We start from the raw sequence: 280,045 nt of genomic DNA on the forward strand, positions 1-280,045 counted from the left end.
TTCGGTGAGTGGAGAACGGGATAGGAGACGGAGGTAATAATTGTGATAATAATAATAGTAGTGAAATATCTGCTCACTGTGTTTGTCTGTATAGTCCGTTTTGTTTGTCTTTTTGTTTTGGCGACGAGTGCCGTGTCCTGTGTTTTTGTTTGTGCAAAACCTTTTATTTACCATCTGTTCATTCATTAAATGCTGAGCGAGACCATTCGCGCATCTCCACCAAACTCCACCTCTCTCTCTCTGTTTATTTCCTGGTTCCTATTTCTGGTCTGACGTCCCCCACTCTGGCCGTCTTTGTGACAGGGCATCACATTGGCTCTGACGCATTGGCCCAATCTTCGAAAGGTTTGTGTACCGTGCAGAGGGGTATGTGTGTCGCAAATGGCTGTTGTGCCGAAATTGTGCCAAGTTGCCATATTCTAAACGTCCTTTTGCGCATCACAATCCATTCTACTGGAAATGTCTGCATCGCGCAATATGGGGGGAGTGGACGACAATATGCGTGTTCCTGGTATATTCGAAGGTATGCGCCAAGCACAAAACTAGGTTTGTGACACGCAGAATAAGGATTGTAAAAGGATATATATATATATATATATATATATATATATATATATATATATATATACACACACACTGAGTGTACAAAACATTAGGAACACCTGCTCTTTCCATGAAATAAACTGACGAGGTGAATCCAGGTGAAAGCTATGATCCCTTATTGATGTAACCTGTTAAATCCACCTCAATCAGTGTAGTTGAAGGGGAGACAGGTTAAAGAAGGATTTTTAAGCCTTGACACAATTGAGACATAAGAACATAAGAACATAAGAAAGTTTACAAACGAGAGGAGGCCATTCGGCCCATCTTGCTCGTTTGGTTTTTAGTAGCTTATTGATCCCAGAATCTCATCAAGCAGCTTCTTGAAGGATCCCAGGGTGTCAGCTTCAACAACATTACTGGGGAGTTGATTCCAGACCCTCACAATTCTCTGTGTAAAAAAGTGCCTCCTATTTTCTGTTCTGAATGCCCCTTTGTCTAATCTCCATTTATGACCCCTGGTCCTTGTTTCTTTTTTCAGGCTGAAAAAGTCCTTTGGGTCGACACTGTCCATACCTTTTAGAATTTTGAATGCTTGAATTAGGTCGCCACATAGTCTTCTTTGTTCAAGACTGAACAGATTCAATTATTTTAGCCTGTCTGCATATGACATGCCTTTTAAGCCCGGAATAATTCTGGTCGATCTTCTTTGCACTCTTTCTAGAGTAGCAATATCTTTTTTATAGCGAGGTGACCAGAACTGCACACAATATTCAAGATGAGGTCTTACTAGTGCATTGTACAGTTTTAACATTACTTCCCTTGATTTAAATTCAACACTTTTCACAATGTATCCGAGCATCTTGTTAGCCTTTTTTATAGCTTCCCCACATTGTCTAGATGAAGACATTTCTGAGTCAACAAAAACTCTAGGTCTTTTTCATAGATTCCTTCTCCAATTTCAGTATCTCCCATATGATATTTATAATGTACATTTTTATTTCCTGCGTGCAGTACCTTACACTTTTCTCTATTAAATGTCATTTGCCATGTGTCTGCCCAGTTCTGAATCTTGTCTAGATCATTTTGAATGACCTTTGCTGCTACAACAGTGTTTGCCACTCCTCCTACTTTTGTGTCGTCTGCAAATTTAACAAGTTTGCTTACTATACCAGAATCTAAATCATTAATGTAGATTAGGAATAGCAGAGGACCTAATACTGATCCCTGTGGTACATCACTGGTTACCACACTCCATTCTGAGGTTTTTCCTCTAATCAGTACTTTCTTACTACTTCCACATGTTAACCACTCCCTAATCCATGTACATGTGTTTCCTTGAATGCCAACTGCGTTCAGTTTGAGAATTCATCTTTTGTGCGCGACTTTGTCAAAAGCTTTCTGGAAATCTAAATAAACCATGTCATATGCTTTGTAATTATCCATTATCGATGTTGCATCCTCAAAAAAATCAAGCAAGTTAGTTAGACACGATCTCCCTTTCCTAAAACCATGTTGACTGTCTCCCAGGACCCTGTTACCATATAGGTAATTTTCCATTTTGGATCTTATTATAGTTTCCATAAGTTTGCATATAATAGAAGTCAGGCTTACTGGTCTGTAGTTACCTGGTTCAGTTTTGTTTCCCTTTTTGTGGATCGGTATTACGTTTGCAATTTTCCAGTCTGTCGGTACCACCCCTGTGTCAAGAGACTGCTGCATGATCTTGGTTAGCGGTTTGTAAATTACTTCTTTCATTTCTTTGATTGTGTATGTGTTCCATTCAGAGGGTAAATGGGCAAGACAAAAGATTTAAGTGCCTTTAAACAGGGTATGGTAGTAGGTGCCCGGCGACATCGGTTTGAGTGTCAAGAACTGCAACGCTGCTGGGTTTTTCACGCTCAGCAGTTTCCCATGTGTATCAACGATGGTCCACCACTTAAAGAACATCCAGCCAACGGCAGGCCAGTGGTCAAAAATGGCTCATTGATGAAAGAGGCCAAAGGAGGCTGACAAGAATTCTGCAGAGTAACAGACAGGCTACAGTTAGTCAACTGACAGTCCAGTATAACATTGGTGCTGAAAGACCCATAAAAGAATGCACAACTCATCGTACCTAGACACAAATGGAGTATGGCAACCGACGACCTAACAGAGTTCCACTTCTTTCAGCAAAACACAAGAAACTGCGGTTGCAGTGGGTTAAGGAATGAAAACACTGGACACTGAAGGATTGGAAAAACATTGCCTGGTCTGATGAATCCTGGTTCCTGCTGTTTCACACTGATGGGAAGACTAGGGTATGGAGAAAACCACATGAGTACATGCATCCATCATGCCGCATGTCAACATTGCAGGCTGGCGGTGGTGTTTTCATGGCACACATTTGGCCCCTTGATAAAAGTGTAGCAACGTTTGAATGCCACATGATATCTGAACATCATTGCCAATGGTGCATCCCTTCATGACAGCAGTGTATCCATCTGCTAGGATTGTGTGGGGGCTGAATACTTATGCAAGCAAGATATTTCAGTTTTTTATTTTTCTTAAAAATATTTCCCAACATAAAACCAATGTTACCTGGCAAGAAAGAAGCCATTATTCAAAAAGCCTCATCTTAAAGCATGCATTATCTACATGCGAAAAAGCATGTAGATGATACTGCAGACATGTGGAAAAAGGTTTTGTAGTCAGTCGAGACAAAAATTGAACTTTTCGGGTCTAAATTCCAAGTGTTATGTCTGGCGCATCCCCAACATTGCACATCACCCAGTCAGCACCATCCCAACTGTCAAACATGGTGGTGGCAGCATCATGTTATGGGGATGCTTCTTGTCAGCATCCCCATTGTCAGGATAGAGGGGAGAATGGATGGTGCAAAGTACAGGCGAATCCTTGAGGAAAACCTGTTTGAGTCAGCTAAGACTCCGAAACTGGGGAGGAAATTCACTTTTCAGCAGGACAATGACCCAAAGCACAAAGCCAAAGCCACACTGGAGTGGTTGAACAAGAAGAGAGTAAATGCTCTTGAGCGGCCCAGTCAAAGTCCTGTCTTGAACCCAATTGAAAATCTATGGTAAGACTTGAAGATTGCAGTCCATCGGCGACCCCAGCAAACTTATCAGAACTGGAGCAATTTTCTCCATGAAGAATGGGCAAATATTTCACCATTCTACCGTGCAACGCCAGTAGAGACCAACCCAACATGACTCGCAGCAGTATTTGCAGTAGCAGTACTTGCTGCAAAGGTGCTTCCTCTAAGTGCTGACTTAAGGGGCTGAATACTTATGCAACCAGCAAATTTCATTTTGTACATTTTCTTTGCAAGTTTTGCTGACATTTAACCTCCTTCTCATATAACAGTGTTCAGTTTAACCACTACAGCTTTGAATAAAAACAAGTTTGTTTGAAAAACTGTGCACACATTATTTACAATTCAAGAAAATGTGACATTATTGGTAGGGGGTGAATACTTCTGCAAACCACTGTATATATTTTACAATTTCCTTTACACTGTGAAATGACTGTATCATGAGTGTTATATATTACAGATACAATGATACTGAACTACCTCCGTGTTATTAATTGAAGCTATAAAATGTTTAAATAAATAAATAAAAACTATATGTGTTTGGTACTGATTATTAACAGATTCACAGCCCAAATACATTATTTATTTAGAACCCAGGTTACTTTATTATAGTGATCCATAATTCTGAGTAAAACTTGTGTCCCTATCAACTGGTAAAGTTAGAGTTACATGTTCATATACGCCATAGTGTGTTAATTTAAAATAAAAGCTATTTGACAATGAAATGTTACTGACAGCTACCGTTTCTCCCATCATAGTATGTTAACTCTACTTGTAGGCAATCCATTAAGTATTAACTAAAGTGTAAAGCTTCACCATGTTTTGATCGTTTTTTTTTTTAATAACTAATTTTAGCTAATAAAAAATACAGCTTAATTTTACATCCAACAGTATAAAACAAATAAATAAATTTAAAAAAAAAAAAACAACATACCTAATAATGGGAGTGGAGCTTGCATAGATGAACACAAATGCTTCCACTGGGAATATGATACGAAGTTTACAAAAACAATCATTGCAAGGGTAAGTAGATTTTACTTATCTCTACTATGAATCGCGTGCAATGTATCGAACTGTGTGACTGATACCTGTGTTAAGACTAAGATTGATACATCAGGTCTGTGGGATCAGTAATATCTCACTATATTATCACAAGTGTGTTCTGAACTTACATATAAGCTTAAAAATAAGGCTTTATTTGGTACTGGGTGTGCACGCCACAGGTGCACATTGCCTGTTTGTGTTGGTAATTGTTATTGAATGATTTACAAAAAAATATGCTGGAAATAATCATAGAAAATACTCCTGTAAAATCTGAAATGGCGCCTCAGATACTAGTAAAACGTAAGTACAAAGCTTCCTTAAATTATATATATATATATGTGTGTGTGTGTGTGTGTGTGTGTGTGTGTGTGTAATTAAACAATGTTTCCTTCAAATTTACAATGATTTGCTATCTGCAAACACGTAACTTAAGCTTAAAAAGGAAATACAAATGTAACGGTATAGGAGAACAGCAAAATTCGTTTTAATATTTTCAAAGGTCTAACAGTCAGTCATATCGTATTGGGTAAAAAAAAAAAAAAAAACATTCCCAAAGTGAGGGTTTTTTTTCTTTTGCGCGGCGCGGTGGGCGGAGTAAATGGAATTGTGTCGATGGCTGTCGTCACTTCTGCTCGGCGTCTCCAGGAAGGGGCTGAGTACAAGAAACTGGAGGCAGACAGTGGGGTAGATATACAGCAATGCACTAAAACACGAACAGTATTATTTAATAACATATGCTGTTTACTTAATGCAATTGTAATACAAAATACCAACCATTAGAGAGGGGAACCTGCAGATCGACATACAGAGAGAACACACGGTACGATTATTGTTATTTTTGCGAACTGTAACCGTTAAGTGCAGTGCTGGTACTGATTTTGTATTAATATGAAATTAAATAAAAAAAGCTCTTGGTTATAAATTAAAATGGTGGTAGTTTTAGTGAATGCATTTCAGAATGCAAACCGCGTGAGATCAGGAGAAGTGGTGTGGATTAATAAAAATGTTCATTCATCTATGCGTTGCGAATATATATATATATATATATATATATATATATATATATATATCTATATTATATATATGGTGATACATTATTGTATATATACTACAATGTACAATAAGTACATGTACTATATGGTCAATTTAAATAAGTCGTTACGTATGCTATTACAGGCTTCATGATAAGCATCATCGTTCTTCTCATTCAACAATGCATATTGTTTATTCGTGGTGTTTTGCACCTGCTCCCTCCAAGCCACTTCAGAATTGTGAGACTTGCAGCAACACTGCTAAAGCCTAGATTTGTGAGCCATACATTTGTTACCTCAAGGTGTTTTCCTGATTTCATTTTGCATCTTTATTATACCTGATCTTACTGTGTATGTATCATAAATCATGAATTTTGGAAAAGGATGTGACATACTAGGGGTGTGCATGTGGTATTTACCCCAAATCACATTTTACATGTTGCGTGGAAATACTATTCTGGTAACCCTAAGAGGCTTGTGTTCCAATTTACAGATATTCTCTCTGTGTCAAATGTTGTTTTTTTTTTTTTTTTTTTTTTTTATAAAAAACAACAAACATATTTCTTCATTAACAGTTTCAACATTCTTGAAAAACGTAATACGGAAGTTAAAGTTGTAACTGGTATTTGTTATGTAAACGGTTTATCCAATGGGTTTGGTAGTGTGGGTTTCGTTAAGGCCCTACAGGTACATATGGCTAGAGCTGCTAGTATATAAGAAGCGATATGTATTTCGGGAAATAACGGGCCTTGCCAATTTTGATTCGTTAGAACATCAATAATATTTTTACAGTTTAAGTCGTTTTTTTCGTGTGCTAGTATTAAATGTTTTACAGAAAAGACTTTCACTTATTTTGTCACGGAGAAATGATGGTGTTGAAGGAGCGCAATGGGATCACCTCCGTGAACTAGTACTAAGAATAAACACACTTTGCTTATTATACAGTGGCTTTGTTATCTTGTTGCTCCTTGCCCCTGAAATCCCCTCTCACCCGGAGTTCCTAGTTTGAGACCTCTCTAGTATATGGAGCCTAATTATGATGACGTGGCGTTTGGTTTTTTGCCAGCTGTGTCCAGTCCTGGAATTCTCTTAACTAGATGGCTCTGTCAACACGTTGTTGTTAAAGTGTGTCGAGTTTTATAGACCCTTCAGTTTAAGCCCTTTTAATATACTATTGTAACGACCCTGGCGATAGCAGCATCCTGGACGTTGTGTTTGTCTTGTTTGTTACGTCCTGTTAAGGTTCAGTGTATGGCGAGGGTACGGGGCACGCCGTTAGTGTGTGTGTGCGCGGTGGGCGGTTCCCCCGGAGGCTATAAGTAGGAGGGGGCAGCCGCGAGTGGGAGTGCGTGTGTGAATGTCTGACGGGAGAGAGACGGCGAGAGACGGAGAACTGACACAGAGTGTGTTTATCGGTGAAGCAGGGAGTGACCGCCAGTGAGTCTGCGGTGTAGAAGAGAGAGAGAGACAGCTATTTATTATTTTGGCGTGGACCTCGGCCCAAACAGGGTTTCGTTGTGTTATTAAAATAAAAGTACGTGGAACCTCATCTGGTCTCCCCCGAGTCTGTCTCACCCCCATAGCACAGAACGCTACACTATGTTGTTATTAAATGATACTCCACTAGTATGGTAACATTGTGCCACTTTACTGCAGTGTAGGGAACATACTGTGTAGGTGTTCATATTATTCTTCTCTCTGAACCAGATCATCACTCCTAAATTATGGTTGGTGATGGGTCTTCTCTATGTTTTAGTTGGTGCTGCGTTTATGAGTTTCAAAGAGAGGTAAAGCTTGGATGCCTGTTGAATATATGCATCTTTGCATGGGATTTAAATTAATAATAAAAAAAACAAAACACCTTTAAATAATGTATTGAAACCCTTTTTTATTTTCTCCAATACTATTTTAACAGCATTCCTTATCAATGTTTAGTACTCTTTAATTGTCGTTACACTGATGTTAACTTTAAAACATGCTGTTTACTGCTGGTTGGCAATATACAAATCACTCAAACCAAACGGTAAAACCAGCAAATACTGTTCAAATGTGTGCCTGAGAGAAAAAAATGGTATTTTCATTTTTTTCTTCAGAGGAATATAGCTATTTGTCAACCTGTTCTCTGGCCCAGCTGGATTTTGTTGGAGCATTTAATAGCTGTGGAGAATCAATCACCCTGGATTTTCGACCAGCAGTTTTTAGGGGGAATCTAGTCATAATTATATATCTGTGGTTCTTTAACCATTAAAACCTTCAATACTTGGTTCCAATCGCCACTAACAATATCTGTACACTCAGAATGCCGTGCTTTAAATTGTTTGATAAAATGTGTATTTGAGTTATCATTAAATGTAAGATATTTATATTCAAAATAAGAATATTTTATAAACGACTCCCCGTTTGAGTTCACACTTTTCATTAATTGTAATCCAGTGTTTTTTTAATTAACTCCAGCGTGTAATCCAGCATTATAAATCTTATCATATATGTTTTTAAAAGATATGGAACTAAAGCAAAATAAATAATAATCAATAAGAATTAGCTTTCATTTTCCAAACAGCTTGTTGTGGTTGTAACCTTATAATTTATAAGGTCGTACAATGCAGGATTCAACGGTAATGTGGCACGCATTACTTCTTTTTAATCGTTGTCTTTATAGGTGTGTGATTGGTTAGTTACTGAAATCTCAGTGAATAACTGAAGACATAAGAGGATAATTTCATACCACTTAATTTGCTCGCATAAAACATAACCTGGTTAACCGTACTGATGGCATATCAAATGCTTAGATGACAGATATGGTTGCATTCTTGTAGAACAAAATACATTTCGACAAGGCGTTAGTTCCATTACTTAGGTGAGCACAAGGTGTTTGTTTTAAATATAGGCCTGCTATGTGATAGTATGGGTTATTCAGTCTGTTAAACAGTAGGTGGGTGTTTATTTTGTTTTAATTCTTTTTATATAGAATTATTAGTTGAATAAACTGCTACCGAGTAAGACCATTTTGCTCCCTACTTTCCAGGCAGGTAGCAAATCTCTGTTTTTAAAAAGTTAACTTCTAGCCCTGATTATATTTTTTTTGTTACGTGGCATGTAATAAACAAGAAGCAAAACTATTAGTTTTTTTCACCTTTGTTTTACAATGCCGTTTCCACGTTTTGTTTTATTTGAAGTGTTTAAAATTTTAATTTGCAGTTTTCGTTTGCTTGTTCAGCTACAAAAAGTCACAATAAACCTCATGTTATTACTTTATGAAAACGTGTCTGTGGCCACTGTTGAGAAGAAACGGCAAGGAATGAAAAAAAAAAATGCGATATCAACCTCATGTATTATTTATTTCTGTAATAAACAAAACAACGTTTAACTTGGTGCTGTTTGGCATCCTTTGTTTTGTAGTTAATTCACTGGGGTAAAGTAAGTATGACCCAACTTAGTCTTTACTCCTGGGATGTTTTTATATTTTAATGTGTAACCGGGTCTCTCATTTAGATTTTTTTACTGGCCCCTTGGGCCACTGAGGTAGTGTTTTTACAGGCCCGTATACAATTTTAACTGGCCCAATAATAAGTACAAAACTGTATCACCCTGCTCGGCAAGTTAATAGCAGAGTAATGTATTCGGTTGTGTGTTAGCACCATTCAAAAATAAAACTATCTTCTGGATTATTTGTTTAACCATTCCGATTGTGTTGAGAGTATATGTTTAAATGATACTGGTCTGGTTTTTAAATCTGGCTTTTTGTGCATGTTTTGACTAGGTGACAATATAACAATAAAATGAGTTATCTGGAATAAATTCACCTGATGTTTAACTTTTAAACTGTTATTGTGTTCTTTTATATACTGTTTTTTAGCTAAGAGTTTAGCCAGAGTTGCTATGGCATCAGTAAATTAAAGAAGAAATAAAAAAGTTTTTCACCTTGGAAATCTGGTAATCATAAACTACATGGACAGTGCGAGAAACTGAAGTTCTGGTAGAAATGTTGGTCAGACACCAAAATCTTGCCCAACTTGACAAAACTCACAAAATAGTAAAATATATTCAATATTTCCTAAAATTACTTTGTTTAATGCCGACAGCATTAAATCTGAAAAGTGCTCCCCAGTGCTTTCTTCCACAGCAATATGTTATAATCTAAAACATGCTATATTAAAAAATTCTTGAAAGAGAATGACAACCATTACCGAATGGGAAAGAGCCTCTCTGACAGTCAGTCACTGAGCATATATAAAAAAGCTGTCCTATCAGGGCCCTGCTGTGAGGGGGAAGTCCCTCCCACCTCCTGTTGAAGAGGGATATATATATATATATATATATATATATATATATATATATATATATATATATATTCGTATGAGCTTAACATGCAGAAGTTACATAGTTATATTGTCACAGTCAGGTGCCTCAGCCAGTCGCGGCTGGCATCATCCGAATCGGTGAAGTTGCTGGGGCACCTGAAGCGAGGGCAGGAGTATAGAATGTGGTCGGCCTTCTGCTCCTTGCCGTCGCCGCATTCGCAAAATGGGTCATCGGTGAGACCCCACTTGTGTAGGGTAGCCCGGAAACAGCCATGTCCAGTTCTTAGTCGGTCCAGCTTGACCCAGGCTTGTCTGGGTAGGTCATTTCCAGCGGGTTTGTTAGATACTATGTCGATAAACTGTTTCAATCTGTGGTTGTTATTATTCCACACGTCTTGCCACTTTTTGTTAGCCCAATTGGTGCCATTGTCATTGTTTGCTTCTTTCATAAGGTGCCTCATTGTGTTAGAAGGTGGGTGCCGGTTTTCTAGGCGGAGGATCGTGGTGTTCCCGTTGCAGATGGCATCGTGCAGCAGGTGGTTGGAGTCATCCGAGGCTTTCAGTGCAAGGTTGATGCAACTTGCTTCTCTGCGAAGATTTGGTAGAGAGATGCCGCTGAGAATCGGTAGCAGTTCAGTGGGCGTAGAGCTAATGCACCCGGTGATAATGCGCATGCTGTTGTTCAGGGCTGTGTCTACCATCTTCGTGTGGCTGCTGTTGTGCCAGGCAGGAGAGCAGTACTCAGCTACCGAGAAGGCTAGAGAAAGCACAGAGGTGTGTATTACTGTGAAATTTGCACCCCAGCTAATGCCAGCTAGTCTTCACAGGAGGTTGTTCCTTGCTTGGATTTTTGCTGCTGTTTGTTCGAGATGTTGCGTGAAGGTCAGTGAGCGGTCAAGTACAACTCCTAGATATTTCGGGCTTTTCTCAAACGGAATAGTTTTGTCTTCGCACTTGATGTTGATTGTTATGTTAGCAAGGCGATTTCCGAGGTTGAAAATGCTGCTCACTGTCTTGATGATGCTAAGTTTTAACCTCCAGTCTTTGAAGTAGCAGTTCAGCTTGTTCAGGTCAACCAGACCAGGTCTCCAGACCTTCCCCAAGATCTCCGGCAGCGAAACTGCTGCGGACAAAGGTGGTCTCCTGACCTCTCCCCCGTTTTTCATAGCCGGCAGCTCTCTCTGGTGGGGCTCCGGCCACACTGACCCCTGCGGCCGAGCAGAGCTGACGGTGACCCCTGGCGAAGCAGTTCCAGCGACCCCAGGCGATGCGGAGTGGCAGGCAGCCCCAGGTGATGCAAATGTGACATCATTGGGCGGTGCGAGGCAGGCATCTTTGGGCGGAACCAGCAGGAATAAATCATCCTCTGCTGGTGGAGGTGGGAGCTGCAAGCAGTCCTCCCACGGCAGTGGAGGCGGAACCAGCAGGAATTGATCCTCTGCTGGTGGAGGTGAGAACTGCAGCAGTCCTCCCATTGCGGTGGAGGTGGAATCAGCAGGAATTCATCCTCTGCTGGTGGAGGTGGGAGCGGCGTGTAGTCTCCTGGTGACGGAGGTGGGAGCAGCGTGTAGTCTCCCCCTGTTGCAGGGGACTTGTGCGGCTCTCTGTCACTTGCAGGGGACTGGTGCGACTCTCTCTCACTTGCAGAGGACTGATGCGGCTCTCCCTCTGGTGCTGGAGACAGCAGCGATGGCTCCTCTCCCTCTAGCTCTGGAGATGGAAGCGGCTGGGCTTTTCCTGATAAAGTGGGAGATAACGGGAACCCTGCCATATCTGCAGCCTGGTCGCGGATTACCATCTCCACAATGTCTGGGAGGGACACTGGGCGGTGTTGCTTTTAAGAACATAAGAACATAAGAACATAAGAAAGTTTACAAACGAGAGGAGGCCATTCGGCCCATCTTGCTCGTTTGGTTGTTAGTAGCTTATTGATCCCAAAATCTCATCAAGCAGCTTCTTGAAGGATCCCAGGGTGTCAGCTTCAACAACATTACTGGGGAGTTGATTCCAGACCCTCACAATTCTCTGTGTAAAAAAGTGTCTCCTATTTTCTGTTCTGAATGCCCCTTTGTCTAAACTCCATTTGTGACCCCTGGTCCTTGTTTCTTTTTTCAGGCTGAAAAAGTCCCTTGGGTCGACACTGTCAATACCTTTTAGAATTTTGAATGCTTGAGTTAGGTCGCCACGTAGTCTTCTTTGTTCAAGACTGAACAGATTCAATTCTTTTAGCCTGTCTGCATATGACATGCCTTTTAAGCCCGGAATAATTCTGGTCGCTCTTCTTTGCACTCTTTCTAGAGCAGCAATATCTTTTTTATAGCGAGGTGACCAGAACTGAACACAATATTCAAGATGAGGTCTTACTAGTGCATTGTACAGTTTTAACATTACTTCCCTTGATTTAAATTCAACACTTTTCACAATGTATCCGAGCATCTTGTTAGCCTTTTTTATAGCTTCCCCACATTGTCTAGATGAAGACATTTCTGAGTCAACAAAAACTCCTAGGTCTTTTTCATAGATTCCTTCTCCAATTTCAATATCTCCCATATGATATTTATAATGTACATTTTTATTTCCTGCGTGCAGTACCTTACACTTTTCTCTATTAAATGTCATTTGCCATGTGTCTGCCCAGTTCTGAATCTTGTCTAGATCATTTTGAATGACCTTTGCTGCTACAACAGTGTTTGCCACTCCTACTTTTGTGTCGTCTGCAAATTTAACAAGTTTGCTTACTATACCAGAATCTAAATCATTAATGTAGATTAGGAATAGCAGAGGACCTAATACTGATCCCTGTGGTACACCGCTGGTTACCACACTCCATTCTGAGGTTTTTCCTCTAATCAGTACTTTCTGTTTTCTACATGTTAACCACTCCCTAATCCATGTACATGTGTTTCCTTCAATCCCAACTGCGTTCAGTTTGAGAATTAATCTTTTGTGCGGGACTTTGTCAAAAGCTTTCTGGAAATCTAAATAAACCATGTCATATGCTTTGTAATTATCCATTATTGATGTTGCATCCTCAAAAAAATCAAGCAAGTTAGTTAGACACAATCTCCCTTTCCTAAAACCATGTTGACTGTCTCCCAGGACCCTGTCTCCCAGGACCCTGTTACCATATAGGTAATTTTCCATTTTGGATTTTATTATAGTTTCCATAAGTTTGCATATAATAGAAGTCAGGCTTACTGGTCTGTAGTTACCTGATTCAGTTTTGTTTCCCTTTTTGTGTATTACGTTTGCAATTTTCCAGTCTTGTCAGTACAACCCCTGTGTTAAGAGACTGTTGCATGATCTTGGTTAGCGGTTTGTAAATTACTTCTTTCATTTCTTTGAGTACTGTTGGGAGGATCTCATCTGGCTCAGGGGATTTGTTTATTTTAAGAGCTCCTAGTCCCTTTAACACTTCTGCCTCGGTTATGCTAAAGTTATTTCAAACTGGATAGGAACTGGTTGATGTGTGGGGCATGTTGTCCGTATCTTCCTTTGTAAAAACTTGTGAAAAGTAATTATTTAATATATTTGTTATTTTTTTTTTCATCTATGATTTTGCCATTTGTATCTTTAAACATTTAATCTCCTCTTTGAATGTTCGCTTGCTGTTGTAATATTGGAAAAACATTTTGGAATTGGTTTTAGGTCATTTCTATTTCTCTCTTAGCCTTTCTAACTTCCTTTTTGACTTACATTTGCAGTTCTGTGTACTCTTTCTATGTACTTTGTTTTTGGTCCCTTTTTAACGCTCTGTAGTGCGCGTGCCTTTTTTCGCTGAATATTTTTTTTAATTGATCTATTAAACCATTTTGGCAATTTAGTTTTACATTTAGATTTGTCTACTTTAGGGATGTAATTGTTTTGCATCTCTAGTACTACATTTTTGAAGAACAGCCATCCTTTTTCTGTTTATGTTTTCTCTATTTTACTCCAATCTACTTCTGTTAGTCTCTGTTTCATACCTTCATAGTTTGCATTTCTAAAATTGTAAACCTTAACTTTAGTCATTACTTTTGGGGTTTTAGAAATCACTCGAATGAGACCATGTTGTGGTCTGAGTTTGCCAGTGGTTCTCTGACCTCTGTTTTAGTTATTCTGTCTTCGTTATTTGAAAAGATTAAATCAAGGCATGCCTCCCCTCTAGTCGATGCTTTGACAAATTGCGTTAGGAAGCAGTCATTTGTCATTTCCACCATTTTCAGTTTCGTCCGTCGTGCTACCAACCAGGTTTTCCCATTTTATATGGAGGAAGTTGAAATCCCCCATTAGTATGGCTTCTCCTTTGCTATACGCATTTGTAATGTAATTCTATAACAGATTATTTTGTTCACCGTCTGAATCTGGCGGTCTATAACATGCTCCTATTATTATGCCCTTTGAATTATTTTTCGTTATTCTGACCCATATTGATTCGGCTTTATTTTCTTTGTCCAGGTTTAACACCTGGGCTTCAAGACTGTTTCTTATGTATAACGATACCCCACAACCTCCTCTGCCCTGCCTGTCTTTCCTATACAGTGTATACCCACAAATATTATATTCGTCCCCATCACTCTCAGACAACCAAGTTTCTGTAACACCTATCACACGCATGAAAACCATCCCTAAAAGCTCCATTAACAATATGCAGACCATAGCTCCTGCTGTTTAACAATGCTGTATCAGATTTGGTTTTTAATTTATTTTGAAGCAAATCAAAAAACTTCCAGTTTACATTTGGACCATCCGTTGACAACTGAAGGTTGTTGCGTAGATTTATTTTTTCAACACTCTCACTCTGCGTTCCTGCTAAGCTTTTTAGATACTGAGAAACTTACCGTTTTGACTGAGAGGGTAAATTATCAATGAGAAACCTTCGGCAATGCGTTCATCCTTTAATATATTTTTGTTGCATTATACAATTTTGAAACAATATTCCAACACAAGTACCTCAACAATTTTACAAATTACTTTACGTTTAAACAAGACATTTATTGTGGCTCTGCCTCTGATTTTGAATCATCATGTTGGCTGTTACCGTAGATATAGACTGCATGCCTAATTTGTGGCCTGCATAAAATTGCTTTATATTACTGCATAAAACACTGGCATTTGCACTGCCTTCAATAGTAACCATCTCTAGGGCTACTAATTGTTCCATTTTTGGGAATACCAAATTATGTTTTTTAAAAATGGCCAATTCCATCTGTTCCCACTTTCTATCAACATATTAATTAAATATGACATTTGAACATAAATATAATGTTGGTAGTTAAAATAAGTACATTTAATAATTTTTTTTTTTCAATTCAACTTGTTGCTTTAATCAATCAATCTAGTTTATATAGCCCCTTTCATAGAAGAACACCATCACAAAGCGGTTTACAAGACGCAGTAAATGCAAGAAAGTTAATTATACTTCAAATACAAAGAAATGCATAATACAAGATACACAGTGTGTAAAAAAAAAAAAAAAAAAAAAAAAAAAAAAAAAGCATAATACAGTGGAAAGTACAACATACATGTAGTAGTACATTAAATACAGTGGAAGGTGCATTATACATGATAGTAACATAATACATGAAATAGCAGCAGCTAATAGCAAATATCAGGAGCATGGAAAGCAAGAGAGAACAGGTGGGTCTTGAGAGTTGATTTAAAGTGAGTGACTGTGGGAGCATCACGCACCAAAGCTGGGATCGAGTTCCAAAGAGTCGGAGCCATGAAGCTAAATGAGCGTTGTCCAAGTGTGGTGCTCTTTTGCTTGGGGATAACAAGCAGGCCAGAGTCGGAAGACCTCGGGTTGCTGGCAGGGACATAGCGATTCAGCAGGTTGAGGAGGTACTCGGCACCTGTGTGATGAAGGGCATTGTGGTGAGCAGGAGAGTTCTGAACATAATCCTGAACTTTTACAGGTAGCCAGTTGCACTGGCTAAGAGAGCGGGGGTTGTAAGATGGCAGAAGAAGATCTGACCACAGAGGAGATGTGGGCATCAAAGGAGAGGTTGTTGTCAAGAAGTACATCAAGGCTTCATACTGTGGGGGAAGGCAGCAGCAGACCAGGGCCGGTAGAGATCGCATTTTGGCCTGTAGTTATGAAGCACCACAGGCCCGACTTGGCCGGTTACATTTTTTAACTAATATATAAGTATAGTGGACATGGCTTCCGTTTCAATGGACCACTGCAAAAACTAATTTATAAACCATTCCCTCACCCCTTCCGATAACAACATAATTGAACTAAGCCGAATTTTCCCACTGCATGTCATGTTTGTTCTACCGTCAGAATCTGAGACTGCTTACCAAAGTGCTGTGTTCCCGCTACGGACAATCCTTACAAATCGGGTTTTCTACAACTAAGCAGCCAATAAGCCAAAAGGAAAACGCTGAAATCAGTAATCACAACGAAAGCAATTATGAAAAAAATGAAGACGAACGTTTAGAGTGGAGACTTCATCTGGCTCATTATGACAGTGGAAAAAAAAGTAATGTTCTGCCACGTTTCCCAGACTTGCAGATAAAACAGGAGTTTATTTGTCAAAAATGCAACATTTTGTTTACATCATATCTAGTCTCACAGTATTAGTTCAAGATAGCAAGTGTTTGTCTGCTGTGACTTCACAATCTTTCCAGGACTCGTTGGTATCACTCAGCAAGATTAGCGCTGATTTGGGAGAGTCTACACAAGCAACAACGCTCTGAGAAGGATAGTGATTATTTTGTATTATGAATATTGTTTTAATAGTGTTTATTATTAGGATTAGGAATGGAAATTTAGAATAGTTTCCTATTAGAATGCACAGGGTGCAACATTTTCACGTATTCGATTACCCAAACTAGTCCCTGCTCTTACGCTCCCAATAATTAAAGGCAGTGTGTTTGTGTATTACAAGCAGACAGCATAACAGTGTAAGCTGGTAAAGTTTAGTCGGGTTCACAAAGTTCAGACAATGTCTAAGACGATATTTCTTTCTTCAATACTCTATTTCCTTCCGCACAGGTTTTTCCTTTTATTTACTGAATTACAATGCAGAACTCAATGAGCAGCAACATCACATCTCTTCCAATTAAAGCAACAGTAGCATAATATTGTGCAAACCACCAAGTAATAATTTTTACTAAAGTGTATTCAGAATAAAATAACACCTATCATATAGCAACCTAAATATTTTACATCTGTTTAATTCTAACAAATAATAACATTTATAAAATAATCTTAATAGTGTAAATATTGTAACCTGGCCAAAACAATAGAAAATACATTCCAACATTACAATAGCATAGCATTTCTAACAATTACAACTAGCCATCAAGTACTGACCTCAGATGAATCCAAGTCAAGTTCTTTTGTTTATTCAATAACCTGTAAGTAATTCAAAACAAGGTACATTCCTGGTTGTACTTTTTAATGGTCAGTGCAAATGTTGACAGTGGACATTTTATATTGAGAACTGCAGTCCAGAGTTACAAAAAAGAAATAAATAACCAGCTCCCAAGTATCTTGCTTTTTCTTATTAGTCCCTGCGTTGTTCTGCTTAACATTTAGTATGTCTTTTATATTCATCATAACGTTAAATTACCTTTTCTAATTTCAATGTTTCCCAAGTTTGACATCCTTCTTTTAGCACTTGCTATAAGCATTTATTTTATTTCAGTTCAGTCATTTTTGTGTGTACTCGAATATGTAATATGCTATTCGAATTTTTTATTATTTTTTTGCATATTTGACTACACTGACCCATCCCCAATGAGGATTATTATAATTCAGTTTTAGCATTGCTGTGACCATATGGTAACTGCTCGGTTACGGGGTTGCTTGTGAACAAGTTAGTATCGTTTGATAAACGATAAATCCCCAAAAGAAATGACTAAAGCTAAGGTTTACAATTTTAGAAAAGCAAACTATGAAGGTATGAAACAGAGACTAACAGAAGTAGATTGGAGTAAAATAGAGAAAACACCCACAGAAGAAGGATGGTTGTTCTTCAAAAATGTAGTACTAGAGGCACAAAACAATTACATCCCTAAAGTAGACAAATCTAAATGTAAAACTAAATTGCCAAAATGGTTTAATAGATCAATTAAAAAAAATATTCAGCGAAAAAAGTCACTTTACAGAGCATTAAAAAAGGACCAAAAAGAAAGTACGCAGAAAGAGTACACAGAACTGCAAACGCAAGTCAAAAAGGAAGTTAGAAAGGCCAAGAGAGAAATAGAAATAAACATTGCTAAGGGAGCTAAAACCAATTCCAAAATGTTTTTCCAATATTACAACAGCAAGAGAACATTCAAAGAGGAGATTAAATGTTTAAGAGATACAAATGGCAAAATCGTAGATGAAGAAAAAAAAATAGCAAATATGTTAACTGATTACTTTTCACAAGTTTTTACAAAGGAAGATACTGACAACATGCCCCACATGTCATCCAGTTCCTGTCCAGTTTTAAATAACTTTAGCATAACTGAGGCAGAAGTGTTAAAGGGACTAGGAGCTCTTAAAATAAACAAATCCCCTGAGCCGGATGAGATCCTCCCAGTAGTACTCAAAGAAATGAAAGAAGTAATTTACAAACCGCTAACCAAGATCATGCAGCAGTCTCTTGACACAGGGGTGGTACCGACAGACTGGAAAATTGCAAACGTAATACCGATCCACAAAAAGGGAAACAAAACTGAACCAGGTAACTACAGACCAGTAAGCCTGACTTCTATTATATGCAAACTTATGGAAACTATAATAAGATCCAAAATGGAAAATTACCTATATGGTAACAGGGTACTGGGAGACAGTCAACATGGTTTTAGGAAAGGGAGATCGTGCCTAACTAACTTGCTTGATTTTTTTGAGGATGCAACATCCATAATGGATAATTGCAAAGCATATGACATGGTTTATTTAGATTTCCAGAAAGCTTTTGACAAAGTCCCGCACAAAAGATTAATTCTCAAACTGAACGCAGTTGGGATTCAAGGAAACACATGTACATGGATTAGGGAGTGGTTAACATGTAGAAAACAGAAAGTACTGATTAGAGGAAAAACCTCAGAATGGAGTGTGGTAACCAGCGGTGTACCACAGGGATCAGTATTAGGTCCTCTGCTATTCCTAATCTACATTAATGATTTAGATTCTGGTATAGTAAGCAAACTTGTTAAATTTGCAGACGACACAAAAATAGGAGGAGTGGCAAACACTGTTGCAGCAGCAAAGGTCATTCAAAATGATCTAGACAAGATTCAGAACTGGGCAGACACATGGCAAATGACATTTAATAGAGAAAAGTGTAAGGTACTGCACGCAGGAAATAAAAATGTACATTATAAATATCATATGGGAGATATTGAAATTGAAGAAGGAATCTATGAAAAAGACCTAGGAGTTTTTGTTGACTCAGAAATGTCTTCATCTAGACAATGTGGGGAAGCTATAAAAAAGGCTAACAAGATGCTCGGATACATTGTGAAAAGTGTTGAATTTAAATCAAGGGAAGTAATGTTAAAACTGTACAATGCACTAGTAAGACCTCATCTTGAATATTGTGTTCAGTTCTGGTCACCTCGCTATAAAAAAGATATTGCTGCTCTAGAAAGAGTGCAAAGAAGAGCGACCAGAATTATTCCGGGCTTAAAAGGCATGTCATATGCAGACAGGCTAAAAGAATTGAATCTGTTCAGTCTTGAACAAAGAAGACTATGTGGCGACCTAATTCAAGCATTCAAAATTCTAAAAGGTATTGACAGTGTCGACCCAAGGGACTTTTTCAGCCTGAAAAAAGAAACAAGGACCAGGGGTCACAAATGGAGTTTAGAAAAAGGGGCATTCAGAACAGAAAATAGGAGACACTTTTTTACACAGATAATTGTGAGGGTCTGGAATCAACTCCCCAGTAATGTTGTTGAAGCTGACACCCTGGGATCCTTCAAGAAGCTGCTTGATGAGATTTTGGGATCAATAAGCTACTAACAACCAAACGAGCAAGATGGGCCGAATGGCCTCCTCTCGTTTGTAAACTTTCTTATGTTCTTATGTTCTTATGAACGCTTACAATTTTAAATGTTAACAGTATTTTCATTTTCTGATCAGCAGACAGATGTGTGTATGTTAAATGGCTGAAGTGACGTATAAGGCTTTGCTTAACCACTTTCTTTTTCTTTGGAGAGACGTGGGCTATCTTCGGTTACCCTACACAGATAGAAACACAGTGAAGCCATCATGACAAAAAAATCTATAAATAATATATATTGGGCCAGATAAAATTGATCCGGGCCAGAAAAACACAAGCTCAGGGGCCCAAGGGACCAGTAGTTAAAAATCTAAATGTAGAGCCCTGATCCCCGGAAGCTGCTAGGGCTGACTGAGGAAACACCTGGGTGGATGTAATGGGATTGTTTAAGGGGTTTGTAATTAGGGTGAGGAACATGGTGGGTGAAAGGGAAAGAAAAAAAAGAATATAAAAAAAAATTAGCTACGTGTGTTGGAAGCACCAGCACGGTACTTGTTTTAGAGTATCGGTTATTTTGTGTTGAAAGATCTGTTTTTCTATGCACTTTTTTATTTTGCTGTGTGATCGTTGTTTTTCTTTAATAATTTTATTTTTGACTAAAAACACACCCGCAAGCAGTTCTGTGTGCCTCCCTGTCCGCTTCCTGTTCTGGGGACACCACCTCTCAGTCACCCTATTATTACATTAGAGATCTATCCACAGTACCGATTTACAAGTATAAAGAAAAATATAAACCATTCATAGTCTCCTCCTACTTGCATTACATTGTGACATGTACAGCTGTGGCCAAAAGTTTTGCACCAGCTAGAATTTTAGGATATATATATATATATATATATATATATATATATATATATATATATATATATATATATATATATATATATATATATATAATATATATAAATATAAAATGAACAGAATGTATTTAACATTTGTGTAATCAAAAAAACTACAAAATAATATTGCAAGTGTCTACCGGAAGCTGTAATAGTAGTATAGTATAGTACGTTAGATTTCGAAATGTCATTTTTTAATGGTCAGTTTTTCGTTGTGTATGGAAAATGACAAAGTATATGTAATTCAATATGTTAACAAAACTTTATTGTGCAGGTTTCAGTCGACCTTTATGAAGCAAAATCCTTTAATTCTGTAGGGTGATGCAAAACTTTTGGCCACACTAAACCCTCCCCCTCCCTCCCCCCCCAAAAAAAAAACCTCTGCAGGTGACCTGGGAATGTGGCTGTGGTAGTGGGTGACAGCTGCAGCACCATTCAGGCTATGTATGAAGTTTCATGCAGTTTAATGATGGAACACCGTAGTTACATAGCTAAGAACGGACGCAAAGTGCTAAATCAGCACAATTGGAATGGTACGCGGGGGGGGGTTATTTTTATTGAAATAAACACCACTGAAACACATCCACTTTCAGTTTCTATAATAGATTGCATTTCCTTTTCACTAATACATATTAGGTAGTTGTCAAAATCTCAAAGGATGAGGGTAACACTGAAGCGACAACGACACATTAGCTTGTTGCATTGTGTCCTGTGTGTAGAGGCCTTAAGTCTGTGATTTTTAAACCTTTTGTTGTTCTAAGTGTGAAAAATACTGTTTGAAGCTCGGCACATCAGTTCTGATAAAAATCAGCATTTATTTAGAGGTTGTTCAAACTAGCCATGTGTTTTAGTTGGTGTTTTCACCAGACTAATCTAAGTCAATTCTTCCAGAAAGTGTCATTTTCCTCAAAGAATGGGTCTGGAGTCTGGGGGTTGTGAAGACTACAAACCCAGACTGCAGTATAGAAATTGAGTTACAGACCGAAATATAATAAAGGAAAAATAATTATATTAATAATTAACTTTTTTCTCCACAAAGGCACTTAAGTTTCAACCGTGAAGACTGAAAAGAAAAATACTCAGTGCTGCAAAGATAACAACACTCGAAATGGCAGACTAATTAAATGTATAATATATACTATTTTTTTTCCTCAAGGCACAGAAGTTTATTAATTAGTTGTTATGAGATAGTATTTCTGTTACAGTGCTTAGTGCTAAAAGATACTCAAATATATAATTCTGTACTTTAAGGAAATGTTGTGTTCTGTGATAGCTCTTAATATTGACGCCTTTGCTGTGAAAGCACTTTGACGTTGTCGGAATATGTTTTAGGCTGATGCTATGACGCGACGAATCTTTGCTGTACAGAGATTTTATACTCGCACACAAGTTTTATATAAAGTAACCTCATAACAAAATAGCTATGTATTTTTCCCGGCTCCAGGCTTTTATTTACATCAGTGTAGTGGCCTTACCATAGAGACATATGTATTATTGTAACAGGCTACAATAAAGGAGCATCCTAAGGAGAACTTTGCATACATTGTTGGGGATCTGGTGTCGGGCCTGTGTTCTAGCTTTAGTTTTTTGCTGACATAAATCTAGGTGCCATTTCAAATTCAAAGTGTTTCGTCATCAGACCTGTAGCTCTACTTTTTGTATCCTTGAATTCTTAAAATTGATAGTGTGCAGTTAAATAGTCTAAAATAAGAGTGACACCTACTTTGTTATTTTTTGTTGACATTCTTAAATATTCTTTGTGTATCAAAGTTCCTACTGCTGTAATCTCACTGGTGTCTTTTCCGTGTCTGCAGAACCACATGATGACAGACAGCATAATGAGTAAGGCAGCTACGATGGAGATCCCTATAAACAGTAATGGAGACACGGGGACCCTACCCGAGGACGATAGTCTGGAACAGGTGTGTGTTAGAACATGTTTTCTATTGGAGCTTGTCTGGTACACGTACCCTAAAATGTGATAACTTATTTGTAAAAGGGAAATATGAAAATCTCAACACAGTCTGCATGTTTTAGATTCTTTGTAATCGTATTTAAAGCCTTAGGATTAAAGATTATTCTGCAGAATATAAATGGCAAGGATAATTTTATATTAGAAATTGGGCATGTTCTGTAGCTCCCAGTCTTGTCATGGTATTGTGTTTTGCTCGGAAATAATTGTAAGTATATAATACTTTTGGCTACAAAAACATTAAATAGATATGAAATAGTACAATTTCCAGTTCCAGTGTTCAGCTCAGGATTTAGTTCTAATTATTGCATGTTAGATGTTGGGAACTCCAACACAGAAGGAAAGGGAAGGGTCCCATCGTTCCCACTCCGCCCCTGTGTCGTATTTGTGTTTGTATTATGATTTATTTATTGCATTTATTACGGCGTGCCGTGCGTTTTTGTTTGTTATTGTTTTGTTTCTGGCAGAAGCGAGATTAGGCAGCTTGTCCTCTGCCAGGGGTAATTAAAAACCTCGTGCAGAAGGTGGCCATCTCCCGAATTAAGTGATTCATTTGTTGCTAATCGGGAGATGGTCACCTGCATAAATACCTGCAGCTCTCTGCACTCTGGAGGGGTGTTCGAAGGAGGAATGAGAGAGAGGAGGGTAAAAATCAAACATAAAAAATAAGTAGATCAGTGAAGGGTACTGCCCAGTCTGATCGTGTTGATTTTGTGATTTAGTTTTTGTTTAAACTTCTATTCGGTCTGTGAGCAGTGTTTTTGTTTAAATATTTATTTTATTTGTGTTTTAAATAAACACAGTGCCGCTGCTCCTTTGCTTTGCAGTACTGCCTGCTTGTCTGTTGTTATTCCTGCATCTGGCCTGATGTCACCACCAAGCCATTCCTGTCACATGTGGTGTCCATTGTGGGATTCACCAGCGCCTCCTAGACTCAGGCCAGAGAGAAGGTACTGCAGTTTTAATTTTTTATTTTATTTTGATTCTTACTTGTGGAGGAAAATGGTAGAGGATGGGAGGAAAGAAGATGAATGGAAGGAGACAACTGTAGCAGCAGCAAAAACAGAAGCTGCAGCAGCAACAGCAAGCACAGGAGGAGATCAGCTGGGAAGCCCTCCTCCACAGCATGGGCGAGACCTACTAGTGCTGCATTTGTGGGGAGTGGGGGCATTTCCCAGTTAACTGCCCCCTCCCCGAAGAAGAGTAGTATTATAGCTGCTGGAGAGTAGACATGGACCCAAAGGGAGAGGAGTCGGTATGTCCACAGCCCAAGAGTGAGGAGACGGTGTGTCCACAGCCTAAGAGGGAGGAGCAGGTGTGTCCACAGCCCAAAAGGGGGGAGGGCGAACGTCCACAGTCCACGTCTCCACCAGCAGAGGAGGAATACCTGCTGTTCCCGCCTTCGCTGCCAGAAGGGGAGGAGCCTCTGCCGCCTTCGCCTGCCAGAAGAATATAAATGGCAGGGATAATTTATATTAGAAATTGGGCGTGTTCTGTAGCTCCCAGTCTTGTCATGGTATTGTGTTTTGCTCGGAAATGGTTGCAAGTATACAATACTTTTGGCTACAGAAGGGGAGGAGCCCCTGCCGACTTCGCTGCTAGATGGGGAGGAGCCCCTGCCCCTGCCAGGAGCAGAGAAGCAGGAGCTGCCTCTGTCTCCACCACCGCCAGAGGGAGAGAAGCAGGAGCTGCCTTTCCCTGCAGCCATAGAAGGATAGGAACAGGATGCTGGTGTTACTCAGCAGCCCCTGGACAGGTTGCTGAGGGGAGCATGGGGGAAAACCGCCCGGCTGCAGTGGCTGCCGCCTTCGCAGCCAGAAGGGGAGGGGCCCCTGCCGCCTTCGCAGCCAGAAAGGGAGGAGCATCGCCTGGCTCTGCCTGCTGCGCCGCTTTGCCTGGGAGAGCTGCGTATTTTATTTCTCCTAGGGTCTGAGTTGGTTCTGCTTCGGCTGGGGTCACTGCCGGTCCTGCATGGCCGCAGAAAGTACTGTGGCTGGAGCGCCGCAGACGGGAGCTGTCGGCCATGAAGAAGGAGGGGGGGGGGGTCAGGAGACCAGCTCCCCCTGCAGCAGTTTCGCTGCAGGAGATCGTGTTGCTGAAGCCCTGGAAGAGGGAGCTGTCAGCCATGAAGAAGTGGGGGGTGAAGGACCCAAGGACCAACCATGGCCGGCACCATGACACCTTGCTTCCCCTCTTCCAGGACTTTGAGACTGAGTGGGGAGGTGGCCGTTGGGGCCATGTGTGCTTTGTACAAGGGGGAGGGATATGTAACAGGGCTAGGAGCCCTGTACATTTATTTATTTATTTTTAGAACGGAGTCTCCCTCCCGCCCATGTTTATGTTTGTATTATGAATTATTTATTGTATTTATGACTGCGTAATTGTGCATTTTTATTTGTTATTGTTTTGTTTCTGGCAGAGGTGAAATTAGGCAGCTTGTCCTCTGCCAGGGGTAATTAAAAACCTCATGCAGAAGGTGCAAATTAAGTGATTCATTTGTTGCTAATCGGGAGATGGTCATCTGCATAAAAACCTGCAGCTCTCTGTACTCTGGGTCGGTGTTCGGAGGAGGAATGAGAGAGAAAGAGAATGGTAAAAATCAAAGATAACAAATAAGTAGATCAGTGAAGGGTACTGCCCAGCCTGATCGTATTATTTTGTGTTTGTGATTTTGTTTTTGTTTAAACTTTTGTTTTCGTTCTGTGAGCTGGTGCTGCCGCACCTTTTGCCCTGCAGTACTACCTGCTTGTCTGTTGTTCTTCCTGCATCTGGCCTGACGTCACCATGATGCTGTGGAATACACATTAAAGTGTTCATCTATCACCAGTACAGCAATACCCAGACCCGGATGTGGACGATTCCTGTAGCATCATTGATGCAAATTGATAAGAAAGCCTCTAAAGGGTTCCCCTTCCCCTGTCTGGTTAATGAACAAAATATACCTCAGCTGCCTGGTTCATGGAGTTTAAATACGTACGGCTGCACAGCTACCAACAACGACTACCCTTGAAAATACAGGATGAATAGCCAACACGTTCAGAGCCGTGTTAACACCAGTGACGGATGTTCTGCACACTGAGACCTGGTTACGCCACAGAGTGTTTTTTTTTTTTGTTTGTTTTTTTTTACTAAAAGAGTCAGTCCACGCTGTATGCCATAGAACACTTTCTCTTGTCCGTACAGGGAGTCCATTTCGAGGAATCTGTATTCTTAAAAGGAAAAACGGTAAATTCATACTTTTACTATACCTTTGGTCTGAATGTTTACATCTGTCCAAAGCAGTCCAGCCAGGAGACTGATCAAATTCCAACAGGTCTGTAGGAAAAAAAATACTGAAGTATTGATGCAATTTTTTGGACGTAGTTATTCTGCAGTATTTTAATAGTACTGCAGTATAACTGCGTCCAAAATGTTGCATCAATACTGCAGTACTACTGCAGTATTTTTTCTACTTCATTACTGCAGTATTTTTGCCATATACCCTGCAGTATGAATGCAGTGCCGTTGTAGTTCTTCTACTGCAGTATGAACGCAGTGCCATTGCAGTTTCTCTAACGCAGTACCATTGCAGTTTCTCTACAGCAGTATGAATGCAGTATCATTGCAATTTCTCTACAGCAGTTTGAACGCAGTACCATTGCAGTTTCTCTAACGCAGTACCATTGCAGTTTTTCTACAGCAGTATGATTGCAGTACCATTGCAGTTTCTCTACAGCAGTATGAATGCAGTACCACTGCAGTTTCTCTACTGCAGTATGAATGCAGTATCATTGCAATTTCTCTACAGCAGTTTGAATGCAGTACCATTGCAGTTTCTCTACTGCAGTAGAATTAAATTGCAGTTTCTCTACTGCAGTGCAATTGATGTTTCTCTACTGCAGCATGAATTTACCATTGCAGTTTTTTGTACTGCAGCATGTATGCAGTTTGAATGCAGGACCAGTACATGTTCTTTACTGAAGGATGATTGCAGTACCTTTCTCTATTACATCTGTTACTCTACTGCAGTATGAATACATTACCACTGAAGTATGTGTACTTCAGTATTTTTGTAATACCTATGTATGTCAACAGTAATAACACATTTTTCCCCCCAGTTACTGCATTTATTTGTAAATTGTAGAACATGTTCACATATAATAAAACGGGGTTTATGAAACTTGAATTATTAAAAAACATGGTATAATTACAAAGAATACTTAACATTAATAATAACTTTATTAAGTAAGGTGTGTGTTTTGTTTTTATTTACATTTGTTCGACATCCTGTCCACTTTTGTGCACTATTAAATTGCAGTCCACTGTGCTTTCTAAGGTGGCTTCTCATGTATCCTTCAGAAGAACTTCAGAACTACATTTCCCATCACCCTCATCATACATGCATGAGCATGAGGGTGATGGGAAGTGTACGGTGGTTCTGAGGTTCTTCTCAACGGTACACGTGAAGCCACCTTGGAAACCGAGCACAGTGGACTGCAATTTATAAGTATAAAAAAGAGGTCAGGATATCAAAAGAAAAATAATAAAAACAACACACACACCTTACTTAAACAGTTGTAGCAACATATGGCAACATGTAACACCCACACCCACACACACAAAATAACTGGAGTTACCCCCTTAATACTTATACATGTATGCATGAATGTGTTCCTCTGTCATTTATTCTTGATTTTCTTTGGGAGCTGTAGAATGAAATGGTGAAACTGTGTTAGATTATCTAGATTATGAAAACAAACAAATCCATCGTTTTACCACAACATTTTAAAACCAAATCTAATCAGCTTTAAGGCTGTTTTTATTTCCGCTGCATATGAAAAAGATAATCTCTAAAAATGAACCATTTATATTTCTACAATACCTTTCATTACATGAATTTGAAAGAACACATTGCACCTTCATAACATTAACAAGTTTCTGCAAAGCATCTCCTGTAACATATGTGAAGCATATTCATAAGCATGCATGTGAATTTGAATGTGAAGGTGTGAATGTATTTGCTATTTTTAAACTGGATTAATACTGCGTTCACCTGCCATGTTTTTTTACTTGGCTTCATCGCATATAAAATTAAACAAATTCATTTATCAATTTTTAGAAATATGTACACGGTATGTGTGTGCTCTGGTTCTTACTTTTTTTTTTTAATATCATACCTTATTCAATAAATTACTTCCTCTTTTTCCAAAGTTTGTCTTCGTTGTTTAATTTAGTTCTTATCACAGCTTTAATTGCGCTATTCTCCACATTAAATTTCTGTCTGATGTGCTCTATAGGAATAATAAAAAATAATATTATATTTAAAGCCATAGAATGATAATGGTTAATAAACAGGGTATTTTAATATATATATATATATATATATATAATACATATATATAATGGATATAAGGGTAGTATATATATATATATATATATATATATATATATATATATATATATATATATATATATAATTGTGTGTGTGTGTGTGTGTGTGTGTGTGTGTGTGTGTGAATGTATAATCAATATATAATATATATATTATTACAATTCCTATAATTAGTGAGAAGTGTCATTTTTATATAGAAACCTTCATAGCCTTTATTGCACAAATACTTTACATTTTCAAGTTTTAAATATCTATCAACCTTTTTTTTATGACATTATGAATGAATTCTTACCAGCTTTGTGGGCTTGCCAAATATGTAGCCCTTAATATCTCATGCACAGGGGTGTCAGTAGTAAAACAGGGAATGTTAGTATGGCCTAGGTTGGGACCAAATGAAAATGGATAGATTTCTGAGGGAAACACTGTTTTTACTATTATTCTCAAATTAAAACCGCCATTACCATTTAGCATAAAAAGATGTTAGCTTGCGCAACACTGAAAAATGTGACCTGCGAGGGCAGAGATACACTGTTCGCTTATTCCCGCCCAGGGATACATACTGAGGTAATTAACTAATCCATGTTTCTATTTATTATTATTATTATTATTATTATTATTATTATTATTATTATTATTATTATTATATTTCTGCCATTGTACTACACTGCACTCCGGTGTATTGTATTGTAATAATACAGAACAGATAATGTAAACATTTCATATTTCCATTACAGCATATATTTCACATTACGCAAAATAACATTACTGCAATAATATTGCAATAAGTTGTTAAACTGCATATGTACTCCATGTCTACTGCAGTTGTTCTCTAGTAGGAAATCCATAACTGCAGTACTACTGCATTGTAAAAATAAATAACTGCAGTACAACTGCATTGTACTACAGTTAACTGCAGTATAACTGCTTTAGTACTGCAGTTTATTTTTGTAAGGGACGGCTACTCCATCTCCATTTATACAAGGACCACAGTAATACCTCTGTTACGTACCTTGTTTAGACGTTGAGTAATGATTAATTTATAATCCCTCAATTGAAATCTCTTGCAGAGATCTTTTAGCATGACATTCAAAATCATTTTCATTAGTATAGATTCTTTTCATTGTTAATAATTGCCTGTAAGGTCAAATTACACTTTAAAGTCAGTACATGATAACTTGTACAATCGAGTCAATTATTTTTCTGTTTTTTTTCTATACACAGATGTATTTAAACTTGTTTATATTATTGATGTATACTCCAAATTCTTCTAGTTCTAATGATTTACCTGTCCAAATAAAAAAACAGTCTATGTATCTATACCATTTTTTCATGATCTATAGGGATTGTTGTATATACATAATTAAACTCAAATCTACTCATAATTAAAGCTGTGTAGTTACGTGCAAAAGACGAACACATCTCAGTTATTTCAATAATATACTGTAAATAATATACCTCCTCAAATTTAAAATAATTGTTTATTAATACTGTTTCTGCTAATTCTATTAGATATTGAGGTAATCCCTCCCTCCTGTCCAGAAAATATTACAGTCTCCGACCCATCACTATGAGGAGTACGAGTATACAAGCTTGTTACATCCATAGAGCAAAATAAATCTTAGGGTGACTGTGATGGAAATATGAGTTGTGTTTGATAATCTCCCTCCCGACCTGTGAGGGCACGAAGAAGCGAAAGGGAAAGTCTTTGGGCAGGCTGGCCGGACAGTTAATTTCCAGGGTCGGGAAGTCGGTCAGCCTGGAAGAAGGTGGGACTCCGTTGTAGGAACGTATTGACCTGGAGGGTAAACGAGATAGCAATTGCAAGCAATAAAAGTAGCTGCAGTCGTTTACCAAGGGGTCATGTATGATAGCATAAAGGGGCTGGAGAATTGTTAATCTTTGTCTTCACTTGGGTTTGTGGTTATAAATTGGAAGTACCGTGTGAGACGTAGAGAAAAGCGTACTTGAAATATTTGTGAGTGTTTTGTTTGTTTGTTCATGTTTGTTTAAGTAACTGTCTGTGTTTGCATATCACTAGACGGCTAAGCACGTGTCCGGAGCTGTCACTAAACCAGATCAACATTGCACGCCACTCACTGTTTAAAATTGTTATCGCCCCCCACGAGTACTACAGCATGCACCCGGACTGGTGACCGTGGATTGTATTATTGTGGGGCGGATAACGTGCGTTATTATTTTGGTTTGCAAAACCATTTACGTTATTTAGCTCCGTGCTTTACACGTTGATGTGCATTGCAGGGGGCTTTCTTGTTTGGTCGCAAGACTGGGAATACAAAATAAAGCACCTTTTCTAAACTGGATTAAAATTGTCTGCCTGTGATTATTCCTTCACTGCATCACCTCTGCACCTGTTCATATCAGCAGCCATTTTGCCACAGGGACACATTATCAGTAGTCATGATTTTATTCAGAAACTCTGTAGTATATTTAATATAGGTAAACAATCAAACTAATCTTTATTTATTCACTTATTTTCCAAACCTTTTAGTGAGAGCTCTGATTTCTTTCTGGTGTATTTATGGAAATGCCATGTGGATTGTGTTACGTGTGTAAAACAAAGAGAATTAGACTTTGTGAACACAAAAATAGCACAGTAGCGAGACATTTTGGCAACACTTTGTTTTAGAGATCAGATTATTAACAATCTCTAAACACGTTTATAACCACTTAGCAGATCCTTAAACTAAAGTGTTACCACATTTGAACCTAATGGGACATGACCTCTGCTCCCTTAGATTCTTTGGTATTGAATTGGTTAAGAGCCCAAGGAGGGGTGGTGGTCGTGATAAAATACTGTTACAAAAAGAAGCGAAATGGAAACTTAGGCTTAAAACTGAATCTCCAGGAGAGTTAAATGAGGAGCTTTCATTGGTTCCATTTCTGTAATTGTATTGTTGCAAAGTAATTTAATTGTAAAAACAAGTTATTGAGAAACAACTGTTGTGTACTGTTTCATTGTAATGTTGAATATTTCCCTTTTAAGAATTAATAAATTAACTAATTATAATAATCACCATTAACAATTGTTATTAATTTTGTTTGACTACACACTGAGGAAGGCATCTAGCCGCAACTCGTCTATGCTAGCATATCTGCGGTTTAAAAAAAAAAAAAAAAAATTAAAACAAAGACATGAATACAGTAATCTTTTTTTTAATATGTAGCGCAGGGGTCTCCAACCCTGGTCCTGGAGAGCTACTGTGGCTGCTGGTTTTTGTTTCAACAAATCTCTGTTACTTAATTGAACCAGTTATTGGCTTAATTAGTCAAGATTAACAGGTGTTCCAGATCTTTAGCCATTGACGATGAAAAGACACCGATAAAACATGCTGGACAGGGGCTCTCCAGGACCAGGCTTGGAGACCTCTGATGTATGATATGCAGTTTCACGATGTAGCATATGAGATTTTAGTTTGTAGCGTATGAGGTGTTAGTTTGAATTATGTCCCTAACGGCGCCTCAAAACAGTATGTAGCGTGAGTTTTGTATTAAAGCACTGTTAGCTGTTGCAGGGAAAATTTAAGTTTGTTTCTCAAACTGACCATTTTAATGTGAAATTACGGTTATACTGCAGCTTACTTGATTTGCAGTAAAAACAAAAAAAATGTAGCTATCAGATTGTGCAAATGAAAAAAAAAATGAGTGTGCTTGCTGTGATGTATTTAATATTGTAAATAGCAGAACAAATTCATTGCAATACACAATTACTATACACAATTAAAAGGTGCGGTCACCAATTCCACACACATTTTCAGCCAGTCTTGTGTTGCTGGGGCCTTGATGCTCAATGTCCATTCTTCTTCTTGTTGATCTCGTCTTGCTGTGAGCAGTGCTGGAATAAAGCTCCTTCACTGCACTAATGGAGTACTTTGTCAGACACCACAAGCAGACCACTACTAGTCTAGCACATGCTTAAACCAGGCACAAATGCACCATTTTCATCCCTTCTTTCCAAAAATTTCCCAGTGGGAGAGGGGACACCCTCTCCCTATCACAGCTGTTTTGCACCTGGATTAGAGCATTGCCCCTTACTACCTTGTAAGTGCCACATACTTTTAAATATTGTAAAAACTATGCTTCACTGACAGTGAAAATAGCCTGAATAAGAGTTATGCTGTTAAACCAGTGTATCTTTACCTAACTTTGTCAGCGCTTTGCAGTGCTTCTTTTTTCTGTTTTTTCTTCATACATTTATGATATGTGAGTTATAGTGTGAGACTAGGAGAAAAAGCTAAGTAGTACTTGAGACTTGTTTTGTACTGGATGTTGAATTAAAAACACGAACAATCATGATATCTGCACTGCAGCATAACACAAACTGCATTAGCACTGTAAAGTACCTTAACAACGGTAAACTGCAAAACTGGTATAAAGACTTGCCCTTAAGCAGGTGTACAGGACAGAACAGTTTCTGAAAAAAAAAAAAAACACGTCATTGAACTTGAGGTTTTGTGTTTTGAGGATGTAAGATATCATGAAAGAGATCCCCCCTTCCTTTCTAGTTTTATCTTGAAAAGGACTTCACAAAATAATAAGTGTGTGATAATAGGCAAAAAAAAAATCATGCAACATGTAGCTTAAACCTTGCCAAAGTTTCATTTTCAAATGGAGCACCAATTATCCTAAATTATAGATTTGTTTGATTTATCAAAAAGTCTTCCCTAAAGTACAGTATCCACCATAATCCTTACATTAGGATGAACTCCACTATAAATTACTTTTAAAATAAAAGCATCTCCCTTTTATTCCTCTTGAAAAACAAAAAAGGTAAATGCTGCAGAAAAGCTAAATTAGCAGTTTGTCAATAATACCACCTTTATGAACCTTACTATAGATTTCTGAAGTAAATCCATCTTGGGCAATTTTGTACCGATATTTTGTATCTGGTTTAAAATCTTACTTTAAAGTTAAAACCTTAGTTTAGAGTAACTTGAAGAAATTAGCATTGTAATTGGAGGTGAGATTTTTTATTTATTTGCTATTTGGTAATCACAGCTCGTCTACTGAGACGATAAAAATCTATACATTAACATTCATCTAAAGAATATAACATTTAATTCCTGCATTTATTATTTGAGATCAAATATGTCATCCCCTTTTTTTCTTTTTCTTTTTCTTTTTTTTTTTTATACAGGCGACACAGATTCAGTGGAGCTTAGATGAAAAGGTAGGGATATCCAGGGTTAGGGAGGTGGGGTTGGGGAGCAGTGATCAGAGTTTGTTGGGTTACTGCAAAGGTGCCGAGATGCTCTGGTTAATATTTCTTTGGGGGTTCCTCTGACTTGCTTAATTAACACCCAAAATTCCAAATGTACACGGTACAAAGTAAATGGCATCCAGCAACAGAAGCCTGCAAGCAAGACAGGAGCCAGTTAGATCCAGCTGAGCAATAGAGAAAAATAAGTCGACATATCTCAGTATTCGAGCAACAGAATAGAATCATTAAGAATGATGATCGTAAAAAAGGTTAAAGAGGGTTAAAGAATTAAAAAAAAAAAAAATGCATTTGTAGCTATAACTGAATGATTTAGTGATTTAGTCCTTGTACTAAATAAGGCTGTCAATCAACTTTAAATAGATTAAACTGTTAAGTGTTTAATGTAAACGGTCGATTGATCTTTGAAAAAGCACAGGATCCTTAACAGTACATTTCCAGTTAAATATTAGATTTTAATTTACCGTTTTTAAACCTTTACAGCCTTAGTATTGAAATTAACAGAAGAAAGGCTTCCCAGATGTATTCCTTATGCACCTATATTTACCGAGCTTCCTGGGACATAAAAATAGCATTTGCACAACTGTATTAAGTTGATTGGGAAGAGTTCACTTGTCCTTTTGTGAAACACTTCTACTTAGAGTAAGTTGCGGGGTTCCGAAAAAATATAGCGTTGCATGTCCCCACTCGTTGCTGCAACTGTTTAAATAATGTACGTGTAATTTTATCTTTTTGTTGTTAACATCCTGACAACTTTTACACTTATAACTTTAAAGTCTGTTTCAAAGCTGTTTTCAAAATGTCCGCTCTAGTGCACTGATAGTGTAAGGATTATTGCCCACATTGTCAAACAGGTAACAGCAGTAACGTCCGTGATCCATGAGAAAAGTTATGTTTTTTTGTTTAGTTTTTTAGTGCTTTTCCTGCAGTGATTTAGAGAAGAGGACAGATCTCAAACCCCAGTGCACTAGAGTGGACATTTTGATAAGTGATTTGAAACAGACTAAGTGTAAAAAGATTTTAACGATGAAAAGAAACATGACAGGTCCATTATTTAAACATTGGGGGTGTGGATATGTGTTTTGGAACCCCGCTACTTTTTAACCCCTAGTTGTTTAAGTGAGCTTTATGATCACCTTGTCATTCCTTATTGCTTTGTGTCTAACACTGTTTTGTAGAAGTTGCACAGTGTGGTGTTTTGTGAAGCTGTGTTTGCTGTGATGGAGTCTCTCTTATCCACTGTTTTGAGCAGGTTTTTTTTTTCATTATCCACAGGACCTGCAGCAAGTAATGGTGTCAGGGCCCAACCTGAATGAGACCAGCATTGTATCGGGAGGATACGGAGGCACGGGTGAGGGGATCATTCCCACTAGCTCTATCAAAGGTACAGAAAGCCGCAACCGATTAGTTGATTGCTATTTTTTTGTTGGCATACCCACCATATTAACGAAAAAAGATTGTTTTAGAAACGGTGGATGTTACTTCTAGATTCTGGGGAAATTTAAAAAAAAAAAAAATGTAATTGAAATTAAAAAAAAAAAGAAATTGTAATTGAAGTAATTTTTATACCAGTGTGTTGGTGCAAGATCACAGAACAAATGACCGCAAACCTCTTTATATCCAAATTGCAAATTGAGTGCCTACTATAAGCCCTCTGTCACAGTTTGTCATATCTAATTGTTTCACATTTTATTTGCATTAGTTTTCCAGTAGATTATGCCTACATGTGGTTAGCTTTACAGAAACACCTGATTTTATAATGTCAGTGGCATGTAAGGCTGATCATTCCTGACCCTGATAAGCAACTGGGAGATGCAACTTTGATATATTATGAAAGAAATGTCAGTGGGGCCATATTGAAAGCTATTACAAGAAGACCGCTTAAAAGAATAACTTCACTCAACAGAATATCTATATATTGCGCCACCAGGAGGACAAGTATTTCTGTTTTACTTATTTTTAAAAGTCAAGTAAGTCTGTGAGCTTTTTACTTGTGTAAATTTATATTTACAGTACCGTGAAAAAGTATTTGTCCCGTTTGATTTTCTGCATTTTTGCATATTTTTGACACTGAATTTTATCAGATCTTCAACCAAAATCTAATATTAGATAAAAGGGACCCTGAGTGAACAAATAACACAAAATGTATTTATTTATTCAAGAAAGTTATACAACACCCAATGCCCCTATGTGAAAAAGTAACACTATGTAACACAATTTTTGTTCCTGGGTGGTAAGTGTTATTTCCTAATTGCTTATGCCTCAAAAGTATAGAAAATGGCTATTATTCCCCACAAACTTTGCTTTTGTGACCAGGACAGTGATATTTCAAAATATCACTATTTCCAATGGGAAAACGGGCAAATGTGTGTCTTTTTGTTCACGTAAAGTCTGAAAAACAACATATGAATCCAAATTAACATGTATTTATACTAAAGTAATACAAAAATGACTACAAAAGATTTAGAAGTGAGTAGTTTTTTGAGATTTATGATTATACTGTAAATACAATATAATCGTAAATCTCGAAAAAATAATCACTTCTAAATCTTTTGTAGTCATGTTTGTATTACTTTAGTATAAATACATGTTTGAAATATTACTTTCCAACGCGGTGGAGGAATTTTGGCCCACTCCTTCATGCAGAACTGCTTCAACTCAGTGACATTTGTGGGTTTTCGAGCATAATCTGCTCATTTCAGGTCCTGCCACAACATCTCAATGGGGTTTAGGTCTGGACTTTGACTAGGCCATTCCAAAACTTTAAATTTGTTCTTCTTCAACCATTCTGATGTAGACTTGCTTGTGTGTTTCGTATCATTGTCTTGCTGCATGACCCAGCTGCGCTTCAGCTTTAGCTCATGGAATTCTCAGTAGAATTCTCTGATACAGAGCAGAATTCATGGTTCCTTCAATGATGGCAAGTTGTCCAGGTCCCGATGCAGCAAAGCATCCCCAAATCATGACACTACCACCACCATGCTTGACTGTTGGTATGAGGTTCTTACTGTGGAATGTAGTGATTGGTTTTCGCCAGACATAACTGGGCCCATGTTGCCCAAAAAGTTCCACTTTTGACTCATCTGTCCATAGAACATTGTTCCAGAACTCTTGAGGATCATCCAGGAGCTTTTTGGCAAACTTGAGACGAGCATTCATGTTCTTCTTAGTGAGCAGTGGTTTCCGCCTTGCTACTCTGCCATGAATCTCATTTTTGCCCAGTGTCTTTCTGATGGTGGAGTAATGAACTGACCTTAGCCAAGGTGAGAGAGGCCTGCAGATCCTTGGATGTTGTTCTAGGGTTCTTTGTAACTTCCTGGAAGTTTTTACGTCTTGCTCTTGGAAGGATTCTGGCAGGATGGCGACTCCTGGGAAGATTCACTACTGTCCCAAACTTTCTCCATTTGGACAATATGGCTCTGACTGTGGCTGATGGAGCCCCAGAGCCTTAGAAATGGCTTTGTAACCCTTTCCAGACTGATAGGCATCAACAACTTTTTTCCGGAGGTCTTCACGAATTTCTTTTGATCGTGGCATGATGTGCACCCTGTGTGCTGACAACTTCACTCTGATGGTAAGGGCCAAAGTTAGCCAGATTTATATTGGGCAGGGCTGGCCCAAATCAGGCCTGATTGTTAACCAAAATATTCGAACAGCTGACCCTAATTATCCCTTTAATTGTGTTGGGTCAACTAGGGGGGCAATAACTTTTTCACACCTGAAGATTGCATGTTTGATTGCACACCTAACAGATGAAAGAAGCACCAAACTCTGTGTGTGTGTGTGTGTGTGTGTGTGTGTGTATAATATTTTATAAGGTAGAAAAAAAATTCAAGTTACGAAATGAAAAATAAACTGCCTTACTGAAATACAATAACTGGCATTGTTTTATTTCTAGTTTTGTAACCTTCAGGTTTTTTATCTCCTTTTGAAAAATGCAATATACTCTTCGGAGTAAAATCAGCCCCGTTATCTGAAGAGACATGCAGGTGACGCATAGAAGTAACGTAATGTGGACGATTATTGTCATTTTTGGTTACTGTTGATGAATATGTTGAAAATAATGCATTTGTACAGGCCGTTATTTTAAGACTTTTTACAGATACAGATGATATTAATTCTGGAGGAGCTTCATGCACTTTCTATGTCCTATGTCTTATCCGCAGAAATTTGTGCCTGATCGCCTTTGATCTTTCTCTTTCTATGTCCTATCCGCAGACATTTGTGTCTGATCATCTCTGATCTTCCTCTTTCTGTGTCCTATCTGCAGACATTTGTGCTTGATCGATTCTGATTTTTCTTTTTTCTTTGTCCTATCCGCACACGTGTCAGATCGCCTCTGATTTTTCTGCAGGGCACCATATCACATATTACACAGTTATGTGGCTTGGTAAGATTTTCAGCATTGGTGTTTATTGGTGTTGACTGTGTTCTATGTACATCAATGATTTTAAATTGATTTTTAATTTGTCAACATTCACCTGAAATTTATGTTCGTTTTTTACCACAAGAAACTCCAATTTTACATAGTGCTTCTTTGGCCTGAGCCATGCAAGAACTCTTTATAACATGACATAAGTAAGCTTACAGTGGATAAACAGACAAATACAGATTCAATAAAGCTGGGAATTAATTACAATTAAAGTGTAGCCTAAAAATCAAGCTGCAGTAAGAAAAAGAAAAAAAGCAACTGAAAGCTATTTTGTAAAAATAAGTTTGTTTTTAATTGTGTTGCTGAGTTACAATCTAGTGGGAAGGTATGTCCTGTTTTACCAAATATATATGATCATTCCTAAATACTGGGGATGCAGAATTTTAGCTATTACCTTTTAATTGTTTTGTAAAATGTTGTGTGATGCTGATAGTATTCTGTTAATTACCTATTTTAAGCACTGTTTTGTAAATAGGTCTTTGAGTGCTAATGTCCGCGAATGATACCGTGTTGAATGAATAAGCTGAGGCAGCAAACGCATGGCTTGTCCATAGTTAATTATTTGATATGCAAATATGTGCTTTTATTGCATCATTGTGCCCTACACGGCTTGTTCCAAAACTCAGCACTGTGCATTGGCTATATAAGCCATAGCATGTGGAAATACAAGCAACTACATGTATTGTTTTTATATTTCCTTAGCACAAGGTCTAGCACACAATTAATAATCCTTGTTCAACAACCGTTTTTATTCAGGACACAGTGTGTGCTGAGGATATTTAACTTGACTGAAGATCAGATTAGTGATCGTTGTTAACCCATCCCTTTGTCTTTTGTTGTCACCACTTTGTTCACCAATGCTGTGTTTATGGTGCGTTCAGGTTTTCTAACATCAATGTGAGTTGTACTTTCTGACAGTTGTTTTTATTTGTACATTTAACTTTGTTATTTTTAAGGTCTGCCCCCTTCATTAAGCTAAAAAAATAAGACGGTGATTCACTTTATCACTTCTGCTATAAATAGCCAAATTAGTAAATATAAACACATTCTTTTTAGGACCTGGGATCTGCTACAACCCATCCATTCTGGGCAGACACATCCACCTGCAGGGACAAGGTAGCAAACTATCCTCTGTTAACTCTCTCTTATTAACTCCTTGCTGCTGAGTGCTTACATTTCAGAGAACGGTATGCCTTTTCTCTTTAATATGTTATTCTTCTTACGAGGGGACTGGTAAAATTAATCTCAACAGCTAGTTTAACGCACTAGTCCACAGCCACACAATACCATAAGATTTCATATATCCACTGGCAGAGGACGAGCTGCCTAATCTCTCCTCTGCCAGAAACAAAACAATAACAATAACAAGGTTTGCTGTAGAGCGATGAGGAGAAACAGTTCCTTCTGGTTTTACCTCCCTAACGCAAGGGAGCACCTGAGCAAATGCAGTGCTCCCTTCGGAGTCCCCAGTGAAGACCGGCCTACTTCACAAAGCCAGGACGTGAACAGTGCCTGGGTTTTTCAGTCCCTATTGCGCATTGTTTAGCTTGGACTTTTTTGTATAATTTTTTCATAGCACATTTAGGGGTACATGTACTAAGTTGGGCCATCACAGCGCAAACATACCGCTATTTGCAAATTGTCATAACAAACAGTTGAAAATGCAAAGTGCACATTTTGTTATGTTTACTAAGAAAAAATATGTTAATGAAGAGAGCAGCAGTATACTCATTTAAAATGTTATTTGTGTCATCTTAGTGAGATCTCTAGCGAGAGTTGTGCAACATTTTTTCAAATAAAATGGTTTGTTGCAGCAGAGAGTGCCCGAAGGATAACATCTACACGTGCAAGTTCAAGAATCAAAATAACATTGTTTTTGTTAAAATGTAAACGTCATCTGTACATTGCATTGTTCTGTCTTCATTTTGCCTATTTTAATACTGTTTATATATATATATATATATATATATATATATATATATATATATATATATATATATATATGCATATATAATAAATAAAAACAGCCAGTCAAATTTAGGGATAGTCTCAGGTATCACCCCCTGGTTGGAAGTCCGGGGATTTTTGAAATATTAATATATCCATCGGGGTCCAGTGAGATGGCTGTACAAACAAGACTGTATTCCTCCCACAGTCAAATTTTTGGCATGTTATTTTAGCGTGTTTGGTAAATGTCAAGAGTTACTCCAAAATTTATACTTAGCGCTGACGCGACTTTATGTGTTTTCACAAAAACCCATGTGACGTTGTAATGCAACAGTAGGGTTTATATTTAGACATGTCATCCGAGATGTCATATGTCCATGTCACCTACCACAGTGGGTAGGGGCACACTTTCTTTTTACTGTTTAAAACATGCTTTCAGAAGTTCTTAACAAATTGATATTTTTGTGAATTTCTGCAGGAATGACCAGAATTACATATTAATTTAAGGCTAAAGCACAAATTAGAACTGTGGCTGCAAGGCATTCGTTAAAATGATGCTAACGTTGCATTTGTTTAGTACATTTCACGCTACACTTGGTTTGCATGTGGTTTGCAACGATTGCGACAGACGCAACACTTTAGTACATCTACCCCTTATTGTTTTTGTGTACCATCTTTTATAATATCACCCACTTCTTAGGATATCTTGAAACAAAACTCCCTCTCTACAGCAGCTACTGCATAGTGTAATATTTCTTAATACTTGTCGTTTTAAGGTTTAGCTTAAGTGTTCTATTAGAGTGCATGACTGAGTGATACATGCAGAGGGTACCCAGCTTTCAGTATTTTCAGCTTCCTTGTTTATGGTGAATTGGTTATAACTAAGGCTTCTGTTTTTTGGTTTTTATTCATTTAATTTCAGTCCTTTTAAAGATTTTAAACTTAAATTGTCCCCCCCTGTTTCTACTTTGTTCCAGGCTAAATAGATTCAGTTATTTCAGCCTTACTTTGTAGCGTAGTCCTTTTAAGACCAGGGTTTAGCCTGGTTGGTCTTTGTTGGACTCTCAAAGTCCAGGCGGAGAGAGGGTGGTGGCCTATTACAGCCAGTCCCTCAACAAGACAGAGTTACGGTACTGCGTGACCCGGAGGAAACTAGCAGTGGTCATGCCGGTCTGGCATTTCCGGAACTACCTGTATGGCCTTCCCTTCACCATCCGGACAATCCGCACTGCAGTGGCTCCTGACCTTCAAGGAGCCGGAGGTGCAGGCCTCCCGCTGGATTAAGCCACTCCAGCCCTTCCACTAGAAGATCCAGCACCGGGCTGAGGCTCGCCACGCCAATGTGGACACCCTGCCCAGCAACCATTGCCCTAAGAGAGTGGCCCGGGAGAGATAGAAGAGGGCCATGACCGGGAACCGAGCCAGGAAGCATCGGTGAGTGGTGCCAGGTTAGTCGCTTGCTGGGATATGACCACTGAAGAGTGGAGGTGGCAGCAGGGAGAGGATCCTGACCTTTTCCCGGCCTACAGTGGCAAGTGATCCAGCAGTGGTGGACCAGCAGCGGTTCCCCAGCCATGAAGGGCCAATGGAAGGAGCCAGATACAGGAGAGGTGAGAGAGCAGGTGGTGGTCCCTCAGGTAATATGTGATGACATGCTGAAGGCCCATCCTGGCACTGGGCACTTTGGGGTCACTAAAACCCTGCACAGAGTTTGACAGGGGTTTTAATTGGGACAGCCCGAAAAGGACCACTCGGTTGCACGCCCCCCTCCAGCAGTTTCCTGTCGGCGGACCCATGGAGAGGGTTGGGATCGACATCTTGGGTCTCTTCCTCTGCTCAGACAAGCGGAACCGATATGTCCTGGTAGCCCTCGACTACCTACAAAATGGCCTGAAGCCTATGTGCTGCCTGACCAAGAGGCGGAAACGGTGGCTGAAGCACTGCTGGAGGGGTTTTTCAGACGATTCGAGGTCCCCCAAGATTCCATAGTGATCAGGGATGGGACTTTGAGTTGAGGGTATTCGAAGAGATGTTCTGATGGCTGGGTATGTGCAAGACGTGGACGACCCCTCTTCACCCATAGTGATGGATTGGTTGCGCGGTGTAACTGGAACACCCAACTGCTCCTCGTCCTCCTGGCCTGCCGCTCTGCAGAACAGGACTCCCCCTCCTGCACCCCCGCGCTCTTGATGTTGGGCTGGGAACCCCTGCTGAGATGGTGTTTGGCCAGCCACCGGACCAGAGTATGCCAGGCTGTTGCAGGACTGTCTGGAGTTGGCCCACAGCTTCACCTCAAACCAATTACAGGCTACAGGTTGCCAGCAGAAAAGAAACTACCACACCAGGGCACAAGGGAGGCAGCTCACAGAGTGGGAGTTGGTCTGGATATACAGCCCCCAACGGAAGTGGACAGCAACTGGTTAGGACCTTGCCAGGTCTTGGAGCACATCATGGAGGTTGTATGCCAGATTCAGCTGTCACCCAGAGGACAGAAAATACATAGCAAATATTTTGCTTTCAACAATCAGTGTTGTTCAAGAAACAATATGCTTTTTGTTAGTACTTTGTCAGGATTTTTAATGGTAAGACTGTAGTGAAAAAGAGGGCTACATAAATTAATTGCAGTCACTCACTTTGCTAAAATCGTTAATGCATAACAATCGACAATAACATGGTTACACACCATATTCATTTCTGAGTAAAGGGGCTAACATGGGAGAAACCTCGGCCTTGTTTGTATTCACTACTGACAATGGAAGTTTTACACATGTTTGTTGTTCAATATGATTGTGAATACGATTTGTTTAAAATTTAAGTTACACTAAAGCTTTCCTGCCATCTGGCTGCTTCACGTATATTGGAACCAAATTGCCTTCATAACCTAGCTAATTATTAAACTATCCAGTTTCTCTAAACAGCGGTTTTCAAACTAGGGTACGTGTACCCCTGGGGGTACCCGAGCGCTCCTCAGGGGATACGCGAGAAAAATCCTGTAATGGCAGACAACAGATATTTTTTTTTTTTTTTTACCACAGTGTAGTACTTTGCGACTTAGCAATCTAATTAACAATGCTGAATCAACTTTCAAATAAAACCACAACCGTACTGGTGTACGTTTCATTTCTGTTGGACGAGGTTAATTACAAACACCCAACCGGCTGCTGACAGTGAGTGAGTGTTGAGCGCACACAAGGCTAAATTACATTTTTAAATAGAAATCCGTTTAATCTGTGTGTTTTTTTTTTTTTTTTTTTTTTTTTATAATTTTATGTTTTTTTGAATAACAGTATTATTGAGTTTAGCAGGCAGCTCTAAGCCACCCTACTTAGACAGAGAAATCACTGTGCTGGAGCTAGAGTGTACACGACTATGTTATCTTTACTTGCAATGCTTTATGGGCCTGATCTTTGTGCAATCCCCTCACTAAATTTGTGCCTCGCAAAAAAATAGTGCTTTGGCATGAGAGAGATTCCAAAACGGCACAAAGCATTTGCGAGACATTGGAATATAGCAGTTTTTTGAGCAATTCACAAATATGTTTGTGCCTCACAAAACCATCTGCGCATTCACTACCAATATAGCAACTGTACACAACAGCCAAGCGAGAATGCAGAATGATGGACAGTCACCATTAGTAATGCGACAAGCTGCTATCATTGGTGTTGCCACAGTATGTACCTATATGACAGCAGAAGAGACCACACAATATATCATGCACACATACATACGGACCATTCAAATACACAACTGACTCCATAGCTAGGCACCAAGTTTTCAAATTAATGAACTGATAACGCCACTGTTTTATTCATGGACAGTTTTATTGACTGTGGACTTTAAAGGCCAGCTGATCTGACATAGCTCTTTTTTTGAAGTAAAATAAAAAAAAAAAAAGGCTTTGAATACTGTCTTTTTTTTCTGAATGATTTATTTTTTATATGTCGTGCCGTGACAGTTTACTGCGGTAGCACACTCGTAACATTTGTAAATATAATGAGTTCATTCACCTGCAAAGTAAACGTCAATCAAGCATTTTTATATACACTATACACAGAAATGTGTTATGTTTTTCATTCTAGTCACCCATTTGGACATCATGAATCAGCTCAGTTTGTAAGGTTGAGTGTCGCTGGAATGGATTTTTTTCGGTATGCCATTGTTTTATTAAAGAATAATAATTAATTCTAAATGCTCTCCTAAAATGTTAATTGTAGCCTACTATGATTTCTCAATAAATGAATAGTGTCTGTACAATTAGCAACATCGACATTCAGCAGACTGGACAGCTGCATAAAAATGGCCACAAGATGGGTGTATGACGTATTTGTACAACTAATTTACAAATGTGTGGCAACACACAGCAAAGATAACAGGCAGGACCCCCCTCCCCTCTTCATCCTTCTCTGTCTTATTTTCCATACTTTGATGGTACACGTTGGATGCCGATATGCCTGTGGAGCAGTGAAGAACACATATAACTGTATATGTAATTACGCTACTGCTGTCCATCATATCAATACAGTGATAAAACACATAACTGATCTGCCCATCCGGTGTGTGTGGATGGGGGGATCGGGGTTCTGACCTACCGTTTGTACTATTGTACCCAACTCCAGAGTGGACTGTTACTCCGACACTATTTGAGCCAGCGGTGCACAGTTATTGGAACTAGCGCATCGCAGTTATCGCGCAGATATTGGTATATTCAGACGAATTAGGGCTTTCTAATTGTTTCTATTTATCGATGCATTACCATATGCTAATAGGACCGCATTAAAAGGAACAAAAGGAAGGCAGTGTGCTGGACAGAGGTGAGTACATGTTTCCACACTCAACTATTGGGCATGGGAATACTCTATAAATGTCACTATGATATTAACATGTTATATATGTTATGGAAACCAAAAAAAAGAAGCTTATTGCTTGTATGTTTTTGCCGCAAATTGGCTATGGTGATGCAATTTATAGGTTTGCATCACCATCAACTTTAGGTAAACTGGACTTGCTATATCATGCATATTTGACGTACATTACAAATACAAGATTTAATACTCATCATTGTATATTATACGATTTGGTAGGCTGGACTTTGGCTTTATGCAGGTTGAAGCTGATATATTCTGGTATATAAGGCTATTCAATGTAAATTATATGAATGTACTTATTTAAATGAATACCTTATATCGTCCCATAGTAACCACAGCCTCAGATCTCATTCTTTTAAAATACCAAATGTGCGTACTGAGGCTAGTAAAGGATCCTTTGCTTATTATGCCCCAAGGTCCTGGAATGAGTTCCAGTCCAAACTAAAGCTGCAGACCCAGACATCTTTATTGCAATTTAAGAGTAAACTGCATGATTTTGTATCAGTTTAATGTCTCATTGTACTCCCTGAAATGAAAGCATAGAACAAATAAACAATTGGAGATAAAAAAGAAATCATGGAATCGTTTTGTTTAACAAAATGTAATCTAAATTTTTGACTCATCAAAGTAGCCATCTTTTGCAGATATAACAGCCGAACACACTCGTGGCATTCTTTCTACAATGGAAATCAAATATTGTTTGGAAAGTTCTTCCCCACACTGTTGCAGAATTTCCCACAAATGTGTTGCACTTGTAGGTTGCTTTGCTTTCACCCTTCTGTCCAGTTCATCCCAAACCAGCTCGATGGGGTTTAAGTCTGGAGACTGTGCTGGCCATTCCATGATTTGAAGCCTACCGTCTTGTTCTTTTCTTCTAAGGTAGTTCTGACATAGCCTGGAGGTGTGTTTTGGGTCATTATCTTGCTGTAGGATGAACCCCTGACCAACTAGACGTATACCAGGGGGTATTGCATGGCTCTGCAAAATGCTGTGGTAGCCGTTTTGATTCAGGGTGCCACTCACTCTGTGCAAGTCACCGACTCTGGATCCAGCAAAAGAGCCCCAGACCATCACGCTTCCTCCTCCATGTTTGACAGTTGGTGTCACACACCGAGAAACCATCCTTTCGCCTACTGGACGGCGTACAAAAACCCTGCGTGATGAACCGAAGATTTCAAATTTTGATTCATTGGTCCATAAGACCTTCTTCCGGTCTTTAGTAGTCCACTGGTGGTGCTTCATGGCCCAGGCAAGCCTCTTTTTCTTATTTTGCCATCTTAGCAATGGCTTTCTTACTGCCACTCGACATGTCAAACCTGCAGCTCAAAGTCTTCTCTTCACAGTTGAAACTGAGACTTGCTTACTTCGACCAGTGTTAAGCTGTGCTTGAAGCTGTTGTCCTGTGAGCCGCCTATCACGCAAGCTGTTGACTCTCAGAAACTTGTCTTCTGATTCTGTTGTGGCTTTGGGTCTGCCAGACCTCTTCCTATCAGAGCTTCCTCCAGTTTCCAAGTGCCTTTTGATGGTGTAGGAAACTACTCACCGACACCTTGGCTTCCTTTGCAATTTCTCTAAAGGAAAGACCTACACTTTTAAGGGTTGTGATGGTCTGTCTGTCTTCCTTTGTTAATTGCCTTTTTTGTACTCCATTATGTTAGCAATATACTACTTCCTGCATTACAATACTGTCCAAATAATGCTTGAGGTTGTAGTAACAGTCTGTTCCAACACAGCAGAACAGCTGTAAGTTGTTAACCCATTACTTGTTCCCTGAAAAAGGCCTTTTTGTATAACTCTGAAATGTACATTATTTTTCAGTTTTTGGTAACTTAAACTTTCTTTTTTTTTTTTTTTTTTAACAGTAAGCAGTTTACCGCTTACCTTTGTACCATTTCAGGTTATTCACTGGACTTGAACTGCTTAAATTTCAATATAAACTGGAAAAATGGGGGTGTTCTAAAACTTTTGACCGTGTGTGTGTGTGTGTGTGTGTGTGTGTGTGTGTGTGTGTGTGTGTGTGTGTGTGTGTATATATGTGTATATATATATATATATATATATATATATATATATATATATAGTGTGGAAGGGTGGTGGGTAATTCACTGACACAGGAGACAGACAGGTGGATTTGGCAACAACGCACAGGTGCCCAGTTTTATTTTGGGGTGCTCTTTTTCTTTTAGCCCGCAGAGGACGCTGTTAGTCCGTGGTCTGCTTACCAACGATGGTAAACAGAACCACGGGAATACCAAGCGATGGTACACAATACCAGCACACTTTAAGGTGCTTCGAAACAATAATTCAAAACAGAAGGCACAAAGAAACAGGGAAAATAAAACAGTAACAAAACTACAAAGAAAAGGTGCTGCACTTGACAGCTATATCCCGGCTGCCGTTATCCGTGTGATACGGATCACCGGCTAACTAGCCTGCTCCGTTACAATACTCTGGGGTCTGCCCAAGGGTTCCCCGCTCTCACTGTCTCGCTGTGAAACTCTGTTTTCTCCCGGCTGATTCTCGGTCCTGGACCAGAGCTTCCGCACTCTCGGCGCATCTAAATGGGCAGACCTGAGGAAACAGCAGAGCGTTAACTTATAGGGCTACAATCTCCAAGACTTGCCTCTCAGCCATTCAGAGAGGGGGAAAAGTCCACACACCCACTTTCCCACCTCCCCGTGTCACTGCCATGACTCACAGGCGGTTGTTGGACGACTGCCACCCTCTTCCTGCAGCACTGTGAATGCGTCAGCAGAGTCAGCACAGATCTCCCCCTGCTACACTACATATATATATATATATATATATATATATATATATATATATATATATATATATATATATATACACACACACACATATACACACACACATATATACACACACACATACACACAGTACCAGTCAAAAGTTTCAGTACACTTGCTTTTCATAATTGACAGTGTTTTACGTCGTATACTGTACGTTTCTGTAAATACTTGAAAATGAAAACACATGTTACAATATGCAAAACAAAACATAAGGAGTATCAAAGCAATGTTCAAGAAAATTGAAAATTGTCTCAAATCTTGGATTCCTCAAAATAGCCACCCTTTGCCTTAATAATAGCCTCACAAACACGAGGCATTCGGTTAACAAGTTTCAACAGGAAATCACCCGACATGTCTTCCCAGCTCTTCTTCAGCAGTTCCCAGAGATGTAGGGCACTTATGGGTAGCTTTGCATTGACTCTTCTGTCCAGTTTGTCCCATACAAGTTCTTTAGGATTGAGGTCTCAAGACTGGGCAGGCCAGGTCATTAGCTTGAGTTGTCCTTCACATTCCTTCTTCACCAGATAGTTCTTGCACAACTTTGATGTGTGTTTCGGGTCATTATCTTGCTGTAGAATGAAGGACTGTCCAACTAGCCGTAATCCTGATGGAATGGCATGCCTCTGAAGTATTCTATGATAGCCATGCTGGTTGAGCTTACCATGGACTTGGTAAAGATCACCAACTCTGTCACCAGCAAAGCAACCCCAGACCATGACACTGCCTCCTTCATGTTTGACAGTGTGAACCACACATGCAGAACTCATGCGCTCACCCTCTTTGCATCTTACAAATACTCGTCGGTTGGACCCAAATATTTTAAATTTTGACTCATCGGTCCCTAAGACCAACTTCCACTCCTCAAACGTCCAGTTTCTGTGTTTTTTGGCCCAGGCTAGTCTCTTCCTCTTATTCTGCACTCTTAACAATGGTTTCTTTGCAGTAATTCTTCCAGTTAGGTCAGCTTCATGTAATCTCCTCTGAACAGCTGATGTTGAAACATCTGTACTTCTAGTAGCATTTAGCTGAGCTTGTGTTTCAGGGGCAGTTAATCGCCGGTTTCGCAGACTTGTGACTCGAATGAACTTGTTCTCTGATTCTGAGGTCACGTTTGGCCTGCCTGACCTTGTTCAGTCCTCATGAGTGCCAGTTTCTTCAAATCGTTTGGTCTTGGCCACAGCAGTTACAGACACTTGCAAAGTTCTTGCGATTTGTCTTAAAGATTGACCTTCCTTGCTTAAAATAATTACACAGACTTTTTTTCTTTGCTTAACTGAGCGTATTTTGCCATTTTCTGACAAACTTGTGCCTATGCTACCTATATATATATATAGTAACCATGCAGCCTCACCTGTTAACAATAATTGGTGACAAAGGGTTATTTAAGGAAACATGCTAGTTAACTTAGAGAACATCTAACAAAGACACTTTTATACTTAGGCCAGTGTTCTAACAATGTGTTATACACATTTCAGACTTTTAACTGACTTGGGCTTCAGACTGAAATCCCCTGTACGCCGGTATTCTAATTATTAGGCTAAATCGCAGATTTAAAAAATAAATAAATATTAATAGTCAATCCCTAACTCTTGGATTAGGAAGTGTCTGAAATTGGATTCCCTACTCCAGACCTATTGAGTGTGTTCATATCATATAGCGAGTGCCCCTCAACAAGCTGTCTGGCAGCTGATTAACATGAACAGACAACTGCACTAAACACTAACATGTAAGCATTTTGCTAAAAGTAATTTTTGACTGCATGATATAAATGTCATCTTTCTACTTTAATCAAATTTAGTTTTTGGAAATATTCACTTCAAAACAATGTGCTTTTTCTGTCTGGATTTGATTCTGCACAAGACACACATAGCATTTTAAATGTCCAGCTCAAGTGTTAAACCATAGCATTTGAGTTACAAATGAGGAACTCCTTTGTCGAAAATTGCACTGTTTTCTCTTTACACTTCTGCATTTGTTGGAAGAAATGCATGACATTTGTTGAGAATTGCTTTCTGATTTTGTTTTAAATTAGTTTTGTTTTCAAAAGCATAACCTGTTTTTGGACTTGTTTTTGGGCACTTATTGGTCTGGATTTTGAAATAATTTTACGTACCTCCTCCTTCCCTGTGCCTTCTGAGCCAGCAAATCGAGTCCTGTTTTATTTATTTATTTTAATGACCCACTTAAATTTTTTTTGTAACTTGAAGTCCTGTTTGTTCATTTTAAAATATAGTTATATTGTTTAAGTACTTAAGCCTAGTAATTAGAAAATACTTTTTTCTGTTTTCATAGGTATATTATGACCCTATCTGAGATGGGGGTACGCGGTAGACTAGATTTTTTGTGGAAAGGGGTACGGGGCCTAAAATGTTTGAAAACCACTGCTCTAAAGTATATGTTTATCCAGCATTCCCTTTTTAAAAAAAAATATTTAAAACAATGCTCTCCTTTTTCCTTCATAAACATAACACTTTCTGTATCTCTGTCTTTTTCCTAAAACTTAAACTAAAACTAGATAAAACTTCAAAAGAATTGAAGTGTTATTTCTAAGCAGTTGCATAGTTTCAAAGCCATCATTTATCATCCCCAACTGAATTTTCTGTCTACGCCACCAACAAAACAGAACTAGGTAATAATTACCACTATCCCCATAATTGCCAGAAATATCCAGTCCCAAAGTGTGTTAGCCACTTCACCAGACCATCCATGCATCTTCAGGACTTTGCTTCTGAGCCAAGCTCACCTACATTTTGGCTTTGAGAGCTTTGATTTGCTCTCTGCCAGGGTTTTCTTCACCTGAGTGGATGTCTGTGAATACACCAGATTCGGAAGCAAGGTAGTTATCATAACGGTGCGAGTTGGTACAAAACAGAAACCAGGGGGGGACTTACACCAAATATTACTACTATAAAAATAGTGTGGTTTCTGAGAATACACTATTGATACTGACCTACCTGCATTGTCCTTTCTACCTGTTGTAGCGGGTACACTTCCATTTCAGTGGTCAAATTAGTATTAATAGAGACCACCGACTCACGTCTGCATACCATTTGAGTATTTGTCTCATACAACAGCTCTTATGTAGCATACCACTCCAATTCAATTTCTGAACTTTTCCAAGTTGCTTTTTCCCCATACAATTAGTGTCATTGTTATACACTACTCCAGTAGGCCTAGCCTTAACTGCTAATCTATATTGATTATCAGATGTAGTGTTCGGACTGACATATAAAAATCAATATGCCCTGGTGGCTCTCTACCATTTTCCCTGGGCCATACCATTACTGCTCTGCATTATGAAGTTGTAGCCTCCATCTCAACACACTTTGTGCCTTCAGGGGGACAGCACTTAATCGTATGTCCATGATTTTCTCTTTCATTATTCCCAGATGGTCATTGGCATAATGTCTGCAACTCTGTTCACTACTATGATTTATATAGTGCTTGTTCAGTCCCTTCAATTAGTTCTGATATAGCCACTCCTTGCAGCTTTATGCTTTGGCTGGCGTACATCTGTCCATTTCCTATTCCTTCTATTCCTTTCCCTGTGCCTGTTGAGCTTTTGATAATTGATACACGTCCCATGTTTACAACTGAGTTACCTGCACCAATCCATCCTGCATTGTCATCTATTAACCTTCTTTATGTGTTAGTACGGTATTAACACCATTTAAAACAATTTCATTTTCTGGTCCAAAAATGATACCCTCTCTTGTCATGGGGTACAGTTGGGGACATTTTTCTGGTTCTAATTTGAATTAAGTTAAAGTGTTCTGAATAGATTTATATGTGACTCCAGAGTGTGAGGTTATTCACACCTGTACCTGTCCCATTTTCACAATTGTTTTAATTTTCCCATGTCCTAGGAGGTGGACATTGTACAGTATATTCTCATATGTACCTGTATGTTGTTCTAACTATCCTAGACCAGATCTCTGCCCGGTGCCGTCCACATAATTCTTTCAACCACTTGTCTTCCAGCACACCCTCGTTATTTTTAACTTGTATATGTTCTGCCCATGTTCCCCCCATAGTTTCATGTGTAAAATGTTACAAGGTTAGGCTACAGTTCTTTGGTTCAAACCAAAGCTTTCCAGGGTAATATGTTAATAAGTGCTCTGTTACTACTTTCTGCTGGTTGTTCTGACCCTCAGTCCAACTAGCTACTTTCCCAGTTACTTTTTGATTGTTGTAGTGTGTCCATTCACATGCTTTTATTGTCAGATTGAATTGTTCTATTCTTGGGCATTGCAGAGTCATTTTACCCTCCTCAGTCATATAAGGGCATGTAACAGGGTGACGTGTTACATGCGTGGGTAGTCACTGGAAAATACAGACACAGAGCATTGGTGTTGATACGCTGCACAGATGCGCAGATTTAATTTGAACACCAAACTGACACTAGGGTACCAGCGATGGTAGCCCTAGTGTCACATTGAATAAAGAAATAAAAACAAAAGCTAAAAATAAAAGGTTGCCACACAAAGTGACGAGCGCTAGTCCCACTACAAGGAACGTCCCGCTCCAGGAACCTACTACTCTACGGTAACCCTCTTTGTACTGTTTTGGGATCCACGTCCCCTAAGCTGACCTACTTCTGTTCTGTTGCTTCCGAAGGCCCAGCCTCCCAGCGACTCTGGGCTCTTCCAACGGTCCTGGCTGGGTAGAGCCTTCACAGGCACTGTCTTGCAGTTTAAAGGTTCCCGTGGTAGCAGTTCCTGCAGAGCAGAAGCTCCCCGCTTCGATGTAAACAAACACAGCGCCCGTCTGTATGTCAGTGGCGTTGCAATCGCCCAGAGTTGTAGCGCAGCCTCTTTTTGAGCTCTGCGCAGCATCCCCAGGCACGCCCCTCAGCCAATCCAGACCTCACGATCATCTTGGCTCAAGGCCAGTCTGCCACTCAGCTGGTTGCTTAGCAACGCATCTCCGGCTGCGCGTCGCAGCTGATTTAAATCACAGGCACACACACACACTTGTGCAGGAACCAGTGAACCCGTTCCCTGTCACAGGGCAATACCCCAATTTTGATCCGGTCCATATGTTTTTCCATCGTTTGCCATGTGCAGATGGCATCCTAATGGCAAATCAAACTGCAGGTGGATATTGTGTTTGTATGACGCATTGTGTTTTATTTACAATTGTGATGGGAGGATCCCATCCAGTGCTGACTCCCAACCACAGTCCACTCCACACTAGCAAAATCAATGTCCTCTTCATCCTGAGGTGTTTACTGAGAGAAAAACCAAGTGTGAGTGTGTATTCTTATGCACTTTTTATTCTTTATTTACATTACCATGGGCATCTAACTCTTTGTTATACAACTTACACTGAACACCATGAAACCAGAAATACTGTATAGGTCGACCCTGTTTCTGTATGACTAGCTTTAGATTGGTCTCTCCAAATTTGTCTAGAATTTCATACGATACTATCCAGTTCACATCCCAGCCCCACCCCCTTTTTTAAAAGCATCACTTGTCCCTAATTTTTAAATGAATCCTGTGCATGAGGGTATAGGCATTCGCTGAGTAATTATGTGCTGCTCCCATTCTGTTGGCAGCATTCAAGAGGTTGTCCTGGAGTGCAAATTGAACCTGTTGGAGGAATTTATCGAGAGTGACCCTATTGGTAATAGGTACTGGTACCCCTGTCCGGTGGTGCATTGGTGTGGCTTCCCTTCGTATGCTAACATGCTAGCCAGCTGGTAAAAGGCTGTGTCTAACTGTGATGTTTCTACAAGATAGCTCGGTGACCCACCTCCCCCATCTCTGTGTTGACACTCACTTAACCTGTCCTCTAATCAGGAGAGCTTCGGGGGCGAGTGATGTGTGCAAAATCAAATGTTCATATGTACTTGGTGTGTGTTACTATCCATCCAATATCAGCTAACCAATCCTTGAACTGCCCACAGTCCCGTCCCAGATCTACTGGTACTGGCAATAGAGGACACAACTCTATTTGTATGTCACCTGCTGGTCATTTGTTATATTTATACTAATCTTGGGATAAGAACGTACATCCCTATAAATACATTTAATATGCAACCGTCCCAATATTTGTTTATGCCCCGGTGAGATTAGGCTACACTGTATTAGGGACTGACCACACCCTGAATCCAAGAGAGCCTGGGTTTTTGTACCGTTCACTGTCACAGGAATAACAAAACCCATCTTCTGAAGTGAGGTAATTGAACATGCTTACCTGGTTGGCTGAGATCACAATCCATCATGGGGCAAGCCCGAGCGATGTGGCCCACCTCCCTGCACATGCAACACCTCAGTGGACTAGTTTCTCGCCCCGGAGCCTCAGCAAGAGGTGGAAATACAGGAGTCATTAAATAGGCTCGACAATAAGGTGACTGCTGGAGACCCGGGTCTGACACCGCAGCAGCCCGTGGGTGACCCCACCCTGCCCCGGTTCCCGGGCCGAGAGCTCCCGTCGCCGTCCCCCATCCAAAAACCTGTCTACACCTTCCCCCCCCAGTCCCTTCGCCCTATTCAGGGCCAGTAGATGGGGTGATCCGGTAGTACTTCTCCCAGGCAACCTAGCTGACGTTGGTTCTGCTGCCTGGTACTGCTCTGCCAATGCAGCCGTCCGATCCAGAGTGGGAGGAGCCAAGCACTCTAGAAATCGTTCAACCATGATGACCTCTACCAGCTTGGCTTTGGTGATTGCATTCGGGTTCAGCCACCCCATGGCGTACTTATTCAGGCAATGGTTCTGGGGTGCTCCTCCGACGAGAAGCGCTCTTCCAAAAACTTTCGGCGATATCCCTCTGGTGTGGCCCCCACGCAATTAAGGATGGCTGCTTTCAGCATGGTGTAGATCCATCATCCGTATGGGAGCCAGCGTCCTCGCCACGGCTTGCACCCCCCGTTAGCTGGGGTAAGAGATAACTAGCTCATTGGGCTGGGGCCCAACCGACAGAGGTCACCAGTGCCTCAAACACCTCTGGTTAAGCTTCGGGTCGATCCTCTGCTGTCATTTTGGTTGGCCTCTGCAACCTGGGATCTGTTCCCGCCAGCCTAGCAGCTCCTTGCACCGCAGCAGTCAGGGTCTGGCGCAGGAGAGCCATCCTCTCCGCATCCATTTATGCTCCTTCCTTCTGGTGTACTGCTTGAAATGCCCAGTGCCAGTGAATCCCCCTTCTGACACCACGGGAGACAGAAAAGTATATTTGCAAACACTGCACAGGTGCCCAGTTTTATTTAATTTATTTATTTTTTCCAAGTGATTTATTTTAGCCCGTAGTAGTCTGTGGCCTGAATACCAGCGATGGTAGACAGGTCCACAGAGATACCCACAGGTAAACAGGCATGCTGAAGCATTCACAGGTGCTTGAAATAATAGTAACAAAAAGAGAAAATAAAACACAGTAGTCAAAAACTACAAAGAAAAGGTGCTGCACTCAGCAGCGTTACCCTGACCATCGCTACCCGCATGGCCCGGGTCCCCGTCCAACACTCCTCAGCTTGCTTCCTATGTGTTCATGAGGTCTGCCCAATGTATCCCTCCTATCACTATTTTTATTTTCTCTTTGGGTTTCTTCTGTTTCTTTTTCCGGCCGCTTTTGTTCCTGGAGCAGAGCTTCCACTAGCTTGTTGTTTCGTCTTACAGGGGAAGGACCAGCAGTCCCCCCCAAGGCCTGCCTCTCAGCCACTGAGAGAGCGGGAAAGCCCACACACCCTCTCTCCCACATCTCTGTGTGACTGCCATGATTGACATGTGGCTATTGTAAGGCTGCTGCCCTCTTCCTGCAGCACTATGATCGCACCAGAAGAGTCAGCACAGATCTCCCCCATTACACACTCAGATGCATGCAAGCATCCCTTCTGCTACTTTCCAGTGTCCTTTTAACTAAAATACTATACCGTCTATTTTCTATGCATTATTCATGATTCATAAGTGTTTAAATCCACCTAAGTCTTAAACTCACACACAAACAAATAAACATTTATTCACGAAAATATTTTTGATAAAATGTTCCCGGGTGCATATCTTAGTTTTGCTCAGTTTCCTTATTGTTATCCCTATTTCTACCAGTACTACTTTCCCTGTGTTTTTTCTTCACTTCCCTCAGTTCCTTCACTATCTGTCTCTTTCTTCTGTCCTGATGCTTTCCATAATTCTTGATAGGCTGTCTGAGGCTTTTTCAAAATGCTCTCTACTTTGACTGTTTTTAGCTGTGTCCTGCAGCTGCCTTGATTGTGCTGCATTCTCTTTGCTCAAGTCCATTTGCTGGGTTGCTGTCAGCTGTCTGTCTGCCATAGAAGCGTTTGCTGTTCCTTACACTTACTTTCCTGTTCTTGGAACCAGCCTCATAGTTAACTTATTACACATAGACTTAACTAATTCTTGAATTCAGCTGTCTCTAACAGCCTTAACTTAATTGTGAGTTAAGCAGACTTCCCTTTCGTCTGAACTCAAACTTGAATTGAGCGCTCAAGTCGCGAGAGAGTATCTCACTTGAGTGAGAAACTCAAGCGCGAGAGAGTACATAGACTTAACTAATTCTTGAATTCAGCTGTCTCTACAATGGCCCCTCTCTTGGTACTTGTAGGAACCCAAATCTGTGTAACTAGTATAGCGATGTCCATACCCCAGGTACCACTGTCACGTTATAACATTACACAATTTTAAAAAAACTGCATGTTCATAAAAACAAAACTGTACTTACTCATAAATGTAGGTGTTTTATGTTGTAGTACTGTAGTTTTCCTTTTTAGTCCCAAATAGGCAATGGCTTAGAAGCGGTCTCTGTCTGTCTATTGGATCCTGTCCTGTTGACTGGATTCAGGACCTTTGGTCACTTTTCACTGCAGTCTGGAATTGACCTCACACATTTATGTTGAAAAGTAATGTGAGTAAAAGTAAAGTAGATGGTAAAATAAATCATAAATAAATGAAATGTCGCTTTTTGATTGGTTAAGAAGTACTTCAGTTAAAATACTGAAATACTGCATTTCAGTTTTATTCACACATATATACAGTACTGTATACAACACATTGCTAGATATGTACCACCAGCAGCTAAATGAACTGCAGTAAATATGGCCAGGTACAATATCTAGTTAATCGTATCAAAACATCACCACGAATCAGACACCATGCAGGCATCACCACGAAGTTAAAGTGCAAACCATTACAGCGACTGCCCATAACAGCACTAAGACATCACCACAACGGACATTACAGTACAGACCATTAGAGCGACTGCACAAACAGCGCTACGACATTACCACAACGGACATTACAGTACAGACCATTAGAGCGACTGCACAAACAGCGCTACGACATTACCACAACAGACACTACAGCACAGACCATTAGAGCAACTGCACAAACAACGCTACGACATTACCACAACAGACACTACAGCACAGACCATTAGAGCGACTGCCCATAACAACGCTACGACATTACCACAACAGACACTACAGCACAGACCATTAGAGCGACTGCCCATAACAACGCTACAACATTACGACAACAGACACTACAGCACAGACCATTAGAGCGACTGCCCATAACAACGCTACAACATTACCACAACAGACACTACAGCACAGACCATTAGAGCAACTGCACAAACAGCGCTACGACATTACCACAACAGACACTACAGCACAGACCATTAGAGCGACTGCACATAACAACGCTACGACATTACCACAACAGACACTACAGCACAGACCATTAGAGCGACTGCCCATAACAACGCTACGACATTACCACAACAGACACTACAGCACAGACCATTAGAGCGACTGCCCATAACAACGCTACAACATTACCACAACAGACACTACAGCACAGACCATTAGAGCGACTGCACAAACAGCGCTACGACATTACCACAACAGACACTACAGCACAGACCATTAGAGCAACTGCACAAACAACGCTACGACATTACCACAACAGACACTACAGCACAGACCATTAGAGCGACTGCCCATAACAACGCTACAACATTACGACAACAGACACTACAGCACAGACCATTAGAGCAACTGCACAAATAACGCTACGACATTACCACAACAGACACTACAGCACAGACCATTAGAGTGACTGCACAAACAGCGCTACGACATTACCACAACAGACACTACAGAAAAAACTGAAATATGCTGATTGCATTAGTATTCAGCCCGTCAGCTCACTATTTGATGGAAGCACCTTTTGCAGCAATTACAGCCACAAGTCTTTGGGTAAGTCTACCAACTGTGCACACTGGCTTAGTGCAATTTGTGCCCATTCTTCTTGGCAGATTTGCTCAAGCTCTCTCAAGTTGCTTGGGGATTGCTTATGGACAACAGTTTTCAAGTGTTTCCACAGATTCTCAGTAGGATTCAACTTAGGACTTTGACTGCACCACTCAAGGACATTCACTTTCTTATTCTTAAGCCACTCCAATGTAGCTTTGGCCTTGTGCTTTGGATCATTTTCCTGCTGAAAGGAGAATTTTCTCCCCAGTTTTAAGTCTTTAGCAGACTGAAACAGGTTTTCCCCTGTACTTCATCCATTTTTCCTTTAATCCTAACAAGCTTTCCAGTCCCTTCTGAGGAGAAGCATCCCCATAGCATGATGCTGCCACCACCATGCTTAACCTTAGGGATGGTGTTGACTGGGAGATGTGCTGTGTTGGGTCTGTGCCAAACGTAACGCTTGGCATTTAGACCAAAAAGTTCCAATTTGGTCTTGTCTAACCACAACACCTTATGCCACATTTTTTTGGTCACTCAAGTGCTTTGTTGCAAACTCCATGCAGGCTTTGAGATGGCTTATTTTTAGTAATGGCTTCCTTCTTTCCACCCTACCATGCAGGCTACTTTTGTGAAGTGTTCTGGATATTGTTGACTGATCTCACCCATCTCTGTAGCTCTTTCAAAGTTGTCGTTGGCCTCACAGTGGCATCCCTCACCAGTTTTCTCCTTGCCCGGCTGCTCAGTTTGGAGGGATGGCCTGATTTAGGCAGTGTCTGGGTGGTACAATGTACCTTCCATTTCTTGGTGATTGAGTAGGCTGTGCTCACAGGGATATTCAGAGACTTCGATATTGTATTTTCTGGATGACTTCATTCATTTCCATTGTGGATCGGGTGAGATTGCGCTATTTACTTTTTGCGAGATCTCCTGTTTTAGTTTTTTTTCTTCTGTTTTGAGATGCATTGAAACTCTTTGGGACAGTGAAGTTTAAGCTTCAGCTTCTGTGTTTTTTATTTTTTTACTTGGAGGACTTGTGCTTTGTTTCATGAGCAAAATACATGGACTTTATCTATGTTATTGATCTGGATTGCGATGTAATTATTACAATTATAACTGAAAACCTAAGAACAATTAAAATATTAGGTTTATGTACTGTATTGCTAGCTGCATTCTAATTATTACTGTTCTGGTGTTTTTTGTTTTTTTGGGGGGTTAGCCTACATTTATCAGTTTATATTAGTCTAACTGCAGGGCTGCGTACTATTTATGTACATTAAAGCCCCTTTCACTAAATTGCATTGCCTTTTATGTTTTACGCAGTTCTGTGCATGGATAAATTTTGCTGTTAGGTTGTTAATGGGAAATTTGTCATACTGCTACAATATTGTGATTAAAGAGAGAAAGAATTGATGCTGTAAATCTCCCGATCGAAAAGGACGCCGGGTAAGGTTGGTAGCACACTAACCCATAGATGGGTCCACTTGACGGTTGGCTGAAACTGGAAGTTGGCCATTTTGGGGAAGGTGTTGTAACTGCAAGTACTCTAAAGAACTCCATTGCAATTGGATACGGGCCAGGCAGCGATTGGCTAAACCATGGCAACGAGCTGATTGCTGGGAGGAGTTTGGTGGTACAAAGGGGATGCACTTGTGTGAGTACGGCACCCTTGCGCTGAAACGTAACAGACAGCTGGAGGCAGTGTATGTTTGTTTTTTGTGTGTCACAGAGGAGGACAAAGCCAGCCCAACCAACTGAGCACTACCCTCACGTCACCACATAAGCACGCACCACCACCCCGCTGAAAGCAAGAGCACATGTTCGTGCACAGGACTGTGGAGCGGATTGCTGTTATTGTTACTGTTTTGTTTTGGCCTGCAAACCAGCCATGTTCCCCCAACACCATTGCTAGTAGAAGGGTAGTTCTTTTTGTTTGTATTAAATAAACAGACATTTTAAGAGTTTACTAATGTTTGGACTTTGCCTTTGCCACTATACCACACCTGACGACAAATGCGCAAAGGATTTAAAAGTATACTGTGTTGCAATTAACGTGTTGTCTCTTTAGTTTTGGCAGGGGATATTTTCAGAATCATATAGTTCTGAATTAAAATACTTAATCTGTTGAAAATATAGTACTGTACCAACAAAACCTATACAGTACATCTAAAGAGAAGCCTACTTATTTTAAAACACAGTCCTTTCGAGCTATGTATTTTTGGTGTTGTATTTTTTTTTTGTGTTCCCTGAAAAACAGACTAGGGAAATAACTGGCCAAAATGAAATAATCAGACATGCGTCACACGCGTTTAACTGTCACTGAAGTCAAAATTTTATAGGGTTGGATATGTAAGTGCTGACTGTAAGTAATAACTTTGTACATTGTGGAATCTATGCTTAATTAAAGTACCGACTTCTGCAGCTTTACTGTGTTGAAATTTAATGGGGAGGCAGGAGGGGCTTTAACTGTCACACTTTCAGCAATACTAAAACCTTTTCATAATTACATAGACAGTGCCGAGAAAAAGTTTGTGAACCCCTTAGGATTTTCACATATTTCAAACCTAAAATGTTATTAGATCTTCATCTAAGTCCTAATAATAGATAAAGACGGATGGCTTGACACTCTCCTGTAGAGTCTTCTGATACAATGCAGAATTCATGGTTGTGTCAATGATGGCAAGCCGTCAAGGTCCTGAGGCAGCTAAGCAGCCCCAAACCATCACACTCCCACCATCATGCTTGACGGTTGGGATGAGGTTCTTCTGTTCAAATGCAGTGTTTGGTTTTCGCCAAACATAACATTTCTCATTGAGGCCAAAAAGTTCTACCTTTGACACGTCTGTCCAGAGAACATTGTTCCAGAAGTCTTGTGGATCATCTGTGTGCTCTTTTTGGTGAACTTCAGACTGGCAGCAATGTTCTTTTTAGAGAGCAGTGTTTACCTCCCGGCTATCCTTCCATGAACACCATTCTTGTTCAGTCTTTTTCTGATAGTTGAGTTAGCCAAGGCGAGAGTGGCCTGCAAATCCTTGGATGTTACTCTGGGGTTCTTTGTGACTTCCTTGACGATTTTCCGGTTTGTTCTTGGAGAGATTTTGGTAGGGCGATCGCTCCTGGGTAGAGTGACTGTGGTCTTGAACTTTCTCCATTTGTAGACTATCTGTCTGACAGTGGATAAATCCTTAGAAATTGTTTTGTAACCCTTTCTAGGCTGATGAGCATCAATAACTGTTTTTCAGAGGTCTTCAGGGATTTCTTTTGATTGTGGCATGATGTGTTTCCATACATCTGTATGGTGAAGACCAGACAAAGTTTCTGATCTTTACATAGGGTGGGGCCTTCAGCCCTGAAGATCTACCTAATTATTTAAACACCTGATTCTAATTATCCCCTTAATTGAGCTGATAAAACCAGTGGTTTTATTTAACAATTGGTTAATATAAACCCTATTGGATATTTAAGAAAAGACTGGTTTTGATTTAAGAAGGGTATTATCATATTATTGTCATTGGGGTTCACAAACTTCTTATTGGCACTGTAGTATTTATGATAAATTAGGACCAACCATATTCCTCACGTGTACAAAAAAAGGTAAAGAACTAAAAACAAAATAATGGACGCACCTATTTTAACATTTTGCACTTAACATTTTACCTTTTTTCATTAAAAAATCAACAAACAAGAATGGAAAGCCTTGGGTCAGTATACTGCTGGTTCATTATTCTATCCTGGGGAGTGGGTGAAAGCCGGACCCTTACACAACTGCCTGGATAGGGTACGTTTACTGTTTATATAAGTTTACCAACTAAAGCATCACCATTTTCTGTCAAATATTTATGATTTAAGATTGTCAGCAGTGTTGTCAGCAGCAGATTGTAGGCAGTGTTTTAAACTGCAAACGTGGAACACTACTGTGGGAGGAGTTCTCTGGAGGACCGCAAATGATATCACACAAGCTTGAAAAGGAGTCGCCGCCCAGCAGCTGGGGCTTTGTTTTTATTAATACAACGGCCGCAATGGCCACAGGGATTTCAAAACAAACACAAAAAAACCCCGCCGCTACCAGCAAAGGTAGGGACGGGTTACACAGAAGCAAAAATTTGACAACTAAAATCAAAAAGAAAGCACCGACAATACCATCAATGTTATGGTCGCGTGGCGAAAACAAAAAGGTAAACAAAGGGATAATAACCAAAGGAAATGCTCTTCCAAACTGCACAGCCCTACTCTGTTTCCCTTCTCATGGTCGACTGGCGTGCTCAGTGTCCTAGGCAGTCGGTTGTCATGGTTTAATTCCACAGGTAATCCACAAACAAGGGGAAGGGGTAAGGCAGCCATCTCAGGGTTCTGGAACAATAACAAGCAGTTATAGTGCACTCGCTCTCAACAGCATGTCACCTCGCTGGCACTACTCCAGGACAGAGAGACCGAATGCAGAAACAGCGCAGCCTAAATACCGCCCAGCCCTGCCCCTGCAATCAGCCCCCGCCCCCGCCACAGCTAATATGTGGATGCAGCAGAGCTGATTGCTGAAATTGGGCTTGGCGACTGGACACCTCCACGTCAGGGCGAGACAGCCGATCCCACCGGAAGTTCTGGTCCAATCGCCCTCTGACCTTTCCCCCCCCTACCTTGGTGCGCTCTACACAGCACCACCGGTGATCGGGAGGGCAAACTACAGCTTGGAACCATCACACTCCTGTCACAACTACATATACTGTATGACTGAATTTTCCTATTCCCCGATTTTTGTATAGCAAGTTATGACCCATCTTCATACTATTTAAACTGTTGTGCTTTCGATTATCCTTTGACTTCAGTTTATTATTAAGTTCAACACTTGCCACATTTCTTACATGTATTAACAAATACAAAATTATTATATTTGGAAATGTACAAGAATTTATTAATGGAAATAAAATATTTGCATTAATAAAGACACTGAAGATAATTTCAGATTCTTGCTAGATTGATCATCTCCTGTGCACATAAAGGCGAGTTTTATACTTTTAAACACTTTTTATACAGTCTGTGCTATTGATTTTAATACAATAACTGTAAGTCCTCTCGTTTGAACGAGCGTGAACAATCAGTTGACATTGGAGCATAACTTCAAACCATGTGCAATTTGACAAAATGCACAATTGTCTTTAAAGCTAAGCCCAAGTTCACATCACTCCCTGCTGTTTTGTTTAATGCTTTCTTTTGCCACCTGGTGGCAGGACTAATGAAATGTAGCTGATTCAAAGCTGGTCTGAAAAAACACGATTGCAAAGCTATGACATTTTTGCTTTATCACACTGCGACAGTCTTTCGACCAGGTAAATGGCTGGCCGTGGCTACCGTTGTAGTTCTTCCACTGTTGACTGCTAGTTGCAATTAAATGTTTTTAGTTTTTTTTTTTTTTTGTGGGCATCAACACAAACATTTTTTGGTCACATGTTTTATGTATAAACTAGTAGGGCTGTGAGTTGCAATCTATGGTTTAGTAATACAAATTACATTTTTTTTTTTCCAATCATTTATGACACTGCATATATACATATGTATCCAGTAATTATTTTAATTTAGAACTACTATTAAATTCAGTTATTTGACAAATGGATCAATTATTTTCTGTCGAGTATAAACATCACTTTATTATCTTACAAATTCTGTGAAATTCTCTCTGCTATAAAATTGTCTCCGATATAGCTCCTGTCAGGACGCTCATTAATCTTTTTTGCTAAACTGTAATTACTTATTAGTTCCTGTGTTGTGTGCTTATACCATGATCTGTGCCATTTACGTGTTACCTACATTGTGTTAAACTCATCAGTGTTCCATCTGTGTTTTTTCTTAATCTTGAACTACTCAATCCCACCATCTCCCCATCCCTCCCTTTCTTGCTGTCACTCTACCATTTCCACTGTCTACCTATCTTTCTCTCCTGTCCTTGCACCAAAACCCAACCCTTCATTCCAAACCCCTTTTTATCTGTTGTAACTGCCATGTATGACATGATCTGGTCACCCGATGGCCCATAATGTGTTCCACGGATTTGGTCACAATATCCCTTTCTAAATGGCTACCTGGCTCATGTCTTCTTTCTGTGTGGGCCACCCTACCCCTTCCCGACCTACCTGCCCATTTTAGGCCTGCGTTTGTCCAGGGGATCCCACATCTGCCCTAGCGAATCGGCAGCCAGCCAGATAGCCAACCAGGGAGAGCCCTGCACAGGTACAGGGGGCCTGCACTCTTCCTTCCACTCATTTCCTTATTCTCACTTTCTGTATTCATTCATTTTCCACTTGCTTATACAGCTCAGTCTTATATGTGAGGGATGAAGTTTGGATTTAATTTTATAATTTTTTTGCAACCAAACTTTTTTCTTCAGTAAGGTGCTAAACATTTTTTAGCTATTTGATTATACTGAATAAGTGAAAAGTGTGTTTTTCATTGTCACTGTGAGGATTTACTCTGTAAGGTCAAAAACTATGTTTAGATAAGTACTGTCAAGTATCTGTGAAGTATTTCTCAGTCCTATGAAATGTTTTGCTATATTTTTCAATTGAGTTAATTGATGTTTCCCTTAGGGGGCTGATGTTTCTTCTTGGAGCTGGTGAAGAATATGGGGTGTTCTTGATGATAAGGAGACTAAATAAGTTTTGTATTTTGTTCCCTCTGGACTGGAAATATGTTCCATATTTGAATAGAAAGCGAACACAGATACATCTGGTTTCTCTGACTAGGTAGTCCAAAATTAGTGCTGTTTGAGGTCTTTGAAAGTAGCTGTTTCTCATACCTTTCACATTCTTGTCAAAAGAAACATTGAGTTTCCGTTTAAAAATATAGTAACAGATTTGTTCTTTTCTTTTACTGTTCTGCTGTGAGCTCTTTAATAGTTTGAGTGGATTTACTGCCCCTATTCTTTTACAGGTTCCAGCATGCACCAGTCACACAGCAGCTCAGCCGTCACAGCTGAAGAAGCATCACGGGGTGTTGCTGTGGAGAAACTTGACATTGTCAAGAAATGGGGCATCAACACCTACAAGGTAGGAGAAGTGTGGCAGATAATTCTTTTTTGAGGGCAGGTTGTTTTGCAGGACACACTACTACAACAATCAGATACAGAAATTAAAACTTTGTTTAGTTATTACTTATGTATCTGCTTCTGCATGGTGTAGAACCCCAAGTCACGTGGTTAACTATGAGTTAAAAGAATCTAATGATCTGTTACCCAACAGGAGTCACCCCATAGAGTTCCAATTTTGGACACACACACACACACACACAAAAAAAGCTACAAAACCAAATAAAAATAAAAACTAACACCTAATTAATTTCCAACGCTTTGTATTTGAGTTTTTCTCATCAAAACGTTGGGGTCAGTTCTCCATTTTTCTATAAGTCGCTTGAATAAAGGCGTCTGCTAAATGAATAAATAATAGTAATAAAACAAGCACAAAAAAATACTTTATACCCATATTTGTGAATGCAAAGAAGGATGGTTAGTGGAAACTCGATGGTTAGTGGAAACTCTACTTTAAACCAAACGATACATAAATGGGTGTGTGTAATGTGATTTTACACAAACCCAAGGTGTGAGATATAAACCCCAACAGCGATAGCTTGAGGGTTTCATTATTATTATTATTATTATTATTATTATTTTATTTAGAATTTATGCAAGGTGACTTACAGGTGTTACAGGGCAGTAAAGGGTTACAATGCAGTTTAATATTTAAATAATGTAGTTTACAGTAAATGAAAAATAACTACCGTGCAACAAGTTAAGGTTACAAGAAGTTATATCTCCAGTGACATAGTGCAATAGTGCAAGGACAGTGTGTTAGCTGAGGATCCAGTAACATGGTCAGGTAAGTCCAGTGCAGAGCAAGAGCCCAGTCCAGCAGTAGAGCAAGAGGCAGTCTAAACAGATGTGACTTGAGGAGGCGGCGGAAGGTAGTGAGAGAAGGAGCAGACCTGAAGTTCTCCGATAGCTGATTCCACCACAGAGGGGCTAGGGAAGAGAAGGAGAGGGCATGGGAGGATGGAAAGTGGAGGGAAGGCACGACCATACAGCCAGTAGAGGAGAAGTGGAGAAGGGGTATAGGGAGACACAAGGGATTGGAGGTAGGAGGGGGCGCTATGGTAAAGAGAGCGGTAGGCATGAACAGGGGACTTAAATTGAATGGGAGCAGAGATAGGTAGCCAGGGAGGATGCAAAGCAGGAGAGTAGCATGAGAGTAGCGAGGTTGGGAGAATACAGACAAGCAGCAGAATTTTTAATGAGCTGAAGGGTGGCGGATAGCTGAAACAGGGAGACCAGCAAGGAGAGAGTTACAGTAGTCCAGTATGGAGACTACAAGACCTTGTACCAGGAGTTGGGTGGAATAAGTAGAGAGAAAAGGACAGATTCGGTAGATGTTACTAAAAAATAAGCGGCACGTGCATGTCAGGAAAGATGTGTTGAGAGAACTACAGGTAGGGATCAAGAATAAAACCTAGGTTTTTAGCAGAAAACCTAGGTGTGATGGTCAAGAGAGACTGAGATGGAGAGGTCAAAGGAGGGAGAGGAAGCAGAAGGTAAGTTAGTGGAGGTTAGATTGCAAGGTGATGCAAGCAGTTTTGAAGGCTGAGGGAAAGGAGCCAGAGAGCAGAGAGGTGTTAACGAGGGAAGAGACTAAAGGAAGAAGAGTAGGGGCAATGGATTGGAAGAAGCGAGTAGGAAGTAGTGGGCTTGGAATCTAGGAGCAAGGTGGAAAGGTCCGGGTCAGATAGAGGTATGAAAGTTGAGAATGAAGGGGGGGTGGAGGTGCAGGGGGACGGGATGTACTCAGGTGGGGAAGGAGAAGTTGGACTGGAGAATAGCTTCTGAATGTCATAGTGGATAGAGTGGACTAACTGGCAGTTAGAAAGCAACCAAGGGGCTCTTGAGTGGCAGTCCAGTAAAGGCGCTCCGCGTAGAGTGCAGCATGCGCCCTATAGCCTAAAGATTGCAAGTTCAAACACAGGCTATGCTATTGCTGACCGGGAGTTCCTAGGCGGCGGTGCACAATTGGCTGAGCGCTGCCTAGGTAGGAAGGGCTTAGGTCGGCAGGGCAATCCACGGTTCACTGCGCACCAGCGACTCCTGTGGCTGATAGGGTGCCTGCGGGTCTGCTGTGGAGCCACTCAGATCTGTGTTGTCCTCCGGCACTATAGGTCTGATGGCTTCGCTGTGAATCCGCAGTGCGAAAAAAGACGGCTAGGCAAGGACACGTTTTGGAGGACGCGTGTGTCAGCCACCATTTCCCAAGTCGCCAGGGGGTTGCAGCGGTGAACTTGGATTAATAATAAATACATTGCTAATTCCAAATTGGGGAGAAAACTGGGGTAAAATAATTGGCAATGACTAAAATTAAAAAAAAAAAAAAAAAAAACCCACAAAAAAAAAAATGTTAACAGCCGAGGCAGGGAGCAGTACAGACAGCAGTGCACGAGGCAGAAAAGACAGAGTATGGGTAGGAAAGTCCCTGCGTTTTGGGATGAGCACAACAGCTCCGCTGTGTACTGAAGCAGTATAAATAGGCAGTGTGAACACAGTAGCAATTCTCACAGGTTTAAGTTGCACTTGGGACAATCCTAAGTCATCTCACACTAAGGGTGTATTTAATTAATTAATTAATTAAAAGACACAAGTCCGGTATTGAATGTAACTGTTGTATTTAATAATAAAAACCAAAATGCGTTAATAAAAATACTATTAACTAAAAGGCTCAAAACAACAGATTGTGCGTGTCCCTTGTTGGTAGCTGCCAGAATGTTTTTCATTCAACAGATTGCTTCAATTTTCGTGATAGTTTTTATAGATTCAGAGTTCGGTCGAATCTTTTAAGATGGATTCGGTATTCGGCCCTAGTTATTTCTGCGCAACGATTTGTACATTTAAAATACCTTGAGCCCTATAAATGTATGTGTATGCGATTTTATTGTATTTTTTTTTTAAAACCAATGCCTCCTTATGTTGGACAAACATGTCCGGTTTAGTGAGGTGCTACTGTACGATTATGAAAAGCTTTTTGATAGAAACACATTTTTTATTTGGGGGTGAAGGTGGGTGCCCCACTATAGAATTTGATGGAATTAAACTACCTTTCATTATTCAAAAACATAACTCGCAATGCTGGAGATCTCACTAAGAGAACGCAACAAATATTTTTAAAATATTAGTATATTGTGACTCTCTTCATTAACACATTTTCTCTTAGTACATATGACAAAATGCATTCTTTTCGAATTGTCACAACAAAAATGCAAATTGTTGCTGTCATACACACTGTCGCTTTATCTCATTTCCACCCTCTTCTTACTCTTACCACCAGCCTTCTATCATTCTGACTCTCATTCTTTCTCTTGATGTCTAGTGTACAAAGCAGATGATTTCTGAGAGGTTTGGCCGTGGATTACGGACTGTGGACCTCGAATTAGAGGCTCAGATTGATGTACTGCGGGACACCAAGCGCAAATATGAGAACATCCTGCGGCTGGCAAGGGCGCTCACCAACCACTTCTACAGCATGGTGCAGACGCAGCGTGCGCTAGGGGACACCTTCTCTGATCTGAGCCAGAAATCACCTGAATTACAGGTAACTCTGTCAATATATCATATCACATACACCTGAACTTCGGATATCTACCGCTATTGCCAAAAGTTTTGCATCACCCTAGAATTATCTATTGCTCCATAAAGTCCAATAGCATTAACATATAAAATTGCCATATATTTCATGGAAAACTGACAAATTTAAAAATGTGACATTTTGAAATCTAATATGAAAACAGATGATTTCCGAAAAGACATAACACATGTTGACATGTGTTAGCCATTTAGAAGTAATCAAATTGACAACTAGAAGTGGTAATGAGTAGATTTAAGCTTCAAAGGCATGATTTTTACATAGATGTTTTATCTTCAGAGCAAGCCATACCTCCTCAGGAGCATGCTCTGCCATCATTGCACTTCATAAGGAAAGTTTTAGCAGTCATCTGCTAGCCAACAGAGGTTATGCCAGACAAAGCACAGTATCTAGAATCATCCAGAAATATAAGAAGACCGGAAGCTGTAAAGCTGCCCTCAGGTCTGTGTGGCCCAAGTCATCACTGCTTGTCAGGATCAACACCTACTGTATGTCCAAGTTTGAGAGATAGGAAGGCCAGTATTGTCCACTTACTGCGGCAATGGAAAGGAGCCAGAGTGAAGGCATCTCTTCAGGCTTGCTAAGAAGCACCTTCTGAGCAAAAAAAAAAAAATCTAATCGCTTGAACTTTTGTCGCACATAAAAAACTAAGCCAAAGTAATTTTCTCTGAGTCCCCCATCAGTTGATTTGGAAACAGAGGTGGATTAAGAGTTCAAAGGCTCAAAGGAGAAAGAAACAAGCCAGAGTGTAGTGTCCCAGCGACGAAGCATCTGGAAACCTGTCCATATCTGGGGATGCTTTTCTGCCAAATGCACAGGATCCCTCCATGTTTTACCCATAGCGACAGCTATGAACACAGAATAGTACCTTAAACATAAGAACATAAGAAAGTTTACAAACAAGAGGGGGCCATTCTGCCCATTTTGCTCATTTGGTTGTTAGTAGCTGATTGATCCCAGAGTCTCATCAAGCAGCTTCTTGAAGGATCCCAGGGTGTCAGCTTCAACAACATTACTGGGGAGTTGGTTCTAGATTCCCACGATTCTGTGTAAAAAAAAAAAAGTGTCTCCTATTTTCTGTTCTGAATCTTTATCTACTCTCCATTTGCGACCCCTGGTCCTTGTTTCTTTATTCAGGTTGAAAAAGCCCCTTGGGTCAACATTGTCAATACCTTTTAGGATTTTGAATGCTTGAATCAGTTCGTCGTGTAGTGTTCTTTGTTCAAGACTGAATAGATTCAATTATTTTAGTCTGACATGCCTTTTAAACATGGAATAATTCTGGTTGCTCTTTACACTCTTTCTAGAGCAGCAATATCCTGTAGCGAGGTGACCAGAACTGAACACAGTATTCTAGATTGGGTCTTACTAATGCATTGTACAGTATTAACATTATGTCCCTTGATTTAAATTCAACACTTTTCATTATATATCAGAGCATCTTGTTGGCCTTTTTTATAGCTTCCCCATTGTCTAGATGAAGACATTTCTGAGTCAACATAAACTCTTAGGTATTTTTCATAGATTCCTTCTTCAATTTCAGCATCTCCCACATGGTATTTATAATGCACATTTTTATTTCCTGCGTGCAGTACCATACACTTTTCTCTATTAAATGTCATTTCCCATGTGTGCCCAGTTCTGAGTGCTGTCTAGATCATTTTGGATGGCCTTTGCTGCTGCATCAATGTTTGCCACTCCTCCTATTTTTGTGTTGTCTGCAAATTTAACAAGTTTGCTTACTATACCAGAATCTAAATCATTAATGTAGATTAGGAATAGCAGAGGACCTACTATTGATCCCTGTGGTACTCCACTGTTTATACTCCAAGACCACCTCATCCCTACGGCTCAAACATTTTCCCACCGGGGATTTCAACTTCCAAAATCCCGGAGCCCCTTGCAATCTAGCCAAACCAGTGAAATGGTTAGAAGTGGTATCGCGCCACTTCAATTTTGGCCTTGAAATTGACTGGATCTCAGTCATTGAGAATGTTTGTTTGGGGTCTGATAGGACAGGAAATTGGGAAAAGTCAACCATGCAAACGAAACTAGCTGGAATCAAGTGCAAAGGTTGCATGGAGGAATCTAAAGGATAACTCAGCCCTTCAGTGCCTCATTGAGTCTGAAAATATGAATTACTACTATTATGGCTTCCAGTAGACTTTTGCAGTATAATTTTGTAGTTTCTTTGATTTTACTTGATGTTAAATGAAAGATTAAATTATGTTCATATATACAGTGGTTTGCAGAAGTATTCACCCCCTGCAAAGTTTTCACATTTTGTTGAATTAAAATAATTTATGTACAGTTTTTCAAACAAACTTTTTTATTCAAAGCTGTGGTGGTTAAACTGAACACTGTTATATGAGGAGGAGGTTAAATGTCAGCAAAACTTGCAAAGAAAATGTACACAATTTAAATTTACTGGTTGCTTAAGTATTCAGCACCTTAAGTCAGTACTTGGTAGAAGCACCTTTTGCAGCAATTACTGATATGAGTCTTTTTGGATAGTTCTCTACTAGCTTTGTACAGTAGGATGGTGAAATTTTTGCAAATTCTTTACAGGAAAATTGCTCCAGTTCTGATAAGTTTGTTGGGGATGGTCCACTGCAATCTTCAAGTCTCACCATAAGGACTTTGACTGGTCCACTGAAGAACATTTAATTTTTGTAATGTTTAAGCGCTCCAGTGTGGCTTTGGCTTTGTGCTTCGGGTCATTGTCCTGCTGACTGATTCAAACAGGTTTTCCTCAATGATTCGCCTATACTTTGCACTATCCATTCTCCCCTCTGTCCTGACAAGCTTCCCAGTCCCTGCTGAAGAGAAGTATCCCCATAACATGATGCTGCCACCACCATGCTTGACAGTAGGGATGGAGTTGACTGGGTGATGTGCAGTGTTGGGCTTACGCCAGACGTAAGGCTTGGAATTTAGACTGAAGAGTTAGCTTTGTCTCGTCTGACCACAAAACCTTTTTCCACATGGCTGCAGTGTCATCTACAACGGCTGTCAAAAGCAGTCACCCTCCCTTGGACTTTTCCACATTTTATTGTGTTACAACATGGAATCAAAATGGATTTAATTAGAAGTTTCTGCCACTGATCAACACAAAAAGTCCATAACGTTAAAGTGAAAAATAAAATCTACAAATTGTTCTAAATTAATTACAAATATGAAACAGAAAATAATGGATTGCATAAGTATTTGGTAGAGGCACCTTTGGCAGCAATTACAGCCATGAGTCTATTTGGATAAGTCTCTACCAGCTTTACACATCTGGACACTGCAATTTTTGCCCATTTTTCTTTGCAAAATTGCTCAAACTCCATCAAGTTGGATGGGGACCTTTGATGAACAGCAATTTTCAACTCTTTCCACATATTCTCAATTGGATTGAGGTCCAGGCTTTGACTGGGCCACTCCAGGACATTGACCTTTTTGTTTTTAAACCACTCCAGTGTGACATTGGCTGTATGTTTGGGGTCATTGTCCTGCTGGATGATGAATCTTCTCCCAAGTCCCAGGTTTCTTGCAGACTTCAGCAGGTTTTCCTCCAGGATTTCTCTGTACTTTGCTGCATCCATTTTGCCCTGTATCTTCACAAGCTTTCCAGGCCCTGACGAAGAGAATCATCCCCATAGCATGATTTTACCACCACCATGCTTCACGGTAGGGATGGTGTTCTCAGTATGATGTGCGGTGTTAGGCTTGCGCCAAACATAGCACTTAGCATTGAGGCCAAAAAGCTCTATTTTGGTCTCATCAGCCCATAGAATCTTCTTCGACTTGGTCTCAGAGTCTCCCACATGCCTTCTGGCAAACTCTAGCTGAGATTTGATGTGAGTTTTTTTCAACAATGGCTTTCTTTTTGCCACTCTCCCATAAAGGCCAGTTTTGTGAAGCACCTGGGCTATTGTTGCTGTATGCACAGTGTCTCCCAGCTCAGCAGCGGAAGACTGTAACTCCTTTAGAGTTGTCATAGGCCTCTTGGTGGCCTCCCTGACTAGTGTCCTTCTAGCCCAGATACGTTTTTGAGGACGGCCTGTTCTAGACAGGTTCACAGTTGTGCCATATTCTCTCCATTTCTTAGTAATGGACTTTACTATGCTCCTGGGGATATTCAATGCCCTGGAAATGTTCTTATATCCTACCTATAATTGGTGCTTTTGAACAACCTTATTCCGGATTTGCTTTGAATGTTCCTTCGTCTTCCTGATGTAGTTTGTGTTAGGAAATCATGTGAAACACCTTAATTGCACACAGATGGACTCTATTCAACTAATTATGTGACTTCAAAAGACAATTGGTTGCACCAGAGCTTATTTAGGTGTGTCATAGCAAAGGGGGTGAATACTTATGCAATCAATTATTTCCTGTTTTATATTTGTAATTAATTTAGAAAAAATTGTAGATTTCATTTTTCACTTGACATTATGGACTTTTTTTGTGTTGATCAGTGGCAAAAACTCCTAATTAAATCCATTTTGATTCCATGTTGTAACACAATAAAATGTGGAAAAGTCCAAGAGGGGTTGAATACTTTTGAGAGCCACTGTACATTCTTTTTCGCAAACTCCTTGCATGCTTCAAGATGAAGCTTTTTTAGTAATGGCTTTTTCTTGCCACCCGTCCATACAGGCCAATTTTGTGTAGGGACCGGCTTATTGCTGATGTGTGAACACTGACTCCCATCTCAGACACAGAACTTTGCAGATCTCTCAAGGTCATTGTTGGCTTCAGAGTGGCATCCCAAACCAGTTTCCTGCTTGCCGGCTGCTCAGTTTGGGAGGGCAACCTGATCTGGGTAGTGACTGTGTGGTATGATGCATCTTCCACTTCTTAAAGATGGACTGAGCTGAGCTGAGAGGGATAATCAGCGCCTTTTGAAAAGTTCTTGCACCCTTCTCCTGCTCTGTGTCCCCTTATCCCTGACTTGTTTCGAAAGCTCCTTGGTCTTCACGGTTGCTTTGTTGGATCACTGTGTGAGTTGCTGTTTGAAAGTCTTTATGTACCCGAAGGAAATTACCTAGAAGTTAAACCACTTTGAGTACACACATGCTGAAACCAAAATAATTTGCACCTGAGCTGATTTAGGGCTGCAGTAGCAAAGGGGTTGAATACTTATGCAACTGAGATTTAACGTTTTTCTCTGTAAATCTTACTTATTTATATTCTATATGCATTTTTAACTTTATCAATGTGGAGTAGTTTGTGTAGAGTCTACATGTAAAGATTAACTTGAAAGCGTGGCGTATGCTCAGGTGCCAACAAAATGTGAAAACTTTGCAGGGGGGTGAATACTTCTGCAAACCACTTTATACTCTGTATTATATATATATATATATATATATATATATATATATATATATATATATATATATATATATATATATATATATATTGTGAACCCCTTAGGATTTTCACATATTTCAAACCTAAAATGTTATTATGTTATCTAAGTCCTAATAATAGATAAAGATAACCTGATTAAACAAATGACACAAAAACATGATACTTTTTCAACATTTGTTTATCCACAAATGATTCAACATCCATGTGTGAAAAAGTATGCAAACCTTTAGATTCGGTAACTAGTGGCACCCCCTTGAGCAGCAATGACTTCAACTAAGCTTTTCCTGTAACTGTTGGTCAGTCTTTCACATCGGTTTTGAGGAATTTTGGCCCATTCCTCCTTACAGAACTGCTTCAACTCTGTGACATTTGAGGGCTTTCTTGCATGAACAGCTCGCTTCAGGTCCTGCCACAACATTTTGATGGGGTTTAGAATTTCTTCTTCTGTAGCCATTCTTTTGTAGATCTGCTTGTATATTAAGTGTCATTGTCTTGCTGCATGACCCACTTTCAATTCAGCTTCAGCTCACGGACAGATGGCCTGACATTCCCCTCTGTAATCTTCTGATACAGTGCAGAATTCATGGTTGTGTCAATGATGGTAAGCCGTCCAGGTCCTGAGGCAGGAAAGCATCCCCAGACCATCACACTTCCACCACCATGCTTGATGGTTGGGATGAGGTTATTCTGTTTAAATGCAGTGTTCAAACAACGTTTCTCACTGAGGCCAAAAAGTTCTACCTTGGACTCGTATGTCCAGAGAACATTGTTCGAAAAGTCTTCTTCTATGTGCTCTTTGGTGAACTTCAGACGGGCAGCAATGTTTTTTTTTTAGAGAGCAGCAGTTTCCTCCTTGTCATGCATATTTAAATTGTATATCTAGGGTTTATGTCACAACTGTGTCCTCGCCAATTACCATTAAAAAAATACCCATTATAGCTTATAATGTTATTAGCCATAATAAACACAATACCTCAATAAGGACTAACGATTCTGGTTTAATTATCCCTAGATTCATGATGAAAAGAGATTAACAATTAATATTATGTATGTTTAAGTATTTCAAATCATCATCAATGTGTATTTGTTATAAGACAAAAAGAAACCTAACAATCCAAATTATTATTACATTTATTCTCATATTCTCAAAGGAAGAAGAATAAAGGTTAGGCTTCATATTTACATATGTATAAAGAAGAAACAAAATAAAACATTCAACGAAAAGTAATGCATTTTTAAATGTTCATAATAAATCCCTGATGTGCTTTCTGGTCATAGAGTTCTGCATTAGTGAAGCAGTCTTTAGTAGTTCATCACACATTGTTTGGTTGAGTCACGCATTACATATACATGCGCTAGCTTCCAAGTGGCTAAGTACGCATGTACAATGTTCCAGCATCTAGCTGAATAGACACACATTACGTATTGTGATGATTTCAATAGCATGGCTTCAGTTCAGTTACTTGTAACCATACAATATAAGTTTGATACTTATTCTGTTGGTGTGATGTTTAAAACAAGGTCTTCTTAACACAGCCGTCCTCTCTGTAGAAGTTAGCTGTGCAGCAGCGCAGTGCAGTATCTCTGTGAAGGCTGTAGGCAAAAGCCTTCGTCGTTCCGGAGGGAGCCCATTTTCTCTGGGACAGCTTTGAAGATTACATCATTGCGCCTTCATTGAAGAACTTTGGAGTTTGATGAGTTGAGAGTGATGAGATTGAAGAGAGAAAAAGCGAATCCAGAGAGATGTATAGGTGTTCCCTTGTACTGTCCTTGTTGGTCCTTCCATTGGTTCACAGTATTTGATAGGGTGTGTTAGAAACGGAATGTATCCATCAATTTTTCATTATCAAAGGATTTTACATTTATGATTTAAATATCATTTACATCATAATACAATCAAAGGATAATATTAAAAAATAGATATTAGTTTATAATATTCATTTAAAACACAATAAACAAACTTTCTTAAAATAACTATTATACTTGTGTACACAATTTTTGTAATTAAAAATGATTCTTAAAGAATTTAAACTAAACTTTAACACAGGTAATGGTACCACTACAGTGTCACTGTAGCTTGGCTTGGTAATTTTTATGACACCTTAGGAGACCAGACAATCATATAGCATTTTGGAAGGCGAGCTTCAAAGATTTAACACAGTTTGTGGCCTGTGCCTTGGTCTAATCAACAAGCTTTGAAGTAGATCTGGTTAAGAATGTTCTGGAATCGATGTTAATAACCCAATCACACAGCAACAGTCTGAATTAAATATCTGGGAAATGCTTATATTAAAATGAATTTAACCATGAATTTCATTGACATCCTGGCTATCCTTCCTTTTTATGATAGCTGAGTCATGAACACTCACATTAGCCAAGGCAAGAGTGGTCCTTGGATGTGTGACTTCCTTGATGATTTTCCAGTTTGTTCTTGCAGAGATTTTGGTAGGACGACCACTCCGGGGTAGAGTGACTGTGGTTTTGAACTTTCTCCATTTGCAGACTATCTATCTGACAGTGGATTGGTGGAGCCCCAAATCCTTAGAAGTGGTTTTGTAACCCTTTCTAGACTGATGAGCATCAATAATTGTTTTTCTGAGGTCCTCAGATATTTCTTTTGATCGTGGCATGACGTGTTTCCACACACCTGTATGGTGAAGACCAAACTCACAAAGTTTCTGATCTTTATATAGGCTGGGGCCTCCCACACTCACCCATGAAGATCTATCTAATTATTTAAAGACCTGATTCTAATTATCCCCTTAATTGAGTTGATAAAACCAGGGGTTTGCTTACTTTTTCACATACCCTGAATCTTAGTTACTCATTGTCTAATTCATACATCATTTTGTTTCAAAAGACATGGAATTGGTTAATATAAACCCCACTGGATATATAAGAAAAGTTTTGATTCAAGAAGGCTATCATGGTAAAACTGTGGCATTTCCGTAATTATCAAACTTTTTCTTGGCACTGTGTGTGTGTGTAATTTTTTTTTTTTTTTTTTTTTTTTTTTCTCAATCCTAAAATTCTAGGTTGATACAAACCTTTTGGCTATAGCAGTAGATCCTCCAAAACCCATTGATTTTAGTTATGTTCTCAAACCACTTCCAAAGATTGTAAATATAGTGTATATTTGTGTGTATTACATCCTTTTAAGGACAGTCCTGTAGGACCTAATCAACTTCCAGTGGCAGTGCTGGAATTAAAATCTGTTTAGATTGAGAATCATTATATTGTAGAAGATCAATATGATATGAGACTATAAACACATAATAAAATATAGTGACAATAAGAATATTTAAAGTAAACAAATAAATAAGCAATAGTATTGACTGAAGACCTCCAGTTGTAAACTCAATATAGCTTAAATCAGAAGATTGCATGCTCAGGCATGACAAATGTTTAACATTTTCTTCATAACATATTGTTTTAACCAATTTCTGTTTAAAAATAAATAAACATAGCAAACCTGTGAGTTAAAATATTGCTGCACAGAGGGATTCAGCTATAAATAACCTGAGGTTTACAATTTTACAATCAAGGGTTTCCAGATCAAATGTCTTTCTGATGTGCAGGACGAGTTTGGATACAATGCTGAGACACAGAAACTGCTGTGTAAGAATGGGGAAACCCTTCTGGGAGCAATCAATTTCTTCGTTTCCAGCATAAACACACTGGTCAACAAAACCATGGAGGACACGCTGATGACTGTCAAACTCTATGAGAATGCAAGGTAACTACCACAGGCAAAATCACACTTGCTTTTCTCTGTTCTTCTGGAATGTGTCAGCTCATTAAATATTCAGATATGCACACATTTAAATCGTGAGTAATCAAATCAATTTCTGACTGTTTTTCAATTGTTTTACAAAAGTTGACCTGGACTTTTGTCATGAACTGGACTTGAATGTATCAGCCTTGAATACACCTGTAAATCTCATACCTAAACAGTGATACAGTTCCTGTCTCCTCCCCCAGGCTGGAATTTGATGCCTACCGAGCAGACTTGGAGGAGTTAAATATGGGTCCTCGGGATGCTGTCACCCTTTCCCGCATTGACACAGCACAGCAGCAGTTTCAGATACACAAGGAAAAGTATGAGAGGCTGAGAAGTGACGTCACCGTCAAACTCAAGTTTCTGGAGGAGAACAAGGTATACAGGGAGTACAGAGGGCGACTCATTTGTTATTGTTCAAGGTAGAGTGGAATGGGTCCCACATGTGCTTTATGTGTCTTCAATGTGAGATTAAAGGTTGGAGAGAGACTAATTACAGTTAAACACCTGCACAAGTCTCCTGCTGACTGGCTGATTGTAATGCGCTCGTTGAGTTAATTCCTGCGGTTAACCAGTTCCATTGAGTTTGGTGGGATTTTATTTTTATTTTTTTAAAGGAAAAAGAGAAATGACATAATTGTATTAAATGTATGTAGTATTTGGGCTTCCAAGTGGTGCATCCGGTAAAGGTACTCTGCACTGAGAGCAGGATGTGCCCCCTGGAGGTCGCTGGTTAAAGTCCAGGCAATTCCACTGCCGACCGTAGATGGGAGTTACCAGGTGGCGGTGCACAATTAGCCAAGAGTTGCCGGGGGTGGGGGGCTTAAGTCGGTCAGGGTGTCCTCAGCTCACTGCACACCAGAAACCCCTCTAGACTGGCCGGGTGCCTGCGGACCTGCCTGTAAGTTGCCCAGAACTGCGTGATCCTATGAAGCTGAGCTGACTGCATGGAGGGCCTGCAGAGTAAAAAGAAGCGGACAGCTAACGGCACACGTTTCAGAGGACGTGTGTGTCCATCTTCGTCCCTCCCCAGTAGCACTGCTGAGCTGGGTTGAAATAAACAATAATTGGGCTTACAAAATTGGGAGGAAAATAAGAAAAATAATTGGCGATTCCAAATTTAAAAAAAAAAAAAAAAATGTGTGTAGGATTGAATATTATAATGCTGTTGAATTGATTTTAATGTTAACAGATCATCTTCAACAGCAGAAATTAAATCAACCAGCACATCACAAAGCAATTGTCAGCAAGGAAGCTTGCACAGGTATTGAAGGTGAGACTAATAGTCAAATAAGCATCGCTCTAACTTTGATGAGACTAAAAGCCCTTGTTCAGTACTGAACTATGGCCAGTTGAAATGGACTTCTCTGCTAGGCTTGTGGCTATGAAATTAAATATTTAAAAATTATAAGTTGAAGTGATGAAAAACAGAAACCAGCCAAGAAGTGGAAGGTAAATAACCTCAGATCATCTTAGCCAATGAAGTTCCAAGTAGAGTAGCCTTTTCCTTTTGTACAGTAGATTCCCACTGAACTTTAGCCAAACATCAGTTTAGTGAAAAAAAAAAGCAAAGTGCCAAATGATTTGTGTTTCGAAACAAATTTTGCATGTAAAAGTTGTTCACACTTCTGCAGTCTTAGCAGTAATTTTATATTTGCATTTTAATAGTTAAGCATTTTACAAACACATTTTTATAAGCAATTTATAAACAAAAATGAAAACACTGGCAGCACTTGATTTAAACCCCAAAAACAGTAGAATGAAGCACCTCTGATAGTTGTAGTGGTGAAATAAGAATAGTAGAATTCAATGGTAAACTGTGCCTTTATGCTTGGATATATTTGGCAGACAGAGGTGAAATAATGTGAGGAATCCATTCTTGTTAAATGGCAGTGATACACTAGGGTGAGAGCAAGTGCTTGCTTGTTGTCAATATCCCAGACAGTAAATATGAACAGTACAGTATCAGAGTACTTCAGTTACCTCTAGTCCATTTCCGGATATTCTGGGTTGTAATCCACTCATTCGTGTCCTGTTGCTTGATATTTCAGGTGAAGGTGATGCACAAGCAACTGCTCCTGTTCCACAACGCAATCTCAGCCTACTTTGCAGGGAACCAGCAGCAGCTTGAACTGACCCTCAAGCAATTCAACGTCAAGCTAAAGCCCCCTGGTGCAGACAAACCATCGTGGCTGGAGGAGCAATGAGATCTCACTTTCCAAGGAGCACACCGAATGACCAACAAACAAAGACAGCCAGTGAGAGCAGGACCAGGGGAGGCCTGTAAAACAGCAGTGGTGGAGAAGTGGACTGTCCCCTCTCCTCTTTTAGAAATAATAACTTTCCATCCTTCATAAAAAAAAAAATGTGTTTTTCAAATGCCATGGCAGTTAACAGTTTTAAATAATATATATTTATGATAAGGTTTGTAATATTTGATTGAAAGTAATAGTTGGGTAACAGTTGCCATCCTTGTGACTGTGCAGCCAGCAGGGCAGCTTGGTGGCTATATCTGTCTGTTCTGTGAGCTTCAGTCACTAGCTAACCCTGCTGATACCCAGAAAATCCAGCGTCTGGTAGTGGTCTTTGTAATGACTTGTTTGCTTCTAATGGGATATTGTGACCCCACAGCCTGTGTAACAATCCAAGCCAGGTTCACAAGGTTTACCAGAACCTCTAGAATTTGCTTGAAATGCATATAATGGTACTGATACTTGAATTTGCCTGCAGTTCCAGATCAAATGCAATAATGATATTGAAATGGCTTTTTTATGACACCCTATAGGGGACAAATAATTACCATTCAGTCATTAACATAATAGAAAAAATAACAGCTTGAAACATCAGATAAAACGAAACAAACACTGACATGTTGTTTACAAAGACAAATAATAAGCAACACTGTGGTGGAATTTATAGGAAATTAAAAGTGATGCGCCATCCAGGTATTTGGTCTGAAACACTGCATGGTGAATTCTGTGGTTCCCTCTCCATTATCGATTGGTTTGCTGGGGGGGGGGGGGGGGGGGGGGTTGGCGCTATACAGAGGTATATCCCAATCAATAATGGATAATATTTCTATTTCAGGGAATGATGTATAATCTAATGTTAATGTCTTTCATATTCCATCTAGGAATTAAATATGCTCCTGCAGGATGTTGGGGATAGATCTGTTGATGAGTATTTGGTAAGAATACAGGCAATATTTATGTATGTAAACCAAACCAATGGCAATGTTTTTAAGAATCAATTAAGCGTTCGGTGGAGCTGACAATGCAGCAGACATTTCAGTGGTACCACGAGGGGCCCGGGCTGCTTCATTCTGACCACAAAGGATTCTCTACATTATGTATTTGTCATACAAACCACAGCACATCTTTTGCTGCACAAAGTTCCTGATTACCAATCTGACAAATTTTCATAGCGCAAATAAGCTATACAATCATTGCTCCCCATAATTACCACATTAAATATGTATTCTACTGTTCCAACAGACAGATATTAATACTATAAATCCCTACATTACAAGAAAAACCCCAATTGAAATTGTTAGTGACATTTGCATATCTTGTAAAAAAGCAGTCGAGAGAACCCCCCTCCCCCAACACCAAAGTGTTGGGGATAAGGAGCCACCTCAGATCCGTATCTGTGACTTTACTGAGGCCCATTAAGAAGAGCTAGGAGACTTGGAGACAACATGGGCCAGTGGTAAGCACCCATCTCTTAAGCTGGAATGCTGTGAAGCAGTGATACCTGTTTTACAATACAACCACATTAACACTACCAATATGCACTACTCATTTTTTATTTACAAAGAAAAAACTGTTTTTTCTCTAATCTTGCACAGGATAGGGGTAGGCAACATGATCCAGGGCAGATTAAAACAAAAATAATACTTGAAGCCACTGTACTTAAGGTTATCCTACCTGGACTGTAACCAGATGAGACCAGTCCCATGAGCATACCAAGCCCCATAGTTGACCCAAATAAAGGGGTGCTTCTGGACCATGTTTTTTGTCTTTTAACTATTTCTAGTGATAGTGTTCAGGCACTCCATAGGTAGTTTTAATTATTAGAAAAATGAAAGGTTTATATTATTTGCGTACAATCAATATTTTTTTCAGGCTACTCTGTGCTATTGTAGTGTATGAATGATTTGTATATATGTAATGTTATTTAAAATTTAAAAAAATTACAAGTTTCTATGGAATTTCATCACTCGTCCTTGCACTCCTCATTAGTGACGCAGGTTTAAAAAAAAAAAAAAAAAATCAGCAAAATAATAAAAAATTAGACAAAGCCTTTTGCAGAATCAAGTGTCTGGATATGTGTGGCAAAGTGCCCTGCCCCTGGGCTATTGTGTTGTATGTTACATGTAGTGTGTTAATGTTGGTGTATAGTCATTGGTATATGGGATATAAGTGGGTCTGTGGAACACGAGTTGTTTAAAGTGTATATTTGTATTTAGGCACGAGGATTGCACAGCACTTCACGTGCAGGTAAAATGTAATAATATGTGAGCTCTGGGAATTGCACTTTATTAATTCACATGCATTTGTACCGAGACTCCAGTTGAATGATTGATTAGCAATCGAGTCTCGGTACAGCTGCATAAAAGCAGCATGTTTTCACTCACTCGGGGTTGTGTGTTCAGTGAGTGGAGAATGAGATTGAAGACGGAGGTAATAATCATAGTAATAGTTAAAATATCAGCTCACTGTGTTTGTCTGTGTAGTCAGTTTTGTTTGTCTCTTTATTTTGGTGAAAGTGCCGTGTCCTGTGTCTTGTTTGTCTTTACAACCTTTTATTTTCTGTCTGTTCATTATTAAATGCTGAGCGAAACCAATCGCTCAGCTTCACCAAACTCCACCTCTCTGTTGTTTATTGTTGGTTCCTGGTTCTGGTCTGACGTAACCCACTACAGCCATCTTTGTGACACGTGGTGTCATTGGGATTACCAGTGCCTCCTTGACGCAGACCAAAGCATAAACCGCAGTTTTTGGGGGAAAAAAAAGGACTGCTGTTTTTTTTTTTTTTTTTTGTGAGTGGGAAACATCCACGGCGATATAACAAGCCATCACTAGGGTGACCCCTCTGCGTCCAGGACCGTCTGTTCGCCAACTGTCCCTTCCGCCACTATGAGCAGGAGGAGGAACCGGCCCAAGAGAGGAAGGTGGGGAGAAGGAGCAGGAAGAGAAGGGGGAGAGGAGGTCGGGGATGATGGCTTGAAGGCCTTTTTCCGGTACCTCGTGGCGGAGTTGTGCCCCAGCTGTGGGGTTTATGGGCACACGTTGGTCCTATGCTCCATGCAATGCACAGAGGGAAACTAATGCCCAAGTGGAGGAGCCAGTGCATCCATCGCCCAGACGGGGGGACCGTGAGCGTCCAGCGCCCAGACGGGGGGACAGCTTTTTCCACCTCCACCAGCAAAGGAAGAATGCCTGCTATTTCCACCTCCACCAGCAGAGGAAGAATGTCTGCTGTCCCCATCTACACCAGCAGGGGAAGAATGCCTGCTGGTTTCGCCCCCAGAGCGAGAGGGAGAACTGCACCTGTCCCTTGCAAGTGAGGAAGAGCCGCACAAGTCCCCTGCAAGTGAGAGAGATCTGCACCAGTCCCCTATAACAAGAGTAGATTACACGCCGCTCCCACCTCCGTCGCCAGGAGGTTACACGCCGCTCCCACCTCCATTGCCAGGAGGCTACACACTGCTCTCTCCTCCGCCATCTCCACTGGCAGCAGCAGAGCAGCAGGAGCTGCCTCTGCCTCTGCCACCTCCACCAGCAGGAGCAGAGCAGCAGGAGCTGACTCTGCCTCCACCATCTCCACTGGCAGGAGTCCTGTGTTTTGTTTGTCTTTACAACCTTTTATTTTCTGTCTGTTCATTATTAAATGCTGAGCGAAACCAATCACTCAGCTTCACCAAACTCCACCTCTCTGTTTATTTGTTGGTTCCTGGTTCTGGTCTGACATCACCCACTACAGCCATTTTCGTGACAGTATGTTATTTGGAGAAGGTTGTTTTATCTTGGAAGTTTTTAAAATTTAGATTTTTGGTTAATAAAGCAAGTTTCAAGTTGCAATGTGCAATTTCCTCTTCTGGCTTTAAAGACGATACCCAGCAGCTGAGTCTTTGCTATTGTTTCTCTTAATTGCTTGTTGTGTCCCAGGACTGTTTATCTCAACACTTTGGGTTAAGTTCAGTGGATTTAAGCTTTTACAATTTCAACACAGTCACTAGTTTATGTACAACTGTAGACTTTACAATTATTCCAAATTTTGCATTCTCGATTTTAAGATTGACTCTCTTGAGGTGTTGGGGCAGTGGGTTATTAGCAGCAATAAAACATGTAAGTGTTTACAGTAAATTCATTTAAAAATAGAACCTCTGTTAAGCTTAATAGCACACTTCCCCAGCTGCAACCTAAGTAGCAGGTCTGTACTTGAACATGTTAAAGCAGTCCCTATCCAGCTCACACACTGACATGTTCTGTTTCTGAGAGCTCAATGATTTATAATTTGTTTGTCAAGAAAACTAATGTACTCTCTTAATTGCATATTTTCATTAGGTTTACATTATCATTAACAAAAACAAAGAACATGTACAATAAATATCTATTAAGCACAAAAAAAATAGACATCAATAAATTAATATGAGTTCAAACAGAGAGATTGTTAATCAAAGCTGCTTCTGGAGGAAGTAGACCCTTAGTTAAACCTGCTTATATTAACCACGGAGGGAATTTATATCCAGGTCATTTAACACTGAAAATGTATAGTGTAAGCATAAGGGGTCACTATAGACTTAGACATTCATCTCTATAGGTTTGACTATTTGTAGAAAAGTGTAAGCTGTTACATAATTAGTCATGCAATTGGATATCACAAGGGTAAAAAAAAAAAGTTTAAAATCAAACCATTGTGAGCAAACTTTAATAAATGTTTTAACAAAGACCTGCTGTTAGAATCTGGCCAATTCAACTTATCCCTGAATTCTAGGGGCCTGAATTAAATCAAACTAACGGTGACGTGACAGAGATTGAATGACGCTTGGTGTTAGATCTCCCTCCCTCCCTGAGAGGGTACTAGATAAAGGGAGCAGAGTACCCTGGACTAAAAGGCATGACACTTTATTCCTGTGGGTAGGTGGAAGTCGGTCGGCTAGAAAAGGTCAAAAACAAAACAAAAAAAAAACAAAAACATAACAAAATTCAACAAATTATATGCAAAACTATAAACTTCAGCCAGAACAACAAATTATTTTCCAAAAGTTTTTATATACGTTTTCTTTTTGAATTTGTATATAAGTTGTTTAATACATTTTTCTCGAGAAGTAAAAACAAATATGGTTCATTTATTTTTATTTATTGTAAATGTGGTACTCTTCATTTGTTTATGTATTACCTCTTTCAATTTTTTATTTATTTATTTTTTTAAATCATTCCATTAGGAGTTTGGCCAGGGAAGTGAAAACCAAGTTCCATGTCTCCACTGTCCCTGGTCTCGCTGCATTCAGTCTAGCTGTAGCCTGCTCCAGGTTAACTATATATCTAAACACAACCAACCAATAGTCAACCAAAGCAGTTATTTAAGAATAACCTTTTTTGCAGCTGTTAAACCCGCCAGTATAATTTTACACTGCATAGAATTAAGGCTAATCCTTGAATCGTCATTAAGCAGAAACAAACGAGGTTCAGGCACCAGCTGAAAACCTAGTAATATAGAAAGCATATTGGCAACATGTTTCCAAAATGTTGCAATACTGGGCAGTCTCAGAACATGTGAAGCACAGTACCAGGTGTACCAAGGTTACAAATATTACACGAGGAATCAGGGATAAGTTTCATGCAGAAACGTCTATAGGGAGTGGAATACCCTCTATGAATAAATTTGTAATGTATCAATTGATGGGCAGGGTTTTTTGAGGCTGCAAAGGTGTTTGACTATACCTTGCCCCAATTAAGGGGACAACCCAAACTTCCTAATTCCCGATCCCAGATTTTAACAACCACCAAGGAGCTGTAAGATTTTTGTAAAAGATTATTCAAATATTAGAAACAACCCCTCGGATTGATTTGGATGGATCAATCCAGTCTGCAACTGGATGAGATGGCAGAGCTGCATCCCATGGTACACCATAAGCAAGTATAGCTGACTGTGACGGAAAAATGAGTTCTGGTGATGAATCTTCCTCCCAACCTGTGAGGGCGCTAAAGAACGAGAGGAGAAGTATCTGGAAGGGCTGGCCTGACAGTTCGTTTCCGGGTCAGTGAAGTGGGTCAGCCTGGAGGGAAGCGCGACTCTGTTGTAAGACCGTATTGATTTGAAAGGTAAACGAAGGCAGCTGCAAGTAATAAGGCAGCTGCAACCGTTTATCTCGATATCATGCGGGATTACATATAGGGGCCAGGGTAACGCTGATCTTCTCCTTCGTTTGGGTTAAACGAGTGGAGAGAGAGAAGGACTGAGAGAGGAGCTCTCAGAGTGGATTGTGTTAGTGTTTTGTATTGTTGTGTCTGTCCGTGTAACTGTCTGTTTTTGTATTCAGCACTAGACAGTTAACGCACATCTCCGGAGCTGTCGAAAGGAGAGCACTATCCGGAGCATCACTGCACTGAGCACCTGCACGTTTTCGATCACCCAGGACTGGTGACCGTACCGTTGTTTTTGTTCAGGACTGTGCCCTTGTTTTCATTATCCCCGTGCTTTACACATTGTTGTGTATTGCCGGGGATTTATTATTTTTGACGGTCGCCAGACCTGGAAAAGAGCAATAAAGCACTTATTCACTGAATCACTGTTGTCTGTTCATCACTCCTGCACCGCATCACCGCGACATCTGTTCCCCTTACCAACCACTTTGCCACACTGACGTAAGTGTTAAATACATGAAATAAGAGAAACTGGGAAGGGAATATGCCTCCTTGATGTCTTGGAACGTACGGAGACCACCACCATCAAATATATCCTTAAAAGAGGCAATACCTCTCACTGACCAGGCTGGATAAAGGGTTGGTTTCCTGTCAGGAGGAAGTAGTTATTCCAGATTGGAGAAAATGTATTCAATTTGTAAGAACCCCCCAAATATTTTTCAATGCTTTTCCAAGTTCTTAGTGTATTAGCTATAATAGGACCAAATTTCCAATTGATATTTCTAGAGCTAATACTAGAAAAGGGCAGGTCTTGCAGTCTGTGAGGTGTGAGCGCCAGGAAACATGAGAGTTGTGTTCCATCCAAGTTCTCAAAACTTTAATTTGAAAAGTCCAGTAATAATATTTAAAATTAGGAACAGCCAGTCCACCTGCCAGTCTAGCTCGCTGGAGAGTAAATAACCTTACACGTGAACATCTGCCCCTCCAGATACATTTTTATAACATTGAGTGGGCTTCTTCAAAATATTTTGGAGGAGGGGCTAGAGGTATCATAGAAAAAAGAAAATTAATAAGTGGTAAAACATTAATTTTTATTGTAGCTATCCTACCTTGCAATGAGACCTGCAAAGCAGAACACCGTACCAAATCTGCCCTGACCTGATCAATGAATTATAATTATTCATAGAGATGTGATGTAAAGAGGGGTAGACTTGTATGCCTAAATAAGTAAAACTTTTATCTACAGGTATATTGGGAAGTAATATGGCAGCAGAATTCAAAGAAAACAAAGTAGACTTGGTCCAGTTAATCTTGTAACCTGACATCCTTCCAAAGATCTCAAACAATGTTAAAATATGAGGTATAGATTCCAAAATGTTGGAGATGTATAAAAAGACATCATTGTCATAGAGATATATGACATTTTTTGAACCTTTAATTCCAATGGGAGTAATAAGAATGCTTTTGTCTAATGGCTTGTGCTAAAGGTTCGAGAGACAATGCAAATAGAAGGGGCGACAAAGGACATCCTTGCTGAGTTCCCCTTTCCAAAGAGAAAGGACTAGAATGAGTGCCGCTTGTGGAAACTGAGGCCAAATGGGTGTTATATAAGGTTTTCACCATATTAATAAAGCCAGAGCCAAACCCCAAATGCTGTAGAACCAGCCAGAGACACTCCCATTCCACACGATCAAAGGCCTTTTCGGCATCAAGGGAGAGAACTGCGTAATTGGTAGGATGAGGATCAGACAAATGAATTACCTGAAGCATACATCAAACATTCAGAAGCTAATCATCCTTTTGTAAACCCAGTTTGATCAAAATGTATATACAATCCTATATACAGCTCAAGTCTGATGACAAGCACTTGAGCATATAATTTAAGATCACTGCAAATAAGGTATACATGTCTATAACTTGAGCATAAGAGAGGATATTTGTCTTTATTTAATAACAAGGATATCAAGGCAGTTTTTTGATCTCTATGAAATGATCCATTTTTAATTGCAAAATTTATGGAGTCCAGGATCAGAGGGCCAACTATGTCCCAAATTTCTATCAATAGTTCAAGGGGATCCCATCTAGCCCTGGGGCCTTACCTTTTTTCATTGATTTAATAGCAATTTTAAGTTCATCCAGTGTTATTGGGGCATCAAGCTCTCTGCTATCTTCAGCTTCTACTTTAGGGAGATCCAAATTGTTTTAAAATGTTTTACAATTATCATGATCAATCTGTATTTCAGATTCATAAAGGTTATGATGTAATGTTCGAAATGCAGCATTTAACTCCTTTGGCTTAGAAACTAAGACATCTTTGTTTTTATTGCATTAATAGAGGTGACAGATTCGTTATGTCTTAGCCTCAATGCCAACAACCTGCTCGGTCTCTAGTACGACGCACAATAAATTCAGCCCTGGACAAAGGTAATGCCCTAAACTGCCCCTTTAATACTTTCAGAGTTTTAGATCTGTCTTCCATAAAATGTTTTTTCTGTGTCTTCTCCCAATCCAATAATTGTCTTTCTATGTCATTGAGACGTTTATTCTGAGATGAATTGAGATATGAAGAGAAAGAAATGCAATTGCCTCTCAATAATTCTTTAGTAACCTTCCAAAGTGTCTGTGGGTTTTCTACAGAATCAGTATTAAGCTGTAAAAACTAAATTTTTTGTTAAGCTGTGTTAAAAATTCTGAGTTCTGTAACAGGGAGGTATTAAAGCACCATCTACTGGCTTGCGAGGCTTTATTGTTACAATCGAGAACGTACAGTAAAGGAAAATGATCCGATAGTGAGATTGGAAGGATGTCAGTTTCAAACACAGAATTAATTAATTCTGGGGAAACAAAAATGTAATCAATTCAGGAGTATGATTTATGTCTGGAAATAAAAAAAAAAGTAAAATCTTTCGCATTAATATTCATCCTACGCCACACGGTCTTAAATCGTCCACAAAATTGCATAAGGCCTGTGAAGAAAGAGTCGTAACAGGATCAGAAATAGATTGATCTAATTTGGAGTTGATCATAGTGTTGAAGTCCCCTCCTATTGCATATGAATACTCTGAGAAACCAAGTATCACATCAGCAATCCCAGGGAAAAAATCAGCAGCACATTTGTTGGGAGCATAGACTGAACAAAAAGCTATTTTAACATTATTTTAAGTGACAAGGGAATCTATAAAACGGCCCTCATCATCACCTCCAGTTCCATCAACAGACAGCCATATTTTCCTATTTATAAGGATAAGTACACCTAGTTTTATTTGAAGCACAAGAGTATGCAGCAGTTTTATAACATTTATTTATTTATTTATTCATTTAAATCTAGGTATATCACAGGATTTTAGGAGTGTTTCTTGTAATAAGGCTATATCTATTTGTTTACGATGCAGAAAGTGAAGGCATCTTGCACGTTTAATAGGTGAGTTCAGACCCCGCACGTTCCAAGACCAAACCTTAATACCATCCATTTTGACTGTAAAACGGAATTGTAGGAGATCCCTTCCCCGTAAGGATAATACAAAAAGAAAGATGCAAAAAGCATTTAGTTGTGGGCTAAACAAAAAATAAATTATGTGTACATCATTAATCTCTACATCCAAAGTGGTATGAGCTCTAAAACAGACAACATAACTAGAACTATAAACATAAAAAAGAACAGCAGGAAGCATGTGAAACCAGCTGCCCTGGTTCTTAAGTAATTAAAACACCTTGGGACCGTGGTCTTATAACTGCAACTTACTATGCTCAAGCCAAGCCCCTTCATATACACTTCAGCCAGTCAACATTTGTAGAGTTTAGACCTAAAAAAATTTGCACTGCAAATTTCCCCAGGTTATTTAAATTAAATTCAAATGGTTTTCTATCAGTACCATCAGAAAAAATTCAGTACCCTTACAAAGCATAATGTAACATTATAATGAGAGGGAGAAAGAAATAAAAGGGAAATTAATAGTAATAATAATAGGACTAGTTAAACAATAAGCACTGTAATACAGAGCACACCGTAATAATAATAAATAAATGATTAAATAATTATCTGCAAATCCTTAGTGAGGCCAAAATAAGCTGAAAACCACAAAAAAAAGGAAGGGTAGTTCAGTCCAATCGTCCAACACCACACCGTCAGAACAAACTTCAGCGCAGCGGCTCAGCACAGCACTCAGCCCATCTCTTCTTGAAGTTCAGTGGGATGTTCAGAAGATGAAAAGTCCCCTTGGAATTCATCAATCTTCAGTGCAGGTGTTTAATGGTAGTGTCGGCCCAAGCCAATAGGAAGTCCTCAGCTGCTTTAGGAGATTTAGGAGAACGTGTTGGCCAGACAACTTTCAGAGTAGCAGGATAGATACAGCGGCTCTCAACAGTATTCACCCCTCTTGGACTTTTCCACATTTTATTGTGTTATAACATGGAATCAAAATGGATTTAATTAGAAGTTTTTGCCACTGATCAACACAAAAAAGTCCATAATGTCAAAGTGAAAAATAAAATCGACAAATTGTTCTAAATTAATTACAAATACAAAACAGAAAATAATTGATTAAGTTTAATCTTCTATATAAAGCTGCTGCAACAGTGTTTGCCACTCCTCCTATTTTTGTGTCGTCTGCAAATTTAACATGTTTGCTTACTATACCAGAATCTAAATCATTAATGTAGATTAGGAATAGCAGAAGACCTAATACTGATCCCTGTGGTACACCACTGGTTACTGCACTCCATTCTGAGGTTTTTCCTCTAATCAGTACTTTCTGTTTTCTACATGTTAACCACTCCCTAATCCATGTACATGCGTTTCCTTGAATCCCAACTGCGTTCAGTTTGAGAATGAATCTTTTGTGCGGGACTTTGTCAAAAGCTTTCTGGAAATCTAAATAAACCATGTCATATGCTTTGCAATTATCCATTATCGATGTTGCATCCTCAAACAAATCAAGCAAGTTAGTTAGACACAATCTCCCTTTCCTAAAACCATGTTGATTGTCTCCCAGTACCCTGTTACCATATAGGTAATTTTCCATTTTGGATCTTATTATAGTTTCCATAAGTTTGCATATAATAGAAGTCAGGCTTACTGGTCTGTAGTTACCTGGTTCAGTTTTGTTTCCCTTTTTGTGGATCGGTATTACGTTTGCAATTTTCCAGTCTGTTGGTACCACCCCTGTGTCAAGAGACTGCTGCATGATCTTGGTTAGTGGTTTGTAAATAACTTCTTTCATTTCTTTGAGTACTATTGGGAGGATCTCATCCGGCCCAGGGGATTTGTTTATTTTAAGAGCTCCTAGTCCCTTTAACACTTCTGCCTCGGTTATGCTAAGGTTATTTAAAACTGGATAGGAACTGGATCACATGTGGGGCATGTTGTCCGTATCTTCCTTTGTAAAAACTTGTGAAAAGTAATTATTTAATATATTTGCTTTTTTTTTTTTTTTCATCTACGATTTTGCCATTTGTATCTCTTAAACATTTAATCTCCTCTTTGAATGTTCGCTTGCTGTTGTAATATTGGAAAAACATTTTGGAATTGGTTTTAGCCTCCTTAGTAATGTTCATATCTAACTGGTCTTTCTAACTTCCTTTTTGACTTGCATTTTCAGTTCCGTGTACTCTTTCTGTGTACTTTCTTTTTGGTCCTTTTTTAATGCTCTGTAAAGTGCCTTTTTTCACTGCATATTTTTTTTAATTGATCTATTGAACCATTTTGGCAATTTAGTTTTACATTTAGATTTGTCTACTTTAGGGATGTAATTGTTTTACACCTCTAGTACTACATTTTTGAAAAACAACCATCCTTTTTCTTTGGGTGTTTTCTCTATTTTACTCCAATCTACTTCTGTTAGTCTCTGTTTCATACCTTCATAGTTTGCTTTTCTAAAATTGTAAACCTTAGCTTTAGTCTTTACTTTTGGGGTTTTAAAAAACACTTCAAATGAGACCATGTTGTGGTCTGAATTTGCCAGTGGTTCTCTGACCTCTGTTTTAGTGATTCTGTCTTTGTTATTTGAAAAGACTAAATCAAGGCATGCCTCCCCTCTAGTCGGTGCCTTGACAAATTGTGCTAGGAAGCAGTCATTTGTCATTTCCACCATTTCTATTTCATCCTTCGTGCTACCCATCGGGTTTTCCCATTTTATATGGGGGAAGTTGAAATCCCCCATTAGTATGGCTTCTCCTTTGCTACATGCATTTCTAATGTCGTTGTATAACAGATTATTGTGCTCACCGTCTGAATCTGGCGGTCTATAGCATGCTCCTGTTATGCCCTTTGAATTTTTGTCCGTTATTCTGACCCATATTGATTTGTCTGCACCGTAGACTGCAGGCTGTCAAATCTGGAGTATAGCTTCTGTAGTGATTTGGTATGCACGTCGAAATCTTCCTTAAACATTTTAATAGTATCATTTGTGGCTTGTAGTGTGGTTATTAAAGAGCTTATCTGTGGAGAAAACATATCTTCCAGAACTTCACACACTGCTATCCCAGGATACTGTTACCATATAGGTAATTTTCCATTTTGGATCTTATTATAGTTTCCATAAATTTGCATATAATAGAAGTCAGGCTTACTGGTCTGTAGTTACCTGTTTCAGTTTTGTTTCCCTTTTTGTGGATCGGTATTACGTTTGCAATTTTCCAGTCTGTTGGTACAACCCCTGTGTCAGGAGACTGTGCATGATCTTGGTTAGAGGTTTGTAGATAACTCCTTGGTCCTGCCTACCAAGGGAATAAACCTGTCACGCAGGGAAGGATCAACCTCTTTTCGTTTCTCAAGTTGGTAACGTAAGACCATCTGTGTTGCACTGAGCCCTTTTTATTACTTAAAAAACACGCGTTGAGGTTGCTGCTGGTTCGCTTGCACTTTGTGCTGGAAGCTGGCTTGCTGCTTTTACGGAATCAGTAGCTCCTAAATCGTGGCTCTTTTTTATCTTTCTAATATTGCCTTCAGCACCTACTCAGTTGTGTTGCAGGCTGTCTTGTCTTTACTGTTTGTCGTCTATGAGTCAACTGCCTGTTTTAAAGGCGTGAGCGTGTGTCTTTCACCCTTTTTTACTTGGGAGAGCGCTGTTACTCCACCGGGACTAGGCTTACCTTGTCCCCGTTGTCGAGTTAGCCCACCAACCACCTTTGGGCCTCCAGTCGGGGCCTTGTTGTTTTGATTGTGCTGCGCATCCTCGCGCTGGAGTTGCGCAGAGGATTGGCTGCAGCTGCTTACAGCCTGAACCAGCCGTGTATTCCTCACCGGGGCCAGCCCTGTTGCTAAATTGAAAATCTCCTGCCGGCTGCGCTGGCCCACTACCACGTGTGTTGGGTCTTACAATCAAACAGACAGTGTGATCTCCCCATCTGTACTGTACTATATTATTGTATTGTGTATTTTGCTGTATTGCTGTCAATCATCAACTGCGGCTTCGGCACTTGTTTCCCCCTGTTGTATGCTACGCACTGCCCAGGTGTGTGACCACGCAGTTAGGGTAGGCACCATTGCATAGCTGGCCCCAGTTTTTTTTACTTTGGTACCACGGTGAGCACGGTGCTCATTGACACACCCAATGTCACACCGAATACAGGCAATGCGCCCATGCTGATGTACTGGGTGCTGCATAGCACTAGGTGCACGTGGTGCACACGGTACCTGGTGCCCCATGCTTAGTGCACTCGGTGCACGCAGTGCGCACGGTCACGCACGACGCTTGGGTCACACGGTGCTTGGCCACTGCTTCAGACCTAGCGCAACTGGGCCTCGTTGCCCTCTGCCTCTGGACGGTAATCCACTGCTCTGTAGGCTACGCGCTGCCCCGTTCGTGTGATTGCACGTAGTCCAGGCTAAACAACCTTGCCTAGCTACTACGCTGTGTTTTTTCTGTGTAAGAGCCTACCTCGCTTTGCGATTGCAGTCTGTTTAAAACCTTAGTGCTCGCTGTTTTGTGTTTTCCTCTGCTATTGCAGTTTAAAAAGAAAAAGAGACGCATGGTCCTCCACCGGACCCCTGCTCTGCTGTGCCCCGCTGTGGAGTTGACTCTGCTGGACTGCCTCAGCCTGCCCTCTCGGTGCGCTTAAAAATTCCAGTTCACCCGTGTTGCCGTGGTGTCTGTTGTATTACCCTCACAGTTTGCTGTTGTGTATGTGTGATTTTATTTCACTGCTTTGCAGTTTTAGAAATAAGAATAATACAAGCATGATTCTTCCACCGGGACCTAGCTCTGCTGTCTCCGCTTTTGAGACTTGTTTCAGCCCGCGTACTCGGCGCGCTGTTTAAAAAAAACAAAAACAAACAAACCAAAAAAAAAAAAAAAAAACAGTTACACACGCTGCCGTGGTGACGGCTATTTTATCCTCATAACATTGCTATTGTATGTGTGTATATGTGTTTTTCTTTACTGCCTTGCAGTTTAGAAAGAGAATGTAGTATGATTTCCACCGGGACCCAGCTCTGCTGCGCGCCTCTGTTGTGTTGCATACGCCAGCTTGTTTCAGCCCGCTTACTCGGTGGGCTGGGAAAACAAAACAAAATCAGTTACCCGCTTTGCCATGATGACTGTTATATTTTACCCACACAGCTTGCTGTGGTGTGTGTGTGTGTGTGTATATTCATTTCTTTACTGCTTTGCAATTAGAAACAAGTAAATAATATGAGTGATTCCTCCACGGGAAACCAGCTCTGCTGTGTCCCGCTGTTGTTGAATCTGCCAACTTGTTTCAGCCCGCCTTCTCGGCGCGCTGTTTATTAAAAAAAAAAAAAAAAAAAAAAACAACAGTCGCACACGCTGCCGTGGTAACTGCTATTTTACCCTCACAATTTGCTGTTGTGTGTGTGTGTGTATGTGTTTTTCTTTAATGCCTTGCAGTTTAAAAAGAAAAAGTAATAGCAGCGTGATTCCTCTACCGGGACCCAGCTCAACAGTGTCCAGCTGTTGAGTTCAATCAGCAGGCCTACTTGGCGCGCTTGGTCACCCGCCTGACATGGTGAATGTGTTTCTCCCATAGCTGCATGGCTGTGTGCATAAGCCTGTATATTTTCCTATTATTACCTCTGCCATAAAAAAAAAAAAAAAAAAAAAAGCAGTACTTTTATTCCTGCCTAACATGGCGCAGCTCCTTGAGCCTGTGCTCCACTCTGGCATACGTTATGCGCTACCACGTTGTATGACTGCACTCGGTCCAGCACCAGGTTATCAGCGCTCTGCACCATGGCGCAGCACCGTGCGCTCCCCTGTACTGCTCTCCTGATTGCCTACCGCAGGCACTCGAGCCTGTGTATCCACCCCGGTATATGCTACGCACTACCCCGGGTTGTGTTGACTTCACACAGTTAAGGCTGGGCGCCTCTCAGTGCTTCGGCTCCCTCGGTGTTTAGATGCTCCATGCCTCAATGCTTAGCGCCACAGCATGCCAATAACACCTGCACTCAGTGTCCCTGATGCTTCGGTGCACCAGTAGTGTATTCTACCTCACTCAGTGTCCTCGGTGGGTCTACACCCTTGGTGCCTGAGTGCTTCAATACACGGCTGAGCCGTATGCGGCATTGGCCCCTACCTCCCCCATTACCTTGGACCAGTGGTTGAGGAATTGTCGCAGCACTCCTACTGAGAACTAAAGGCTCCTCAGCAGGTAGAGAACAAGACACTGGCATCTACTGTATTCGCCAGGCTGTCCGACCCGGCGAAAGGTTTATCACATTGGACCGAAAGAATGTGTATTCCAGTAAGTACAGGAAGTATCACCGCTCTGCCTTACAGGGGAGCATCCTGAGTTGTGCCAGAAACTACTGGGACTGATGGCCGCAGCAATATCAGCCATTGAGCTGGGCTTACTGCGCATGCGCCCGCTGCAAGCATGGCTCAATGAGTTTCACCTGCTGCATGGTTCGGGAAGGCGCAGGTCAATCTCTTCACCTTGGCGGAGACGACACATTGGCCCCTGTGGTACTCCCTCCACCGCTTCGATGGTCCACTCAGCGTTGACGCCCTAGCCTACGTATGGCCAGATCTCTTCAGTTGCCTGGATCTCCTCAGTCAGACGAGAGGCATGCTTTGGCACCCGGGCAGGCTCCAGCTGTGGGACTGGCCCCTGAAAGGGACCGCTGGTCAGCCTTAGGGCTGTTGGATGCGGTTGTGGGTACTTTGCAGAATGCTAGGGCGTATTCGACTAGGTTATTGTACGCCTATAAGTGGAAATATTTCCAGAATTGGTGCTGGACTAACGGTCATGACCTAATCTCTTGTCCCATACCTACTATCTTACAGTCTCTGCAAGATCTGCTTGAGGCTGGTAGATTACCTTCCACACTGAAAGTATACCTAGCGGCTTTTTCCGCTTGCCGTGTCCCCGTTAACTCAGTCTCCCTGGGCGCCCATTTTCTGGCTAACGGTTTCTCCGAGGCGCTTGGCGGTTGTGTCCTCCTAGGAGGGCTACTCTCCACGAATGGAGCCTGAGGTTGTACTGGAGGCTCTCAGGCAGGCCCTGTTTGAGCCTATATACTCCATTGAGTTGAAGTATATGTCTATGAAGACAGCCTTCCTCTTCTGATGTGGCTAGCTGGGTTACGCCGCATACTTTTTCTAGGTTATATTGCCTTAATGTGACAGATCCCTCATTGCCTTCAATGGGCACAAAGGCAAGGTCCTTGAGGTTGCACACTCGCACTGCTGACCTTTGGTCAGACAGGGCTAAGGCATCCCTCGTGTGCTGCCGTTCTTCCCTCCCTCATGACGGCTCCGGTATTTGTTTTCCCATAAACGATGTTTGGTGGCCAGCTTTGAATTGAAAGGGAACGTTAGTTTACGTACCATAAACCTGGTTCCCTGAAAAAGAAGGCGGCCACTAACCGTAAGATCGTGTCGGTGGTCATCACAGTTTCGTCGCAAAAAGAGGTCGATCCTTCCCTGCTTGACGGGTTTATTCCCTCGGTAGGCGGGACCGAGGAGGTCATCGAGGGAAGGGAGGACTATGGGCAGCTTTGATAATAAGAGCTCAGTGACACCTACCAATAAGCAACAGTATATCCCATAAACAATGTTTGGTGGCCATCTTCTCTTTCAGGGAACCAGGTTTACAGTAGGTAAAACAATGTTATTCTGTCTTTGTTATTTGAAAAGATTAAATCATGACATGCCTCCCCTCTAGACGGTGTCTTGACAAATTGCGATAGGAAGCAGTCATTTGTTATTTCCACCATTTCAATTTCGTCTGATTTGCTCCTCACTGGGTTTTCCCATTTTATATGGGGGAAGTTGAAATCCCCCATTAGTATGGCTTCTCCTTTAATACACACATTTCTAATGTCATTGTATAACAGATTATTTTCCTCTGCATCTGAATTTGGCAGTCTGTAGCATGTATATTATTATTTAGAATTTTTGTCCATAATTCTGACCCATATTGATTCGGCACTGTATCACTCCAGCATTTATTATTTACAGGTGTTTTCCTTAGACTGTGGACATTTGTTATTATTATCAATAAACACCCTGCACTTCAATGTAATTGTCTGTGCGTTTTTTACCTGCACTACACTGCACTCACCACTTTGCCACATGGCGCCATAATCTTTACTTTAGGCCTTGGCTGCTTTTGTAAAATGTTTTCAACACATATCACTTTGTTAAAAGCTGTAATAAAAGTGATGCAAATGAAACACTAAGTCTACCAGGATATAATTTTCTCAGGGTGTTATATTTATTTATACAACAACCATACACTGCTCTACCATTGTTTTCTATGGATGTCAGCTGTTCTTAATCAATAACGGAATGGTAAATAAAGCACAGCTGAGGAGATGGCACTAATTAATGACATCTATTTTAAAACCACTGTTTGTGATGAAACACTTCACATGAACTCTTGAGCCCTGCACTCTAAAAATTAACTGCAATGATTTATTTTAGACAAATAAATACATCATTTAAAAGATGGTAGTATAATGGTGATAATGATGTTGCTGTGGTGTGTTCCTCTAATAATGGAACCCTCGGCCTCCGCTTCAGGCTTTATTGACTCTGAGTTCTATTATTACCTTGTAAAATGCCACCGCATCATCTAGAAATTATAAAATTTCCATTGGGGTATATAAACTTTTGAGTACAACTGTACATAGATCTCTATAAATATGCACACACACACACACACACACACACACACACACACATATATATATATATATATATATATATATATATATATATATATATATAATATTCTTATTGTAGCAGTCCCACCCCCCAATAAGCAACATGAGTGAAGGGCTGACCTGGGGAACCTCCATGAACTGGGGGAAGAGAAATAATTATTTCTTACATGAGTAGGACCCCAGTGATGTCTGGGTGTTGCTGAGTAATTCAGCCAAACTATGTGACATTTAGTCAGAAGTAAAAAAGTGTCTAACTAGGGCGGGTTCGAGTGGTTCTCTTCCAAAAGCTATCCTTGTAGGAGACCTTGGCAAGGCTCTGTCCCAGCTTTTCTGCTTGTTCTAGAAAAGAAGAAAAAATACATCAGACATTATAACCAGTAACAAATATATATTTCACACAGTTAAATAAGCCCTGTTTCATTTTATTTGTGCAGGAAGAGGTCTGCACTGTTTTTGCCTGCCTGACAGAGCACTGTGTGGATCAGGCAGCCCCTGGTCTCTGAGGCCTGGAAATCCTCCACCTGAAATCATCAGCAGCTCCATCCCAGGCAGTAGGAAAGCTTTGAGCTCTCTGAGGCCTGCAACTGGTTTACCTGACGATCCCAGGACATTAAAGTAATTTACTGCTTGTTTTTATTTTACTATAGCCTTTACTGCACTGTAAAAAACATTGAATGTGAAATGCATGCTATGGCCTGCTATTCCTGTGAAATCTTTTTAGTAGTTAATGCTTCTTGCTTTAAGATGACTACCTGTCAGAAGTGTATTTCTATCCAGACTTTAACAGAAAAAAAAATCGCCTCTCCAAAAACAAATTGACACACTTAGAAGTATAAATATAAATGATAGGTTTACTGACAAATAGCTTCAATGCTTGGTTTGTCATGGACTCAATAGGTTAACTTTCTAAATACATCCGCTCAAAGTCATGTTATCCACAAATCTGACACAAGAGGAGGCCGGCCTTCTTCACACAGGGTGAGAGGAGGATCCTGAAAGTAAGCAACTGCAAGAGAACTGTGTGACTGCTAGGAACAACAGGAAGGGAAGGGCAAATCAAAAGGGTACTGCAGTTTGTCAAATAGATTTTGTGTTTCGAGTAATGATGACAGTGAATTCGAAGAGAGTAAGCAAGAGATGTGCTTTGTAGACAGGGATTTTTGTCACACAGACCCTCTTAACAGGACCATTACTTGTCTCCCTGGTGCCAAAGTCAAGGATATCGAACTGAATTGATAAACTTGTACGTAACTATAGAAAATGACCCTGTGATTACTCTGCATGTTGATGTACATGCCATTGGAGATAAATAAAATCAAGGAAAGTGTGGCAGGCTGGCGAGTGGAAAGAGGCCCAGAGACAGACTGCAGTTCAAAAAAATAACTATTTTATTATAAATAAACACAAAAATGAAAGGGCACAAGGGCCAAAACAAAGCAATTTAAACACAAAGAAAGACAAAAAGCAAAACTTACAAAAATAACAATTTCCAGGCTGGGCAATGCCTTCACTGGATTCAAACTTTCCAAACAACCAAAAAAAAAAAAACCCCCAACCTGCTTCCTCAGCTCCCTCTCTCCAAATGAGAAGCAGAGGCCTCCTTTTATATCAGGTGGCTGGGCGCGATTGATCGTTAATCAACCTAATCAACTAATCAACCCCAGCCACCTGAACATAATAAACCCAGGCAGGTAGGGGAAGTTAACCCCATCCTTGCCAATTTAAAGGGCAGAGCTTTGCTCTGCCACAGAAAGGAACATTTTAAATCTCTAACCAAGAAAATGAAAAAACTAAGGGGAAAAATGTCTGTCAGGTTTACTACCAGTTTTTGGCAGACGGGATGAAACTTTTAGTAGAATATGAACAATAAACAACTGGTAAGCTGGCTGGTGTGAGCAAGGTATGGACTTCAAAAACAACTGAGATGGCCTGCACCTGAATAAGCTGGGGGCGGGCTTGACAAAAACACCCTGAACACAGCGATTGATAGGTGAGGCTGTTAGAGTACATGTTAATAAATAATATTATATAATGATCAGTTTAGTAATAATAATTAATACTAACAATACTATGATGACTGACAATACTAGTATACTATAGAGGAAAGGATTTTTATATAGCGCCTTTCATAGTGGACCACCATCACAAAGTGCTTTAAAGACACAAGACTAGGGTGTGTGAACTATGCATCTGCTGCAGTCACATTCAACGTCTCACCCCAAAAACGGCGCACGAGGAGATGAAGTGTCTTGCTCAGAGTCACACAATGAGTGGCTGAGCTGGGATTTGAACTGGGTACCTCCTGGTTACAAGCCCATTTAACCACTGGACTGCACAGCCTCTTATATCCGCTGCCGTGCTGAATTTTTTGCTCAGGAACACAAATTGAATGATGTTAACATTCAGATTACACCTGAAATTAGAAAGTATAGCAAATAAATTAACCTCAACTGCTGGTTTCACAAACCCAGAGATGCCAATACTTGAGAATGAAAAAAACAGCACCTGCCAAGCCAAATTAGGAAATGTGTACACTTAAAATTGTTCTTGTTAATTTCTGTTTTTGTGGCACCTTCCTTTACCTCCTGTTTTGTGAGCTTTAATAATAGCAATAATAAATAAATAAATAAATAATGATAATAAACATTGAACCTACAAAAGAAGGCACATAAAATACTTGCAGTGTGGGCAAACAGGCAAGAGCTCTTGAACTTGTTTGGGTTTACATGCAATACTAAGCATTTAATACTGTAAATGTTTATTTTAAGCACAAAGTTGACATTTATGGAGTTTCCAGCTGTGATTTTTTTAGCTCAAGACATTTGCTCGAAAAAAATGACTCATGTAAAATGCTTTTTTTCATTTTACTTGAGTAAACCATACTTTTCAGCTGACGTCATGCAAATGAATGGGAAAGGTTGGGGTTGATATGTAAATTAGCTTTGCGTAAAGTACTCATGCTGTTTTTGTAGATTACTAGTGAAATTCTTGAAATTGTGGTTTCCTTGCACAGAAAACTGGTACACCAGTGAATCGAAGCTGCTGTAAAAAAGCAAAATACCTTGTGCCTGGTTGGTTAATAATGTGTTTTACTGCTCTTGCCCAAATTGTTTTTCAAATGTCATTAATGGGGTGTTATGGCGTTAGTAGTGAATACTGTTTCAACTAATCTATCTTAAGACTTATAAATTAAAAATGAACTCGAGGTATAAAATTAAACTGAACAACAGGTATTGCAGAGCAACATGGCTGAAAACGTTAGGCTACTTACCGTAACCCTGGCTTCCTGAAAGAGAAGATGGCCACCAATGACATTACATATGGGACATGCCTGCCCATTGGATAGGTATTGCTGAGCTCTCTATACCAGAACCAACTATCATCCAAAGGAAGCCGTTTCTCTTTTTCCTTCAAACCCGTGAGGACGAACGATGCGACCTTGCGGTTGGTGGTCGTCTTGTCTTTCAGGGAACCAGAGTTTTGATAAGTAACCTAACGTTACCTTTCAATTCAAAGCCCACCACCAATGACATTATGTATGGGATAATGTATACCAGAGCCATCGCGAGGGAGAAGGAACAGCAGCATATGAGGGATGTACAAGCACTGTCTGACCCAGAGGTTAGGGGTGTGAACTTACACCCTCAAGGAGCCTTGTGCCTACAGAAGGAAAACAGGGTCTACCACATTAATACGGTAGAACACGGAGAAGGTATGCCGCGTAGCCCAGCTAGCCGCAGTACAAATATCAGACATCGAGGCACCTCTGAAGAAGGCCAAAGATGTCGCCAACCCTCTAGTGTAGTGTGCGGCTACCCTACCATGTCTACCAGTCGAGACTGTATCCACAATCCAATGTGACAGACGCTATTTAGAGAGGGGCTATCCTAGGGTCCGTGACAGATGAAGAGCTGGTCAGATTACGCAGAGCTTCTCAAACGAGCCTCTTTCACCCGGTGCTGGAATGCCTCGTAGATGCTACAGGCCACGTCCCTCTCGACGGCCAAGCTGGCATGTTGAATGCCCAAGCACCGCGCACAGAGGGTATGCTCTTCCTCTTGTGTTAATTGGCGTTGCAGGCCATGCAGGGATGGAACCCTGACTTGCCTTACATGGGCCTAATGTTGTGCATGGGCCTTGCACTAGACCCCACTTGCACTGCGCTCAAGCACTGGCTAAGTGCGAACGTCGTTTGCTCACCCACTAGCGCTGTAGCAGAGGGTACCTAACACCAAGCATCGTGCACTGAGCACCGAGTGCATCTTGTGCACCACGTAACAAAAAACAATAATAAAAAAGCCGCCTGCATAATCATTGAGGTGAACTACACCACTGCTAACCATAAAATCGCTCATCAGCCACTACTTTCTGCTGTCTTGGAATCCACAATAACAACTGACCAGCTCCCTTCCAATATTTATAGTTAAGAATAAACGCGCTCATTAACATTTACACATGAAATACGAGTTTCCATGTCAAACTGGGCGTGGATTTTCTCGCGTGTTTCGTCATTTACACGAGTAGATGAATTTTCCCCTATGCCTCTCTGGCCCTTTTTTTCGGTCACAAACCTGACTTGCACAAATAATTCTCCTAAACGTGCAGGCGCATCTAAATTGACCCGCATGGAAACCCCATGTTTGTAGCTTGCATTGGTCACAGTTATGTAATCAATGTCACACAGTCTAATCCCTAGTAATCATGCTGTCAGGACCTTGCCCTATTCTTGTATTTTTTTGAGCATAAAAACAATGTGTTTCATAAATCACGTTATGATTGGCTATATTTATGCACTGTACAGCTGAAGACTTGTAGCCAATTTAATGTGACACAATGCTACTTTGTATCACATAATGCAGCTGAACTTATGTGCCCCACTCCTTTAAGAATAACTTTGGATTTAGATGTACTGGTAAAGAAAGTGTCTTGTGCTCCAGCTGTAATAATACTGGAAAGCTTAAAACGTTAAATAAATAAAATAGACGTTAATACACGTTAAAAAATTATCTTATTATGAGAGAAAACTTTATTTTGTTACCAGGTCTGTAGTTCAACTGCACCAAAGGCCATAGTATTGTCACCTTATCTGCTTGTTTCACAGACCGTTAGCACTAATTTTATTACTTTTAGAATAGTAGTCCAGGATTTGCGAATTGGGCTGTAAAACCAGCCATGTTGAGGTCAATGAATGTAAGTAAAATGTACGGCAGGCTTGCGTTAGATAGTGGTACCATAATTTGGTCGATATATTGGTTAAATAAGGTAGCAGAAGCACCCACACATAATCAAGATAGCATTGTGCGGATTTTAACATAGCTATGTGAAATGCATTTTTAAAAAGTTCGAGGCCGTAGACCACAGGTAGAGAACAAGAACCAGCGCGTTGAGGGTTAAACCTGGGCGTGTACGTAATGAAAAGGTGTGCTTAATTGGGGCGGTGCTTTACAACTCAGTGCAACAGAGTTTATAGGAAAAGTTACAAGATCGTGGAGCTTCTGATAACGGTGGATTTAAAAAAAGCGAAGATATCAAAACTAACCCACTAGCGTTCACTCTGATATGGTTTGGTATGTACACCACTTTTCTTTCCCTCTAATTCTGGGTGTTTGTTGGTACTGGTAGTGCAATTGCTTGCTTCATTAAATTAAAATTTTGTGCAGTAGGTAGATACTGTCTAATTTTATTATTGACCATACATGTATTTCTACACATTACAAACAGCTAAGTGATGACAGACATTCTCAGAACGTGAACCTGAAAGACATTTGATACAATTTCATGTTATATTCTCATTAAGCAAGTTAGGTTGTTGCTCTTTATCAATGTTCTCGAATAACTTGTGTATTTTCCTATTTGCCGAGTTAATTTATCTAATTAGCAGCTGGGGGCACTAGGTTAAATGTCAAAACAAACGGAACTCGGCTTCTAAGTTTCAAACTCCTACGTCGTCACGCAATATCTGTTGTGGGCTTCGGGAGTATAGAACACAATTTTTCCACAGATGTTATGGTTTTATATATTTGAAAAAACTGCTGAAGTAAGCTGGAAACATTTTTAAAATACGATTATTTAATAATAAACGTACGTTATTTTAGACCTTCTAGTATACAGTACTTAAAACTTGAAATGGCTGTGTGTGTATGTGTTTATATATTTCTGTATCATACTGCATTGGAATACAATGGATCAGCTTTTTAAGTCGATATCGTTCTGTACTCCTGTCCTGCCTGATATAGAAGAATGGAATAAAGATTTTAAGAGTATCTGGATTTTGGGGATGATGGTGGGGGTTAGTTTTTATGTGGGCTATTGTAAATATTGTAAACTTTACTAATTTGAGTATCAGAATTATGGAGCTTGTGCAAAAGACGTCTGCGAGGCAGTAACATAATGACAGCGTGCCACTGTGGAGGGAACATCACCTTGTGCGCTGCTATATCCCAAGATGAGGTCATTTCTCTCCCTCAGGTGATTGGCCAGCATAATATTGAGCGGCTCCTAGTATTTCTTGATACACGTCATGCTCAGCTTGTCCAGCCCCACATAGACAACCAGGGAAGCAGTAAAGGAGAAGAGCCCACAATATTTGTCATTGTATGAGACAATGTCAGCTTTCATCGTGCACTGCCAGTGCAACAGTGGTTTGACGCACACGATAATTTCGCGTTAGTCTTTATTCCTCCCTACTCCCCCTTGCTCAACCCTTTTGAGGAGTTTTTCTCTTGTTGTGGAAACGATACTGAATGATGTCATTGTAAACTAGATTTACTTAATTGCTAATAAGTTCTTTCACATTACTGCCTTTTATTGTTCTTATATGTAATTGCACTAACAAATAAAGGGAAAAATCTGGTTTTAATTCAAAATAATAAAATGACTGAAAGTTTTCAAATACTGTTTAATATTAATTCATATGTTTTGTTTTAACTAAAATATTTGTTTTACAAGGTGTGATAAGTTTTGAAAATGTAGAGTGGATTGGTATTTGAGTTAAATGTTTTGGTAATTGTTTTAGGAGTATCCACAATTGTGCTTTAGCAATTGAGAGAAAATGTAATATGGGATTAGCATGTCAGATGGAACATAGTGATTCAAAAACCAACTCTGTTTTGAATATAGGTGTTATACAGAATTCCATGGTTAGGTATTGTGGTTTGATGAAGATAACTCTAAATATGGAGGAAAAAAAACAAAACATTGAAGCCAGTTTTAATAGAAACTGTTTGTTTTCCTTATATGAAAATCAGTCCTTTTTTTGCACAGCAGAACACCGAGTGTCAGGTTGTGTTGAAGTTTTTTTTGCATATTTACAAATACCCTTCAGCTTCTGAGTAAACCTGCCCAGCAAGCTCAAGTGTGCTGCTTGCACTGTTAACATATTTACTTTACACACTAATCAGTTATATTATGATCCTATTTTAAATGGCTGACAATAACCCCACTTCCAACATTTTTAAAAATGTTGGATTATCCACAACCGGAGATTGATATTCCTGTTAATAAAATACCTGCCGATGGGAATACCTAGACCCACTGAATCTTGGTCAGGTTCACCTACCTGTGCATTGGCTCTGGCCTCTGCCCGTTTCTTTGTCAGAATGCTGTTGTGGACAGTATATTTGAAGGGTGAAGGGAAGGTTACTGTATGTTCCAAGTGGGGAATATGTGAGGCCTCAGAATGACAGTCAGATTTCAAAAGAAAAGGTGCAATCACTTATATTTACAGACACAAACATGCACAAAACAAAAAGCACACCTATTTACAAATTGACAGGTCCTGAGAGGAGAGCCCCATACTTGGCCAGTCCTTGACAACTAAAAGGCAGGAAACAACTCTGACAAAGAAACACACAGAAAGGTTAAGGCTTTTATCCAGCTGCTGCACGCTCTCCCTCCTCTGTCCCAACTAACACTGTAGTTCAGTCTACAAGTGAAGGTGTTTTGAAAATACCTGTATCTTATTGCTGGCATTTACAATAACAATAAAAAATATGAAACAGTTTAGTAACAGTCCAGCAATGTCATATGACAGCAATCCTATGTACGGTCCAGCAATGTCATGTGAGAGCAATCCTATGTACGGTCCAGCAATGTCATGTGAGAGCAATCCTATGTACAGTCCAGCAATGTCATGTGAGAGCAATCCTATGTACAGTACATCACAAATTAAGATTTACTGGCATTACAATAACTAGGATAAAATATGAAACTCTGGTTAAAAAAAACAAAAAGGCACACTGTTGACTGACTCCATTGCTCTGCATCGGTTCAGTGCTGTGTATCACCCAATTTGTAATTCTTAATAGCGCCCCTTTTAATGTAAATGCGTAATTAATCCTCTCAATTGTTTCTTTGTTGATTCTGCCTTGTTAAAGTTAGCAAATATCAAGAGGCATGTCTCCGGACAGAATGTCTTTATGAAACAAATGGTGTGTAGTGACTATATCTCTTACACAATAAAGAGGTACATTTCTATTCCTATGTAAATAACTTTAGCATAACTGAAGAAGTGTTTGAGCTTGTTTCTTCAAACAAATCCCCTGGGCCGGATGAGATCCTCCCATGTACTCAAAGAAATGAAAGAAGTAATTTACAAACCGCTTTGCAGCATCTCTTGACATTGCTAAGACTGGAAAATTGCAAACGTAATTAAAAAAGGGAAACAGGGTAACTACAGACCAGTAAGCCTGACTTCTATTATATGCAAACTTATGGAAACTAAAGAGCCAAAATGGAAAATTACCTATATGGTAACAGATACTGGGAGACAGTCAACATGGTTTTAGGAAAGGGAGATAGTGCCTAACAAACAAGACGTAATACCGATCCACAAACCGCTAAGGCAGCAAACAAAACTGAACAAGTAAGCCTGACTTAATGAAACTGGAAACTATAATTTAGAAAATGGAAAATTACCTAGGTAATTTGGCAGTCAACATGCTTAACTTCAGGAAAGCCCTCAAACTGAACGTCTGGGATTCAAGGAACATGTAGAGTTACAGAAAACATGTAGAAAACAGAAAGTACTGATTAGAGGAAAAAAAATGGAGTGTGGTAAAGCGGTGTACCACAGGGATCAGATTAGGTCCTCTGCTATTCCTAATCTACATTAATGATTTAGATTCTGGTATAGTAAGCAAACTTGTTAAATTTGCAGACGACACAAAAGTAGGAGGAGTGGCAAACAGTTGCAGCAGCAAAGGTCATTCAAAATGATCTAGACAAGATTCAGAACTGGGCAGACACATGGCAAATGTCATTTAATAGAGAAAAGTGTAAGGTACTGCACGCAGGAAATAAAAATGTACATTATAAATATCATATGGGAGATATTGAAATTGGAGAAGGAATCTATGAAAAAGACCTAGGAGTTTTTGTTGACTCAGAAATGTCTTCATCTAGGCAATGTGGGGAAGCTATAAAAAAGGCTAAAAGATACTCGGATACATTGTGAAAAGTGTTGAATTTAAATCAAGGGAAGTAATGTTAAAACTGTACAATGCACTTGTAAGACCTCATCTTGAATATTGTGTTTTCTGGTCACCTCGCTATAAAAAAGATATTGCTCTAGAAAGAGTGCAAAGAAGAGCGACCAGAATTATTCCGGGTTTAAAAGGCATGTCATATGCAGACAGGCTAAAAGAATTGAATCTGTTCAGTCTTGAACAAAGAAGACTACGTGGCGACCTAATTCAAGCATTCAAAATTCTAAAAGGTATTGACAGTGTCGACCCAAGGGACTTTTTCAGCCTGAAAAAAGAAACAAGGACCAGGGGTCACAAATGGAGTTTAGAAAAAGGGGCATTCAGAACAGAAAATAGGAGACACTTTTTTACACAGAGAATTGTGAGGGTCTGGAATAAACTCCCCAAATGTGAAGCTGAAAAAAAGAAAAAAAAAAAAAACGAGCAAGATGCAATGGCCTCCTCTCGTTTGTAAACTTTCTTATGTTCTTATGTTCTTATGTTCCTATATGATAGATTTAAATGTCTTACTGAAACATTGCATTTTTTGTTCTTTGTTGGTGCAGCTGCCATGTTTTTAGACACTTTTTTGAAGTTACCACCATAATATTTTTATTACTTTTTTTTACCACCATTTTTTTTTGTTACCCTATTTACCTGGCTTGGAACCAGGTGTACCTCATTCCCCTCCACCAGCCTCCTAGCAGGCCGACTCCTACAGAATGTTAACCCCCTTGTCGCCAGCGCCTGCTGGATGGACAGGTTTCCCTTGCTGGTAGGAGGTGACCTTTTCAGTACGTGGAATTCATCTATCCTGTCACATGGGATATAAACAAATCTTGGTTGTGATGAAGTAGAGCACAGATAATATTGCAAACCCCCTTTATAAGCTTATAAGCAAACTAGGGCTGCAAGAGAGGGTATATTTTTACTGTTGAAGGTTCAAACCTTCGATTGTACCAATTTGCCTAATTTACCAATTGCATATTTGACCAATTTGCATAATTTACTGGTGACGTCACCATCTATTGTTTGTTTATAGGCAATTCATGTCTATGGAATGAAACGTTCACATGTAGTTAAATACATTATATAGAACAGTAATCATGTTTTTATAATGTCAATAACAATCTGTTTTTTATTTACTCTTAATTGCTGCTGCTTACGCTATATACAGTAAGCTTGCATAGCAGCAGCAGCACCAACTGCAGCAGCAAAACAAGGCTTTATTTAAGTCACCATTCCAAGCAGGATATCAGTCACATTTAACTACTACTAAAAAATATTAATATGAATTTAAGCTTGTCAAGTGACCCCGGAGATTGGATGTGGCTCCATGATACACCAGCAGTCACTTGCACAGTTTGCATTCAACTTTTTTTTTTTTTTGGTAGTCTAGGCATTAAACAAAAAATCCCAAGGAGCAGAGGGGTTTGGAGATATTTCTTTCAATACAGCTCACGCTATAAAACGTTTTGCTGTCGAGATGGTGAATGAAGAAATTAATGGTTTGCCTCTGGAGCTGGAAGGGGGAATAGCGGGCGGTTAATGTGTGATTTTGTAGTATTCACACATTGTTAAATGGTTTCTGTTCACAGAGAAAAGGGTTAAAACTGCCTTCAAATTCCTGACTAGCGAATGAAAATTCCAACACATCCCTAAGCAAACTATAGCCAAATCTGTTGAGGGGTTCAGAACATCTTTGGAAAGCTTATGTTATGGCATTTCTAATGCAACATGGAACATGTTATGACAGATTCAGAGGTATAAAACAATAAAAACACTACTTGGTAAAGCAATTCAAGGAAACACACATTTCTGCTGGTTCTGATGAAGTAAGACATTGATAAGTCACTCCTGTCTGACTGTATTTTGAGTCATCCCCCCATGCTTGGGTGGGCTTGTTTTACAGGATCAAATTCCTAACTAACAGATTCTGCAAAATACATGTGGCATTGTTGATCGGCTTGTTTGATGTCATTTCTTTTTTGTAGAATATTTCTTATTTGAATCTTTTTCTTTTGTGATATTCCAATAAATCTTGTGTTTTTGTCTTTTGCAGGTTTTGACCTTTTTGACGTTTTCACCTTGGCTCCAGGAATTTTAATCTTGGGGTGGCGCGTAGCCGTCCATCAAAAGGTTTCTCCCCCCACCCTATGACACTTTTTTTTTTTTTTTTTTTTGAGGGTAACCTAAAATAAAATTAAAGTAATACAAATCTTCCAGACTGGCTTGAAGGCCATAACCTTTTTTTAACAGGTCACAACCAATACCGATTTTCCTTCAGTTACAATCCGATGGATGGAGAGGTTATCATGGTCATCACAGAATACTCTAAGTTGCCCAATTCAGGACAACCACCTCCCCCTGCCCCTCCTCTACCTTCAGGCATAGGACCACCTCCCCCTGCCCCTCCCCTACCTTCAGGCATAGGACCACCACCCCCTGCCCCTCCCCTACCTTCAGGCATAGGACCCCCTCCACCGCCTCCGCCATTAAACGGTATGGAGCCCTCTCGTCTGGGTACCGGGTTATTCAAAGGAAGTTCTCACCGTCGTTCCAAACTGCGCAACTTTAACTGGGACACCATTCCACACCAACGCGTGGTAGGGAAACTGAATATCTGGACAGAGGAGAAGAAAATGGATGACTACGAGTTAGATACTCAGAGAATGGAGGAGCTCTTCAGTCAGAGCGAAGTGGGATTACAGAAAGGCAGAAGCAGCATAAGGAAGAGCTTCAGGGGTAACCCTGTCTCTGGCACTGGAACCGACGTGAGTAGTTTGTTTGAAGTTTTATTAATGATTTTTATTTTAATAAATTATTGAAATGAGTGAAAAGGCATAATACACAAAGGGGATATAGTAATGACGGTTGCAAAAGCGCCTAACTGTTTCGTGTGTGGGGGGACAGGGACAGGGGACCTGAAGGACTTGTTTTTTCATTTTTCGTAATTGTTAGGGGTGCTAGATTCCATTTAATTTATTGAACATTTAAGCTTCAACAAAACAATGGTTTAAACGTTACAATTAAACAAACATTATGAGAAAGTGCCTTTGTAATTATTTCAAATAGGGTGCATGAGTTAGGGCAAAGTTTGTCTAATAAAATAACTTTAAACAATAATGTAACTGCTGCTACTGCAGACAAGTCATTTCTTGCTATTTTTAAAATTTGTATATTTTTTTACTTTAAATATTGGGGCACATTTTGCACTTGCACTTATTATTTTATATCTTTAACAAGTGCTGAACATTGGTGAGAGTAAAAAAGTATGTGCCTCTGTGACAGAGATCTAATGATGCTTGGTGTTATATCTCGCTCGCGACCCGTGAGGGCGCTGTGTAAAGGGAACAGAGTGCCCTGGACTAAATGGTATGACAGTTTATTCCCTTGAGTAAGTGGAAGTCAGCCATCTAGGGGCAGAGCTATGGTACCCAAACTCAGTGACCCGAACGGATTGAGGAGCGGATGCGCTCGTTAACCAAGGGGTCACGAGGGAGGGTATAAATGGGGATCGTAGTGCAAGTGATCTTTTCCTTTGTAAATGGTTAGAAACAACCTAGAAGGAGACCCTGTGTAACGAGACACATGATTGTTGTGTTTGTTTTTTAGATCTAGTAAAAACTGTTTGTTATTTATACTACTAACATGATCCAGAGGTGTAGCCGAAGGCCAACATCAAACCCGGATACCAGAACTTCCCTTTGTTTCACGGAGAACTGTCTTTTCACCACGAGCACTAATGCACTCACTGGAGTGCCTGTGTCTGTTTTTTGTGTTACATGTCGGTAAAAAAGAACAAGACTTTTGGTTACAGGTCAAACCTGGGGATTACAAACAAAGTGATACACGCTGCTGTATCACTTTATAACATTTATTATTTACAAGTGTTCGCCATAAGGCTCTGGACATTGCTAATTAATTCAATAAACACCCTTGCACCTGTATATCGTAGTCTGTCTGTTCCTTTTACACTGCTGCATTGCCTTCACCTGCACTCGCTTACCCGCTTTGCCACAGCCTCTTAAATTTCAAATGACACTGGCTATGAAAGGATTGTGACCATATATATATATATATATATATATATATATATATATATATATATATATATATATATATAATATATATATATATATATATATATATATATATATATATATATATAATTTTTTTTATATAATATACATACATTCATACGTTCTCGCCTGGAATTGGCGAAAGAATCAGAGGTCTTTGCAACCCCCTGCAGGTGAGGCAGGAAGTCGCTTTGTGGCAGTAGTTGTCGCCGTAATATTCTATATCTATGGTTGTCAGTAGGTAGATGCAGAGGCTGCGTCATAGGGTAACGTACTCCCTAGCAACGCATGGACGCCATTCCACGGAGGGGAAACTAGATTTATGTCGATATAATTGGTGCTGTTTTTATTCTTCTTTAACAAATAGCATAAATATTAAGTTTTCTAAACTGTCATTTATTTTTTTCTTCAATCTGCATAGTAGTAGTTTCTGCATGCGAGTTGTATTTGTAATTTAAATAATATAGGCTACTTACTGATTACTAAAAAAAGCTATACTAATAATGTGCATCATCTCACATTTTAAATATTCTAATACACTTTACTGTGATCATGTGATTGTGGAGTTTTGCTTTTGTTGTCGTTGTTCCAATATATATGGTTGTTGCACCATTAAAAGATGTAACTTACACTTGATCACACAAGTGCTTGCAAGAATAAGTGGAAAACCCATTTGTTACTGTTGTTCCATAATTAAGGAATATACAACATAACCATTTTTTCCACTTATCGTAAGTAAAACTTGTGGCTCAACTATTTTTCACCAAAGGTCAACATGGTGGCGAAGGCTTTGAAAAATGTACTTGTGTAAGACTGCCAGCACATTCAGCATGTGCTGGTAGATGAATCAATACAGACTGCTTTAGATTGATTTCATTTTGCCCAGATGAAAGCTCTTTACCTTGATCACATAACATATGCATGCCACAAATTTTGTGTTTGGCGGGAGGACTGAGGCTCAGATTAGAAACAGTCAGCTGACAGCACTGCTTGTAGAAAAACAAAAACAAACACATGGCATCCAAACGGAAACAAATGTTATAAAACAAATTAGAAAACAATTCATTACCGTCAGCCAATCAGCTTCCAGCTCTAGCGGGCACAGTTGGAATGCACCAACTGTGAATCAAATCTAAAATCAATCCACGCAAGTGCTGGCTTTCTTTTTGATTTTTTTTGTATCGTTTAAGCGTATCTAACATCTATTGGACAGTAAATACTAAACAAAGACACAATTTGTCCAAATAAGTCCTGTAAGTTACCTGCAACTGCTGAGATCCAGTCGCAGACTGTCGGCTCGACTGGCGTCACAGACTCGGCATCTTTCAACAGCAACAAAGCGAGACGCGGAGAGTTTAGTAATATTGCTCCATTTTTATATGTTTCACCCGTACATTCATATTGTACTGTTCTCATATACTCATATACACAAAGCTAATGAAATATCTACTTGCTGAAGCGGTTTTTAAAGCAATGCACTAGCAAAAGTCACAGGGCATTGATGTCAGCTCCCTAGCAACAAGTCTCCTATGTTGTGTATGGAGTCTTTCAGTGTAGTGGTTGGGCATTTGAGAAAGGAGAGGAAGATTCATGAAATTAATTGGAGACTGAAGTTGATGAGAAGCAATTACCTTTTGCTGTAGAATTAACACAGTGTATTGCTTTTTATATGAAAAATGACAAAAAACAGGTTGCATAGAGGATTTATACGGGACCCTGACGCCCCCGATTTAAAACGAGGGAGTGGTTGTACAGTATGTGTTAGCCTATTTATTTTTCTATTAGTCTCTCGCTATATCGCGGCCCTCAATATATAGAGAATTTGTATTGAACCCTGATACCCACGATATATCTTTTGTGTGTATATGTGTGTGAGTGAGATTATATATATATATATATAGTGAAGGATTGGTTAGGAAACAAACTAAATGTGAAAGGGGAATGTAAACTAACTGGAGTGTAAACAAAGAAATTAAATAATGTAATGTCTTTGAGATTAAAACTAAAGATGGGGTTAATTGATTAACTACGAATTGATAATGGTGTGTTAAATAACAGACTAAAAGTAATTAAGACTGGTTTAAATAAACACTTCTTGTTTGGATGAGACCATACCTGGAGGCATTACGACCCAGTAGTGGTTACTGGAGTCAGGACCAACTCCAGGTTTAGTCAGTAGGCTAATTAGGGGATTAATTAGTTATGTTTAAAAGGGTGTGAGTGTGTGTTTCGTGTGGGTGATAGTAGGAGTTTTGGTTCAGAGAGTTGGAGAATAAGTGGAGTATTGTGAAAATGGAAAACTGGAAAACAAACTATTGGAAAAGGTATTTGGATTACGATTTTGTTTGAGATTTGGTTTTGGTGACGAGGTAACAGGCTTAGTCTGCCTTGTTAGTAGTTAGGAACATCAACTGTTTAGATAGGGCCCGAGTTCTGGCCACGTCTATTAAGCCAATTGTGTGTCCAAATGGATCTTCTCCAAGTTTTTTTCTGTGCAAAACAAGACACAGACAACAGCGATCGCCACCTTGCATAGTCCACGATTCTCCTGAATGATGTCTACGATTCTGCAATGAAAATAGGCAAGATATCTCGTGTAGTGTGTGTAGCTTGCAATCCCTGATCTACAGTGAGAAATCGTAGCTCAGTCGGTAAGTATGAGTGGCGCTGCCTCTCCCGATCGCAAAAATTGTGCAGTGTGAGCCCGGCTTTATAGACTTGTACTCTTTATTTAGTGGTAGTAAAGAGCAAATGGAAGCAGATACGTTTGGTTGAAGCTTCAAAAAGAACAAGAATTGCTCTTCTGATGATCCAGAATGTCAGAGAGAAAAAAAACAGTAAAAGTACCAAACCGTCTGTTTCTGCCAAATACTTTGGCGTCATGTAATGCTAGTCCTGCACCGTACAACTGCATGATTTGAATTCTGCTGCTCTTCCAGGACTGAGCACATTTTAAAGTTTCATTTGTATTTAAATTTTCAGTGTCTTGTATTAAAATTAATAATACATGTCCCTAATCATTAACACCATAATTGCCATGTTCTGATTATTGATATCGATCGATAATATTAATAATAATTTCCATATCGCAATATCGTGGGATTAAAAAAAAATTAATGTATGCTTGCAGAGACATACTTTCTAATACTTTTACAAACGCAGTATAATCAAGATACAACAAACCTTATGCATACCAATCATTGTCAGTCTTCTAGGCAAATGCCGCACAAAGTATTATTTAATCATTTTATTCCATTGGTTGGTTTAGGTACGAAATGCTATTTGCATTCTGCATTAAGCACCATTGGACATCCGTTTTGTATTAATTTGAGAGATGCACATGCGTCAGTGGTTCATTACTTGAGCTATTGTTAATGTATTTTTAGAATGTAAAGAATGCCAGCCCTGCCCAGTATAAATCTGACTAACTTTACCATCAGAGTGAAGTTGTCAGCACACAGATTCTAGAGGCACATCATGACATGATCAAAAGAAATTCTTGAAGACCTCCGGAAAAAAGTTGTTGATGCCTATCAGTCTAGAAATGGTTACAAAGCCATTCCTCAGGCTCTCGGGCTCCACCAAACCACAGTCGGAGCCATATTGTCCAAATGGAGAAGGTTTGGGGCAGTAGTGAATCTTCTCGGGGGTGGCGGTCCTGCCAAAATCTCTCCAAGAGCAAGGCGTAAAATCATCCAGGAAGTCGCAAAGAACCCTAGAACAACATCCAGGGATCTGCAGGCCTTTCTCGTCTCGGCTAAGGTCAGTGTTCATGACTCCACTGTCAGAAAGACACTGGGCAAAAATGGGATTCATGGCAGAGTAGCAAGGCGGAAACCACTGCTCACTAAGAAGAACATGAATGCTCGTCTCAAGCTTTCCAGAAAGCACCTGAATGTTCCTCAAGAGTTCTGGAACAATGCTCTATGGACAGATGAGTCAAAACTGGAACTTTTTGGCTAAGATGGGCCCAGTTATGTCTGGCTAAAACCAAATACTGCATTCCACAGTAAGAACCATACCAACAGTCAAGCATGGTGGTGGTAGTGTCATGATTTGGGGATGCTTTGCTGCATCGGGACCTGGACGACTTGCCATCATTGAAGGAACCATGAATTCTGCTCTGTATCAGAGAATTCTACTGAGAATTCCGTGAGCTGAAGCTGAAGTGCAGCTGGGTCATGCAGCAAGGCAATGATCCGAAACACACAAGCAAGTCTACATCAGAATGGATGAAGAACAAGAAATTTAAAGTTTTGGAATGGCCTAGTCAAAGTCCAGACCTAAACCCCACTGAGATGTTGTGGCAGGACCTGAAATGAGCAGTTTATGCTCGAAAACCCACAACTGTCATTGAGTTGAAGCAGTTCTGCATGAAGGAGTGGGCCAAAATTCCAATGTAAATATATGTATTGGTGCTTATAGAAAGTCTACACCCCCTTTGAACTTTTTTCACATTTTGTTGTGTCAGTGCATCAGAGTTTCATGCATTTCCACTTATCTACACACCATACTCCACACTGTTAAGGGGGAAAAAAGTTTTTTATTGAGAACAAAATTTAAATATTAAATACAAAACTGAAAGATCATAATTGGAGAAGTCTCTGCCCCCCTGAGCTAATACTTGGTGGAAGCACCTTTGGCACCAATTACTATGAGTTACAGCTGTGAGTCTGTTGGGATAGGTCTCTTTGCACACCTAGATTTGGCAATATTTGACCATTCTTCTTTACAAAACAATCTCTGTCAAGTTCCTTTGGGAGCGTTGATGGACAGCAATCTTCAAGTCATGCCACAAATTTTTGATTGGATTTAGGTGGGGGCTCTGACTGGGCCACTCAAGGACATTTACCTTTTTGTTTTTTAGCCACTCCAGTGTAGCTTTGGGTTGTTGTCATGCTGAAAGGTGAATTTCTGCTCCCAGTTTCAGCTTCTTGCAGAGGGCAGCAGGTTTTCCTCAAGGACTTCTCTCTACTTTGCTCCATTCATTTTTCCTTCTATCCTTACAAGTGCCCCAGTCCCCGCTGATGAGAAACATCCCCATAACATAATGCTGCCACCACCATCCTTCACAGTAGGGATGGTGTTCTTTGGGTGATGCACTGTGTTGGGTTTGCGCCAAACATAACGCTTTGCATTTAGACCAAAAAGTTCCATTTTAGTTTCGTCAGACCACAAAACTTTTTGCCACATGGCTACAGAATCTCCTGAGTTTTTTTTGGTATACTTCAAATGGGATTAAAGTGGGATTTTTTGTGTAATGGCTTCCTTCTTGCAACCCTACCATACAGGCCAGATTTGTAGAGTGCTTGGGATATTGTTGTCACATGCACACTTTGACCAGTCTTGGCCATAAAAGCCTGCAGTTCTTGCCATTGGCCTCTTCGTAGCCTCTCTGATCAGCCACATTTTGCTCGGTCATCCAGTTTGGAGGGACAGCCTGACATAGGCAGTGTCTTGGTGGTGCCGTACACATTCCATTTCTTAATAATCACCTTGTCTGTGCTCCAAGGGATATTCAAGGCCTTTGATTTTTTTTTATACCCATCCCCTGATCTGTGCCTTTCAACAACTTTGTCCCGGAGTCCTTTTGAAAGTGCCTTGGTGCTCATGGTTGAGCCTTTGCTTTGAAATGCACTACCCAGCAGAGGGAACCCACAGGAACTTTTTATCCTGAAATCATGTGAATCACTACAATTTAACACAGGTGGAGGCCACTTAACTTGATGTACGGACACTTATCCAAACCAAGCTATTTCAGTTTTTATTTTTAATTAATTTTCTACAAATTTCTAGAATATTTTTTTCACATGGGGTAGGATGTGTGACAAATGAAAAAAAACAAAAAAACAATTTTAATGCATTTTAATTCCAGGCGATAAGGCAACAAAAGGTAAAAATTTTGAAAGGGCGTGCAGACTTTCTATAGTGTGTGTGTGTCATATATATAATTGTTTTTACTTGTCAGTGCAGATACACAGAGCAGAACAGAGATGTGAGGAATAAAAATAAGTTCAGTGTCTCGGATTTACGTTCAACTTCTTTTTAGCATTTACAAACCGCTAAAAATACATTATTTAAAGTGATAAAGTCGGGGTACGTTTTTTATCTTCCAGTTCAAGTTCACATTGAATTTCTCTTCATCCAATCGTCTTACTACTTTGGAATTTTTTGTAGGTAATTAGTCACTCAATTTCATGGTTACAGCTGAGCATTTGTAAGTAAGCAAGATGGCTATTGATACTTAGTTTAAATTTGGAAGATGACTCAACATTGGATTACACAGTTAACAGAATGGAGAGTACTTCACAAAAGACTAGTTCAAGATCTGCAGTGAGCAAGACATGGAACTCCAGGTTTGTGTCTGCGGCTGGAGCAAGGTGATAACTGTCAGGGGTTTGAAGATGCATCAAGGGAGAATGAAATGCTTGAGGGAGAAGGCACAAAGGCCTCACATTGATTAGTACTTCTTACGAAGTCGGTCGAATGAAATCCAGCGACAGGAAGCAAACCACGGTTTGCAGGATATCGCCACCCCTGTCATAGACGTGAGGAGGACTTGCGTGGATAGAAATAGTGATGAACCTAATGATCCTTGCGAACCCGTTCAGATGAACCAGCGTAAGAAAAAAACCTCAGCGAGCACAAGCCTGGTGTTAAATGGCCAAGAGCTTGTATGAGAACTGTGTGGGACACTGCAAACACAGATCTCTGTTTTATTTTGGAAAGGTTAAGTGGAACAGTTGAAAAGAAGCTGGATAAATTTGGGGACATCATCTACGCATATGGAAGTGAGAGGTTTGGAGTTGAAAAAAGGAAGGAAAAAGTACAAACTATTCCTGGAAAGTCTAGTCGGCAGCAGGAGATTGAACACTTAGAGAAAGGAGGCAGCTGAGGAAGCAATGGAGAAGAGCAGAACAAAGTCAGGAGGGACTGAATCTGTTACATGGTTCATAAAAGATAAGCTTGAAACGTTGCACAGAGCTGAGCGCCTACAGAAATGCTACAAAAAGGATTGTGCGAGAACTAACTTTTATAAAGATCCATTCAAATTTGTAAAGAAGATATTCACCACTGAAAAATGGCACACTAAAAGGATCCAAGTTTGAGCTTCAGAGATATTTGGAGGAAACACATGCAGATTCAAAAAGGCAGGAGCCTATGTCAATTCCTTCAGATATACGACCTATCAATCCACCCAAATACCAAATGGAGTACTATGCACCTAAGTGGAAAGAAGTAGAGCAAGTTATGAAAAAAGTAAAGGCGTCATTATCTCCAGGACCTAATGGAGTTCTGTACAGCGTGTACAAGAGTGCTTCAGGAGTTCTACGAATCCTGTGGAAATTGATGAAAGTGACATGGGAAAAACAGGTTGTACCAAGAACATGGTGCCGAGCAGGTGGAGACTTTTATGCCAAAAGATTCTACAAGCATCAGTCAGTTTCGCCTATTTCCCTATTAAACGTAGAAGGCAAGATTTTCTTCAGCATTATTATTCAGAGATTGTCAACATACCTATTAAAGAACTGCTTCATTGACACTTCAGTACAAAAAGCGGGCATTCCAGGTTTCCCAGGATGCTTAGAACACATCAGCATAATTTGGCAACAAATTAAATTGGCTAAAAGGGAGAGGAAGGAGCTTCATGTGACATTCCTGGATTTGGCTAATGCATATCGTTCAGTGCCACCTGAACTTCTTTGGGCATTTTTTCAGCGTACCGATGACAATAACAAATTTAGCGAAATCCAACTTTGGAGATTTACAATTTAGTTTTTCAACTTCAGAATTCAACACTACATGGCAATGCCTAGAAGTTGGAATAATGGCAGGATGTACCATTTCTCCACTGGCTTTTACCATGGCAATGGAAGTAATTATAAGGGCATCAAAATGGGTAGTGGGGGGAGAGCACTTGGCTTCTGGAATGCGACTACTGCCAGTTCAAGCACACATGGATGACATGACAACAATGACTACAACAGTAGCCTGCACCAATTGGTTAAATTTGCCCCATAACCGATAACGTTGAATGGGCACGAATGCAATTCAAGCCCACTGAAAGGTTCTACATTAATGGCGAGGCAATGCCAACAGTGTCCGAGAAGCCAGTGAAAAGTCTAGGGAGGTGGTACGTTGGGGATTTACAGGACATGGTTCGTGTGGGAGAAGTTATACAACATACAGTGGAAGGGTTGAAGAGCATTGACAGTAGTGCTTTACCAGGCAAACTGAAACTGGTGCTTTCAGTTTGGTCTACTGCCAAGACCTCTGTGGCCACTGACTGTGTATGAGGTTTCCTTGACAACAGTTGAGAAGCTGGAAGCTTTAATCAGTTCATATGTCAGGAAATGGTTGGGAGTTCCACGCTGCCTCAGTAGAGTGGGACTTTATGGTAAAGGAATACTGCAGCTACCAGTCTCTGCTCTAACCGAGGAGTTTAAGTGCACCAAAGTCTGACTGGAAATGACATTAGTAGATTCACGTGACAAATGCGTAAGAGAGGCAGCACCTGTGTTGAAAATGGGCGGCAAAGAAAGCTGTGGAAGATGCTAAGGCTGCCCTTCGTATCGTGATATTATGGGGCAAGTTCAGTATGGAAGAGGGGGTCTTTGTCTCAGTTCGTCTCCTCCTACATGGCACAAGGCAACCCCAGCTCAATGGAGGAAGCTGGTATTCAACGAGGTGCAAAAGCAGGAGGAGAGGATCAGGTGTGTAAAGGCCATTTCCCAGGCCAAGCAGGGAGAAGGGATGAGATGGGAGAGTGTGGAACAACACAAGCGGCTGGCAAGACCTATGGACAATGGAACAGAGCAGGATCAGTTTCCTCATCGGATCAACATATGATGTTCTCCCATCACCACATAACCTAAACCTCTGGTTGGGTGAGGATCCCTCATGTTCTTTTCATCACTTGCAACATTAAGGCACATTTTGACAGGTCTTAGCCATTGGCGGTTTACTTGACGCAATGACCAGGTGCTGCAATGTTTGGCCTTAGCATTGGAAGACAAGCGTAACCTGACCAATACCCTTTCCTTTCTGTAATATTAGATTAGTTGTGCACCCCTTTTTTTCCTTAAATAAACGCCACCAGTTCCATCAAAGCATTACACACAAAAGATAATATTCCTCCGTCCAAGAGAGCAACCACCAAGGAAAGGTGTTAAAACCAAGCCTCGCCCAGGACAACTGGATGCTGGCAGATGTTGCTCAATTACTTATTTTTCCACCTGAGCATGCCACCACTAGCCTTCGACCAGACATTTTCTTGTGGTCTGGATCAGCATGCCTTGTTTATCTGGTAGAGTTAACAGTGCCATGGGAGGATGCTGTGGATGAGGCGTATGAGAGGAAAAAAACTTTGGTTTGCTCAACTAGCTGCTGAAGCAAAACAGTGAGGATGGAGAGTCTGAGTTTACCCAGTGGAGGTGGGTTTTCGAGGATTTTACACAGGATTCGAGGATTTCTACAACCTGGTTTCTCAGAGATGTCGGTTTCAGTGGCCAAGAGTTGCATTGCACAGTGAAGAACTTCTCTGAAGCAGCAGAAAGGAGCAGCAACTGGTTGTGGTTGAGACAGAAAGATTCTGGATGGGGATCTTAAGCACAATAGAAAGAAAACAAGGCTGATGCACTGGTAAGTAAGCTGGGCTGAGTTGAGTGGCAGATGGAGGGGGGTGATGCTGGGATGCCAGAATCATTGTTGAGCCCACTTGAGGTGTTGTGGGCTAGTCGACGAAACACTGAGGACAGAAGGTGACCACTTGAAGACCCCAAAGATGTACCCTGCTTAGCTCAACCCAGACAGTTGTCATGCTGATGCTCTGGGGAGACCGCACTGTTGTTGATCTCCAGAGCCAGCATTGCAGTCGTTGTGTGTGCTGATGTGCTGGAGAGGCAAAATAAGCTGATCCCTGGAGCCAGCATCACACTTCAGCAGTCAACACCAGGCAGAATAGCGTCAGAGGAGGTTCATCATATCATTCTGTGCATGAAAGTAACAGAATTGGAATATACAGAGGGGATCTTGAACCATTCTCTATGCCTTCTTGTTCTGGTCACAGACTCCCCCGCTGACAAAGAATGCTTTTAGAAAGTGTCGTAAACTAACTGCTGGACAAGTGTTTTGTCTTTATCTATCACTGAATGAGTCATTTCGGCGCCAGTGGTATTTTGCTGAAGGCAACTTCCATACAATTCTGGGTGCCTTGACACCTAAGACGAGAACCAGTCATTGTCGTAAATCTAGCCAAGAGGAGGTGAAATAGCGGACCAATGGAGAAGAATAGTCCACGTCAGTGTTAGAACAACCAATGAAAAACATTTCACGTGGACTCAGGCACTGCCCAAAATAACCAAACTAACCAATCACAGGGTTGAAGTGAGAATCACAAAAACTTGCTGACTTTCTAAATGCGGGCAAGCTGCTGCTTCCAGGGATGCTGCTGTTGCTGCTGCTTCCAAACGTGTGCTGTCCGCAAAGGAGGTGTGCACGAGGAGTGTCCACCCGCTAGAAGTGGCTTGGGGGAAAGAAATGGAAGCTACACTGCTCTGAAGAAAGTTTCTGAAGTCATGGGAGCACACATGCTCGAATTCACGGGAGAACAAAGGAAGAACCAATGTTCTGAATAACACCTAAAATCATTTTCTAAGGACCCTGCCATCTGTCCTACGAGAGACTGAAACAGTAAACGGAAGCAAAGCTGTATAGAAGAATTGCAACCAGAATAAATTGAACTACATAACATTTCAATTGCAACACATTAGCTTAACGGAATTATGCCCAGCTAGAAAACTGTCGACAACAACTAATTCTGCAAGACCTGGAGATCAACAAGTTGATCTCCATTTGAAAAACGATGCGTACAGCAAAGTGCCGCCTCCGTTGGAACTCCGGCTCAGAGAGCTGCAATGTTAATCAACACAGACTGACTTCTGTATATGGAAATCGATAAGTATTCAATATATCTAATATTAGATACTTTGACTCGAGAAAGTAACTGAAGCAAATGCTATCAAGTGAAGTGGAAACTGTTCTAGAAATAGAATATAACTTAATGTTTTGAGTGTGTAAGAAATGTGCAACTCAAAAGGAATTGCCTCGTAAATGCAGAGAATTTCATCATTGCCCCATATGAGTTAATTTGAATATATTATCTGAGGTTGATAACATATTGGTTTGGTAAATCACATCTAAACTAAATTAACACGGTAAAATGTATTTGCTAAATTAGGTACTGGAATGTTGGATTCCTTTCTGAATGGGAAGTTGACTATAGAATCAGTGAACTGCTTATTACTATTCACGCATATCTCTAACCAATACCCTTTCCTTTCTGTAATATTAGATTAGTTGTGCACCCCTTTTTTTTCCTTAAACGCTTGTTTTATATTTCTGACACGTTGTGCGGGTGTCAATTCTACATGATATCACCGAACTATTATGGTATGTCTCAGTTATTAACATTTGGACTTTCTTAAACAGTGCACCTAGAGACTAATTTATATATAAATACATTGTATACCAAAGTCCCTACATCAGATGGAAAGAAACACAAATGGATGGAGATGCAGATGGATCACTTTAGTTTACTGTAAAGCTACGTCTTAGTTGGTGCTTATCTTGGCAAGAGCCGAGTTCAAATCGCCATGATGTTTTTAACATCGGCTCTCATCTAATCTAAATCACCACAGCACACAAACTGGCAGTAATGAAAATGATGACCAGATTTCAAAATGTTACTGATGAAAACAGAGATGTGTTAGTTGAAAATCAGGAAAATGCTGCCACAAGAAAAAGAGTGATATAAATTTTCAAAAAGCTTAACTGGAAGAAAATGGAGGAAACATGAAAATTCATCAAATACTAGTATAGCTGGTTGACAACATGATGGTATACTGTTTAGCAAAGAAAGGTATTTAAAGCGACACAATATGAAAGTTACATTTACTACAGTAGCCAAATGGAGTTCACAAAAACAAAACGTTTAGTGGCAAAACCAAAAGCATTAAGGGAAGTGGTCATGTGCTACTTTTCAAGCTATTGTAAACAGATACAACTAATTATAGCAAATAAGTTACACCTACGTGTGCAATAAAAGGCCTGTAATTGTATCTCGGGCTCCTGTTGACATGGGTCGTCCACCTTCGGCCTTGTCATTTATCTTGCCGCAAGAGTTTATTTCTATTGTTGTTATTGATGTTCAATTGATTTTTTTAACTGCGTTTTGTCACGAGTAACATTTAAAAAGAAAAAAAATAATTTGTTTATGTTATGCTTGGGGGCGAGCAGTGATTAGTTTTAGTGAACTAGTTTTGCCGTAGTTAAGTCAGTTTTATTTGTAGCTTCTGTTGTTATTGTGGACTATATGGCACTGTAGTTGCTGTTCTGTCTCAATGGTAGTGCTCTGTGTTTATTCATTTTTAGAAAGGGAAACAGTTTTCAAATGTGACAGTGCAGGTGCTGTGAAACTCGGGGAAAGAACAGAAATGCAGCACTGTGGCTGAAACACTTGATATCAGTGGTCCTGGAGAGACCCTATCCTGCAGGTTTTCTAGGTGTCTTTGTTATCTGTGGCTAACGATCTGGAACACCTGTTAATCTTGACTAATTAAGCCAATAATTGGTGCAATTAAGTAACTGAGGACTCTGTTGATATGAAAACAAGCAGGCCAAGTAGCTCTCCAGGACTGGGTTTGAAGACCACTGTTTTATAGCTGTGGCTCTGTGTTCAGAAGGACCGTTTGGGACAGTTCAGGCTTTAACTCACAAAGCAATGCATTCTAATACATTTTACCTGTCTTAGGTACCATTCATTCCTTTAAGGGAAGCAGGACTATGCTTACCAGAATGCATTGGGTTGTGAGCTGAAAAGCCTGAACAGTCCCGCTGAACACGGAGCCATATAGTCACCTTAGCAGAGTCGTTCTCGGCATGAGAAGGGATGTTGGTGTGGTTCAGTTGTGTGTACCATGTGAAAGATTTCTGGGGGCGCTCCTGGATCTGAAATTAATAACATACAGAAAGAAAGTCATACAGAAGAGAGCCTCCATATAGGCTACCTTGATTGATACATCCAATAGCTTGTGTTAATGAAGATCCTTGGCACTATTAGGCAAATGTTTTTCTGTATGTAAGCCTGTCTACACTATCTTTCAAACATCTTCACCTCTGGACATATCCCTGGTTCGGACCACACACTTTAACCCTTAGCGGTCCATTTATTCAGCGCTTGTCAGGCGTGTCATTTTTTTTAGCATAAAACAGGTTTAAAAGGCATTTAATCGCCAAAGGACACTTAGTACTGCATCTCCAGGCAAACCCCACCCCTTCTTCACTGTATTTTTCACATACCTCTTTATAGTCGTGCATACCGTTAAAATGTGTGATCAGGAGAGGATTTATCACCAAACTCCTCAATAATGCAATCTAAGTCATTATTTTATTACTATAGCATCTCCAAAACCTCTGTAAAGTTCTGTGATATTCTTTGAGTGCTGGATGCAGAAGCAGCTATCCTTTATATATGCCCGTATTATCTCTGTAGTGCATGGGGCTATGAGATACGCCCTTTTCTTTCGGCTTCATCCAGCTCCTATAGGTCTCACTTGGTCATTGAAAGATTTCCTCTGCTTTTTCCGGAGAAAAATGACTAGAGACCTGTGCTTTCACGTCTTTTTGATGATGTCTGACAGGTCCGACTTCGGACTGAAAAGGGAAAATTGTAATGCCGGACCTGGTCCGACATACATAGGGCAACAAAGGGTTAAGATAATGTCCATCATCTTTGATTTATTAGTGTTGTTTAAAAATCGTTACTTGTTGTTTTTGTTCACAAGTAGCACCTCATCTTAAAATAATAATAATAATAATTTTTTTATTGGGTCTATATTCTGTGTAACTTCCATTTTTTTCTTTCTATGTCCTCTCTCTCTCCACAGCCTCTTACAGTAACTGTCTAAAATGCAAAACTACCTGTAGATATTTTCTGTTGAAACCATTTGAATGGCAAATGCTTAAACTGCATTCAGTACAATGCAAATCAAATAGGAAAACATTTTGTGACACATTAGTGATCCTCCTCACCCTTTTTAAACAGTTAGAATGCATATGCTGTCGCAGGTGGTCAGATGTGGTTTTGAATAAGCAAATCTGTAGGAGGGTTCTAACATTTCCCAGAAGGAAATGTGATACCTTTTATTGGACTAACTAAATAATTATTCAAAAGCTTTCAAGAACTCAAAAGTCTCTTCTTCAGGTGAAAGTAGGAAAGAGAGATTGATGTTTACATTTAAAGGTTGCATCAGAACTTTAATAACAAGGACCCATTTTGCATGTCATATGTATAAATTGCACATGTGGTACAGTACATGAAGAACGCTACTGAGAATGGCTATAAATAACAAACCAGACCCTTCAGCCATCCTTGCCTGTCGAATTACTTGGGGTAGCACATAATAGTTTACTAATCAAATAGACAATTTACCTCAAACTGGTAGTCGACTAATCTAGGTCACATGAGTGTGAGGAACAGTAATAATGAGGCTCTTCGGTTCACATCGATGACATCTTGGTTGTGGTTTCAGTTAACAAATTATATTTTAAAACATGAATTGCACGTCCCCCACATATTGCTGCAACAGTTTAAATAACATGCCTGTAACTTGTATTCAAGGCCTGTAGAGACATCAAGCATCTGAATTGCTTGCTTAATGATCAGTACATCATAGGGGCATGTTGCAGAGCCCTTTATCTTAACCAGGCACCACCTTAATGTCTTTTACAGTAGTGAGTACTTCCCAATCGGGGCATGCTTTGGATTTTTTATAGTTGTGAATTCCTCAATTTTATTTATCGCTGTTTTAAAGGAATTGAATTATCATTAATGACAATACCTTTTATGCAATTGGCTTCCTCTGTTCAGTGGTTCTCAAACTGTGGTTCATGACCCCAAATCGGGTTGGGAATACCAGAGCAGTTTAAAAAAACTATTTTAGTTTAAGAAACAGGTATGTTAATTTTCCATTTATTTATTTATTTATTATTTATTATTATTATTATTATTATTATTATTATTATTATTATTATTATTATTATTATATTATTATTATTATTATTACTGCCACTTTACTCCATTTTAACTTCCAGTGACTCCTTTGCTCTACCTGGCTTTGAACTGGTTACCTAGAAACCAACTTGCATGTAAGCCAATCGGCACCATGCACTTCTGTAGTGTTTAGTCCAGCCTCTGACTTATTTATTTTTTTTGTTGTGAAGTGAGTTAAAGTTGCCCGATCAGCAGTAAAAAATGAAAACCCGAAAACGGGTAGATGCTAAATGGTTTGCTTTGCTTGCTTGCCTGGCAGATAGAACTGGGGAATCTGTCCTAGATGCAATCCTGCTGTAAAATGCGTTTAATAAAATCCGGTGGTTCTTTATCAAATCGACCCCTAAGAAACAGATTATAAATGTTATGGTGGCCAGCAATATATACAAATCAAATAAAATCAGTTATCCAATCTAAACTGGCAAAGTTTATTATATATAATTACACACTTCAATGGAAAGATTACACACATTATAAATACATGCCCTTAGAGTCTCTAACCGCATCACAAAAGCAAATCAAACAAGATCACTCCATCAGCTATTAACAAAATGTAATTTTTAAAGTACATTTCATCATTTTAAATAAGAGGTCAATTGAGGAATGGCTAAATCAAAACATCCAAGAAAACACAAGCACCTCTGAGATGTCTACAGTTGCTATAAGTAGTACAGAGAGAAGTACTGTCGGGCAAACTGAATGGTTTCTTCATCCAGCTCTTCCGAAGAGCACACTGCTTCTGCTGTCCAAATGCAAGGCAACTTTCCTTGAAGCATTTTTAATAACTGCCCGATATCTGGAAATATTCAAATCAATTACCAAGGAAAAGATTATTATTGTCATTACAATTGCAGTTTTTTTTTCCTATCTTTATCATGTAAGCATTTCTTTTTTTCACAATCTTTTGTTCTGTTTATTCAATAAAAGTATACAGTTTCAAAATGCTGTTTTGTACTCATTTTATAGAGAAGATTGTTGTTATGGAGGACTGTATTTTTTAGAACGTTCATTTTAGAGTGCTTATGTGGAAGGACATGTGGGGAAAAAAAGGAAAACCTAAATACAGTTAATCAATAAACATTATAGTTAATTGTGCTGTAACATTTAACTAGTAAGCAGTAAGACCCACCATAGCGGGCATTATCGGGTATTATATGACTGTTTTGGTTGCAACAGCGTCCTGGCCGTCTTGGGCCCAATTACCCAAACCGTCATACAATGCCCTCTGTCTGGGGTCTTATTGCATACATATACAGTGAATACAGCAAGCTGGAAAAATAACTTTCTATGCTGTTGACTTACTATAGTAAAATAAAGTTTAGCTTGTTTTTCTCCTCTCAAAAATGCAGTTTCTACTAAATTGATTCACTTTTAATGAGTTCTTGGTGCTTTTGCATGGAGTTTACATATTGGTGTTGACTGTCCAGCAAGCAGAATGTTTAACTCCTGAGTTAATATGAACTCTGCCAGTGTGGGCCTGGTGTTCTGGTGTACATACTTTAACATCCTAGCAAGGTGAGTAATTGTATGGTAATATAGATCAGATGGATTTTAATTTGCTGATAATCCTTTCAATTATACTGTTTCCATTGTGCAATGTTTTCTTCGCTAAACAGCCCCTCCCATTTCTGTTACCATAGTGATCACAGGGCCTTTGAGTAGGTGCAGTGTGTTTCCTTTAGGTTTGAACTTGTTGAAAGGAACAAACTAACAATCCTATGGGCACCATCACTTCCCCCACATTTTAGTGTGTGTTTTTTTTGTTTTGTTTTCCCCAGTCAAGTCAATAATGATCAACGAATAACTAGAAAAAGCAATAGTTTTCACTCTTAAACAAATAAGAGTGTAGTTATGTTCTGCATTTTGGCCATAAAAATTCCATAGCAAAGCTGTTGCTTTTCCAGAGTCAAGTTGTGATAGTTGTAATGAGGGAGATTATAAAAACACTAAAGTGATGTCATCATGGGATATAAAGCATCCATCACTTTTATAATGGTTATAGTTACAAAAACAAGCAGTGAAACACTAAAGCCTATCATGGCTTCTTTCTATAATAATGGGAAACTCAAGCAAGATCAAGTATTACAGGGATTATTTTGGTAATTTCTTGTTGGTAAACTGTTCCATCATTCATAATAGTAATACTAAATTGCTTTTTGTTTTTGTGTGTTAAACATTTTTATTGTGGTAAATTCAGCCGTTTTGGACAGTTGTGTTAAGTGACTAGCTGGATATCTATTCAGATAGATATAGACATCTATAACCTGTTTAACATAGTTAACATCTGAATTGCATGTCTTAATCAAATTCCAGGTTAATACCTTCTGGTCTTCACATCCATGATTTGATCAATGCTTTTGTTTTACCAGTGTCCTAATGTGAACACCTGTTGCAGGAATTGTCCATGTTGTTTTAAAGTATTGAGGCTGTTGATATTGAACTGAATAGACCATCTATGTATTTTGTACAGAATGACTCCTCTGATACCCTGTTCTTTTTTTCACCCCCTCAGGATTCTATACTCAATGCTAAGAAAAGCATGAATATCGGTATCTTCCTGAAACAGTTTAAAAGGTGAGTCTAAATGAGTAATTTATTAAATTCAGATGTCCTCCATGCAGATTCAAGTACACTGCTTCAATCCCTAAAATCTTACGTCTACAGACACACCCTGTCTCTCTGCAGCCTCCAGTGATCAGACTTTAACTAAGCAATGTACCACATTCATGTGGGATCAGTTGTCTAAAACAGATCATGGAAACATCCCATGTTATGATTGTAAGCCATAATGTCTGTTGTAGAAACCATAATCGATTACAGTGTTCCAGTTGGAGAAGAGTTTTCATCATACAGTTATCCACCTTTCCTGAATTGTAATAATACCAACATGGCAATGAGTATAGGAGGGCGTTGATACTGTAGGGGGGTAAGGTATAGTTACATTTTACATTCCAGTTATATTTAATTTAGGAATTTAACAATTAGTAATGATTAGAGTATATAAATCATTCATGTTAGGATGTTATCCTTTGAATATAACATCAGATTTACAGGCTGTAACAAATAGTTTTAATTACCCCTTGATTTCAAGTTCTGGCCTGATGTTGATATATAAGGAAGCTTGCAATTCAGTCTATTCAGTTTCTTAAAACAATAATGATTTATAATAGCATTCAAGTAATTAGTCAAAGCAACTGCTAAATAATTAACTATTGGGATGCTCTCAATCCCTTAGCTTAAAACTGTAAGTTGCATGCAATACAATGATAACTCTTTGATAACTGATAGCTGTTCACTGCTGAAACCCCCCCTGGCGACTCAGGAAATGGAGGCTGAAACACGCGTCCTCTGAAACAGTGTTCCTGCCAAGCCGTCATTTATCGCACTGTGGATCCACAGCGAAGCCGTCAGACCTGTAGTGCTGGAGGACAACACAGATCTGAATGGCTCCACTGCAGACCTGCAGGTGCCCTATCAGCCACAGGGGTTGCAGGTGCACGGTGAACCATGGATTACCCTGCCGACCTAAGCCCTCCCTACCCGGGTGGCGCTCAGCCAATTGTGCGCCGCCCCCGGGAACCCCCAGTCACGGTTGGCAATGACATAGCCTGGATTCGAATCTGCGACTTCCATGCTATAGGGTGCATCCTGCACTCTACGCGGTGCACCTTTACTGGGGAGTTGTGATTCTTTAAAAGGCAATTCTGTTTCTGAAATATCTGATACTTTCCCACTAGTATGTGATAAAGTAACTCCTATATTATTGCATACAAATCATTCTTAAAAATGACTTGTATGCATGACAGCGAATACCATGAGTTGACAAGCGTTACAATTTTCCAGTACTATAGCAGGTAGAATAGTAACTTCTAAGATATTTTCTAAAAGAACTTGGCAATGAATACCATAAGTTGCCAAAATGACAATAGGAGCGATATCAGTTTCCTAAGGACAGATCAAATTGTACTGGATGCAATCATATTAACCAACCAAAGCAAATAATGCAATATTGCCAAAACATTTGTCCTTTTGAAATTCTGGTAATATTTGTTCACTAATTTTTCTTTTTGGTTGAATAGTCATAATATTAATAGTTTTAATAATATTACTAGAACACAACGATTCAGATCCAAGAGTATATTGTTAAAGTTATTTATTGAACATAGCAGATCTCTGGAGAGACAATCACACACGACCAATGGTGCAGTAAATTGCTCTATAGTTATGTCCTTAAGGGACGATTTTATATATATTGTTAGTACCAATCAATAGTAACTACGCAGTAAGAAATATGTTTCACAAATCAGCATGCAGCACGTAGTCATGTTAGTAAATTCACAATAACACTATTAGCATATTAACAGTTTGCATAAGAAACCTTGAACATTCTCCACAGGGGTTGCATTACTTTGTGCCGGCACTTCATCTATGTATCTTTTATTTAACCATAAGTTTTGCACACATTCCACACTTCATAATCTTCCATTGTTCTTGCACTCTTTGTTCAAGTCAGTTGCTGGTATTTTTCCATCCTCTGGTCTTAGTCTCTTCGTTGCGCAGTGCAGTTAGCCAGAAAAGCAAATGAGCTACTACAACATCCGCAGTGCACAAAAGATCAGGTGTTATTGGAGGTTAGTGGCTTTTCAAAAATGTGTTATCGTAAATTGGCTCTCGGAATCAGAAAGAGAAAAGGAAGAGAGGGGGAAAAAAAAGAATTAGAACTGAGAAATGAGCAGCTTCTTAAGTATTTAACTCCTGCAAATCAAGCCAAAAATGACGTCCTTTCACAAGGATAATTTAACAGCCTGGACAAAGACGCAGCTTTATCTCTGTTGGAAGCAGATTTGATTAAGAACATAAGAAAGTTTACAAACGAGAGGAGGCCATTCGGCCCACTGGGTAGTTGGTTCCGGACCTTCACAATTCTCTGTGTAAAAAAAAGTTCTGAATGTCCCTTTATCTAATCTCCATTTCTGACCCCTGGTCCTTGTTTCTTTTTTCACGTCAAAAAAGTCCCTTGGGTCGACATTGTCAATTTTCATATTTTGCCTCTCAATCCTTTTTTTTTTTTTTCTTCTGTCTGGCCACACATACCTTGATCATTTTGAGTAACACAAGACACTCGTAACATGTTGGAGATGGGCTGTTGCTGAGTTGTCGGCTATTCCCCTTGTGAATGACTGTCGGATTATATGTGAGTGCGCTGGTTATATTGTTATGTATGTGGTCACACAAATATTAAATTTAGACATTAGTCTCTCGGCATCAGATGTGGAAATAATTGGTCTCAAATGGTAAAAAGATACTTCAGTAACTTCCCTAATATGAGTCTCAAATGATAGATCAGGATCAAAGACCCCAAACTTTGAATTTCTAGTTTAGGTTTTGATGAGAGACTGCAAGGGTCGAGCTCATGTAATCCCACATTTCCTTTTAGTTGGTCCTGTGAGGCCACTAGCAAAACCTCTGTTTTATCTGAATTCAACATTAGAAAATTCTTTGACATCCAGTGTTTGATGTATGTAAGGCAAGTAGCTAATAACATCCAGGCAAAAGAAATTCCTGGCTTTGGGGACAAATATAGCTGGGTATCATCAGCATAGCAATGGAAGTTCATTCCATGTCTGCGGATAATGGGCCCTATCATCGATCTTCGCGCACTCCGCTCGCTAAATTTGTGCCTCGCAAAAAAAATAGTGCTTTAGCACAAAATGAGAGGTATTCCAAAACGGCACAAAGCAGTTGCGAGACATTGGAATATAGCAGTTTTCTGAGCAATTCGCAAATCTGTTTATGCGTCGCAAAAAAAAATGCGCATTTACTACCAATATAGCAACTGTACACAACAGCCAAGCGAGAATGCAGAATGATGGACAGTCACCATTAGTAATGCAACAAGCTGCTGTCATTGGTGTTGCCTCAGTATGTACTGATATGACAGCAGACGAGACCACACAATATATCCTGCAGACATACATACGGACCATTCAAATACACAATTGGCTCCATAGCTAGGCGTTGAGTTTTCAAATTAATGTACTGATAACGCCACTGTTTTATTGAATACGGACAGTATTGTATCACGAGGAGATACTATATAGATTTCTTTAAAGGCCAGTCGTACCGTGACAAAGTCTAACTGTGGTAGCACACTCTCTGATTTGTAAATGTAACAAGTTCATTCACCCAGTTGAACATCATGATTAAGCCCAGTTTGTAAGGTTGAGTGTCTCCAGAATGGATTTTTTTTTTGTAAGAATAATAATTAATTCTAAATACGCTCCTAAAATGTTAATTGTAGCCTACTGTGATTCCTCAGTAAATGAACAGTCTCTGTACAATAAGCAACATCGACATTCAGCAGAGTGGACAGCTGCATAAAAACGGCCAGAAATTAACAGAACTGTTTGTCCTGCCTCAGCTAACTTATGATTGGACTGCTGCAGAGAAAGTACAGGTCTTTGATTGTTTGATCGTATCACCGGTCTGACTTTAGGAAAACGTTAGCATGCCTTTCACAGCAAGAGTGGCCTGTCGGTGATTGGCTCTCTGAAGTGCAGCTGCCCACCCCTCACCTGTAATGCACAGCAACCTATGGAACAGCCAAATAAAGTAATGGGCCACAAGATGGGTGTATGACGTATTTATACAATTAATTTACAGATGTGTGGCAACACACAGCAAAGGTAATAGGCAGGACCCCCCTCCCCTCTTCATCCTTCTCTCAATCTTCATTTCCATAATTTGAAGGTACACGTTGGATGCCGGTATGCCTGTGGAGCAGTGAAGAACACATATAACTGTATATGTAAACACACTACCGCTGTCCATCATATCAGTACAATACTCGGTGATAAAACACATAACTGATCCCCCCCCCCCCCCCCCCTCATGCTTTGTATAGGTTCCCAATTCCAGAGTCGACTGTTACTCTGACACTATTTGAGCCAGCAGTGCTCAGTTAATGGAACTAGCGCATCATAATTATCGCGCAGATATTGATATATTCAGACAAATTAGGGCTTTTGCCCAATTCAAATTTGATTGAGCTATGTGCCTATTTTAATGTCCACCTAGAATACATTTGCATCACATGTTTCTAATTACCAATGCATTACCATTTGCTAATAGGACCATATTAAAGGAACAGAACAAGCATCTGCACAACAAGGAAGGCAGTGTGCTGGACAGGGTTAATGCATGTTTTCACACTTGTCTGTTGGGCATGGGAATACGTTATAAACGTCACTATGATATGAACATATATATGTTATTATGGAAACAAAGGCTTGTTGCTTGTATGCTTTTGCCGCAAATTGACTATGGTATATAGGTTTGCATCACCATCAACTTTAGGTAAACTGGACTCGCTATATCATGCAGCATTGAGGTACAATACAAATACAAGATTTAATACTCATCATTGTATATTATACGATTTGGTAGGCTGGACTTTGGCTTTACACAGGTTGATGCACTGGTATATTTTGGTATATAAGGCTATTCAATGTAAATGTTATGAATATACTTATTTAAATGAATACCTTATAGCTTCTCATAGTAACCATAGCCTCAGATCTCATTCTTTTTTGCATTTTAAAATCCCAAATGTGCGTAATGAGGCTGGTAAAGGATCCTTTGCTTATTATGCCTCAAGGTCCTGGAATGAGTTCCAGTCCAAACTAAAGCTGCAGACCCAGACATCTTCATTGCAATTTAAGAGTAAACTGCATGATTTCGTGACTGAGAGCTGTAATTGTTTTAAATAGTTCACTACTTTTGTGTATTTTGATTATTGTTCTGAATGTGATTTGCTTGTGTCTTAATTGTATTTTATTGTGTACTTGTTCTTGTTGTCCGATTTAAACTTGCTGCTACTTGCTTGGCTAGGTCTCACTCATAAGAGGTTTTAATCTCAGTGTGACTACAAGGATGATAACTAACTAACTAACTAACTAAATAAATATTCTTATGTATTATAGATTAAACAACAAAAACTTGTGTGTCTTGAAAAAAAAAAAGGTTTTCTGAATAAAGTGTCTAGAAGGGCTAGTATTCTGATAGTATCCTAATACTAAGTGGGTATTCGGTATCACGTTTTCAGAATACTGGTTCCAGAATACGGATGGATTCATTCGGAATACCCTGTTTACATGGCATGGAATAGCTATTCAAATTTCCACCTATTCAGAATGCAACTGGAACAGGTACCTGGATAGCAATATGGGTGCAGTCAATTGCACCTACCTCACTCGGCAGGTGCGCAACCTCATAAAAACCCTGCATTATCTCAGTGTTTGCTCTGGTACTGGGGAATTTAATGTGTTCCTCGGCAAGTGGCAGCAACGCGGTTATGAACCGGTCGAGGTGGTGGGACACGGCTGACTGGGTGATCCCCACTGTATCACCTGGTACCTTCTGGAAGGTCCCGGTAGCCAGGATACACATACAGACAGACGCTACCAATTGCTCAGACAAAGCATGACTGTACAGGTTTGTTCTGGCCAGGTCATCATGCAGCATGTGGCATAGATGAGTCAAGACGATATCTGGACACGATTTGCTCATTGCTGAGCTCCTCTGTGTGTGCCGTGGCCGGTGCACCCTTTCAGCATATCTTCGCTATGTCGGGGTTGCTGTTGCTGAGTGTACCTTGCATGATTCACATCCACATGTCGGTAGCATGCAGCGTGCCCGTCGACGTTTCCCATTGTTGTCTGTTTGTAGTCAGTGCTGGAATGGTAGTGTGCGCGGAGTTAATGCAGTCCTTTTACAATCCTTGTTCTGCGTGTCACAAACCTGGTTTTGTGCTTGGCGCGTAGCTTCGAATATACCAGGATCACTCATATTGTCGGCCACTCCCCCCCCCCCGTATTGCGCGATGCATGCATTTTATTTCTGCACAGCGTGGAATGGATTGTGACGCGCAAAAGGACGTTTTGAATATGGCAACTTGGCACAATTTCGGCGCAACTGCCATTTGAGATGCTTATACCCCTCTGTGAGGTGTATAAACCTTTCGAATATCGGGCCCAATGTCACCTAATAGTTGCATATATAATGAAAACAGCAAGGGACCTGAAACACCACAGACAACTTCCGATAATGCTGATTTTTACCTCCCCAATAGAGACAAACTGAAATCTTTCAAAGATAAGGTTTGAACCAGGATAGAACAAGACCAGGCAGTCATACTGTGTTTTCAAGACAATTCAGTAGGATGGAATGGTCTACAGTATCAAAGACAGCACTTAGATCTAGAGCTTATCAGCAGATCGTTCACTAGGGCCATCTTGGTGCTATGTGTAGCACAAAACCAGACTGAAACTTCTCGAATATACAATTTAAGAGTTATACTTTTTTGTAATTGAATTGCAACAACTCTCTTGAACCTTATTTAAGAATGGTAGGTTGGAGATTAGCCTATAATTATTGAGGACCTTAGGGTCCAAATTGTGTTTCTTAAGCATAGGCTTTACCACAGCGACCTTAAGTGAACATAAGAAAGTTTACAAACGAGAGGAGGCCATTCGGCCCATCTTGCTCGTTTGGTTGTTAGTAGATTATTGATCCCAAAATCTCATCAAGCAGCTTCTTGAAGGATCCCAGGGTGTCAGCTTCAACAACATTACTGGGGAGTTGATTCCAGACCCTCACAATTCTCTGTGTAAAAAAGTGTCTCCTATTTTCTGTTCTGAATGCCCCTTTTTCTAATCTCCATTTGTGACCCCTGGTCCTTGTTTCTTTTTTCAGGCTGAAAAAGTCCCTTGGGTCGACACTGTCAATACCTTTTAGAATTTTGAATGCTTGAACTTTGAATATGGCAACTTCTTGCACAATTTCTGAACAGAACTTCAATTCTTTAGCCCATTTGTATGACATGCCTTTTAAGCCAGGAATAATTCTGGTTGCTCTTCTTTGCACTCTTTCTAGAGCAGCAATATCTTTTTTATAGCGAGGTGACCAGAACTGCACACAATATTCAAGATGAGGTCTTACTAGTGCATTGTACAGTTTTAACATTACTTCCCTTGATTTAAATTCAACACTTTTCACAATGTATCCGAGTATCTTGTTAGCCTTTTTTATAGCTTCCCCACATTGCCTAGATGAAGACATTTCTGAGTCAACAAAAACTCCTAGGTCTTTTTCATAGATTCCTTCTCCAATTTCAATATCTCCCATATGATATTTATAATGTACATTTTTATTTCCTGCGTGCAGTACCTTACACTTTTCTCTATTAAATGTCATTTGCCATGTGTCTGCCCAGTTCTGAATCTTGTCTAGATCATTTTGAATGACCTTTGCTGCTGCAACAGTGTTTGCCACTCCTCCTACTTTTGTGTCGTCTGCAAATTTAACAAGTTTGCTTACTATACCAGAATCTAAATCATTCCGTATTAGGAATGCAGAGGACCTAATACTGATCCCTGTGGTACACCCCCAATCCAGAGACCTCTAATCAGTACTTTCTGAAATCTTAACCACTCAAAGATAATGGTTTGAATCCAGCGTTCAGTTTGAGACTTTGTCAAAAGAAATCCAGGCAGTTATCATACTGTGCATTCAAGAAAAATCAATTCAGTAAAACCATGGATGGAATGGTCTACATTATAGTATCAAAGAAGTCAGCACTGTAGTTATCTAGATCGGTATTACATTATCCAGTCTGTCAGTACAACCCCTGTGTCAAGAGGGGTTAGCGGTTTGTAAATTACCTTTCATTTCTTGAGTACTATGGGAGGATGTTTGTTTAGCACCTAAACACCAGACTGAAACTTCTCGAATATGTTGTCACCTTTGTAAGAAAAGTAATATTTAACATATTTGCTATTTTTGTAATTGAATTGCAACAACTCTCCTCTTTGAACCTTATGTTAAGAATGGTAGGTTGGAGATTTCTATTTCTCTCTTGGCCTATAATTATTGAGGACCTTAGGGTCCAAATTGTGTTTCTTAAGCATAGGCTTTACCACAGGGATATAATTGTTTTGCTTAACTACGTTTTTGCTGAGTGGAACTATACCAGAGTCTCTGAAAGTGAACCATTTATCTTTACTTTTGAGGATTTAAAAAACACTGTGGGTATTAATAACACCAAGAACATCTTTTAATAGTTTTGTAGGAATAGGATTGAGAGAGCATGCAGTAGCTCTCATGTGTTGAATTAGCTCTATCAGTTACTGTAAGGTAATCAAAGAAAAAGCCCCCATAGTAGTGTAGTGAAAAAGATTAAGCTGACAAATGGTTTTTGATTCAAAAACACTTTATATACAAGAAAGGTATACCTCCAATACAATCATATAAGCACGAGATTTAAACTGACTTCGGACGAGACCTCAGCACAGCTGAGTGCATAGGTTTGTATCAGAAAGCACAGATATCCATGGAGTCAATTCAAAAGAGATGAAAAGACTGACAACTTTACCATTTTGGGTATTTATACCTTTGTAAACAACTGTTGACTCCACTCCCATTTGTTTTACTTCTGTCCAGTGATAGGGGTTTCCACTCTATAATTGCACCTTCCCTCTGCAGGGGAAAAGGGGGGGCTACATACCACGTTGTACCTAACAGGGCACATCCATCTTGTCTTTCAGTTCCCCTCCCCCATCTCACGCTATCTCTGCTAATCTCCTCCCTTTTGGCGTTTAGCTCAGATACCCATCTGTGACTTTCAGTCGTGTTAGGCTATGCAAAACTGCACATAGCTGGTTTTGCCAATGGGAAATGAAAGAACTCAAAACTTACACAATATTGTATAGAACCTTAACATAAAAGCATATTAAAGCAACTGAATTAGTATGCACATTCACACACAATTTAAACATAATGATTAAAAATAACTTAAATATAAAAGACACACATACACAGTGTAAAACTTTACAATTAATAACATAATTAATACCTCATCCAGAAAGCCATCACTACAGTAGCCTTAATAGGTGTAGTTGGTAAAATTGTGCTGGAATCCTCCTTGATAATAAGAACTAACAGGACAATAAATACTGTGCAGTACACAGGGTGTATCCATTTTACACAGTGGGGTTAATGTTGCCAGAGCAGCATACTAAGCTACTGTCTACATTAATGTTAGAGAACTGCCACCCAGACCCAGAGGGACCTGAAGCTCATTGCAAGAATCGGAGGCAGCAGCTCGAACTATGCAGAAGCAAAAGTCCCCTGGGTTGGCATTCCACCTGAGCTCTTGCTGGCAGTATGGGATCAAGTTGGATCACTAATACTCAATTCCATACATTTTTTTCATTGCAAAATGGCTCTTTCCATAGAGATCAGAAATCTGCTTTGATTTTGTTGCTTGTTAAAAAATGAAAAGATCATTTAGAATGTGCTAGCTATAGGCCCCTTTCACTTTTAAACTCGGACCTAAAATTATTTGCAAAGGCTCTCTCTAGGCGGTTGGAGAATTGCGTAGGTAACCTAATACATCACAATCAGACAATGTTTTTTGAGGGGCTGCCTTGCTCCAGTCAACATGCGGCATCTCTCATATTTTAGACCAAGCCCCGCATCAACTTGCCTCTTGTGCTATATTCTCTCTGGATGCTGAGAAGGCATTCGATCGCATAGAATGGAATTACCTGTGGTCAGTTCTAGAACGATCCGCACCTTATACAACAACCCTACTGCATGCGTGCATGTGCATGTACAGTGTTATCCCCCCCAGTTCGCGCTTGGCAGAGGTACTCAACAGGGCTGTCCATTGTTCCCATTATTATTTGTCCTTTCCTTAGAACCGCTGGCACAAGCTATTATACAAAGTAGCAATATAGCTCCCACCACTATACAGGGCTCCATACATCATATATCGCTCTATGCTGACATACTTTTGTTCCTATCTGGTATTTCCAATTCAGTCTCCAATGCATTAACCCTTTGCGGTCCTATGTCGGCCCAGGTCCGACCCATAACAATTCTCTTTCCAGTCCGATGTCGGACCCTGTCCGGCATCATCAAAAAGATATAAAGCACAGGTCTCTAGTCATTTTTTCTCTGGAAAAAGCAGAGAAAACCTTTCAATGGCCGAGTGAGACCGATAGGAGTCGAATGAAGCTGAAAAAAATGCCGTATCCGATAGACCCATGCATCACAGAGGTAACAGACAGGAGATAACTGCATCTGCATCCAACGCTCAAAGAATTTTACAGACATTTGCAGAGCTTTTTGAGATGTTATAGTAATAACATAATGACTTGGATTGCATTATTGAGGAGTTTGGTGATAAAACGAGTGATCAGGAGAGGATTTATCAGTACATATGTCTCCTAATTTCCTGCAGATTCGTAAAGAAAATATTTTTGAAGTCCTAAATAAAATCAAAGCAGATTGGACTAGATGGTCTCCTTTACAGGTTACAGGATAGGATCTCCACTATAAAAATGAATATACTCCCTCGTATTCATTTCCAATTCTCTATGATCCACATTTCACTCCCACAAAAGTACCTGGAACAAATCAATACAATCATGACAGGCATTGGAAGGATAGGCAGCCAAGAGTTTGGTTGAGTACTTTAAAACGCTCTAAAACATTGGGCGGTCTGGCTGTACCGAATTTTAAATATTACTACTGGGCTTTTCAATTATGGATTTTTAAAACATGGTTGGGTCATCAGCTTCATGGAGACCAATTGAGGAATCCTTAGTTAAGCCAATCAGACTTCAGGATCTTTTATTTTCAGCTCCTAAGGGCAGGACTATGTTTCTTCGAATGGACCCAATAAATAAGTGATTCTCAACCTATTTGGAACTAATCCGTCTTTTTCTAATTGAACAGGATTTCCATAGCCTGTAGTTTACGAAACTCAACACCCTGTTCTTGTGGAAAACGTTGAGAGATCACTTCGTCTGCAAACTCATTAGATATTTGGAAGAAAGTTCTTGGCAACTCCCCAACATTTCATAAGTTCTCACCTATTTGGAATAATCCCTTTTTATTGACAGGATCCCAGCCTTTTACTTATTCACCCTGGTCCACCAGAAATATTCATGTTCTTAGCGATGTCTTTGATGATAATGGTCTTCGTACGTTCCAGGGGCCTCATTTATTAACAGTGCGTACGCACAGATCTGTGGTAAACTGTGTTTACACTTGATTCCATGCAAACTTTGTGATTTATCAAATTTCAACTTGACATGGAAAAGTGCGTACCTCTACGCAAACTTCTGATCATCAGTACGCTACATCCAGTGGCTGAAAAGTGATATTGCACGCTTGAAACATATTTTGTTAAGTAAAATAAGATATTGGACGTTTTGTAAAATAGTTATTCAAGGGCTATTGTTTTATTACTGTTAATGTCCAAATAAATATATTGGCATATAAATGCATCAGCTCAAGTGTATAAACAGACTGTGATAATAGCGTATGGTTAATATAATTACGACGATGCACATCCAAAGAATAACATGATGAACACATTTAATGACTTGGTGAAATTGTCAACTCAGTTGATAATTGGTGACATTATCCACTCCTAATCAGCTAGCCTTATCGACATATTATGCATTCCTGTAGTTCCCACACTAGTACTTGTAGCCATAATGCGCCTTTTACCCTCAACCTTCAAGTCGGACCATTTCTTTTTTTATTTCGGTCATGGTCCGGCTGTCAGAACTCACTGGGTTTACAGCAGCTGTGACCTCCTGCCAAGCTACATATGTTTGTTTATTTGACAGCTGTGTACCTGCCATTGCTGCTTTTAGAACATTTTCTTCTTTCTAATTTAGAATGTTCATTGTCACTTTGAAATATGCCGCTATTTATGCACCATATAAGGCTAATTGAGGGCAGAGAATTGAAGCGCGCGAACCTACACACATTTATAGGATGAGTGTGATTTATCAATGAAACATCAATCAATTAAGTTTGCCAATTTGATAAATCCCATTTTTTTCTTGCATACTCAAATGTATGGGTTTGAGCGTGTATGCTCAAAATTAGAGTCAACTTTACACCAAGTTTGATAAATGAGGCCCCAGAACCTCAAGGACACTTGCTCGCTCCCTGATTTTTCCTATTTCATGTGTCTCAGACTCCGCTCAGCCCTCCACGCCTATGGGGTGCCGTGGAACACATTGTTACCTATCCACCCTGTGGCTGATATACTTGCCTTAATAGTCACCACAAGAGACTTGGTATCCTCTCCTATATTCTTCTTCTTCTTATTTTTTAGAAGTATGGCGGTTGCTTATTTTCTTTAATATGGTAGCATACCTGTATGTAGCAGCGTGTGTGGCTAACCTACTTCTGACTATGGTACATTTATTGTGACAGTTACCGGGTGTCTATTAGGTGGGAGTTGGAAGGACAGGGGAGTACAGAACCAGTGAATCAGGAGTGTGTATTGGTTGTTAAGTGGCGGGACAATGCTAGTGTGACAGTTAAATCCAAGAGTGTGACACAGATGTTTTTCTGTACCAAAAATTACCTCAGAATATCAGTTTGATTTCTGTAAAAACTACAATCGTCTTACTCAGTTTTTTTTCTCACTGTAACTTGATGTTTGTAATTTCTCTGCAAGAGAAACCGAAAATAAATCTTCTCATAGATAGTAAACACATTTGTTTTTATTTGAATGAGAATTACAATTGAACTAAAAACAAAACAACAAACCCACCTATAAGAACTTCAGAAGCACTGCTGAACTGTACTACTGTAAAATAAAATGTGCTTACTATGTGTGTGTACATTAGTTTGTAATTTCCTTGCTAGATTGAGGCTCCTGTCTCGTCGGGGGTGTTACATGTACCTAGACAGTGTTGCGTGTTTATTTGTTTACTGTGTGTTGTTTTTTTTTTTTTAGTAGGGGGAGAAAAAAGTAAAAACCTTAATGTTTCTTATTGATAGTGGCGTTTATTCGAGGGCGGCCTCTATTATAAAGCTAATGTATGACTGTGAAGTCAATATGAGGGCGTCTTTGTTTCGAGGGTGGTGCCAAATTGAAGTAATACTGTGTGTATATATGTGTGTGTGTGTATGTGTGTATATATATGTATATATATGTATATGTGTAATATGTGTATATATTATATATATATATATCTATATATATATATATATATATTGATATTTTATATATATATATATACATATAGACAAATATATATTATATATATATATATATATATATTATATTGCAAAAGTATTCAGACTCCTGACCAATTCTCTCATATTACTGAATTACAAATGGTACATTGAAATTTCGTTCTGTTTGATATTTTATTTTTAAACACTGAAACTCAGAATCAATTATTGTAAGGTGACATTGGTTTTATGTTGGGAAATATTTTTAAGAAAAAAAAAAACTGAAATATCTTGCTTGCATAAGTATTCAACCCCTGTGCTGTGGAAGCTCCCAGTTTGCACCGATGAAAGAAATTGCCCAAACGAGGACACAATTACCTTACCATTGGCCTCCACCTGTGAACCATTAAAGTTGCTGTCACATTTTCTGGATAAAAACCCCACTGTTGAAGGATCATTGGTAATGCTGTGAATCTGAAGGAAAACGAAGACCAAAGAGCATTCTACAGAAGTTAGAGATAAAGTAATAGAAATGCATAGATTAGGGAAAGGGTACAAAATAATATCCAAGTGTTTGGAAATCCCAGTGAGCACAATTGGAGCAATAATCAGGAAGTGGAAGCTGCATCACACCACCCAGGCACCGCCAAGAAAAGGCTGTCCCTCAAAACTCAGCACTCAAACAAGAAGGAGACTTGTGAGAGAAGCCACAGAGAGGCCAACAATCACTTTGAAGGAGCTACAGAGTTTAGTGGCTGGGAGTGGAGTAATGGTGCACCAGTCAACCATATCAAGAGCTCTGCATAACACTGACCTGTATGGGAGGGTGGCAAGAAAGAAACAGTTACTCAAAAAGTACCATCTGAAAGCACGTCTGGAGTTTGCCAGAAAGCATGAGTGACCCAGCTGCGTTGTGGGAAAAGGTTTTGTGGTCAGATGAGACCAAGATAGAGCTTTTTCGCCAAAACTAAGCGCTATGTGTAGCGCAAACCTAACACTGCTCATGCCTCAAGACACACTATCCCTACAGTGAATTATGGTGGTGACAGCATCATGTTGTGGGGATGCTTCTCATCAGCAGGGACTGGGCATCTTGTTGCAATTGAAGGAAGAATGGATGGAGCAAAATACAGGAAAATACTGCAAGAGAATCGCCTTCAGTCCGCTAAAAAACTGAAGCTTGGGAGGAAATTCACCTTTCAGCAGGGCAATGATCCCAAGCACAAGGCCAAAGCAACATTGGAGTGGCTCAAGAACAAAAAGGTGAATGTCCTACAGTGGCCCAGTCAAAGTCCTGATCTCAATCCCATTGAGAATCTGTGGCACTATTTGAAAATTGCGGTCCACAAGCATCGTCCAACCAACCTGAACAACCTGGAGAAAATCTGCCAAGAAGAATGGGCCAAAATTACTCCTTCACTGTGTGCAAAGCTGGTACATACTTACCCCAAAAGACTTAAAGCTGTTATTGCAGCGAAAAGTGGCTCCACCAAATATTAATGTATGGGGGCTGAATACTTATGCAAGCAAGATATTTCAGTTTATTTTTCTTAAATATTTTCCAACATAAAACCAATGTCACCTTACAATAATTGATTTTGAGTTTCACTGTTTTAAAAAAAAAAAAAAAAAAAAAAAATCGAACAGAACAAAATTTCAGTGTACCATTTGTAATTCAGTAATATGAGAGAATTGGTTAGGGGTCTGAATACTTTTGCAAAGGCACTGTATGTGTGTGTGTGTGTGTGTGTGTGTGTGCGTGTGCAAGGTTGTGACAGGGTCTTCCTCGAGTCACGCGTGTGGGTCGCCGCTGTTCAAGCATACAGAGAGACTGAGGTGGTGTTGAAACGCCGGCACAGGCGCGCAGGATTTATTAACAACAAAAAGAAAGTGAAAGTAAAATAAAGACGGTCATGTGACGTTACCAGCGATGGTAACTCACAGAGGACAAATACAGTAAACTGTACAAAAAGTGCAAAATAAAACACAATACCCCAAACTATAACTCAAAAAGGTGCCGTGAAAACGGCAGGCCTTGCAGCAGCCCCGAGCAATCTCCCGCGGATGTTTTTAAACTGACGGACACTCGGTCGAGACCCGCCCACCTGCTGATTGAGGACCAGCACAGCCAATCACTTGCTGCCCTTCCCCTCAACCAAGCATAGCAAGCAGCTAGTCTCAATCGAGCGCCCGTCTGTAAACAATAATACAATCAAACTAATCAATTCCAAAACAATACACAATAAACCCATTCCCACATATAAACCACACCAACGCTAATTTACCACTGTGCAGGGCAATCGCACTGCCACATACCTCCCTCCTTAGGATGAGCCCCAAGGGTTCATCCGACAACACCATTCACTTTATTTTATTTTATTTATTTTATTTTTATTAACACACTACATATGGGTGGGTGGGAGGGAACATTCGAGCCCAGCCAGCCTCAACCAACCACCAGACAGCTAACTGGCTCCAATGTTATCACCACAGTATCATCAATACAATTTATCACCATTATTATCTCGATAATTTATCATTACCATCACTATTATTTCCCATCACCATCATTTATACAATAATCTACTAACAATCTACTCACATGCAACCATTAACACACCAACAATTATTAACCCCCAGGGCTTCTATAAGGGGGCGCCCATTCAACCCCGCTTACCCCCTAAACCCAGTGTCCCTTCACGGGGCTCCTCTCCGGAGGATTGACCCGCCTCCTTCTGAGACGATCCCCCACAAACGACAGGTCCTCCTTCGCTGACGCTCGGCAGGCAGTTCCTCCCGCTGGCGTCCGGGCAGGCATTCTCTCCTCCTCCCTCGCCAGCTTCCAGGACCGGAACTCCTCCTTCTGCAGCTCTCGGGGACGGACCCTCCTCGGTCTCTCTGGCGTTCGGGCGGGATGTCTCGGCTCCTTCTCAGTGCCTTTAAGGACAGCGGCTCCACCCCTCTCCTTGCAGCAGCCCCTCAGGTTTACCTGTGGTCTGCCCTTGTCCCCCCCCAAAAAATTTCAGGGGTTTGCTCCTCCTGTCTCTCTGTAGCCATCTAGCCTTGCTTCGGCAGGATGCAGCGGAATCCACTTCCGACACCATATGTGACAGGGTCTTCCTCGAGTCACGCGTGTGGGTAGCCGCTGTTCAAGCATACAGAGAGACTGAGGTGGTGTTGAAACGCCGGCACAGGCGCGCAGGATTTATTAACAACAAAAAGAAAGTGAAAGTAAAATAAAGACGGTCATGTGACGTTACCAGCGATGGTAACTCACAGAGGACAAATACAGTAAACCGTACAAAAAGTGCAAAATAAAACACAATACCCCAAACTATAACTCAAAAGGTGCCGTGAAAACGGCAGGCCTTGCAGCAGCCCCGAGCAATCTCCCGCGGATGTTTTTAAACTGACGGACACTCGGTCGAGACCCGCCCACCTGCTGATTGAGGACCAGCACAGCCAATCACTTGCTGCCCTTCCCCTCAACCAAGCATAGCAAGCAGCTAGTCTCAATCGAGCGCCCGTCTGTAAACAATAATACAATCAAACTAATCAATTCCAAAACAATACACAATAAACCCATTCCCACATATAAACCACACCAACGCTAATTTACCACTGTGCAGGGCAATCGCACTGCCACAAAGGTATATTTGTATTTTGACTAATTTAAATTGTAATAGTTGAATACCTTGTTTTGAATTCAAATCATGTAGAAACCGACCCTTATTGAAATAATCAGACTATACGACGTTTCTAGTGAACACAAAGTAACAGTTTTATTAGAAATACAACTAAATAAAGGAAATATTAAAAGTGCAACAACTAAACTAAGATAATACAGAAAGGATGAATTAACTAAACTAAACAGTACAGAAAATAAGATTCAAACATGAACACCCCCACTCCCGCTGGTTGATTATTGATTAGCGATTCAACGCAATCTATGGGAGAGTCCCTTAAGGTTACAACTGCATTCCTGACAGCTATTTAAGTCGAAGGTTAGTATTAACAGGGGTATCATTAGTAACACAAATATTCACTTTCGTTAATATTGATAATCAAAGCATAGCATCGTTTAAAATCAACGTCTCATATATATATATATATATATATATATATATATATATATATATATATATATATATATATATATATGTGTATATGTATATGTTTCGGTTCAGAAGGCAATTCTCACTCTTGCGAGGTAAAGACACTCTTTTGTGTTATCAAGACAGCTAAATTTGGATTCTAGCTTCTAAACGCAGAATGATAATTGTCTTTTGAAACTCACATCAATTTGTTTAAATCACATACAAACAAATATACTATTGTGTTCATTAACTCAAAGCATGAAAGCAATGATACTTTTCTTACATTCCACTTAAAACAAAACATTAATTTTACTTTAAAGTCTGCTTATTCTCGAGTTCATAAGAGGATTACAACACTACCCGTTGAATACTTAACGGATTTGCGCTGCTTCCTCCAGCTGGTCTGTGTCTTCAGTAATACAGGCGCTCGAAGCTTGCCTGCCGTCAAGGTCAGCTAGATTCCGGGGTCTGCCTTCCTCGTGTTTCCTCTCCACTTCAGGGTACGAAATAAATGTCTTTTCAAATAACTAAGAGTCATTAACTGTTTAGATATTCCACTGAAACAGGAATGTGTAGTTAGGGTTGATATTAAAATGACAAAAGTAGGGAAATGTGATGCCAGGGTTTTTAACTCTAACTCTGCATTCCCTCCTACCCTACAAGCAGTGAAAGGAGCAAGGCAACACAAGCAACCACAGACGGCCATCATCAGTTAAGATGAACAACATGCAACTCTCTGCAGATAACATGAGAGACATCCATCTGCACTGCATAGGGATAGATATTTACAGAACGCATGTTTGCGCTGTCTGCCAACATAGCCCTACAACACTGGTATTACAGCACATCATATACAGCACAACTGTGATGGTGAGGCCATCCCTCCCAGTAAACCGTTCTGTTGCTCATCCAGTATGACACTGAAAAACTGTTGGTTGTTGGTGCTGCCCTCACAAACTGACATGACAGAGCACATTCCACTCCCCCATGTAAACAGTTTGTTTTTTGAAGATGACAATATCATTGTCGTACATTTGTCATATGGGTGTCCTTTTCTTAAAGTGCTCCCATTTCCCCTATCCATGGTACTATGAGTGCTAATGCCAGACCATCACCCCTTCCTCTCTTGCAAAAGACTGTATTATGCCACTGAACATTTGCAATTCCATAGAACAGAAATGTATGCTAGGACATACATTTGTATTACAGCACTATTGATAGTCCTTCAGTTACGCACCTGTGTCTCATGATTGACCATACATACACACTTCCCCTCATGTTGCCCAGCTTGCAGTTCCCCACCACCTACCCAAAAAACTGACGCATATTAAACATGTGGATGCCACACTAGACATTGATAATGACAGTGGAATTCATAGAGGTACAGTGTGATGTTGGTGCCACTATTATGCATCTGTCTCCTACTAGATCTGCATAAGCAGTGCCCTTGCTTTTTGAGAATATATTTATAGCCAGAAAGCCTGTATATTCTATTGTAGAGCACAAAGTGTTTAGCAATCTTAGCCCCACCCCTTGCCAGTGCTATGATTTACTGGGCCCTAGTGCAAGACTGTGAAGTAGACCCCCCCCCCCCCCCCCATCCCCACCCCCCACACCCATGCACAACATGAAGTTTTGAAAATCTTTTACTTAGATGTAGTCGTCGTTTTAGCCTTAGTGTCAAAAAGGAATTTTTCAACAAAACATTCTACTGTTATTTTAAAATAACTGAACAAGTCAGTACTCAATCAAGAAACAGTACATCCAAAGTAATAAGACTAATCAATTTAATTTAATAACTATTTAATTAATATTGAGACATATTAATAAGTTTAAATTAGTCACAAGAACGTATTAATCATATGCATCAATTGGATTTTTAATTTTATTATTATCAAGTACAAAAGTTGGAACAACCCTATGAACAAACTTAACAAATGAATATCCAGAAAGCATGTTTTTTTTTTTTTAAATACTGAACTTTGCCCAGCTGTTAGTAACATTCAAAGTTGATGGAATTTTGTGAGGCAGAAGATTCTGACACGTTCAGCTTGTTCTGGAACATAAACAGATTTTAGCCTTTCAGCTGACAGTGATTTGGGGATGCTGTTTGTGCATTGTGGAGATTTTGTTCAGACAAAAAGTTCCAAGCAGTAGTTACATCATATGTAATAAACTGTAACATTAATATTATGGGTCAAATATATACATATCTCGCTGTAGAGCATCGTAAATCGAGGCTACTTTTTTATTGTATTTTTCCAGTATTGCATGTACATTTGTAATTTATCTATTAGAGTACAGTGAATAGACAGCTATGACCAAAAGTTTTGCATCTCCCTACATAATTAAATTATTTTGCTTCACAGAGTCGAATGAAGCCTATGGAATAATGCTACGTTAACATACGAAGTTACATGCTGCTTTGTAGTTTTCAATACTTAATGAAAAACTGTGACATTTTGAAATCCAACATGCCTTAAATACTACTCTACAACTATTACGGCTTCTGGTAGACTTGTGCAATATCGATTTGTAGTTTCTTTGATTTACATGGTAAATAAAACATCTAAACTGTTAATCTTGGCACTTTTTTTATTTTTATTGTCTCAATCAAAAAAATGTATAATAATAATTGATGCAAAAATTGTGGAAAGTATACAGCCCCTTTCAAAATGTTCACCTTTTGTTTCCTTATAGGCTTGATTTTTAAAATGCATTAAAATATATATTTTTCATTTATCTCCACATCCTACCCCACAACTTCCAAGTGAAAAAAATATTCTAGAAATTTGTAGAATATTAATTAAAAATAAAAACTGAAATCACTTGGTTGGATAAGTGTCCACCCCCCTTGTAATAGCAATCCTAAATTAGCTCAGGTATAACCAATCGCCTTTAAAATCACACACCAAGTGGCCTCCACCTGTGTTAAATTATAGTGATTCACATGATTTCAGGATAAACCTGTAGGTTCCCTCTGCTAGGTAGTACATTTCAAAGCAAAGACTCAACCATGAGCACCACGTTGCTTTCAAAATAACTCTGGACAAAATTGTTGAAAGGCACAGATCAGGGGATGGGTATAAAAACATATCCCTTGGCGCACAGTCAAGACGATTATTAAGAAGTGGAACATGTGTGGCACCACCAAGACCCTGCCTAGATCAGACCGTTCCTCCCAACTGGATGACCGAGGAGAAGGAGACTGATCAGAGAGGCTACCAAGAGGCCAATGGCAATTTTGCAAGAGCTGCAGGCTTTTGTGGCCTAGACTGGTCGAAATGTGCATGTGACAACAATATCCCAAGTACTCCACAAATCTGGCCTGTATGGTAGGGTGGCAAGAAGGTAGCCATTATTCAAGAAAGCCCGTCTTGAATCCCGTTTTGAAGTATGTAAAAAAACAATTTTATAGCTATGTGGCAAAAAAGTTTTGTGGTTTGACGAAACTAAAATGCAACTTTTTGGCCTAAATGCAAAGCGTTATGTTTGGTGCAAACCCAACACAGCAATGTTTTCTCTATTTTACTCCAATCAACTTCTGTTAGTCTCTGTTTCATACCTTCATAGTTTGCCTTTCTAAAATTGTAAGCCTTGGCTTTAGTCATTACTTTTTGGCTTTTAAAAATCACTTCAAATGAGACCATGTTGTGGTCTGAGTTTGCCAGTGGTTCTCTGACCTCTGTTTTAGTTGTTCTGTCTTTATTTGAAAAGACTAAATCAAGGCATGCCTCCCTTCTAGTCGGTGCCTTGACAGATTGTGTTAGGAAGCAGTCATTTGTCATTTCCACCATTTCAATTTTGTCCATTGTACTCCCCACCATGTTTTCCCATTTTATATGGGGGAAGTTGAAATCCCCCATTAGTATGGCTTCTCCTTTGCTACACGCATTTCTAATGTCATTGTACAACAGATTATTTTGCTATGTGTCTGAATTTGGCGGTCTATAGCATGCTGCTATTATTATGCCTGTTTGAATTTTTGTCCATTTTTCTGACCCATACTGATTTGGCGTTGTTTTCTTCATCCAGATTTAACACCTGGGCTTCAAGACTGTTCCTTATGTATAGCGCTACCCCTCCACCTCTTCTGTCCTGCCTGTCTTTCCTATACAATATATACCCACAAATTAATATATTCGTCTTCATCACTCTCAGACAACCAAGTGTCGGTAGTTTTATTGATAGTCTGCAGGTTCAAAGACATGTGTTAGTAAGTGTATCACATCAAAGAAGAGGTATGTGAAAAATACAGCGAACAAGGGGTTGGGCTTGGCTGGAGAAACAGTACTGAGTGTCCTTTTGCAATGCAGTGACTATTGTTTTACTTTACTGTTTTACTCTTATCCATCTGTCCATCCATCCATCCAGTGGCTTGCAAAAGTATTCAGACCCCTGACCAATTCTCTCATATTACTGAATTACAAATGGTACATTGAAATTTCGTTCTGTTTGATATTTTAAAACACTGAAACTCAGAATCAATTATTGTAAGGTGACATTGGTTTTATGTTGGAAAATATTTTTAAGAAAAATAAACTGAAATATCTTGCTTGCATAAGTATTCAACCCCCATACATTAATATTTGGTGGAGCCACTTTTCACTGCAATAACAGCTTTAAATCTTTTGGGGTAAGTATGTACCAGCTTTGCACACAGTGAAGGAGTAATTTTGGCCCATTCTTCTTGGCAGATTTTCTCTAGGTTGTTCAGGTTGGTTGGACGACGCTTGTGGACCACAATTTTCAAATAGTGCCACAGATTCTCAATGGGATTGAGATCAGGACTTTGACTGGGCTACTGTAGGACATTCACCTTTTTGTTCTTGAGCCACTCCAATGTTGCTTTGGCCTTGTGCTTGGGATCATTGCCCTGCTGAAAGGTGAATTTCCTCCCAAGCTTCAGTTTTTTAGCGGACTGAAGCAGATTCTCTTGCAGTATTTTCCTGTATTTTGCTCCATCCATTGCACAACCTACACCATTTCTGCACGTTGTTACAGACCACTTGCTCCGTTATTAACCCTATTTATTTTCTCAGTAATTCTTCCCCGTATTCGACGTTTGTACTGACTGGTTTGTGCACTTATTACAAAATGTCCCTAACAGTGTTCCTTTTTCACATTGTGTAGCAGTCTAAAACTATACTGAATAAATAATGATTCCCCTAGCTATTTGTGGTCTTATGCTGCCATCAAGTGCAGTTAAAGGGTTAGTAATATATGTGGTAAGGGGAAGCGGAAGCTGTGTGTTGTGACCCCGCTAAAAAGAGTTTTGCGATTGTTGAGTTCACCTTGCAAGTCTGGCTCCCTTTGTTTTTGTTTTATTCTGTCAGTAAATTTATTCATTGGCTCAAACTCTATAGTTGTATTCCTCAAATACATACATTTACAGCTGTGGTAAACTACGTACATCTTTCTTTTTCTAACATCGGACATTGTTTCATTCTCTGTCAGTGTCTTAAATCACCCAGAATACACTGCAATTTTGGCTAGTTAGACCGGTTTAGGTAAGATATGTATGCTATATGGCTTTCGCAAGACTGACTTCACATTAGACATAGTCTCAAATGTAAGTTGTCTATGCAACTGGCCAGGTCTAACAGCCTGGACAAAGATGCATCTTTATCTCTGTTGGAATCTGACAGTCACTCACTGTGGGGGGGGAAAGAAGATAACTCTGCGACAGTCCATCTCCAAAATGTTACGAATGAATTGTGTTTCTCGGACGACCCAGGTATTTGTGACAGGAGGAAAAAAAGAAGAAAAATATAATAAAATGTTGTCTAACAAGCGTAGTCCTTTTAGAGCCATGCCATCTATTAGAATGTTCATAGAAGCGTCACATTTGTCTGTCACCTAGTAGTAGGGCCGTTTTCAAAAATAATCTTTAACCCAACTAACAGTATCTTAACAAAAAAATGATCCAGCTGCAGTGAAGTTATTCAACATGACTTGAGTTCTCGAGCGGTTCTGGTTAACTCTATAGTCATGAGAGATTTATTTGAAGGTTAAAACAAACTCCCGAGGAATGTACTTGTGAAGACTAATAAACGCAGAGCTATTCAGTGACTCAGGGTGTGTGTACTATTCAGTGACTCAGGGTGTGTGTACTATTCAGTAACTCAGGGTATGTATTATTCAGTGACTCAGGGTATGTGTACTATTCAGGGACTCGGGGTATGTGTACTATTCAGTGACTTGGGGTATGTGTACTATTCAGTGACTCAGGGTATGTGTATTATTCAGTAACTCAGGGTATGTACTATTCAGTGACTAGGTGTGTGTGCTATTCAGTGACTTGGGGTATGTACTATTCAGTGACTCAGGGTATGTGTATTATTCAGTAACTCGGGGTATGTACTATTCAGTGACTAGGTGTGTGTGCTATTCAGTGACTTGGGGTATGTACTATTCAGTGACTCAGGGTATGTATTATTCAGTAACTCGGGGTATGTACTATTCAGTAACTCGGGGTATGTGTACTATTCAGGGACTCGGTATGTACTATTCAGTGACTCGGGGTATGTGTACTATTCAGTGACTTGGTGTGTGTGCTATTCAGTAACTTGGGGTGTGTGCTATTTAGTGACTCAGGGTATGTATACTGTTCATTGACTCGGGGTGTTTGTACTATTCAGTGACTCGGGTATGTGTATTCATTTGTTAGAATAACTATTTTTTTTGATGTAAATCTGCAGAAGAAAACCATTCATTTTAGTTTTTGCCTATTTTACACAGGCTATTATAAATTGCTAAGGGAACATTTTACATATGGTGTATGAGGGTCATATATTTTTATTGTCCACATCTGTAACCAAAAGAATTAACACATTTTACTTCATAGTCAAATGAAACCTGCTGAATAATGGTACGTTAACATATTGAGTTACATACAGCTTTGCAGTTTCCCATGTACAACGAAAAATTGACACTTATAAAAAGTAATAATTCGAAATCTAACATGAAATACTGTACTACTGTTAAAGCTTCCAGTAGACCTTTTTTGTGCTATCATCTTGTAGCTTCTTTGATTACATGATGTTAAATAAAATATATAAATAATGTTCATATAGTTATTGATAATTAGAATTTTAGGAATGAGACAAATAAAACTATGTAAAACTTTTGGTCATAGCTGCATATAGTGGAACATGATGAATGTTTACTGTGTGTGTGTGTGTATATATATATATATATATATATATATAATATATATATATATATATATATAATATATATATATATATATATATATATATATATCATTAGCAAATATGGAAACACAAGAGAAAAAAAAACCTAAAGGATGTTTACAGGGCAAATCCTGTCAATGTGCGCTTGCTGGATTAACAGCGGGGCCCTTTTCAAGTGATTTGTAGGTTAATATTTAAAGCTGGATTGTGGCCCAGGTGTTTGGTAGGGTATTAAAGACAATATGTGTCACTAGACCCACCACCACCCCCACAAAATAAAATCCTGTGGAAGCTCTGTTCATGCATGTGGGGTGGCAGTCACAATGGTAAATCCATGGCTGTGAACCTGGTCGCATTTAGTTTCACTTTTGTAAGTATTTTTCATGGATAAGAAAATAAACTGGAGTTACTGTTTTACATTTACATAGATTTGTCACTGATATAAATGTATACAATAACATCTGTTAGTTTGGAAGTGGAAATTTTATTTTACGTACAGTATCTGAGGAGTCTGACAAGTAGATAAATATGGATATGCAAGTTTTCAATGCTTCACTCCATTTCTAAATTGCAAAATGTAATCTTAATTGGCACTGAACGACCACCTTGAAGTAGAAACACAAATGATAGGCTGGCTGTTGATTTAGCACTTCTACATCTGTGTTTTAGGGAGGGGAAATGTCTTCAAGCAAAAGGTGGTCGATAGGACATAATCGAACGCACTACTGTTCAAGGGCTATGCTCGAGAATTTGAGGCCAAAGCCAATTTAGGTCTTTGCTTAACCCTTTGTAGTCCTATGTCGGACCAGTTCCGGCATTACAATTTTCCCTTTCAAGTCCGATGACATCAAGCACAGGACTCTAGTCGTTTTTTTCTTTGGAACAAGCCAAGAAAACCTTTCGATGGCCATGTGAAACCAAAGAAAAAAAGAAGGGGGGCGTGTCTAAGCAATGCACACAGCCAATGCACCACAGAGAACACGGACACAAACAAAGAAGATATCTGCTTCCACATCCAGCGCTCAAAGAATGTCACAGACATTTGCAGAGATTTTTGAGATGCTATAGTAATAAAATAATGACTTGGATCACTTGAGGGGTTTGCTGATAAAAGGACTGATCAGGAGAGGATTTATCAGTATGCACAAAGAAGAGGTATGTGAAAAATACAGCGAACAAGGGGTTGGGCTTGGCTGGAGAAACAGTACTGAGTGTCCTTTTGCAATGCAGTGACTATTGTTTTACTTTACTGTTTTACTCTTATCCATCTGTCCATCCATCCATCCAGTGGCTTGCAAAAGTATTCAGACCCCTGACCAATTCTCTCATATTACTGAATTACAAATGGTACATTGAAATTTCGTTCTGTTTGATATTTTAAAACACTGAAACTCAGAATCAATTATTGTAAGGTGACATTGGTTTTATGTTGGAAAATATTTTTAAGAAAAATACTGAAATATCTTGCTTGCATAAGTATTCAACCCCCATACATTAATATTTGGTGGAGCCACTTTTCACTGCAATAACAGCTTTAAATCTTTTGGGGTAAGTATGTACCAGCTTTGCACACAGTGAAGGAGTAATTTTGGCCCATTCTTCTTGGCAGATTTTCTCCAGGTTGTTCAGGTTGGTTGGACGATGCTTGTGGACCACAATTTTCAAATAGTGCCACAGATTCTCAATGGGATTGAGATCAGGACTTTGACTGGGCTACTGTAGGACATTCACCTTTTTGTTCTTGAGCCACTCCAATGTTGCTTTGGCCTTGTGCTTGGGATCATTGCCCTGCTGAAAGGTGAATTTCCTCCCAAGCTTCAGTTTTTTAGTGGACTGAAGGAGATTCTCTTGCAGTATTTTCCTGTATTTTGCTCCATCCATTCTTCCTTCAATTGTAACAAGGTGCCCAGTCCCTGCTGATGAGAAGCATCCCCACAACACGATGCTGTCACCACCATAATTCACTGTAGGGATAGTGTGTCTTGAGGCATGAGCAGTGTTAGGTTTGCGCTACACATAGCGCTTAGTTTTGGCGAAAAAGCTCTATCTTGGTCTCATCTGACCACAAAACCTTTTCCCACAACGCAGCTGGGTCACTCATGCTTTCTGGCAAACTCCAGACGTGCTTTCAGATGGTACTTTTTGAGTAACTGTTTCTTTCTTGCCACCCTCCCATACAGGTCAGTGTTATGCAGAGCTCTTGATATGGTTGACTGGTGCACCATTACTCCACTCCCAGCCACTAAACTCTGTAGCTCCTTCAAAGTGATTGTTGGCCTCTCTGTGGCTTCTCTCACAAGTCTCCTTCTTGTTTGAGTGCTGAGTTTTGAGGGACAGCCTTTTTTAGGCGGTGCCTGGGTGGTGTGATGCAGCTTCCACTTCCTAATTATTGATCCAGCTGTGCTCACTGGGATTTCCAAACACTTGGATATTATTTTGTACCCTTTCCTTAATTTATGCATTTGTATTACTTTATCTCTAACTTCTGTAGAATGCTCTTTGGTCTTCGTTTTCCTTCAGATTCACAGCCTTACCATTGATCCTTCAACAGTGGGGTTTTTATCCAGAAAATGTGACAGCAACTTTAATGGTTCACAGGTGGAGGCCAATGGTAAGGTAATTGTGTCCTCGTTTGGGCAATTTTTCTTTCATCGGTGCAAACTGGGAGCTTCCACAGCACCGGGGTTGAATACTTATGCAAGCAAGATATTTCAGTTTTTTATTTTTCTTAAATATTTCCCAACATAAAACCAATGTCACCTTACAATAATTGATTCTGAGTTTCAGTGTTTAAAAATAAAATATCAGAACAGAAGGAAATTTCAATGTACCATTTGTAATTCAGTAATATGAGAGAATTGGTCAGGGGTCTGAATACTTTTGCAAGCCACTGTATATATATAGCGGTCTATCTAAATCATGATTTCACGGAAATCGTGAAATTGAGGGGTCACCGCGAAATTCACCTCTGTTATGGGCCAATGCATACAAACAAGTATGGAGACTAAAAAATTTGAAACCGTGTTTTAAATGAACTACTGCACAACGCAAGCGACGCAACTATTTTTCTTCCTTCTGTAGAAGATGTTTATTCCTTTTTTATTCCTTCGCCGTCCTGTGTGCTGCACTTAAGCAAAAAACAAACACAAAAAGTCCACAAATAACATTTACAAAAAAAATAAAAATTTATCCAAAGCTGTTAATGTTCTTGTTTACTATTCAGATGATGATAGCGTTTTAATCAGCCCATCAGTGTCTCTGTACTGCTTTTTTGTGACCTGTGCTGTATTGTTTTCATTCAGGTTGTTAAAATCTTGTTTTCAGCATTGGAGGTAAAATAGTAGAAGTGGACGACAAAGCAACAAAAGCAAAGTATATTTCAATGATTGATTGTCTCAAGATATTTCCCGAATAAACTGTACATGCAGTTTGAGGTAATTGTTTTGCATATCTTGATGTGTCTTTGGAGAAAATGCGATCAATTGCTATTTAGCTTCAGAATCACACATTAAACAAAAGGCCACTACAGAGGCTGCTGAACAGAACATAAAATAAACAACTTTCAGAAAGCAAACTGTAAAGTCAGCCAGACGAAAAGTATTTCTGTCGGCAAGTTAAATCAGTACTAAAACGATCTAGCACAGCCACCTCCCTTCAACCTGCTGCTTATTTTTTCGCAGTTGGAATTTTAGACCCGAATAGCCACATTCTCTATGTTTTGACTTGGTGCGTATAAAATAAATTATTGGATGTGACAAATAACATGACAAAGGACGTGATGCATATGTTGCCTTTATTAAAGCATGCCCATTGGTAACTGAGTTTTGGGGCTGTTTCTAATCGAGTTCCACATCTGTATTACTTGTCAAAGCTTTGCCTTAACTTCCAACCAATTCAGTGGATGCAGAGCGTGCAGTCTCAATGTACGGGCAAGTCAATTGCACGGGGATGCTGCATGCTTGCCTTTAACAAATGCCAATCACTCTGTTTTAGTAAGGAAGCAAGTACCAATATTTTTAGGCTTTATGGTGTTCTGAAATACTATCTACTTAGGTTTATTTAATGTTTAAACAGGTCCGCGAAATCTTGATTTTATTCCTACCCGTGAAAAATACGTACATTTGCCGAGAATTGGACGCTGAATAAATGGACCGCTAAGGGTTAAATGTGAACGGGCTGCTGAAATGATATTTATTATTCTGATCGACTCTAAACTGTAAGTGTAAAGGAACTATAAGTCTGTAGGAATTTAATCTGGATGTTTACATGGTTTGCCAAAAGATCTTACTTTTGAAACAAAGCTGTCTAGGCTTACTGCTTACCCAATGTTGTTTAGACCCTGAATAAATAACCTTGATTAAGGAACCTGCGTCTCCGAATATGCAGTGTGTCAGTATTTTTAAAATAACGCTATATGATCTACAGTACTTGGGGTATCTAAGGAAACATTCATCCAATTGTGACAAAATTTGGTATGAATATTCTTTAGAATGATGTTCAAGGTCAGGGAGATCTCCTTTTATGAGATTGTATTGATCTAATAAAAGCTGTTTTGTAAAAGTTATTTAACATAGTGAATGAATGTTCTGGTATGTCCATGCCTCAAAGTATTTCATGCTTACACTTAATAGATTGTGACGAAACTTGGTATGCACATTTATTTACTTTCTGTCAGTAATGCAGTTTTTGTAAGGGGCATGGTGATCATGCTGAAATGGCTAAATAACTCCTCCAATGAAAGTATTGAGCAAACAATATTTGTTCTGTTCAGTGGTTTGCAATGCAGTACAGTGGCTTGCGAAAGTATTGACCCCCCTTGGCATTTTTCCTATTTTGTTGCCTTACAACCTGGAATTAAAATTGATTTTTTGGGGGTTTGTATCATTTGATTTATACAACATGCCTACCACTTTGAAAATGCAAAATATTTTTTATTGTGAAACAAACAAGAAATAAGACAAAAAACCAGAAAACCTGAGTTTGCATAAGTATTCACCCCCCCAAAGTAAATACTTTGTAGAGCCACCTTTTGCAGCAATTACAGCTGCATGTCTCTTGGGGATTCTCAATTGGATTGAGGTCTGGGCTTTGACTAGGCCATTCCAAGACATTTAAATGTTTCCCCTTAAACCACTCGAGTGTTGCTTTAGCAGTATGCTTAGGGTCATTGTCCTGCTGGAAGGTGAACCGTTCCAGTCTCAAATCTCTGGAAGACTGAAACAGGTTTCCCTGTATTTAGCACCATCCATCATTCCTTCAATTCTGACCAGTTTCCCAGTCCCTGCCGATGAAAAACATCCCCACAGCATGATGCTGCCACCACCATGCTTCACTGTGGGGATGGTGTTCTTGGGGTGATGAGAGGTGTTGGGTTTGCGCCAGACATAGCGTTTTCCTTGATGGCCAAAAAGCTAAATTTTAGTCTCATCTGACCAGAGTACCTTCTTCCATATGTTTGGGGAGTCTCCCACATGCCTTTTGCCGAACACCAAACGTGTTTGCTTATTTTTTTCTTTAAGCAATGGCTTTTTTCTGGCCACTTCCGTAAAGCCCAGCTCTGTGGAGTGTACGGCTTAAAGTGGTCCTATGGACAGATACTCCAATCTCCACTGTGGAGCTTTGCCGCTCCTTCAGGGTTATCTTTGGTCTGTTTGTTGCCTCTCTGATTAATGCCCTCCTTTCCTGGTCCGTGAGTTTTAGTGGGCGGCCCTCTCTTGCCAGGTTTGTTGTGGTGCCATATTCTTTCCATTTTTAACAATGGCTTTAATGGTGCTCCGAGGAATGTTCAAATTTTTGGATATTTTTTTATAACCCAACCCTGATCTGTACTTCTTTGTCCCTGACCTGTTTGGAGAGCTCCTTGGTCTTGATGGTGCTGCTTGCTTGGTGGTGCCCCTTGCTTAGTGGTGTTGCAGACTCTGGGGCCTTTCAGAACAGGTGTATATGTACTGAGATCATGTGACAAATCATGTGACACTTAGATTGCACACAGGTGGACTTTATTTAACTAATTATGTGACTTTCGAAGGTAATTGGTTGCACCAGATCTTATTTAGAGGCTGAATAGCAAAGGGGGTGAATACATATGCACACACCACTTTTCCGTTATTTAATTTTTAGAATTTTTTTAAACAAGTTATTTTTTTTATTTCACTTCACCAATTTGGACTATTTTGTGTATGTCCATTACATGAAATCCAAATAAAAATCAATTTTAATTCCAGGTTGTAAGGCAACAAAATAGGAAAAATGCCAAGGGGGGTCAATACTTTCGCAAGCCACTGTAGCTATCTAGGTATACACCTTTTATTCATAGTGTGGTGTTGCACAATAAATGAGTCAAAGCTGTTAGCAATTACTCATATCTGGTGAGTAAGCCGTTGTTGCCTGTTTCGTAAAGTTAACTTCCTGTGGTTTAGGGCTTACCAATGATCAGTAACCTTGCTTGGCATCTACACAACCATACTTTTCTGTGGGGCGTTTCTTTTTTTTTCTTGTTTAAATTTAATGCATGCAAGATTTACGGTAATGGGAAAACAAAACTCGGGGATCCGAAATCCCCCCAAAATTATTTTGTTACAAATTGTATTAATTTTGAATAGCTAACATTTTCACAATAGCATTTTAAATCTGTCAAGTGCCACATGCGATGACAGTTGCCAACTTGTTGGTGAAAGAATTTCCCACTGTTTCATGGTTGCCTCTAGTTGTGTGTGTTCAGTAGCTTGGTATAGTGCCCTTCTCTCCCTATACTGTGAAAGCTGGTAAAGTACTAAGCAATAAGCAGCTTAGGTTTAACTTTTCATTAGGCTTCTTTCCAGAAGACTGTTGGAGTATAAAATGTTAGGCTAAGGCTAAATGTGACCCAGGTGGCCCAGCACAATTGGCCGAACGCCGCCCGGGTGGGGAGGGTCTAGGTCGGCCAGAGTGTCCTCAGCTCATCGCGCACCAGCGACCCCTGTAGACTGGCCGTGCAGCTGCGGACCTGCCTTTAAGCTAGCCAGAGCTGCATGGTAGTGGTGAGTCGGGTTGAAATTAAAATAATTGGACATTTCCAATTGGAGAGAAAATAGAAAAATAATTGGTAAGAAAAAAAACAAACAATGGTAAGTCATTGTGGAACACTGCAAATAAGAAGGAATGCTGTGGTACGAACTTGGCAGTGAGCATCTTAATGGCATACATTCATAAACTGTGCACAAGATATTAGGTAAGATTCCCAGTACTTTGGATGTAGTATGAAGAGAAACTATAAGCATATATTGTACTTTTCATAAGAAAGGTAAAGTAGGGTTTCTGAAAAAAAAAAAAAAAAATCTTTCTCATGTCAAGGTAAAGAGTAATGTGTTTTGGACATGTACCATGTAATAAATCCTCTTGGTTCCAAGTTTGTAATAAATTCTATCATGAAAATCAGTAGGGAAATATTTCAGCTAATGCCTTTATCAGTATATGAAGTTACTGATGGGGTCACAAGATTAACTGTTCAGGAGAAATAAACTCTATTAATTACTCCAGATAGTGTTACCTGGTAGTTTAGCTACATTTCATATTTAGACTTCTTATCTGGTCTCCATCAGCAGCGATATCTGCTTTTTACTGAAAAATGAGACATTTCACCTGGTTTTAAATTTGAAATGAAGAGATTCCATTTCCAGGCTGTTTACTTTCACAAGCTGAAAAACCTGAGAGCCATTTTGTGAATTAGACTTGGCAGTAATGGCTACAGTAAATAAATTGCTTCATTTTAACTACAAGAACTCAAATTTTAGTGAAATGAGGTCCTAAAGGTCAAGTTAGACCCTTGAACTTTAACCACTTGTCACCCAAACCAGGCACTACCCTTTCAATCAAAGCATATGCCCGTAGTGTTCTGTGGCAGTGAATAATGTTTGTTTGTTTGTTTATTTTTTGTTTACTGCAGGCCTGTTCAGGAGATGGTGGAAGACATTAAACTAGGTTCCATGAATAAATTTGGAGTAGGAAAACTACAAGAGCTTTGTAAACTCTTGCCAGAGGATGGAGAAGTGGGTCAAGTTTTTTTATTTATGTATTAGAAAATGGGTCAGAAATTTCCTTTAATCTGATTTGATCAATATGAGGTCCCTAAACTCTGGTAAAGGACCTCAAATGTTATCATTCATGTTTGAATCTTTGTTTCAAATCAATCCGATGGAAAATGTTTAAAGTTGTATTAATTTATGTAATTTTAACATTTTTACCAGGAAATCTATGTTCAATTGCATACCCTCTGAATGTTTTTTCAGTGTAGTCTACAGTCTGGTTCCTAGCTGTCCTATGTGTTCAATCAGTCTGTCTTTTAAAATTTGTATAGCAAAAAGTTAAAAATACTATCAGCAGCACTACAGTAACCACATGATCGATATTTATTTTATTTATTCACATGTATATAGCGTCTTATGTCACATGGACCCCAAGGCGCTTTTACACAAAATTTAAAAATCAATCCATTGTAATAAGACTGTTAAATACAGCGTTTGGTAACAGAAAGAAAGCCAGTTCATATAAAAACAATATAGTAGGAACATTTAATACCATTTGAAAAAAACTGTGATTGGCTAGTTTGTAAAAATGTTACCTTTCAAGTACAAAATGGGATGTAATGTAACCATTACCAAATGTGATATAACCTCTTCTAGTCCAAATTACATGAGCACTGCTCTTTGAAGAGCCCCATGTGCACCAGACACTGTCTCTACCCCCAGGACAGAGGAGAATCGGCCCTATTTTCTCTTTCAGTGTGTCTGAGGAAGAAGTGAGCTCTGACTTTGTTATAAAAAAGAAACGGAGATAAGTTGATTTCAATTAAATTTTTCTCATTTCATATTGAAGAAATTTCACTTTTAGCAATAATTCCTGCTAGCACCTCTCTCTGTCTGAGTATATATATATATATATATATATATTATATATATACTATATATAGATATATATATATATATATATATATATATATATATATATCATACATATTCACATACATACATACACACACACACATATATATATATATACATACATACATACATACATACATACATACACACACACACACACACACTCACTCTACCGGTCAAAAGTTTTAGAACACCTCCATTTTTCCAGTTTTTATTGAAATGTATTCAGTTTAATGTCTCATTGTACTCTGAAATTAAAGCATAGAACAAATAAACAATTGGAGATAAAAAAAGAAATCATGGAATCGTTTTAACAAAATTTAATCTAAATTTTTGGCTCATCAAAGTAGCCACCTTTTGCAGCTATAATAGCTGAACACACTGGTGGCATTCTTTCTACAATGGAAATCAAATATTGTTCGGAAAGTTTTTCCCAACACTGTTGCAGAAGTTCCCACAAATGTGTTGCACTTGTAGTTTTGCTTTGTCCAACCCTTCTGTCCAGTTCATCCCAAACCAGCTCGATGGGGTTTAAGTCTGGAGACTGTGCTGGCCATTCCATGATTTGAAGCCTACAGTCTTGTTCTTTTCTTCTAAGGTAGTTCTGACATAGCCTGGAGGTATGTTTTGGGTCATTATCTTGCTGTAGGATGAACCCCTGACAAACTAGGCATATACCAGATGGTATTTCATGGCGCTGCAAAATGCTGTGGTAGCTGTTTTGGTTCAGGGTGCCACTGACTCTGTGCAAGTCGCCGACTCTGGATCCAGCAAAAGAGCCTCAGACCATCACGCTTCCTCCTCTATGTTTGACAGTTGGTGTCACACACCGAGGAACCATCCTTTCGCCTACTCGACGGTGTACAAAAGCCCTGCGTGATGAACCGAAGATTTCAAATTTTGATTCATCGGTCCATAAGACCTTCTTCCAGTCTTCAGTAGTCCACTGGCGATGCTTCATGGCCCAGGCAATCCTCTTTTTCTTATTTTGGCTTTCTTACTGCCACTCGACCTGTCGAACCTGCAGCTCGAAGTCTTCTCTTCACAGTTGAAACTGAGACTTGCTTACTTCGACCAGTGTTAAGCTGTGCTGTGAGCCGCCTATCACGCAAGCTGTTGACTCTCAGAAACTTGTCTTCTGATTCTGTTGTGGCTTTGGGTCTGCCAGACCTCTTCCTGTCAGAGTTTCCTCCAGATTCCAAGTGCCTTTTGATGGTGTAGGAAATTGTAGAAAATTAATTACAAATAACTGAAATAGTTTGGTTGGATACGTGTCCACCCCCCTTGTAATAGCAATCTTAAATTAGCTCAGGTGTAACCAATCACCTTCAAAATCACATACCAAGTTAAGTGGCCTCCACCTGTGTTAAATTGTAGTGATTCACATGATTTCAGGATAAATTCAGCAGTTCCATTAGGTTCCCTCTGCTGGGTAGTGCATTTCAAAGCAAAGACTCAACCATGAGCACCAAGTCTCTTTCAAAAGGACTCCGGGACAAAGTTGTTGAAAGGCACAGATCAAGGGGTGGGTAAAAAAAAATATTAAAGGCCTGAATATCCCTTGGAGCACGGTCAAGACGATTAGTAACCCTTTCCAGTCCAATCATCGAAAAGACATAAAGCACAGGTCTCTAGTCGTTTGTTCTCTGGAAAAAGCCAGAAAACCATTCACTGGCCGAGTGAGACCAATAGGCGCTGAATGAAGGGGCGTGAGATCAATAGCCCTAGCAGCTGCAACACACAGAGATAAGCAGACATAAACAAAGAACGTAGTTGCTTCCGCATCCAGTGCTCAAAGAATATCACAGACATTTGAAGAGCTTTTTCATTTGTTATAATAATAAAATAATGACTTGGATTGCATTATTGAGGAGTTTGGTGATAAAATGAGTGATCAGGAGAGGATTTATCAGTATGCATGTCTATAAAGAGGTATGTGAAAAATACAGCGAACATGGGGTGGGACTTGGCTGGAGATGCAGTACTGATGTTGCTTAGCATTGCAACACCCTTTAAATCGATTTTACTCGGGGGGGCGGTTTAAAAAGAGTGTGTAAAATAAAGTCGACCTGACGTTCCTGACAGGCGCTGAATAAATGGACCGCAAAGGGTTAAAAAGTGAAAGGTGTATGTCACCACCAAGACCCTGCCTGGATCAGGCCATACCTCCAAACTGGATGACCGAGCAAGAAGGAAACACATACAGATTCAAAAAGGCAGGAGCCTTTGTCAATTCCTTCAGATATCCCACCTATCAATCTACCCGAATACCAAATGGAGTACTGTGCACCTAAGTGGAAACAAGTAGAACAAGCAGTGAAAAAAGCAAGGGCATCATCATCTCCAGGGCCTAATGGAGTTCCATACAGAGTGTACAAGAGTGCTTCTGGAGTTCTACGAATCCTATGGAAATTGATGAAAGCGGCATAGAAAAACCGGTTGTACCAAGAGCATGGCGCCGAGCAGGTGGTCTTTATACCAAAAGAAAAGGATTCTACAAGCATCGGTCACTTTTGTCCTATCTCTCTATTAAACGTAAAAGGCAAGATTTTCTTCATCTTTATTGCTCAGAGATTGTCAACATACCTATTAAAGAACTGCTTCATTGACACTTCAGTACAAAAAGCGGGCATTCCAGGTTTCCCAGGATGCTTAGAACACATCAGCATAATTTGGCAACAAATTCAATCGGCTAAAAAGGAGAGGAAGGAGCTTCATGTGACATTCCTGGATTTGGCTAATGCATATCGTTCAGTGCCACCTGAACTACTTTGGGCATTTTTTCAGCATACCGATGACAATAACAAATTTCGTGAAAGCCTACTTTGGAGATTTACAATTTAGTTTTTCAACTTCAGAATTCAACACTACATGGCAATGCCTAGAAGTTGGAATAATGGAAGGATGTACCATTTCTCCACTGGCTTTTACCATGGCAATGGAAGTAATTATAAGGGCATCAAAATGGGTAGTGGGAGGAGAGTGCTTGGCTTCTGGAATGTGACTACCACCAACTCGAACATACATGGATGACATAACAACGACTACAGCAGTAGCCTGCACTAATCGGTTATTGGGCAAATTAACCAATAACATTGAATGGGCACGAATGTAATTCAAGCCAATTAAATCAAGGAACATCTCTAATTAATTAAAGGTAAAGTAGTAGGTAAAAGGTTCTACATTAACGGTGAGGCAATACCAACAGCGTCCGAGAAGTCAGTGAAAAGTCTAGGGAAATGGTACGACGGGGATCTAAAGGACAGAGTTTGTGTGGGAGAAGTTAGACAACAAGCAGTGGAAGGGTTGAAGAGCATAGACAGCAGCGCTTTAACAGGCAAACTGAAACTCTGGTGCCTTCATTTTGGTCTACTGCCAAGACTGGTGTGGCCACTGACTGTGTATGAGGTTTCCTTGACAACAGTTGAGAAGCTGGAAGCTTTAATCAGTTCATATGTCAGGAAATGGTTGGGAGTTCCACGCTGCCTAAGCAGAGTGGGACTTTATGGTAAAGGAATACTGCAGCTACCAATCTCTGCTCTAACCGAGGAGTTTAAGTACGCCAAAGTCTGACTGGAAATGACATTAGTAGATTCACGCGACAAATGCATAAGGGAGGCAGCACCTGTGTTGAAAACTGGAATAAAATGGATAGCAAAGAAAGCTGTGGAAGATGCTAAAGCTGCCCTTTGTATCGAAGATATTACGGGGCAAGTTCAGCATGGAAAAGGAGGTCTTGGTCTCAGTTCAGCTCCTCCTACATGGCACAAGGCAACCCCTTGATTCCTGGGTAGTAAGTGTTATTTCCTAATTGCTTATGCCTCAAAAGTATAGGAAATGGCTATTATTCCCCACAAACTTTGCTTTTGTGACCAGGACAGTGATATTTAGAAATTTACCTATTTTCCAGAACATTCCAGATAGATTCAGTGCTGAGTAAACTTGGAGTAACTTCTAGAACTTTCCAGTAATATAAATAGTAGTATAAATACAGGGGCCTTAAGCTCACCAGTTCAGTTTAGTTCCAGCTGCCTAAGTGGATACATATCTGCATTTTTCTGAGATGGCATCAAGAGGCTGCAATGGTGGCATTCCTGATGGGTCTCCAAGGCGGTTTTACCAAGTTTCCCTGCTATCTTTACCTTTGGGACAGCAGGAACACCAAGGCGCACTACCACAGGTGGGACTGGCCACAGCAGACCGAGTTCTCTGTGGGGAGGAACAACGTCAAGTGGGAGCCACTGGTGGACCCCCGGAAGGTGCTGATGTCACCACTGCACATCAAATTGGGCCTTATGAAACAATTTGTCAGAGCTCTAGATAAGGAGTCAGCAGCCTTCAAGTACCTTCAAGACTTCTTCCCAAAGCTGTCTGAGGCAAAGGTCAAAGTCGGTGTCTTCGTTGGACCACAAAAAAAGAACATCCTGGAGTGCAATGAATTCCCTAAGAAGCTCACTAGTAAGGAGAAAGCGGCTTGGAACAGCTTTGTCGCAGTGGTTCGGGGCTTCCTGGGCAATCACAAGGCCGAAAACTATGTGGAGCTGGTTGAGACTCTGGTGAAGAACTACGGCACAATGGGCTGTAGGATGTCCCTCAAAGTCCATATCCTTGATGCTCATCTTGATAAATTCAAGGAGAACATGGGCGTGTACTCGGAGGAGCAAGGCGAGCGCTTCCACCAGAATATACTGGACTTTGAATGCCGCTACCAAGGACAGTATAACGAGAACATGATGGGAGACTACATTTGGGGTCTGATTCGTGAAAGTGATTTACAGTATAATCGTAAATCCTGAAAAACTACTCCCTTCTAAATCTTTTGTAGTCATTTTTGTATTACTTTAATACATGTTAATTTGGATTCATATGCTGTTTTATTCTGACTTTATGTGAACGAAAAGACCTTTTTCTCATTGGAAATAGGTAAGTTTCAAAATATCACTGTCCTGGTCACAAAAGCAAAGTTTGTGGAAATAATAGCCATTTTCTATACTTTTGAGGCATAAGCAATTAGGAAATAACACTTACTACCCAGGAACAAAAATTGTGTTACATAGTGTAGTCAATGAGCTGCAAAAGCAGGAGGAGAGGATCAGGTGTGTAGAGGCTAATTCCCTTCTCCCTGCTTGGCCTGGGATGAGATGGGAGAGTGTGGAACAACACAAGATTGGCTGGCAAGACCTATGGACAATGGAACAGAGAAGGATCAGTTTCCTCATCAGATCAGCATATGATGTTCTCCCATTACCACAGAACCTACACCTCTGGGTGAGTGAGGATCCCTCATGTCCTTTGTTTTAATCATCTGCAACATTTTAAGGCACATTTTGGCAGGATATAAGGTGGGTCTTAGCCAAGGACGGTATACTTGGCACCATTACCAGGTGCTGCGATGTTTGACCTTAGCATTGGAAGACAGGCGTGACCTGACGAATAAGTTGCCACCAGTTCCATCAAAGTATTACACACAAAAGACAATATTCCTCCATCCAGGAGAGCAACCACCAAGAAACGATGTTAAAACCAAGCCTTGCTCAGGACAACTGGAAGCTGCTAGAGACTGGAAGATGCTGGCAGATGTTGGTCAATGGCCTCTACAATCCGGTTTCTCAGAGATGTTGGGTTCAGTGGCCAAGAGTTGCGTCGCACAGTGAAGAACTTGTCTGAAGCAACAGAAAGGAGTAGCAACTGGCTGTGGTTGAGACAGAAAGATTCTGGAAGGGGATCTCAAGCACAATAGAAAGAAAGCAACACTAATGGACAGGTAAGTAAGCTGGGCTGAGCTGGTAGGGGGATGGAGGGGGGTGATGGTGGGATGCCAGAATCACTATTCAGCCCTCTTGAGGTGTCGTGTGCTAGTCAACGAAACACAGAGGATGGAAGGTGCCCATTTGAAGACCCATAGAGATGTACCCTACTTAGCTCAATTCAGACGGTTGTCATGCCGATGTGCTGGGGAGACCGCACTGGGTTGATCCCCGTAGCCAGCATCACAGCCTTTGTGTGTGCTGATGCGCTGGGGAGGCAAAATGAGCTGACCCCTGGAGCATTACACTTCAGCAATCAACACCAGACAGAAGGATATCTACATCATCAGATGGAAAACAACGCAAATGGATGGAGATGCAGATGGATCACATTAGTTTACTGCAAAGCAACGTCTTAGTTGGTGCTTATCTTAGAGAGAGCAGAGTTCAAATCAGCATGAAGTTCAACATCTACTCTTGTAATCGAAATCATTGGAGAGGCTACCAAGAGGCCAATGGCAACTTTGCAAGAGCTACAGGCTTTTATGGCCAAGACTGGTGAAAGTGTGCATGTGACAACAATATCCCAAGCACTCCACAAATCTGGCCTGTATGGTAGGGTGGCAAGAAGGAAGCCATTACCCAAGAAAGCCCACCTTGAATCCCATTTGATATATACAAAAAAGGAAAAAAAAACCCTGGAGATTCTGTAGCCATGTGGCAAAAAGTTTTGTGGTCTGACAAAACTAAAATGTAACTTTTTGGCTTAAATGCAAAGCATTATGTTTGGCACAAACCCAACACAGCGCATCAACCAAAGAACACCATCCCTACAGTGAAGCACGGTGGTGGCAGCATCATGTTATGGGGATATTTCTCATCGGCAGGGACTGGGGCAGCTACTGCCCTCTGCAAGAAAGCTGAAACTGGAATGGAAGTTCACCTTTCAGCATGACAACGACCCAAAGCACACAGCCAAAGCTACACTGAGTGGCTAAGGAACAAAAAGGTAAATGTCCTTGAGTGGCCCAGTCAGAGCCCCGATCTAAATCCAATCAAATTTGTGGCATGAATTGAAGATTGATGCCCATCAGTGCTCCCCAAGGAACTTGACAGAGCTTGAACGGTTTTTTAAAGAATGGCAATATTTGACCAAATCTAGGTGTACAAAGTTGGTAGAGACCTATCCCAACACTCACAACTGTAATTGCTGCCAAATGCATGAAACTCTGAGGCACTGACAAAACAAAATGTGAAAGAAGTTGAAGTGGGTGTAGACTTTCTATAGGCTGTGTGTGTGTGTGTAACATTTTTTTTTTAGCAAGTTTCTAATATTTGTATAGTATAGTAGTCTAATAATGATCTCTGTACTAGAGTCTGCCTCTGTGCACAATGTGCTGCATTAGCCATCTTTTTTTTTCAGTCTGCTTTTCACATTACAAAGTTAATGGCTTTTTAGCTACACTGCTGTCGAATTGGTAGGAGCTTTTTTGACCAGAAAATATTCAGAGTATTTCTGTGCCGTTGCTTTGTTTGCTTTGCTGCACTGATAATGAAGACTACTATATTTTTTTAGTCAGCAGGCAACTGCAGCCCCTGTCTCTTTTACAGTGCATGCTTGCAATTTGCCAGTGGCTTTACCAGTCTGTACCAGTCACCTGGTCGGTACCAGGGCCTGTACCAGTCACCTGGTCGGTACCAAAGCAGGTACCAGTCACCTTTTATTGTTACCAAGGTTAGTAAGTCATTTCGCTCATACCAGAATCAGTGCCAGTGACCTGGTTTGGTCTGGTCAAGTTTGACACCAAGACTGTTACCTGTGCTCTTGTTTTTTGTGTACTCTATGTGTACAACAGTTTTCAGCACCAGTCAGCTTACTGTCTGTTCTTGAGATGGCATGTATGCACATAAGGCACTGTATATAAATTGAAGTTGTTGTTGTGCTCATACATTGCACGTCCAGAACTATTTTTTCAACCTTGAACCATGCCTGGGTTTCACCTTTGTGCTGGTTGCAAAAAAACATTCCAGCAGAGGATAAGCATGACAGGTACATCCACTGCCTGGGATGGAAGCATGCAGAGGAAGCAGTTAAAGACCGCAGCTCTTGCGCGTCTTGTTCTAATTTTTCTAAAAGGACACTGGAAAGCAGGCTAGCCCACTGTTCCAGGGACTGATCTGCATCTCTGACACCGGCGCAGCATGACTCCCCCCTTTCGTCTCCTGCAGTGTGGTCAACTGAGTACCCACTCCCTGTTACACCGGGATATAGGAAACGAGCCACTAGGTATCAGAGCAGGACTAAGAGCCCGCGCTCCTCTAAATCCTCATCATCTTCTGGCTCGGAGAGCTCTCCCTCTCCTCCACCAAGTAAGAGGAACAGAAGCCGCCGCAGCATGCATTCTTATACTGACCGGGTTGCGGGGCAAATGGAAAAGCTTTTTCTAGTTATGAACCAGCAGCAGTCCCATTTGACTGCTGCGAGTCCCCCCCTGTATCAGTCCCCAGGGTTCAGGCACCATTGCTTGACCCACAACCAGAGCAGGAGGACACCATGTCCCTTACTGGGAGCATGGACTCCCAAGAACTAATCTTCCCATCTGACAATGTGGAATTGGATGCATTGGCTCCCACGATAAGTAAGAGGAGCTCACCTCCCTTATCAGACATGCTACCACGGCCATGCAGGGGTCACGGAAGATGAGCCTAAACACTCTATTTGATATGCTGTGTGTTGGCGCCCCCCCCCCCCCCGCTTTTCACCCTAAAGCATTTCTGCTTTCCGTATAAACCAGTCAGTGGAATTGGAGGCCTTCCATCCACCTCCTTTCTAGTCTGACAGGGAGAGGAAGTTCCATACCCTGTGCCCGGTTTGGGCACTGCCGTATTATGTTGACAGCACTCAAGAATTGTCAGCAATCAAAGCAATTGTTTATTTGCTTAGGTTCTAAGTTCCATGGACAAGTCCTTTACTTGCGACGGCTTAGGTATTCTATCCCATTTGGTAGTAGTTACATTTTGTACTTGAAAGGGAACGTTAGGTTATTATGATAACCCTGGTTCCCTGAAATAGAAATACTGTTACCCTTCAAGGTTGATACATTCACTCCAACACAGTAGGCCTGAAAAGAAAATGGCGCTGAGCCTTATGCATCATTTGTATTATCTCCTGGGGGCGGTGATGACATCTGATGCATACAGATGCATAATAACAATAGGCACTGTGCTGTTTTGTTTAATACCTCGTTTCCACTGCCTGGCTCTGTAGGCTTCGGCCGCCCAGGGCTAGCTGCCGGAATCAAAAGAGCGTTTCAGTGTTTTTTTTCAAACCTGGCCAACCTCTGAAATTCTTGCCAAGCGTCAAAGGTCACTGGGGGATTGTATTTTATTAAACAAACCGATGGTAACAAATAAATTAAACCATAGATGATTTACAAATAAAAAAGCAATCTGGTTAAGTAGGAGACCAGAGTCATGCGACTTCAGACTTTTGTCTTGTGTGTCAAAGCAAGGTGAGCATTGTTCAATTTAACAAAGTTCTCTGCTTTCGAGAATACAATAAAGTTTGAAGAAAAACAAAGTGTCATATGCGAGCTTTACTTATGAAAGAACATCGGCCACAGTGGTAGTGATTTCCTTGTCTGTTTCTTCTCTACACGCACCTCCTGGCTACATGCTGCACTTCCTTTGTAGCCATTTTAGCTACATCCAGTATACGATAAAAACCTGAGCAGATAGGCACACTCGTCCGCTTGGGCGAGCAGTGGAAATGCCCTGTTTTATTGGCATGAGCATAACAGAGCTAGGAGAATTTGAAAAAACTTAATGAACATACTGAACAAGTAACTGAACAAACACGATATGCATTAACAGATATAGGCTACTAGATATTTAATTACTAAAACTTTTTTTTCACTTGTACATTTTTGGACCTAATTGTATCTTAAATACTGAAACTTGCACAAACCTGTACTCAAATCCTAATTAAAAAAAAAAAAAAAAAAGTACTTATATTCTTTTAAATGTCTTGCATTTAAGAGGCAAAAACAAACAATTCACAGTAACAATCTTTGCTTCTCCATGTAAGTAGATTTTTTTTATTAATTTGTATTTTTAGTATTAAGTTATTTAGGAGTTATTTAGTTATATTAGAAATACCCATGACATGACATTGTCCACCACTGGTAATTTTAGCTCTACAGATACAGCACACGACCCTGAGATTAACTTGAAAAGTAACTATGCTACTGAAGCATGAAGGAACCAGACTGCACATGGCATTTTGAGCAAACTGCATTACTCATGGCATTTTGAGCAAACTGCATTACTCATGGCATTTTGAGCAAACTGCATTACTCATGGAATTCTGAGCAAACTGCATTACTCATGGGAATCTTGAGCGAAACCATTTGTATTCATTCGCAAGTGCCAGTGCTGAAAAAAAAAAAACAGAAAAAAAAAAATTTGCTGATTTTTTTTCTTTTTGACCTCTCGCTCAATGTTGATACAGGTGAAGAAGAAACAAGCTATTTTCATTCACATTTTGCATGGTGTAGTGTTTCTTTTCATAATTTACAAAATAGAATAATAGCTGATACAAAACAATGATCTGATGGTGGAATTTAGGTTCTGTAGTGTGAATGCATTTACTTTTTAAATGGTGTTCAGGAACAACACTAGGAATCAAAGGGGTAGCATAGTATGTCTCTGCCAATGTTACATTGCATAGGGCATATTTAGCCATAGCAAGCCAGCAAAGTGTTGCTAGTTTTACAGATACAGCACTCAACTGTTCCTTATACTGACCCCAGTGGTCTTCTCCATCCCACAGGTGAAGAAGCTGCGAGCGTTCCGTGGAAGTCTTACTCGGCTCACTGAAGCAGATTTGTTCATGGTTCTGCTTGTCCAGGTGCCCAGGTGAGTTCATCCATCTATCTCCACAGTTTCACAGCTAACATAGGGCTGTAATTTTAGGTTTTTCTAGTTGTGAATTTATTTTCCAAGACTAGTATGGCCTTTGCAAAAACTCATTTTTAAGGGGACTTCACTGTATTTAATCACTTTCAAACTCTCTCTCCACCCCCAGCTACAAGGAACGCTTGCAGTGTATGGTCCTAAAAGAAGAATTCACTCCACACATAGAAAATCTCAAATATGCCATCTGCACCATGACATTTGCAGCTAGAGGTAACATGTTCTTTACCAACTTATTTATTACAACAACAAAAAACAAGAATGGAACAACTAGGCTGTTCAAATCCAACATCCCTGGAAGTTTTTGGGTTATGGGGAGAGTAACCCTTTTCTCATTTGGTGAAAAGGTTTACAAACTGGCCAAAGCATGCCGCAGCGAAGCCTCAGGAATGTGGCTGGCGCGCAAGTCATGTCTTGTGAGTCTTTCAAAGCTGGCTGTGGATACAGAGGGGTCTATAGCTGTTATTTGTTTCACTTTAAATTGTTTTACAATAATGTAGACCCTTATCGACATTGCTCTCTGATTTATGTAGTACATTTTAGTTTTTAGCTAATTAAATATAAAGTTCACTGATTTTATGTGTTTGTTATTGAGTCAATGAATTACTAGGAATCCATTCAAAGCAATGTCATTTTATTTAAACATGAAATCATAATAACATTTAGGTAATTAGTCAAAGACACTTCTGTACTATTAACTTTAAGAGATTCTCTCAGTCATGTGTTAATAAATACAGTTTATCATGCATAATTACAATGGGGACTATTCACTAGTTTCTCATAAACAAACAAATATTAAGTAGTGGTTCTGTAATGTTTCATTCCTGAAACATCTGATTTCGTAGATATTTTCCACTATGATAACACTATGTAACACAATTTTTGTTCCTGGGTAGTAAGTGTTATTTCCTAATTGCTTATGCCTCAAAAGTATAGAAAATGGCTATTATTCCCCACAAACTTTGCTTTTGTGATCAGGACAGTGATATTTTGAAATTTACCTATTTCCAATGAGAAAACGGGCGAATTTGTGTCTTTTCGTTCACATAAAGTCAGAATAAAACAGCATATGAATCCAAATTAACATGTATTAAAGTAATACAAAAATGACTACAAAAGATTTAGAAGGGAGTAGTTTTTCAGGATTTACGATTATACTGTAAATCACTTTCACGAATCAGACCCCAAATGTAGTCTCCCATCATGTTCTCGTTATACTGTCCTTGGTAGCGGCGTTCAAAGTCCAGTATATTCTGGTGGAAGCGCTCGCCTTGCTCCTCCGAGTACACGCCCATGTTCTCCTTGAATTTATCAAGATGAGCATCAAGGATATGGACTTTGAGGGACATCCTACAGCCCATTGTGCCGTAGTTCTTCACCAGAGTCTCAACCAGCTCCACATAGTTTTTGGCCTTGTGATTGCCCAGGAAGCCCCGAACCACTGAGACAAAGCTGTTCCAAGCTGCTTTCTCCTTACTAGTGAGCTTCTTGGGGAATTCATTGCACTCCAGGATGTTCTTTATCTGTGGTCCAACGAAGACACCGACTTTGACCTTTGCCTCAGACAGCTTAGGGAAGAAGTCTTGAAGGTACTTGAAGGCTGCTGACTCCTTATCTAGAGCTCTGACAAATTGTTTCATAAGGCCCAATTTGATGTGCAGTGGTGACATCAGCACCTTCCGGGGGTCCACCAGTGGCTCCCAGTTGACGTTGTTCCTCCCCACAGAGAACTCGGTCTGCTGTGGCCAGTCCAGCCTATGGTAGTGCGCCTTGGTGTCCCTGCTGTCCCAAAGGCAAAGATAGCAGGGAAACTTGGTAAAACCACCTTGGAGACCCATCAGGAATGCCACCATTGCAGCCTCTTGATGCCATCTCAGAAAAATGCAGATATGTATCCACTTAGGAATCTATCTGGAATGTTCTGGAAAATAGGTAAATTTAAAAATATCACTGTCCTGGTCACAAAAGCAAAGTTTGTGGGGAATAATAGCCATTTTCTGTACTTTTGAGGCATAAGCAATTAGGAAATAACACTTACTACCCAGGAACCAAAAAAATTGTTACATGGTGTAATATGTGACAGAATTAACTTAAGCTGGTTTCACAGACCCAAATTAGCTCCAGTGTTGGATTTCCTGAACATTAATGTTGGGTGGTCCAAGATTAGTGCTGATCGGGGTCTGTGGAACTAGCTGCTCTAGTGTTACGTCGAAGGCATTATCTGAAAATATAAGTTACATGCAGATGCAATGGGAACTCATATCATTTTATAGACATCAAATTGTAGAAGTTTTTTTTTTTTCCAACTAACATTTGCATAGTAAACTACTTTATCAAATCCCATGCATGCAAATATTTTAACTCTATCATGACTTACCTCTCCTAGTTAGCTTTATTAAATAGTAACCTGATGTAATACTTGCATGACATTTCCATTAGTTCCAGATTAGTTAGTTGCCCCTCAGGTAAGTGCAGTAAGGACTTCTTTAGGCGACAAGACTGGGTTCCTCCTGGTGTCTGAGGCGGTGGTACAACTAAACAGCTTGACAATGTTCAACAAATTGCTATTGCAATCTCTGTGGATATAGATGGTTTTACAACACAAACTGTTCTGTCCTTTTGTTCCGATTTGAGCCTGTATCAATGTGCCCACTCCCTTTGAAGAGAAGGCTTCTCATGAATTATCTTAATCAAGTAACCCTTTGATAAGCACTTTTAGACTCCCACCAATGTGTCTGTGATTTTGTAGTTTACTGTTAACAAAGGCAATACGACCTTCAGGTGACAGACCCCTCGATTGCCTCCCAGCAGATGGGTGAAAAACTGAACGTGAAATAGAAAAGTGAAATCATCTGCATCCTCTTGTGCATAAAAATGAAATTTAAAAGATTTCTATGTTGCCATCCTTTGACATTTTAATTTTAATAAATCAATTAAAATATCAAAGACGTGGATTTGAAAAAACAAATCTCATAAGTTTGTTACAAAAGCCAGTAGACAACACCCTGTTTTCATCTCTGAAAGTCCATTGGTAAAGCTTTGAGTTGGACACCTATAATACCGTCATAAAGGCTATACAACACTGCAACCATTTGCATACATCTTCGTAATCACTTTGAAAAGCAACATAAGATGCATATTTCTAACGTCATTCTTCAGATCTAGTAAATATTTTTTGCTGAATTTTTATAGCAACAAATGTTATGAATACATATATGCATGATGTTGGGTTTTCATTGTAATTATATGAAGGATTGTGTACAAAGCTATGAAGGTGTTAAAAATGCTACACTGTCTTCAATTCAAACTGAGCATTGCCAGTCAATTAAATTGCGAATATTAATATGGGTTAATTACAATTGGTAATGGAAATTGGAACAAATATCAGTTGAACAGTTTTAAGTGCGATAATGTAAGTGATGAATCTGTGTTCAAATAATCCAGTGTGCCTAACTCTACTCAGAGTGGATTATTTACACATTTAGAATGTTTGCAACTACAAATCAAAACATTATTATTACTTTTAACGTGTTAGTCACAAACGTCCCTGACATGATACTGCTCCCATTAACAGTTTCCATTCAACTGTTTGAAAACAGTTTTGTGTTGATAATGTAACAATTTGCTACAGAAATTCCAATAGTCATTTAGAACACAAATAGAATGATCACCTGGAAAGAACTGTGGATGTAGAAAATACTACTTTGTTCCTTGATCAAGTGCCTGTCTCTTCCCCAGAGTTGCTAAATTGTGTTGACTTGCATACAGTCATTCGTCTAGTGCTGAAGTTGGGGAATTACATGAACGCTGTGAGTACACCATGTGAGCATTCTGTATAAGAGTGGGAACAAGGAAAAGGTGTTGAGGTTTTAGTTCTAGATTATTAGGAATGGCAGAAGGTTAAAGTAAAGCTTCTGTAGCCTATCTCACCATTTCAGAAGCTGATTGCTAGCTGTGGTGTTTCTGGCTTTGTAGGGGGAGTACTTATCTCTTTTTTTATTTTATCCATTGTCACCTATTCTGGGTGCATGTTAATGGTTTTCACAGTGGGAACAGTTACTGTATATATCCAAAATTGAAAATATCACAGTTGAAACACTTCTTTATGGGCTGCTCAACAGGGATGTTGTAAGTTTGATATCGTACACAGCCCAGGAATGATTTCTATTTGGGGGGGATGTTCTCTTGACTACTGTCCGGTTGTACGTGGTTTATTGTGTGCAGGGTGGCTATGCGGGCAGTGCCGTGGGGTTCCGGATGACATCACTACTCAAACTGGTGGACACAAAAGCAAACAAACCAGGGATGAACCTGATGCACTACGTTGTGATGGTGAGACATGAGTGAAGTTTGGGGGTTGGCGGTTCTTACAGCTCTGCACTCTGAGCTCTATCCAGGAAGAATGTTAACTTATGTATGTAAGCAAGTCTCAGCTGCATGTCTCACATGTACGTATCCCTCTGCCCAATTCAGAACGTTTTCCAGAGGTCACAACTTGTAGTCAATAAATTTCTGCTCCTAGAGTTGCACATTTGCATGCTGTTTTTTTTTTCTTTTTAGACTTCAGCAAAGTTGCTTACTCCAGTGTGCTTGTGCAGTATGCTGATCAAGCCTTGACTGTAAGATGGCCTGTTGTCAGTTAAAGCTGTATTAAATGAAGTAAACATGAAGTAAACATACTTTGTTCCTTTTCAGCCCATAAGCAACAGGCCATTTCTAAGCTGATGTGATAGCGTTTTAATAACATTCCCCATTCTCATACATGAAAAAACCAAAAACAAGACTACTTTGGTTCTGCAAAAACATACAGAATCAGTATCCTAACAAACATCCTCATATATATACAGTGCATACAGTATCTTATAAAATGGGCATTTTGAATACTCTATCCTGATTGATCAAAACAGGTCACATGGGGTTGTTGATATTACAGCATATTACCATAGGTCGGCACTTTTTTCACAAATGGACAAATCACTGGCAGATATCCATACACTAGAATTTAAAAACAAAAACGGCAGTCATATTGGAATGTATCGCAATAAACATGACCGACGAGATTTACGTAAATGTTGAACTTTTGGGAAACCGAAGTGTACCTGAGATTTATTAAATGAACCGACCGGAACCGGACACCAATGATTAATTAAAGTAGTGAAAAAAAAGCAAAAGTAAATGTATTCAAACAAATTCAAAACTTGCCATTCTGATGGCTCTGTGCCTTCTCCCTGAACTACGGCGTTTCCCTATCCCATTTTGAAAACAGTTTAAAAATATCTCTTAAACTTTCAGCTTTTCACAAAATATTTTGGTCCCTCTTAAAAGAGACTTTGGGATTAAAAGATGTTTTGTTGCCGTTGCACCCGCTGTCCGTTCTTCAGTCTGCCTGCCAGCTGTCACTGGACCCTTCACAGCTGTATGATCTGATGCTGAACATTTATAAATTCATTTCGACAGTTCCTGCCTGTAGTAATGTGAATGTTTATGTATATAATACAGTTCAAGTTATGCCACTAGAGGTCAGTAGTGCCCTACATACTTACCCTCTACCTAGGATACCGTGGGGTGGAGGAAGTCCTTAGAACACACTAATGTGTAGGTTTCAACAGAGATTGTTCTAATAAAGACACTGTGATTAAAGTTATACTCTTGCATCTTGGATCTCGGGTTATTACACTGCCATACCTTTTAAATGTGTCCAGGTACGATGGTACCATTTTCTGCTGTGCCTTGCATTGTTTAAAATTGTTTCTTAACACTGGTCCAGTAGTTCTCCACGTTACCAAGCTGTAAATTGCAGTCAGTTTGATAAGTAACCGCGTATTCCATGCAAATAACGTCTTTCTCGCCACTGTGAAGCTGTAACACAAATCTGTTATGGATACCTCCTGTTACTACCCTGGATAACAAAGGATTATTTAAAAAAAAAAACACACACTCTCATCTGATGCTATTGCAGGTCTTATGAAGAAGGGTCTGCAAGATTTCAAATAAAGGCACTCTTATTTGTGCTGCGTGATTTAAAGGAAGGCTCATGTGTGCAGTGTCATGATGAAAATGGGCGGTAATATTTTACTTCAAAATGTAATGAATAAACCAAGAATTACAAGAAGTGTAACGAATCAAAACTGCACTTTCAGTGGCAATGTTCAATTCAACATCTGAAATAATTTTTAATTAATGCGTTTTTTTTATGTTTTAAGGGACTATTTTTTCTAAGTTCATGCAGAGGTGGAAGGATATTTAATAAAAAAAAAATATATTATTATTTTTTTTGTTAATTAAAACATGTTTTTATGTTTTTTTTTTTTTTTTTTTAATGTTGGTTGACCCATTTTATAAACGCAATAAGGCACTTCAGGGTGTGGGATATACTCTAATATCCACACGCCCCGGGCGGTTAAAGCCATAAAGCACTCGGGCTGTGTGGATATTAGAGTATATCCCACACCCAGTCATGCCCTTTTGCTTACCTAACAAACAGCCTCGTGCTGAAAGCAAAACAAATGTCTTAAACGGACAACAGTGGCGATTTTAATTATACAAGATCAATGACATGATAATTGACATCACCTGGTGTTCAAAAGAATGCCAAAGCAAAGGCTATGTCATGGTCAGTTTTAAATAGGGTACCCCTGTTTTAAAAATGACCACAATTATATATAGTATATGAACTTCAAAGAAAAACAAAGTGCACCTGTAACATTACTCAGGTAGAAAATTAGATATATAGTGTATGAACATCAAAGAGTTCAAATTGCATGGTAACTACCAATTAGTAACATTTCTATGCTTTAATGAAAAATATCACTAACCTTTTTAAATATTAGCCTTTTATTGTAAACCTGTTTAGCCAGCCTTACACAGCACTGAGGGCATTTCTGCCACCCCTTCATTTGGAGTAGTGAAAGATCAGTAGTAAGGAATTTTCGATTTCACAATTTTTCAAGGAGAATAGGAGGTAAATAGTCACAGTAGCATGTACTGAGGAATGCCCACAACATCAGAGCTGACATGACTGCATTATAAGCGGCTTCAGATCAGCTTACTGGGTAGCAGCAGTGTTGTATCGGTCGTCTTAAATGCTCTTTACTTGAAAAAAGGGTCATAAATGCAGTGACTTCTAAATGTGTGGTACAACATACCGGCCAACTTTGAAAATACTAAATCAGGATCTTTTTTTTATTATTTAGGGGGTGGAGTGAGGGGCTTAATGATACCTTGACTTTTTCTATACACAGATCAGTCGTATGTTACAGCATCTGACAATAAGAATTATACTGTAATAGTTCTTAAACATGTAGTAATTCATTCAAAAGACTGTATTCTGCTATTGATCATCTTTCAATTCCATACAACAGAAAGTTGATCATGGCAGTAGTATTCATAGAGGTAGTGTGTGATGTTGGTGCCACTGCTATGCATCTGTCTCCTATTAGACCTGCATAAGCAGTGCCCAGATATACACGACCCCCCAACACACTGGCAAGACAGTAGACCTCATACACCTAGTGGACCATGATGCTGGATGTCTCTTGTGCTATCTGCACAATTGTATGTTGCTTGTGACTGATGATGGCTGTCTGTGGTTGCTTGTGTTGTTTTGCCCCTTCCGCTGCTTGTAAAGGGTTGGAAGGGAATGCAGAGTTAGGATTAAAAACCCTGACATCGTATTTCCCTACTTTTTGTTGTTTTAATATCAACCCTAACTGATGCATTAATTGTGTTTTTTGCAAAGGATTTCCTTACTTTGAGAATATATTTATAGCTAGAGTGGTCAATGAAGTAACAGTGTAGTAGTCTACAGCTAAGAGAACACCTCTCGGGAAGCAAGGGAAGCGTTATAGCCAAAGTGTTCTCGAAGACGGAGTCAGCCACCAGACACAACGTGAATCAATAAATAAATTAATACAAATGTATTACTTGTCATGATGCACATGAATCAATATATGAAATAAGTAAAAGAAAACAATGGACAAGTATGTTAATAAACTATAATAATAAAGTAACAGACAAACTAACGTTAATAAAACTAAAGGAAAACAACACCGTTGAAAAGATGAATCGCTATGTGCTGTGAAATTAACTGGCTGCTGTGTTTCGGTCTGTGGCAGCAGAGGCAAAAAAAAAGGGAGTTCTGGATAACTGTAATAAACTAACTGTCATACTAAATTAACACAGCACCCCTACACAGGCTGCAGAACGCAGCAGCACTATACAAGACATGCACATTATTTAATAGAATGGTGAAACAACTCACCAGAATGGGGAACACCAAATAACTCGGCGACTTGTCTGATTTTCATGTTTTTTTCAAGAGCTCAAACAATTTTCAACTTTGTGTAGCAAGACAAACAGCAGTTCATTTCACTGTTTGTTTACGTGCTATTTTGTAGCGATGAGGTGCACTCATGGAAATCAGAATACAAAGCAAATCAATGATATGACTATGGTTCTGGAAAGATTTAAAATCAATCAGTGTTCCTCAAGACACTCTCACGATGAAATGTTGCTTTTTTTTTACAAAATAGTACTGTATCCATGATGAACAAATTGATTACTTGTCATGATGCATGTGCATCAATTAACATGGTCTTCAAGCCAGTAATCTGTGACACCTGCATGATGTGGGAAATCCAAGAAAACCCAGCTGAGCTAAACCAAGTGTGTGTAAAGTGCTGCACGATCCAGGACTTGCATAAATTAGTAAGTATGCTAGAAATGGAGCTGGAAGAAATGAGACAGCAACAAGATCTTGAGGAGCTGGCACACCCACAATTCATGGAAGTCTGCACCACCCCTAACAGACTGAAAGCCACCAGGTAGATAGAAGGTCAGAACAGCTGGGTTCAGGTAGGCAGAAGCAGGGAAAAAAAGAAACTTCGTCAAACACCACCACCAGAAATCCAACAAATTTGAGCCACTGCAAAATTTTGATGAGTAAAACCAACATCAAGAGAACGAAAGGAACAGCATCCAGGACCCTGTTAACAGTGGTGGCAAGGCAGCAAAAAGAAGGGAGGTCATGATTGTTGGGGACTCCATATTGAGAAACACAGCAAGTTCAGTTCGCAGTTTGAATCCCTGTACTACAACAGTGTTCTGCCTTCCAGGAGCCTGTGTCACGCACATCACTGAGAACGTGGACAGGCTCTTAGAATGAACAGGAGACGACCAGGTAGTAGTCGTCCACATCGGTACAAACAACATTGGAAGAGACAGACCAGAGATAGGAAGGAAATTAAAAGAGAAAACCAAAACTGTGGTATTTTCTGGGATACTATCGGCACCTTGCAAAGGACCATATGGACAGCTGGAAATAATCTAAACGTGTGGCTGAAGATGTGGCGCACACGGGAAGGCTTCACCTATCTTGAATCATTGGACCACATTCTACAACGAGGACTATCTGTATAGGCGGGATGGACTGCACTTAAATAAAAAGGGAACCAGTCTACTTGGAGAAAAGATCCTCGAGCAGGTTCAGAAGCACTTAAACTAGAAAGGAAGGGGGGAGAAATCAACAAAAAAACAGAAGGGAGACCGCATCAAAACAAGAACAACAACTCAGGTAAGACAACCATTAAATGTATTTATCTAAATGCTAGAAGTATCAGAAACAAAATTCTAGAACTTGAAGCTACTGCACTAACAAGTAACTATGATGTGATAGGTGTTACAGAAACTTGGTTGTCTGAGAGTGATGGGGACGAATATAATATTTGTGGGTATACACTGTATAGGAAAGACAGGCGGGACAGAAGAGGAGGAGGGGTAGCGCTATACATAAGAAAGAGTCTTGAAGCCCAGGTGTTAAACCTGGACAAAGAAAATAAAGCCGAATCAATATGGGTCAGAATAATGGACAAAAATTCAAAGGGCATAATAATAGGAGCATGCTATAGACCGCCAGATTCAGACGGTGAGCAAAATAATCTGTTATACAATGACATTAGAAATGTGTATAGCAAAGGAGAAGCCATACTAATGGGGGATTTCAACTTCCCCCATATAAAATAGGAAAAACCGGTGGGGAACACGACAGACAAAATTGAAATGGTGGAAATGACAAATGACTGTTTCCTAACGCAATTTGTCAAGGCACCGACTAGAGGGGAGGCATGGCTTGATTTAGTCTTTTCTAATAACGAAGACAGAATCACTAAAACGGAGGTCAGAAAACCACTGGCAAACTCAGACCACAACATGGTCTCATTTGAAGTGCTTTTTAAAACCCCAAAAGTAATGACTAAAGCTAAGGTTTACAATTTTAGAAACGCGAAATATGAAGGTATGAAACAGAGACTTCCAGAAGTAGATTGGAGTAAAATAGAGAAAACATCCACAGAAAAAGGATGGCTGTTCTTCAAAAATTTAGTATTAGAGGCACAAAACAATTTCATCCCTAAAGTAGACAAATCAAAATGTAAAACGAAATTGCCAAAATGGTTTAATGGATCAATTAAAAAAAAATTCAGCAAAAAAAGGCACTTTACAGAGTGTTCAAAAGGGACCAAAAACAAAGTACACAGAAAGAGTACACGGAACTGCAAACGCAAGTCAAAAAGGAAGTTAGAAAGGCCAAGAGAGAAATAGAAATGAACATGAAATGAAATGCTAAGGGGGCTAAAACCAATTCCAAAATGTTTTTCCAATATTACAACAGCAAGAGAAAATTCAAACAGGAGGTTAAATGTCTAAGAGATACAAATGGCAAAATCATAAATGAAGGAAAAAAAAAATCAAATATATTAAATGATTACTTTTCACAAGTTTTTACAAAGGAGGATACCGATAACATACCCCACATGTCAACTTGTTCCTATCCAGTTTTAAATAACTTTAGCATAACCGAGGCAGAAGTGTTAAAGGGACTAGGAGCTCTTAAAATAAACAAATCCCCTGGGCCGGATGAGATCCTCCCAATAGTATTCAAAGAAATGAAAGAAGTTATTTACAAACCGCTAACCAAGATCATGCAGCAGTCTCTTGACACAGGGGTGGTACCAACAGACTGGAAAATTGCAAATGCATTACTGATCCACAAAAATGAAAACAAAACTGAATCAAGTAACTACAGACCAATAATCCTGACTTCTATTATATGCAAACTTATGGAAACTATAATAAAATCCAAAATGGAAAATTACCTATATGGTAACAGTATCCTGGGAGACAGTCAACATGGTTTTAGGAAAGGGAGATCGTGTCTAACTAACCTGCTTGATTTTTTTGAGGATGCAACGTCGATAATGGATAATTGCAAAGCATATGACATGGTTTATTTAGATTTCCAGAAAGCTTTTGATAAAGTCCCACATAAAAGATTAATTCTCTAACTGAACACAGCTGGGATTCAAGGAAACACATGTACATGGATTAGGGAATGGTTAACATGTAGAAAAAAAAGTACTGATTAGAGGAAAAACCTCAGAATGGAGTGTGGTAACCAGTGGAGTACCACAGGGATCAGTATTAGGTCCTCTGCTATTCTACAATAATGATTTAGATTCTGATATAGTAAGCAAACTTGTTACATCGCAGACGACACAAAAATAGGAGGAGTGGCAAACACTTGCAGCAGCAACGGTCATTCAAAATGATCTGGACAAGATTCAGAACTGGGCAGACACATGGCAAATGACATTTAATAGAGAAAACTGTAAGGTACTGTATGCAGGAAATAAAAATGTGTATTATAAGTATCATATGGGAGATACTGAAATTGAAGAAGGAATCTATGAAAAATACCTTTTTGTTGACTCAGAAATGTCTTCATCTAGACAATGTGGGGAAGCTATAAAAAAGGCCAACAAGATGCTCGGATACATTGTGAAAAGTGTTGAATTCAAATCAACCTCGCTACAAAAAGGATATTGCTACTCTAGAAAGAGTGCAAAGAAGAGCGACCAGAATTATTCCGGGTTAAAAGGCATGTCATATGCAGACAGGCTAAAAGAATTAAATCTATTCAGTCTTGAACAAAGAACACTACGCGACGACCTAATTCAAACATAAAAAAATTCTAAAAGGTATTGACAGTGTCGAGCCAAGGGACTTTTTCGACCTGAAAAAATAAACAAGGACCAGGGGTCACAAATGGAGGTTAGACAAAGGGGCATTCGGAACAGCAAATAGGAGGCACTTTTTTACACAGAGAATTGTGAGGGTTTGGAACCAACTCTCAAGTAATGGGTTTTTGATGCTGACACCCTGGGATCCTTCAAGAAGCTGCTTGATGAGATTCTGGGATCAATAAGCTACGAGCAAGATGGGCTGAATGGCTTCCTCGTTTGTAAACTTTCTTATGTTCTTATATCAGTGCCAAGAAAGTATTCTTTTAAGTGAAGTTCCTGTTCCTTTAGTCAGAGCATTTACAATGTGAAAAATGTGTTTCTCCACAAAGGTGTTCCCTTAGGTGAAGTGTTCTCTTAGGAGGTGTTCCTATACGCTGAGAGTACTGTATATCCAAACATGTTAATAAATCAGTTCCTTAACAAGATTAATCATTTTGATTAATAGCTTGATTTTAGTTTAATATTGAAACATTAATGGGTACATAAGGACCTTTTTATTTTATTGTGTTGCATGTTCCCTTGTGTTGCTACAACTGTTTACATAAGGTGTGTGTGCATTCCCTGCCTCAAGGTGGCTTCACATGGACCCCTCAGAACTACATTTCCCATGCTGAGTGGTAAATCCATCTCGGTTACATATGTGAGCAGGAGGATAATTAATATTATGGGTCAAATATATCAAAACATCTCTATACATTACAGACATAAATTGAGTCTACGCTTATTCCATTTTGCCAGTATAGCTTGTACAGTTTTAATGTATCTCTTAGAATACAGTGAACTAGCATGCAATAAAGGTGCACTCCACTTATAACGGACTCCAAGGGACAATGGAAATCCGTACTTAAGTACATAGTAAACAATTCGAAATGCTGTATGAAACTGAACAGAAGTACCTTAATTATAAACAATACAAGAAAAGTGTACCTAATAAAAATGGTACTGTATATATTACACTGCACGTATTGAACGCACAAGACATGCCTATGGAAAAGGAAAACTGTGTGTATTAAATGGTATATACCTTATAAGCGAGTCCATTTTAACCAGAGTAATTAAAACCCATGTTGTGTGGCAGGGACATGCCTCCTCATTTCCTTGTAAATAGAACTCCGTTCTAACAGGATCATTATAAGTGGAGTGCACCTGGAAATCATTTTGCTTCATGGAGTCGAATGAAGCGTGTGGTATAATGCTACGTTAACATACTGAATTATATACCGCTTGTAGTTTGCTATACTTAATGAAAAAATCCAGCATGCTTGAATACTACTGTAAAACTGTTATGGCTTCCGCTAGACTTTTGCGATATCGTTGTGTAGTTTCTTTGATTACATTGTCTCAATCCAAAAAAAAAAAAAATGCAGGTTATGCAAAAGTTGTGGCCATAGCTGTACCATCTGTCTTAGCAAAATGTAACAGTTGATAGTTTTCAAGCGAGGATGTTTAATTTTACTATAACTATTAAAATATTTAATATATAAAAATGCAGTATACTGTTAGCATTTTGGATGTTCGCTGTCCATGAACACCCCACTAATTAATACATTATGTAAGTATAAAAGTATAATTAATATATAAAGAGTTTTCACCAGTTTTCGATCCACTGAGTTTTGGCATGCTAGGCAAACATGCTGACCACTATACTGTAGTGATGTCATCACCTCACACACAGAAGTGACAGGCAGGCAGGGAGAATGGGCCGGTGTAATGAGAGATACAGAGCAGTAACAGACAAGCACAACCACACACATTCAACAACACAAATAACGGGATAATGGTCAAAGGTGCTTTGGACTGTTAATGGATGGACAATGACACCTGTGCCTTCTGCCAGTTCTGTTGTCAGTTCAACACTCGTCTTCTTTCTATTCCTTAAGGATATTATCTTTAACTATTGCTCATTCTTGTTAGACAGTTCTTTGGGTCATCCAGTCCTGGGTTTGTCAATTACAGATGATTTGTCTCTGTTCTTCTTGATTTATGCTTTGGATACCACACCTTGAAAATAGGGTGATGCAAGCTATTTCACTCAATGTTTTTCCTTCTTTATGCAAGTCAGGATTGTTATAATAGTAGAAAACACCAGTGGAGGCTTTGAGAAATTGTTGATGCTCATAATGCATCAAAGTAGAAAAATGCAGCATGTCTAAGACTTTTGCACAGCAGTATGTATATAAGTGTGTATATATAGTGGTTTGCAGAAGTATTCACCCCCCTGCAAATTTTTCACATTTTGTTGGCACCTGAGCGTACCACACAACTCTTTCAAATTAGACTGTACATGTAGAATCTACACAAACTACTCCACATTGATAAAGTAAAAAAAAAAAAAAAAAGCATATAGAATATAAATAGGTAAGATTTACAGAGAAAAACAGATTAATCTCAGTACTGCAGTCCTAAATCAGCTCATGTGCAAATGATTTGTTTGAAAGGTCACACAATTAGTGAAATGGTTTCAGCCTGTGTGTACTCAAAGTGGTTTAACTTGTAGATCATTTCCCTCAGGTATCTAAAGACTTTCAAGCTGCAGCTTACATAGTGATCCAACAAAGCAACCATGAAGACCAAGGAGCTTTCGAAACAAGTCAGGGATAAAGTCGTAGAGAGGCACAAAGCAGAAGGGTACCAGAAAATTTATGATATATGAGAGAGAGATCCCTTTCCAGGCTGGCTTTTTTTTTTTTAATAGGAACTGCACACACTTGCTTTTAAGTCATAGGTAGGCTTGCTACTGTTTTTTTTTTTTTTTTTTTTTGCCAAATGGATTATTAATATTGACATTTATTTTAGAAAATGTACTTTTTTTCCCAATTCAAGCAGATAATGGGTGAAATCGACTTTTTTATGTCATTGAGAAACGTCTCATTTAGATGACTGACAGCGACCTCTAGCCATTCGGCGCAGAATGGAGACTGGACAGACAGATAGCATAAAAACTACACAAACTAGAGATGATTTCTAAATAATTATTTTTCTTAAGACAATAAAAAAAATGTTTATTTATAAAATGTAAATTTATTTGTCAAACTTATATTTTTTGAGAATTTGACATTTAACAAGCTTTACCGATATTTTTTTTTAAATCAAAGTCATTGACGTTTTATTTAATCGCCATAAAACCATATTATCATTTAAAAGATTAAAACTTGAAGAATATTATGATTAAAACTGTTTACAGAATTCAGAACATGATAACATGTAAAAAGGTTCACAATTGGCAGAAAAAAGTTAAACCTTTCTAAAAAACACTTTACAATAGCAAATCAGTCCCATTCTGTTTTCAGTTTCTTAGGTCCCAGAACGTGGTGCTCCAGATAATGTCCCCAAAAGACATACATATCCATATGAAGAGCCTTTTCCCAATAACTATTTACATAAATCAGAACATTATATATATATGAACTTGATGCTTGTTTATAAGGTATTATATGGTAATAAGGTATTAGAATTGCCAATCTAAATTATCAGGAGTCTCCCAACAAAGTTTATTTGGCAGAGGGCATGCTCTTCACTTTTTATAATACAACAGCAGCGCCCCATGTCTCTATATTTGTTACTCTAATAGCTTTTGTTTTTCATGTGCTATATAGCTTTTCCAGCCCCTCCCCCACCCCCCCTTAGTGTATACACTAACACTGTTTCTATTGTTCTGCCTCTGATGCAGGAAGCAGAGAAGAAAGACGTCTCTCTTCTGAATTTCTCCAATCAGTTGCTGCACATTGGTCCTGCTGCCAGGTAAGGATGAGAGAGAGAGAGAGAGAGAGAGAGACTTTTGACTTTTACAATCCTTTATTAAGATCTATAAAACAAAGAATCTCAAAAAAACAAAAAGACAATACTGACTCTAGTGAAACTCCCCAACACATTATTATTAAAAACCTCTACAAATACGGCGCTTTAAATTCCTAAAAACAAGACTTAAAAAAAAATTAAATAAAAACATTGACTCCCCTCCTCACTCAGAAAACAGATTGCCTCTCTCACACACCACTTCATCTGGAACCTTCTAAGTCATGAACCAATTTAAAATAGGTGAAATCCACCTTGAGCCTGCTCACCACCATCACTCTGAACAGCCTGTTCACCTGAGTCAGCCCGAAGCCTGCCAACTTGTTCTTCCGAGACTTCAGAATGGCCAGTTTTCCCTGCCCTAGAAGAAAGTTAAACATTTAAACATACATTGCTGTCCCTCCTCTTGTAGGGGACTCCAAAAAAAAGCATAATCTTTGTGTATTCAACTCCCAGCATCTCTAACATTCTGCTAAGGAGATGAAACAGAGAGGCTAACCTCTTACACTCACTGTATGCATGAAACAGTTTCTTCCTCTGCACAAAAAGCGCATTCTGAGTTAATACTGGGATCTGTTTTATGAAGGAGCCTACCTGTGGCCAGTATACCATGTATTAGTCTCCACTGTAGATCTCCTACTCTCTTATCCAGAGGTAACTTATACAGTACCCTCCATTCTGGATTCCCCTCTTCTCCTAGTTCTAGGTGGCCTCTCCATCTGGAACTACCACCCCCTTTAACTCTCTGCGGTGGGCTATTTTTATGCATAATTTATACACATCTTTACTTTCCAGATTTTTAAAGTTTAGATGTTTCATTTTGTGTATTTTCAAAATCCTTCCTTTTTTCTTCCTCCTCCCCTTGCTCCTCATCTCCCTCTAAAGGAGACACTAGCAGCTCTGGGAATTTAGTGTCTTGTCCCTCTCTGTGCGGCCCCATCTTCCAGAGCTTCCCTGAGCCTTGGAGACAGACAGCCCCTCACCTCCCTCAGCACCTTCGCTCTCACATCGCCAACCCAACATGCCTTTCAATTCAGCTGCACTCAGCCAGCAAAATAGCCCAAGCACCAAAAGCTGATCTTTAGTAAGACCTGCTTTTACAAAACTGCCCTGCAGTGCTAAAGACTGAAGGCACTGCGCTGAAATGAGAGAATTAAAAAACAGTGGTTCTTCTAAGAGAGTTTGAGCTGTCATATTCTCCTCCCTCTGCACTCTTAATGTTCCCCACACCTTTAAAACACTGTGATAAAAAGGGGGTAGAGAAGATCTGTCCAGAGTAAGGTGGTTAATCAAAAACAAATGAATGCCATATCCCAACCCCTCCACTTTGTTGAAAGAGGCTGGCTAACCTCTTCCAGTGGGTTCCCTCTCCAGTGTACAGGAGTCTATGCAAAGCCTGCATTCTAAAAGCTGCCACCCTGCCGGCGATGCTAACCAACCCCTGCCGCTCCTCATCATGAGGCAGGTACAAGACAGCAGACCTTAGCCAGTGCTTACCTCCCCAAAAAAAACTCCACCAAAAGCTTCTGAATGCTGTCTACTAGGTTTCTCGGTGGATCTAGACGCACCAACCTGTGCCTTATCATTGATGCAGCCAGATTATTAATCACCAGAACCCTCCCTCTGTAAGACAGCTGAGTCAGCAGCCCTCGCCACTGATCTAATCGAGCCTTCACCTTCTCTATCATGCCCTCCCAATTTTGCTCCATATAATTATCTGTACCAAGGTACACTCCCAGCACCTTCATCCCCGTCCTACCCCACCTCAACACTTGGGGCAGTAAAGGAGGGCTGCACTCCTGCTACAAAAAAGTATCACTTTTGGCCCAATTTATCTTTGCTGATGACGCTCTCTGAAAAATATTAAAGCTCTGTTGCAATTCCTGAACATCTCTCTTACTGCAGCATCCCGACAGGGAGCAGCCCTGCCTAATCCCCCTGCACACTGGAAAGGGTCTACTCAACCCACTGTTTATTTTTAATACACTAAAAACATTGTTATATAAGAGCTTAATACATTTAATAAAACCAGGGCCAAACCCGAAGGCTTCCAGTGTTTTAAAAAGGTAGCAATGGTCGACACAGTCAAAGGCTTTTTCCTGGTCTAAGGAAACCAAACCCACATTAAAATCACAATTTTTGGCTAATGATAAAAAATCTCTTATTAAAAATATGTTATCAAAAATTGCTCTCCCAGGTATACAATAAGTCTGATCTGGATGAATTATCTTGTCCATGCAATTTTTCAATCTCATTGCCAAACACTTCGAAAAACATTTTAAATCACAGCATAAAAGCGCCACTGGTCTCCAGTTTTTGATTAAACAGAAATCCCCTTTTTTTGGCAACAGACTAATTACAGCCCTCTGACAACTGAGTGGCAACTCCCCTGCCTGCAGGCTTTCCTGTAGCACCAGAAACAAGTCCGATCCCATGTCTTTCCAAAAGTGCTGGTAGAACTCAGCTGGCAGTCCATCTATCCCTGGAGCTTTTCCTTTTGCCAGCTTCATGACAGCAGTGTTTAACTCCTGGAAACAGTTTCATATCCAAACTATGCTGCTCTTCCTGGCTCAGTCTGGGCAGCCCATCCAATAATGTGATTAGGCGGATATTAACACATGGCTCACTGGCATACAGTTCCTCATAAAAGCGCACTGCCGCCTCGCTGACCTCTTCCTGGCCTGTCAGCTCCTTGCCGCACGGCAACCGGCTTACTATTGGCTCTCTTCTTTTCCAACCCGAAAAAGAAACTTGTAGGGGCATCCATATCTCTCAACTCTATGAACCTGGATCTCACTTGTGCCCCCCGCACTTTCTCCTCCAGCAGGGTGCTTAAAGCTTCACTACACTCACCCAGGATCTCCTGTGCTGCTGACACAATAACTTAATTTGTGTCTTCCCTATATCCCACCACTGACTTAAATTTCTAAATTGAATTTTCTGTTCTTTCCATTTTTGCCAAAAATCTTGAAATTTGTTTTTTGAAACGAACATCTTATAATAATTTAACATTTAGGTGCGAATATGGTGCACTGTGTATTTCTTTATTTTTAAATGCTGTGATTATTACGCAGTGATGATCAGATAAACTATTCGGTGTTATTGTTGCCCTTATAAATGTATTAAGATGACATCTGGGTATATATATCCTGTCTAATCTAGCTCTGACTGTATGGCGAGAGATGCAATGTGACCACGTGTACTGTTGAGTGGTGGGTTGCAAACACCTCCAGACGTTTTATATGAGTAGGTGAGGCGTTGCTTTATATCAATGCCTCACCTACTCATACAGCAATGGAAGAGTCAAACCTGCCGCTTCCCCTGAATGAAACCCCATTGCCGAGGCTGAGTCAGCCCTCCTGCACTCACAACAAATTATTTAATTCTTTCTTATATATATATATATATATATATATATATATATATATATATATATATATAATATATATATATATATATATATATATATATAATATATATCATTATTTATTTTTAAATAATTAAAAGGATTAACTCAATCCAAACAAACCTTCCTCCTACAAACCTTCAGCTTCCTCAAACACCTCACAAGCCCCTCCCACAATCCTCAGTAAGAGAGAGAGAGAGAAAGAAATAAATGGAAGTTACTCAGAATATAGTCGTACAAGATAGAAAAACTTGTTTTGAAACTTCTATACAGAAGTTTCTATAAAGTCTCTACACAGCTCCAAGAGTGTTGCTATTTTCACCACATTGCATCGGCTAAACTATCTGTACCAGTGCCAAAAGTCTGAAACTTTCTTGCATCCAAATGTGAAAAACAAGAGAATGTAAATACCTTTTATACACAATGAGATATAAGTCGTCAAACTAAGGTAAGATTGTTGTTCTCCTTCTCCTTCTTCCTCTTCCGTTTTACTTTAAGAGTGTGTAGCGACTTTTCAAACAGAAAAGCTAAATAACAGGACATCTACCAATCATGTGATTCCACGTGTTGGTCAATGTCAAAATAAACCAGGGATTGCAAGCAGTTTGATATCCACACCATTTATATTAAACAATGATTTATGTTTTAAAACAACACATATCGCAGGGAAAAAAAATACTGTGGTTTGAACTTGCAACATGACGTCCTTGAAGAGCCCACGGTCTTAACACGCTGTGTACCTGGCAGGTGTTGAAATGTGTTGATTTTTTAAGCTTACATTAATGCATGACCAGGTTTCGCTGAAAACCTGAAGGTTCTGCTCGATTTTAGAAATGCTCCGTTTCCTGTTTGAAAATATCTAGTTTCCTGTTTGGTAGATACCATAGAATGGAATTGTACACGAGTGGCATGTAACTTCTTTGTCTAAGTCTCTGATTGGTGATAAATTGTAGTTCCTCGTTTTAATTAAAAATAAATAAAGGAATAACTGTATTAGAAATGGTAGAAATTATTTTATAAAATGCATAAAGAAATAAATATATTTAGAAATAAATACTTTTAAATAAATGTAGAAATTAATGTTTGTATTATAAATGTAGAAAATTAAAAATAGCAAGCCAGAAAAACATGTCATATTAATTGATCTGGCTGATGCTTTTATCCAGAGCAATTCACATTTATATACCTATATACAAAAAGTATGTTTCATATTTAAAAAAAAAACAAACAAACAAACAAAAAAAACTATTTGTACAATCAGACGTTAGTGCTTCTTCACTTGTAGCATATGTGGAGTAGTGGGTATGGCACTGTGCTCTTGACTGGAAGGTCACAAGTTCTATCCCAAGTGGGGGACACACAGCTGCTTTACCTAGATTGGTTCAGTAAAAACCCAGCTGTATAAATGAGTAATTGTATGTAAAAAATAAAAATGCCGCAATTGTAAATTGGCCTGGATAAGGATGTCTGCTAAGAAATAAAATAATAATTTGTAGACCTGGTTGGTACTTGGATGGAAGACTGCCTATATACTAGGTACTGTAAACTTTTCTTTGGAGTTTTACTCAGTGGTGTAGTCGAGGGTATATGCAGGTTAACAGTGTTTACCAACTTTGAATTTGGGCAATGTATCGCTTACCCACTTCTTACATAAGGGATACAGAGTTCTACTCACTTCTACTCTCCTTTGATGTGCAAATCCTGTGTTAGACAAGATAATATAAACCATGTTCGCAGCGCTGTTTGCTGCATAACCGTAGAACCGTCTCTATCATCTATAGAATCTCTCTAATATAGACAGATAATGTGTGTATAAAATCTACACCCTCTTTCAAAATTTTCACCTTTTGTTGCCTTATAGCCTGGAATTAAAATTGTTTTATTTTTTTTTCATTTATCTACACATCCTACCCCACAATTTCAAAATATTATAGAAATTTGTAGAAAATTAATTAAAAAAAAAAAAAAAAAAAAAAAAAAAAAAAAAACTGAAATAGTTTGGTTGAATAAGTGTCCAACCCCCTTGTAATAGCAATTGTAAATTAGCTGAGGTGTAACCAATCACCTTCAAAATCAAACAAATGATTTCAGGATAAATTGATCAGTTCCTGTAGGTTCCATCTGCTGGGTCGTGCATTTCAAAGCAAAGACTCAACCATGAGCACGAAGGTTCTTTCAAAAGAACTCCGGGACAAAGTTGTTGAAAGGCACAGATCAGGGGATGGGTATAAAAAAATATCAAAGGCCTTGAATATCCCTTGGAACATGGTCAAGACAATTATTAAGAAGTGGAAGGTATATGGCACCACAAAGACCATGCCTAGATCAGGCCATCCCTCCAAACTGGATGACCGAGCAAGGAGGAGACTGATCAGCGAGGCTACCAAGAGGCCAATGACAGCTTTGCAAGAGCCAAGACTGGTCAAAGTGTGCGTGTGACAACAGTATTCCAAGCAGTCCACAAATCTGGCCTGTATGGTAGGGTTGCAAGAAGGAAGCCATTACTCAAGAAAGCCCACCTTGAATCCCATTTGATGTATGCAAAAAAGAAAAAATCCTCTGGAGTTTCCGTAGCCACGTGGCAAAAAGTTTTGTGGTCTGACAAAACTAAAATTGAACTTTTTGGCCTAAATGCAAAGAACACCATCCCTACTGTGAAGCATGGTGGTGGCAGCATAATGTTATGGGGATGTTTCTCATCGGCAGGGACTGGGGCACTTGTCAGGATTGAAGGGAAAATGAATGGAGCAAAGTACAGAGACGTCCTTGAGGAAAACCTGCTGCCCTCTGGAAGAAAGCTGAAACTGGAATGGAAGTTCACTTTTCAGCATGACAACAACCCAAAGCACACAGCCAAAGCTACACTGGAGTGGCTAAGGGACAAAAAGGTAAATGTCCTTGAGTGGCCCAGTCAGAGCCTTGACCTAAATCCAATCGAAAATTTGTGGCATGACTTGATCATTGCTGTCCATCAATGCTCCCCAAGGAACTTGACAGAGCTTGAACAGTTTTGTAAAGAAGAATTGACAATTTTTGACCAATCTAGGTGTGCAAAGCTGGTAGAGACCTATCCCAACAGATTCAAAGCTGTAGTTGCTGCCAAAGGTGCTTCCACCAAACATTAACTCAGGGGGGGTGGAGACTTATCCAATTATGATCTTTCAGTTTTGTATTTAATATTTTTTTTTTTCTCAATAAAAGCTTTTTCCCCTCCTTATTTAAATGCATGGAACTCTGAGGCACTGACACAACAAAATGTGAAAAAAAGTTCAAGGGGGTGTAGACTATCTATAGGCAGTGTGTGTGTGTGTGTGTGTATATATATATATATATATATATATATATATATACACACACACACACACACACACACACACAGTACTGTGCAAAAGTTTTAGGCAGGTGTGAAAAAATGCTGTAAAGTAAGAATATTTTCAAAAATAGACATGTTAATAGATTAGATTTATCAATTAACCAAATGCAAAGTGAGTGAACAGAAGAAAAATCTATATCAAATCAATATCTGGTGTGACCACCCTTTGCCTTCAAAACAGCATCAATTCTTCTAGGTACACTTGCACACAGTTTTTGAAGGAACTCGTCAGGTAGGTTGGCCCAAACATCTTGGAGAACTAACCACAGTTGTTCTGTGGATTTAGGCAGCCTCAGTTGCTTCTCTCTCTTCATGTAATCCCAGACAGACTCGATGTTGAGATCAGGGCTCTATGGGGGCCATACCATCACTTCCAGGACTCCTTGTTCTTCTTTACGCTGAAGATAGTTCTTAATGACTTTCGCTGTATGTTTGGTGGTGTTGTCATGCTGCAGAATAAATTTGGGGCCAATCAGATGCCTCCCTGATGGTATTGCATGAAGGATAAGTATCTGCCTGTACTTCTCAGCATTGAGGAGACTAATAATTCTGACCAAATCTCCAACTCCATTTGCAGAAATGCAGCCCCAAACCTCCCCATGCTTCACTGTTGCCTGTAGACACTCATTCTTGTACCGCTCTTCAGCCCTTCGGCGAACAAACTGCCTTCTGCTACAGCCAGATATTTCGACATCAGTCCAGAGCACCAGCTACCATTTTTCTGCAACCTAGTTCCTGTGTTTTCGTGCATAGTTGAGTTGCTTGACCTTATTTCCATTTCGGAGGTATGGCTTTTTTGCCGCAAGTCTTCCATGAAGGCCACTTCTGACCAGACTTCTCCGAACAGTAGATGGGTGTACCAGGGTCCGACTGTTTTCTGCCAATTCTGAGCTGATGGCATTGCTGGACATCTTCTGATTGCAAAGGGAAGTAAGCATGATGTGTCTTTCATCTGCTGCAATAAGTTTTCTTGGCTGACCACTGCGTTTACGGTCCTCAACGTTGCCCATTTCTTTGTGCTTCTTCAAAAGAGCTTGGACAGCACATCTGGAAAGACCTTGCTGATGCAGTATAACTACCTTGTGTCTTGTTGCTGTGCTCAGTCTTGCCATGGTGTTTGACTTTTGATAGTAAACTGTCTTCAGCAACCTCACTTGTTAGTTGAGTTTGGCTGTTCCTCACCCAGTTTTATTCCTCCTACACAGCTGTTTCTGTTTCAGTTAATGATTGTGTTTCAACCTACCTATTGAATTGATGATTATTAGCACCTGTTTGGTATAATTGTTTAATCATAAACCTGACTATATGCCTACAAAATCCCTGACTTTGTGCAAGTGTACCTAGAAGAATTTATTCTGTTTTGAAGGCAAAGGGTGGTCACACCAAATATGGATTTGATTTAGATTTTTCTTCTGTTCACTCACTTTGCAATTTGTTAATTGATAAATATAAACTATTTTTGAAAGCATTCTTTATAGCATTTTTTCACACCTGCCTAAAACTTTTGCACAGTGCTATATATACAGTATATATACACACACACTGCCTATAGATAGTCTACACCCCCTTGAACTTTTTTTCACATTTTGTTGTGTCAGTGCCTCAGAGTTCCATGCATTTAAATAAGGAGGGGAAAAAGCTTTTATTGAGAAAAAAATAATAATTTTTTTTTATAACACTTTTGTCCAAACTCTATGGCCAAACATATATTTAAGAAATAAAACTGTGCTCAGTTCTTCTCAGTGCTGTAAAGGAGGGGGCCGGAAATGTCTGCTCAAGGAACTACACCGCTCTGCTCCCCCGCTCCATATACAGTTGACTCGCTCCACATGGCTCACACTCTGGGTGTTCCTGCGCGTGAGACTGACAGCCGAGATCTCAGTCAGAACTGTGGCGTGAGCAAGGGGTGTGGCTACTGGACATTGTGTTCTTTGTGTGTGCTTTTTGCAAATTCCAAGCAGGACTTTTTAATTTATTCAAAAATTTTTTCAAAAAAAAAAAAAAAAAAAAAAAAAAAAAAAAAAAAAAAAAAAATATATATATATATATATATATATATATATATATATATATATATATATATATATATATATATATATTATCATATCCCAATGGAAATTAGTAATTTCTAGAAATTTCTCAAACAAATTTTAGGGAACATTTTTTTTGCAAAACTTCAAAAATACTAATTTAAAAGTATTCATGCCCTTTGATGGTATGATAGTGTTGTATACAAGGTGCTACAAACTTCAATATGATAAAGCAGAACGTAATTCTAGAGAGTTTCTAGAAAATGCTGGATTGTAGGTGAACATTCTTAGAGTATAAAAAGTTTAGGCATAGGGTGGTTGCTGTCATTATCAGTTAGTCAATATGAAAAAAGTAAAGAGCTATCTGAAGACCCAAGCATTTGAGTATCCCAATTTCAGCTGGGTCTGTTATCAAGAAGTACAAGACTCATGGTACTGTCACAACGCTCCCTCGGTCTGGAAGAAGGAAGGTTCTTTCACCAAGAACAAGTAGAAGAATTGTGAGGAAGGTTAATAACAATCCGATATTGACTGCCAAAGATATTCAAAGTGAACTGGCTGCAAGTGGGACTGGGGTTTCCATTTCAATCATAGGTAGAGTATTGCATGGTGAAGGTCTCAGTGGTTGCAGGCCAAGGAAAAAGCCACTCTTAGGAAAACGTCACAAGGACAGTTGCTTAAAGTTTGAAAAACGGCATTTGAATGATGAATATGAATTCTGGTCAAAGGCTTTTTTGAGTGATGAAACAAAAATCGAGCTATTTGGTCACACTGATACTCGTTATGTTAGAAAGTCTGAAACCCTCCGCTATAAACTTGGTTTAAAGAAGAAGAAAATCAAGGTTCTGCAATGGTCTAGTCAAAGTCCTGACCTAATTCCGATTGAGAATCTTTGGTATGAATAAATTGACAGTATAATCGTAAATCTCAAAAAACTACTCACTTTTGTATTACTTTAGTATAAGTACATGTTAATCTGGATTCATATGTTGTTTTTTTCTGACTTTATGTGAACGAAAAGACACACATTTGCCCGTTTTCCCATTGGAAATAGTGATATTTTGAAATATCACTGTCCTGGTCACAAAAGCAAAGTTTGTGGGGAATAATAGCCATTTTCTATACTTTTGAGGCATAAGCAATTAGGAAATAACACTTACTACCCAGGAAAAAAAATAAAAAAAAATAAAAATTGTTACACAATGTAATTTTCAACTCTGGCAGGATCTATGGGGGAAAAAAAAAAAAGCATACTCCATTAAAACACCTTTTCCTTATCAAATTCCTGAACTATGATAAAGAAAATTATATTTAAGATTCTTTAAAAATAACTTAATTTATGTTGTTATTGATTAAATTCAGTTGCAATTTGAACCTTAACACCTGTTTTATTGTGTTTTTTTTTAAATTACAGATACCAATCTCCACGTGTTATAAAAATAATAGATGGGCTTCAGTGAGTTTAAAGGAAAATAATTCCATCTCAGGTTTCTGTAACAGTTTATAATCTACTTGACCTAACGGTCTCGTAGTTTACAACGTCATATAAATCCTAGATGGAATTATTTTCCAGTAACTCTGAAGCCCATCTATTCTCTCATTCATTCTCCTCCCTCTCTCTCTCTCTCTCTCTCTCTCTCGCTTGCTCTCTCTCTCTCTCTCTCGCTCGCTCAGCTCTCGCTCGCTCTCTCTCTCTCTCTTCTCATATATATATATATATATATATATATATATATATATATATATATATATATATATATATATATATATATAGATCTACATAATTCAGAAAAATTGAAAAAAGTATTTCTTAAGGCCCCAGTTGTAGCATTCAAAAGAGAAGCTAATTTAGGTGATGTTCTAGTTCACAGTAAACATAAAAGAATAATTGACAGAATAAGTTCTACAAATACTTGCACTAGTACATGTAAAGTTTGTAAATACATCGACAAAAGTAAAAATATAATTAAACATAAGAACAACACATATCCACTAAAAACTAATAGCCTGTGAAAAATGTGATGAAATAAAATATGTTGGACAGACTTGAACAACTTTCTGTAAAAGAATTCAGGATCACCTTTCATTAATTAGAAATAAAAAAAAAAAAAATGAATGAACCAATAGTACAGCACTTCACCAGTCATGGACATGACGTAAATTATATAAAGTTTGTAGTATTAGAACAGCTAAAATTAGACAATGCGACATATAGAAGAATAAAAGAAAGTAAATGGATAAATAGACTGAACACAATTATGCCAGCGGGACTCAACAGAAAAGAATGAACTAATTAATTCCAATAAATATATAACAGTTAAAAATAATTAAATAAACAAAATTAATTCAAAAGTTGTGCATGCTGATGCGCTGGGGAGACCATACCAAGACTGATCCTCAGAGTCAGCATTGCATGATAATATAAATATAAGTTTATATAAAATAATGTTAATTAGAATTAATATAGATTTAAAGATATAAGTAAAAGTGATGTCACAATATATAGAACACCATTACATTATGTAAGAATAAATCATGGGTTTGAATATAAACAATAACAAGTAGTTGTCATGCTGTCAAACACCTATAAATACCTCCAATGTTTTGATTCAAACACAGGCTCCCTTGAGAAAGAGATGTACAACATATTGAAATATATATGTGTGTGTGTGTGTGTCTACCAACACTTTAAAACTCTAACCCTGCTTACTTCCACTGTCGTACAAACAGAAGGCTTGGTAGTTCCAGGCAGGATGACATGGGGGCTTTTGTGGTAAGCACATAAATACCTAGGAACTGGAACTCAAAGTTGGGAGTGTTCATTTCATGTATTTAAGGTTCCTTAAACAAGAAGTGGAGGCAGATTTCCAGAAGGAAGTGAAAAGGGTTGCAGATATGCAGTTGATTGTTGAGAGACACGAGGAGCTGCAAGAACAGATGACATCCTTCATCCAGGTGAACAAAACACTAGCACCCTGTAAATAGAATACTCTGCTCTAACTTGTTTCAGTCGTTCTGGTACAACATTCTTACTGTTTCTTTCTGTTGACGGCTCATTCAGTTTTGAAATAGTTATGCTTTTCATGATGCTTCTTATTTGGATGGTGATTTTGTTATGGATTAGTTCATATATTCTATATATATATATATATATATATATATATATATATATATATATATATATATATATATATATATATATATATATATAAAAATCTACCTTAATGATTACGTAAAGGAAATTACTGGATTTTCCCTTAAAACTCATAATTCTCGCGAGAGAATAAATTTAACTTATGACGAAGACGAAAGTTTATTATGTCTAACTGTATTTTCCAGTAGGCAGACGTTTAAAGGACGTTCTGAACACGGACTAAACGTTGTCATTCCGATAAAAATTGGTTCACTACGCGAGCAGTTGTAAAGAGTATGTTGTATTACACACTCCTATGGGTAACGTACACTGTTTTAGCGTCCCCTGGTGTCTGTTTTTAACACTACATTCTTCTGCATACTTCACATAGCAACAAATTGTATACAAACAAATAGATCAAAGTCTGCAACACACTATGGAATACTTACATTTTTAGATTTTGAAATTAACAGTAAGGCTATATTTAAATTTAAGGTGATGCCGCTCTCCCTTTCTCTCTTACTGCACGGTTTCAGGTTTTGAAAGATATTTGGAAATGGTTAATACATTCCTATGGTGCTAGTATTTGGCTAGAAGTTTTGTTTAACAGTTCGGACAAAAATGGCAATATTTTGCGACGGAACCCTGGTTATCATTGGTTCATTTTATCAAAGTACTTTGTCCTCGACTCTCCCTATCAGTATCTTATTGTCACTTTGATCTGGTTCTCCATCTTCTTTCTAGGAAGCAGAGAAGCAGCTGACTGAAGTTAACTCTTCACTGCAGGCTCTCAGCTCGGTGAGCCACTCTCTAGCAGAGTACTTCTGTGAAGATCCTGAACAATTCAAGCTGGAGGAGTGCTGCTCCATTTTCCACTCGTTCTGTGAGAAATTCCTTCGAGCCACCCAGGTAACAGAGGCCAGAACAAGCCTATTTGGAGCAAGTCTAGAAATGGGTAAACTCAATCAAGGCTTTCACATTTTAAATGTGTTGTTGAACATGATTTAAACCATCTGCAGTGAGGCTAAATCATATTGGACACAGGCATACCTGACTTGCACAGCAAAATAAGTATATGTAAAGAAAACCAACATGTTAATGATGGACTTGCAGGCTTGCAGCATCACAGATTTGCAGTTGTTAATAAACTGACCCATACTTCTGACACTAGATAGGCAACTTCAGAGAACACAAAGTACTGCATGTTGCTGTTTCAATTTCAATTTAGCAGGACATCCCTATTACAATAATTCTGACACAGTGCTTAACGTTTTTAACTTTCAACTTTGTTAATGTGTCATGTCTTTTGGTAATCTTACTACTCTGCAGTAATTCACTTGAAAGGATTTTTTTTTCAAAGCGAAATTGAACCACACCCCGTCCTCCAAAATAAATGTACCAGTAACTTATTTACAATAAAATTTGCAGTAATAGCTTTTTAAAAAAAACAAACAAACAAACAAAAAAACAGTTTTTTGTTAAGTAGCAGTAATATGCATCTTCTAAATATTCTCTTGAATAAAATGGTTGGCACATTTAGATAGTAGCAATTCAGTGTCTTCTATGCAGCAAGACCATTTGCAGAGTAAAGGCCCTTGCACACCAGACGTGACACGATTTTTACTGGAGCGACACGACAGATTCACCGTGAAAACACAGTGCATACCAGAAGCGATCACAGAAATGACGTGACAGCTGGACATTTGCCAGGTCTTTCAAAAAGTATGATTACTAACAAACGCAATAGAAAATGGCTTATTATGATTATTATTATTATTATTATTATTATTATAGGTCAGGGTAATTTTGTACTGCAAGTATGATCTACCTCCACTGTCAGTGAAAGTGTGTGTTATGGGGTGCCCACACCTTATGTGTATTTTATTATTTATGCAGGTCAAACCTGACCTGAAAATGACATTTACTGACCTGCATCCGAACAACAAACCGTGGAAAAATTCACATTCCGAACCGGACCCGTCCAGCTTTGCGGGGTCACCTGCGGGTAACCAACCCAATGCGCTAGTAATGTACTAGATAACACAACCTGGGATCAAGCACTGAGTAAAGGCCGTCCCAGATTTCAAATATTTCAGTTGGTACTACAGATTCATCCTAAACCCCCAATAATCCCCTTTTAAGCCTAGAAAGAGTAGCTTTTTGCCATATAGTTTAAATGAAGGTTAATACATAAATTACCTGATACAGTTGTAATACAATAATGTTAATGCCATTTGCTGTTGAATGTTCCTTGTTAATAATGGAACTCCCTTGTTCAAATAATGCCCTCGATCTTGATCTTTTATTGACTCAGGAGTTAAATTATTACCTTGTAACATGCCACAGCAATATCAATATCCCCTAAGTATAGACAGCTGACACTGGCATCAAACTGGTCAACAGTACCTTAATGAGTTTCTACCATGCTTTCTTGCTTCTCAATATCGGTACAGTTGACGTCACCTCTCATACAATTCCATTCAACTGCAAGGCCGGTTCAAATTAGTGACATCACAATCGTCCACTTATTCTCTTAATCAATGGTTTTCCCTCTTAAATGAAAGTCTCAATGGACAAAATAAAGGATTGTACTGATCTTCACTAATACAGATGTTCACAGTTCTGTAACACTATGTTATAGACTGCTCAGGCTTTTTCAGCCAATCAAAGTGCACATTTTGCCTCCTGTATTCCACACACGGAGAAACCCTATTCATGACAACAACCGTCCCACTTTCAGTTTTTACTGTGCTGTATTCTCCATACCAGTATGATTGGTGTCACATGCTTTAAAAAATTCTCCTTGGAATGCCATTCACTGCAAAGCCCATTCAAAATGCTGACATCACAACTGCAAAGCCCATTCAAAATGCTGACATCACAACTGCAAAGCCCACTCAAAATGCTGACATCATAACTGCAAAGCCCATTCAAAATGCTGACATCACAACTGCAAAGCCCATTCAAAATGCTGACATCACAACTGCAAAGCCCACTCAAAATGCTGACATCATAACTGCAAAGCCCATTCAAAATGCTGACATCACAACTGGCTGCGTACCTCAGCCACTTAACAGTATTCTTCTTTTTAATGAAATTGACAAAAGACTAACTAAAGATTGGTAATGATTAGGAAACAAATTTAGCTGGATGTTTAACTTGTATATTAATAATAAAGCATTGTGTAATTAGTGCTGGGACAAATATCTGAATATTCGAACACATATTTTTTGACATGTATTTGGATACAAAAATTGGATGTTCATATTCGCTACAAATGACAAAAATACCTTGCACTTATTTGCCGTCTTTTTTAGCACTCCCTTTATTTAGAGGGTGCTAAAACAAATTTTTCACCGGCTGCTTTTGGGCAGCTGGTGCACCAGCTGCCAGTGCTCAGTGTTGCGTGACATGTACAGGGCTTGTCCACGTTCTCGAAGCAGTTTTTATATTCTTACTTGTAAGTAATTGTTTTTAGTTCTCAGTTTCAAGAGGGTGAGTGCACACAGCAGGTGTTAAGTACTTATTTTGAAAGGTTTTGTTCTTTTTTCCTGTTAAATTGTTGTTTTTATTTATGCTGTGTCTCATGGCTGGCATTAGGGGTACAAATGATGTTTCCCTCTATTTGATCCCTGCTATTACTGCTATTACTGGTACAGAGGGTTTGTTCGAGTTCTCTTTGTATTCATGTTTCTATTTTAATGTTTCCAGGCCATTGTTGGCTTACTGTCAGATGTTAGGAATGTCATACCATAAAAAAAGGTGATAGTTCTTTTTGTGTAATTATTTTGATACAAAGTCAAATTAATTTTATTACTAATCTTGTCTTGTAACATTCATCCTAATCCGGGTCCCCTGACTGGGAATGACTCTATCAACACCTCGTTATTTTAATGATTAATGATTTTTGTTAAAAGTTTAGGATTTTTTCACATAAATATACAGAGTTTACATCCTGACCAACTTAAGGTAAGTATTTCTAGCATTTATCCAGAGGTGTTAGTTATTTCGGAGACTTGGTTAACAAAAAATTGTTTTCTGACAAAGAAGTTGCTTTTAATGGTTATAATGTGTTTTGTATGGATAGGTCTTCTAAGGGAGGAGGGATTGTTGTTTATGTTAAAGATTATTTACAGTGTTCACTTTCTTTATCCAAATTAATCACTAAACAATTAGACCTGCTTGTAGTTAAAATCCAGTTATCAAAAAATATGTGTTTAATGGTTGCAGGTTGCTCCAGGAGTTACTTTTAATAGGACCTGGTGAACTTCTTGCTGCCTACTTGTGTTCTGAGTTTATTCTATTAGTTGATTTAAATTGGGATATGCTAAACCCAGTGATGCTGTTACATGTCAATTGGATAAATCTTTCACAAATTATATCTGAACTTATTAGAATTGATTTTAAGTCACCTGATAAGTCAACTTTGATTGATATTATTCTCAAAACTACCCCTACTAAATTCCAGTCAGCTGTTTTTTGTCAGGATCTTAGTGATCAATGCTTTATAGCATGTATTGGTAGCGGTTTGATAGAGAAACTTACTCCTGATTGTATGTAAAAGAAGTTTAAGGCATTTTAATGAACAGGTTTTTGTTTGTTTGTTTATTTTTGTTTTACGTGATTTAGCATCAATAAATTGGGGTAGCGCAACTCTAATCCCATCAGCTGAAGATGATTAGACCTTTTTTAAAGACTGTCTTTGTGCTGCTATTAATAAACATGCACCAATGAAGAGGTTTAGGATTAAAAATTGTAACAGCCCCTGGTTTAATCCTGATTTATAAGCCCTAATAGAGCAAAATAGTCTAGCTTGGCAGAGGCTAGGGCTTCTAAGGATTCTAATGAGTGGCTTTCATTTAGACACATTAGAAAAAAATGTACACAAGCCATTAGAAGCTCTAGAGTAATAATAGTCAATTCACTAATCTTATTAATAATCCTAAAATTATGGAACTCAGTTAATATGTTGGAGAATAAATAGTTTCATCTGTATCAAATTACTTATTAAACACAGTTATAATAGATAAAAAATGTTTCAATCAATATTTCAGTTCATATTTTACATAGTGCCTTTCATAGTGGACTACCAACACAAAGTGCTTTACAACATGGTGAGGAACAATGCATAATACATGAAATGCAGTGAAATACAGGGCATAGTACATTAAATACAAATAGCAAAAAAATATATAATAAATGTGAATTCTAAACATTGTGGATGTGTGTGTCAAGTAGAATCATATGAATAAGATGGAGTGAAAAACATGAAATAGCAATTTAAACTAATAATAGCTAATAACAGATAACAGCTAATAACAGATATCGGGCTTAAAGAGTGTTGAAAGCAAAAGAGAACATGTGGGTCTTGAGAGTTGATTTGAAGTGAAGCTTGATGCTTTATCCCTTTGCCGCCTAGTCAGAATTCCCATATTTGGACATGCACGTGAACATGTTGTGTTTTATTGCTTATTGTTTGGTAACCTGAAATCAGAATTTAAAACCTGATATATTAATAGAAAGGTCTGAAGTAGCTGTTTCCAATGATATAAATATGTAATGCCCCCCATAAAAACAAAGAATTATTATTATTTTTTTTTTCATTTTTTATTTTTTAATATCGACCACTTTCCAAGTTTTAGATAGAAAAAAATTATCTGGATATTACGGTTGCACAATTTTATGAGGATTTCAAATACAAACACATTTGCCTTTCAAGTATGTAATGTACTCCATTGCACATGGGTTAACCTATTAGACCTGATTCTATGGAGCACTTCTACCAAAGCCACGTCTTGCACCCGTGACGTCAGCATGCTTGTCTCCACCCCTGCAGGAGACGAAGCTGTGTGCAAGACTGCGCCCAGCGCCATTTCTTTTTCAGCCTTTCCACAACACAGAGTGAGCTCAACATGAAAGAGTGAAACATCGCTATCTCTGTCCAGAAGCAGTCAGATAAGCCTGTCTTATTTGATTTCTGCTTGTTTTGACCCTCTCGGATAAATCGCTGAAGAAAAAACATTGTTAAATAATTATTTGGTGTTTTCACAGCCTTCTGGCTTGCGGCAGCAGCGGGCTGCCCTGCGCTCGCAGATCAGTAACACAATATTATTTACATTAATTAATATCTCTTTTCTACCTTAACTCCTGTAGGAGTTTTATTAGTCTTGTTTTTTAGAAGCATATTGTAATTTTCAACTAGGTTCTTAAATATATTGTTGTTGAAATTGCTGTATTTGTGTTTTTCCCCTTTTATTACAGGTACTGTGTGCGCGGATTACTGCTTATTGCTTATTGCTTACAAGCTGGCGCTCCTGGATGGGCACTGTGTTAACTCTCAGGCTGCACAGACTAACTTGCGGGCTGTAGCCCAACAGTTACAGAGTTTTGCTCTGCTGCCCATGCCACAATAGCGGGCAGCTTTGGCACTGTTTTGTGAAGACTTGTCAGTAGGAGAAAAACTGTAAGCAGGTAGCCTTAGGTTCTTGCATTGCATCCTTGTATTGCTGCCTTGGTCACGCCCAGTTTGCTTTTAGGCCTGCCAGTACCAACTCTACTGTGTGCCGTACTGTACCGATACTGTGCCCCATATACCATACAGCACCGTACCATACAACGTGCTGTGCCCCCGTGCACCGCACTGTACCACACAGTGCAAAGTATTTTGTACCATACCGCACAGTGTAAGGTATTGTGTACCATGCACCATACCATGCACCAGACCGTACCACACCGTACATGCAATGTACTATGCCCCGTGTACCGTACCATACCATGCACTATACCGTAGTCTGTATACCATACTGTGCTCCCTCACCATGTTGGTTTGTGCTTTTTAGTGTACCGTACTGCACCGTGCACTGTAGCATTGTGGTGTATTTTATACCATGCCTGTTACTACCCGTGTGCTTTACTAAAGTATGCGGTGTCTTGGGGCTGAGCATGCTCAGCAGGCTTTACACAATGTGTGAGTTCTGTGCACTGCTTTCCAGATAATCGGTCGAGCGCAGGAACAAATGTTTTGTAGAACCTGCTCCCTCGATCTCCTCTCAGAGAGATGTGTCTTCCTCACCGCAGCAGGCGACACCGCCAGTGGCAGGAGGGAAACAACAGTACAGAGGCAGAAGCCCTTTGCAGCCTTCATCATTGACTTCCTCCTCCCCCCTGAGGCGTAAGAAGGCTAGCCTCTGCCACTCCCCGAGTGACCCGACTATTAAGGCCCAAATGGATCGCATGTGGAAAGCCATCTGAGCCCAGAGCCAGATGTTAAAAGCACTGATGAAGGCGTGCCCGGCGCAACTGCCCCTGCTCCCTGCACCAGCCCTGTGGTGCAAGTGGCTGTTGCAGCGCTAGAGGGGGGGCAAGATGACTTCTTGTCCCTTGCTGCCTCAGGGATTCCCAAGGAGCTGGAGGAACCTCAATTGGAGGAGCTAGAGGAGGATGAGCCGTTAGTACCTCTCCCCTTCTCTGTAGAGCTCATAGCCTTTTTGAAAAGAGCCACCACAGCACTAGAAGTACCGTGGCCTGAGGAGTCTGAGCCCAAGCGCTCCATTTTTGACAGGCCCTCAGCTCCCCCTAAGAGCAGCTCGATGCCCAGTGTCCACCTAGATTTTCTGCATGAGGTCCAGTCAACTGGGGACGCCCCACAACCGCTCTGTTTGTCCCCAGGGCTGCTGACCTGTTATATCAGGTACATGACATGGAAGGGTTGGGGCTTGGCCATTTTCCTCCTGTTGCAGCATCCATTGCCTCCCTGGTACAGGGCACGCATCTGGCGGTCCCTTCCAAGGATGTGTCTTGCCCAAACAAGCAGTGCAAGGTCATGGAGACAATGTTAAAAAAGGCCTATGCGGCACAAGCTTTAGCTACCCTGCTGGGTAACTACATAAGCATCCTGGTGGCTTACCAGTCGACACTTGTACAGAATTTGTCAGCGAATCACAGGCCCCCTCAGTGGACGCTGGAGGAGCTAAACCTGATCATTGACCTTCTGCTGCAGCTGTCCAAATACAATGGACAGTCTCTTGGACAAATAGCTAATAGCTGCTGGACAACAGTGCCAGATGGGGACAAGGCCTCTCTTTTGGATGCCCCGGTCACAGCGGGCCATACGTTCGGTCCAGTGGTGAATGACCTTTTGCTGAGCTCCCAAAAGGCGCGCGAATCCACCAAAGAGCTGGTTGGCTTGCTGCCCAGGAAGGCTTCTCAAACCAAGAAGCAAATGGTGCCTTGGCGCCCCAGGGCTGAGCAGCCCCATACTCAGCAGCCTACAGTGCCTGCAGGTTGGGGGGCTTCCCACCAGAAGGGCAAGCAGACACAAAGGGGGCACCGTGCCAACACCGCCGACCATCTTTTGTACAAAGAACAACAGCGAACTCACCGGCGGCTCAGCAGCAGCCTGGATTACTGGCGATCAAACACCACAGACAGCTGGGTGCTCACTACAATACAGCTTGGCTACTCACTCCAGTTCACACATGGTTTACGACTTCTGTCTCCAACTCTCCAGCCCTGGTGGTGTGTCAAGAGGTGAGGACCCTGTTACAAAAGGGGGCTATTCAGGTAGTAGACCCCTCAGATCTGGAGTCCGGGTTTTATTCCATACATTTCATGGTGCCAAAAAGGGACGGTGGCCTACGGCCCATTCTCGACCTCAGACAGCTCAATCTGTTCTTGAGGCATAGGAAGTTCAAGATACTGACAATAAAATGGCTCTTACGGTCAGTCAGACCGGGCGACTGGTTCACTACAGTGGACCTGAAAGACGCCTACATCCATGTCCTGATAAGACCCTGCCACAGGAAATATCTATGGTTCTCCATATAAAGGACCGTGTTCTGCCGTTTGGTCTCTCTAGTTCCTTGCACCTTTTCGAAGTGCATGGAGGCTATCCTGGCCCCTCTGAGGCTACAAGGCATCAGAGTGCTCACCTACCTGGAGGACTGGCCCAGTCTCCAGTACAGACAGTAGTCCACACAGAACTGGTGACCGCTCACCTTGACAGGCTTGGCCTGATGGTGAACATGTCAAAGAGCCAGCTGGTACCGTCTCAGGCTACCATCTACCTGGGAACCTGCTTGAACTCAAGCAGTATGATCGACACTCTGTCAGAGGACAGAATCCAAAGGCTCCATGCATGCCTGAAGCTGTTTCAACCTGGCATGTCATGGGAGGTCATCACTTTCCAGAGGCTTCTGGGCCCGGTGGCAGCAGCATCTTAGACCCTTCCATTGGGTCCTCCGTATGAGTCCTCTTCAAGCGTGATTCAATCGCAACGTGAGTCAATTCCCCTTGAAACCACATCTCTGTCTGTCAGTGTCTTGACACTGTATGGAGGCCCTCTCATGGTGGAACAGCTGGCTCACCTGTGTCTAGGTGTACCGTTGGGCAGTATCATGAGGTGAGAGGTGATCACCACAGACACCTTCAGTTCAGGCTGGGGCACGCTGTGGAACGGATGGGAGCACAAGGTGTGTGGCAGCCCCTTTGGGTGGGGCTATGCATAAATGTCCTGGAGCTGCAGGCAACTTTCTGGCCTTACAGAGTTTCTTCCAGGAGGTTCAGGGGAGAAACGTGTTGGTCAGGATGGACAACACAACTGCTGTGGTGGCCTACATCAACCACCATGGGGGTCTGTGCTCTCCCCGTCTCCATTGGTTAGCCCACAGAATCTTGTTGTGGGCCTGAGAGCGATACATCTGCCAGGAGCAGAAAACCACACCGCAGACCTCCTATCAAGGGGAGTTCCGTGAGGCTCAGAGTGGAGGCTCCACAGGGAGGTGATTTGGGAAAAGTTCGGGAGAGCAGAGGTCGAGTTCTTTGCCTCCCTGGAGTCCGCCCATTGTTTTTTTACGGAGTCTAGGACTAAGATCATGCTCTGTACAAATCCGGCTTTTCTGCATAAATGTTTATCGACCTTCCACGTCAATCAGTCTGGAATTGGAGGCTTTCCATACTCCTCCATTCCAGTCAAATGAGGAGTGTCAGCTCCATGCGCTTTGCCCGGTCAGGGCACTAGCGTATTATGTTGACGGGACAAAAACTTGCCGACAGTCTGAGCAATGTTTTAGATGTTTTAGAGCTAAGAACCAAGGTCAAGCCCTAATAAAACAGAGGCTGTCCAATTGGATGGTGGAGACAGTTAAGATTGATTACGAGCAAGCTAACTTGCTTCCTCCAGAGAAGGTCACTGGTCATTCTACCAGGGGTCTTGCTACCTCTTGAGCATTTTTTCAGGTTGCTACGGTCTCTGACCTGCAGCAGTGTGGGCCACTCCTCGCACGTTCACATTTTTCTGCAGGCTTAATGTCCTGGATCCTCATAATACTGCTTTTGGAACCAGAGTGCTGATAGCAACGTCTCGGCCGCATTCAGAAGCACATTCATGAGGTAATTATGCATTCTGTAGATGTTACTGTCAAGTCCTGTCCTTGTGCTGGCTTTCGGTATACTTAACCATGTGTAATGGAATACATTTCATACTTGAAAGGGAACGTAAGGTTATTATCATAACCCTGGTTCCCTGAAATAGATATGTATCCATTACAATTCTTTGGTTGTTGCGTATATTCTATGCAGTAGACTGAATAAAGTTTATAGTGCTGGGCACTGTTTTTCACGTAGCTTGTCTCCAGTGGGGGTGGAGACAGGCGTGCTGACGTCGTGGGCATAGACTAGGCTTTAGTAGAAGTGTTCAGTGTCATAGGTTAACCCATGTATAATGGATACATTTCTATTTCAGGGAACCAGGGTTATGATAATAACCTTACGTTTTCAAATATTTTTTACCATTGACAAGCTACAAGGGTTTGTCCAAACCATAGTCTATATGCAAAAATGCTCCAAACAGCGCCATCTTATGGAAGTTGGCCAGACTAAGCAAAATATCATAAGTACTTTGTCAAGTCTGATGCAAAACCTTTTACACTGAAAATATACAGATATATACACGTGAAAATGCAGTTGTTTTTTTTTATTATTATTATCACTATTAAAAGTATTTTTCTTACATTTACTAAAGTGCACGAAAAGCACATTCTTTTTATTTTAAGCCTACACTGTAAAATAAATAAGCATGCAGCAAACACTAATCGTATTACTATATTATTATATGAAAACGTTATAGAAAAAAGTTCAATACAACCACAAATAGTAAAAACAAGTATGAAAACAAGCTATTTTATGGAAAGCAGAATAATGTAGATTATGTGTTGCAACCACGGCAAATGAAAAATAAAGAAAAAGTATAACAAACAGCCGATAGAAAAAATAACTATGATGATAAAGCAATTTTCAAGAGTCTCTAGAGTCTATATATATATATATATATATATATATATATATATATATATATATATATATATATATATATATATATATATATAATACATACATACATACACACACACAGTACTGTGCAAAAGTTTTAGGCAGGTGTGGAAAAACGCTGTAAAGTAAGAATGCTTTCAAAAATAGACATGTTAATAGATTATATTTATCAATTAACTAAATGCAAAGTAAGTGAACAGAAGAAAAATCTAAATCAAATCCATGTTTGGTGTGACCACCCTTTGCCATCAAAACAGCATCAATTCTTCTAGGTACACTTGCACACAGTTTTTGAAGGAACTCGTCAGGTAGGTTGGCCCAAACATCTTGGAGAACTAACCACAGTTCTTCTGTGGATTTAGGCAGCCTCTGTTGCTTCTCTCTCTTCATGTAATCCCAGACAGACTCGATGATGTTGAGATCAGGGCTCTGTGGAGGCCATGCCATCACTTCCAGGACTCCTTGTTCTTCTTTACACTGAAGATAGTTCTTAATGACTTTTGCTGTATGTTTGGGGTCGTTGTCATGGTGCAGAATTATTTAGATTCTGGTATAGTAAGCAAACTTGTTTAATTTGCAGACGACACAAAAGTAGGAGGAGTGGCAAACACTGTTGCAGCAGCAAAGGTCATTCAAAATGATCTAGACAAGATTCAGAACTGGGCAGACACATGGCAAATGACATTTAATAGAGAAAAGTGTATGGTACTGCACGCAGGAAATAAAAATGTACATTATAAATATCATATGGGAGATACTGAAATTGGAGAAGGAATCTATGAAAAAGACCTAGGAGTTTTTGTTGACTCAGAAATGTCTTCATCTAGACAATGTGGGGAAGCTATAAAAAAAAGGCTAACAAGATGCTCGGATACATTGTGAAAAGTGTTGAATTTAAATCAAGGGAAGTAATGTTAAAACTGTACAATACACTAGTAAGACCTTATCTTGAATATTGTGTTCAATTCTGGTCACCTCGCTATAAAAAAGATATTGCTGCTCTAGAAAGAGTGCAAGGAAGAGCGACCAGAATTATTCCAGGTTTAAAAGGCATGTCATATGCAGACAGGCTAAAAGAATTTAATCTGTTCAGTCTTGAACAAAGAAGACTACGCGGCAACCTAATTCAAGCATTCAAAATTCTAAATGGTATTGACAATGTCGACCCAAGGGACTTTTTTGACCTGAAAAAAGAAACAAGGACCAGGGGTCACAAATGGAGATTAGACAAAGGGGCATTCAGAACAGAAAATAGGAGGCACTTTTTTGCACAGAGAATTGTGAGGGTCTGGAATCAACTCCCCAGTAATGTTGTTGAAGCTGACACCCTGGGATCCTTCAAGAAGCTGCTTGATGAGATTCTGGGATCAATAAGCTACTAACAACCAACGAGCAAGATGGGCTGAATGGCTTCCTCTCGTTTGTAAACTTTATGTTCTTATGTTCTTAATAAATCTGGGGCCAATCAGATGCTTCCCTGATGGTATTGCATGATGGACAAGTATCTGCCTGTGCTGCTCAGCATTGAGGAGACCATTAATTCTGACCAAATCCCCAACTCCATTTGCAGAAATGCAGCCCCAAACTTGCAAGGAACCTCCACCATGCTTCCCTGTTGACTGCAGACACTCATTCGTGTACCGCTCTCCAGCCCTTCAGCGAACAAACTGCCTTCTGCTACAGCCAGATATTTCAAATTTTGACTCATCAGTCCAGAGCACCTGCTGCCATTTTTCTGCACCCCAGTTCATGTGTTTTCGTGCATAGTTGAGTCGCTTGACCTTATTTCCACGTCGGAGGTATGGCTTTTTTGCCGCAAGTCTTCCATGAAGGCCAATTCTGACCAGACTTCTCCAGACAGTAGATGGGTGTACCAGGGTCCGACTGTTTTCTGCCAATTCTGAGTTGATGGCATTGCTGGGCATCTTCCGATTGCGAAGGGAAGTAAGCATGATGTGTCTTTCATCTGCTGCAATAAGTTTCCTTGGCTGACTACTGCGTCTACGGTCCTCAACGTTTCCCGTTTCTTTGTGCTTCTTCAAAAGAGCTTGGATAGCACATCTGGAAACCCCTGTCTGCCTTGAAATTTCTGCCTGGGTGAGACCTTGCTGATGCAGTATAACTACCTTGTGTCTTGTTGCTGTGCTCAGTCTTGCCATGGTAAATGACTTTTGATAGTAAACTGTCTTCAGCAACCTTACCTTGTTAGCTGAGTTTGGCTGTTCCTCACCCAGTTTTTATTCCTCCTACACAGCTGTTTCTGTTTCAGTTAATGATTGTGTTTCAACCTACATATTGAATTGATGATCACTAGCACCTGTTTGGTATAATTGTTTAACCTCTTACGCGGGCGGGACATGGTAGTGCAATTACACATTATATTTCAGAAATCATCTGTAATATTATTACAAAAGCAAAGCAGCAAAAAAAATTGACTCAATATCAGAAACGTTGTTTTCCTACCGTCAAATAGCGAAAGAATTTTTCAAATTCGCCATTTCACCGCTGAGATATTCCCTTCGCAATGTGTCTAGTACCTCACGGTTCAAAAACAACTCCGATCGACTAGCTGTGCGTTTCGCTGCTCTGGCCTTACATGTATCTGCTGATGGTGAAATCTCAGTGATGACGTTGTAGTGGAGGTCACAAGTTGTCCAATCATATCTTGACTTTGTTTGTAGCCTAATCCATTAAAGAGTAATCGAGTGTGCGTATGTAAATAAGACACATATTTGCAAACGAGAGCGCAGTGTTACGCACATAGGATCAAGGTTTCTTACCGTTCTCTGATCATTTTTCAATTTGTAAAATTTATAAAATCGAATGAAATGGCGAGCAGTGTTCCAAAGCATCCCAAAAGTAGTCGATTCAGTCTTTTTGAAGTTTTGGAGGAGATGGATAATAGTGAAAGTGACGGCGAAAATGACTTTCTGGGTTGGAGAGCGCTGATTCAGCATCTGTGAAGTAGCATTTGAAGATGGATTGGAGCCTCTTCATGATTTTAAGTGTAATGGATCCACACTACATATTATTATTATTATGCTGCATAATTTTCAATATGCATTTTTACTGTAAATGTTATTAGAAAATGCAACCATTTGACTCTCAAGGGGCACATAAAAATAACATTTTTTAAAATAATTTTTATTGCATAGTAAAGAGCAAAACCATGTCTCATCTGTGCTGTGCTGCTGTATACGGTCCCTGATCTTTACGATGCAATACAAGTTGCAAGAAGCAATTGTTGCTTCCCGACCGTCTTTATTATTTTCTCATTGCTGTTCATTGATTTAGATTATTGCATGGGAGTGTTTAGCAAACTTTTTTATATTTCACCTAGAGACAGTGTAGGTTCCTTAGCTTTTCAAGATAAGCTGGCTGTCTGCTCCAACAATCACTCACTCAGTTCCTTAGTTTGCCACATGTCAATCAAAGTAAAGATGAAAGGAACTGAGGTGTTTTCCGTCTGGCAGCCTGATTTAGAGCAGCAAAGGTGTCTGCAATCTCATTATTTATTATTATTATTATTATTATTATTATTATTGTAGACGTTTAGCAGACACCTTAAATGCTGTGCTTAAATGAGTGTAACCACTTTATTTAAAAAAAAAAAACAAAAAAACTCATTATTCTGGAAAAAAATCTGGCTCTTTTCATGTGGTACAAGGTGAAAAAATTATAAGAACATAAGAACATAAGAAAGTTTACAAACGAGAGGAGGCCATTCGGCCCATCTTGCTCGTTTGGTTGTTAGTAGCTTATTGATCCCAAAATCTCATCAAGCAGCTTCTTGAAGGATCCCAGGGTGTCAGCTTCAACAACATTACTGGGGAGTTGATTCCAGACCCTCACAATTCTCTGTGTAAAAAAGTGTCCTCCTATTTTCTGTTCTGAATGCCCCTTTTTCTAAACTCCATTTGTGACCCCTGGTCCTTGTTTCTTTTTTCAGGCTGAAAAAGTCCCTTGGGTCGACACTGTCAATACCTTTTAGAATTTTGAATGCTTGAATTAGGTCGCCACGTAGTCTTCTTTGTTCAAGACTGAACAGATTCAATTCTTTTAGCCTGTCTGCATATGACATGCCTTTTAAGCCCGGAATAATTCTGGTCGCTCTTCTTTGCACTCTTTCTAGAGCAGCAATATCTTTTTTATAGCGAGGTGACCAGAACTGCACACAATATTCAAGATGAGGTCTTACAAGTGCATTGTACAGTTTTAACATTACTTCCCTTGATTTAAATTCAACACTTTTCACAATGTATCCGAGTATCTTGTTAGCCTTTTTTATAGCTTCCCCACATTGCCTAGATGAAGACATTTCTGAGTCAACAAAAACTCCTAGGTCTTTTTCATAGATTCCTTCTCCAATTTCAATATCTCCCATATGATATTTATAATGTACATTTTTATTTCCTGCGTGCAGTACCTTACACTTTTCTCTATTAAATGTCATTTGCCATGTATCTGCCCAGTTCTGAATCTTGTCTAGATCATTTTGAATGACCTTTGCTGCTGCAACAGTGTTTGCCACTCCTCCTACTTTTGTGTCGTCTGCAAATTTAACAAGTTTGCTTACTATACCAGAATCTAAATCATTAATGTAGATTAGGAATAGCAGAGGACCTAATACTGATCCCTGTGGTACACCGCTGGTTACGATAGAATATAAACAAATGAAAAGCGTTACTTGTTTTTTATGTTTTTTTTTCTGGATATCTCCTTCCAGTATGGTACAGAGTAAGACTTATATCAAATCTAAGGTTTTAGTCCTAATGGCCAGGGGGTTACCTTGAATTCAAGCCTTGACCCATGCCTGTGCTGTCTATACTCTGGAAGATAATGTGATTTATTTAAGGCCATAGCCCTCCAGGTGGAAATTACCTGTGGGAGACTGGGGGTTTAACAGGTTAATCATACACCTGACTATATGCCTACAAAATCCCTGACTCTGCAAGTGTACGTAGAAGAATTGATGCTGTTTTGAAGGCAAAGGATGGTCACACCAAATATGGATTTGATTTAGATTTTTCTTCTGTTCACTCACTTTGCATTTAGTTAATTGATAAATATAATCTATTAACATGTCTATTTTTGAAAGCATTCTTACTTTACAGCATTTTTTCACGCCTGCCTAAAACTTTTACATTGCGTAGTTACTCTAAACACGTATTGAATTACAAGTTCATGAGATAATGGCTTGTATCGCACTCGCAGCTCGTAAACAGTCCTTGGCTGTCAGTCTCGGTCTATTTACTTCTACTCGTGCCAATATTGCCCACGTACACAAACGTTTGTTGTCCTGTAAACCTAATCTAAGATTACAGATAAAATGATTTGTAAAGCTGCCTGTGAGTACAATTTTGCCACCAGTGTGAAAGACCGTTTGTTAGGACAAATGTGCAATGTAAAATTTCTTTCAGTCTCGCATAAACTAACTTTCTCTCCCTCTTTCTGTAGGAAAACAGGGATCGTTGTGTAGTGGAGGTAAAAAGAATGCAACAAGAGAGACAAAACAGTGCTTCAAAGCGTAAGTCTATTGCCACCTGCTCCCACAGGGACAAGGACATGCAGAATGTGGCGCTTGAGTCCATCCTGCAAAATTTCATGTGCTCTAGAAGCAGTCGTCAGAAATCTGGGAAAGGGACTTCCTCTCCCCTTACTGGCAGCCAGCCAGAGTTAGCAGAAAGGCTGCTTGCAGCAAAAGAACTCCCTATCAGAGAAAGAGAGGTTAAGAAAGACCCTACAAAAAATGTTGCCGGACACTCCCAAACAGACAAGCATAATCAACACAATTCAGAAAAGGAGAGGGCACTCTCTGGTATAGGGGAGGAACTGGAGAATAGCGCTGCTTTTGACATGCCTGAGAAAGGAAGTAGAGCCCACTCAACCAGCCCTACTGAAGGCGACTCGAATGACAGAGTCTCTACTAATGGGGAGGGAGATGATAACGCTGAACATCTGAGGGAAATTTCCCAAAAAGCTTTAAAATATCGAAACAGCCGAAGCAGCTTGAAGTCAAACGATGGTATACCTGCTGCCAAATCCCCACTTTTAAGGGAGATTCAGGGGGAAAGACAGAGGGCTCTAAGTGAGCAGCCATTGGACGTTGAAGAGAACTACATTAAAAGGATGGTAGTCAGCCCTCCCGTCTCTAGGTTTACAAGCCGCTCCACCCCTCAGAAGCTGACACGGCGGCACACCTTGAACGTTATTCCTATTAGCTCATTGGGTCACTTTGACTTTGAGGAGGAGACACTAGCAGTGATGGCTGAAACTGGTGCCAGAACCCCTACACCTCCTCTAAAACAAATTGGGAAACTGCATTCCGTAGATAGCTGTAAATTATTCATGAAACTGGACAAGGCGATCCCCAAGGAGCAGGTAGCTACACAGGTGGAAAAAGAGATTCCACCATCCACTCACCAAATAGATGAAAGGCAGCCAGTATCTCCAGCAACAAAGAAAACTGGGATATTCAAGTTCCAGAAGGTGCAGGGGAATCAGAACAAAGAGAGCACCACATTATCATCATCTCCAAGCTTCAGAGTCAGCAATTTCTTACAGAAAAAATTCAGTCAGAAGAACCCAGAGCGCTTGAAGCACTCTGAAGTAGCACAAGATTGCCAGGAGAGCTCACCCATCCTCAACTTTTTCAAACGCCTCAATGAAAGGACAAGCAAGGCCAGCAACAAGGAACCAGCGTATGAGAGTACAGATTTGTGATTGTCTTAGTAATACTCTCTTCCTTCTTGACACACTGATTTTGTATATTTTCAGAATGACATCCAAAGAAAACTAAACATCAGTAGTGTTTAGTCTGACCAAGGACATTTAGCGTTTAGTCCAAATTAATTAAAATACAGCATTAAAATGTTCTGAATTTCATTATTCACTGAAGTTTTCAAAGTTAGATGTATCTATTGAGTATCCTGAAACAAATTTATTTTAGATTTTCAAGCAATTTGGTGACTAAATTTCTTGTTGTAGGGAAGCTTTTAACGAAGGGTAATATGCAGTCTCCCTCATTAACTTCACTAATAATTAAAAACACAGCAACAACAAAACCATGCTGCTATAGCGACATTCAATTCTGGTGACACTTATAGTCCCAGCAACAGGCCACAAGTTGGTTGCTAGACTCAGGAGTCTATTTTTAATAATTTAAACCATGATCCAGAGGCTTTTAGCTTGTTGTCTTCCTCTTTTATTATCATCTGTACATGTAATAACCAGAGTTGATTAGTACCAATAAGGACTTGTGGTAGTGTTTATGGGTAGTGTGTGTGTGTGTGATGTTGTATTTTATTTAACTACTTGTTGGGATGCAGTACTGAATTGGTTAAATTATTGTTTTTATATGTATATTCAATTATTATGGAGTGTCTGTGAAGCTTCAAATAATTTCAAAACCTGCAATAATATATATATATATATATATATATATATATATATATATATATATATATATATATATATATATATATATATATATATATATAAATTACATGTACCCAAGTATACCTTGTGGCTTCAAATGGCGACAACACTAGGAGAAAAATGGGGTAGTACCCCAAAGGTACTGTGTGGTTTTTTTTTTTTTTTTTTTTTTAGTGTGAGACATTTCTTGAGAAATGCCCCGACATAAAAATGCTTTTTCGGGTTTCCAGACGCTTTATTTTACTCGAGTAAACCGGACTTTTCACCCAACGTCATGCAAATGAATGGGAAAGGTTGGGGTTGATATGTAAATTAGCTATGTGTAAAGTACTTGTGCTGTTTTTGGAGATTACTAGTGAAATTCTGTGAAAATGAAGTTTCCATGCACAGAGAACTGGTACATGAGTGAATCTAAGCTGCTGTAATAAAGCAAAATATGTCGTGCCTGGCTGGTTAATAATGTGTTTTACTGCTGCTGCCCAAATTGTTTTTCAAATGTCATTAGTTGTGAATACTGTTTCTACTGTTTCTTACGACTCATTAATTAAAGATGTTATATATACAGTGTGTGTGTGTGTGTGTGTGTATATAAATAAAGAAAATCCCTTTCATTCAGGTAATACACCATATCGGGGATCAGGTGATGCTGCGTATACTACCCTGGCTTAGAAACCCTACCTGTCCGATGGCTGACAGCTGCTGAGGAAGCATTCAACACCACGCTTGGGCAAATACGGGTACTTGAAAGGGAGGTGGCGGATATGAAATGGATTGAAGTGCATTAATTAATTTACAAAATTGCCACTGCCTGCTGTATCCTACACAAACTCTTCTCAACAACAAAATAAGGTGTTCAGGAATCAGTGGCTGCCTGTGAGACAGACTGGGAAGGTTACCAGTGTTGCCAAGTCTCAAGAAAAAAAAGCAGCACTGCCTTTCAAAACAAGCAAATCCATGTTAGAGTGTGAGTGTTTAGTCAAATTCCAAACCGCAATTCTCAAAAAAGAAGCACAATCCTGCTTATTATAACTCGGCAACTGTGAAGGTTACCTCAGCCGCCAGTTTCATCGGCAGTGATCTGAGGGGTCTCGTACTGTCAGAGATGCTCACCTTTCTTTTAAGTCTGTTCTGAGAGGGCATCAACAACGACAACAAGTGGATGTTGTTGCATTATTTTGGGCGATCAAGCTGGCTCATGACATCCAGTTCACCAGTTCAACTATATTTATTGAAGTAGTTGTCTTTGGACGTAGGTGGGATCAAAAAACAGACCCAGCAAAACAATAATAAAAAAGCCACTCAAATTATCATTAAGGTGAACTACACCACTTCTCCATAAAACCACACAGCAGCCCCTTCTTTCTGCAGTCTTAGAATCCATAGTTATAACTGATCTGTTTCCTTAAAATATTTATAGTTAAGGATAAACACTCTCATTAACATTTACATGTTAAATGAGGGTTTCCATGCAAAACTGGACGTGGATCTTCCTGTGTGTTTTGTCATTTACACGAGTAAATGATTTACCCTATCTCTTTGGCTGATTTTTTCTGCCACAAACCTGATTTACACAAGTAATTCTCCCAATGTGCATGTGCATTGCCATTTCACCTGTAATTAGCCCTGCAAGGAAACCCCATGAAAGCTGCACTGACTGCATTAAAGGTCCCAATTGCAAACAATCTTGCTGCACAATTTTTGTCATTGAATTATTTAAGTATTGTCTATTGGTTATGGATGGTACTTGTGTTCTTTGCAAAAACATTTTTTTACATTAATATAGTAATATATATTATATAATATAAAAAATGATAAAGAATTATTTTTTTTTTACTTTTCTTAATTGTAGGCTAACATTCAATTCATACCAGGTTCTTCCCATGGAATTTTTGGTATTCTGTATTTGCAGTGTGTAGCTGGCTTTCTTAGAGGAGTTAAATAGATTTTACAATGGGATCTATAAACTATGCTGGCGCTTCCTTTGCGTAATTATGTAACCTTTTTGTAATTAATGATGTAATTATGTGACCACCCTGAAGGGACCTATGGGAGCCATGGTCCTCGGACCACACATTGAGAACCACTGCTAAAAGTTTTGGATGTTGTCACAGAACTTTACAAGGGCTGCCTTGTAATATATCACAATGTCGGGGTATATGGAGCCTTATTGTCTTTCTGGGTGGGAATTAAAAAAATAAAAAAAAAAATAATAATAATAATAGACATTATATTGACAATTTACTTGAAAGTTGGAACTACAAATATTCAATAAAAAGCGTTGTTTCTGACTAAGACTATGCTAGTCTTCAAGGGCGTAGGTTTGTTTTGAACATTGGTGGGGACACAATTTTTTAGGGGGACGGAGTCGCGGTCACTAAGGGAGTCCAGGGGCATGCCCCCAGGCGAAGAAATTTTTTAGGAGACAACTGTTAAATGGTCACTTGTGATGGCTTGAAATGAATGCTGGACATGAATCGAGGACAATTTGATTGGCATGAAGTTGGCTGGTATACACTCAAAACACTATGATAAAGTGGCCCACCTGGAAGTTGATTTGACATCCCTGCTATAGAATTACTAATAACCTGAATTATAACCTATCCCAGCCTTACTGCAAGCTACCAATACCCCTGCCGCTACAAGCATGAGCACATGCACGCTTACATGCGCACACACACACACAAGATACTGCATTGTAGAGGGCATAAGTTTCAAAACAGTTATAGGTTTATTCACATAGAATCTTGCTTTCAGGTCTGTAGTTATCTGACACAAACATTTATCCCTAGATAACATTAGCTTGCTTGCCAGCTTCATTTGCTTCCTCCTGCTGAAAAGTGCAGCTTTTGCTTCTATGTAAAAGACCCAATCACATGCCTATGTCTGTCACTGACAGAAACAAATTGTTGGCAGAGCGCTCTGAGATCAATAAGGTCCAATTTGTCCTGATGGACATGGCACACTGCAGCGTTGTTTAGGCACATTTGTGACATTGTGGATCTGAGCCACATTTTCAGTCTTCTGAATGCGCTGAAGCTTCTTTCAGCTTCTGCTGAGGACACAGGAATGATCAACAACAGCCTAACAAGGGCAACAACCTGATCAAACAAGCATCTAACCTTAACTGACATTCTTCTTAGGATTCTGCAGCTTGAGCGCTGGACTTGTAGGTGTTCTTTGAGAGGAACGTAGGTAGTTGCACTTTCAAACTCTTTCTGATCAGCTCTGGGGACTGATCTACAACCTCATACATTTCCCCAGTAAGGAGAACTTTCTCCAGTTTCAGAAGGATGTGGATGTCTTTGATGAGGCATTTGAATGGGCTCAATACAAAGGGAGTCAACTATTGCCACTGCCTTGTCAAATATCCTGGAAGCTTTCCTCATTTCTTTTGCCTTGAACAGAGTATTTGACATACTCTGTTGTAGCTTGCATTCCTGCAATGGTTTGTGTCTGTTTTTGCAGAGACATTCAAACACTCTAGTTCCCCCTATCACTTCTGATGCTAGGAGTTCAAGGACAGTTTTCCCTTTCTGGAATCTGTCTAGGAGACCATTAGCTCACACCTGTGTCTGATCCATTAGAAGCCATCTCTTCCAAATTAGACAACACACTGTCATTCTGACAGAGATTTGAGCTGACAGCCTTCCCTCGGATCGTCCACCTGGTCAGACACAGTGGTTTTAGTGGTGTGTGGTGTCCTCCTGATCCTGCCTTTTACTATTATTTTACTTTTTACTCAAACATCGCCTTGAATTGCTCAGATTCCCCAGCTTGTGGACCCACTGCAAGGAGTCACGTATTAAGGGAGAGGCTGTGCAAGCAGACTGTGTGATAAGATTCAAACAGTGTGCACCATGGTGCACATACAGCCAATGGCTGCTGTCTTTACAGCACATCCTGTGCTCCTGTGTACCTGTGTACTTTCCTGCCATATTGGCAGTACCATGTGTCTGACCACGTAAGCCAGACATTGGAAGATTCAATCTCAAAAGGACATCAACAGCTACTTTTGCTATCTCCTCTCCAGTCATCCCTGAGACCACATACAAACCAGTGAAAAACTAATGTGGCACCAGGTCATGGTCCACATATCTGAAACATACAGACTCTTGCTCTTTCCCTGCTACATCTTGCGTGCCATCAATTATTAGAGCCCTGATGGATGTTGCAATGACTCTGACAATTGACAAGTTCAAAAACTAATTTTGGGTCTGAGGACTGGCATAATCATGACAACGGGATAATCAAGTACAGAAAGTGGGTTCATCCTTCTCTAGGAATTTTAAAAGGTGGAATACATTCCCATCATTTGCCTCATGGCCTTGAAGGCTCCAACCTGCCTAGCAAGGTACTGCACTGAACCCACAACCTTCTCAACATAATGCCTTGCCTCTGCTTTTTTGCCCAGGCACTTGACAGCTATGCATCTATTGTTCTTGCCTCTTGGCCGTGAACTGTGACTGCATGATGGTGGGATTTACTACGTTGATGACGATCAAAGCAAGCTAGAGCATTCTTCCAGTTATCGAATCCCTTTGAGGAAAAAGCAGTGTCTGCTTTTTTTTTCCAATGTGCACTTCTTGATGATGTATGCTTTGACACACTGGAAACATAAAACTCTTTGCAAGGAGGGGCTATAGTGAAGCCATGGATATTGCTTGTACCAGCTATCTTGAAAACGCCGGACCTTATTTGACAATCTCTGTACTTCTATATACTTAGGGTCATGTTGGTTTGGCTTGTCTTCAGCAATGTCCATAACGTTGACATCTTCGCTGCTACACTGATCTTCACTGGAACCGTCACTGCCACTCTCACTGTCACTGCCACTCTCACTGTCACTGCTACTGTCGCTGTCGCTGTCTACATCCTTCCTAGCATGCAACCCCATTGCTCTGCCTGCCTCTCCTGTGTCTGTGCTGCTGCTCTTATCTGGCTGCATTGCTTCAATTACCTGATAAAATAATAAATTGATGCATGCCATATAAAGAGAAAAGATATGGCCATGCTGACTTTATTTGCTGAGTATTACTATACAGCATAAGCCTACTATCATATCACAATGTGCCTCAAACAATAATATATCTCAAAACTGAGTCTAACACTTTCACTGTTATAACCACTAAGCCATTATAGACCTCACCTGCCCCTGTTGCTCCACCTGCCTTGTACTGCTTTTACCAGGTTTCACTGCTTCACTCGCCTGATGAAATGATAAATTGATGCATACTGTTTAGAGAGAAAGTATAACTCTGCTAACTTCATTAGTAAATTATTTTTACATTTGCTATGAGAATCATTATCAATTGTGTTTATTACTTTAACGACATCTTCCATCCTACTAACACTTTGACTTTTTGTAAAAAATGTCATTATGTCCATCTTTCTTTTTTTTGCTGCCATTCTGCTTTAGTCACCTAAAGCCAAATTTAAGTGATTAGCTAACGTTAACTGGTAGACGATATCAGAACATCCTCGCGCACGCGCAGACTCACACACATAATGATTTATCTGTGAAACAAGCGAGCTAACCACCAAGGACATGGGATTAGCAGCTACCAATGGGTCGCTAACGTAATAAACCTAATGGGTAGGTAGGTAGATTTATTCACTCAAACTATGTTGCTGACGACCTGACAATACCTTCAGCCCAGGCACCTGGCTTTCATTCAGTCAGTGGCTGACACTCATATCAGACTGACCGGCAAGCGACAAATTCAGATGAGCGTCTTTCCAGAGTTCAGCCTAAGCCAGCGGTTCTCAACCTTTTTTTACTTACGCTCCACTGAAATTTATTTTTATATCTGCCCCTCCCTCTCCCCTTTTTAATTTAACTTTTTTTATAATGTGACAACGCATTAACCAACAAACACAAACTAAATATCACATTAAACTATTTTTTTAAGTAAATGTGAAAATTGTGGCACAATATACACCGTTTAAGAATGATAAGATTTTTTTTAAAATTATTTTAAACCAGGAGAATTTCCTTTCTCTGCCGAGTCCTTGTGCACTTTCCCACCTCGATGAAAACAACACAGACTCTGCTTAGTCCCTGACGTCAGTCGCGCACTGAGTCCTTGTTACAGTGATGCATTATGGAATTTGTAGTTTTTTTGTCTGCTGATTGCACCCCAAAACATCACCAAACATCTACAAATCCCAGGGTGCCATTCTTTTTAAAGCTGCCAGTATCTCTTTTTCTCTCTTTAATAACTTGCTGTACTCAAAGGGTGAAATCGGGAGTATCGTTTGGCACGTCACTGTTATTATTATTAGTACGTTATTATGAGGCAGGAGGAGCAACGAGTGGATCTTGAGAGAGTTAACCCTTTGTGGAACAGATAAAATGACTTGACAAAAGACGTTTCAGATTTATCAAAATTATTGGTAAGGACAATTCACGGTCCCTTGACATTGGTAGGTGACCTGTCTCTAACGTCCCTAGCTAAATCTACGCTGGTACTAGTCTTATATAACGGCTCACACTGGTTTGTAGAAAAGGTTGCCTTTGCTTACTCCCTCTTGCCAGGTAAATGCATACAGATTTACAAACACATTTTAAAAAATCTGTTTGGGCTAACACCCCTCCGCCTTAATGGTTTACAAAGGAGAAAAAAAAAAAAAAGCTCCTAGGAAATTCTTGTCTGTTATGCATTCCTTTGCAGTTCTTCTGTTGTAAGTGTGAGAGGGAAGACAGACATTCACTATTTTTCTCAAGAAAATTGTGTTGATTTACAAAGTGATCTCATGTGGTCTATGTAACATTGTAATAATATACCCTCTTTCCCGCTACACAGGACAAACACGGCCCTCATTATTTGTAATAATATACCCTCTTTCCCGCTACACAGGACAAACACGGCCCTCATTATTTAATAATATTCCATGGAGTCTGGTAAGAATGGAATTAACCCCATCCTTGCCTAACTTAAATAAAAAATAATACGCCTTTATTTAAACCAAAATCCATACGCACACACTTTCACCCTGCCCCAGGTAGATTAACTGAAGTAGTTTTGAACTGTGACTAGGTGTTGGATATTGCTGTGATTGACTAATCTGCAACTGTAAGAGGGAAGAGGCTGAGTATCTTAACCACTATGCAAAAGAGCCAGGCTTGTATGCATTCGTGGTTTTCATCGACATGGGAGAGAATCCATAACAACTGTATACCACACAACACTGCCCGTTACAAAAGTAGGCCTCAAACAAATCATTTACAAGTTATAAGGTTTTCCTAGAATCAACAAACATCCATACAAGAAAACTAAGTTACAAAAAAAGTAGAAGTAAACTGAATGTGAAGTAAAAATGGGCTAAGCTGTGGTCTGCTTCACACTTATTGGATCACCAGAGGGCCAGTTTCAAGTGTACAAAAGAGTCCTTCAAAGCACATGTTCCAATTCAGAACAAAATTGGTTAAACAGAATTTACTTGTAGTGTTCTCTATAGCATTTGCACACAACTACCGTAATTCTAGCAATTTTCGTCTATTTGCTTTGTAGACCTTGGAAGCCAAATAGATGTGCCAGACAAAGTCACATGGTCAGTTGCATTCAGTTCACAGGGACTGGCGTTGTTTAGAGGAGTGATTCTCTACTGTGATCATTGTCAAGAAATACAGTGGCTTGCGAATGTATTGACCCCCCCTTGGCATTTTTCCTATTTTGTTGCCTTACAACCTGGAATTAAAATGGATTTTTTGGGGGTTTGTATCATTTCATTTACACAGCATGCCTACCATTTTGAAGACACAAAATATTTTTTTATTGTGAAACAAACAAGAAATAAGACAAAAAACCAGAAAACTTGAGCGTGCATAAGTATTCACCCCCCCAAAGTCAATAGTTTGTACAGCCACCTTTTGCAGCAATTACAGCTGCAAGTCTCTTGGGGTATATATCTATAAGCTAGCCACTGGAATTTTTGCCCATTCTTCAAGGCAAAACTGTTCCAGCTCCTTCAAGTTGGATGGGTTCCGCTGGTGTACAGCAAGCTTTAAGTCATACCACAGATTCTCAATTGGATTGAGGTCTGGGCTTTGACTAGGCTAGGCTTAGTGGTGTTGACACTTAGATTGCACACAGGTGGACTTTATTTAACTAATTATGTGACTTCTGAAGGTAATTGGTTGCACCAGCTCTTATTTGGAGGCTTAATAGCAAAGGAGGTGAATACATATGCACGCACCACTTTTCCGTTATTTATTTTTTAGAATTTTTTTAAACAAGTTATTTTTTTCATTTCACTTCACCAATTTGGACTATTTTGTGTATGTCCATTACATGAAATCCAAATAAAAATCAATTTTAATTCCAGGTTGTAAGGCAACAAAATAGGAAAAATGCCAAGGGGGGTCAATACTTTCGCAAGCCACTGTATACAGTATACTACTTAAGAAAAGACATATCTCACAGCTCTTCCCTCAGTTGTTATGACTAGATCACACTGCCTCCTTGTTTTTGTTTTTTTTAGAAATTTGCATGTAACCATCAGCGTTACAGATTTCTATCCTGAGTATAGATGCCATTCTGTGCATAACCCATATGGCACAATTCTAAAGGGTAAACAAGTGCACGCACATACAATGGGTTCTCATTAATGTTTAATAATTGCACAATACCAGATGCGTTAAAACTACTTTATTATACTCCAATGCAATCCAAAACATCTGTAGTAGAGATGCATGGTAACGGTTTAGAGAAGATTTCTGCAAAGTCATGCTCATTGTGTCACGTGTGACAGATGGATGGACACAATCGGTGCATAAGAATCCCCATTTTTGTAATGATAACCCTAAAAAACACTTATGTTTAATAGTAGTTTCTGGAAACAATCTTAATTTTTATGATTTGTAATTTATAATGACTTGATACATAGTGTGAAGGGTGACTCTTATTATATAATTTCATAAAGGTTGAGCAGCCAGAACCACTTCACTTGACTTTGAGGTTCTCTTACCCAAACTGCACAAACTTCTTCTACAATAAGAGATGCATGCAGCATATTTATATGCAGCATATTTACTTAGACCCCAATCACTGATCCAGACTGGTTCTTTGTCTTTAACCAGTAAACAACTGTGCTCTTCTCCATGTTGTCTGGGCTAAGCTTCAAGTCACAGTTCTTTTAGAAATTCACCAGTACAATCTTACACTAGTAACCACTATGGATTTGTATTGTCAAGAATTTTGCTCATACTCTTTTTATTGATATATATGCTCTGAGCACACTCTTAAACACAGGGGAGACATTTAAGGAGGACAGAGATGGTTTTGTTCATGCACTGGGCATGCTATATGTCCAGACAATTTTTTAATCATCAAGAAAATCCCACGGACTCATTTAATTTGAAGTTTTAACAAATCAGAGCAGTAGCTCTTGTTTTATTAAATGCTTTAAAAATTGAATTGGTTGGTTGTGCAGACCACCGTAAATTCCAAGTAAAAAGCAATCTGGGCGATCCAATACTTTACAGTTTTAACAGCATTTGTATTTCAATAAAGTAATACAAATATGGTTATTATATATTTAGCCTTCAAGCTATGCACACACAAAGCTAAAAACACTCTCAAGACTAAAACGTAATTTCTATACCTTATAGCAATGCATCAACATAAAATAGATATTAAATTCAAATATATGTTTACCTTCCAAAATATATGGAAGTGTAGAATATAATAGGACAGGAAAAATAAGAACTGTAAATTCTACCAAACAGTAATCAGTTGTTCACAGCATGGATCACAACTTGTAGTTATCAAGTCAAGCGATATCGAATGGGGTCTTGCTCCGCGCTTATAAATGATTTTCCCTCCACTGAATACATCAGAAGTCCCAAGTAAATCTTATCATCACTCAGCCTTTACAATTCTTACCTTTAAGTTAATTATACATTCTAGAAGGATAGACCAACTCCAAAACTGATTGGATATCACTTCTTGCCAAAAAATATTGGAACATGATTTCATCACTCTTTTTTTTCCAACTCCTCCTTTTTCTAAAAAGTCAGGTGGACCAAAGTTCACAGAATCCTTTCTATAATATAATACAAGTGTATGTGTATATATGAGAGGTGTTTTTAATATGTAACACCAGCTCTATTTGACCTGTGTCAAAACTATATGTCCCCCTTAGATGCATATTATGTTACAGTTTCAGTGTGTTGTCCATGGACCTGTTTAACTTCATAGACAAATGTATGTTAACATAGTATGGGACAAAGATTGCCTTTGAATAAGCATAATAGTGGTCAGTTCAGTTATTTTCATTTTAATGTTAAAAACTATAATCAACATGTTAAGTATAATAGCCTTATTTAACTGTGCCTTTCTTGGACTATGCCTGACCTCTCTGTCTGTTTCTAAAAGTTGTCGCTCAAGCAGGATTCAGACACCCTGTTTTCTTGCCAAGACTATTGTGTTGATTAATATGAAACACCATTGTAAGCACTTCTCCAAATTCATTGCATAAAGTCCCAAAGAATGTTGCTACTTCTTTGATAAGAACTGATACTAGACACAACTGCCCTAATTCATGAAATGTCACTTCAACTGCAGGGTTTTCTTATCATAGAAAGACCTTGGATTCAAAACTGCGGACTACAAGTAAATCTCACTTTGACTGCCAAAAATAACCTTTCATATCTAGTACCGCTCTGCTTGTAAGCAGATGAGGGCAAGGCTATTTTAATGTAGGTTTTTTGTGTACTAAAATTATTGAATACAGTTTACGCTTTGTCTAATATACCAACCTAACAGTTCCTGCTTTTTACTGCAGTAAAACCTTTATAAAAACTAAACATTTATATTCTTTAACCTAATGGATATTGTAAAGTCTAAAATGTTTTGTTTAGTTGGAGAAAGAAACTGAACTAATTCTTAAACTAATTAAATTAAATGCTCACTCCTGCTTTTACAGTTTATTTGTATCACAGTAGAGCCTTAACAAGCAAAAACACTTGTTTAAATATTAAATATTATGTTTCTTATTAGATCAAAATACTTAAAACATATTATTTCTCTTCAGAGACTTTTGTCACTGTATTATTAGATCAGAATACTTTATTTAAAACCTCAATGCTTAGTAACAACACAATCAAATACAATCAAATAAGTCTTTTTAGTTTCAAATATTGTTCTGTCTAAAAAGGGTTACCCTTTTGTTTTTGCTAATTTGCAATACCTAGCCTCCGTGTTTGTTTCTCCCACATTCCTGCTTCTTTCAAGGTTACAGGCTTCCACGCGCAATAGTCTGATCAGCTTCCAATAGAGTATGTGCACTAATAACAAAGGCACATAGACAAGCTTTTTTTCTAACATTAACACTTGTTAATTTTTCTTAGTTCAAATCATTGTAACCTGTTCAAAATTTGCTACAATGTTATTTATGATGATTTTATATTCTTTAAAACACAGTACAATTATTACAATATTCTTATGGTGTCAGTTAGTACTGAACTTCTTTCATTTTCAACTGTAATATGTTCTTTCAACAATAATAATGTTATTTGTATAATAGTTTAACTTTAAAGGATTTTATGACATGTATTTCTAATTCAGTTACTTCAGTATAACAGTTGCTCCTAGAAATGGTAATATTATTTTACTGAATTAAGTCTGACCCCTTTCTCTGTTCATACAAAATCCAGTTGAAGCAGGTTTTAAGACATCCTAGCATGTTTCCAGTTGGTGTTGATTAATGTAAGACATCAAGTAATGAAAGTATAATAATGAAAGAAATAACTTTTTCTCATAAAACTGGAATATGCTAACAAGGCCTTATGACAAGAGCCTGCCAAGTTTGACTCCATCCAGCAGGTGCTTTTATAGACTGCTAATAATATTTTCTACTGGTTTTACAGATCTATTTGTATTTGTACCAGAAATATTTATGACTGACTCGTGATATTTGGATGTCAATAATATACTGAATGTCGTAAAAAGCCAAACACTCAATAGGTATCTGCTTATATATTTATTACCCTGGACCTGACAAAGGGATACTGGCAGATCCCCCTGACCCACAGTTCTAGAGAGAAAACTGCATTTTCAACACCAGAAGGGCTGTTCCCCTTTAATACCAGGCCTTTTGTGCTACATGGTATTCCCGCTGCCTTTCAGAGATTGATGGACCAGGTTTTGTGCACACATCATAAATATGCAGCAGTGTATATTTATGATGTTGTGATTTACAGCTCCACCTGGTGAGAGCATTTGGCTAGGGTTACAGCCGTTCTTCAGTCTCTAAGGGTAGCCCTGATTTCACCAAGAGATTCATCCTCCACACTGATGCGTCGGTGCATCGGACGTGGGTTTGGGTGCAGTCTTGTCCCAAAAGGTAGACAGAGTAGAAGACCTGTTACTGTATCTCAGTAAAAAAATGCTTCCTCGGGAGCACAACTACTCCGTAGTTGAAAAGGAGTGTTTGGCCATTAAATGGGCTACTCACTCCTTACGATACTACCTGCTGGGACATTCATTTGATCTTGTCACAGACCACGTCCCCCTCATGTGGTTAAGCACAATGCCCGTGTGTTCTAGAAAGTTCTAGAAATGCGTTCGAGTTCATCTGTGCCCTTGCCCTATAATAACCCCATATCTTATATAACTTGTTTTTGTCACGTTTATATAACTTGTTTTTGTTAGAATGTTCTAGGGAAAGGAATAGTTTATTCAGAGGGCCGAGCCTCGAGGGAGTGATCTGGCCAATTACTCTCTCGCATGCAAAAGCCTAACTTGGTAAGTTATAAAGGACGGGGTTCTCCTCTGCTCTGATGAGAGTCAGCCGTGAGGATTAGCGTGCAGTCCTGCTCGGTAATTTCTTGGAGACAGCTGCTTTCTCTTACCAGGGTCGAAGGGCTCTCCCGATCCGCTTGGAAGGGTAAGAATTAGTTCAGTTGCGTCTCATGGATTGTATTGATCTGTGATTAATATAATCTTTGTATGTAACCTTGTTGGGTTATGTCCCGTTAGGGATATCGTTATTCGCAGTATAGCATCTGTGTATGTAACTGCGTGTGTGTGTGTGTGTGTGTGTGTGTGTGTGTGTGTGTGTGTGTGTGTGTGTGTGTGTGTGAAATAATAAAGGACCTTTTAAAATTACTCTGTGAAGTAATTGCCTTATTTACTTCCACATCAACTTCCTTTTAAATTTAAAGTAATTAAATTTCACACAACATTATTGGCGTTGTCGGCGGGATCATAAAAGGAAGTTTGGACGTAAATAATCACAATGTTTAAACGCAAGAATAAGGAGCTTGAGCCTGAGGTGCTGCCTGAATGGGATGAAACCATTTATAGTGATGGGGCACAAGAATTAAGAAAGGGCGGAGGGCTGCCAGAATCTTCGTTTAAACTATTGAAACAAGCAAAACCTGAACAATTAACGACATGTCTAAAGAAAGTACCAGTTGGTAATAAAGATCCAATACGAGCATTGCAACGTAGATTATGGATTGTGTATACGGCTTACCGTATTAAGGATGAGGAGTTGGAACAAGTAAAAAAAGGCAAGAACGGCAAATAGTAGAATTGTCTGATGCAATGGGACGTGCATCCCTTGCACAGGCACAGTGTGATGTTTTGCGAGGAAAATTACAGCAAACGACAGGAATGGCAGAGAGGGCTGCGGTGTATATTGCTAAAGTTAATGCTAAAAAAAAGAAAACGCCGAGTAAGAAAAAGATCCGTGCGTTCCTGGCTAGTGCAAATGTAGCAGGGTGGGATCCGGAACGATGGGATGGTGACATTTGGAGCTCGGACACGGATGACCGGGACTATATTTGGGACCCGGATAATCCTGACCCAGATCCAAATGATGAACCAGACCTTGAATCCAAACCACCCCCTTTGCAAGCTAAACCTATTGTTAGACGCAGACAAGTTGCTGGTCCACAAGGCAACATAATAACTGCTCAATTGTCTACTGAGGATTACACACAACAAGAGCGTCTTGATATCAGAGAACGATATCGTCAAAAGCAAGGTGAACCAATTGATAAATGGTTGTTACGGTTATACGATACAGGAGCAGGAAATGTACGTGTAGATGTCGGTGATTACTCTGAGTTTTTGGACTTGAGCACAGATCTCATTATTAGACAGTGGTGCAGAGGTTTTCATAACCGAATGGATGGAAATAATGGTGATACTAATCTCCTTACTTTAATGAAGAACATAAGAACATAAGAACATAAGAAAGTTTACAAACGAGAGGAGGCCATTCGGCCCATCTTGCTCGTTTGGTTGTTAGTAGCTTATTGATCCCAAAATCTCATCAAGCAGCTTCTTGAGTTATCCCAGGGTGTCAGCTTCAACAACATTACTGGGGAGTTGATTCCAGACCCTCACAATTCTCTGTGTAAAAAAGTGCCTCCTATTTATCTGTTCTGAATGCTGGCTTTTTTAATATCAGAAGTGGGCACAGAGGTCCTTATTTTCTGTTCTGAATGCCCCTTTTTTGGTGACCCCTGGTCCTTGTTTTTTTTTCAGGCTGAAAAAGTCCCTTGGGTCGACACTGTCAATACCTTTTAGAATTTTGAATGCTTGAATTAGGTCGCCACGTAGTCTTCGTTGTTCAAGACTGAACAGATTCAATTCTTTTAGCCTGTCTGCATATGACATGCCTTTTAAGCCCGGAATAATTCTGGTCGCTCTTCTTTGCACTCTTTCTAGAGCAGCAATATCTTTTTTATAGCGAGGTGACCAGAACTGCACACAATATTCAAGATGAGGTCTTACTAGTGCATTGTACAGTTTTAACATTACTTCCCTTGATTTAAATTCAACACTTTTCACAATGTATCCGAGGATCTTGTTAGCCTTTTTTATAGCTTCCCCACATTGCCTAGATGAAGACATTTCTGAGTCAACAAAAACTCCTAGGTCTTTTTCATAGATTCCTTCTCCAATTTCAATATCTCCCATATGATATTTATAATGTACAAGGTCACTTTTTATTTCCTGCGTGCAGTACCTTACACTTTTCTCTATTAAATGTCATTTGCCATGTATCTGCCCAGTTCTGAATCTTGTCTAGATCATTTTGAATGACCTTTGCTGCTGCAACAGTGTTTAATACTCCTCCTACTTTTGTGTCGTCTGCAAATTTAACAAGTTTGCTTAAAATACCAGAATCTAAATCATTAATGTAGATTAGGAATAGCAGAGGACCTTATACTGATCCCTGTGGTACACCGCTGGTTACCACACTCCATTCTGAGGTTTTTCCTCTAATCAGTAAAAATCTGTTTTCTACATGTTAACCACTCCCTAATCCATGTACATGTGTTTCCTTGGATCCCAACTGAAATCAGTTTGACAATTAATCTTTTGTGCGGGACTTTGTCAAAAGCTTTCTGGAAATCTAAATAAACCCATATTTGGCCAGTATCCATTATCTGACGGTACATGGAAGAATGAGTTAGTTGATCTCCCTGAGTTCCTAAAATACCATGTTGACTGCTCCAGTACCCTGTTACCATATAGGTAATTTTCCATTTTGGATCTTATTATGGTTTCCATGGTTTGCATATAATTTAGAAGTCAGCTTACTGGTCTGTAGTTACCTGGTTCAGTTTTGAGCCCTTTTTGTGGATGGGAATTACGTTTGCAATTTTCCAGTCTGTCGGTACCACCCCTGTGTCAAGATATGCTGCATGATAGTGGTTAACGGTTGGTAAATAACTTCTTTCATTTCTTGTTGAGTACTTACTGGGAGGATCTCATCCGGCCCAGGGGATTTGTTTATTTTAAGAGCTACTAGTCCCTTTAACACTTCTGTCATTTATGCTAAAGTTATTTAAAACTGGTGGGAACTGGATGACAAGTGGGGCCTGCAACAGTAGTGAAATTTTTAGGAATACAGTGGAACAAGGGAGAGAGAGACATGTGGGGCATTTGTAAGTATCCTTTGTAAAAGTGACGAGTAAAATCTTAGAATATTTGCCACAGACTTTTCTTCCGTCTAGAGATTTTAGCCATTTGTATATTGGCGACATTTATACCACCTCTTTGAATGTTCTCTTGCTGTTATAATATTTGTAAAAACATTTTGGAATTGGTTTTAGCTCCCTTAGCAATGTTCATTTCTATTTCTCTCTTGGCCTTTCTTTACTTCCTTATTGACTTGCATTTGCAGTTCTGTGTACTCTTTCTGTGTATTTCTTTTTGGTCCTATTTTAAAAACAACTGTAAAGTGCCTTTTTTCGCTGAATATTTTTTTTAATTGATCTATTAAACCATTTTGGCAATTTTAGTTTTACATTTAGCATTTGTCTACTTTAGGGATATAATTGTTTTGCGCCTCTAGTACTACGTTTTTGGGTAAATAGCAACCATCCAGCCTTATTCTGTGGGTGTTTTCTCTATTTTACTCCAATCTACTTCTGTTAGTCTCTGTTTCATGCCTTCATAGTTTGCTTTTCTAAAATTGTAAACCTTAGCTTTAGTCTTTACTTTTGAGGATTTAAAAAACACTTCAAATGAGACCATGTTATGGTCTGAGTTTGCCAGTGGTTCTCTGACCTCTGTTTTAGTTATTCTATCTTCGTTATTTGAAAAGACTAAATCAAGGCATGCCTCCCCTCTAGTGGGTGCCTTCACAAATTGTGTTAGGAAGCAGTCATTTGTCATTTCCACCATTTCTATTTCATCCTTCAGGCTACCCACCGGGTTTTCCCATTTTATTTGGGGGGTCTTGAAATGGGCTGTTAGTATGGCTTCTCCTTTGGCAACAACAGGGATTTCTAATGTCAAAGTATAAAAAGTTTGGGGAAAAGAACTGTCTGAATCTGGCGGTCTATACTCATGCTGACTATTATTATGCCTTTTGAATTTTTGTCTGTTATTCTGACCCATATTGATTCTATTTTATTTTCTTTGTCCAGGTTTAACACCTGGGCTTCAAGACTGTTTCTTATGTATAGCGCTACCCCTCCTCCTCTTCTGTCCTGCCTGTCTTTCCTATACAGTGTATACCCACAAATATTATATTCGTCCCCATCACTCTCAGATAACCAGCATTTCTGTAACACCTATCACATCATAGTTACCTGTTAGTGCAGTAGCTTCAAGTTCTAGAATTTTGTTTCTGATACTTCTAGCATTTAGATAAATACATTTAATGGTTGTCTTACCTGAATTGTTGTGTGCCTTCCGTGTTGATGAGCTACAATTTAGTACCTTCTGTTTTTTTTGTTGATTTCTCCCCCCTTCCTTTCTAGTCAGAAATGCTTCCGAACCTGCTCGAGGAAAGGAAGGGGGGAGAAATCAACAAAAAAACAGATGGCAGAAGGAGCAAATGAAAAATATCCTACATTGCAAAGTTGGCCTGAAATGAGGGGTTCATGGGGAACTTTGAGTGAATGCATACAGCGCTTACGGGAGTTAACTATGAGAGAAGCTGTGTATACCGGACACGCGCATGAAGTAGATGAGTTCCCTTTGACTGCTGGTGCACGCGCTGCTGTAATACGAGACGCGCCGCCACCATATAAGGGAGCCATACTGGCTTTATTAATATCAGAAGTGGGCACAGAGGTAGGGAGAGTGGTAGTTAAAATTAGAGAACTGGGTGACTTAGGAGACTGGAGCACACAGGAAGAAAAGAAAGAGAATACACATACAAAAGAAAGAGAATACATTGGACATTCCGTGGTAACTACTAAGGGAACCAGGGGAACGGGGGAGGTGGTAAAAAAAAAAAAAAAAAAAAAAAAAAATCCCTCGAAAAGACTTGTGGTCTAAATTAACACGTCAGAGGTACCAATTGTCCTAAACAAAGGAGACAAGATAGCACAATTACTGATAAAACCATATAATATGAATGATGTCACAGAAATAAACCCTTAACTAACACAGCTAGAGGAATAGGAGGGTTTGGGTCCACGGACATTAATGGAGCTAAAGTGTGGGTACAACAGGCGGAAGGACCGCCACAATCGGCAGATGTGATTGCAGTAGGAAAAGATAATACGGTAGCAATAATGAAACCTGGTGAAGAGGGCTGGGAACATGTCCCAGCTACTAAATGTTATATAAGAGAAAACTAATGAGTTGTGAGTGTGTATGTTTGTTTGCAGATTCACCATGAAGCACTGGGTATGGTGAACGAAGGCGATATTGGCAGTGGTGGGGATGCTGCAGGCCTGGTCTCCAGGACATCAATTAACAAAGCTGGATCGGGTCACGCTGAGCTGGAATAACTACACCAAAACCCGAACCCAAGATAACTTCACCTGCAATGGTAATACAAAGTGTTCATTCGCCAACGTCACTGGGACACTGTGGTGCTGTAAAAATTGCAATGTCGACAATCGACCGGCGTGTGTGGTGACGGCAGGTCCCTGTGTGAATGTATCAAGTCACGTTTCCCTCTGTGTGGCAAATCGTACCTCACTTACATGCTTACAAAACATTACTGATCAAATATGTCCTAATAAGACGATATGGATAATGAACGCTACCAAGATAACTAATCGCACCACATATTTGTATGACATCTGGGTTATGCCTGATCGACCAAAGAATATGAATGCTCATGTAATACCCCTCATACATACATGTACTCGTATGGCACATCCTCTAGTCTCAACTCATGTGCACTTTACGATTAAGTTTCCTCCACTTCCTGAATGTACCTGGCGTACTAAACGTGCCTGGTATGATACCCTACTGGGGGGAACAGGGACTGGACTAGGACTCATGAACACAATTGACGGACAAGTAACGGCACATAAATTGCAAAATGTGGGCTATAATACTCGGATGGCCCTGGATAAAATTGTACAGTGGATGCCCGACGGTGCGCTCATGCATGTGTATCAAGCGTACTGGGACCGAGTAGCATCCGAGCTGGTCATAGACATAACTAACGTAACTCTACAACAGTGGCAGAACATTACCAAGTGGATGAACTGGACAGAATGTACATTACAAATGTTATATGCATCTCATCAACGTACCAAAGTACAATCATTGATTCTACGACAAAGTAATCATGAATATAAAAAATTTGGAATATTTCAGAGTTATGGGTGAATGTGGTAAAAGAGTCTACTATGTGTAACAAAACTATGTGTATAGGGAGATATGTTACGCATAATGTAACGAGAGTGACGCCTGTATGTAAGTACTATGTGCATCCTATAATTGCTGGGGGAGCTCACTGGTATCTTCAGGTTACAGGCATGTGGTTGGATACACATACTAATCAGACATATGATTTACTAGATTGTGACAAGACAGACCAAGGCATGGTTTGCTTATTAAGGACAGGATATACTAACCCGTGTTTTACAGACGGACAGGGGTTGTGTGAATGGAGACGTGAGCCGTTGAGGGAAATTTTGCACGAAGTTGGCCCTCATAAATTATGTGTAAGTACGGTGCATGCCCATCCACAACTTACTTATGTGCCTTATTCTGGGTGTTTATCAGACATATATCTTTGGCATTGGGGAAATGATACTTATTTGTTAACCAATCATTCTCAGCAAGAGCTTCTCACCAGGATCCAGTGGGAAGTTCTGCATTCAGGAATTCACATTTCCCTGCAAAAACATCAAGTATTGCTGAATCGATCGTCTGAATTAGTTGACTTAGCAAAACAACATCAACACAATGCTACTGTATTAAAAATTAGAACGATAATGGCACAAAATACCATCTTAGGGTTAGGGAAAGTTATTGAACGTAATGCACAAGATGCATGGTGGTCCATATTTGAGGGATGGTCACCAAAGGCTAAAGGAACATTAAATATATTAATCCATCCCATCTTAATATTATTGGGAATTGTATTTCTTCTGTGTGTATGGCAAATATGTTTATGTATCTATCTTCGTAGAATTACACAGCGAACAATGTATTTGGCAGTGCATAGATGAATCTCGACCGAAGGACCGAATGTAATAAAAAAAAAGTGTGTTTTAGAAAGTTCTAGAAATGCGTTCGAGTTCATCTTTGCCCTTGCCCTATAATAACCCCATATCTTATATAACTTGTTTTTGTCACGTTTATATAACTTGTTTTGGTTAGAATGTTCTAGGGAAAGGAATAGTTTATTCAGAGGGCCGAGCCTCGAGGGAGTGATCTGGCCAATTACTCTCTCGCATGCAAAAGCCTAACTTGGTAAGTTATAAAGGACGGGGTTCTCCTCTGCTCTGATGAGAGTCAGCCGTGAGGATTAGCGCGCAGTCCTGCTCGGTAATTTCTTGGAGACAGCTGCTTTCTCTTACCAGGGTCGAAGGGCTCTCCCGATCCGCTTGGAAGGGTAAGAATTAGTTCAGTTGCGTCTCATGGATTGTATTGATCTGTGATTAATATAATCTTTGTATGTAACCTTGTTGGGTTATGTCCCGTTAGGGATATCGTTATTCGCAGTATAGCATCTGTGTATGTAACTGCGTGTGTGTGTGTGTGTGTGTGTGTGTGTGTGAATAATAAAGGACCTTTTAAAATTACTCTGTGAAGTAATTGCCTTATTTACTTCCACATCAACTTCCTTTTAAATTTAAAGTAATTAAATTTCACACAACAGAGTCCAAAAACAGGTTATGCTTTTGAAAACAAAACTAGAGTTTAAAACAAAATCAGAAAGCAATTCTCAACAAAAGTAGTGCATTTTTTCCAACAAATGCAGAAGTGTAGAGAGAAAACTTACGGGGCATTTTGTATAAAAACTATTTTAAATTTACAAATTCAGGCATCTTTTAAAAAAAAATCTAGCGTGCAGAACCATGTGAATATTGAATAACACATTAAATATGCGTGTTTTTAAATTGTATTTATTTAACTCAAATGTCCTGGTTTAACGCTTGAGCTGCACATTTAAAATGTTATGCGTGTCTTGTGAAGTATCGAATCCAGCCAGAATAATAACATTGTTTTGAAGCGAATATTTCCAAAAACTAAATTTGATTAAAGTAGAAAGGTGACATTTATATCATGCAGTCAAAAATGACTTTTAGCAAAATGCTTCCATGTTAGTGTTTAGTGCAGTGGTCTGTTCATGTTAATCAGCTGCCAGACGGGTGTTTATGAACACACTCAACAGGTCTGGAGTAAGGAATCTAATTTCAGACACTTCTCAATCCAGGAGTCAGGGATTGATTATTATTACATTTTTTTTTAAAACTGCGATTCCATTTTTGTAATAATAATAATACCGTGCTTTCCCTGTTATTAGTCTAATAATTATCGGCGTGCATGCGCAGGCTAATGCAATTAGCAGTGGAAGCGACAGCGAGTGGGAGAAGTACAGGCGTGGAAAAGTACAGAGCAGTTTCCAAGCAGTTTGAAAGCAGGTTGACAAGCTGCAGAAGAAACTAAACTTCAAAAAGAAAAAAAAAACCCTCAACCATGGTCTTCAAGCCAGTTGGTGAATCTGTGACACCTGCTTGATGTGGGAAATCCGAGAAAACCCAGCGGAGCTAAACCAAGTGTGCGTAAAGTGCCGCGCGATCCAGTCCTTTGCATAAACTAGTAAGCATGCTAGAAATGGAGCTGGAAGAAGTGAGACAGCAACAAGATCTTGAGGAACTGGCACACCCACAATTCATGGAAGTCTGCATCACCCCTAACAAACCAAAAGCCACCAGGGAGATAGAAGGTCAGAACAGCTGGGTTCAGGTAGGCAGAAGCAGGGAAAAAAAGAAACTTCGTCAAACACAACCACCAGAAATCAAAACAACCAACAGATTTGAGTCACTTCAGAATTGTGATGAGCAGAACCAACAACAAGAGAATGAAAGGAACAACATCCAGGACCCTATTGACAGTGGTGACAAGACAGTAAAAAGAAGGGAGGTCATGATTGTTGGGGACTCCATATTGAGAAACACAGCAAGTTCAGTTCGCAGTTTGGACCCCCTTACTACAACAGTGTGCTGCCTTCCGGGAGCCTCGGTCAAGCACATCACTGAAAACTGGACAGGCTCCTAGAACGAACAGGAGACGACCCGGTAGTAGTCGTCCACATCGGTACAAACAACATTGGAAGAGACAGACCAAGCTGCCTGCAAAACAAATTCAGAGAGCTAGGAAGGAAATTAAAAGAGAAAACCAAACTGTGGTATTTTCTGGTATACTACCCGCACCTTGCAAAGGACCATATGGACAGCTGGAAATAATAAATCAAAACCAATGGTTGAAGACGTGGTGCACACGGGAAGGCTTCACCTATCTTGATCATTGGACCACATTCTACAACGAGGACTATCTGTATAGACGGGATGGACTGCATTTAAATAACAAGGGAACTAGTCTACTTGGAGAAAAGATCCTCGAGCAGGTTCAGAAGCATTTAAACTAGAAAGGAAGGGGGGAGAAATCAACAAAAAAACAGAAGGGAGACCGCATCAAAACAAGAACAACAACTCAGGTAAGACAACCATTAAATGTATTTATCTAAATGCTAGAAGTATCAGAAACAAAATTCTAGAACTTGAAGCTACTGCACTAACAGGTAACTATGATGTGATAGGTGTTACAGAAACGTGGTTGTCTGAGAGTGATGGGGACGAATATAATATTTGTGGGTATACACTGTATAGGAAAGACAGGCAGGACAGAAGAGGAGGAGGGGTAGCGCTATACATAAGAAACAGTCTTGAAGCCCAGGTGTTAAACCTGGACAAAGAAAATAAAACCGAATCAATATGGGTCAGAATAACAGACAAAAATTCAAAGGGCATAATAATAGGAGCATGCTATAGACCGCCAGATTCAGACGGTGAGCACAATAATCTGTTATACAATGACATTAGAAATGTGTGTAGCAAAGGAGAAGCCATACTAATGGGGGATTTCAACTTCCCCCAAATAAAATGGGAAAACCCGGTGGGTAGCACGAAGGATGAAATAGAAATGGTGGAAATGACAAATGACTGCTTCCTAACACAATTTGTCAAGGCACCCACTAGAGGGGAGGCATGCCTTGATTTAGTCTTTTCAAATAACGAAGATAGAATAACTAAAACAGAGGTCAGAGAACCACTGGCAAACTCAGACCACAACATGGTCTCATTTGAAGTGTTTTTTAAATCCTCAAAAGTAAAGACTAAAGCTAAGGTTTACAATTTTAGAAAAGCAAACTATGAAGGTATGAAACAGAGACTAACAGAAGTAGATTGGAGTAAAATAGAGAAAACACCCACAGAAGAAGGATGGTTGTTCTTCAAAAATGTAGTACTAGAGGCGCAAAACAATTACATCCCTAAAGTAGACAAATCTAAATGTAAAACTAAATTGCCAAAATGGTTTAATAGATCAATTAAAAAAAATATTCAGCGAAAAAAGGCACTTTACAGAGCATTAAAAAAGGACCAAAAAGAAAGTACACAGAAAGAGTACACAGAACTGCAAATGCAAGTCAAAAAGGAAGTTAGAAAGGCCAAGAGAGAAATAGAAATGAACATTGCTAAGGGAGCTAAAACCAATTCCAAAATGTTTTTCCAATATTACAACAGCAAGAGAACATTCAAAGAGGAGATTAAATGTTTAAGAGATACAAATGGCAAAATCGTAGATGAAGAAAAAAAATAGCAAATATGTTAAATGATTACTTTTCACAAGTTTTTACAAAGGAAGATACTGACAACATGCCCCACATGTCATCCAGTTCCTATCCAGTTTTAAATAACTTTAGCATAACTGAGGCAGAAGTGTTAAAGGGACTAGGAGCTCTTAAAATAAACAAATCCCCTGGGCCGGATGAGATCCTCCCAGTAGTACTCAAAGAAATGAAAGAAGTAATTTACAAACCGCTAACCAAGATCATGCAGCAGTCTCTTGACACAGGGGTGGTACCGACAGACTGGAAAATTGCAAACGTAATACCGATCCACAAAAAGGGAAACAAAACTGAACCAGGTAACTACAGACCAGTAAGCCTGACTTCTATTATATGCAAACTTATGGAAACTATAATAAGATCCAAAATGGAAAATTACCTATATGGTAACAGGGTCCTGGGAGACAGTCAACATGGTTTTAGGAAAGGGAGATCGTGTCTAACTAACTTGCTTGATTTTTTTGAGGATGCAACATCGATAATGGATAATTGCAAAGCATATGACATGGTTTATTTAGATTTCCAGAAAGCTTTTGACAAAGTCCCGCACAAAAGATTAATTCTCAAACTGAACGCAGTTGGGATTCAAGGAAACACATGTACATGGATTAGGGAGTGGTTAACATGTAGAAAACAGAAAGTACTGATTAGAGGAAAAACCTCAGAATGGAGTGTGGTAACCAGCGGTGTACCACAGGGATCAGTATTAGGTCCTCTGCTATTCCTAATCTACATTAATGATTTAGATTCTGGTATAGTAAGCAAACTTGTTAAATTTGCAGACGACACAAAAGTAGGAGGAGTGGCAAACACTGTTGCAGCAGCAAAGGTCATTCAAAATGATCTAGACAAGATTCAGAACTGGGCAGACACATGGCAAATGACATTTAATAGAGAAAAGTGTAAGGTACTGCACGCAGGAAATAAAAATGTACATTATAAATATCATATGGGAGATATTGAAATTGGAGAAGGAATCTATGAAAAAGACCTAGGAGTTTTTGTTGACTCAGAAATGTCTTCATCTAGACAATGTGGGGAAGCTATAAAAAAGGCTAACAAGATGCTCGGATACATTGTGAAAAGTGTTGAATTTAAATCAAGGGAAGTAATGTTAAAACTGTACAATGCACTTGTAAGACCTCATCTTGAATATTGTGTGCAGTTCTGGTCACCTCGCTATAAAAAAGATATTGCTGCTCTAGAAAGAGTGCAAAGAAGAGCGACCAGAATTATTCCGGGCTTAAAAGGCATGTCATATGCAGACAGGCTAAAAGAATTGAATCTGTTCAGTCTTGAACAAAGAAGACTACGTGGCGACCTAATTCAAGCATTCAAAATTCTAAAAGGTATTGACAGTGTCGACCCAAGGGACTTTTTCAGCCTGAAAAAAGAAACAAGGACCAGGGGTCACAAATGGAGTTTAGAAAAAGGGGCATTCAGAACAGAAAATAGGAGACACTTTTTTACACAGAGAATTGTGAGGGTCTGGAATCAACTCCCCAGTAATGTTGTTGAAGCTGACACCCTGGGATCCTTCAAGAAGCTGCTTGATGAGATTTTGGGATCAATAAGCTACTAACAACCAAACGAGCAAGATGGGCCGAATGGCCTCCTCTCGTTTGTAAACTTTCTTATGTTCTTATGTTCTTAATTACTCGACAAAGGAGTTCTTCAACGAATTAGTCAAAAAACACATCAAGTAAAGATCACACAGTCGTGTCGCTCCAGCTCCAGCGCAGTGATTTCACTGTCAATAATACTGTTATTTAAAAACATAAACTTAGATAAAACACACTGAACTCATTAAACTAAACTACAAACATATAACATTTAAACTGCAGAGTGCAAACGTACCTAGTAAATACTACACATTTTAAAAAAAAAGCAACATCATGCAATGATTATTATTTTTCTTTTTAGTCTCCAGACTGCAGTCCACCGCGCTGCTGTTTGACTGTGTAATTGAGCCCTGTGTGCGCTCAGCGCTCCTCACTGTCAGCAGCCGCTTGGGTGTTTATAGTTAACCTCGCCCAACAAAGGAGACGCGCACCAGTACGGCTGTGGTTTTATTTGAAAACCCGAAGGGAAATGATGCAGCAGTCACAGATTGGTAGGCCAGCTGTATTCGTTTACCAAGGGGTCATGTGTGACGGTATAAATTGGTGACAAAGCGACGTAAGCTGTTCATTAGTTTTGGTTAGAGAACCTGGAAAGACCTGTATTTTGTATGGAGAAAATCGTGAGTGTTTTGTTTGTTTATTGCCATGTCAGAATAATACCGTTTGTGAGTCAATGAGTTAGTGAACCGAAGCTCCGGCTCTTTTCTACATGACCGACTTCCTTTTAACCCTCGGAACGAGATGTCAGATCAAGTAGTCGTATTCTGTCCCTTTAGTTCCCATCACAAGTCGGGAGGGAGGGAGACTACTCAATACATACTTTCGCTACAGACTTGGCTTGGAGGCGAGTTGTATTTTTCAAATCTTATTTTCATACGTGTATTTGGGGGGGGGGGGTTTTTTTTGGAACAGAATATAAACCCGATTATAATATATTATATATATATATATTGGGTATATATATATATATATATATATATATATATACACACATCACACACACACACACACACACAAACACAATTCGGGACCTTGTGGATTGTATATTAAAAAAGTGTATGTGTGTGTGTGTGTGTATATATATATATATATATATATATATATATATATATATATATATATATATTTTTTATCTACACATCCTACCCCACAATTTCCAAGTGGAAAAAAAATAATCTAGAAATTTGTAAAAAAAAAATTCTTAAAAATGAAAACTGAAATAGCTTGTTGGATAGGTGTTCATCCCCCTTGTAATAACAATCCTAAATTAGCTCAGGTGTAATCAATCACCTTCAGAATCACACACCAAGTTAAGTGGCCTTAACCTGTGTTAAATTATAGTGATTCACATGATTTCAGGATAACTTCAGCAGTTTCTGTAGGTCAAGACAATTATTAAGAAGTGGAAGGTGTATGGCACCATGAAGACCCTGCCTAGATCAGACCGTTGCTGCAAACTGGATGACCGAGCAAGAAGGAAACTGATCATAGAGGCTACCAAGAGACCAATGGCAACTTTACAAGAACTATAGGCTTTTATGGCCAAGACTGATCGGTGACAAGTGTGCATGTGACAACAGTATCCCAAGCACTCCACAACTCTGGCCTGTATGGTAAGGTGGCAAGCAGGAAGCCATTACTCAAGAAAGCCCACCTTGATTCCCGTTTGAAGTATGCAAAAAACACTCTTTGACGAAACTAAAACTAAAAACACTCTTTGACGACAGGTCAATTTCAAAATATCACCATTTCCAATGGGAAAACGGGCAAATGTGTGTTACGATTATACTGTACATTTACAGTATAATCGTAAATCTTGAAAAACTACTCACTTCTAAATCTTTTGTAGTCATTTTTGTATTACTTTAGTATAAATACATGTTAATTTGGATTCATATGTTGTTTTTTTCTGACTTTATGTGAACGAAAAGACACAAAAGCCCCCGTTTTCTCATTGGAAATAGTGATATTTTGAAATTTACCTGTCCTGGTCACAAAAGCAAAGTTTGTGGAGAATAATAGCCTGTGGCAGGCTGGCGAGTGGACAGAGGCCCAGAGACAGACTGCAGTTCAAAAAAATAACTATTTTATTATAAATAAACACAAAATGAAAGGGCACAAGGGCCAAAACAAAACAATTTAAACACAAAGAAAGGCAAAAAGCAAAATTTACAAAAATAACAATTTCCAGGCTGGGCAATGCCTTCACTGGATTCAAACTTTCCAAACAAACCAACCTGCTTCCTCAGCTCCCTCCCTCCAAATGAGAAGCAGAGGCCTCCTTTTATATCAGGTGGCTGGGCGCTGATTGATCGTTAATCAACCTAATCAACTAATCAACCCCAGCCACCTGAACATAATAAACCCAGGCAGGTAGGGGAAGTTAACCTCATCTCTGCCAATTTAAAGGGCAGAGCTTTGCTCTGCCACACACCTCCCCCCATGTACAACGTACACCGGCCGCAATCGGCGGTGGCTCCTCCCTCTCGGGCTCTGAGAGCGGCGGCGGTGGCTCCTCCCTCTCGGGCTCTGGGAGCGACGGCAGCTCCTCACCCCTCTCTGGCTCTGGGAGCGACGGCAGATCCTCCTCCCTCTCTGGCTCTGGGAGCGACGGCAGCTCCTCCTCCCTCTCTGGCTCTGGGAGCGACGGCAGCTCCTCACCCCTCTCTGGCTCTGGGAGCGACGGCAGCTCCTCACCCCTCTCTGGCTCTGGGAGCGACGGCAGCTCCTCACCCCTCTCTGGCTCTGGGAGCGACGGCAGCTCCTCACCCCTCTCTGGCTCTGGGAGCGACGGCGGCTCCTCACCCCTCTCTGGCTCTGGGAGCGACGGCGGCTCCTCACCCCTCTCTGGCTCTGGGAGCGACGGCGGCTCCTCACCCCTCTCTGGCTCTGGGAGCGACGGCGGCTCCTCACCCCTCTCTGGCTCTGGGAGCGACGGAGGCTCCTCACCCCTCACTGGCTCTGGGGACGACGGAAGCTCCTCACCCCTCTCTGGCTCTCGGGAAGACGGCTCACCCCTCTCTGGCTCTCGGGAAGGCGGCTCACCCCTCTTTATTGGAGTGACCGGGGCATCTCCCATGTCTACCGCCAGGTAATTAACCACCATGAGGGCAACCTCTGGGAAGGAGGCCAGGTGGTGTTGTTCCTCCCACTGTTCCCACCTCTCCCCATCTCGACGCCACAGCGTGTTGATAACTATGGGGAGATCGTGGACGAGGTCTGCCTCAGGGTGCATCAACCAGTCCCAGATCTCCTGGGACGGTGGTGAAGGTGGTGGTGCTGGAGGTAGTGGGGTGGCCCCTGATGCCCGGGGTGAACACGGCACCTCTTCCTGGGCCTGGTTGTAGGGGCATCCTGCCCAGTTGTGGCCGTCCTCCTCACACTGGCCACACCAGTTTGCCGGTGGCACGTCTGGGCAGGACCGCCAACGATGGTCCTCCTTCCCACACCAGGAACACCAGGGGAAGAGGCTGGCCGGGTCCTCCAGCGGTGGCTGCAGCAGCTTACATTTCTTCAGCTGCTGCTTTTCCTGCCTTTGCCGCTGTCTGCTCTTCTTTCCCTTTTTTTTTTTTTTTTCAAAAAAAAAAAAAAGTTATCCCAAAAATTCCACAAAACAAAACAAAAATACTGCTCTGAGCCTCTAGGTGGCGCTATCCCACTCTGACACCAAATGTGGCAGGCTGGAGAGTGGATAGAGGCCCAGAGACAGACTGCAGTTCAAAAAAATAACTATTTTATTATAAATAAACACAAAAATGAAAGGGCACAAGGGCCAAAACAAAACAATTTAAACACAAAGAAAGACAAAAAGCAAAACTTACAAAAATAACAATTTCCAGGCTGGGCAATGCCTTCACTGGATTCAAACTTTCCAAACAAACCAACCTGCTTCCTCAGCTCCCTCCCTCCAAATGAGAAGCAGAGGCCTCCTTTTATATCAGGTGGCTGGGCGCTGATTGATCGTTAATCAACCTAATCAACTAATCAACCCCAGCCACCTGAACATAATAAACCCAGGCAGGTAGGGGGAGTTAACCCCATCTCTGCCAATTTAAAGGGCAGAGCTTTGCTCTGCCACATAGCCATTTTCTATACTTTTGAGGCATAAGCAATTAGAAAGTAACACTTCTACCCAGGAACAAAAAATAAATACAAATTTGTTACACTGTGTATTCTTAAGAAAATACCCTGCAAGATACAATTTAAATAACAAAAATAACAACAATATGTTTACATTTGTAGTATTATAATATAGATCACAAATTAACACATTTTTTTCCCCAATGGCAGCATTATAATAACATTATAATACTTGTGCAGGCATTTCACTTTTTAGAAACCCTCATCAATGCTAATGTCTTTATCTAGCACATATATATCAGAAAACTTAAGCCACAAATTTTCAATCACATCATATACAGTATGTTTCCCAGTTTTAGGCATGTTTGTATAGCGCTGTTGTATCAATTATTATCTGTGAAGTAGTGAGACAGAGATCGAAAGATGCTTGGTGTTAGATCTCTCTCCTGATCTGTGAGGGCAACTAGGTAAAGGGACCAGGGTACCCTGGTCTAAAAGGCATAACACTTTATTCCTGTGGGTAGGTGGAAGTCGGCCGGCTAGAAAAGGGACTGAGCTACGGTACCAAATAACTCAATGACCCGAATGGGCCCGTCTATAGTTTTTGCCTTGAACCGCACTCTCGGGGCAGCGCTGCCCCTGAGACAGCCTTCTGGACCTGCCTCCTAGCTCTTAATGCCAAATGCCAATTGGCCCTTAATGCTGATGCCCAATTGGTCCATGATTCTGCGTTTGCCATCGGCCTGTCTGCCCTAACTGTTTTGAAAGCTGTTCAAGGTTGTGTTTTTGCTATATCAAATATTTACATTTTTTCAGGTAATTTAAAAGTATTTGTCTTCAATTTTATTATCAGGAACTATATATATATTATATTATATATATATAATATATATATACATGGTATATATATGTATGTAATCACATATATATATACACACACACACACACACACATATATATATATATATATATATATATATATATATATATATATATATATATACACACACACACACACACACACAGAGTGTACAAAACATTAGGAACACCTTCCTAATATTGAGCTGCACCCCCTTTTGCCCTCAGAACAGCCTCAATTTGTCGTGGCATGGACTCTACAAGGTTTCGAAAGCATTCCACAGGGATGCTGGCCCGTGTTGACTCCAAAGCTTCCCACAGTTGTGTCAAGTTGGCTGGTAGTGGATCTCTACTCCGAATAGCTCGTTCCATCTTATCCCACAGATTCTCAATTGGATTGAGATCTGGTGACTGGACAGGCCACTGAAGTAAGCTGAATTCACTGTCATGTTCATGGAATCATTCCTGGACAATCATAGCCTTGTGGCATGGGGCATTATCCTGCAGAAAAAATCCATTAGCAGATGGATACACTGCTGCCATGAAGGCATGCATCTGACTGGCAATGATGTTCAGATATCCTGTGGCATTCAAATGTTGCTCCACTTTTATCAAGAAGCCCAATGTGTGCCATGAAAACACACCCCACACCATTACACCATCAACACCACCAGCCTGCAATGTTGACACGTGGCATGATGGATGCATGTACTCATGTGGTTTTCTCCATACCCTAGTCCTCCCATCAGCATGAAACAGCAGGAACCTGGATTCATCAGACCAGGCAATGTTTTTCCAATCCTTCAGTGTCCAGTATTTTTGTTCCTTAGCCCACTGCAACAACAGTTTTATGTGTTTTGCTGAAAGAAGTGGAACTGTTAGGTCTGCGACTGCCATACCCCATTCGTGTCAAGGTATGATGAGTTGTATTCTTTTATGGGTCTTTTGGCACCAATGTTGTACTGGACTGTCAGTTGACTAACTGTACCTGTCTGTTAGCCTCCTTTGGCCTCTTTCATCAATGAGCAGTTTTCGACCACAGGCCTGCTGTTGGTTGGATGTCCTTTGGGTGATGGACCATCCTTGATACACATGGGAAACTACTGAGCGTGAAAAACCCAGCAGCATTGCAGTTTTTGACATACCCCGTTCAAAGGCACTTAAATCTTTTGTTTGCCCATTTACCCTCTGAATGGCACCCATACACAGTCCATGTCTCAATTGTGTCAGGACTTAAAAATCCTTCTTTAACCTGTCTCCCCTTCATCTACACTGATTGAAGTGGATTTAACAGGTTACATCAATAAGGGATGATAGCTTTCACCTGGATTCACCTCGTCAGTCTTTTTCATGGAAAGAGCAGGTGTTCCTAATGTTTTGTACACTCAGTGTGTGTGTGTGTGTGTGTGTGTGTGTATATATATATATATATATATATATATATATATATATATATACATACACACATATACATATATACACACATACACACACACACACACACACACACATATATATATATATATATATATATATATATATATATATATATATATATATATATATATACACACACACATACACACACACACACACACACACACACACACACACATATACTACCGGTCAAAAGTTTTAGAACACCCCCATTTTTCCAGTTTTTATTGAAATTTAAGCAGTTCAAGTCCAGTGAATAACCTGAAATGGTACAAAGGTAAGCAGTAAACTGCCAGAGGTTAAAAAAAAAAAAAAGTTTAGGTTACCAAAAACTGAAAAATTATGTACATTTCAGAGTTATACAAAAAGGCCTTTTTCAGGGAACAACTAATGAGTTAACAACTTACAGCTGTTCTGCAGCAGTGGAAGTAAATTAAGCCTTGAAAGCTGATGCTAACAATTGCTACAGGTCTCCCAACTTTTGTTGATTACTTACAAACCCTCTTTCTGTATAAAAGCAGTGTTGGAACACACTGTGTTACTACACCCTCTTAAGCATTATTTTGGACAGTATTGTACAGCAGGAAGTAGTATATTGCTATCATAATGGTGAGAAAAATGCAATTAATAAAGGTAGACAGACAGACCATTATAAACCTTAAAAGTGTAGGTCTTTCCTTTAGAGAAATTGCAAAGAAAGCCAAGGTGTCAGTGAGTACAGTTTCCTACACCATCAAAAGGCACTTGGAAACTGGAGGAAACTCTGACAGGAAGAGGTCTGGCAGACCCAAAGCAACAACAGAATGAGAAGACAAGTTTCTGAGAGTCAACAGCTTGTGTGATAGGCGGCTCACAGGACAACAGCTTCAAGCACAGCTTAACACTGGTCGAAGTAAGCAAGTCTCAGTTTCAACTGTGAAGAGAAGACTTCGAGCTGCAGGTTCGACAGGTCGAGTGGCAGTAAGAAAGCCATTGCTAAGACGGCAGGAGGATCATGTCATGTCATTGATGTCATTCATGCCTCTACAGGCGCTGCTGGATTAGTACAAGGTTTGTAATATTGTTTTATTGTATCATGTCACTGTTCAAAATAACTAATTCATTTACATCTCTTTGAACACTGGTATATATGTGTGTACAGAGTCTACACTCAAATTAATGTTTGGTAAACTAGGTGCAGCTTCTGGGGTATACTATAAGGTATTATTCTATGGTCTAAATTAAACAAGCACAGATATTGATATAGTATTTAACCACACTGAAGTATTTCATTTCATTAAGCCATACTTGCATACAGGAAGCATACATTTATTAATATGATTAAATAATTTCCACTAGCTAAAAGAGTATTAGCAATACAATTATTACTTGTTTACCTGATATCTTGGAGCGCATGGGCCAAGTTGCCAGGTGTATCAATGTTATATAGGAGGAAAAGTGGAACTCAAAGATTCTCATTTCAAACCACTTAAAAAAGATTTCAAATTATTCAAAGACAACCCCCTCTCACCTATAAGTAAATGTTTTCAAACTTAAACTCAGTCCAATCACCACTGGTCAGAGACATCTCTCCAAACCTTAAGAAGTCAGTCCTGTGGTTACATATTTTATCAATCAAGTGTCAGATCCATCATATACATGCAGCCAAATTATTACACAAAGTTCAGTAACAGGGTCAAAATAGCTTGTCTTTAGTCCTGGCAACTTTCAAAGTGACACTTGTGTCCTGCTAATTGCTTTCTGAGATGTTCAGTCTTGAGGAACAGGGAAGCAGTCATAAAAGCTGTTGAACTAATAGATTGATTATCAACTGTCCTAGCTGTCTTCTACCTGGCGTGGCAACACAGTGAGAGAGAATTTAATTTAGCTTACAATGGATTTTATGTATTTTTTTAAATCCTTACAATACCACATAAACATGTCAAGGACAATTTGCATAATACCACCCTGTGTCTCTCCCCTACACCACAATAACATTATATCTTGGCATAAATGTAATGTTTATGGGATTAATTAGCACTTTATCAATACCATCCTTATCATTAACTCAAATGTAATCATTTTACTGACGAAATAAATTCAGGGAATCTGCTCCGCTATTCCATATAGGTCACTCAAACGCGACGATGTTCACAAAAGTATGTGCAATGTCTTGATGAAAGACACAGCATAATGCCATGTCTCATACTCGTAACTCCATGTTGTTGATGATTACCAGATGTGCTGATGCAGAACTTTGCTGTCTGTTCAGAGTACTAGAGTGCCAACATACTGGATAGCTACTTTTCTGCAGTTCTACAAATCAGTTGCATGACAAGCAGTTCGTCAAATTTGCCACTTAACATTTTTGATAGTCCATATTTTGAGCTTCCGACTTTATTTTCTTGCATGCCAAGTATGAACTAACCTCAATGAAACTTCACAGGGTGTTCGCAGTGGCAATATTCTCAAATTTAACATAACATTTTGGAGTGGACTTATTATCCAAGTTTTATTCTAATTTTGTACTGGTGCAAAAATACTGCCAGATTTATCAATTTATATATCCCATTGTTATGGTGGTGCCAAACTGGCGTAAAACTATTCAATTTCCCCAATGTTTCTTTCATTAACTAAACTTTCATCTGTTGAAAGAATTTGTAGTGATACTCCATTAAGAAGGCTGAAATTAAATTATGGTCAAGAAGGCTTGTGCAGTATCAGTAAGGAGTTTCTAGCCCTGTATCTTCCCCACCATCAATACAAGGACATGCTGGCACACACCATATACATTACTAATGTTAATGGGACAGACTGTCTTACATGTGATTAATCTGCACCTTGACATATCAGTACCATCTCTGTCACTAACTCAACTGTCACCCTTTCACAGATGAAACACAGGGAAGCAATACCGCTAATCCACAGAATTCCCACAAGGGGGAAGGTGGCCATGAAGGTAGGTCCACCATTTTCATATCTGATAGGCATAAATCCACATTGTTGCTAACTGTTTACATTAGGGTTTGAATGGCTTCCAGAATAGGCTTTCCTTCTGTGCAGATGCTGAACTTTCCTGTCTGCTAATAGCACAGCAGTGCCCACATACATACGTACACACACACACACACACACACACACACACACAAATATATATAAAGTAGGTGCCCCTTATTAACAATGTCTCGGTTCCCAGCAAAAAGTTATTAACCAAAAGTTGCCAATAAGTGGGGTTCGCAAGTTACACTGTTTAGTAGGACTTTCTTTCAGAGATGGCTGGGTTAGGAATCAATGAGGGGGACTACTGACATTTCATGGCTGAAGCGACGCACTGCTATTGGGCTGCATATCTCTTATAGAGGGTACGCTGTCCTGGATTTCGTTATTGGAGGAGTAACTTGCGCTCAGAGAAGGGGATCCTGGGGATGAACATAATCAGCCAGTGCTGGGGAGAGCTATTTGGAGGAGCCAGCCCCAGATTGAGATGTTTCGAGCCGTGTCGACGAAAGCGAGGGGTGAGTGGAATAAGGAGCTTGCTGTTTGCAGGCGAGTGGAATGAGAAAAGGCCCCTGATGGGGAAGTGGGGACAGCCCACCTAACGCGGCAGCAACCAGTCCAGATAACCCCACAGATTGAGATAGTGGTGTGGACACAAGTGACCGAACACACAGTCCATTCAAAGTATTGTGCTATGGTAGAAGCAATAGAGGGTGATGCGGATTGGCAAGTGGCCTGTACCCTGGCTTGGGTAAGACAGGGAAGGATACCATTGCGTCTTCGCAACATGAACCCCTACCCCATTGAAGTTCCACAGCGCTGCCCTTCTGTATTTAAAATTGATCTTGCAAATGTTCATAGTGATTGTGATCTTGTTTTACAGTATCTTCAACCCAATGTGCTAGAAGTGGATGTTCACCCTATACACTCTTCTTTGGCTGAGGAGGAACCAAACCTGGCCTTTCAGGGAGATGGCCCCACGCCGGCCCATCAGAAGAGACTGGAGGACCTAATGCAATGCTGGATGAAGGTTTTCGCAATGCACGAAGATGACTTTGGGCGAACTGACGCTGTCTTCCACAATATCCATACTGGGAGGGCCCCTCCTTTCCAGGAACGGTATAGACAGATCCCACCAAGGTTGTACCTAGAATTGAGGATGCTTCTACAGACATTGATTGACCAGGGCATGGTCCAAGAGAGTAGTAGTCCATGGGCAGCTCCTGTGGTACTGGTGAAGAAGAAGATGGTTCTTGGAGTTTTTTGTGGACTACCGGAAATTGAACGCCCTGACCCATAAAGATGCTTAACCACTCCTGTGGACCCCAAGGGGCATTCACAATCCCGCTGGGCTTGTACGTTTGACAGGATGCCATTTGGATTATGTAACACTCTCACTACTTTTCAATGGTTGATGCAACGCTGTTTGGGAGGACAGGTAAATGACTTATTATTAATCTACTTTGATGATGTGATTGTTTACTTACCTACTTTTGAAGCTCGCCTTCTCCATTTAGAACAAGTATTTCAGAAGCTGTGGGATCATGTATTAAAGCTACAACCAAAAATATGCAAGTTGTTCCAAAGAAAAGTTTGGTACTTGGGACATCAAATAAGCCAAGCAGGAGTAGCCACCGACCCCGATAAATTGACTGTTGTCCAGGATTGGCCCCCACCTTCCACCGTATGACAGGTACATTAATTTCTTGGGTCTGTTGGCTATTACCGATGTTTCCATAAGGCCTGTAATAAGGGTGAAATGTCACCTCACTGCACCCAAGCCCATCTAGGACACATCCGTCTGCAGTAGGAACCCTCTGCTGAAATCTGGACTGTGCAACACTGGCTTGCTACACAGTTTAACTTTCAGTCAGAAAGGCCCTCTGGCATCCTTCCTGGTGAGGTCCAACAAGGGATGAAATTCCGATAGTAGCCAGCCAAGCCCAAGAAGGTTCGCACCTGGATTTTAGTCTTGAGGACCGGACAATCAGCAAAGGTCTGAACGTTTGCAATAAGTGGTCTGATTTGTCCGCCCCAATTTGAGATTTTATGCCACACATACTCTAACTAGCTCTTGCCAATTGAACCCTTTTTTTGGGTAGAAGTGAGCCTGCAAGGATAGCAATACACCTGCCACACTATTCAAATGATTATGGCAATCCATGCTCTGGATAACCAGGTTATCGATGAAGACCGGTGTACTGCTGATGGGATTGCATCATCTGCTGAAAAGTGGCCAGAGCTCCATCTAACCCAAAGGGAAGTGTCCTGAACTGGTGCAACCCAAAGGGAGTCAAGCGCAGTCTTTGCAGAATGGCCTTTGGTAAGTGTGCACTCCAGACTCAGTTTCGATGTTGTAGTAAGCTACGCGAGTACACCCCGGGACAGGAGGTAAAACATCTGGATGATGGGCCTGACATATCTTCTCAGATGTCAGATTTGACCCAATCTACCCTCATGGAAAGATATGCACCAATCGTAAGTTATCTGGACTGACAGCAATTATGAAACTAACTGTTATAAGCTCATGGCTTACATCATATAATTTTAGACCTGGCTTTCCTCAAACTAGTTTACATTTATTGGTCTACCCAGAGGCTATACAGAAAGGTCCCTGTTAAATCTGTAGTGTAGTTTTCCACATCAACATATTTGTGTCAATGGCAAATTTTGTGTTCTGTTATTGTATTCAGCATTCATATTTAAATGATAACCCTCAAGTACTAAATCTGAAATTATATATAAAAGGGGATTTTTTCAAGGTTTTGCAAGCCTGGTTTATTGTCTTCTGTAAATCTTACAAGTCATGTGCTGTTGTGAAGAAAGAAAACTTGTTGAACACAAGCATTTAGTGAACATTAGCCACTAATGAATATGAAAAAGACCAAAATAAAAAATAAATGTTGGTAGTTTAACAAACAATATTTATAAAAAAAACAAAAGCAATTAAGCAATTTCAAGTATTTGCTCATGACAAAAGTATTGGCACCCCTGCTTTAGTATTCTCCTTTTTGTTTTTACTATGGCGTTCAGATGTTTATGATAATTCTAAACCAATATCTTGTTGGTGAAATATGAGCCCCTTCTGTCTGCATATTTCCTTCAGCTCAGACAGATTGGATACACAATGTATGGCTAGAGCGTATTCAAAACAGTCCAAAGTATTTCTATTGGATTGAGATCTGGTGATTGCGAAGGCCAGTCCAGAACTTTTATCTTCGCTCTCTGCAAGAATTCCAGATGCTTTGAGTCGTTGATGTGTTGGCATACAGCATACAGAGAAACTGAGTTTAATTATACAAAAATAAAATGAAACCAAACGAAAAATAAGCTCTTTTTTGAGCACTAACTAAAACACAAAAAGAAACCTTACTCAAACAGGATAGCTAGGCTTGTTACCTGTATAAAAAAAAAAAACACCAAACAAAACAAAGACACAGTTTTTAACAAATATACTATCACAAAAAGGCAGTCCACAACAATGAAGTTTCATACGCTTGAGCAGACAACCAAGCGGGCTTCCCCACACAGCTGCTCTGAGCAGACTGACTGCTTTCTTTAAATACCCAGCACCTGCCGCTAATAAACAATATTAGCCAGGTGCAGGTGATTATTAAAAATACAACAATTAATAAATATAATTAAACAATAAACAAACAATTAAACAAACACGTTGCTGGCAGGGAGGATTTTACCCCCCTTCCTGCAGATTCTACATAATTCAGAAAAATTGAAAAAAGTATTTCTTAAGGCCCCAGTTGTCGCATTCAAAAGAGAAGCTAATTTAGGTGATATTTTAATTCACAGTAAACATAAAAGAATAATTAACAGAATATGTTCTATAAATACTTGCACTAGTACATGTAAAGTTTGTAAATACATGGACAAAAGTAATATAAATATAATTAAACATAAGAACACCACATATCCACTAAATACTAATATCTACTGTAAAAATAGCAATGTTGTTTATGGAATAGCCTGTGAAAAATGTGATGAAATAAAATATGTTGGAGAGACTGGAACAACTTTATATAAAATAATTCAGAGACACCTTTCATTAATTAGAAATAAAAAAAAAATGAATGAACCAATAGTACAGCACTTCACCAGTCATGGAGATGACATAAATTATATAAAGTTTGTAGTATTAGAATAGCTAAAATTAGACAATGCGACATATAGAAGAATAAAAGAAAGTAAATGGATAAATAGACTGAGCACAATTATGCCAGCGGGACTCAACAGAAAAGAATGAACTAATTAATTCCAATAAATATATAACAGTTAAAAATAATTAAATAAACAAAATTAATTCAAAAGTTGTGCATGCTGATGCGCTGGGGAGGCCAAATCAAGGCTGATCCTCAGAGCTAGCATTACATGATAATATAATTATAAGTTTATACAAAATAATGTTAATTAGAATTAATATAGATTTAAAGATATAAGTAAAAATGATGTCACAATATATAGAACACCATTACATCATGTAAGAATAAATCATGGATTTGAATATAAACAATAACAAGTAGTTGTCATGCCGTCAAACACCTATAAATACCTCCAATGTTTTGATTCAAACACAGGCTCCCTTGAGAAAGACATGTACAACATATCGAAAAAAAAACACCACCGAGGCTAGGTTTACCCTATACAGTAATTTCCCCTTGATACTGGTGTGGAAATACTAGCGCCCCAGCACCATCAACCTCCTTAACATCAGTAGACTGGACCTGTCCCCAAGTGTGCACTAGTGATGGGTCATTATGTTGGTGAGTCTCCGCAGTGATGTTGAGCCAGCTTCACCAGGTCATAATTGGTGGCCTCTGCGTCGCTCAGTGCCTGGTATGCTGCCTGACCCTCCTCAATCAGGCAGGGATCCCAGCTGGCTCGTCCAGAACTCCCGCGGACATGACACGGTGGTGGCTAGCCGTTCAAATGCGACGTGGTACGCCTCGGGGTCCATGTGACAGAAAGACAATAATTCTTGGTGGTACATCTCCCTCCCGACTTGTGAGGGCGTTAAATAACAGGAACAGAATACTCTGGACTACTTGGCCTGACACTTTGTTCCGAAGGTTAAAAGGAAGTCAGTCATGTAGAAAAGAGACAGAGCTTCTGTACACTAACTCATTGACCCGGAAGGTAAATAATGTGGCAGCCACGGATTACAGGAGTGGCTGCAATCATTTACCATGGGGCATGAGTGACGGTATTTATAGGGGTCGAAGTGATGTAACTGTTTGGTTACGAGAAATGACCCGGAAGGACCCGTGCAGTATTGTGATAATGTATCATGAGTGTTTGTCTTGTCTTGTCTATAATTGTTGCTTGTATATTAATAGATGGCTAACACATTCTGGAGCTGTCGCTAAGGGCCAGCATTGAACCCACAACAGCACTACACTATTGTCATGCATTAAACTGTATCATCCACCACAAGCACTACAGCACACATCCAGGACTGGTGACTGTGTTTGTACATTGTGGGGGGATACTTGTGTTTATTGTTTGGGTCTGCAAACCCGTTATTATTCACCCCGTGCCCTACACATTGGTGTGTATTGCCAGGGATCATTGTTTGGTCACCAGACCTGGATTGTATAATAAAAGTACTTTTCCAACTGGATTACAACACTCTGTCTGTTCATTGCGCACTGCATCACTCCTGATCTGTACATAATCAATCACTTTGCCACAGTCATCCTCCGCCGTCATCTTCAGCGCCCGAGCTTTTGGGGCCATCATTGTGGGTGCTGCTGTAGGGTGTGGCATTAGTGCCATCCCTACCTTCTCAAGGAGCGCAATGTATTGTTCCTCTCTCCTACTCTCCCCTGCCTCCCATCTGCTATCCAGCACCTCCAGAAGCTCTGCCAGTGCTTTGTGATCCATGAGCCCGTGTTCTGACACCACGTGTTGCAAAGTGGTTAACAGTGTGCAGGTGCAAGTGATCAATGAACAGACAGACAATTATAATCCAGGTGCAAAGTTGTTTAATGGATTTGTATGCTCAGTGCCTGATGGCAAAACAAACAGTAAGCAATAATAATAGTAAGTAATACAGAAGCCTCTATTACTTACTTTGTAATCCCCGGGTTGGTCACGAAATAATACTCCTGTTTATTGTACCCCCACATGAAAGACAAAACACATACACAAGTCTGTTAGCGCGTGAGTTAGTGCTTGTGGTGCAAATACAGTTGTTTGTGATACAAGTGCAGTGCTGTTCTGGGTTTGGGCCAGTCTCTGGTGACAGCTCCCGAACATGTTAGCTGTCTAATAATAACAAGCAAGTATTAGACAAAACAAACAACACTCACGATACGGATACACAAAACACAGGTCCTTCTAGGTTCTTTTCCATAAACCAAAACGAAGGAACAGATTGTGTCGCTCCATCCCCTACTGATACTGTCACTCGCTTCTCCAGTCCTTGGCTGCCATGTCAATTCCCTTCCGGGCATATTATTGGATTTATTTATTTATTTATTTTTATGTATGTATTATGTTTGGCAGGATGAGCGAGGTACCGTCTGCCTGTTGGTGCACCGGTATGTGTGGGGAATGTTGGGTGGCACTGAAGGAGTTTTCCCTGCAAAAACATGTGGGAATGTGGTTGGACCCAGGAATTTAATCAATGATTTATTAAGGCTCCAGCCACAGGTGTATAAATAGGAGGATCACGGGTGTTAGTGAGTAATGGTTAGGATTGATGTTAGTGTTGGAAGTGCCCTTATAGTTTAACATGGTATTTTTGCACTTTTGCCATACTTTTTCCATGGTAATACCATGTATTAACCATAATTTACCCTGGTTTACCATGTTTATTAATATGCTTTACCATACTTCACTGTTATTTACATTGCTTTAACATGCTTTCACCATGCTTTATTTAGTCTTTTCAAATAACGAAGACAGAATAACTAAAACAGAAGTCAGAGAACCACTAGCACCACAACATGGTCTCATTTGAGGTGCTTTTTAAAACTCCAAAAGTAATGACTAAAACTAAGGTTTACAATTTTAGAAAAGCAAACTATGAAGGTATCATAGAGACTAACAGAAGTAGATTGGAGTAAAATATAGAAAACATCCACAGAAAAAGGATGACTGTTCTTCAAAAATGTAGTACTAAAGGTGCAAAACAATTACATCCCTAAAGTAGACAAATCTAAATGTAAAACTAAATTGCCAAAATGGTTTAATAGATCAATTAAAAAAAAATATTCAGTGAAAAAGACACTTTACAGACCGTTAAAAAGGGACCAAAAAGAAAGCACACAGAAAGAGTACACGGAACTGCAAACTCAAGTCAAAAAAGAAGTTAGAAAGGCCAAGAGAGAAACAGAAATGAAGATTGCTGAGGGGGCTACAACCAGTTCCAATATTACAACAACAAGAGAACATTCAATGAGGAGGTTAAATGTCTAAGAGATACAAATGGCAAAATCATAAATGAAGAAAAAAATATCAAATATATTAAATGATTACTTTTCACAAGTTTTTACAAAGGAGGACAAGGACAACATGCCCCACATGTCATCCAGTTCCTATCCAGTTTTAAATAACTTTAGCATAACCGAGGCAGAAGTGTTAAAGGGACTAGGAGCTCTTAAAATAAACAAATCCCCTGGGCCGGATGAGATCCTCCCAATAGTAAAAGAAATGAAAGAAGTTACAAACCGCTAACCATGATCATGCAGCAGTCTCTTGACACAGGGGTGGTACCGACAGACTGGAAAATTGCAAGTGTAATAACAATCCACAAAATGGAAACAAAACTGAACCAGGTAACTACAGACCAGTAAGCCTGACTTCTATTATATGCAACCTTATGGAAACTATAATAAGATCCAAAATGGAAAATTACCTATATGGTAACAGTGTCCTGGAAGACAGTCAACATGGTTTTAGGAAAGGGAGATTGTGTCTAACTAACCTGCCTGATTTTTTTGAGGATGCAACATCGATAACGAATAATTGCAAAGCATATGACATGGTTTATTTAGATTTCCAGAAAGCTTTTGACAAAGTCCTGCATAAAAGATTAATTCTCAAACTGAATGCAGTTGGGATTCAAGGAAACACATGTACATGGATTAGGGAGTGGTTAACATGTAGAAAACAGAAAGTACTGATTGGAGGAGAAACCTCAAAATGGAGTGTGGTAACCAGTGGAGTACCACAAGGATCAGTATTAGGTACTCTGCTATTTCTAATCTACATTAATGATTTAGATTCTGGTATAGTAAGCAAACTTGTTAAATTCACAGACGACACAAAAATAGGGGGAGTGGCAAACACTGTTTCTGCAGCAAAGGTCATTCAAAATGATCTACACAAGATTCAGAACTAGGCGGACACATGGCAAATTACATTTAATAGAGAAAAATGTAAGGTACTGCACGCAGGAAATAAAAATTTGTATTATAAATATCATATGGGAGATACTGAAATTGGAGAAGGAATATATCAAAAAGACCTAGGAGTTTTTGTTGACTCAGAAATGTCTTCATCTAGACAATGTGGGGAAGCTATAAAAGGCCAACAAGATTGGTTGTGAAAAGTGCTGAATTTAAATCAAGGGAAGTAATGTTAAAACTGTACAATGCATTAGTAAGACCTCATCTTGAATATTGTGTTCAGTTCTGGTCACCTCACTATAAAAAAGATATTGCTGCTCTAGAAAGAGTGCAAAGAAGAAGGACCAGAATTATTCTGGGTTTAAAAGGCATGTCATATGCAGACAGGCTAAAAGAATTGAATCTGTTCAGTCTTGAACAAAGAAGACTACGCGGCAACCTAATTGAAGCATTCAAAATTCTAAAAGGTATTGACAGTGTCAACCCAAGGGACTTTTTCGACCTGAAAAAAGAAACAAGGACCAGGGGTCACAAATGGAGGTTAGACAAAGGGGCATTCAGAACAGAAAATAGGAGGCACTTTTTTACACAGAGAATTGTGAGGGTCTGGAATCAACTCCCCAGTAATGTTGTTGAAGCTGACACCCTGGGATCCTTCAAGAAGCTGCTTGATGAGATTCAGGGATCAATAAGCTACTAACAACCAAATGAGCAAGATGGGCCTAATGGCCTCCTCTCATTTGTAAACTTTTATGTTCTTATGTTCTTGATGTTTTCCTATGCTTTTACTATGGTAAACTTTTATAAGGGTGGAGGTGCGTGTTTTGTGTTCTGTGTTCCATGTTCCGTTCTGTGTTATGTTTTCGTAAGGTTTGTAGAACCTTTTGTTTTGGCCCTAGTGCCTTTTATTTATCAAAAGTATTTTAAGTGTTTGTACCATTTTTATTTTGTTTATTTGTTTATTAAAAAGTGCATTAGTGCATTGAAACTGCAAGCTTTCTGTGTCTGAGTCTCCCTTCCTGGTTGAAACAGCTTGCCAGCAATGTTGTTCTGTCACAACCACAATTTAACATGTACCAAAAAATAACCCTCACCGGCTTTGAATACAATGTCCTTTTTATCGGAGGTTGGGTACTAGTGATGGAACACATTTAATTGTGTGGTGTTCTCTCCACACAGTGTTTATTTATTTATGATAATAACGCAAAACAAAAAAGACACTTCAGAAATCATTAGTGCAGGTATACACATACGCAACACAATGTAACGTCGGAGGTCGGGTCATGATATCATTCTGGGTATGAAATTAACAGAATTGAAATATGCAGAGGGGAATCTTAAACCCTTCTCTGTATCTTCTTGGTCTGGTCACAAACTCCCCCACTAACAAAGAATGCTTTTAGAAAGGGTCGTAAACTAACTGTTCTATCTTTACCTAACACTAAATGAATCAATTAGGCGCCAGCAGTATCTTGTAGAAAGCAACTTAAGTATGATGAGAAAGATTTAAGTATGCCTTGATACTCAAAACAGTGACGGGACCATGTCATAAATCCAGCCAACAGGGGGCGGAATAGCGGACCAATTGAGAACAATGGGCTGTCTCTGAATGAGAACGACCAATGAGAAATACCCCACGTGGACTCGGGCACAGACCAAACTAACCAAACTAACCAATCACAGGGTTGAACAGAGAATCACAAAAGGCCGCTGACTTTCAAAAAGAGCAAGCAGCTGCCCAGGTGTGCTGCTGCCTGCTATGCTCTGGACAAAAGAAAGGTGCTGATTTCCAGGCCTGCTTCCCAGAACAAAGGAAGAACCAATGTTCTGAATAATGGCTAAAATCATCTTCTGAGGAAGGACCCTGCCGTCTGTTCTAAGAGAGATTGAAACAGTAAACGGAAGCAGAACAAATTAAACTACATAACTTTCCAATTGCAACGCATTAGCTTAACTGAGTTGTGCCTGATCAACGGAACTATGCCCAGTTGGAAAACTGTCGACAACAACTAATTTTGCAAGATTTGTTAATTCGAGCCTGCACGATGCGTACAGCAAAGTGCCGCCTCCATTGGAAATCCGGATCAGAGAGCTGCAATGTTAATCAACACAGACTGACTTCTGTATATGGAAATCGATAAGTATTCAACATATCTAATATTAGATACTTTATGACTCGAGAAAGTAAATGAAATCAAGTGGAAACTGTTCTAGAAATAGAATATAACTTCCTGTTTTAGAGCGTGTAAGAAATGTATGTTTGTTTGAAATGTGCAACTCATAAGGAGTTGCCTCATGAATGCACAGAATTTCATTATTACACCATTTCTGAGTTAATTTGAATATATAATCAACTGAGGTATTATTAGTTTGGTACATCACGTCCAATCTAAATTAACACAATCAACCACTAATAATAAAACTAATTTGCTAATGTACTGAAATGTTGGATTCCTTTCTGAATGGTAAGCTGAATTAATTCTCGTGCATACTAACATGATTGATTACAACGAAAAATGGGTATTGAAAATACTAATGCAAAGTAGACACTTTGTGTGATAAGACATATTCAATATTAGTACATTAACCATGTATGCTAATTATGTTATGGTCGTTGTAATCATTTGACTAAGGAATCAATGAACTGCACATTATTATTCATGCATAATTCTAACCAATAGCCTTTCCTTTCTGTAATATTTGATTAGTTGTGCACCCCTTTTTTCCTTAAATAAATGATTGTTTTATATTTGTGACACGTTGTGTGGATGTCAATTATTGTCAAGGGAATCCGAGTTCTACATGATATCACCAAACTATTATGGTATTTTTCAGTGTGGCAAAGTGACTGGTGATTGTGAACAGGTGCAGAGGTGATGCAGTGCAGAAGAATTCACAAACAATTGTAATCTGGTAGGAAAAGGGGGTTTTAATTATATCCGGTTCTGGTGACCAAAAAGAAAGCGCTCCGGCAATACACAACAATGTGTAATGCGCGGAGCCAAAGAAACGGGTTTACAGTCCCAAACAACAATTGTTATCCGCCCCACCATTCTAAAACACAGTCACCAGTCCAGGGTGTGTGTATTAGTGCTCGTGGTGGGTGATAACAGGCTGTTTGGTGACAGTTCGTGAAGTGCAGTTTCGGCTTGTGCTGGCCCAAAAGCGACAGCTCCAGAACATGTTTAGCCACCTGGTGATTCAACAAACGTACAACAAACATACACTCGCGAATATTCTTCTCACAATCCCGTTTCTCAGGCAGTTATTAATGCGGCTGTCAGTCCTTCCAGGTTTATGCACACAACCCAAGCGAAGGAAAAGATTAGCTTTTCTCTGGCCCCTTTTATGCTATCCCGCATAATCCCTTGGTAAACGATTCCAGCTGTGTCTATTGCTTGCAGCTGCTACCTCGTTTACCTTCCGGGTCAATACGTTCCTGCAACAGAGTCTCGCTTCCATCCAGACTGACCGACTTCCCGACCTCGGAAACGAACTGTCAGGCCAACCCGTCCAGATACTTCTCCTTTCGTTATTTAGCACCCTCACAGGTCGAGAGGGAGATTTACAACCAGAACTCATTGTGTTTCTGTCACATATCCCACCGCTCAGAGTGGAGCCGAAGGAACATTCGTCTGAATCTACCTTTCCCATTACTCCCCCCTCCCGGTAAAAATGGTACATGCAGGTCTGCAATGCCAGATACCATTGAGTTATTCGGGCATTGCTGTCCTTCATTGTGCTTAACCACATGGCAACCCCAGGTGAAGCGAGACCCTCGGCAACCCTAGGGGATATAAGAAAGACATAGGCTACTCGAGACGAGGCAATGCGGAGCAACAGGCAGCCCCAGGTAATGCAGACATGGCATCCTTGGGCGGTGCGAGGCAGGCATCCTTGGGAGGTGCGAGGCAGGCATCCTTGGGCGGTGCGAGGCATCCTTGGGCAGTGCGAGGCAGGGCAGCAGCGGTCCCTAGGAAGGCGATGGCAACAGTGGACCCTCAGAAGGTGACGGCGGGAGGAGAGCCAGGCCTAGCTGTGGTGCAGGGGTTGGCCCTCTTCGCAGCCACTGCGGCCGGGCGTTTTTCCCCCTTGCTCCCCTTGGCAACCTATGCAGGGGCTGCTGAGGTCCGGCAGCATCCTGCCCTGGTCCCTCCAATGCTGAATGGAGAGGCAGCTCCTGCTTCTCTCCCTCTAGCAGGGGTGGAGATAGAGACAGCTCCTGCTGCTTTGCTCCTGGTGGTGGAGTCAGAGGCAGCTCCTGCTCCTCTTCTCCAGGTGGTGATATTGGTGGAGACAGAGGCAACTATTGCTGCTCTGCTCCTGGAGAAGGCAGCAGGGGCTCCTCCCTTTCTGGTGGCAAAGGCGGCAGGGGCTCCTCCCCTTCTGGCGGAGAAGGCGGCAGGGGCTCCTCCTCTTCTGGCTACAGTCGGGAAACCAGCAAGCATGCTTCCTCTGCTGGTGGAGGTGGGAGTAGCACATAGTCCTCCCACGGTGGTGAAGGCGGAAGCAGCAGGTACTCTCCCTCTGATGGCGGAGTTGGGAATGGCACACAGTCCTCCCACAGAGGTGGAACCAGCAGGTATTCTCCTCTGCTGGTGGAGGTGGGAGCGGCATGCAGTCCTCCCACTGAGGTGGAACCAGCAGGTATTCTCCCTCTGCTGGTGGTGGTGGGAGTGACAAGCAGTCCTCCCACGGAGGTGGAGGTGGAACTAGCAGATATTCTCCCTCTGTTGGTGGTGGTGGGAGTGACAAGCAGTCCTCCATTGGCGGTGGAGGTGGAACCAGCAGTCATTTTAACTTTGCTGGTGGGTACCTGGGCTGTGGACGTCCTGACTCCCCCCTCTTGGGCTGTGGACGCACTGACTTCCCCTTCTTGGGCTGTGGACGTTCGGGCTCCTCCCACTTAGGCACAGGATGTTCGGGCTCCTCCCCTCTTAGTGGAGGTGGCAGAAGCAGCAGCTATTCTTCTAGTGGTAGAGGGCAGTTGAGTGGAAAGTGTCCCCACTCCCCACAGAGGTAGCACTCATGTGTCACCCCTGTGGTGTGGAGGAACGCTTCCCAGCTGCTCTCCTCCTGTGGCTGTGGTGGGACCAGCAGGCACTCCTCCTCTACTGGGGCAGGCTTGGGCTGTGGCAATTCAGGATCTTCCCTCTTGGGCATTGGCTGGGTCTGGTCTTTCGCCCAGAACCACTCTACCGCATCCCCAACCAGGCCCTGGTTCCAGGCCTCCTCATATTGGGGGTCGCCATAGAGGCAGTCCTCCCAAACGTGCCAAAACTCACCACAGGCTCCGCACATGGGGGTCCCTTCAGCCCTCCATTCTTCCTGCTCGGCTGCCCAGTCCAAGGGTCCAAACCAAGTTGGATCCCGGATCCACCACCTTTTCTGCTGCTGCGATTGCTGCAGCTGCTGCTTCTCCTTCCCCTTTCCTCTTCTATATCCCACCTTCCCTCTTCTGCCTCCCATCTTTTCCCTACTTTTCCTCACTCCAAAAAAATATAATAATAAAACAAAACTGCAGTACCCTTCTGCAGTACCTCTTCTGGCCTGAGTCCAGGAGGCACTTGTGATCCCACCGCTGCATGTGGTAGGAAATGGCTTTGCGGTGATGTCAGGCCAGAAGCAGAACAAACACAGACAGGCAGGTACTGCAGTTCAAAGGCGCTGCATGCGCTGTTTTATTTCAAACAAAAACAAATAAAATATTAAAAAAAAAATATACACTTGCTCACAGAGCACAAAAATAAAAGGCTGAACCAAAAATAATCACGAACACAAAATACTAGAAATACGATACAGGTCAGGCTGGGCAATGGCCTTCACTGATCCTATACGTTTTTTACGTCTCGTTTCTCGCTCTCGCTCACTCTCTCGCTCTCCTCCATACAGCCACCCGGAGTGCAGAGAGCTGCTGGTATTTATGCAGGTGACCATCTCCCGATTAGCAACAAATGAATCACTTAATTCGGGAGATGGCCACCTTCTGCACGCACACACACATGGCGCTTCACCATCATACAATAAATAATAAATAAACACAAAAACAAAACCGCACGGCTAGCCTGTCATTTTACAACAACCAAATCATAATACAAAGAAAATACAGTACAGGGGTTGAGGAGGAAACCCCACTCTAAAATAAATACTGAACAGGGCTGCTTGCCCTGTTACCCACCCCCTGAAATTCAGCTGACCACTTAATTAAATTTGGAGCACTCTTTTTGGTGAGGTCAACTAACGGGTTAACACTGTGGCATACTCGGGGATAAAGTGATGGTAATAACCAGCCAATCCCAGTTGTGACCTCACCTGAGTCTTGGTTTTGGGAATCGCTGCATCAACCAAAGCCTGGATTTTGGTGACTATGGGTCTCACCCTTCCATTACCCAAATCCCAACTATTGAGTTTCTATTTTGGCAAACGCACATTTCCTCAAGTTAGCTGTTAGCCAGGCTGCCCTTAGAGGCTGAAGGATGGCTGCAATCCTAGCCAAGTGCTCTTGCCAGGTTGAACTGTAAATAACCACATCATCAATATATGCTACTGCATATTCATGATGTGGGCGTAAAACCTGGTCCATCAGTCTCTGAAAGGCAGAGGGCGCACCATGTAGCCCAAACTGCATGATTTTGAAGTGAAACAGCCCTTCTGGTGTTGAAAATGCGGTTTTCTCTCTAGAGCTGCGGGTTAAGGGGATCTGACAGTATCTGGTACAGTCTCTCTCACACTGTGACACCTGGTGGAGAGATAATGTCATATTCAACCAAATTAGTTCTGCCGAGCAAGTCAGAAAAAACATTTGCTGAACTCTCCAATAAGCTTACAATTAGCTTCAATTAGCTTCGTTGGTGATCTGGAACCAGATGTTCCCCCATCGAAATGATTTTTGTGCTAGGAGTCTTTGGACTGGGGCCTAAATCATACTCTATATTGCCTGAGGCTATGAACAAGACCTCCCTTGCCTGCCAGGGCTTTAATAAATGTACATGATAAATTCCACGTTCATTACGGTAATCAGGCTGTCTATTTTCATAATTCACTTTCCCTATAGCCCGAATCACTTCATATGGCCCCTGCCATTTAGCACACAATTTCGATTTTGATGAGGGAAGTAGCAGCATTACCTTGTCTCCTGGTCCAAAGGTTTGAATTAGTGCATTTTTGTAGTAATGCTGCTGTTGTCGGTGCTGATCCGATCTGAGGTTCTGGACCAAATAACCAACCAAAATCTAGGCGATCTCTTAGTTGCTTCACTACATTTTTGGACGAGCCTTTGTGCTCCTCCCACCCCTCTCTCAACAGATCGAGGATGCCGTGAGGTCATCAGCCGTACAAGAGCTCGAAGGGGGAGACCTCTGTTGAACTCTGTAACTTGTTAGATAAAATATTGGTTCCATAATCAGTCAAAATCTCTTTGGGGATCCCTACTCCAGCCATAATCTGTACTAACTCGTTGGCTATTGCAGCAGCGCTAGTGGATCTCAATGGGACTGCCTCTAGGTATCACATTGTATAATCTACCACTATTAATATATGCATATACCCCGAGTCAGAAGGTAGCAAAGTGTTCACTATGTCCATTGCAATGCGTTCAAAGGGGGTGGAAATAATCGTCGGTGGAGCGAAAGGGGCGGGGAGCACTCGACCCAATGCTACTCGCTGGCAGTCTGGGCATGTGGCTACATATCTTGACACATCACTATGAGACCTAATCAATATAATCGAGCCAATATCCGCTCCCTCGTCTTCTCAGCTCCGAGGTGCCCTGAAAAAGGGATATCATGCGCCAGCCTCATGACCTCGGTCTGACAAGACGTGGGAACCAATAATTGTGTTACAGGCTGTCCTGTGCCCACGGCTAGATTTACTCTATATAGACCGGACCTGCCCCCAAGTGTGCACAAGTGACGGGTCATTGTGTTGGCCCCACACTATGTCTGCGCTTGAGTACCACATGTCGGGTATAATGAGAGGGGCTGGAGTAGTATCTGCGCTGGTTGGCCCAGTAACCTCGCCCTCTCGGTCACGCTGCGTTCCGACTCCCTTTGACTGGCGTTTGTTACCATTCAAGCACTTTCCCACCAGACTCCAGCCTTGTCTCAAAGATGCTCCCTACCATTTCGCGGTCTGTCTCTTTATTCGTTTTTCTAGGATGGAAAATAGGGGAAAACATTTCAAGGTGAAAAGGAAACACATCACCAATTCATTCCCTTTTCTTTCTTTCTGCCATGTTTACATGTGTGGCTGAGACTGACATTATTTGCTTCAATTCTTTGAATTTTGGCCAGTCTTGGCCCAGAATAACTAGGTGTGGCAACCTTTCTGCCACCCCTACTACGAGATGACATTTTATCGGTCCTACCAATAAGTATACTTTTTTAGGGTGGGGTATGCCACCGTGTCTCCATGGATGCAGGAGATGGCCATCTGACCTCGTGGCCACCACGACACACTGCCCAGGAGAGCTGTCCAAATTAAGGTTTGCTCACAACCCGTGTCCACTAATGCAGGGTTTTCACATTACCTAAAACCACATCAATCATACAAGGCCCCTCCTGACCATTTTCCCCACACTTACCTATTTCAGGTGCCCAATTACACGCAGCCAAGTCACACTTCATGGCAGCGGGGCATGACCTGGCCAGAGGGTTAAGAATCTGCCCCACTGCTGGTATGACAATGAGGCAGGGGCAGCACCTCTACCCCAGCTGGGGGCCAACCTTGGTCTCCATGGGAGGGACCCATTGGGATCGGCGGTCTCGGAGGTCTGGGTCCCTGGACGGATGGTGGGGGTCAGCTGCTCCGAAGGGCAGGGGCCGACAGTATCCCGATCAGGGAAGAAGCTAGGGAGTCTTCAAAGTTTTCCTCCAGCTGCACGGCCTCCTCCAGGGTGTCGGGGCTGTGGCGCCGTATCCGAGCCTGGATATCGGCTCCAACCACATGGCAGAACTGCTCCACCACTATTGCCTCCCCCATCTGTACCAAGGTCTTATTTTCTGGGGTCAGCCAGTGCACCGTGTGGTCACACAACCCCTCTGCGACCACCCTGGGTCGTGTCTCCGGGGATCTTCGGTACTCCCTAAACCGTGGCCGATGGGTTTCTGCCATTATGTTGAGGTGGCGAAGGATGGCCTGTTTGACCAGGCCGTTCAAATGCCACCAAGTATGCCTTCAGGTGGTCCTCCATCACCCGAGCCTTCGGTGCCGACATAACAGGTGTTGCGGTAGGGGCTGGTGCTGTGGAAATTGCCAGCCTTACTAGCTCAATGAGTGCGGTATAGCGCTCCTCCCTCCTCCTCTCCTCTACGTCCTGTCTGTGTTGCAGCGCCTCCAGCAGCTCTACAAGTGCGTTGCGATCCATCCCGTGTTTTTGACACCACGTGTGGCAAAGTGGCTGGTGATTGTGAACAGGTGTAGAGCTGATGCAGTGCAGAAGATATTACAAACAAGGAAAAGGGGTTTTTAATTATAATCCGGGACTGGTGACCAAAAAGAAAATGCTCCGGCAATACACAACAATGTATAATGTGTGGAGCCAAAGAAATGGGTTTACAGTCCCAAACAATAAGTGTTATCCGACCCACAATACTAAAACACGGTCACCAGACCAGGGTGTGTGTATTAGTGCTCGTGGTGGGTGATTATTTGGTGATAGTTTGTGAAGTGCAGTTCCGCCTTGTTCTGGCCAAAAAGAGACAGCTCTGGAACGTGTTTAGCCATCTGGTGATTCAACAAACAAGACAATTAATAACAACACGTACAACAAACAAACACTCACGAATATTCTTCTTTTTCAGGCAGTTACTACTGTGGCTCTCAGTCCTTCCAGGTTTATGCACACAACCCAAGCGAAGGAAAAGATTAGCATTTCTCTGGACCCTTTTCTGCTACCCCACATGATCCCTTAGTAAACGATTCCAGATGCATCTATTGCAACAGAGTCTCGCTTCCATCCAGGCTGACCAACTTCCCGACCTCGGAAACAAACTATCAGGCCAACCCGTCTAGATACTTCTCCTTTCGCTATTTAGCACCCTCACAGGTCGAGAGGGAGATTTACAACCAGACCTAATTGTATTTCTGTCACACTCAGTTATTAACATTTGGACATTCTTAAACAGTGCACCTACAGACTAATTTATATATAAATAGATTGTATACCAAAGTCACTACAACAAGACAAAACCAACTGCCCTGTAAAAGTCAAACACAAGGCAAACACAAATTATTATTATTTAGTTTTGTTTGTATTTGTGTAATGCTATCTCAGTTTTTTGTGGCCTAATGAGGCAATCTGCACTTGCAGTGCTTCAACACAACCTACAAAGTTTGTGGAAGCCCAGTTTAAGAAAGCTGCATTATCAGTGGTCGCTCAAGGCCAAATTGGAACTTAGACAGAAATATTTAAATATACCCTCCTGTATTTTAATATTAATTAGGTTATTTGCACCTTGAAAGATAAATTCTCTGGCTGAAAGAAAATTACATGGAAACACATTGTGAGAGGGTGTGGGGAATTCACTGACACAGAAGACAGAAATGGAATTGAACACACCACTGGGGTGCACTGATTTATTTCGCCCAGCTGATGGCACTGTTGCACTTCATTTGAACACTACCAGCGATGGTAAAATGTTCCTTCATTATATTCCTTTCCAGCACACTCGCAGGTGTGTAAATAATAATCAGAACAGAATACACAACAGAAAAAAGAAAAAAAAGACACAACAAAACTACAAATGAAAGTGGCTGCATCCTGCAGCTTCTCTCAACTGTCACTATCTTATACTTTGCTATTCCCTCACTGTATTTTTGGGGTTGACCAACCTTCCCCAGCTACCAGCGCACTTCCCACTAGGGTACATAAATCAATCATATTTATAGCGGCTGTCTTCCTTAGCCTTGCTTGCCTTTTCGGTCTCTTGATCCAGACCATGGTGTTTGTTTACTTCGGCGTTTCGAACCCAGCTTCCCCCCCCCCCCCCCCAAGGCCTACCTCCCATCTACTCAGAGAGAGGGAGAGACAACGCACCCTCACCCAACCTCTCAGTGTCATTGCCATGATTGACAGGCGGGTCCCACGAGGTTCCCGGCCTCCCCCCTGCAGGATCATGCATGTATCAGATAACCAGAAGGTGAGACAAGGGTGAGACTTGTTTTTCTTTTTCCATGGAAACTGCCCCAGTGCCTCCAGTCCGTGAACTGCTAAAACACTCCATATCATGATTGAACCACCTCCATGTTCAACTGCAGGGGATGTCCCTATTCCAGATATTATTAAGCAGCAGAAGTTTGTATGAGGCCTTTAATAGGTCAGGGCTCTATGTTTAGATTTTTAACTACTGGCCCCTTGGGCCACTGAGCTAGTGTTTTTACTGGCCTGGATGCAATTTGATCTGGCCCAATATATTAACATATTTTTTTCATGGCGGTTTTTATTTTCAGTATGTTTCTAACTGTGTATGGTAACCAAAGAGAGCCCACGTCTCAAAAGAAAGTGGCTAAACGAAGCCTTTCAATATATGTTACTTAAGCCATTAAACATGCACATATTTGTGTGCTTGTCAGAAAATTTAAATACTGTATTCAAGATTTGAAAATGTATGTGTACAAATTATACTCATTTTTTCACAAGCAAACCTGCAACCAAGCTGTCACCATACACTGTAAAAAGAAATAATTCTATATAGAACATTTTAAGGTTCTTTGGTGGGCTTCATATATGGAACCCTAAAAGGGTCTTGTGGCAGTGTGCCCCGCCCCTGTGTGTATTTGTGTGTTATATGTTGCGTGTGGCGTGTTAATGTTGGTGTATAGGTATCGGTGCACAGGATATAAATGGGTCTGTGTAGCACAAGTGATTTAAAATATATAGCTGTATTTAGGCACGGGGATCACGTCACATGTATTTAAAGTAATAATAGTGTGTGAGCACGGGGTTGCACAAATCAGTTCATGTGCTGGGATTCAAGTGAAAAATTAATTAGTAATTGAATTCCGGCACAACAGTATATAACAGATGCACGTTTCACTCACTCTGGGTTGTGTGTTCAATTAGTGGAGAACAGGTGTGGAGAGGAGAGAATTTAAAACAAAAAAAGAAACAAAGTAAATATAACAACTGCTACAAGAGCTAGAAGCACCAGCACTGTACTTGTTTTGTGTAGCGTTCGTCCATCATGTTTGTTAGTGTTTGTTCGTTTTGTTTGTCTATTTATTTTGGCCCAAAGTGCCGTGTTCTGTTTTGTTCAGCATTTTTATTTTCTGTGTGTTAATAAAGCACTGAGCGCCCCAGCATCTCAGTTTCACCTGCCAGTACTGCCTGTCTGTGTATTCATTTCTGGCCTGATGTGACCCCTACAGCCAGCCTGTTCACACGTGATGTCAGAACCGGGACAACAGTGCCTCCAAGACTCAGGCCAGGAAGAGTACTGCAGAGAAAAAAAAAATAAGGCAATGGCAGAAGACGCCATCAGGCTGAGGTACTGGATCCAGGAAAATGCTGGGCTGGAGGCCCAGTCTATGCCCATAGACATCCGGGTCCTTTGGCTGATGGACAGGGAGTGATGGGAGGCGTATGAGAGGGAACACACCCCAGCGCCGCAGCATCTCAATTTCACCTGCCAGTACTGCCTGTCTGTGTACTCCTTTGTAGCCTGAGGTCACCCCTACAGCCAGCATGTTCACAGGTCTATATAGAATGATTTTAAAGGGTTATTTATATTGAACCCAAAGGGCTAAATATAACCATCCAGGGTTCATTATAGAACCCCTATCAAGTACAGGATTAAGGGCGCCTTTTTATTTACACGAAAAAAAAAAAATTCTAATAGCATATTACATATACTAGTACACAAAAAAAAACATTATACATTAGCTACTAGTAGAAGCAAACACATCTTTTATTTTTATTTTTTAATGCTGACGCTTAACACGTGTTATGTCAGTCTTAAACCCGCTGTTATTTGCATATTAAATGTAACAGATCCCTGCATGAGTTCCTCTGTAATGACTGTACACAGCAGCTTCTGCAGCTGTTGCTAGCCAGTCGTGAAACAGCTTCTGGGAGCATGACACCCGCGAACTTTGAATGTGTGAACTGAAATAAAATAATGTACATAGCAAGTGCTAAAAGTAGTAATCCAAATTTGGATGATACTGAAATTAGAAAGATAATTAACGTTATGATGAATATAAAGACAAATTAAATGTTAAGCAGAACAACACAGTGACTAATAAGAAAAGGCAAGACACTTGGAGTTGGAAAAGAGTTCTTTGTTTAACTCTGGCTGCAGTTCAATGTAAAACATCACTGTTGACTTTCTGTGAATAGATGGAGTAACGTCAACATTTGCACTGACCATTAAAAGTACAACCAGGTATCCTTGTTTTGAATTATTTACAGGTTATTGAATAAACAAAGTAACTTGAATTTGATTCATCTGATGTCAGTACTTGATGGCTAGTTGTAATTAGTAATGTTGAACTATTGTAATGTTGGAATGCATTTTCTATTGTTTTGGCCAGGTTACAATATTTACACTATTAAGATTATTTTATAAATATTATTTATTAGAATTAAACAGATGTAGAATATTTAGGTTGCTATATGATATTTTATTCTGAATACACTACAGCAAAAATTATTATTTGGTGGTTTGCGCAATATTATGCTACTGTTGCTTTAATTGAAACAGATACGCACTATGAAGTTGCTGCTCATTGAGTTTTGTACTTTAATTCAGTAAACAAATATAAAAACTTGTGCCTAAGATACACATTGCGCTAGTTGCATAGGCACTGCTCAACCTAGCGTATAGCTCGCAGTGCTGCACGGTACCCAGTGTAAACAGGATACTCGGTGTGCACGGGGCCCAGCATACACGGCGCACGTGGTGTACGTAGTGCACGGTGCTCACGTAAACTGGTACTACACTAGTGCTCTTAATGTGCTGCACGGTACTCTGCACATGGTGCGCAGTGTTAATACCCTTGCTGCAACGCTATTGGGTGTACACAATAAGTTAACACTTAAAGCCAGTGTTTAACACAGTGTAAGCAGTGTCTCAGTGCTACGCACAAAGCCATGCCCATGTCAGAGTCCCATCCTTGTATGGCCTGCAATGCCAGCATCCCGCAGGAGGACAAGCACTCTCTCTGCGTGCGGTGCTTGGGCATCCCACATGCCACCGTGGCCCTCGAGAAGGACGGGGCACATAGTGTCTGTGAGGCCCTTCAGCCCCGACTGAAAGAAGCCTGTTTGGAGAGACCCTGCCTTGCCTTCTGCAGGCACAAGGGTCTTTGAGGGTGTAAGTTCACATCGCTGACCTCTGGGTTAGACAGTGTTGTGAGTCCCTCATATGCTGCCGTTCCTTCTCCCTCGAGATGGCTTTGGTATACATTACCCCATACCTAATGTAGTGGTGGTCGTCTTCGAATTGAAAGGGAACTTTACGTTACTTACCGTAACCCTTGTTCCTTGAAAGAAAAGACAACCACCACCCGCGAGGTCGCTTTGGTTGCCCTCACAGGTTCGATGGAAAAAGAGGAGGATCTTCCTGTGAGTGACGGTTTTATTCCCACGGTAGGCATGACCGAGTGTTTCATCACAGGAAGGGGCCTTTCGGCAGCTCTGGTATAGAGATCTCAGCAATAACTACCCGAAGGGCAGGAATATCCCATACCTAATCTCTCAGCAATAACTACCCGAAGGGCAGGAATATCCCATACCTAATCTAGTGGTAGTCGTCTTCTCTTTCAGGGAACCAGGGTTACTGTAAGTAACCTAACAGTATTGATTGCTGTAGGGTGTACAAAATGACACGTCTGACCGCTCTCATAACTCCAAGCTCTCTCCAATTCCCTAACCCCTACTCTTTATAATGTTATCCCTCCAATCCCAACCAGTCTCTGTGCCCAGTCTCTTTTGTGCAAGTATCTTTTTTTCGGTTTTAGTGTAATTTTAAAATCGCTTCTTTTATATTATTATTATGTGTACACTGTTATTTAAATCTGTTATTTAAATGGTCTGATTGTGACAGTTGCATTGGTTTGTTATTTTTTTCTGTTATGTACTGTACAGTGCTTTGTATAAAAAGCGCTATATAAACGCAATAAGTAAATAAAATACAATAAATAAATACAGACTAGGTCGGTCAGATCTGTCAGTTCAGTTTCATAGATTTGTAGTCTAGTCATGTGAGCCCTGCAGGCTGCTGATGTTAAAATATATATGCTTTCCTTAAACTACAGTTGTCACAAAAAACTAAATAATTTTATACAATTGTGGGGTCAGTAGCAGTTTTAGGCACACGCAAGGGGGGCCCTGTTGTCATGAGATTAGTCATTTTACTGTTTTTTAAATGTTTTAAATTTTTTTTTATCTATACTCCGCACAAGCCCTAAACAGAAAAAAAACAACTTATTGGGGTTTAAAGCCATGGTCAAGTTTATGTCAGTATATGCCAGGTAATCATGTATCACAAGATTTAAGAACAACACATTTAAAAATGAACTAATTTTGACACACTACAAAGCGCGTGCTGTGAATACACGTATAGGTGTCTCAGACGTGCAGGGCTGCCTGTTTGAATGAACCTGGAAACAAATCTAAACAAATGCGTTTCCAGACAAAGTATCGTTCTCGCCTCTTGCGATGCTCGACTACATCTACAAGAGAAATTTGGTGGTCCTGTATCCAAACCTCAGTATTATTGACTTGCGTCTGCTTTTGACTGTGCCTGTCTGAGTGTGTTTTAGTTTTTTTTTAGTTTTGTTTTTTTGCTATTGCTGTAGTAAAATGCAATATATTTAATGATGGTGTCATAGAGCAGTATTACTGGTAAGAATAGGGAACAGGGGCCCCGGAATCAAGCTTTGCATGGGGCCAGCGTGGGACAAACTCTGCCACTGTGCGGGGGTTCAACATGTTACCCCATCTTCTTTATTGTATGGTAATGGAATCTGTTGATCTCTTGCCCTGTGAGAAGGTTTTATATAAATTTATCAAGTAATCAGTATTTCTGTTTCCTCAGATGGAAAATTATGTTTTTCTTTCTTCTTTTCTACAGAACCAGAGAGGCTGATTCTCTGTTGTTTTGGGGTTTGCTGACATTTCTTGTAAAGCACACTGCTCTTGTTTTTTTTTTTTTTTTTTTTTCAGAAACGCAAATGACTATTAGAGAAGTCTAAAGAACTACATTTAGGTGATTCCAAGCCCCGTCTCCTCACTACCATTTAATTGAGATTCTGCCTAATCAATCAGCACATTACTGCAGGTTTCGAAAATCACACCTACACTGACACGTCTAAATCCAATGTTACTAGAAGAGAATTTAATCATCTAGACGAGTGATTTAAATGCTTAAACCCCTAATTAACTGTAATTTACGCAAATTGAGGCTATGCCAAAAAAAAGCTTTAGTCAATTTAGTCATGTATGAAAATAGGACCCCTAGTGCGCAAAATGTATTTTAGGTGACAAAATGCAGGATGATTGGAAAATGGATCAGAGATTTTGTTTTATCTTGACAGTACGAGGGCTTTAATCTCTAGTAAAGAACCTTGAATGTTATTGTGACGAGACAGGGGTAAATGAATAGCCTTACAAGGAATCCCTGGAAGTGATCACACTGATGTGATTGGCAACAGAGAGAAGAAGAAAAGCCACAATCGAGACTATAGTGTGCTGTACCCACCCAACACCCCCTACACCACAATCACACACACATTGAACATGCTCTGTGGGGCAGTGTCCGTGTTTTTAATAAATGATGAATGAAACAGTCAGTGTCAAATGGAAAAGGGGAGGAAAGCCATATTATTTGTTTGGAAGTCTACCCTCCCCCAAAACTAATGTTAAACCTGGTTCTCTGAATGTTTAGTGTCATGCTTGTAATGGCTTTGCTCTGCAGTCCCCCTCCCAGATGTTCCAGT

The 280,045-nt window shown here is 39.9% G+C and overlaps 2 protein-coding genes across 6 annotated transcripts; both read left to right on the forward strand.

The window, feature by feature from the left end:
* Window positions 1-5,318: 5,318 nt before the first annotated feature.
* LOC121327992 (arfaptin-2-like) lies at window positions 5,319-81,869 on the forward strand. 5 transcript variants are annotated; one of them, XM_041272400.1, is made up of 10 exons: window positions 5,319-5,495; window positions 22,647-22,754; window positions 33,331-33,363; window positions 34,687-34,795; window positions 38,900-38,959; window positions 64,595-64,710; window positions 68,065-68,286; window positions 77,238-77,428; window positions 77,674-77,848; window positions 79,522-81,869. In XM_041272400.1, exons 2-10 carry the CDS (start codon window positions 22,653-22,655, stop codon window positions 79,675-79,677), a joined length of 1,164 nt encoding a protein of 387 aa, XP_041128334.1. In that variant the 5' UTR covers window positions 5,319-5,495; window positions 22,647-22,652; the 3' UTR covers window positions 79,678-81,869. The 5 variants fall into 5 exon arrangements, with proteins under 5 accessions (XP_041128334.1, XP_041128335.1, XP_041128337.1 ...); XM_041272401.1 differs by having other exon boundaries at window positions 77,271-77,428; XM_041272403.1 differs by lacking the exon at window positions 38,900-38,959.
* Window positions 81,870-103,437: 21,568 nt separating this feature from the next.
* Window positions 103,438-220,161, forward strand: LOC121327986 (FH2 domain-containing protein 1-like). Its single transcript, XM_041272393.1, has 12 exons — window positions 103,438-103,536; window positions 109,496-110,207; window positions 129,140-129,201; window positions 161,895-161,997; window positions 173,467-173,552; window positions 173,722-173,822; window positions 177,348-177,418; window positions 177,834-177,941; window positions 189,357-189,427; window positions 201,128-201,245; window positions 202,168-202,332; window positions 218,209-220,161. Exons 2-12 carry the CDS (start codon window positions 109,731-109,733, stop codon window positions 219,472-219,474), a joined length of 2,628 nt encoding a protein of 875 aa, XP_041128327.1. The 5' UTR covers window positions 103,438-103,536; window positions 109,496-109,730; the 3' UTR covers window positions 219,475-220,161.
* Window positions 220,162-280,045: the final 59,884 nt, after the last annotated feature.

Source organism: Polyodon spathula, chromosome 15 (assembly GCF_017654505.1).
Source record: "Polyodon spathula isolate WHYD16114869_AA chromosome 15, ASM1765450v1, whole genome shotgun sequence".
Lineage (NCBI taxonomy): Eukaryota > Metazoa > Chordata > Actinopteri > Acipenseriformes > Polyodontidae > Polyodon > Polyodon spathula.

What these genes read in the sequence shown, in the direction of transcription:
- LOC121327992 (XM_041272400.1), top strand. Translation starts at nt 22,653, where the DNA reads ATGATGACAGACAGCATAATGAGTAAGGCAGCTACGATGGAGATCCCT. An exon ending in AAACTCTATGAGAATGCAAG is followed by an intron (nt 77,429 to 77,673) that starts GTAACTACCACA and finishes CTCCTCCCCCAG; the next exon opens with GCTGGAATTTGATGCCTACC. An exon ending in AGTTTCTGGAGGAGAACAAG is followed by an intron (nt 77,849 to 79,521) that starts GTATACAGGGAG and finishes TTGATATTTCAG; the next exon opens with GTGAAGGTGATGCACAAGCA.
- LOC121327986 (XM_041272393.1), top strand. Translation starts at nt 109,731, where the DNA reads ATGGATGGAGAGGTTATCATGGTCATCACAGAATACTCTAAGTTGCCC. An exon ending in TTCCTGAAACAGTTTAAAAG is followed by an intron (nt 129,202 to 161,894) that starts GTGAGTCTAAAT and finishes TGTTTACTGCAG; the next exon opens with GCCTGTTCAGGAGATGGTGG. An exon ending in TGATGCACTACGTTGTGATG is followed by an intron (nt 177,942 to 189,356) that starts GTGAGACATGAG and finishes CCTCTGATGCAG; the next exon opens with GAAGCAGAGAAGAAAGACGT.